At 37.6% G+C, this 278891-nt stretch overlaps 10 protein-coding genes and 1 long non-coding RNA gene across 22 annotated transcripts in view; 6 read left to right on the forward strand and 5 right to left on the reverse strand.

Moving 5' to 3' along the window:
• Window positions 1-890: 890 nt before the first annotated feature.
• stat6 (signal transducer and activator of transcription 6, interleukin-4 induced) lies at window positions 891-45518 on the forward strand. Its single transcript, XM_067446081.1, has 21 exons — window positions 891-1028; window positions 16529-16671; window positions 17319-17463; window positions 17864-17947; window positions 18067-18268; window positions 33179-33270; window positions 33394-33542; window positions 34964-35098; window positions 35251-35427; window positions 36687-36774; window positions 36924-37046; window positions 40237-40329; window positions 40429-40632; window positions 40892-40986; window positions 41096-41229; window positions 41676-41825; window positions 41982-42042; window positions 42351-42437; window positions 42547-42567; window positions 43752-43826; window positions 44017-45518. Exons 2-21 carry the CDS (start codon window positions 16532-16534, stop codon window positions 44081-44083), a joined length of 2322 nt encoding a protein of 773 aa, XP_067302182.1. The 5' UTR covers window positions 891-1028; window positions 16529-16531; the 3' UTR covers window positions 44084-45518.
• Window positions 45519-45869: 351 nt separating this feature from the next.
• mipa (major intrinsic protein of lens fiber a) lies at window positions 45870-49000 on the reverse strand. Its single transcript, XM_067447249.1, has 4 exons — window positions 48546-49000; window positions 48191-48355; window positions 47320-47400; window positions 45870-47233 (listed from the first exon to the last, which is right to left on the reverse strand). The coding sequence occupies exons 1-4, from the start codon at window positions 48903-48905 to the stop codon at window positions 47048-47050; spliced, it is 792 nt and encodes a 263-aa protein (XP_067303350.1). The 5' UTR covers window positions 48906-49000; the 3' UTR covers window positions 45870-47047.
• Window positions 49001-52531: 3531 nt separating this feature from the next.
• On the reverse strand, window positions 52532-59898 carry ptges3a (prostaglandin E synthase 3a (cytosolic)). Its single transcript, XM_067446082.1, has 8 exons — window positions 59698-59898; window positions 56692-56805; window positions 56374-56443; window positions 54261-54359; window positions 54078-54167; window positions 53885-53941; window positions 53703-53730; window positions 52532-53601 (listed from the first exon to the last, which is right to left on the reverse strand). Coding segments are annotated over exons 1-8 (480 nt in total). The 5' UTR covers window positions 59700-59898; the 3' UTR covers window positions 52532-53581.
• A 522-nt stretch (window positions 59899-60420) lies between these two features.
• Window positions 60421-67073, forward strand: dtx3 (deltex E3 ubiquitin ligase 3). 3 transcript variants are annotated; one of them, XM_067446084.1, is made up of 5 exons: window positions 60422-60856; window positions 61076-61123; window positions 62837-63636; window positions 63767-63984; window positions 65113-67073. In XM_067446084.1, exons 2-5 carry the CDS (start codon window positions 61111-61113, stop codon window positions 65186-65188), a joined length of 1107 nt encoding a protein of 368 aa, XP_067302185.1. In that variant the 5' UTR covers window positions 60422-60856; window positions 61076-61110; the 3' UTR covers window positions 65189-67073. The 3 variants fall into 3 exon arrangements, with proteins under 3 accessions (XP_067302184.1, XP_067302185.1, XP_067302186.1); XM_067446085.1 differs by having other exon boundaries at window positions 60812-60899; XM_067446083.1 differs by lacking the exon at window positions 61076-61123 and having other exon boundaries at window positions 60421-60856.
• Window positions 67074-68013: 940 nt separating this feature from the next.
• LOC137078617 (uncharacterized) lies at window positions 68014-120533 on the forward strand. Its single transcript, XR_010905319.1, has 6 exons — window positions 68014-68063; window positions 68378-68449; window positions 72899-72969; window positions 87068-87251; window positions 116786-116822; window positions 120443-120533. It is a non-coding gene; the product is annotated as an uncharacterized lncRNA (long non-coding RNA).
• rnd1b (Rho family GTPase 1b) lies at window positions 89546-100036 on the reverse strand. The gene is made up of 5 exons (XM_067446088.1): window positions 99784-100036; window positions 99381-99468; window positions 93140-93249; window positions 92654-92788; window positions 89546-92106 (listed from the first exon to the last, which is right to left on the reverse strand). The coding sequence occupies exons 1-5, from the start codon at window positions 99901-99903 to the stop codon at window positions 91861-91863; spliced, it is 699 nt and encodes a 232-aa protein (XP_067302189.1). The 5' UTR covers window positions 99904-100036; the 3' UTR covers window positions 89546-91860.
• cacnb3b (calcium channel, voltage-dependent, beta 3b) lies at window positions 106020-129665 on the reverse strand. Its single transcript, XM_067446087.1, has 14 exons — window positions 129337-129665; window positions 124671-124790; window positions 124459-124581; window positions 124256-124377; window positions 121484-121539; window positions 120732-120751; window positions 120436-120516; window positions 116913-116971; window positions 115113-115213; window positions 114815-114966; window positions 112572-112667; window positions 112279-112449; window positions 112154-112201; window positions 106020-110243 (listed from the first exon to the last, which is right to left on the reverse strand). The coding sequence occupies exons 1-13, from the start codon at window positions 129376-129378 to the stop codon at window positions 112172-112174; spliced, it is 1173 nt and encodes a 390-aa protein (XP_067302188.1). The 5' UTR covers window positions 129379-129665; the 3' UTR covers window positions 106020-110243; window positions 112154-112171.
• A 25557-nt stretch (window positions 129666-155222) lies between these two features.
• On the forward strand, window positions 155223-198296 carry adcy6b (adenylate cyclase 6b). 2 transcript variants are annotated; one of them, XM_067446089.1, is made up of 24 exons: window positions 155223-155426; window positions 155491-155656; window positions 157237-157433; window positions 160469-161357; window positions 182166-182315; window positions 182660-182781; window positions 183648-183759; window positions 185254-185381; window positions 185475-185633; window positions 185776-185917; window positions 187251-187379; window positions 189657-189685; window positions 190001-190148; window positions 190259-190356; window positions 191613-191700; window positions 191829-191945; window positions 192578-192733; window positions 192908-193083; window positions 193992-194018; window positions 194719-194851; window positions 194953-195216; window positions 195575-195779; window positions 195909-196033; window positions 196694-198296. In XM_067446089.1, the coding sequence occupies exons 4-24, from the start codon at window positions 160470-160472 to the stop codon at window positions 196820-196822; spliced, it is 3525 nt and encodes a 1174-aa protein (XP_067302190.1). In that variant the 5' UTR covers window positions 155223-155426; window positions 155491-155656; window positions 157237-157433; window position 160469; the 3' UTR covers window positions 196823-198296. The 2 variants fall into 2 exon arrangements, with proteins under 2 accessions (XP_067302190.1, XP_067302191.1); XM_067446090.1 differs by lacking the exon at window positions 155491-155656.
• A 2117-nt stretch (window positions 198297-200413) lies between these two features.
• galnt6 (UDP-N-acetyl-alpha-D-galactosamine:polypeptide N-acetylgalactosaminyltransferase 6 (GalNAc-T6)) lies at window positions 200414-212337 on the forward strand. 3 transcript variants are annotated; one of them, XM_067446091.1, is made up of 12 exons: window positions 200414-200665; window positions 201449-201604; window positions 201807-202308; window positions 202918-203090; window positions 204902-205051; window positions 205508-205742; window positions 207360-207477; window positions 207704-207904; window positions 208018-208149; window positions 208237-208338; window positions 210666-210824; window positions 211578-212337. In XM_067446091.1, the coding sequence occupies exons 3-12, from the start codon at window positions 201833-201835 to the stop codon at window positions 211689-211691; spliced, it is 1860 nt and encodes a 619-aa protein (XP_067302192.1). In that variant the 5' UTR covers window positions 200414-200665; window positions 201449-201604; window positions 201807-201832; the 3' UTR covers window positions 211692-212337. The 3 variants fall into 3 exon arrangements, with proteins under 3 accessions (XP_067302192.1, XP_067302193.1, XP_067302194.1); XM_067446092.1 differs by having other exon boundaries at window positions 201453-201604; XM_067446093.1 differs by lacking the exon at window positions 201449-201604.
• Window positions 212338-217198: 4861 nt separating this feature from the next.
• On the reverse strand, window positions 217199-228773 carry zgc:158263 (ceramide kinase family protein). Its single transcript, XM_067446095.1, has 13 exons — window positions 228374-228773; window positions 226872-226967; window positions 226639-226779; window positions 226410-226538; window positions 225291-225354; window positions 223896-224041; window positions 223670-223744; window positions 223077-223229; window positions 221857-221962; window positions 220137-220240; window positions 219391-219587; window positions 218976-219313; window positions 217199-217910 (listed from the first exon to the last, which is right to left on the reverse strand). The coding sequence occupies exons 1-13, from the start codon at window positions 228498-228500 to the stop codon at window positions 217853-217855; spliced, it is 1734 nt and encodes a 577-aa protein (XP_067302196.1). The 5' UTR covers window positions 228501-228773; the 3' UTR covers window positions 217199-217852.
• Window positions 228774-231592: 2819 nt separating this feature from the next.
• hspg2 (heparan sulfate proteoglycan 2) overlaps window positions 231593-278891 on the forward strand; it is a 145449-nt gene continuing 98150 nt past the window's right edge. For all 7 annotated transcript variants that reach the window (XM_067446098.1, XM_067446100.1, XM_067446099.1 and 4 more), the window contains exon 1: window positions 231593-231996. In XM_067446098.1, coding sequence (XP_067302199.1) covers window positions 231922-231996 — 75 coding nt within the window. In that variant the 5' untranslated portion in view covers window positions 231593-231921. The remainder of the gene's footprint in view (window positions 231997-278891) is intronic.

Here is a 278891-nt window from a genome sequence, read left to right on the forward strand (position 1 = left end):
CATGTTGTCTTAGCACTTTACGGCTGGACCCGAAATCACCCCATAAACCCTCAATCACTCCCTTGTGTTAGTCCATAGGCTACTTAAAGGAGTGAATGAAAACGAGTGAGTGAAGTCAGACAGGCGTTGAGTGTATATTGGCTGTACACGTTATTGCAATGTGTGATTAAACTAGTGCACTTGGTTTCGGACACCACTACAAATGGCTGTCCGCTCAAATAGTGCCAGCTATGTTATAGTGGGGCGTCTCGGATTCAGCATAGATTTGAAGGCACAACCAATAAGAAGCTGAATGTCTGCGCTTGTCAGTGTCCTACTTTGGTTTAACAGTGGTTTTCAGGACACTATAATTTACGTTGCCGTATTCATTAAATATAATAACTTGATTTAATTTCTGGATTGAATTACTTGATACTAAAAAATTGTTTTTTTTATTATTTTTTATTGCATTTGTAGGTTAGTTAGAATTTGTATAGTGTTAATTGTTTCCTCAGTGCTTCCTCGGTTATAGGGCTTCTTATGTGAATAGAATATTTCTTTGGAAAGAAAAGAACATTTATTTTTGTTAACTGCAAAATACAATATTATAGACTAATAAAGATAAAATAAGGTGCCATTAATGTTAATACAATAATCGCAGTAATAAAAATAAAATAACGATAATCTAAATAAAAATAAAATATGAAGATACTGACAAACGAATGAAAGACATTAAAATACTCCCTTGAAGAATGAAGATAAATGTGAACAAGATAGGAACTTTCTGTCACAGACATAAAAACAATAGCTTATATATATCAGAATAGATAATTATTTAACATTTTAGGCAATATCCAGAAGGATAAAGATTCTCATTCACCAGGTAACGTTAGAAGAGCGCTGCGCTGCATCAGGATGGCCAATAGGCAGCAACTTCAGTGTCGTGTAAAGTGAAAGTAGGTGGATAGAAAAGGGGGAAAAAACAACAAACGCACACGGAAGGCGTAGACTTATCTCAAAGTGTGTTAAAGAGCTGGCGTTGAAATCAGGTAAGTTATGTTCTTACAATTGTATATTTTAGCTATATAAACGACGCAGTAATTGTATCGCGACTTGAATTTGTTTATCGCTTCATGTTGTTGAAAGGAGGAAACATGACTTTTGTAATAGCCCACTTTCCTTACTGTAACTGTAAGTTACACGAAAATTCGAGCGAAGCGAGCGACTAGAACAAACAATAACACACAAAAAACCCATCAAAGACTTGTATTATGGTTAAAAATCCCACTTTTTAATAATAATATAATATCAGCACGGTTGTGAAAGTTGGTTTAGCTATGTCATTATAGCCAACACAAACGAGGCCAGAAATTAGGCTACATGTTCACGATTTTGCCTGGATACTTCATAACAAAACACGCGAGGGACTTAAAGAGAATTCACATATTTAACACGTTTTCTGTATTAGACAGGAGCAACTGGAAATAGCAAGGGAGGAAGGCCTACTTAAATGGCTAAAACGTAGTAGACTGTGCTGAAAGTCATATGGCGGTGTAGTTTGTGGAAAACATTTAGTGTAGCACGAGCGCCTACATAAATTCACGCCCTACTTTCTGTTCCCCATATGTATGGCATTGGTGTGTTATGTTCTTTTGTGGGTCTAGAGATTGGTCTGTTCTTTACAAACCTTGTTCAGTTCAGTATTGTTGTAACATTGCATGTGCCAGTTTCAGGCTTAGGGATGTATCACCCCCGTGTTGTTATTTTTCATAAATATTATATGAATACTAATGACTGGCTTGCTGTGGCCTTTTTTACATGCATTAAAAAGGTTGTGATGTGCTTGCTTCTGTGAAAAGTAGATATCTATCTATCTATCTATCTATCTATCTATCTATCTATCTATCTATCTATCTATCTATCTATCTATCTATCTATCTATCTATCTATCTATCTATCTGTCTGTCTGTCTGTCTGTCTGTCTGTCTGTCTGTCTGTAGCCAATAGTTTGCAAAAAAATCACAGTATAAGTGTTTGGATCAGTGTACAAAGCGTTAAAGAATTAGTCCACTTTAAAATTAAAATGACTCCATGATTTACTCACCCCCAAGACATCCTTATAAAGGCTTCCTGAAGCAGATCAAGGTGTTTGTGTAAGAAAAATATTCATATTTAAAACTTTCTAAAGTAAAATATCTAGCTTCCAACAGACCGCCTTCCGTATTCAATTTACGAAGAAAGTGTAACGCCTCTCACAGTTCAAAATGCTTATGTTCAACGTCATGCGTCACGTCAGTTATGCTTTTTTTCGTAAGTTGAATAAGGAAGGCAGTCAGGTGGAAGTTACTTTATAACATGTTGAATGTAGTTTTTTTTTTTTTTTTACACGCATGTATCAATTTGCTTCAGAAGGTTTTTATTAACCCCCAGAGCTGTTTGGGTTATGTTTATGATGGATGGATGCATATTTTTGAGCATCAAACTCATGAGCCTGGTTCACAGAACCAGAAAAAAAGGGAGGAAAAAAGTTTTTATTGTTAATCTTTAAAAGTGCACTATGTCAGGGGTTTTCAAACGTTATGATGCCAAGGACCCCCAAATATGATGAACCTTAATGAGGGGACCCCCTTCTTAAAATCCATTTATTTTTATGTATGAAAAAACATTTAAACGGTTAGATAAATAGTAAGTGTGACATTATAAATATAATATATTGTTTCCTATCTTAAATTGGCTATTAATGTTGGATGTATAAACCTGAAGAAGAACATTTTTAATTAAAATTATTTGTATACAGCGTTCACTATAAATGTATGCAAACAATGTACATACTGTGTTAAGAAAACTGCCTTAGAACCCCAGTGAGAAAGATAAAGGGGACTATAGTGAGAAAAACTCACTAAAGACACAAAGCAAACATTCTAGAATTTATATGGCAAGAAAGGAGAGACACATTTAGAAATGAAACAATTAGAATATTCGGTAGACTCTATCCATTCTTGTCTTTTTATTCTCTGAAATTTTCTGGGGACCCCTTAGAACCTTCTGGAGAACCCCTGGGGTTTGAAACCAGTTTGAAAACCCCTGCACAATGTAGTATTTTTGCAGTAAAATATCCAAAAAACGCTAGGCCGGTGTTATATATTTTGTTCAGTTGAGTACTTACAATATCCCAAATGTTTCCAAATATTTGTAAATTGTGAGAAAATTGCTATTTTAACCAAAGACCCAGGATGTCTGAGCATAGCGTCTGAGGAAGTCGCCTGTCAATTGCGTCATATCTGTGTTATCCTCCGTTTTCGGTTTATTCTTAGCAGTGTGAACAAGTGTCACAACAGCCGCCTAGCGAACGCACAGAGTAATGTCATAACATAATTTTAAACACACTTAAATGTATCTAAATGATAAACAGAGCTGCGTTACTTCCTACTCATGCGTTACTTCCTACCGGAAAAGCAGAAATAGTGCCGGCGCTTAGCGACTGTGTCCTGTCCTGTCCCGTCATAATAAAAGTTCCGTCGCTCGCGAGGCGTGTGTTGTTCATCTCATTAACAATCGCCCAAGCGGCCTTGCTCAGCTCCACAACTTTCGGTCCTGCTCTGCTTCATACTACAGTAACGTTAATAACAGCATTCATGAACATGATTTCTGCTCGAGTCCTATTTTCCACTGGCTGTGAGGTGAAGACCACATGTCCCAAGATGCTGCACTCAAACTTGGCGTCATCAAACCATCCCTGTGTCCCATACTAAATAGTACTCGAAAATATAGTTAGTATGACCCAAATCGTAGTATGCTGAAAAGAGTATTCCAAAGATACCCGGATGGTTTACTATTTCCAGCCCGAATTCGAAGTGGGGATCGATGCGCACTTTAACTGCTGATATTGCCCACAACCCATTGCGAGTTGGACAAGGATTCAATTAGAAATACAAACGTGGATAAAAAGCGTTATAAAATCTACAAACATGACAAATATGCGAGTCCGCCTGTTAAGTAGAGAGGTTTAGATAAAGGGGTTTGAGTGACCAACTATCAGTATTTAACCTGACAAAAATATATTTATTCAGTGTTGTCCACATTATATTTCACCTGCAGTAGCATTGTGAACTTTTGTAATGACACGTTTGGCCATTAACTTTTAAATGCATCATTATATTTAAACTGCAAACACGAGGAGAGTCTCTGCATTAAAGACCCACAACGACAGATCAACGTGCCTACATTTCTCTCCGATATGGTAATGAAACTGAATGTGGAAGATTTGAACTGTGTGATGATTGACAGAGCAGTTTAAACAGTTATGGGATACACGTAACTAAGCGACAGAGTCCATTAAAGATGACAAAGTATTATGTCCCGAAGCTCAAAAGTATGTACTTTTTCTTCACAAAAAGAGTACATACTTTCAGAACGTAGTATAGGCAAATTGGGACGCAGCACATTAGCACATTAGGCGCCCTCTAGCGGACGGAAAAGTTGCATAGTGCACCTTTAAAGGAACACTCCACTTTTCTTTGTAAATAGGTTCATAGGCCCCTAGTTAAACAGTTAAGTTTTACCATTTTCAAAACCATTCAGCCGATCTCCGGATCTGGCAGTAAAACTTTTACCATAGTTTAGAATAGATTATTCAATCTGATTAGACTGTTAGCATCTCTCTCAAAAATGACCAAAATACATTACCCCATTAAAATATTTTTTTTATTTTTATTTTTTATTCATGAAATACATACAGTAATTGTACATAATACATATAGTGGGGGGAAAACAAAACAGACAGGAACAAAAAAACAAAAACAAATAGACAACTGCTGAATAATGGGAAATAAATTAAAAAAAGGAAAGAGGGGAAGGTGAAAAACAAACAAACAAACAAACAAAAAGGTAGTGAAAAGAAACATCTTGTAAATAGAATATGTATTTAGGGAGTATATGACATCATTTTGACGGCTTGGGTTTGAATATCTTAATCACTCCCCTCCAAACGTTAGTCTGCAATGAGCGCTGAGCGCAAGACGGACAGGAGGAGTGCTGAAGTAAAACCCCTCTTATTCCTTTTCACTTGAAAATGCATTACACACAGCACTGAAATAAAATCAGTTGCAACTTCAGGATTACTGAGAGTTAATATAACTCTGATTGTGTTTATCAGAAATTAGAAAATCGTATACACGGCTTGAGGGTGAGTAAATCATGGGTTAATTTGTAAACCAATCCATTGCGATTACTCATCAAATACAGGGTTAAGATCTGAAGTGTAAGAGATAATGTGATAGGGATTACAGAAAGAAAACTACTATGAGTCTGTTTGTTTCTGTTATTTGTCATCATTCAATGAAAAGAGATAATAATGGGTAAAGTGGATGAGTGCTCAATGTGTCAGATGCCAACTGCTGTTTAAGATTCATTGTGAGGCTCGTTTGCTGTGAGAATTTGAGGTTGAGAGATTGCTTTCTATTTTCCATAAGAGTAAATTAACTTTTTATATCTTTTCAATATTAAATGTGTTTATTTTAGTCTAATAAGATTAATAAGATTATTTCCTCAAGATCTTCTTATATTAATTTATTCAAGTCACACTACTTGCTCAACGCTGCATCAATAGGCACTATGTTTTTTACCAGAATAATTTATCCTGCACTAGCCTGACGTGGTCATACTCAATTCTAGTCAGAATATGAGTCTGAAACTGCTCCATTTGGATGTGATTATGAGGCGTGTTTCAACCGAACCAGGAAAGACATCAATTGGACAGACCTACAACCAATCAGTGCAACGAAGCGACGCATTGTCAAATGTCAACAGAGTTCAACTGCACTGTGTTGCAAAGTCCTTCTCCGCGGGTTGTTTTCTATGTCCACGGGTTGAAGCGACTATTATGTGAGACCCATGAGTGCGAATTTTATCAGGCAACCTTGCCAAAATAAAACATATTTTACCCCCCAAACGCCATTTTTTCCCCGGAGAACCCGCCGAGAAGCTATTGTTTAGGGCTAGTAGGCGGGTTTTGTTGTAAAAACTTGGCAACCCTGTCTGCACGTGCACTGGAATCAGGCTGGAATACACAATCTTTGACAGTGTTGTAAAAATATTAAATTATTTAATGATACACAGAGTACTTACCCAACATGATCATCATTTCTGAGAGAAATTGTGAAGGTGAATGGATATACAAACAAGCTCTCCGTTTAGGATTCGATCAAATATAATTCAAGCTCCTTTGATGACCTGCATGATTACGTTACTGTTGATCATCTGTCCGTCATCGTCTAAAGCCCGCCCTGATGATTTCATTGGTCCGAACAGTTTCTGTTCCGGGATAATTACTCCTCTATGGAGCGAGGCCAGCCCGGACTGTCCGACCTAAAAAAATTGTGGGCGGGGCTGTGTTCTGTATTCAAATCTAACACCTCATCAACACAGTGGTCATGATCGGTTGTCACGTATCTGATACATGTCATGCATGTATACATTAAAGGATTTATACAGAATGTATACACCTGTTTGCTCTATATCCCATCATATCATGACATAATTCCCTTGAATGGTTTATCTTCAGATGTTATGTCTGCACATAGGTGTGGTCTTTTTTCACCTACTCCTACGCTGTACCAATCCCTTTGTCAAACATTAGTCCAAGAAGCCTACCTTTATCTGGAAGCATGGAGCAATTTAGCTGCAAAAGAGATTTTAATTGAAAGAGGGATTTCCTAATAAAGTATGAGTCATAAACTTTAATGTCTTAATGACTTTAAATGTGCAGCTTGTGATTCATCCACAACTCTCAAAAGATCAAGTCTTTAACCTGGTATTAAAGGTCCCACTCTTCGCGATTCCATCTTTCAAACTTTAGTTAGTGTGTAATGTTGCTGTTAGAGCATAAATAATACCTGTAAAATTATAAAGCTCAAAGTTCAATGCCAAGCGAGATATTTTATTATTAACAGAAGTTCCCTTTCAAAGCCTACAGCGAACGGCCGGTTTGGACTACAGCAGGAAGTGCAGGGATGTAATGACGTCACTAGAACCGTTTGTTGACTAACCCTCCGCCCACAAGAACACGCAAAAAAGGGGTCGTGGTCTTGTTGCTCTCCCACGTGGAGAAGAGCGTGCATTCAGCGCTTGCATCTCCCCGTTATGGTAAGAGGCGGGACCTTTCCGGGCAAAGTGCGCTAAGCTGCTGTCCAATCACAACACGGGAAGCGCTGGCCCAATCAGAACTCGTTACGTGTTTCTGAAGGAGGGACTTCCTAGAACAAGAAAATCATCAGGCGGTTTTTAGGACAGAAGAAACAGCGCTGTACAGATAATTAAATTGAAATAGTAAAATCAAAGTAATGACTTTATCCGCCAAGTTATTGTCTTCCGTGTAGATCTCTTACGTGAACTCACCTGGAACTCACGCCATAGCGACACCCCTCCTCTTCTGGGTCATGTATTCGCTATGATTCAAATGGCAGAGCTGCGTCATATTCTCGCGCATGCGACGAGTTCACGTCAATAATTTGGTGGATTAAGTCGTTATTTAGATTTTTGTACGCTCAATAACTATTTTCGTCGCATTGTAAAATTATTGTACAGCCACTGTAGTGAGATGGACTTTGTAATGACGTCTTTAGTGCCCTTTATGGGCCTTGTGAGTGGGTCAGTGGAAATGTACTAAATGCCAATGGAGGCCTCTCTGAAGCCTTTCTCAGCCATCAGCTTTCAACAAAAATATCTTCATTTGTGTTCCGAAGATGAACAAACAGGTGTTCAACGACATGAGGGTGGGTAATTAATGAAATAATTTTAATTTTTGGGTGAACTAACCCTTTAATGCAATTAACATAAAACTGGTTTGTTGTATCAATATTTGATTAGAAAAACTTTAACAAAGTAAAAAATCGTAAAATATCATAAAATTGATTGGTTGGTTAAATCGAATAGTCAATGAAATCGATATTTAAATAGAAAAAAAACTTTAACAAAGTAAAAAAATAGCTTTTTACACTCACCTAAAAGATTATTATATCTAATCTATTATATAGATTATATGGGCGGCAGTGGCTCAGTGGTTCATGTAGGTTGTCTACAAACCAGAAGGTTGGTGGTTCAATCCAGCAGGTTCCACCTGACCAAGTGTCGAAGTGTCCATGAGCAAGACACCTAACCCCAGCTGCTCCCGACGAGCTAGATGGCGCCTTACATGGCTGACATCGCCGTCGGTGTATGAATGGGTGAATGTGAGGCAAAAATGTAAAGCGCTTTGGATAAAAGCGCTATATAAATGCAGTCCAGTCCATGCAGTCCATTATTAGGAACACCATACTAACTGTGTTTGACCCCCTTTCGCCTTCAGAACTGCCTTAATTCTATGTGGCATTGATTCAACAAGGTGCTGAAAGCATTTTTTAGAAATGTTGGCCCATATTGATAGGATAGCATCTTGCAGTTGACGGAGATTTGTGGGATGCACATCCAGGGCACGAAGCTCCCGTTCCACCGCATCTCAAAGATGCTCTATTGGGTTGAGATCTGGTGACTGTGGGGGCCAATTTAGCACAGCAAACTCATTGTCATGTTCAAGAAACCAATTTAACATTATTCGATCTTTGTGACATGGTGCATTATCCTGCTGGAAGTAGCCATCAGAGGATGGGTACATGGTGGTCATAAAGGGATGGACATGGTCAAAAACAATGCTCAGGTAGGCTGTGGCAGTTAAATGATGCCCAATTGGCACTAAGGGGCCTAAAGTAGGCTGTGGCAGTTAAATAATGCCCAATTGGCACTAAGGGGCCTAAAGTGTGCCAAGAAAACATCCCCCACACCATTACACAAAAGAGTTGCAATAGACCACCACCAGCCTACACAGTGGTAACAAGGCATGATGGATCCATGTTCTCATTCGGTTTATGGCAAATTCTGACTCTATTATCTGAATGTCTCGACAGATATCGAGACTCATCAGACCAGGCAACATTTTTCCAGTCTTCAACTGTCCAATTTTGGTGAGCTTGTGCAAATTGTAGCCTCTTTTTCCTATTTGTAGTGGAGATGAGTGGTACCTGGTGGGGTCTTCTGCTGTTGTAGCCCATCCGCCTCAAGGTTGTGTGTGTTATGACTTCACAAATGCTTTGCTGCTTTGCTGAGTGGTTATTTCAGTCAAAGTTGCTCTTCTATCAGCTTGGATCAGTCGGCCCATTCTCCTCTGACCTCTAGCATCAACAAGGCATTTTCACCCATGTGAATGGGTGATTTTAGATAATTGCAATATTGAGAAATTGAACAGGTGTTCCTAATAATCCTTTAGGTGAGTGCATATAGACAATAGGTGCGTTTACATGGAGCACTGTAATCGGCTTAAACGTCAAATCCGAATGAAAATGCTCCATATAAACACCTCAATCAGAATAAAAATGCTCAAACCAAATGAAATTGTAATCGGTTTGAGAGAGGTGGGATAAACCTTTTCATGAACCGATCAATTGAAAAAATTCACCATGTAAACAACCTGACCCGATTACTTTTGAGTGTGCGTCCTTATATGACGTGATACAAAGCACGCGCCTCCACCACTGAAGAGCTCATACACACAGACTATAATGCTGACAAGAGAGGAAAGATAATTTTTCTGAGGGGTAACGTTAAACTTTTTATTATGTTATATATAAGTTATGAAGATAATGTTGGCATAATGACACAGACAGCTTGGCTACACCCTCATATTGACAGCATTTGTCCCAGGCACTTTTTACTTTAACTGCGCCTGACAGAATAATTTATTTTTCTGAGATGATTATTACACTTTACAACAAATGCTTTTATAAAACCGCATAAGTCCTGGTGGTCGTTGAGAGTTGCTATTGCATCCGTAAACGCATTCCAGCTGCAGGAGAGGAAAGCGTCGACATTTCTGATGGAAGCAGGTCGCACACTGGACTGAAGCTCAGCGTCGCGTCTCAGGATCTCATGCCGGACGCGCACATTTATATACACGCAAGCTCAATTCTGAATGACTTCTGACAGAAGAGCTGCCTGCACAGTGGGTGTATCTTGTAGCACAGGGTCAAATCAGTATATTGATCAGATTTGAGGGAAATAGAATAGAAATTTAATATAAAATCTTGAAATGGTGCTTGTGGTGCGGCAGGATTTTGAACAACTTCCTGAGTCGCCGCGAACAGGCACTGAATGCCGCCGCTGGTGTGCTTACACTCCTTGAAAACAATATGTTTGAATTTTAGAGACGTGGCGCGCGCTGCGCTTCGCTTCGCATCCGGTGTGCGACCCCCTTGATGCGGCAGACAAACTGCATGTCACAAAATGATTGCGATTGAAAGTCAGCACATGTAAACACCAGATCGGTTTAGATAACGTCTCATGTAAACAGTCCACTAAATCTTTCAATCCGAATGATTTTAATCGGAATGAAAAAAAAGTGTGCATGTAAACGTGGCTAATCACGTGCTGATTTATATTTTTGTATAATTGTCATAAAACTGGTTGGTTAAGAGTACAAAATGATAGACATATTTTGATACACATGATACACAACTGATCTAATCTCATATAGTTTAAAGGGATAGTCCACAAAAGAACATATTTTGTACATACAATAAAAGTCAATTAATTCCCAAGTTTTTTGGACACTAGTTTTCATGTTTTGTGTGAACTTACCCTTCAAGTTTTAAAGGGCTTCCAGTTAAAATATTTTAAGGTAAAAACAAACAGTTATTTTAAAATAAATTCTACTAAGTCGTGCAGTTTTATGACATTTCTATTTACATCATTCATACACAAAGCTTAAGCCTAGTCCTAGTAAAAAAAGAAAGACAAGTTTTTAGTGTGCAAAAAATTCTGAGAGTGTGAAAATGTTCAAGCAGACTTCAAGTGAGAAGTGACAGTATTTATAGACATGATCCAGCATGCTTACATGCCTTTAGTTTGGTTTCAATGCTTGAATCTAACACACCACATGTACTTGTAGGCTTATAGAGCAAGAAACCATCAATGTGTCCTGTCAATATGATATCATGTGTTCATTGGAACTGATATGGAAAAGATACACATTTTTTTACGGACACTGAAATATAAAGCATCAACATACTGATTTAAAAATATATATTTTTTTAATGTCCACAGAATATTAAATTCATAATTTATGATTTGTTTTATTGTATATGTAATATATTAGATCAAATATGTTCGATGTCTTCACATTTATTTATTACAGTAATTTACCTCATGCCTGGTTTGTGGGGGAGGGGGGTAGTTTGTTGTTGTTACAACTGTGCTAATTTTGTTTATATATTAATTTTTAATATTTTGATCTTGCCATGAAAATAGCCGCAAATGCTGATATGACAATACAAACAAACTAACTAACTGAGTTTGTGTTTCTCAGTGGAAGGGTTTCCACTTTTAGATCCTGCCCATTTGCATTTCATCTTTCACTGTCTATCCAAAGTAATGTAGAAAAAGTGAGGAAAAAAAGAAAATGATTGAGGTCAGAAGGATTATCTTATTCAATTTGGTGTGTACATACTCCACAATAAAATATGTTCTTACCTTTCTACAAAGCAGCATAGCTAATTTATGTGCTAAACTGACTATCTTTGTAAGCAAACTTACTATATTATTGATGGTTGCGTTGTCGGCTGTTGTTTTGTCGAGTGTGTTGTGGTATACACTGTCTTCTGTCCCCTTATGTTGGGGAGAGATAAGGCAGACATACTGTCTTTTCTCCTTTGCCCAAACAAGTCAAATGGCGCAGTAACAAACTCTGCTCTTTCCCCAACGCATCTGTCTGCTCTTTACTCTTTATCCAATGGATAGCCTGAAATACAGCTTGCTATAAATGTTGAGCTTTATCCTGCCATCAGATGCTGTATACGAATGAGATTCTAAAAATGACATTTGCTTTGCATAGAAGAATTCAGAGTTTCAATTCATTTTGTTCAATCCATCCCAATAGGGAACTTGCTATAAACACAATGTTTATTTGTCTTTAATATAAAGATGATAGTTTTACATTCTGTATGATATGTAAACCTAGCAAATATCAACATCTCTTTTTCAAAGCACTGAACCACAGTTGAATCATTACAGTCTTCTGTGTCATAACATAATTATTTACTTTTAACTCTGTCCCTCTTTCTTTTGGAATTAAACGGAAAGTTCACCCCAAATTCTGTAATTATTTCCTTTTTTAATGCACTGACAGTCTACAGGGAGTGCAGAATTATTAGGCAAATGAGTATTTTGACCACATCATCCTCGTTATGCATGTTGTCTTACTCCAAGCTGTATAGGCTGGAAAGCCTACTACCAATTAAGCATATTAGGTGATGTGCATCTCTGTAATGAGAAGGGGTGTGGTCTAATGACATCAACACCCTATATCAGGTGTGCATAATTATTAGGCAACTTCCTTTCCTTTGGCAAAATGGGTCAAAAGAAGGACTTGACAGGCTCAGAAAAGTCAAAAATAGTGAGATATATTGCAGAGGGATGCAGCAGTCTTAAAATAGCCAAGCTTCTGAAGCGTGATCATCGAACAATCAAGCGTTTCATTCAAAATAGTCAACAGGGTCGCAAGAAGCGTGTGGAAAAACCAAGGCGCAAAAGAACTGCCCATGAACTGAGAAAAGTCAAGCGTGCAGCTCCCAAGATGCCACTTGCCACCAGTTTGGCCATATTTCAGAGCTGCAACATCACTGGAGTGCCCAAAAGCACAAGGTGTGCAATACTCAGAGACATGGCCAAGGTAAGAAAGGCAGAAAGTCGACCACCACTGAACAAGACACACAAGCTGAAACGTCAAGACTGGGCCAAGAAATATCTCAAGACTGATTTTTCTAAGGTTTTATGGACTGATGAAATGAGAGTGAGTCTTGATGGGCCAGATGGATGGGCCCGTGGCTGGATTGGTAAAGGGCAGAGAGCTCCATTCCGACTCAGACGCCAGCAAGGTGGAGGTGGAGTACTGGTTTGGGCTGGTATCATCAAAGATGAGCTTGTGGGGCCTTTTCGGGTTGAGGATGGAGTCAAGCTCAACTCCCAGTCCTACTGCCAGTTTCTGGAAGACACCTTCTTCAAGCAGTGGTACAGGAAGAAGTCTGCATCCTTCAAGAAAAACATGATTTTCATGAAGGACAATGCTCCATCACACGCGTCCAAGTACTCCACAGCGTGGCTGGCAAGAAAGGGTATAAAAGAAGAAAATCTAATGATATGGCCTCCTTGTTCACCTGATCTGAACCCCATTGAGAACCTGTGGTCCATCATCAAATGTGCGATTTACAAGGAGGGAAAACAGTACACCTCTCTGAACAGTGTCTGGGAGGCTGTGGTTGCTGCTGCACGCAATGTTGATGGTGAACAGATCAAAACACTGACAGAATCCATGGATGGCAGGCTTTTGAGTGTCCTTGCAAAGAAAGGTGGCTATATTGGTCACTGATTTGTTTTTGTTTGGTTTTTGAATGTCAGAAATGTATATTTGTGGATGTTGAGATGTTCTATTGGTTTCACTGGTAAAAATAAATAATTGAAATGGGTATAAATTTGTTTTTTGTTAAGTTGCCTAATAATTATGCACAGTAATAGTCACCTGCACACACAGATATTCCCCTAAAATAGCTAAATATAAAAACTAAAACTTCCAAAAATATTCAGCTTTGATATTAATGAGTTTTTTGTGTTCATTGAGAACATGGTTGTTGTTCAATAATAAAATTAATCCTCAAAAATACAACTTGCCTAATAATTCTGCCCTCCCTGTATAGAGGCCACATCTGTCAAGATCAAAAAAGGACCTTATTCTCTAAAGAGGACCTTATAATTGTCCTTATTATTTGTAATTGTATTCCAAGCATTCAGAAGCCTCACAAGTAAAACTGTTTGTTCACAAATGAAACTGAACCAATTCAGTGATCAGATGACTTTAGAAAACTTGGGATATAAAGGTGCTTTTTAGTATCCTTTTGCCTTTTTGGATATTGACTGATATATGGTCATATGAACATCACGGTTACGTCTGTAACCTTAGTTCCTTGAATAGGGAACGAGACGCTGCATCACTGCTCTGGGAACACCTCTGCGTGATTGCGTCGTGAAGCACGAATGTAATCAGTCCAAAAGAGAGACGAAACATCATAGCCGGCCTGAAGCACAATAGGTCTCATAGGGTTAGAGGGAACCTTAGGAATGCCTTAGCCATTGGGAGCAAATTCCAAGCACAAGGGTGCCACAGAGAGGGCTTGCAGATCTCCTATTCTCTACAAGGAGGAAATAGCCAGTAGAAAAATGGTTTTGAGAGTAAGAAACCTCTCAGAAACAGTCTCCAGAGGCTCAAAGGGAGCCCCCGAAAGGCCTTGCAGGACAACAGCCAAGTCCCAGGCCAGCACCCTGGTGCATACTGCAGGTCTTAACCTCAACATGCCACGAAGGAAACGGGTCCAGAGCTGCTTCCACATTCAGGCGCCCCGGGATGTAAACTGCCCTCAATGAACACAGTTTCCCCTGGGCCCACAGGAGGATCTGACGGGCCAGTTTGTATAACATACAAGACCTCAGACCCCCCTGATGGTTGATGTAGGTGACCACCGATGTGCTGTCTGTGCGGCCCAGCACATGGCGGCCCCTAGACATAGCAGGAAGTGTTTCAGGGCCTGAAACAGCCAACATTTCTAGACAATTTATATGCCATAAACGCTGGCCCTCCTGTCACAGGCCCTGGGCCAAGCAACCACTCATGGTCGCCCCCCAGCCCATCAAGGAGGCATCTGTGGTCAGAGATGCAAGCTGACACGGTGCCCCCAGGGAAGGACCTTGGGCCAGAAACCAAGGGTCATTCCACATAACCAAGGCGTGGAGACACCAGTGCGTGATTACCCTGGGGTCCTGAGTCACCACTGTAATGGTCTCATGTGCAACAGGCCACAAGGAATCACGCTGGCTGCTGCTGCCATCAGACCTTTGATCAGTCTTTGAAACTGTTTTACAGTTAGTGACTGGTCTAGCTTCACCCCTTTGACTGATGAGAGAATCGACCCTATGCAAGGCTCTGATAGATGGTCCCAAATAGAGACCGAATCCCAAATCACCCCCAAATACGTGATCCTCTGGACTGGCGAAAGCCCGCTCTTCTTGGAGTTGAGCCTCAGCCCCAACCTCCTCATGTGAGCGAAAACATCATCTCGATGCTGAGCCGCCACACAAGCTGAATGAGCGAGAATCCACCAGTCGTCGATGTAATTGAGGATCCGAATCCCCTGCATATGCAAAGGGACTAAAACCGCGTCCACACACTTCGTAAACATATGGGGTGAAAGAGCTAGACCCGAAGGGAAGTGTCCGATATTGGTATGCTTCTCCTCCGAAAGCGAACCTCAGGTACTTCCTGTGCTGCGGAAGGATGGAGACATGGAAATATGCATCTTTTAGATCTATGGTCAAAAACCAGTCTTCGGACCTGATCTGCGTCACAATCTGTTTGAGTGTGAGCATCCTGAACTTGAGCTTTGCCACTGAGCGGTTCAGGACGCGAATATCTAAAATAGGGTGCAGCCTCCATCCTTCTTTGGCACGATTAAGTACCGGATGTAAAACCCTGACTCTCTGTCCGGCAGAGGAAGCCTCTATAGCCTCTTTCCATAGGAGAGTCTATACTTTGTGAGTCATTACCAGAGCCTCCTCGGGGCCCACCACCGTGGGCAAAACCCCGTTGAAATGAGGTAGACGACATCTGAACTGTATGGCATACCTCTTTTTTATAAAATGCAGGACCCATCGAGAAATATTTGGCAGATTCTCCCACTCTGCCACAAAATCTTCTAAGGGTACCAGCCTCTTGAGGCTGGCCTCTGATGTATTCTGCACCGCAAGTGCAGCGCCCTAAAACAGCGAACCGGGAGGGAACGACGACGAACAATGGCTGCCAGCAATCAGCAACAGTCCCAATTGTAGCTCTGACTGTTAGACTAGTCACAAACATAATAAAATAAAATCTAAATCTAATAGTACAGTAACATGATTTGTAGGTGGAGAAGCGGCGAACAGACAACGACAGCGTCCTCTCCCCCACGTTGCCTTTTTGATTATCTCAAATTATCTAATTTGATAATCTCTGTCAGTATGCAGTCAGCAGAGAAAATAACAATGTCTGAACTCAGACACAACACAAAAACAGTTTTGGACAATGAAACATAGAGCGCTTGTTGAAGCGAACAGAAGCTGGGGGTGTGTGTTTGCTGGCAGGCTTTATAGTTTCCGGGTCTATGACATCACCCGCCTATGACGTTCCGTCTCTCTATTGGAATGATTACATACATGCTTCACGACGCAATCACGCAGAGGCGTTCCCAGAGCAGTGACGCAGCTCGAGTTCCCATGAACAGGAACTGATATTGTTGTATTGAAAAAGCTAAAGAACATCATGAGAATGAGTAATCTTCATCAATTTTATTTTTAGTGAAGGATTTCATTTTCCTCTCCAAGGAATTAAATATGTACTTTTTCCAGTGTGGTGGTACTGATGATTTGTTTTTTACTGTTGCAGTGCATGCACACTATGGCGCTGTGGGCGCAAATGACCCCGCAGTTACAGTTCCTGCCAACTCAGATGCTGACTGAACTCTACCCAGACACATTCCCACTGGATGTCAGACATTATCTGGCCAGCTGGATAGAGGAACAGCAATGGTATGACATCACTGTCACAAATTAGCATGCTTTTTATTTTTATGTTGTATTAAGTTTGACGCAGTATTTTTTTCATTAATGTTGTGTATAACTGACACTAGTAGCGTGAAATCAACATCACAGAAGCTGTTACTGTAAAAACGTGATTCCATGATTCAGCCATGATTCATTTATTTCAGAAAGAAAGCATTTGATAATAAGAGAAGTGAGTAGTATTTGACTGGTCATGTGATGTAACATGGTAGCCTCTATGTTACATAAAAAGCTGAAGTTATATCTGAGTGTACATATTTACATGTGTACATTTAAACACATTTATTTTGGGATAAAGCTTTTTTATGAAGTTCAAATGCACCTTTCAAATGTAATGGTGACTAAGTCAAATAAATGAAATTGAAACCGTATGAGTGACTATAGTGCTTTTACAAACGGATGCATACAATTTATTGTAGTGTAACTTTCCATGTGAAATTCCATGTAAAAGGGTCTAAGGCTGAATTATGTTCTGTCATAGTGACTCAAAAATGGAATGACAGTTGGTGAACAGCACAGGACAAGCTTGACTGGAAAGGCATTACTCCTTGTCAGTTGGTGACAGTAAACAAAAATGAAATAAAAATGTCTTGTCTGTGTAATGTTTGATTTAGGGAGAACTTTGACGTTGAGAACATGGAGCAGGAGCCTCAGGCCCGAATGCTGTTGGATCAGATGGTTCTTTTGTTGCAGGATGTGGCCCAAAAAAACCCTAATGTGGTGGAGAGGGTCAAACTACAACATATCAGCAAGAACTTGGTGCGCACAAAAAATATTCCTAACACTCATAATTTTTGGTTGCTTGAAGCTGCTGCGTCATTTTTCAAACTGGTGTCCATGGAATGTGGAAGAGAAAAAAAAGATTTTACAGAACAGCTCTGGAACAATATTTCTTGTGTCATTTTAAATTAAATTGAAAATGTTTCTCTTCATGGTTGTTACATTTAACATTTCTAACATTAATAATGAGTAGGAAAAAATACAATACACACAAAGTCAATATTTTGTATATTTAATTATTTGACATTGTGAACATTTATGGATAACAACACAGAAAAATTACTTATAATTGGCAGCCTGTCATTTTGACTTGTGACAGAGCACACACTGCTTGTATTTATGACTCTTTGCAATAATAACGTCATGAATTTCTTTTCAGACCGTGTTCCAGCCACAACCCATGCTACTTGTGAGGACAGTTCGAGATATTCTAAGGAAAGAAAGGCGCTTGTTATCACAGACAGTAAGCACAAAACCCCTTTTTTTCTGCAGTTTCAGAATATATGTTTAAATATAAATGTCATGGTATAATATAAATGTCCAGTATGTCATTGCTCTTGGTGTCTGTGTGTTTATCTATAGGGTGTAAGCTTCTCACCCTTCCAGCCCATGCCTATGGCTCCGCAAGCTGCCAATGGCACCCCGCAGCCTGTAAGGGAGGATAGTAAGTGTGATGTGGACAATCTGGTGCTCAAAGTTTTGGAAATTCAGAACTGCCGCCAAACACTTCATCAGCTACAAGAGGATTTAAACTGGGAAAAACAGGAAACGGAGCCCATGCAAGGTAGAAGATCCAAATCTGTTTCAAAAAATGTCTAATATGATGGCTTTAGGTTTTAAAGTATCAGGTTATAATGAAAGTTAGGATACCTAAGGAGCCCCGCACATGACATGGAAGAAAAAAAAGGTAAATGTGCGCACAATTTACTATTTCGTTTCCTCAGTTTATAAATTGTGCGCACGTTTTACTAATTCGTTCCCTCGATTTATAAATCGTAAAAATCGAGGGAACGAATTAATAAAACTCGCGCACTATTTATAAATCGAGGGAACAAAATAGTAAAACGAGCACACGATTTATAAATCGAGTGAACGAAATGGTAAATCGTGCGCACGATATTGCCTACTAGTTTTTTTTACTGCATTTCATGTGCGGGGCTCCGTAGATACCTGTGTTTTTGAAGATTTTTTTTTTTTCATATCAGTCAACTAGTGTTTCATATTTCCCATATGGACATACCATGGTCTTTCTGAATACTTGATTCTGATTGGTTGAAAGGTGTGCAATAAAACCGTTTACTGCACAGACCAGTTGAATCACTGTTCTATGTTAATGCACTGTTTTGATTGAAGTTTTGATTCATCTCTTGCACATAGAGCTACATTACACTGATCAGGCATGACATTATGACCACTGACAGGTGACTTAAATAACACTGATTATCTCTTCATCACGGCACCTGTTAGTGGGTGGGATGTATTAGGCAGCAACTGAACGTTTTGTCCTCAAAGTTGATCAAAGCTGTTCAAAGCAGGAAAAAATGGGCAAGCATAAGGATTTGAGCGAGTTTGACAAGGGCCAAATTATGATGGCTAGACAACTGGGTCAGAGCCATCTCCAAAACTGCAGCTCTTGTGGGGTGTTCCCGATCTGCAGTCACCATGTATCTATCAAAAGTGGTCAAAGAAAGGAACAGTGGTGACTCTGTGACAGGGTCATTGATGCAAGTGGGGACCGAAGGGCTGACCTGTGTTGGTCCGATCAAACAGACAAACTACTGTCGCTCAAATTGCTGAAAAAGTTAATGCTAGTTCTGATAGAAAGGTATCAGAATACACAGTGGATCACAGTTTGTTGCGTATGGGGCTGCATTGCCACAGACCAGTCATGGTGCCCATCCTGACCCCTGTCCACCATCAAAAGCGCCAACAGTGAGCATGTGAGCATCAGAACTGGTCCAATAAGCAATCAAAGAAGGTGACCTGGTCTGATAAATCATGTTTTTCTTTTACATCACATAAAGAAAAGGAAAGGAACCCCTCTCTCTCTCTCTCTCTCTCTCTCTCTCTCTCTCTCTCTCTCTCTCTCTCTCTCTCTCTCTCTCTCTCTCTCTCTCTCTCTCTCTCTCTCTCTCTCTCTTAATAATTAATTCAAATAAAATGTAATCTTAAGCACTACTTTATCTCTGTATGCTAGATCTAAATGCATGGCCAAAGTAGTTCCAGGCAGTTCTTGGACGCATTAGAGTTCTATATCCCTTTGTAAATGATTTCAGTTATTTCAAATGTCCTTACAGCCTACAAAAACAAAAAACACAATGACTGACCAAGCAAATAAATATAGTAAACAATATGTTTTTTTCATCACAATGTTTTATTATGTATCTAAAGCACATAATCTCTTTCTCCCACTCTTTCTTCCACTCAAACACACACACACATACAGTACGGACACAAACTCGGACAGAAACATGTTGTCAGCGCTGCACTGACAATTTTATCAGTAAAATAGCTTAGCAACTTAAAAGCTACATGACATTTCTCACTAGTGAGGCGCTATTCTTAAAGCAGATAATCGTACAGTTTAACAAGTAAAGATGCACAGACACTATATATATATATATATATATATATATATATATATATATATATATATATATCGCTTTAATAATAACTGCATATGTCTGCTATCAATGGCTCGAGCCTCTAAAATCTCTAAAATTATGTTTTGGAATCAGTAACAAATACGCTTTGCGACGGGGCCACATTACCACCTTGCCTGTGCATTCTTTTCTAATAATTTCCATCTTAAATTATTCCTTACTGATTATGAAGATAAAAGTAGTCCAAAACATTGGAAAATAATCAGTCCATTTGGAGATCTACAAGGTCAAGTTCGCTTTGTTCAAAGCACTCATGTCAAAGGTATTTTCAAACCAACACAGTTAGTTAAGCTTTTGTTTAAAGGTCCCATTATTTGCGTGTTTTCGAAGCTTTGATTATGTTTACAGTGAACAATATTACATTCATGTTCATGTTCATGTTGAGTTCATGTGAGTTCATGTTGAGTTGAGTTCATGTTTCGCGTGTAAAAAAACACAGTAATTTTCACACAATTGACTTATCTGTATACCGCTGTTTCCTCTGTCCTAAAAACGGCCTGATGATTTCCTTGTTCTATGAAGTTCCTCCTTCAGAAATACGTAACGAGTTCTGATTAGGCCAGCGCTTCCTGCGCTGTGATTGGACAGCAGCTTAGCGCACTTTGCCCGGAAAGGTCCCTCCTCTTATCATAACGGGGATATACACACGCTCAATGTTATTGCAAAAATGTCTATATTGCCTTATCAATTTGAGCTAGAATCAGACCTGGAGAATATCAAAGAGGATCGATTACAACCTGCTCAGGAAAGACTTTTGCTGGATGTTTCAGAATGGTAAGCTGTCTAGTCAGTAGTTTAAACTAATCATTACAAACACCAACAATCGATGGTATCTGAATGAATTACTACACTTTTATATGCTAAATTTTTCGGATTAGTTTCAATTACCATCTAACGTAAGTTAACAAAGCTAAACAGCGTTGCACTTTGTGTAATGAGTTACAAAAACTGTTAAACGTACCAACTTAAATAATAAAATACACTTACCGGTTGTGGTAACGTTACATAAACAACGCCTTCGCCAGACAAAGAGGGAACTGTGTCATCTTTTATGAATAATCTTACTTCGAATCCGGCCTTAAACTGATTTAGATTGAGGAAGCAGTCCTCAGCAAAATGTGCTGCACATAGTTTTAAATTGTGATTATAATTTTCCGGAACCGAGTTAACCATAAACTGTAGCCATTGATCTCTACGTACATCGTCCGTGGGAAGGCCAAACAAAGGTGATTTACCCTGGGGTCAACAAACACACTCTACAAAAACAACGCTTTCTATTCTCGACCTGCGAGAGCAAAATGACAACGCCCCCGAATTTGCGTGTTCTTGTGGGCGGAGGGTTCGTCAACAGACGGTTTTAGTTGCGTCATTAAAGCAGGAAGTGCAGGGGTGTAGTCCAAACAGGCCGTTCGCTGTAGGCTTTGAAAGGGAACTTCTGTTAAATAAAATATCTCGCTTGGCATTGAACTTTGAGCTTTATAATTTTACAGGTATTATTTATGCTCTAACAGCAACATTACACACTAACTAAAGTTTGAAAGATGGAATCGCAAAGAATGGGACCTTTAAAGCAGAGGAAGTGCTGCACATATAATTTTATAATTAGTGATAGTCATTAAAGGTAGGGTAGGTAAGAATTGGTTAAAAAACATCCCCGGTTACGACTGTAACCTTAGTTCCCTGAGAACAGGGAACGAGACGCTGCGTCAGCTGACGCTATGGGGGGAACGCCTCCAGCGTGACTGGTGTCTGAAACGCTATCCAATCACATCAGTCCTACTGACCGGCGACAGCCTCTGACGTCATCGACGTGCGAACCATAAAAGGGCGCCTTGCAAACACAACCGCATTCAATTCGTCTGAAGGGACTGTTCGCAGGCAGGCCCCGAGGCATGGCAAAAGTGACGCAGCGTCTCGTTCCCTGTTCTCAGGGAACTAAGGTTACAGTCGTAACCGGGGACGTTCCCTTTCGAAAGGGAACTCGGGCTGCGTCAGCTGACACTATGGGGAACGATATACCCACGCCGCCATGCCGAGGGGAGTGCATGCCTACTGGCAGTGACAACTGTCAGGACAAGCAAATTCAACTGAAATGTCTGAACCACTCCCCCTCTGGTCACATTAGGCTGTCAGTGACAGCATTCCCTACGGTCATAGCCCGAGCCATGGCCTTGGGGCACCCTCATGTACCCTACCCCGGCCGCTCAAAGGCCTGGAACCAACCTGTTCGACAGAAGGGGTTCTTTTAAGGGAATGTGGCTAGGGGACCCGAGGGCGCCCCAGCCAGTCACTATTCGGGAAGAACTTCACCGAATACCACCAGGGAGGCTTGACCTGGCGTCACTATGCGGGACGCTTCCGTCTGCCAGCCCAGTCTGTTAACAACAGAGCCTCTGGAAACTCGCCTCTGGAGAGGCATCCAGCTGAGGCACTGCAAACTGGCAGTGTCCGCCTCAGGCCGGAACTCAGAGACGGGCTATCCTGGAGAACAGCGCTCAGCGTAGTGCTTTCCGACCCTTGCTAGCGAGGGGAGTCAGCTGCTCGATCCTAGGATCTACCGAGCACATACATTACAGGGGTGCTCAGGAGGCCTGAGAAGACCTACGGGCTGATCTCACAGGGAGGCTCCCAGAGGGGCCTACGACCAACTGACCAGACCCAGGCGGCCGTAAACTCCCAGACAACCCTCATAAGAGGGGAGCTCTTAAGCCTGCCTGGTAGGTACCATGCTGTAGGCAACCTATGCAGGTCCCTGTCCTGTAGGGACCGCATAGCAGCAGTGTAAACTCGTGCTAGAGTGTGCGACCGCCATCAGGGGCCGCCGGCTAAGAGCGGAGCCTGATAGCAGGAACTACTAGCTGTCAGCCTAAGCTGTTACATGTCTCCGTCCAAGGAACTCGATCCCCCTCAGGGAGGCCCCGCGAGGCCTACTGCCTGCCGGGCTACTCGTGACCAACACTGGGACCGGGGAACGACTTCAGGGAGGCTTGGTGAAGCCCACTCCCTGCTAGCAGACCATGCTAGCCCCCCTGGCTAGCAACCATGTTTAATGTCATAGCAGCTGGGGACCTGACTCTGCCTGTCATCCAGCGCTGACTCCCAGGAGTACCCCCTCAGGGGAAGCCAGATGAGGCCTGCTACATCCCAGCAGGCCCTCAGGGAGGCCCCGCGAGGCTTACTACCTGTCATCCAGTGACTGAAGCTCAGGAACAACCCCTCGGGGGAAGCCAGACGAGGCCTACTGCTACCACAGCAGGCCCTCATGGAGGCCTAGTGAGGCCTACTACCTGCCGTCTAACACCTGAAGCACGGAATACCCCCTCAAGGGAAGCCTGGCAAGGCCTGCTGCACCCCAGCAGGCCCTCAGGGAGGCCTAGGGAGGCCTACTAACTGGGCTTGTAGCCATGCCAGCGACAAATGCTCGCTGACAGGTTGGATGAATGCTGGCCGCTCCATGTCGGGCTGACAGTGGCTGTCTGCTTGGCTGACGAAGAACTAGCCGTCCAGTTACCACCTGGGGACTCATCCCCTGGGAGGCCCTACGGGGCCTACCTGTTGACGAGGTACTGCTGATTGTGACAACAAAAAAGGGAAGATACCTCCCAGGCACACATGGGCCCTGATGTCGCCACTCCAACCAGAAGGCCTGTTGAGGCCTCTTGTTCAGAGTCTGCTGCCTGGACTGTCCGGGCTGGCTGCTCACAGCTCACAGCTGGCTTCATTCGGAGGCTCAGGGGGTCCTCCCTGCGAAGCCCAGTCTCCTCCGGCAGAACCTACAACACAGATCTAATCGCATCGCCAAACCGGTGTACTCAGCACAAAAAATGCTCCTCCAACCCTCTAAGTGAGGAGAGTCCAACTTACAACACCAGCCCCGGGGCGACCGCTCCTCTTATTTCCAGCGGCCTGCCGTTTACTCCAAGGCGTCAGCCATGGCGGTGCTTGGGTTCCCAGGGGAGCATCCGACGCTGGACCCTCACGAGGCACGCAGGTTGTGCGTGGATCTCACCCCGAGCCCTAAAAAAGGTGGAGTAAAAACACAGGGCAAAATTATTGCAAATATGCGAATAATGATTACCACGGTCCCACATCTCTTGGATGGGATTAATAGTTCTGGCCCAGGTGGCCCACAAACCTTACTTACCGCCTTACAGGCTAAGTTTCAAAATCTATAATGCTCTCACCTTTTCCCATCTGCATTACCAAAACCCAGAACGCAGGAACGGGGGCGGGCCCTGGCCAGGCGACTCTAACATGAGAGGAGGCTGAATAGGGGTTACACACCACCACCTGTAAAACACAGCCTAGGCTAACCGTTTTTTTTTTTTTTTGGTAGCCTAAGGGCATGCCTGTATACCAGTATCTGCTAAGGCTGGGAGCACCCACCATAGCAACTTAATTCCCCACGCCCGCGGGTGCCAGGCACACATCTGCTTTGTGCGCGTGTTAGCCTAACTCACCCTTACGCTTGCTTACGTCCGCAGGGGGTAACGCTAAAACACTTGCCCTCCGGTGGCCCGGAGCTTTAAGCCGAGCCGCTAGGGACACCCACACTCGCTTAGTTTGTAAAACATATTTCCGCGAGAATGAGCGGTAGCCCACTCTCAACGTACTGAGAGAACACACCACAGTAACATATTTACTTTGCTGGCATAACGTGACGGCTACTCTCCACTAGCGAGGCTAGCTCTAACCAGCCGCATCACGGCTTCTATCAACAGATCGTTCTGGCCACCAAACAGGGAACTAGCGGCCCTTACAACACACCCTCGGCGGGGAGCACACAGCATTTAAGACAAATAAAACGTGCCTCATACTGAGGACTTACCCGCTCCCACCGGCGCGTGATGACATCCGTGCACAGGCATATACTCACAGCATCCAGCGTGCGGGCACACCGCCCGAGGGTTGTTTTCCGACGAAGCGTCCAACGACGAATCTCCCTTTAAGACCCCTCATGCCCACTCAGGGAAGCGGTCGAGTTTACTCAGACAACTCCTTTCCCACAAGGAAAAACGGCACTTTTCCGCTTCTAGTGCTTCATGATAACTTCTCGATAAGCCCATAACAAAAAGCACCCCAAACCTGAAGGCGGCGCCTGCTCACCAGACCAGACGGGCCGTCAGAGTCTCACGTCCGCTCATCATTGGCCCCGCCCGGCCTGATGTCAAGTGCCAAGGGAAAAGGTGGAAGGAAGGGCTCGGTTTCACCCCGCCTTCGCTGGTTCCGGTCTTCGGCACCGGCACCTTTCCTCCGGTTCCGGGTGTCCCGCCTCTTTTGCGCCCTACTCCGCCACGGAGGGGGCGCCCGAGAGGCCACGCTCACTCGCTGGTCTTCGGTCCTCGGACCGTGACGTACCAGGGACACCCACCTGCCTGGGCGCGGCCCCGGACCTCAGCGGGATGCAGGTCTTAAATGCCACTGAGCGCACCTTCGCCTCTCTAAACCTTCCCACCACCGCCTCGACGGAGGTGCCGAAGAGCTCAGAGGGCGAAACCGGGGCATCGAGGAGAAAGGCCCTCTCTTTCCCCCCGAAGTCCGCAAGGTTCAGCCACAGATGTCTCTCCGTGGCCACCATAGCCGCCATCGAACATGGTGACCGCTGTTTGTTTGGTGGCCCGGAGAGCTAGATCTGTGGTTCGGCGGAGCTCAGCCATCGCATCAGGTGGTAGGCCACCCTGGCATTCCTCCTGATCGAGGTCCTTCAGCAGGTCGGCTTGATAAGCCTGCAGCACCGCCATGGTGTGCAGCGTCACCGCCGGCTGACCGGCTGACGTGTACGCCCTGCCGTTCAAACGTGAGGTCGTTCTCAACGGTTTGGACGGCAGGGTGGGAGTTCTCAATGTCGATGCCCGGCCAGACGCGAGATAGTGCGTGAACGTCTCATCAACTGGCGGCATCGACACGTACCCCGCCTCGGCCACTCCCTCCACATCAGCGAAATTAGCCCGCTGATGGCGGAATAAGCGAGCCGAGAACGGGGTCCTCCATGCCCCCGCGATCTGCTCGTGGAGATCGGGGAAGAATGGAAGGCTCCCAAGAGCTGGGGGGTTATAGCCGGAGAGAAACCGATCATCCAGGCGATTTGGACGAGCGGTTTCTCCCCTAACGCGCCGCCACGGCACCTGTAGCCGATCGGCGGCCCGTTCCATCACCTCCAACAGCTCCCTGTACACGGGGCAGGATGGCTGGGAGGGTTCGGCCTCGGCCGCTTCACCACCGTCCACTTCCATCCCTTGCTGAAGTGGGAGCTCCTCGGCCGACGATGAGGAGGAGTTATAACCCAACTCCTCCTCCGGCGGCCTGGCCCATCGCGAGCACAACCTCCGTCTCTAGACGGCGGGCCAGATCCAGCTGGGAGCCCCAAGACATAAGTCGCCGCTCAGCCTCTGCAGAAGCGGGACCACTCCCAGCCGCTGGACCCTCTTCCCTCGAGAAGAGGGCCAGACGAGGTCGGAGCGTCTTTAGAGACAGACGCTCACAGTTCGCACAGGAGGCTCTTTCTTCAAGAACCTCCCGTGCGTGCTCCTCACCCAGGCAGAACACGCAGAGTGTATGTGTGTCCTCAGGTGTGATGAACCTGGGACACGGGTCTGCACACTTTCTGAAGCCGTGCTTCCTCTTGTGCACACACTTAGACATGATGTTTCTTTTGAATCAGACAAGACAGTCGCTGAAGACGAATTGGATGCGGTTGTGTTTGCAAGGCGCCCTTTTATACTTCCTGGTCGCACGACGATGACGTCAGAGGCTGTCGCCGGTCAGTAGGACTGATGTGATTGGATAGCGTTTCAGACACCGGTCACGCTGGAGGCGTTCCCCCCATAGCGTCAGCTGACGCAGCTCGAGTTCCCTTTCGAAAGGGAACTTTTTTCTAAATTTGTTTAAACTTTCTTTATATATCAATACATAATTAAAATGTAAGTACTCTGAAAAAGAAAGTATACAAATTTAACAAAAGTGTGTGGTGAGGACCATCCTGCCGCAACGCAAATGTCATCCAAGAGAGGAGAGTGCCTAAGAAGAGGCCACACCTCTAGAAGAGTGAGGTGAAGGAGGTGAAGGAACTCCACGCACCTCATAAACTAGAGAGATAGCCTTTGTCACCAATGTGAAATGCTCTGCTTCGACGCGGCAAGCCCACGGCAGCCAGCTCCGAAACACACCAGCAACTGGTTAGACTTCCTCCAACCACCCGAACGATCAACATACAGCTTCAATTCCCTAACTGGGCAAAGTAAATGTAACCTCTCGTCCTCCGAGGACGCAAAAGGTGGAGGGTGGAAAGAATGGAGGATGGTGACCTGCGAGCAGAAGGATGTGGACAAAATCTTAACCTTGGGCACATAACCCAGCCTGGGTCTCAGAGAAACCTAACTAGGCCGGGAGCAAAACCCAAGCAAGCCAAGCTAACAGAGAGGGCTTGCAAATCCCCCACTCGCTTAAAGAAGTTAGAGCCAATAAAAGAGCAACTTTAAAGAGTCACAACCCGCTCCGGAGCTGACTCCGATGGCTCAAAGGGAGCACTCGTAAAACCCTCCAGGACAAAAGATAAGTCCCAAGAGGGTACACCAGGGGAGCAAACTGGCCTCAGGCGCTTAACCTGAGGCCACACTCTTAACGGTGATGGTAAGAACACACTCGTAACGGTGTTCACAGCCAGGCATGTCCTAATACTGGAAATCTGGGCAGGAGCCAGACGGGCCTGCATTGACACGGAATCCAGACAGACCCCTAAAAAGGTGGTCTGTCGGGATGGTAAGGACACACTCTTAACAGTGTTTACTCTTAGGCCAAGGTAACGGACATGACGAAGCACAGAGTCTCTATAATAATTCACCATCTCTCTGGACTGAGCCAATAAGAGCCATTTGTCCAGGTAGTTGAGTATGCGGATGCCCTGGAGCCACAGTGGGGCCAGAGCAGCATCTACAGACTTAGTGAATGTCCTTGGTGCCAGAGCAAACCGAAAGGAAGCACCCTGTATTGAAAAGCCTTCCCTCCTATTCGCGCGGTGTGCTTTGTAGCCCGTAAGTCCAAAATCCTTGGCTATGCGGAGCTCTTAACAGCTGAAGATGAGAGGCCAGTGTGACTTAGATCGCCAGAATGGTGGATTAACTGCACTCCACAAAACCAACGAGCATGGGGAAGTGAGCGGCTACCGGATTAGAAGGCGGGCGGAAAACGGCTGCTTTCAGAATCTGGAGACCTAGTTGTGCAGATCGCTGAAAAACGACAGTTTCCTTATCAACGTGCGATACGCACTAGCACACTTAGAAATCTCTCATCGGGCTTAGAAGATTGCGATTCGTGGGAACATAAGGCCAATCAATTGCAAGCTTCTCAGTCGCACGAAGCGCGTCGACGAGCTCATAGTAGGCGAAAGAAACGGTCTACGTGCTTCCGGGCTGGGGATCAATAGTTTCGTGCGTGCATACAAGCGTAAAAACTTCGCTAAGCGTGCGCGCGCTCGGGAGAGGGAGTGAGAGAAGGGAAATAGCCAGCTCACACTCAATGTCCTAGAGCTAAACATCCGAACCCCAGGCCGCGGTCGAGGGAGGCCTAGCCGCCTCGGGCGCGAGGCGGGGAAATCAAACGGTATTAAAATACCTCTTCAAGAGAGAGTACATAGCGATATTCGCATTTCGAAGTGCCCTGAGCCGCATCACGGGCGTGGGCAGGCCCATATAGATAAATATAAAAAATTATATATAATGTATCACTTACCATGCAGGTCATCGCTCGAGTAGAGCGAGTGCACGGCGGGGCAACAACGAAACTCCATCATATACTTCACCAGTTAGGAGAACAAAGTTCCGCTATCCGTGGTTGCTGAAGTAGTAAAGGAGAAAGATGCTTAAATCCAGTTTTTAAGGGTCAGATAAATCGCACGAAGGGAGTGATGCTACCACCTCGTGAAGGCAGAGAAATCTGGGGAGAAGATGGCGCGAAGGTGATGCGCTAGAGGGACGGCGCTGCGCCATCAGCCAATGAATTGGCGTGATTCTATAAGGGTTTCAGATAATCCGCAGGCCCATGGGCGTACCCCATATGCATCATTTCGCAGCGTCCATTGAACCTATGAAAGAGAACACTATTCCTGGCTGCATGTCATTATCCATGGATCACTGAAGTTGTAAGGACCACTATATTGAGCACAACCTTTAGTTTAAACTGATAATCATTTGCTCAACTCGCGTTTTCCTCTAGTAACTCCAGTCACGCAGCAGCTCTTCTGCCATTGGCTGAGGGGGCGTATTCCGGGCCAGCGGGAAAGTGACGTTGATGCATTCCCTCTATACGTAGCAACAGAGCCTCTAGTGCTGGGAGAAATGTAAAACATGGAGTGGACCACAGTGTGCTGTGGAGCTTACAGAGACTTTCATCATCAGCTCTTTTTTTTCTTTTCAAAAAACCTTTTAACTGTTATGTGTTGGATGATTGTTTGTATTATCCTATATTTTTACTTATTAATCTTTTTTATTTTATTTTTTTTGTGTGTTTTTTTCCCCCTTTTCCATTGTTGCACTTTGAGACTCTTTGGAATGAAAAGTGGGTTATAAATAAAATCTATTATTATTATTATAACTGAATGCATTAATCAATTGTAAGAATTTAACATGAAAGTTGATGCATACATTTAATACGATAAAAAGGCCTTTATAAAATTAAATAATAAATATGCAGATTTAAGTAGGTCTATGTAAAAGCTGATAGAACACTGATGAGAATATTGCTTCAGAATCAATATATTTATACAAACCAAAAATCCCCCCATAGCTACATTGTACAGTAAATACAATTTACTATGTACTCGGCCTGATAGGCCTGAAGGTAATCAATATCAAATCAAATTGTGAAATTTGTGACAATGCCCAGTGCTATAGTGTAAATTAATATTTTTTACTTGAAGCAAATGTTACCTCTTAGGCCTACCTTTATTTTTTTCTCAGAGTGCACCAAAATGCTTTGTTTATGTTAAAAACACAAAAAATTTGTACTGGGAGGCAATGCCCCCAGATTCCGCTTAAAGTATTTAATTCAGAAACGTCATCTTTTTCACCACTTGTCATGGATGACAGTGCGGACTCTGGGGGAGAATGTAAACTATGTGCAAAGTTTCCAACTAAGGGATGGTTTACTGTGAATCTTGTTGAGCATGTTTTCTCTGACACTTTAAGGCAATCAGCAATTACAAAGGCCTAAACTCCCTTATATAGGAACAGCTAAAAGGTCTTGACAGGGGGTTGGGTGGGTGTAATAAACCATTAAGGTTTATATATATATATATATATATATATATATATATATATATATATATATATATATATATATATATATATATATATATATATATATATATATATATATATATATATATATATATATATTAGGGATGTCACAATACTCAATATAATATTGAACCGTTCGGTACGGCACTCACGGTTCAATACGAGCTGGTGAATTGCGTTTTTTCCGGTTTTGCATTTAAAGCTACGCCGCGTTTTAAAGCTACACTGTGTAACTTTTTTAGTTTATTCTTAGCTAAAAACACTTAGTTTTTTCAAAAATATATGTGCTCATTAATGTATATTTACTTCTTTCAAGTAATTAAGTATTTTCGTAAGTTTATAATATATATATGAAAATACATACGGGTGAGGGGTCGAATGCTGGTCGCCACATTAGCCAAAGAGGGACATACCCATAAATTCAAGCTTTTCGCATTTTAACACTCGATGGCAGTCATGGACGAGGTCGAACTGGAAGCCATGTTAATCTTGGACTAAATCGGCCAGTGTAGGAGTTAAAACATAATCGGAATAGAGAGGAACAGAAACTAATATTCACTGGATTGTCATATACCTTTACACCGCTAGATGGGGGAAAATATCACACAGTGTAGCTTTAAAGCCTTGCCGGTTAAACATTTCATTCGCATGCATGCACGCAAATTAAATGTTTAAACGGCAAGGCATGGACTGTCCAATGCATGCATCATGCACTGTTTTGCATTGAGCGCACACTCTAAACGTCTGTCAAACACACGTGATAACTGGACAGTCTCACTGCATTAAAAGGCTTACTGTCAAATACACACAAGGTTAACATATTTAAACACAGTCGGTTAACTTAGGTCTAAAGTGAAAGTAAAATCGTGTGCGTCTATATATGAGATGTAAGCAGGTCTTAAATTGACAGCAGCAGCCTACTGAACGCGTGTCCTTAAAGGGACAGTTCACCTCTAAAATTATGTTAATTTAAAAAAAAGAACTTTAATGCATAGCTTTTAATAAATGTTGTATATGGAAGACTATGTAGTTTAAGCCTACATTTATTCATTCAATTTCATACTTAAATGCTGCTGTTCATCTCTGCCACTGTAAATCTTTCTATACATTTATTTTATATTATACAATACACTGGGAAAGTCTTTTAAGTAAAATAAAGAAAGAGTATTGCAATAAAAACATTTTCTCCTTAACCTTTTTCTGTTCCTTTCACCTAAGAATAGAATAGCAAAAAAAAAAAAAAAAACAACGAACCGAACCGAACCGAAAAACCGTGGTTATATATATTTAATAATATATATATATATATATATATATATATATATATATATATATATATATATATATATATATATATATATATATATATATATATATATATATATATATATATATATATATATATATATATATATATATATTGCAGGCCAAGCAAAAGGCCCTGTGCAGTTGTACACTTAGTTGGAACAGTCCATGTGACGGTTTTGTCTACTTGGTTTGTTTTGAAATGGTTAATAGAAAGTTATGCAGGAGAAATGCAATAAGATAGAGCAGAAGATGTGTAAATAGTCATTTCCGTCAAGATGGCTCCAACAAGTCTCACCATGATGAGCAGTGTGGGTGACTATTCGATGACCTAGTACAGCAATGCAAAATATGTTATGAAGCATAGGCTCAAAAGTTCATTATGAGAGGTCAGTTTCATTTTCTGTCTTTATGCAGTAGCTTTTGTATAGAATTCATTGAAGATTAAATGTGGATATCTGTGAAAAGTCCAAAACTCTTAACTTATAAACATCATGATTTGCTTCTCTAAAAGACTTTATTAGATTAACCTGAATCATTGATTAATTATCTTGCAATTGAATTTAATAATGATCCAGTGTTTGTGATATCGAAGATTGTGATATGCCAAAACTTCCTCATTATGAACATATAGGTAACAAAAACATAACATTCATCATTAACTACTAGTTGAACAGGAATAGAATAATGCTCAGCTTCAGTCAGAGGTTGTTTATATTAGCATGTGGATGATGGATGAGGAAATGGAGTTTGCTATACTTACAACATGTTAGTACTCCAGATTTTGTCTGCAATAACTTGAGATGTCATTTGTGGGTTTTTTTTTTTGCTTGCTTGTAATTTGTTTGTAACATGAGTTGTAACATGTTGTGTTAATATTTATTGTTGATATCTGCTAATATTCATTTTAATGTTTATGTATGCGCTGTGATGCAGTGGGGATAACTGAGTACTTGATTATTGATTTCTTTTAAATTCTGTTTATTAATTTTAAAACGTGTACTTACTTGCCTGTTATTAATGTTGTGCTGAGTAATAAAACCTTGCATGTCTAATTCGGTGGCTCTGATGAAGCCCTACAACTTGTTAATATATCTTAAACTACCTCCAAATCCGAATCACCCTTCCTTTAACATGCACCTTTATTAGCTCTTTTTCATACCTTTTGAGAGAGAAGCTTGTTGAAATTTTATGACATAGTAGGCAAACACCACTTGTTTTAAGCTGTACTCCGCATTCGGTGATAACCAGAGATTACTTATTTACATAAATTTGTGAACATAAAATAAACATCATGAAGAACCGCAACACAAGTGAACTGTTCATAAACCCTGGACTGGGTAATCATATAATCAGGGCTTAAGCTGATAGCAAAAACATGCACACAAGCAAACATGCGTCTGTCTAATGACATTTTTTCATGTCTCCCTACAGTTCCAAATGACTTGGATCAACAGCATTCGGATCAAAAGACTAGACAGAATCGCATAAAGCAGCTTGAGTACAACTATTCAGTTTGTGCAAAGGTAACCGCTCAAACGCGTGCTTGAACACCATAATAAGATCATCGCATGACAGAGAAGGGTAAAGATAAAAGCAGTTGTAATGGAACTATTTTTCACAGTGTGTATATCTGTGCGAATTTACAGAAGCGTGTGCAGCTCCTTCACGAGGCTGTGTGCGCTCTGGAGCAGTGCCAGTCCTGTCTTATTCTCAGAATTAAGTCCTGGAGGTGGGAACAGCACCGAGCAACCATTGGCTTGCGCTTCGATGACAACCTTGGCCCTCTTCAGACATGGTGAGGACCACTGGACATTTTTGTTGCAGTAGTATTACTTTATGAATGTTATCAGCTAAATTTTTAGGCGTAAGTGGTTTGTCATTTCGCCACCAAACTGGTTTTCTTTTCAGTTGTTTTACTTTTGCCTCTTTTGCAATCAGTGGGCTTTATGCCACGCAAAATTCCTTGAAGGTCACAGTATTTCTATCACTTTTTCTCGATGTCTTTTCTTGAACTTTATCTTCCAACTGAACCACTTTTCATTATTTTATCTATTATGTATTACAGGTTTTTGAATAATTTAATCATGTTTTTTTAAATTGTGGAGCATGAAGAGAATAGTTTTCTTATGTAATTAGTTTTGCTTCAGGATTAAGATTGGATGCCAAGTGGTATCCAACACAGTACCAAAACTGTTTCACGTCAAACTTTTAAGTTAAAGGAAGTGTATGTAACTTGTGGCCAAAATTGGTACTACAATCACTTTCAAATGACTGTAGAGCGGTGTATCCCACTCCCCCTCCCCCTTGACTCGAGGTTGCCAGATAGGCTGCAGGATCCAGCAGGAACGTTTGTATCTGCAGCTGTGGTAACTAGAGCAGATCTGGCAACCCGGATGCAGAAACACTACTGACATTGTGATTGGTCGATAGGTGGAGGGTGGAGCTTTAGGCCAAAAACAAACATGTCAACATTAACATCAGTTAAGGGCTGCAACAACAACTTTTAAATGACAATATCCTTGCCGGACTACTGTTGTCAGTGATATAAGTATTTGAAATGAAGATGATTTCTTAATGTCTAGTGACATATAAGGGCCATTTTATGATTCATTTAAATATATTTCTTACATACAGTTCCTTTAACTTTAAAAACTAAAGTTATGTGTGAATTTAAATGTGAATGTGAAAAATGTGAATTTAAAAGAGTTAACTTTTAAATTCACATTTATTAAAAGTAAACAGAAATGTCCTTACATCCCAATGATTAACTAAAAATAAATGTATGAATGATCTACATAGGCTCTCAACAACATTATGCAAAGTTTTAATATTACCAACTGATTAGGAAAATATTGTAAATGCATTAACAGCAACAGACGTGTAATGTGTGTGTCTGTGTATATATTTTATTTATTTATTTAATTATCTTGTGATTTAGATCCTTTTGCTGTCTTTTGAAAACCTCAACAGGTTTGTCTTTATGGTTTGAGTGTCTCTTGTGCCTCTTGAAATTCAACGGTTCACGTCAATACTTCCCCACACAAAACACATTGTTTACATTGCTGCACTAACTATTTTTATCCTTGCAGCAAGTGCGTCCAAACGCAATGTTATCTGGATCATATTTTGTTTCACTTCGCCTTGTTTTATTATGTCATGCATGCCATGCAACTGGCTATGTCTTCCACAGTCTCTTTCTTACCTTTCATGTTGCAGGTGTGAGCAGTTGCTAGGGGTGAACGGTAATCTGAGGCAGGAGCTCATGTTGGTGAAGAGGGACCATGGAGGGGCTGAACAGTTTCACAAGTTACAGGAAAGCCTGGAAGGCCTGGTCCAGACTCTTATACAGAAGTATGCAGGCCTCTTTCAGTTCTTAGAAAGATGACATTGCAGTGTAGTTATTCATGCAATTACAAGACATGATTGATAATGCAATCATTGTAAAAATGTCAGTGCCTTTTCTTCTAGCCTTTGATATTGTATTTTTTGTCTTGGCAACTCAGTTCATTGGTTGTAGATAAGCAACCTCCCCAGGTCATCAAAACCCAATCCAAGTTCTCCACCACTGTACGCTGTCTGCTGGGAGAAAAGATGGCCCCTGGAAAGCCCGTCCTATTGAAAGCACAGATTATTACTGAGGCGCAAGCAAGAAACCTGGGTCAACAAGGTATCGTACCCAAGTAAGTATGCTGTCTTATTTAAGTACACACACAACACAAGTATCTATTGTGAATAACGATTACAGACTTTTTTTTTAATTTACGTTTTAAGTATAGAAATAAAGTTATTTAGTTTTATTACTGTATTTTTATTGCATGTTTTAAATAATTGTACTTAATTAAATTGATAGCAATAATTATATAATTGATAACACTTTACAGTATGGTTCAATAAGGTAACAAAAATGTATTTCACAGAATTTATTAACATAAATAAATGTATTATATAATATATAATTTATTAATATATGTACATTTTTACATGCACTACCGTATTAAGACATTTGTAATGTTACAAAAGATTTATATTTCAAATAAATGCTATTTTTATTTTCCCGTTCATAAAAGAATCCTGGGGAAAAAAATTAGCATTTTCCACAAAAATGTCAAGCAGCACAGCTGTTTTCAATATTTATCATAATAAATGTTCCTTGAGCAGCAAATCAGCATACCGGTAGTAGTATGATTCCTGAAGGATCTTTGTAATGGCATCAAGTAGTCTAATGGCCTTAAAAAATGTTTTTCATTTTAATAATATTTAACAATATTGATGTTTTCACTGTATTTTTGATCATGGTAAGCATAAAATAATTATTTCAAAAATATTTTAAAAAATCGTATAGACCCAAGACTGTTGAACAGTAGTGTATACTTATACATTTACATTTCAAGATTAATAAATGAATGCATTCAATTATGAATGAACATGAATAACAATGTACAATAGTGTATTTTTATTCTTATTATTATACTCACAGATACTAAACTAAGATTGCACAGTATTTTTCACCTATTTTGCATTTTTAAAACTCATGCAAAACTGAATGTATTATCTTGTAACTTGACTTCTTGGAATAACATTTCATGTAATGAAACCAAACTAAATAGAAAGCATGAATTAACATGAAGCATGTTGCATCGCAGTATCATTTTGATCTACAACTTAAGTGTCATTGTGTCGTAATGTCATTTTTGCGCCTTTGCCATATGTTGAAATCTGCCTGTACAAGCTGTCATACATGTCATACATTTGACAGCCTTTGTTGCTGTTCTTAGACAAAAAGAGGAAGTGGAGGCACAACAAGATAAGCAAACAGATTCTGGGTTTCAGTTGAGCTGTTAACCATACAGAGGCGATACAACATTTTAGAGGTCTAACATACACTTATACATTTTGCAAATGTTTTATAATCATTTTCTGTCTGTTTTTCTCCACCTAGTGAAAATGTTGGAGAACTTCTCAACAGCACAGCCATCTTAGAACACAACACCGCCAGCAAGAGCACATGTGCTACCTTTAGAAACATGGTGGGTAATTGTGCAAAAAAATATGAATTTACCCTGCTCTGTCACAAACAGCTCATTTACTGTCACAAACAGCTCAGAGTGTTGTTTTTATTGTCATGGTTAATAGTAGAACAATATCACTCTAATAAGACATGTTTTCTCCTCTTCAGTCCATACGGAAGATCAAACGAGCTGACAGGAAAGGCTCTGAGTCAGTGACGGAGGAAAAGTTTGCTTTGTTGTTCACCACAGAAATAACCATCACAGGCTGTGAGACCCCTTTTGGCATTCAGGTGGTTGCCCCTCTTCTTCTACTGATTTAGATTAATGCAGTGGATTGTGTCATTTAGAGCAGTGGTTCTCAAACCTGTCCTGGGGACCTCTCACCACGACACATTTTGCAACACAATTATGTGAGGGATTCAACTTATCAGCTCATTATTAGAGTCTGCAAGCAGAGAAGCAGACTTATTATAGGGAGATGAGAGGGTCTGTATCTTTCACCTTTGAAGAAAGCGTAACAACTAAAGCTTGTAACATACTCTGCAAGAACAAAGAAATGTGTTTGTTTTCTCAAGGTGGCAAGAACAAAAACAAAGTTTGTTTTGGCCAGTACATTCCATACTTGACGAGAAAAGCAGCTGCCGATCATCTGCGTTTCTCCGCATTACTCCACACCACGCCCACTTTAAATGTCTGACCAATCACACAATAGTTCTTGGACACCCGCATTAAATTTTTTTTTGCTCAGGCGATGTGTCGAGAACAAACTGCGTGAACTCCCAAACCAGGGCAGCGAGAACAAAATTACGTCATTTTTGTTCTTGCAGCCCTGGGAACGAGAACTTTTTTCTCTGTTCTTGTGGAGTATTTTGAAGCTTTAAATTGGATCACATAAGGCAGTAACATCAGTGCCCGCCATTCAAAGTTTTATGAAAATCAGTTACAGTTTACATTACACAGAGTTTCTTGTGGATTATTAGCAGTTTTGTCTAGTAAATAAATGTTTTATATTTGGTGTTCTATCGCTAGTAAAGGTACAGTAGGACTGCATTGCTTGTGGAATGTGCTTTACTGAGGAGAGGGGAAAAAAAAGAGTATGAAAATCTCTATTATCTGCAAAGTACTAGTCATTGCAGGGCGGTTAAAACTACATTTAAAGAGAACACTAAAAACATAATTGTAATTTAATACATATTTAATATTTAATTATATCTTCACCATTAAGCACACAGCAGTCATAACTTATTACAATACAACAGAACACATCATTTTTTATTTTCATTAAACAACATACAATATAATAACATTTTTATAATTATTTATTTTCTCTTTATTAATTTAAATGAATAATATCAGCATCATGTGCATACATGCTTTGATAATAGTCATTACCATTCAAGTCTTATTATAACTGGTAAAACCTGAAAGTCAAAGAATACAGAATATTAGACAATATACAATGTCACTTATTATTACTATTAAATACTATGGTAGTGCTGTAAATGAGTCCTACCTGTCACGACATTCCCTTCTCTGTTTTTTCTTATATCTTTTATAAAATAACCTTTTTATCATAGTTAAATCTACATATCATTCCCAACAAAAGTATTGTTTAGCGTGAAACATGTTGAAGATTAGTGGAAAGGCAGTCAATTCATTAAATGAAAAGCTAGTTCCTCACACAAGTCCTTTTCACTTTGCTGCAAGACTTGAATTGGTTGTGTCGGATGAGGGAGACATACAAAAGGTACAAATGTGGGCGGTCCCCAGGACAGGGTTGAGAGCTACTGATTTAGTGCACTGAAATCTAATGTATTTATAACATCATTTACTGAACTTTTCTCCTCAGACTCTGTGGTGATATTTGCACAATGTTTTGCAGTTTAAACTCACCAATAATTATGATGTACTTAGTAGACTGTAATTAGTGTTAGTGACAGTTATTTTTATTCATTTTTATTTCAGTTTTAGTTTTATATATTTTTAGCACACCGAGTTAAACATCTCAGGTTATACGTGAGAAGGGCAACGAGATGCCGCATCTTGGTGTTGACACTATGAGAAACTATGAGGAACCTCACACCAATATTAATTGGCAGATGACACTCCATGACGTCACAAGAAAAGAGCCTGTGAGTATAAAGGGTGCCTATATTACATGTCATCAACTCTTTTGTCTGAAGGAGTGTGCAGGCAAGCCTGAGGCATGGATTCTTAGGAAACCGGGTTGCATGTGTAACCTGAGACATTTCCTTTTAAAGTGAAACTTCAATGCTGTGTCTTGGTGTTGATGCTATGTGGAACTAATATCCACTACACCATGCTGAATTGGTGCCTGTCTCACTAAGTTGTGAGTATGCCCAAACCTATGGCTGAGGCCTATAGTGCAAAGGAGGAAGAAAGGTGCACTAAATGACTACTGAGCTCAGCCGCACTCAAAAGTGCGTCAACCTCAGAGCACATACCATGTGACCTGCAAAGTAGCACTACTCCCAAGCCCAAATTTTCAGGCGTTAGTGCAAAAAACCCAAGCTTCTATGCTCTAAAGTAAAGAAAGTGCACCTTTCTTCCTCCTTTGCACTATAGGCCTCAGCCAGAAGACCAGGTCAGTCTGATAAGCCTGCAACACAACCATTTTGTAAAGAGCACCACCAGCCTGACCCATTGCCGCATATGTCTTGCCAATCAACTACAAAGTGGTCACTTTCTCCTGTTTCTCACAAAACAAACTAAGCTTCTACCTGGTCGTAGCACGGGCCATTAAATGCAGCAATTTCCTGTATGCGTGGCTGAGAGGACTCAAAAACTTAACTCTCTTTGACTTCTCCAATTACATCCATCTACTCAGAGTTAGAAGGTGCCAGCAACATGCTCTCTTCTAGATACCATAGTATGGGCTTCCTGATCCAGCAGATTACTCAAGCTGGCAAACGAGGATTGAGAAAGTGAAATCCCTTTCTCAAATTCTTCAGCCAGCATGAATTAAGTCTCTACTGGGCTTCAGAAACATCAGGACCTGAACCTCCGAATGCAGAAGCTTGTCCCTCATCTCTCACCTCAAAAAGAGGGCAAGGCGTAGACGTGCTTTTTCAATGTGACCTTGTCACAGCAATAAACACAAAGACCACGGGTATTTGCAGGTGTCATAAAATGTAGACACAAAGGCCTTGGTCTATCCATTAGTTGTCTTTGATTATCACATGCTACAAACAAAATGGCTACTGAAGACAAAAAAGCTGATGACATAATAGAGGCACACTTTTATACTCTTGGGCACTCCGCTTGTGAAGTCCCAAGAATATTGCCGTGATGTTACTTGTCCCTCAGACAACAGTCACACTTCAGTTAACTATAATAACCCAATAATTGGCAGCGTTTGCTTTATTTGCATGAAATTATGTGATGACAAAATCCTGGATGGACTGATGCATATAAAATGCGTGGTAACTACAGTAACTGATTGTTTTATTTTTCTCCCAGACAATCACTCTTCCTGTGGTTGTAATAGTACACGGCAGTCAGGAAATCAATGCTATAGCGACCGTCATATGGGACTGCGCCTTCTCTGAGCCTGTGAGTAACAGAATAGCCACGCAACAGCTCTTCTCCCTGTTGTCGACCCTGTTTTCTGAACAAATAGGTAACATGTGCCCTGTGTTGTGCTGATTTCAGAATAGGATACCGTTCGTCGTTCCGGAGCGTGTACCATGGAAGCAGATGTGTGAAGCTCTTAGCAGTAAGTTCATGTCTGAGGTGCAAACACCGCGGGGCTTGGACAGATACCACCTTCACTTTCTCGCACAGAAGATCTTTGACCAGCCAGACATTTCTGAAGATCTTAGCAATATGCCGGTGTCCTGGGCTCAATTCAACAAGGTGCCACTAACATTAACAGCTAACTAGTTGATTAGTTTTATTTTTTCTTATTTATGCTTTAATTAGCACACTGACAGCATTTACATTGTGAAATAATTTTGGATAAGTTGTCTTTTACATTTATATTATTTTTTTCCATGCTGTCTTGAGAACCTAGCACCTAATTTAAAAAAAAAAAGTGTTATTGTAGATAACATTCACAGAATGTTTGATTGTCGAATTGGTGTGAATTATTATTTTTGTGACTGTTTAAACACAGGAAGTTCTGCCTGGTCGAAACTTCACCTTCTGGCAATGGTTTGAAGGGGTGATGGATCTTACGAAGAAATGCCTGAGAGACTATTGGAGTGAAGGGTACAGTTACACTTCCTCAGTTTGTTTGACACTTTAAAGAGAACTAGACTAAATACCTAAAGAGATGACGAAAACTACTGTAAATATCTACCTCTCATTGGCCCTACAGATTGATCTTTGGCTTCATTGGAAAACAGCATCTCCATGTAATCCTCCAAAACAAGCCCAACGGCACGTTTCTCCTGCGCTTTAGTGACTCAGAAATTGGTGGCATCACCATCGCCTATGTGGGTCCCACTGATAGTAAGTCTAAAATATTTATACTATACAATACACTACTGTTCAAAAGAAGTCTCTCATGCTCTCAACGGTTTAATTTATTTGATCAAAAATAAGTTAAAAACATCATTACAATTGAAGAAATTTGGCAATAAAATAAAAATTCACCCTTTTTTTTAATGCATGTTATAAAGCCTTCATCTTTCTCTGGCAATTCTTTATATCTTTACTGAAAAACATAAATCTACACCTAATTTCCAGCATTCAGTATCCTAATGCAGTCCCATGCAAAGCATTCTGGAAACTACAGATCTACTGCTCAGTTAGTTAACTCAACAAAAGTAATTCCCAGCAAGAAATGATTACATTAGTAAACATTTTACAAATGTAAGTGGATTAAAGAGTTCTGACAAAATGTTCAAGAACTGTGTCATTTAAAAGTAATTTAATCAACTTTTGTTTCTGCTCAGATGGAGGCAGGAAAATACAGAATATCCAACCTTTCACCAAGAAGGATCTGGACTCGGCTGGCCTTGGCGACCGCATACGGGATATTAACTGCATCTCTTATGTGTATCCAGACTTAGTAAAGAATGATGTCTTTAAGAAATTCTTTACAGGCAAGTAAAAGTCTAAATGTTAAGGTTTCACTAATAAGAGAAAATGCACAATATGTATCTGTATATTTGAGTATTTCTTAAAAAAAAAAGAAAACCCTGATGCATAACAGAAACAGTCCAAGAACTATGCATCTATTTTCTTGTGTCCTGAAACAGTGCCTTCCCCTCCTAATCCCGATGGATACCTGCCATTCAAACTAACAACAGTAGTCAACCCGTAAGTATGATTTTTGTTGTAAATGTAAATCACATTTCAAAGATTTTATAAAGTGAAGCATCATTTAATGATAACAAAGTTGTTGTTGTTATAGTATATGTTAATTTTTTATTTAATTTTTGTATATGTAGATTCTTCGGAATGAAAAGTGCATTATAAATAAAATCTATTATTATTATTATTATTATGTATATAGAGAGAACTGCTTCTATTTTAAGTATGACAGGAAAATTGATTGATTACAAAATACTCAAGACATTGACAAAGTCCATCATATAATTATATGTATTTATTTATTTCATGATAAGAGGAGACAGTTCATCCATACCACCTCAGAATGAACTTGCCCCGGATTTCTATGACCAATCTATTGCCAATGTCTATGGCCCAAACATGTGCGTATTGCGTCTTTTTACAGCCACAGATGTACACATTGTTAAAGTATAGTTATTTTTAAAAGTCTTTATTGTGTGGTGTGTAAAATACCTATTTTTTCCCCCGCAGGAATCCAAATCAGTTCTCACCGTAAGTATAATTATACTTTGGCTTTGGAGGTTCATTCACACCTGTCTGTTCATGGACCATGTAGGACTGGAAATGCAGATCATATTTTTGGACCAGAAGGCTTTGTTGTAAACTTAGACATAAGTGTCAAGCTTTTGAGGCATCCTGTTAACACTGTTAATAGGCATCATATGCACACAATCTTCTACAACTAGAGTACAAAATAATCTAAGCACAACATATATATGTGACCCTGGACCACAAAACCAGTCAGTTAGTTGTACAGGTATATCTGTGTTAATAGCCCTTTTTTTTTTTACTTACACAAACGCATCGCTTTGCTTCAGAAGAAGGCCTTTATTAACCCGCTGGAGCTGTGTGGAGCACTTTTATGATGGACAGATGCACTTTTATGGACTTCAAAACTGAAATATCCATTCACTGCCATTAAAAAGCCAAGACATTTTTTATATATATAATTGATTGTATTTGTCTGACAGAAGAAAGTCATATACACCTAGAATGACTTATATTTGGTTGATGTAAATCATGGGTAAATCTTCATTTTTGGGTGAACTATTCCTTAATGTAACTCCTATTGTATTTGTCTGAAAGAAGAATGTTATATACTCCTGGGAAGAGTGTGTTAATTATGTGATCGTTTTTTGGGTGTACTATCACTTAAGGACTTAATTTGTCAACTTAAAGTCAATTTTTCAATATATACTATCAAATCATACATCAGTGGAAAGCTTATTCGTCAGCTAAGCTGCTGATGCATCACTCTCAATTAAAGGTCCAGGGTCACATATACATTTTTGAGTTTTCATTACTAGATAAAATGCTCTACTCTTTGAAGTTTTGGGGGCAGCAATATTTTGTTTTTGAAAGAAGTCTCTTATCCTCACCATGGCTGGATTTAAAATGTTTACCTTTCCAATATATTGTAAAATGTAATTTATTCCTTTGGCGCAAAGTTGAATTCTGTCTTCAGTGTTGCATAATCCTTCAGAAATCATTCAAATATGCTGATTTTGAAACTTTTTTAAGACTCTTTGATAAATAGAACCTTTCTATTTGTAAAAAGAAACCTTTTGAAAGTCACTTTTGATCAAGCTAATGTCTTTGCTAAATTAAAGTATATATTTCTTTAAAAATAATGACAACAACACTGTTGACTGTTGTTATTCTGTTGCCCTTTCCAGGCATCCTAGTAATTCTACACCTACATATATGTCAGACCCCATGTCTGTTCAGGGACCAATCTACCCATCATCCATGTAAGTCACAGTCACATTAATCTTTTATGCAAATCCCTAGTATTTAAGAAATGTATGAAATACATACAGCTTTGGAATGACATGAGTAAATGATGACAATCTTTTTAGGTTAACTATAGCTTTAATGTCTTGGCATTGGTCACACAGCTATTCTTTATGAACATTCTAATTTTACTTTATTCTATAACAGGCAATCAGCTCCCTCAGATGAACCCATAGACATGGATGCGCTGGAGGGAATTTTGTCATCATTTTGAGGCCCATCATTAGAGGTACAGCCCCTCTGTTATGTTAGAGAAGAGCTATCAAGGTGGCTTGGTGCTTCAAGGACGTCCAGCGCAATGTCCTAAAAGGACACATTACCCATTTGCTCCAAAAACAAATGTATCACATGGATTTTATAACAACTCTGCATCACACTCGCTTCCTCCTGCAAAAAAACAAAAACACACTAAACATGCAGTTTAAAGGACCAGTGTGTTTAACTTGATAATCATGAGGAATGTTTAATAGCAACTTGTAAAATTTCTATGAGAAGCAAAAAAAAAAAAAAAAAAGCTTTGCCAAAAAGAGCTTGTGGTACCTAAACTGCTACGTCATTCCCTGTTTTGGTCTTGTGACTACTCTTGAAAGCAGCGTTGTAACTGACAAGTGAAACAGGAAATTGTTTGCCATCAAGTGGCTGTATTTTCCATTGTATCAAGACAAACCCAAATAGATTTAACTTACATATTTTGTATACCAGAATTTCTTTTTATGCAAAAAAAACATATTTAACATATTTCAGATTGTTCAGAGCACAGACACAGATTTGTTAAGGTAAGCTGAAACTAATGGCATCATAGTGCTCTTTTAGGCATAAGTATAGGTTTATAACTATATGCAATTATTCGTTTTGTGCCATTTTCCATATAAACAGTTTTTCATTTGACTGTTTTATTTGCATGAGATGTTTGTGATCGCATATTCAATATTCAGTATTCATGATTCTACAGTCAGGTTTGGCCAGTAAAACTAAAATCACAGTTTTATTAACTGCACGGTCTGTCATGTATTATTTGTTCTTTTAGTCACACAATATGTGACTGAATCATGTAAAATACATCTTGTGTCGACAAAATAATAGTACGTTTTCACATCAGGTGTAGACATAATGCTGTCTTGCGTACTCTACAGTGTTCTGTGTGCACCTCTTCTGTATTTAGTCTTAAGTGCTATAAGTCATCAACTTTCTAAAATTTTAAATGTAATATACAATTTCATTTCCATAAACTGTGATTTTTATCTTTCAACAATACTGTTCTATATTGTTTAAAATACAAATCTTTCATCTTAAGTTCTTTGAATAGCAAAATATCAAATGGGATGTTTTTCAAAGGTGCCATCAGTAACTGTCTGGATGTATTTAGTCCTTTCGGAGAATATCACACAATTCGATTTCTGTTGTCTACTCAGATGTTCTTTCTGTAGCTCTAACGGATGAATGTGCTAGATATACACCTGCCTGATCATTGATCCTGAAGCTCTTGTCATATTCCTGTTTCTGGCCAAAGAAAAGCATAAAGCACTTAATGCATTTGACATCAAAATTTAAAGTTGTAATTGTTGTGACCAAAATGTTTTTTAAATAAATATAATAATGTCCATGTTTTAAATCTGATTAATAAAGTCAAAATGTCATTTGCGACAGATTCTATTGTCTGAGAATTCAATAAACAATTGTCTCATGTTTCATAACATCAATGGAAATAAGTGTTAATTTAGAGATGGTAAAAAATACTCCTAAATTATCAAAGAAGAGACAATTACTTTCTTGAAATGATTATTTATACTCAGCTAGCTTTAACAGTCAAAAAAGGTACATTTTACACAAGATGACAAAATATCTGATTTTCATGTAAACATTGACGTCTGTATGAAGAATCTCCATTTGATTAAATGTCTTCAAAAAGAGCATGCTTAAAGATCCCTATGGTGAGGTTTAAGGATATTTTAGCCGACTCTGGTCTCCCTTCAGTCAGATCTTGGATAAGAATAAACTAGTGGAAGAGTGGAAAGAGTGCAGAAAGGCAAAGAGTGACAGGTGGAGTAATCAGATCCAAATGCTACAAAGATGTGCATTTAAATCCAGACATCTCGGTCTCTCAGCAGTCCTCTAATCGCAGACCAATGAGAAAGAGGCGATCGCATTACCTTAACAAATCTCCAAATAAAAATCACTTAATGTCACTATTCATATCTGCTCACATTAGTGAAGTTAAAAATAAATTTGACAATGAAGAACTCTTGTCCGAGGCAAAATATCATTGTTTTTGCTTAACTTTAGCTGTGTACACTCAAAATAATGCCAAACCCACTAATCTAAATAGAAAGTCTATGCATGCCGAATTATGGCAGAAAAACGTTCAATGAAATTCCTGAAACAGTAGTTTTGAAAACGGGTGGGGGGTTATAACAATAGATTAGTTGTGTTTTCTTTGAATGATGGTGTGACTGTGCTTCTTTTAAAAAAAAAAATGCATACTGGGCCATTATGCCACAGTTAAACAATACAACAGTTTGAAACGGACTCAAAGAGGGATCCAAATTCCCAAAGGATTTATAAAGCTTTTAGTCGTAAATGAACATCTACCTAACCCAAGGTTTAAAGGAATGCTTCCTTCATTTTGGGAGATAGAAAAAAGAACATTGCATTGATACAAACACATGGCGAATGGTGGAAATAGAAGAACCAAACTGGAAAACACACACACACACACACCAAGCACAACTGAATATAATATCGACTGTAAGTAGAATGTAAAGAAATCTGTTGCAAAATACTAATAATATTGTACACCTGTCACATCTCTGAAAAATCAAAGAAAAAATAAACTGAAATGAAATGCCTGCGTGAGATTTAAACCCTGTGAAACTGGAAAGCATGCAGAAGTCCACTTCTAGCGTAGTTCACTCTTAGTAGACTAGAAATGACAGAGGTGCCCCTGAGCGGCGTTAGCCACCTGATCGCGGTACAGAGCGCAGTCCTCAGCAGGAAGGCCTCTTCTTACCCTCATTCTTAGTCCTTGGGAAGGGGTTATAGTGTCTTGATTGCCTTTGGAAGTGTGTGTGATTCTCCCTACGCCAAACTTTGTTGGTATGTTGGAGGTGTGTGAAGATGAAGTGTGTGAAATGATCGTACGTAGGTGTTGCTTCAGGGATCCAAAGTTTCCTGGCAGTGTTTATAAGGCTTGTGTTTTGAGCTCAATCGGTTCCCCTCGGGTCTCCTGCTGGGCTTCGGCCTCGGTAGGCCGGATACCCTTGAGTACGGCCAGTCGCTCAGACAGACCGCGCATGCGTGGAAAGAGCATGAAGTCGTACACCAGGGCACCCATAGCACCGCCGATCATAGGGCCCACCCAGTAGACCTACAAGAACAGACAGAAAAATGGAACGTTTATGATTCACTAAGCAAAATATTCCTTCATCTGGATATGATGGAAACTTGTCTTACCCAATGGTTAATAAAGTTCCTAAAAAGCACAGCAGGGGCAAAAGACCTGGCAGGGTTCATTCCAGCTCCAGTGTAATACATCTGCAATGAGATTCATGTCAAGTCAAGTCAAATTTATTTATATAGCAGCTTTACAGAAAATGATGATGGTAATGTTTATAAAATCTTAATGTCTTCATGCCTTATAGGTGCAATTTGCACATTACAGCTGGGTATTTTCTGACAATACTAGCATATCAAGTTAGATATGCTATGTAAAACAGATGACAAGAATAAAATACTATGCAAATATAAAGTGCTGTGCAATAATATAGTTACATTGTGAAACTGAATACAAATGTTTTTTTTAATAAACCAAGTGTTTCACATAACCGAGTGCCAGTGGTCTTCAACTGGTGGGTCTTGAACCAAAACCAAAATAAAAAGTGTAGTTATGGCAAAAAAATAAAATTAAAATTAAAATACGAGGGAGAAATTCATGATCAGAGATTCAAGATTGAAGGGATAGTTGACCCACAACTGAACATTCTGTCATTATTTATTTACTGTTGTGTTGTTCCAAACCTGATTGACATTCTTTCTTCTGTGGAACACAAAAGGAGATATTTTGAGGAATGTTTGATACATTTTTTGTTCATACAATAAAAGTAATAAAACAACACTGAACCTTGTATTTTATTGTATGATTAAAAACCCTGAGATGTATTATCTTTTAAAGATCTTTTTTGTTTTTCACTGAAGAAAGAAACTCATGCAGGTTTCGAACAATATTATGTAAGTAAATTATGACAGAATTGTAATTTTTAGGTGAACGATCCCATCTGATTACTAAATTACTAGTGTTTGTTCCTATGATTTAGGGACGTCTTACCCCCAGCAGGTGACCCACAAGCACTGAGAACCCAATGGACAGGGCAGCAGACCCCAGTCGTCCATTTCGCCTCTCATCCGTCACAGCGAAGACACAGACCACTAGTTGCAGAGTCAGGAATATCTCTATGGTGGTGGCCATTCCCAGACTGACGCCTGGCTGAAGCTGAAAGCATACATACACATATGCTTTATGAAAAACGATCAACACTGCCAAAAAATTATCCAAAATATTAATGATCTAGAATACTTAAAAAGAGCTTAACAGGTGCCAAACTGGTGCCCAGTTTGTTTCACTCGTAAAGAAGCTATTATTTCAACTAAATGAACTGACTTATTCAAATACACCCTCTTACCGTGTTCAGAGCCAGATTGCCTCTCATATTGCTTGGCGTAACCCCATACAGCACAGCAGCTCCAGCTAGTGCACCCAAGCACTGAGCACAGATGTAGAAGAAAGCACGAAACAGGGACATCTGGGAACCAATCAGGTAGGCGAATGTGACAGCTGGATTGATGTGGCCGCCGCTGATGTGGCCGATGGACTGGATGAGTGTTGCAGCTGCCAGGCCGAAGCAGAAGGCAACCTGGAGCACGTTGTGTGCCCCGGTGGTCCAACGCAGAGCTGCTCCAAGCCCGAAGAACACAAAGAACATGGTGCCGTAAAACTCGGCAAACACAGCCCGCCAAAAAGTCATGGACCGGAACTCCCACATGGCTGCAATAACTCAAGAGGCGATGCCAAAAATATGGAGGGATGTGAGCGTGAGAAGGAGAAGAACCTCCAAGAGCTTCCTCTCAAATCTGGATGTGTTCCCTTTGATATTTTTTTTGTGGATGGACACACACAAAAAAAACAAAACAAAGGCTTTTAAGCTATGGAAAACCGAGCATAAATGCCTCTATAACCTACAAAGACGTTTGCGTGAAAAGCAGCCCTGCTTCACAAGACTGAAATCATTTGTTCCCTTAGTTTCTAACTTGTGGTTTTTTGTCATAAAACCTTAAGTGTGGAACTTGTAGGTGATCTCTGCATCTACGTGAGAGTTCGAGACGATTTTTAATAAAAAAACACGGATAGACAAATGATGAGCATGTCCTGCAGACATTCAACCTCTCTGATGGGGAAGTGAGATGCCACAGGGGTATTTATAACGAGCGTGACCCTCAGTGACACTATAATCCTTTGGCTGAATTGTGGGAGGGGGCTGCAGACAATACAACAAATCAAATCAAAAAATTCTTAACCCTTTTCTGTCCTGCACTTCCTTTAAGCTCATGATCATCACTGTAAAGCTTATAATATTGTTTGCAATCGAGTAAATGTGGAACTTTAAAAGTATCTTGATTGGTAATGTCCCTTTAAACTCTTTAACTAAAAATAAACCCTTCTCAAACTGGAGGAGAAAGGTTATAAAACTCATTAAATGTTCAGAACTAGAAACATTTTAACAGCAGGCAAAAGGCAAAAATTGTATATTCATTAGTTGTGGGAACATGATGACATTTAAAAGAGGAGCCCCTGAGGATAACTGTCCCATCCCAGCCCACGACAGACAACAGTGTTTAGGAACTGCCTCTTCTCTGGCCCCAGCTGTAACACTAGGGCCCCTAAAAGGGTCTAGAGCCCTTCACAGTGTGGATTAAGTGCTGACACAAAGAAACAATCCCTCTCATACAACAGAAGGAAGCCTCACACGGATGTAACCTATAATAACTTATAATAACACTCCACATGCACAGGACAGAAAAGTCAAGGGATTTTTAGTAACAACATCAAAATAAAATAACTATTAAATATCACATATGAGGCTGTATACGCACAATGCATGATAAATATAATACAATATTTATATATTATAATACAATTATATAACCATATAATATTTGGCAGATGCAATAACTGCTTTGGATAGAAACATCTGACAAATGCATAAATGTATCTATAATTGTTTATATATGGAAAATATGACGGGGTGTGTTAGGTAAGGTTACATTGTTTAGTAGTTACACATTGCGCAGCTGTATCTTTTCAATCACTTTGCTTGGTATTTTATTTGTCATGATCAACACATCTAGCATACCACAAATCACATGCCTCTGAAACTATTTTTACTGTAACTGTGTGAAAGAGCGACTTTTCCACAGCATACAATAAGGGTTTTGCCGTAGCACCTCCACTCCCTAGTCAGGGCAGAGCCAGTTGGTTCTGTGCAGAACTGATTAGGCAGAGTTTTGCATTGTGTGTGCTGGCAGGGCTGCTGGCCTGAGGCCCAAATAAAGCTCTGGAAAAGCCATGTTTGGTGACAGGAGGTGTTCTCTGAGCAATCACGGTAAGCTAAAGTCTAGTGAAAGGATACTGCTTCGCTTGTGCTTTTGCTCTTTCATTTAGGATGAACCAAAATGCTGGCCGCAACAGTTTCTGTTGCCTTCTTTGATTTGATTGGGGGTTTTTTTTGGTGCCGGCAGTTGTCTCAAACTATAGGTGCTTTATTTGCAAATGGTACTAGAGCAAAGTGTGATAACTGGTCTACTAACTGCAGGCATAAACATTTCCGTAAACATTATCAAATTGCAAGCCTTTTAGTTAAAATCTTCAATCATATTGTAGGCAACACAATGAGGTCATTCAAGTGGAAGCACCTCCTTAACTACAGATGGTTTATTAACTAAGCAATCAATGTATCATATATCTATATCCAATTTCATGTTTGTCAAGATAACCGACCAGACCAGTTGCATTTGCTGTGAAAGCAGGTGATTCCGGTTGGGTTGCAAGTTGCAGTAGCTCTGCAAGGCCGGCTCAGAGTAACCGATTTTGTGTACATCTATTGTGGACAGGATTACGCACGCCAATACCTACTCATGTGTCCGTAAGCCGCCTTTTGTCGCACAGGAGAGACAGCTTAAAACCGCTTGCGTGAGGACTTTTCTATTACCTCTGGTGCAGACTGCTGACACCGACACAACCCTCCACGACCCCCATACCACCACTGTCTTAAACAAAAAGCCAGCTCAGGGAACTCACCCGCCTATATTCCGGGCCTTACCGGTCAACTGTTGAAAAAGTCCCTTCAGATAGCTATAATTCATCCATAATTACGTCTCCCTGGTGTATTACGTTATTTAGGGCAGTTATCACCTGGTTTCATTTTTAATTCCTCTTTGTTTAATTTCCGGAATGCGCAATAAACATCTCTGACTATCTTAAACAGCATCTGCTCAATAGGCTACACTACAAAAAAGTTTTGTTTTTTTTTGTAAACGATTTTTTTTGTCTTGTTTTACTGTCCAAACATTCTTAAATCAAGAATGTTTAAATAAATCTGAGCTAAGAACAAGAATCTTGTTTTCCCTTTTAATTAACAATTTTATATAATTTTAAATGTCCTAAGTAATTTCGCTTCTCAGGTAAATGTATCTTGATTTAAAACACCCTTTTGCTAGCTGTTGAAGAAGTCATGTTTTGTAATTCCCCAGATACTCTGGAAAACGTCTAAGCATATATTTGAAAAGGGTGTAAGAAGCTTATTTGGGAACCCCTTTATCGAAGCCAGTCCTCATGGATCCCTAACATTTTTACATTAATGTTCCAAATAGAACCCAGACTTGAAATCATTAGTACAAGCAGGAAATCGCTGCCTAGAATGGATTCTTCACATCTAATGTGGTAGAACAAGAATTTGGGGAAATGGATAAAATAACTGATATTATGTCAAACACAATGAGTGTCGATAAAACAAAACTGGGTGTGTTGTGTAATTATATGTAATTAACACACCAAGTTGTTTTCACGACTTTTTTGACACAGATAAGCAGATTAAACCTAAAATGTCGTCGTTCCAATAGCAGTTAGGTGATCTTCACAATGCTTCAGTCTGCATAGCCTACAATATATGCGCTAAGGTGGGTCTCTTTCCAAAGGGGTATTTATCTGCCTTTTAGCTTTAAAAACAGATGCTGTGCCGTCGAATGTAGCATCACTTTTCAAAAAAGCAAAGTACAAATTCATTCGTGCGCGCCTGTTTAGCAGAAATAGAACTATAGCGTCATCTTGTGGCAGCAATACTGTTGCTCTTTCCATAAGCAAGGACAAATTGTTGCGGAACTTCTGTCAGCGACGCACCCACAAATGTTGTCCTTTCATCGATTTTATAAATCCATATGACATTAATTTTAAGAGTGTTTACGTGATATTTAGAATTGACGCTTAATTGCAAATGTGACATCTGCTGCCAAAACTAGACAACATTGGCTGCTATTATAATGTTAACACAAAATTTGGCTGATATATCTCACTACTGCAAATTATCCCAATTATGTACAAACATAGGACAAATAGTGTTGTTTAGAGACAGTTTATTAGAAATATGTAGACAAAAACCTTACTGCGTTTAACAAACTGAAATTTATAAACCTGAAATGACAGGTCACAACATTTTTTTCATCTTTTAGTCACGCCTGCATTGATATTATGAGTGCAAACACAAATTGGTCATCTATTGAATTTTTTTAATCTGTTGATAAGTTACCCCTTTGTTCTGTACAGTGCTGAGTATATGCTTTTTTTAATCACTTCTCTTTACATATATGGAAGAAACCAGTGTACGATTGCCTGCTACACGTCTATGTGTGATACAAAACAACAAACACTAACTGCCAACCTGAAATAATTTTGTAAAGCAGCGTGTACAGACATGACTATGCACTTTGAACATGTTGGATTGACACATTAACCTATCTGAGGGTCAAAACTGCAGCTAAAACACATAAAATGGGGGTTTGCCAATAAATCAGTGCAAGGGTTTTGAATATGCCACTCTGATTTCAAATACAGCACTAGTGAAAACCAAATGCCTTGCCTGGAATTTGCAATAAAGAAGCATATCCCTTTAGACAATGCTTCCTTCTCTCACACACACAAAGAAATCAGAGCCTCAACACAAAGAACAAAACATTAATTAAATAAAATGTACATTTTGAATGAGAGGGAGAAGGCAGAATATTTTGGAAAAAGTAATTCAAGTCCTTTTTCCTTTACCACAAATTACAATGTATACATTACATGATGCAATAACCCCACTGACATTGAGGAAGAAGCCCAAGACTGTTAAAGCCATTGAGTAAACTGACCATAACTGGCATCCACAATACATCATTGAGAGCTCGTAATTGTCCATGCAGAACAGAAAAGTAAAGTGTGTATGTATTGTCGAGGGGCTGACGTTGCCATCAACACAACAGTAAAAATTCATCCCTTGTGACTTTCTGCAGAAAGTTTTGAAAACGATGCAGTTTTTAAATGGCTACCAACTCAAACTTAAGTCTCTCTCTTCATTTAAGTATTAAGTGACAATTCTTGCTTTCTTCTGCATGACGGTTTCCTGTTCTTTCACTCAAGGTCAGGCATTTCTGAAAAAGAAATAAATTGTAATAAAATGTAATAGCTAACATCTAAGTTGCTAATGTGCATTGATTTTCAAATATCACAGTTTTTAATCACAAAAACTTACTTTCGTCATCACTATCCACAGACTCTTCCTGGAATTTGAGATAAAATCAGGTCAAACACAGATAAATTAGAAAATTAAAGTTTTGCAATTCTAAAAACTTTTTTATTATAAGGTTATTACTAACTAACTATTAATAAACCAAATAACTAACTAATAAATAATTTAAGAATGAATTCTCTCACATCATCTGCACCATCTACATCTGGTAGGTCATCTTCCCCTCCCATGTTGTTCATCATCTTTAAAATAAAACAAACAAACAAACAAAATAACAAACAAACAAAAAAAATGAGTGACTTATTTCCCCATTATACAATTCAAATATATTATTAATAGCAGTATATATATAAAATATAAATATATATAGACACGGACCTCTGAAAAGCGGTCAAAACTGGACAGTTCTTCATCAGAGTCATCCTCCCAGTCTTTCCAGTTATTGAAGTCAACACTGAGCCAATTAAGCTGCACAAAGAACAAAGAAAAACATAAATTAACACAAGTGATCTCATTACTAAATAGTTACATTTTAATAGTTTAAATGGACCCAAAACTGACCTTTGTTTTCTCTTTTGTTAACCTTGGCCAAGACTTGCCAGATTCAGCTTTTTTTAGACAGCAAAACACAGACCTGTCTGTGCGTTTGTGTTTAGACTCCTGCAAAAGAATAATAGAGTTGTATGTACCTCTTAAACCTGTAAGAGTTATGAGCCATGAGCCATGCAGACTGAACTCTTATAACCTGAATTAGACCAGAAACCATCAGGTGGAGTAGGGTTGTCTTGTCAAATGTACCGGTACTACCAGTACCAGTCAACACAATCAAAACAAATTGATGGTACCTGCATTTCTGAAGTACTGACAGTACTGAGTACCAGATATATTCACTACCCGCTGATAGACACACTGCTTTCAAACACTGTTGTTTGTGTTTGTTTGAATGCTCTTTCAGCGTCAAGGTTTCTAGTCAGTATTCATTTTAACACAGAGTGTTTAAACATGATGTAAATAAGAAATTCATAGAACAATTAAGAACTTAACTTTTTTTTCATACAATTTTTTGCAAGTTTGCAGAATTCAGTGAGCTTGCACTTTAGAGATTGACAGTCTTAGATCAGACAAAATGTGTGGGGTTTTTTTGTAGTGAGAGGTGCCTAGAATTTTTTACGTTTCTGCTAATATGACAGTTTTCTTAACAGCAAACCAAATATTCTAGAATGGTTGGACTATAATGCTCAATTAGACTAACATGCTGCTAAGTACAGTCCACCAAAGTTTCTGGATTGACAACTGTATTTAAATGCTGAATTTAATCTGAAACTGTGATTACTGACTAGTGTTGCACGATATACCTGCGCTAGAAAAGTATTGCGATACCTTGCTATTACAAACGGTACGATATGGACTTTTATTAGTACCGGTACTTTAAGGGGGACAGCGCCTATGAGCTGCATTTCTTAATGTGCGTGGATGTGTGACAGCAGGTGTCAGGAGTGGACGTGTGTGCAGAGCACTGCTTCCACTGTTCACTAAACACTGGAAGTAGTAGAAGCGTTAAATATATACGCGCGGCGCATGACAGAGAAAGCAACAGAAATATGCGCGCATGACAAGAAAAAGCACGGTGCGGGACGTGCTCGAGCCGGACTCTGACCTGAAGTGCGCGCACACGCCTTTCAGACAACAAACATGCGATCGCCATTCAGTTCTTTCACAGATTATTATTTGGGTTTGAAAGGTCAAACGTATGTAAAAATGCGCGGTCAGGCGAGTATTCAGGTAAACACAGTCCGATATGTCTTTAGTGAACGTATAGAGCTGAGGTAATTAGATCAGTGCAGGTCTAAAGCCAGACCTAATATTCTGTGATTAATGTTAATCAAACAACAAATAAAAATAGAATACCACCACATGCTTGGCTAAATAACTAAAATATATTTATTAAGAATCAGTGTATAGTTAAATTATAGAGTGAAGACTAAGTAAGCAGTTTTATATTTGATTATTTAATTTCTTTCTTGACATACTACTGTTAAATAGACCTAATGAAGCTGAAAAATAAAGCATTGTTTTTGTCATATTGTTTGTAATTTGCATTGTTTGCTTATTTTTAAAAACAGATACAATTAAAAATCTATATTATAATTATAAGATTACATTTAAAAAATATTAAATTACTCGTATCATAAAATAAGATTTTGGTCATCCCAACCTGTTGAGAAGTGAAAGGTTAGTGAATGATAAGATGATTGATAATGATAATCTCTGTAAAGATCTTCACACTGGCATGCAGTTATTATAGCAATAAGAGGAGGGAATGGTCCAACCTCTTCGGCGGGAACATGCTGGCCAAGTGAATTTTTAGAAAAAAAATAAAACAATGAATAATAAGTTCTGTTGTCATATTATTCATATTGCCCTGTTTTTGTTTGTTTTTACCGTGGTATCGGTTTAGTATCAGTATTGAGGTATTTTAGTCTGGTATCGTATCGAAGTCAAAAATTTGGTATCGTGACAACACTATTACTGACAGTGATAACCAATGGAACAACACATTTTTAAAGTACTTAATTCAACAGTTTTTGCTCTGGTACAAAAAAACCCCAATTTCACTGATATTGGAACTACTGAAATATTGGAACCATGACATCCCCTAAGGTGGAGTACTTACATTTGGGTCAATGGACTCATATAGTTCTACTTCATTATGGTGTTTCATGTTATCCGTTCCTCCAACACAACTACAACAACAACAAAAAAATATATATAGCATATTATAATTTAGAATGAACTACTATAGCACTACATTGCACTTTAAAACACTAAAGAGACAAGCATTCAAATTTGCAATGCAGATACCAAAATATTTTGGCTGAATATCATTATATTGCATCAATTATTGCAATTAAAAAAACATTAGATCAAGACCGTAATAACTGATTAATTATATTTTGTAATAGCAACTGGCAATGTAAAAAAATTAATGTACCTGAAATCAAGCTTTGTTTTGTCAAATTTAATTTGGACATCTTTGCTGTCTTCTATACAGAATTCAATGAAGACCGCCTCTCGTCTGTCATACCACTTGGCAGATGCTGGCTGCCTGTAAAACAAATGGAATTAAAACCAATATATTTGAAAAAGGCATACAGAATGTAAGGTCATTCTACATTTCATATTCTAATAGGGTACATGTTCAACTAAGGAACCGGCTAAGTGCACTTTTTAAAAGGCAAACTCCAGAGCTCTAAATTAAGATGTGTGAGCAGGAGGCCTTGGCGGGCGTGGAGCAACAATTAAGTTACTGTGGCGACCAGTTTGTATAGATTGGCAGATTCATGCATGGCCTCTTAATCTACCTTGGGCTTCACCAATATAATAAGCACAATGAATGAACCAAGTCTGTTCAATAATGATTGTGTATTACATCTTGTACTGTATTTTAAATTCATGGACTCTAGCTAAAAATTGTATGGATAGCCTAACAATAGCCATAAGCTAAAACATCCTTGACTATTAATACTTGTTCCCTGTGATCATATAGACAACACCTAGGACATACACTACTGTTCAAATGTTTGCTTTTCATTTTAATATGCTGATTTAGTGCATTCCTTTTCATTATTAATGTTCAAAACAGTTGTGCTACTTAATAAACTATATTCTTTCTATATATATATTCTTTCTATATTTATATACTTTCTATAAACTATAATACTGATCTGCCAACATTGTCGCTATATGATAAATTAAAATAAGCTGATAACATCACTGTTTTCTCCAGTACGGCTGTACAGCCAAATCTAATTTTGTCGCAATATTATCCTGTTTGACACTGTGAAGCTGCTTTGACACAATCGTGATTGTAAAAGCGCTATATAAATAAAGTTGATTGATTGATTGATTGATTAATATTTTTGTGGAAACCATGATACAATTCAAAACAACAGAATTTATAGAAATCTTTTGTGACAATGCAAAACTCTTCAGTCACTTTTTAATGTATCCTTACTGGATTGATTAAAAAAAAAAACTGAACATTTTGAACAGTGATTCATGCAAATAAAATTAATTTGACATATTGACTGTTAAAGCCAAAATATGTTTTTTTAACCTTTTTTTCTTTTATGTAGCTTTTATTATGCCGCAGACCAATGTTTCCACTTTTCCCAGTCGTGTATTTGGGGTTACGCACTAATGTGTTATCATATTAGATACATTATTTAAGTGTGTTGATAGTTATGTTTTAAAGCTATACTGTGTGTTCACTCAGCGTCCTACTATGAGACACTTGTTGCACACTGCAGTAAGCTAGATCGATATTAGGCATGGTAAAACAAGAAAACAAGATTTAAACAGTATCCCAAATATTTCCAAGAGCTATAAAATAATGATTAGTTTTCTGTAGATGAATATATCCAAACAGTTGCTCACCTGTCTAATAAAACATAAAATATATTAAAGGGTTTTTGGTGTTTCCTTGGTTTTTTTTTTTTAAATCGAGGGAAACGCGGGTATGATGTCATTGATATGCAGTAGCGTATCATGGGGATTCAGTCAGGACCTTCAGTCAGGACTGCACATTTTGTATGCCTCCCTAATCAGACACACCCACTTCAGATCTTGTCATCTCTACTAATGAGCTGATGAGTTGGATCAGGTGTGTCTGATGAGGGAAACATGCAAAATGTGCAGTGCTGGGGGTCCTCCAGGACAGGTTTGGGAACCACTGTCATATAGAACGCTCACAATCCGTGAAAAGTTCAAACGGCTGATGACATCAGCGGCGGGTAGCGCGCCGACACATTGCTGGGCCTCTGGGCCGTTCTATCACTACACATCAAAATTTGATTGGCTGATGACCCATGTCAGTCAAAGCTATGGTTCAATGGAAAATAGCAGCTTCAATGGAAGGCAAGCTATTCTTCTAGTGCTGGTCCTCGGAGCTGTGATGCGTTTAGATGATGACATATGGAAAAAACAGCTCAGCCTCACAAAAAATAAATACATTCTTTCTGGAAATATAATTGTAACATATACACACACACACACACACACACACACACACACATATATATATGATTTTGACAGGGCCAGCAGAGAAGGCCCTGATAGCCCACCACTGTTGATATGTCATGCACGGTCCTGGTTAAAATTGCTTAGTTCTCGGGATTTAAACATTCTTGGAAATATTTGGGATAATTTAGGTGCACACAAATACATATATATTGTGCCTTAAATAGTTATGGTGGTTAATTTAATCAGATCAATTAATATGTCAGGATGTTGCAATAGAGCTGTGTTGAAAATTAAGATTGTTGCCTTCTGCAAACTTTATCCAACCTAAATTGGGTGGTCTTGCATGGTTTAAGGTGGTTTCTGTGCCTTGTCAAACTGGTGCTCAGATGGCTGGGTTTAAGGCTGGCTTATCACGCACGTGAACTGATCGCACGTGATCCAAAGCCTTTTAAAACCATACAACAAACCAGCCTGGTAAGACCTTTCAGCTCAGTACCAGCTTGGAAGACTAGCTCAGTAGGGCTTTAAAGCCAGCTAAGACCAGCAAAGCAACTAGACTGGTTTAAGCATTTTTTTTAGCACGCTGCACACCTTCATCTGCGTATCGTTTAGTCTAGGGCATGGACATTTTACAGTAATACAAATAAATTATTAAATGAAGAATCAAGCAACAGCAGCAGCTTTTATGTTATAGCTGTGCAATTACTCCAGGCCCTGACAATCTAGCAGCTAACCCGCTAAGCTCTTCTGTGGGAACAATGTGTGCGCTATTTCCACCACCGATTACGACTAACGTTAGAGGTATTTATATGCTATTGTAAACGTCTTCCCGAGAATGACTAGTATTATTTTAAATGCCCATATCTGAAAACTGCCGCATATGAGAAAATCTTATGTTTCCCTGATAGAGGTTATGAACACATTTGCTAACTAGCTAATAAGTTAATGCATCCTTATTACTGCCGGTCAAACTCACATTTCGATATCTTCTTTCAGTTTTCACAAAATCTGCGTTTCCACTTGCGTCCTCTCGCCCGCGGTAGTGTTTTGTATTTATGTCAGTTCAAACCGAATGCATAAAGACAGAAGCTAGCTGTTTATGCGCCGCTCTGTCAACCTGCACAAGAATCGCGCGTGTCTACTCACTGGCGCGCCGCGCAGTGACGCATCATCTCAACGTTTCTAGCGACTTCTGCTGCGCGCTCCGCGCCATGCGCGCACCCTGAGCAAATGCGTCTCCATAGTAACGCAGACTTCTTTCTTTCTTGCTAAATATTTTTATTGTATTCTTATTTCTTGCAAAATATGTTTCTTTTACTTTATTTTTATTTATCTAGAGTAAGAAGTCGACTTTATAATATTAAAAATATCTATCTGTTTGTTTGTTATTTGACTGTTTAGTGTTTATTATACTGTTTGAATATTGTTTAAAATAATTGTATTATTATTATTATTATTATTATTATCATCATCATCGTCATCATCATCAAATACTTTACTGGCATGATGTTTTGCGCATACACAAAATTTAATAAATAAATAAATAAATAAATAAGAATGACAGTGATGTTAATAACGCAATAATTGCAAATTATTCATAATTTAAAATATCTACAGAAGGGGTTCATCAGAAAAAGGTCAAACAATAAATTAATAACAAGACGATTGATGATGTGGATGTGGTCTTGAAAGAGCGCCACACAGTGGTCACGTCATGCAATCACTAATCCGGCTCAACCAACAGACTACTAGAATGACGAACTTCCTGCCTATATTATCGTGTATTATTCAGGGGATTTTCGCTGTAATTACTGAAAGGGAACTGTGTGATAACGAAATATGACATAGAAACGCCGAATTAGAGTCGTGAAGGAGCTAAAGGCAAAACATTTTCGTCGTGACAGTCAACGATGTTCTTTGTATGCATGTTGTCTTCCTTTGGCCAAGGACGGGGAATTGCAAAACCACAAAGAGACTGAGCTGGTATGTTGATCAAGCGAAGTGTCATATGAACTTGAATAGGATATCCCAAGCATAAATTCGCAAGAATTGCAATAGTTTTTTTACGGCACGTTCAATGCAGCGGTCGTCTGTTGACTTCTTCATCGAGTGGAAGCAGGCATTCTCCAGTTGCGGTAGGTTCCCTTTACATCTCTTCCGGCAAAGCCACTACAGAAGGTGAATTCATTTATCACATGAGCACAATAGGCTTTATCACTTCGCATTTTTTCATTGTTGTTTTAAATGTAGCACATGCTTAGGTTAAGGCAACTGCCAGTGTGTCAGGCTGCTGGACAATCCTCTAAATAAACAATGTCTTGATCTAACTTGTATATTTATTTTCTCTAAAACAGGGAAATAGGCCTGTTACTGCAAGTAACGAGAATTTATGGGATCACAAGGTAATTTAGTTTCAATAATGTAATCACTGCAAGCATCAAGTGACATGAGTAGGAGCAGGTAGTGCAACACAGAATGATCCTTTGTTTATACAGTGAACACATTTCAGAGCAGCTGATGTGATTCTTCACAGCTGCCTGTTGGTGTTGATAATACTCGGCACAGCCTATTCATGCAAGAAACTTCATTGTCTAGAATATTCCACCCTTCTGCTGCACAGCCACAAATCAATTAGACTGTAAAAGGTTGTAAAGATTGCAATTGGTATTATAATGATTAAACCTTAATATAATCCTTTTATAAGAGATTAAGCACAGGGAGCTTGTAATATCTGACTGAGAACATCTGCATGCCAGCCTGCAGCTCTTGTCAGGTGTGAAGTATTGTGAATTTATGCAAGGTTGACTCATTACGCGTCTATTATTCATCATATGTTTCTCCTGACAAGGAAAGGGCGAACCGGTAACACGTACTTGCACAAGCTTATGTTTGACTTCAAGAATTGTAAAAAGGGTGAAAGGTTGAACATTACTGTAGTAAACATTACATTTAGTTAGTAAAGGCATAGTTCACCCAAAAATGTAAATTCTTTCACCATTTACTGGCCCCCCACTTGTTCCAAACCTCTATGAATTTCTTTGTTCCATTGAGCACAAAAGAAAATATTTTGAAGAATGTTGGTAATGAAAACTTTGAATTCCATAGTAGGGAAAAAAATACCATGGAACTCAGTGGCTACCGTTAACTGTTTGGTTACCAACATTCTTCAAAATATCTTCTTTTGTGCTCAACGGAAGAAGGAAACTCATACAGGTTTGGAACAAGTGGGGGGTGATGATGTCAAAATTTTCATTTTTTTGGGTGAACTATCCCCTTAACATGACATCAATCAGTTACAGCAGTGTACTATGCTGGATTTAATCTAAAGCTGGCATTTTTGTACAGTTATTATGCCATTCTTAAGACCTCATATTAACATGTAAAAAAGGGGAAAATGTCTGTGTATAATATTTGTTTATTCAATTTTAAAAATGTATAAATATTTTTTTTCTTAACTGTGTGTGTGTGTGTGTGTGTGTGCGTGTGTGCGCGCGCCCTTGTTTATATTACATTTATATAAGGATAGTAAAACCTGAGATCACCTACATTGTGGGAACCAGCCAGCGGTCCCCACTTTTCAAAAGGCTTATCAATCATACAGGATAAGTTTTTTGAGAAAGTAAAAATGCAGAATGTTTCTTGTGATGGGTTTAGGGGCAGGGGTAGTGTAGGGGGATAGAAAATACGGTTTATACGGTATAAAAACCATTACGCTAATGGAGAGTCCCCGCAAAGACATTGAAGTGTGTGTGTGTGTGTGTGTGTGTGTGTGTGTGTGTGTGTGTGTGTGTGTGTGTGTGTGTGTGTGTGTGTGTGTGTGTGTGTGTGTGTGTGTGTGTGTGTGTGTGTGTGTGTGTGTGTGTGTGTGTGTGTGTGTGTGTGTGTGTGTGTGTGTGTGTGTGTGTGTGTGTGTGAACAAAAATACATAAAAAGTACCCACATTTATTTTTTACAAAATAATATTTATAGTTAGTATATGTGAAGTACCCAAAAAAGATAAGTATAGAATAGTGTAAATCTAACACAAGAAAGTGCTAAATAACGAAATAATGGAAAAATGTGTTACTATTGGCCATTTTGAACTACTCTTGCAAACTGATCTCTTTTCCTCCCAGTTTCATCTGATGAGATGAGCGTGCGAGCGGGGCAGGGCAGTGACGAGGTGCTGGTGTCGCAGGCGGTGTGGGATTACCTTGCAGCCGCTGGACGGCCCTGGTTGGTCGACTTTGAGGACAAGCAGGGACTAAGCGCAGACATCATCCGACGTGGGGAGCGTGGTGGCTGCTGTGCCGTGCGGCTCTCCCCAGTGGAGGGCAGCAGGGTCAGAAATGGGATGATGGAGGGGCCGGTTTCTCCTGTTACACGGAAAGCTTTCATTGACTTATGCCGCTGTGCCCGGAAGGAGATGACCAAACAGGAGGCAGCTCCTAAGAGAAAACGCTCTCTGTTACCCTGCGTGACGGCAGTGGAGCCCGACGGGGAGGGGAGCTTGTTGCCTCCGCCTCCCCCTCAACCACGCCGCTCGCAAAGGCAACAGCAGAAATACAGGAAAAATGCAGACATGGAGACCTGTGTGGTTTTACCCATGCATCATGAGGCCGCGGCAAGGACCGGGGCCGAATTAGCCGTCGGTCATGAAGAAGAGAGCACCGTTTGCTCTATCTGCATGGGCGAAATTGTGGAAAAGACAACTCTGGACAAGTGCGGCCACGCGTTCTGTCGGTCCTGCTTAGAACAGGCGTTTCAAGTAAAGAAGGCATGTCCCGTGTGCAGGCTGGTGTATGGTCAACTTATTGGTAACCAACCGGCCAATGGGAGCATGATGGTTGAAAGAGACCCAGACCTGGAGTTGCCTGGCCATGAAGGTTACGGCTGCATATGCATTATTTACAGTTTCCCTCCCGGTTTACAAGCGGTAAGTACAGCTTACAGGTGGATTACAACAGCAGCGTGTTTTGCATTTCGATAACCGCATATTTCATATAGCACATAAAAATTCCACACAAAAAGTGTAATCACACTATTATGTTTCAAAATTCTTTCAGCAAGAGCACCCAAACCCTGGGGTGAGGTACCCAGGCACAGACCGAGTGGCATACCTGCCAGACAACCCTGAGGGAAACCGTGTCCTCTGCATGCTGCGGCGGGCATTTGAGCAGCGCCTGATCTTTACCATAGGCACCTCCATGACCACTGGCATGCATAATGTTATTACCTGGAATGATATCCACCACAAGACCTCCATATGGGGTGGACCACGATGGTATGCAATTTAATAGTTGCTTGCTAAATTTTATCTTGGAAATCAGCTTTACTACAGGCATCTCTTCACAGGAATTGCTTTTTGACTTGAAAATCTAAATTTTAAATTTAAAGCTTGAATTGGTTTGGGTAAAAGCCAATCCAAACAATATATTAGAATAATACATTTTCCAAATTATAAATTATGCAGTAAAATGTTTTATGATTTAGTAGATTTATGAGGTGCTAGTCAATCAGATGTACTGAGCCTTGATGATCACAGCGAAATGTCTGAACCTTTAATAGAAAAAAAATGGAGGAAATGTTTTTGTTCCACGTTTCATGTTGCCATATGCTTATGTGATTAATTTTGCATATCAGCCAAACAAAGACTTGAGGAGATGCCAGCTACATTTTCCATCCTATATCACCTTTATATCATGATAGTTCTAATATAAAATGCTTTTTTTCTGACCAAGGACAGATATGGACCCCCTGTTACATATTGTATACATAAATGCAACATTTTGCAATGCGTTTCATCTTAAACCTGGCATGTAATGACATGCATATAATACTACATTTATTTAACAATTTACGTACATGATTTATAAAGCCATTAAAATAATCAGTAATGATGTGCCGAGACACACTACTGTTCAAAAATGTTGTTTTAAATACATTTTAGGTTTTTTTTTAAGTTTTTTACTATTTTTTTGGAAAGAATTATCTTATTCTCACCCAGGCTACATTTATTTATTTTTAATCAAAAATACAGTAAAAACAGTAATATTATTACCATGTCATATAACACAGATGTTTTGTATTTAAATGTTTTAAAATGTAATTTAAAAAAAAAACATTTTCAGCAGTCAGTATCAGTCGTCAGTATCACATGATTAAAATTAACATTTGTTTGCTATATAAATATTTAGTAACATTATATATGTCTTTACAGTAACTTTTGATCAATTGAATATATATTCCTGCTGAATAAAAGTATTAAATACTGACCAACATTTTGAACAGTAGTGTGAACTTGCATTGCATTATAAATTAATTTAATACCTTTTAATATGGAAGGGAGAGAGACATTTAGCTTTCTAACTTCAGCTTTAATATAATTTAACTTAATATTGCTTTTTTTCAGCTTTGGTTATCCAGATCCTACATACCTTGTGCGGGTGACAGAGGAACTACGAGAAAAAGGGATAACGGCTGATTGATTTGTTTCTAGCACTTGAGAAGGTTCAAACGAATGGCAAACTTGTGTGCTTGACCACAGTCTTTTCACAAAACCCACTGTGTCAAAACAAGCCACAGTCATCTGCTGCAGGACACTGTTTCACAATGTTTCATTTCAGTATTTATGTTTAGCATTGTTCTTTAGTTTACCTGAGAGAAGGCAGTGTGTTTCACATACAGTATTTCTTTGGTACAAACCTGGGGTGCACTTTACTGAGACAGATTGTTAAATAGACTCAGCTGAGTTTGAGATACCCACTAGACTGCTTAAGTGTGAATGTCATGAAGGTGTACATGTTTCATCTGCAGTACAACCTTCCTCTTCACTTTTTTCAGGTTAGAATAACTAGGCCGTTGGCCTCTCTCTCTTTTAACTCTGTTTCTTCCTTCCAAACTATGCTTAATATCCTTTTTAGTTAATGGTAACATCTGGATGGAGACAAATGGCATAGCACAGTTAAATGGGTACAGCTGGGACAATCCCATACAACTTGTTTTTTTTCTCTAGTAATCAGCACTAAGAGGCACTTTGCAATGGAAGTAATCTTTTTATTACGAGAATTTAAAGTGGATTCTGCCTGATCTTCCAGAGTGCAGGATGTAGAGAGGTTATTTGTGGGCCTTTCTAATAATAAGGTCATAGTAAAAGAGATGCAAGTCGATTTCAGTTCATCCTAGCTATCGTCCTTTATAACGTCGATTTTTGTCTTTCTTTTCAATATGTGCATAAAAAGTTATATTTTTGCTGTATGGTAGTTGGGTTCCGTTTTCCCTAGTTTGTATTATTCTGCTGTTTACAAATTTTTGAGTTCATCTATTTTGGATGTTAAAACTTTCACATATATAAAATGATGTCAAAACGAAAGGGCGTGCGAACCACTGAAACCAAACTAAAAGCATAATAGCTCAAAACTTTGCTGTAACCATTGTGTTTATGCCTCAGATTTGGAGAAAAGCCTAGCACTGAGTTTATTTTGAAGAATCAGCCGAATTGTCCATACAAAGATTGCTGAAGTAGAATAAAATTCAATAACACAACAAATGACTCTCACAAAAAATACGCAGGTCATATTTAACCCTAAAATCAAAAGAAACAAATTAGATATTTATATATTGCATTTAGCTTATTTTATCGCCATTACGTTTTTGTTGTTGTTATTTTTTTCATCACCAATTAAACACTACTTTTAAGGAATTAAAATTCAGTTTAAATCTGAATTAATTACATTTGTTGCTAAAAAAAGAAAAAGAAATTGTTGTTTATAATAACTAACACAATGCAAAACACACACAAATGGTTTTATTTTCTTTGCAAATACCAAAAGTATTGATTTTGTTGTGAGATATGACCCGGATTTGTGAGATTCACCCAAATATCTGAAATCTGCTAGGCTGCTGTCATTCATGAAGCGGATTTATCATATTTGTTTTGCATTTCTCTCATTGAACTGTTATTGTGCCTTCTGCTAAAGGTCACAGCCTGTTATTACTAACAGTATACCATTACTCAATAGTATTGGTTAAACTGTGTTCTGATCAATAAGAAGCATTAACTTTATAGCAGTCTTTCAGCTTTAAGCAAAATGCATCACACTTTAGAAACCCAAGTCTCGGATAGTTTTGCGCAAACCAAAACATTCAATTTGTTTTTGTGTTGTTGGAAGTGGATTACATTTCACAGTAGGCTATCTTTAAACAGAAAACCGTATCAGACTTGAGTTTTTCTTTAAATACCATATTCTTGTACTCTCACCTTTATGTCACGAAGGACCAATTCAATCAGGATTAGTAGGACTTAAATGTTACTGTCATGCAAAATTCTATGCACTTCAAAATCAGATTTATAAAGTAGACCTCTTCAGATGACAAATTAAATAATTTGCCTTTATAGTTGTGTTGATTTGTATGCTACAAATAAAATGTGCTTTACATTTTCATACTTGAATAAAGGGATTCTGTTCTGTTACAGGGTTGTTGTTTTGTTGTTGTTGTGTTGAATGTCAGATTTACCTTTTCAAGGTTGCCTCTTGCCAGTTTATCTCTGTAATGGCGATATGAGAGTGCTCCACTGTTTTGTAAATATGACCTGCTCAGGATAACCTGCCATGAATTTAAGCTGTCATGAATAATGAATTAATTTTTTTCTACTTAAAAGACCCTTAACATTACCTTTATCATGATAGCACATCTTGTGTTGTGCTACATCTAATAATTATAACATTAAAGCTTTAGTATATTAAAGGTATGTTAAAAAATACATTGATATTAGTAATAATTGCTTATAAGTAAAAGGATGGTAAATTCAGGTTGATTGGGACACTTTTTGCCATTGAGATGACTGGGGAAATGTGACAATCCAACTGAATTTATTTGTTGTGACTGCATGGCTGAAAAAGTCATAATAAGAATAATTAGTTAAATTACACAATACTTAAAGCCATAAAAACAGTTTTCTATTGTGACAACATGTCCTGCTATTTTTGTTGTTCTGTATCACAAAACAATGAACTGTAGCTTTTTTTTTTCTAGGCAATAATGATGGAATAGTTCTATTTTTTGTAGCCTAGACTTTGTTTTTAAACCCACCCTGAGAAAAACTGGATATAGTTCATGACTACTTGTCCAAGTCCCCCCTATATTACTTGTAGACCTAGCAAGTTAAATTAGCAAAGAAATATACCTGGGGGAAAAATGGCCTTGACATCAGCGATGCCGTAAATGCAACTCAAATGGCGTTGCACCTCAAATGCAGTGATCTGAGATGCTCAGCAGAGGGCGCCGCTTCCCTAAACTCGCAAAGCAATGTTTTGACCCTGGTTTTGACTTGAACAACTGCAGCGTACACGCGGTTCTGAGGTAGTGTTTTTGTTGTAGTTATTATCGTGTTATCATTCTTAAAATTAACATCTTAACTTCATTATGGTAACATAAGTACCTCAACCATGGCAAATGTATTACATTTTTCGCCTTCCAGAAAGTGTATCAAACAAAGGCCTATTTCCGTCGTAGTGAGCCAGGTCTGCTTAACACACAGAACAGGACACCGTATTAAACCATACCAATAACTAATACTCCCTGCAGTCAATAATTTGCTGCTCAAAACACGTGGATAGACAAACCTTTTAAGAACATGTCTGGTTCATATTATCATTAATTTTGTGTGATTTCAGAGGATAGTGGGATTGCATCCTCCTGTCAACGTTGGCTAATTTGTCTACCAAAAGACAACAATAAAAGTTAAGGTAACATTTTTTTTATTCCATAATAATTTTAATTATCATATCATGCCTTAAGTTAAGACTTAAACATTTCGTTATCTTGCACGCAATATTTTTAAATCTCGAGGTTTTTTTGGCAAAAATGCAGCCAGTGATGGGTGGTGCAATAAACACTGCTCTTGGAAAACCCATGTTGAAGTGAAATGTGACTCAGGGCATTTCCTCAGATTATGCCAGCAGGCCTTTGAGCAATGCACTGAATTCCCATCTGCTTTAAGGTCTACAATAGTACAATGGTGCCCTGACCCACTCTCTGGAATGGACACTTGGGTCCTGACCAGGTTAACCAAGCACAAAGGCTGCGAAGGGAGGTCATTTCCTATTTATTCATTTATTTAAGATAAATTGTTAGCAGGACTGTAGCTAGGAAATTCTGGGCCCCCTGAAAAAACTGCCCTGTACTCATATACAGGTCCTTCTAAAAAAATAGCATATTGTGATAAAGTTCATTATTTTCCATGTAATGATAAAATCAGGTCTTTTATTGTTTTAATACTGATGATTTTGTCATACAGCTCATGAAAACCCAGAATTCTCAAAATTAGCATATTTCATCCGACCAATAAAAGAAAAGTGTTTTTAATACAAAAAAAAGTCAACCTTCACTTGGTCGGGAATCCTTTTGCAGAAATGACTGCTTCAATGTGGCGTGGCATGGAGGCGATCAGCCTGTGGCACTGCTGAGGTGTTATGGAGGCCCAGGATGCTTCGATAGCGGCCTTAAGCTCATCCAGAGTGTTGGGTCTTGCGTCTCTCAACTTTCTCTTCACAATATCCTACAGATTCTCTATGGGGTTCAGGTCAGGAGAGTTGGCAGGCCAATTGAGCGCAGTAATACCATGGTCAGTAAACCATTTACCAGTGGTTTTGGCACTGTGAGCAGGTGCCAGGTCGTGCTGAAAAACGAAATCTTCATCTCCATAAAGCTTTTCAGCAGATGGAAGCATGAAGTGCTCCAAAATCTCCTGATAGCTAGATGCATTGACCCTTCCCTTGATAAAACACAGTGGACCAACACCAGCAGCTGACATGGCACCCCAGACCATCACTGACTGTGGGTACTTGACACTGGACTTCAGGGATTTTGGCATTTCCTTCTCTCCAGTCTTCCTCCAGACTCTGACACCTTGATTTCCGAATGGCATGCAACATTTGCTTTCATCCGAAAGAAGTACTTTGGACCACTGAGCAACAGTCCAGTGCTGCCCAAAAGTGGCTTGACCTGGGGAATGCGGCACCTGTAGTCCATTTCCTGCACACGCCTGTGCACGGTGGCTCTGGATGTTTCTACTCCAGACTCAGTGCACTGCTTCCGCAGGTCCCCCAAGGTCTGGAATCGGTCTTTCTCCACAATCTTCCTCAGGGTCCGGTCACCTCTTCTCTGCGTTTTTTTTTGCCACACTTTTTCCTTCCCACAGACTTCCCACTGAGGTGCCTTGATACAGCACTCTGGGAACAGCCTATTCGTTCAGAAATTTCTTTCTGTGTCTTACCCTCCCTTGAGGTTGTCAATGATGGCCTTCTGGACAGGGTCGGGTCGGCAGTCTTACCCATGATTGCGGTTTTGAGTAATGAACCAGGCTGGGAGTTTTTAAAAGCCTCAGGAATCTTTTGCAGGTGTTTAGAGTTAATTTGTTGATTCAGATGATTAGGTAAATAGCTCGTTTAGAGAACCTTTTCATGATATGCTAATTTTTTGAGATTGAAGAATTTTGGGTTTTCATGAGCTGTAAAAATCATCAGTATTAAAACAATAAAAGACCTGAAATATTTCAGTCGGAGTGCAATGAATCTAAAATATATGAAAGTTTAATTTTTATCATTACATTATGGAAAATAATTAACTTTATCACAATATGCAAATGTTTTGAGAAGGACCTGTATAGTATGGACATGGAGGCCCACATCTGATGCCTTTGAGATTTCTTAGAAAATATCTCAACATTTAAATAAATAAATTAAATATTGCTTAGCTTATTCAAGTGACACCTTGGTTTTGAATAAGCGACCTCTAGGGGCGAAAAATTATGTATTGTGGCTACAATATTAGTTTACTATATTATTTAACATGAACTAAAAAAAAAAATTCTAACGCATGTATTAATTTTATTTCATTTCAACATTTACTGATACATTATTGAAATCAAAAGTCAAAAAAGATAAAATAAGTTCTATCATTTTATGGACCTGAGCTAACAGTGAACAGTTGTATTTTTTTAACACTGTAATGCAAAAATTTGGATGCTTGTTGTTCCATGAGTCCAACACAAGAACTTTTTCTCTGTTTTCTTTTTTCTCTCCCAGAAGTGACACATGGATGGCTATTTTCCATCATTTGGATCTATAGAATTATTCCTTAGTGTTACAAGCCCCTCTTATTTTTATGTCAGTAACAGGAAGGGCTTTAAAATAAATTGTCTGGACCTTATTTTATAAGCTATAACAGTAATACTTAAAACAAAAATAGCTTTTCATTTCCATTTATGCCATTAGTCCTCAGTGAGAGCTGAAGGGCTGGAGTGGCTCAGGTGTGTGATGCCCATGTGCAGGCTGGACCATGAGGCTCTGCAGTGGCGTGAGTGCCATGCTGAAGCTTTGTTGGACATCTGCTGCTCTTCCATCTCACGGCCCGGCCCATCTGGCCGAGCCAGGCTTTCCTCTTGACAAAAATTGTTGCTCCTCATGCCAGAAGAGCTCTTTGTCTTTGCCTGTAGAATCTCCTTCTATTCCCATCTTTGCGAAGATGTTCCTTTTGGGTTAGTTGATATTCTGAGATTGATACAGTAGCATTGCATGAGTTGTTTTCCAAAACAAAGATCATAAAAAATATTAATGAATACATATTTATAAAAATATATAATATAAATATATTTGCTTATTAATGTCTGTAATCCTTGCCTCTAAATAATGAAAAAATAAAATTAGACCAGTTAGGTTTATTCTCGTAATTTTGAAATGGTGTGAAATGGTGCATATAACATTTGAAGCAGAATTATGTTCTGTGATTTGGTCTGTCATGTCTATTTCCCTGGGCAATTTCACTCATGTCATTATCCATCTGCCTGCATGAGAAGGGTGGGGGTTGTGATGGGCAGGAAAACATTGCAATAAACCCAGAATGCATTTAAGGTGATAAAATGCAAACACGTGCATCTCTACTGTTTTTTGGAAAGGAATTTTTTCCAGAAATGTAATCAATGTAAATCAATCAACAGTGTGTTTCAAACTTTCTTACCTTTCTTATTGAGTCTTACCTGGAAGATCAGTGCTTTTACAAGATTCTGGCATTGGCATTTGTGCACATTTTGCTCTTGTCCTCTCCACAGAGCTCCATGTGCCCCCCTCCCCTCTCACGGTGCTCTTTAATTATAAGATCTGCACTCAGACATACTTGCTGTTTCTCTCTCTTCGACTGTCTCTTTCTTTGTCTTTTAATCTATTGTTCTTCTTCTTTTCATCCCACCACACCTTTGCAGGCATTAACATGATGCACTATCTTTATCTAACAGTGGGCCTAGGAACCAAAAAATAGTTTCAGATCCAGTCTCATACATTGACTTAAAAAATAGTGAATGAGACTCGGGTCGACACTCACTACATTCGGTACTCGCTACATTCACTAGTCACGTGCATTTGGTAATACAGATAGAACAACATACTAAAACACTCCAACAGTGTTTATGCTTCTTGAACGGCAGCTGCAACACTACAGGGCCATACCTGCAAGTTTTACTAATGATTGTCCAACCAAACGAATGACTCTCACGAAACAATTCTTTGAGTGAAGCTGAAACATACTGCTTAAAGGGATAGTTCACTCAAAAAGGACATTTTTTTCATCATTTACTTACCCTCATGTTGTTCCAAACCTGTATGAGTTTCTTTGTTCTGATGAACGCAATGAGATGTCCCCAATATAGCATGGTTACTGGTCACAGATTTCCAGCACCTTCAACTGATATTAAGTTTAATGTAAACTGTAAACTGATATATTTATCCTGATATTTTCTTGTTCTCTTGAAAATTCTCTTGATATATATGAATTTGAAACATTAGATAATGTTAGCTATGCATCCAAAATAAGCGAGAACATTTCTAAATTAGTGTATTGTATTTTTACACATCATTAGATCAAGACAGTGACTAAAAAGTCAAGTACACATTGGTCCTCTTAGCAGCAATATTTTTTTAAAATTATTATTCAAATAAAATTAAAATAATTACTGAATGGTCCTCTTAGCAGCAATATTTGTTTTTTAATTATTATTCAAATAAAATAATCACTGAAGCTGTCCAGACACTTTCTTTGTGTTCTAAAAACTTTTAACTAATTTCTAATCGGTTAAAGTGTGGTCACATTGGTGAAATGTTCCTGTTTGCCTGTGTTCTCATTCATTGTTGTCTTATTTACAGCATGGATATGTGTAGCCGCCAAGCTGAACTACTGTGTCATCTTCTGAGGCAGTGGCAGAACCATAGGGCTGGTATGAGACGCTATATTGTCATTTTCTGCTTGTCCAGCACTTTGCAACATCACAACATTGTTTCTGCAGCAACTTTCAGCATGTTTCTTATTTTTGCGTTTTCCATAATCATTAACCATACGAAATACGATCAGAGTGATCAGATTTCCAGAAAGGTGATTTGAATAGGATTTTAAACAACTTATGAATGTAGCTCAAGATTATTGTTGTTCACACTTTCTAAATCTGGTCTGATCGGATTGGAAATGCACAAAAATCTGATTTGGACTGACAGTCTGAACGTAGCCTGTTCCTTCTGTTCATGTTTAGGCCTCATTTATGTTTGATGTGGTTGTTTGGTGATTATTATTGCTGTGGTATCTTGCATGCTCAGTTGTTTTCCTTCATTGTGCTTCTACTGGAGCCATGTGTGACAATTGTCAATAGAGTAGCAATGTATAAAGCTGCCTGTCTCTTCAACAGCCCTTACAAAAAAATATGTTTTCAAGTGTACTATTAGTATACTTCTTTTAAACTAAACAATCTTTCATTCTACTTTTTATGTTCTTCTCAGTAATTTACTTAAAATTGCACAGTATACTTGACTTAAACTGACTGATAGGTTTAAGTATATTTGGACTATACATGTACTCAATCGTTTGATTAAGTTATATTTAAAAAAATAATTAAAGGAACTGTATATAAGAAATGTATTTCAATTAATCATAAAATGGCCCTGATAATGTCACTAGACATTAAAGGGTTACTTCAGCGATTAGCATATGGCTTTGTATCAGTAGAAACCCTGGAGTATATTCAAATGATTGTGCTTTCCCCCCTCATATCCCCCTGAGACAAGAGATTTATGCATTTTATTTCTGGAAAAATTCCTCCTAGGAAGAATGTTTGGCCAAAGGCTAAAGACTACAGACAGTAGTAGGAGCCTTTTCCGCCAGTTTTGAACTCGCGCATGGGGGATGGGAGATCACACTCAGAGCTCAGCTGGCAGCTACAGGCACTTATTTAAACTGAACTATGATGAGCAATGTAAGTCTTTTAACTTCTCAAATTAATTTCTATGAAAGTTAAGCTTGCAAACGCATGAACTGAAACGCGCCAGACTGAACTCGCATTGTGAATGTATGCCGCGAGTGTAGTCGCGATTACCTCAGCGCTCATCACAAGAGCTCATCAGCTCATTTATCGCTGAAGCTCCACCCTCTACCAATCACAAAGTCAGTAGTGTTTCGGCATCTGGGTCTGCTCTAGTTTCCACAGCTGCAGCTACAAACGTTCCTGCTGGGTCCTGCTGGATCCAGCCTATCTGGCAACCTCAAATTAGGGGGAGGGGAGAGGGGAAAGTGATTGCAGTACCAGATTTGGCCATACACTTACATACACTTCCTTTAAAGGGTTAGTTCACCCAAAAATGAAAATTATTTCATTAATTACTCACCCTCATGTCGTTGGACACCCGTAACACCTTCGTTCATCTTCGGAACACAAATGAAGATATTTCTGTTGAAAGCTGATGGCTGAGAAAGGCTTCAGAGAGGCCTCCATTGGCATTTAGTACATTTCCACTGACCCACTCACAAGACCCCTAAAAGGCACTAAAGACGTCGCTACAAAGTCCATCTCACTACAGTGGCTGTACAATAATTGTTTTTTAATTATTATTTTTTTTTAATTATTATTAATTTTCATATAGTTTTACATATAGTCTTATTAACAGATATGTCTGAATTTTTGTGTAGGCCAAATTCAAATCTACTTTACTCTTATCCTGCCACTGACTGAATTTCCTGGCTTCCCATGCTTTCACTGTTACTGTATTTACAGAATACAGAATTTCCAGATCAAAACACAAGTGAAGAATTAGCTGAAACAATTGACAAAATAAAACAATGTGACTATCAATCATTAAACTGCATATAAATCCACTGCCTAATGTTACCAAATGAAATATCAACCGGGGTGGGCTATAGGACTTTGAAGTTTTGGGGGAATTGATAGACTTGACCTACTCCCTCTATGTATGATCATCATTCTGAATCTGATCTGTTTTTTTTTTTTTTTTTTAAATGGAAAGAGTTCCTATCATTGTGATGCAGAATTCGCCAAGCGTTGGATTGTTCACCAACTAAGGAACATGAGCTGGGTTTACCATTATTGGTATATTTCAAGTATAAAAAAAGAATAGGCCTACCTAAATGTGTGATGCTATGTACACTTAAAAAAAAACAGTATAAAACTAAACTAGTAGTTTACTGAGAGTACAGTTCAAAGTGTACTTTTATATTTAAAAAAAAAATACTACAAGTATTAAAATAGTAAACTACTTTATAAGTTATCTTTTAGTACAGATGCAGTACAAATGAGAAAGGTAGTTGTGCTCTTAAAGTTTACTACTGTTACACTTATAGTTTACTTAAACGTATACTTTATATACTAAAAAGTGGGCCAATTTAGTCCCAAGGCAAGCAGTATTGAAATAGTCTACTTACAAGATTACCAGTACATTGATATTAGTATACTCACTACATAAAGTATACTTAAAATATACTTGAAAATGTATTACTGAACTTGACTTAATGAACTTGCAGTATACTTCTTTCTCAGAAGGGAGGTCAAATACGCACGACCAACTGAATCCATTGCGAAATTTGGAAATTCCAATCACACAGATTTCCATTAAAATGGTGGATTTCTCCTATGGAAATTTCTTGAACAGTGGTAATTGTGAAAGCACCTACTCTGCACAAACTCTTTTACATTTTTCTTATTATATATGTTGAGAGCACTGCAAAAACATGATGTGAATTGAACCGTCTGATGTAACTGTAGACTTCTACATCTAAATAGAATGCTGCATGACTCTTTTCATTATTAGTAATCGTGATTATTTTTTAGAATCATTGAGATTAATTGAGATTATCAAAACAAGTTAAAAAAAAAAGTCTTCTCATTTCAATGATAGTAACAGGATGAATGTCTTTTTGTGGCCTGGGTTTGGTATTGGTTAATATGGCTTCTTTCATCAGCTGCAGGCATTCCTTTTTTGGTTGTCTGGTGATACATGTCTGGATTGGGCTGCCTTATTTATGACTCCAATTACATGGCCACCATTAGCAAGGCCTTTAGCCTAATGAGTCGTGCAGAGGATGGGAGAGATGGCCTGTGGAGCTGTATCGATGGAACTGTAAACAAGTCCGCTATATCTGTGGAACTGTTGGTTTTAGGCAACACCAGTCACCTGAAAAGTCTCATTATCTCACATTTGTTCCATCAAATTCGCTCCATACACTTTGCTTTGCATGTGTGTGTGTGTGTGTTTTCTGTCTGTTGTGTCTATGTCAGTGTGTGTCAGACTTGGCTTAAACAGAAATAGGTCAGGCTGAAAGACTTACACTTAAATGCCATGACCTGTGTAGCCTGGACATATAAATGTCATCTAGCCCTGTTTAGATAAACTAGAGTTTCTGAGTTGAACCTATATTGTTTGACCGCATGATCAGAATACCGTGTGTTTATAATGAATACAATGGAATGAGCAATGCCAGCAGGTGGCATTTCACATCAGATTTTTTGTCTGCTCTCTCTATGTGATTGTTAGGCAATTCATAGTATGAAAAATTTATGAGGAGCTCTTCACATCAGTGTTAATATTCACACCATGCATGGATGAGTGACTCTATATCTTGTTGGATAAAGACATTGGAACAAGGAGGAAACATTCTCCTGTGTACGTCTTCATGTTCCCATGACAACAGGCTTACTGCTGTGAAAATGCATGAAGACAAGGATATCTGATATATTATATCTGTTCATAAGGAATAACAAATCTACAGAGAGGGACAACTCATGGTTATTTGGTCTGTATCAACATTCTGTTGAGAAAGATTGAGTGTTCATAAGAATATAGAGGTTGTTCACACAAACAGACCTTGTTGCAGGTTGAGATGATGAATATTTTATGTACGTACATGGAAACCATCCTTTCTGTGGTTATACAGTGGAATCTACAAGTGAAAAATATTTTTTTATGCCAACATTTTAATTTGAGTGAAAATTTCAAAAAAAATATTTCTAAAAAATAACATGAATTTAATATAAAATAATACATATCATATAAACATGAATGTATTTTTTCATTAGTCACCTAAAAATAATGCAGAATTAAAACATAGTTTAGTTGTGATAATGTAATAGTATTGTTAATGATAATTTGTAACAATAATGTTTGTTTTGGTTAGTTTTATTAATCAACATGAACTAACAATGAACAATATTTCTACATCATTTATTAATCTTAGTCAATGGTCATTTCAACATTTACTAATCATTTTAAAGTCCAAAGTTATATTTATTAATATTTGTTAATGTACGGTGAACTAATAGGAACAAACAATGGATAAACAATTCGATTTTTACTAACTAATGTTAACAAAGATCAATAAATGGTTTAAAATGATATTGCTCATTGTAAGTTGATGTTAGCTAATGCATTAACTTAATTTTACATTATGGTTCTTTGTTTTATATTTTCAAATCACTTTTATTAAATTCCATATTTATCATCAATATACTATTTACCATAGTTTAAAAATATAATTAATTGTTAAAAACACATGGTACTTTTTGCAAAATCTGCTGACCAAAAGTTTGGTATGTTTACTTGACTAAATCAAAAAGAACAACTGTGGAGTGAGAAACAGCAGTGAAGCGTCACAAACTCCCAAAAACCAAGAACATGAGCTGTTTTGGATCCCGCCAACAGCACAGAACATAAAGTCGCTGTGTGTTTCTTACATAACTTCCTTCAAGCTCACTTTGTGCTTCACTTCCCATATAGTCCTTGTGAGTACATGAAGAAACATCCTCCAAGTGCTTGTTCAGTGAGTGTGATTCCTAATCGCAGACCTGTCATTAGGTTTTAACATCACTTCTCACTCAGTCCAATTTTTCAGTCCTCAGCCCTTCCATAAGAGCTGTGCCCTTGAGATCCGACCTCAGTCCAACAATACCAGCAGCTATTTTTGTGCTTTGAACTGGATGGGTCAGGGAACCTGCTGACAAGGTTGAAGTAAAGGTCTGACACAACATAATACTTTCCCACAGTGTATTTCTCTGGTAGTTGGACTAATTTTTACTTAATGGCATACAGGTACTTTAGGGACCTAAAGAGGAAAAAATGTCATAATTGTTCACACCAAACATCCTGTTATGAGCTGTAGCCACTTAGGGTGAAAAAGAAGCACATGGGGATTTAGAACCATTATTACGCGTTAATAATTCTCTCTGGATTACACGATTCTGTCTAGTCAATCGCACCATTCAGTGGTCAGTTATTAGCTAATTGTTATTGTTGTCCATGGAAACACGCTTATATGAACCCACTCATCTGGAAACTAGAAATTGAGCTACTTTCATGTTGCTCACATCACATCGTGGGACTCCCTCTCTGTCATTTTACAGATTCAAACGAACAAATAATCAGATAGAATAAAATGTGTGCGTATTTCATGCGTGGTACTGTGATAGGTTGCCACCTGTGCAATAAGTCCATTTATGAAATTTCCACACTACTAAATGTTCTATGGCCAACTGTTAGTAGTATTATAACAAATTGGAAGCAATTGAAACCGTGAAAAACAGAAACCATGTAAAATCAGAGAGCGGGGTCAGCGCATGCTGAATGCACACAGTGCGCAGAAGTCACCAAAGTGTTAGATGCCAGTGTTTCCCACAGACTAGAAACCAATTTGTGGTGGTAGGCGGGCAGGCAGGCGGCTAGGGTTGGGGTGTTGGTGATTAACACAAATATTGATTTCAATCTTGATTCAGTATCAGTTCATATGTATATAGCCTACTGTACATATAAGGTCAAATAAGTTTGCCTTTTTAGCCCTATTTTAAAGGTGTCATGAACTGGCTTTAAAAAAAAGTTTATACTGTTGTCTGAGGTCAACTAATGTTTGTGTGGTTTTTACATTCAAAAACATCATAACTAATATGTAATAGGCTATTTTCTACACTGGTTTTGAGACTCTTCAAAACGCTGGGTTTTGATGGGCGTGCCGCACTAGAGACTTGGAAGTAAACGCCCACAGCTAGGATTGGAGAAGATTTGCATATTTAATGTGCTTAAGCTCCCCTGTCAGTTCAGTTCACATGAGAGAGGAGCAATTGAGGAAGAAGCGGCGACCGGAATGATTTTCTCGATCACAGGGCTCATAAACGTCTTTATCAAACAAACACAATAATTAATTTATTTTTCATCCACCCGCGATTGATTGGACTATTATTTTTGTATTACACATAGCCCGCAAGATCGGACGATATAAGCGCGAACCCCACACACACACATACACATTCGCTGCACATGCCGCCCTTCAGATGTCAACTTGAGAGAGAGAATAGCAGAACAAGAACGGAATGAGAATCATCTGCCTGCCGGGCTTTGCGAGCCCTGACCCATACGTGTCTGAGTCCAATGTGCTAAAGGTATGTTTCTGTTAGACACGTACACATAAGCAAAACGATCTATAACAATGCAATACTATCACATATAAAAACACGTTTTACTCACATCGGTGTGTTGCACCATTCCTGTTGGATCCAAATGCAGCATCGACCGGAGATTTGTTTACAAACGATTCCGCAGTGAACTGAAGTGAACACGCGTACATGTCTTCCCCGTGTGAGCTGGAACTTCATTAAAAATAAAGTTCAACCACTCATTCCTAATATTAGGATCCAAAGGAAGCTTATGTAACAACTGTGTTCTTCCACAACCAGGAATAGTGCAATATCTTAATCTTGTTTATTGTTGTTGACCAGCTAGCACGAGCCCTCCATGAGTCGGCGGGCAAGGCTACTAGATTAGACGCGCTGTAGATTCTGTAGAGGCGGTTTTTCGTAGCGCAATAACGTAAGTATGAAGCACAGGACAGTTTGATGAGCCTGGTGTCTATAAAAGCTTTTCTTTGACTAACAAGGATTAACGTTTAAAAATGTCACATTGAAATGAACTGTATGTAAGAAATATATTTCAATTCATCATAAAATGGCCCTGATATGTCACTAGACATTAAAAAATCATGTTAATTCCAAATACTTATATCACTGATAATAGTGGTCCGGCCAGGATATTGTCATTTAAAAGTTGTTGTTGCAGCCCTCAACTGATGTTAATGTTGACATGTTGTGTTTTGGCCTGAAGCTCCACCCTCCACCTATTGACCAATCACAAAGTCAGTAGTGTTTCGGGGCATCCAGGTTGCCAGATCTGCTCTAGTTACCACAGCTGCAGCTACAAACGTTCCTGCTGGATCCTGCAGCCTATCTGGCAATCTCGAGTCATGGGGGAGGCAAAGAGGGGATACACTGCAGTACCAGTTTTGGCCACAAGTTACATACACTTCCTTTAAGAAATCTAGTGTTTGATCATGTCTAAATATATATTCAATTGCAAAACCTAAAAATAACGAAAAATAACAAGAAACGCAATATGTGGTGGTCTGTGTTGATTCTGTGGAGCATTGCCACAAATTAGTCTATGTATGGGAAACACTGCTAAGTACGCCACCACTGGACGCTAGAGCAGTGGAGACATGTTCTCTGGAGTGCCGAATCACACTTCTCTGTCTGGCAGTCCGATCGATGAGTCTGGGGTTGGCGGTTGCCAAGAGAGCTGCACTTGCCTGATTGTATTGTGCAAAGTTTGGTGGAGGGTTGTTTTTCAGGGGTTGGGCTTGGCCCCTTAGTTCCAGTGAAAGGAAATCTTTGGAAATTTTGGACAATTTAATGCTCCTAACTTTGTGGGAACAGTTTGGGGATGGCCCCTTCCTGTTCCACCATTACTCCGCACATGCACAAAGGTCTATAAAGACATGGATGTACGAGTTTGGGTTTGGAGGAACTTGACTGGTCTGAACAGAGTCCTGACCTCAACCTGATAGAACACCTTTGGGATGAATTAGAGCAGAGACTGCCAGTCCTTCTCATCCAACATCAGTGCCTGACAAATAAAGAGAATGGTCAAAAATTTCCATAAACACACTCCTAAACCTTGTGGAAAGGCGTTCCAGAAGAGTTGAAGCTGTTATAGCTGTAAAGGGTGGGCCAACTTCATAATAAACCCTACGGATTAAGAATGGGATGTCATTAAAGTTCATGTACATGTAAAAGCAGGCATCTCAACTTTTGGCAGCATATTGTATATAGGCATCATCTCATACTGTGTTCCTCCCGGACTTTGTTTATAAAACATAATTCCATTCAAACACAATTTGTTGAACTTGCTTGTCAACAACTGAGACACAAAGGTGTGGTTTATGGACCTTGTAGAACACTGCGTCATGTGCTGGATGCTGCAAAATAAGCAAAACATTAGTGTAACCTTTACAGTTGTCTAAAGTCTAGTAAAAGAATGGATAAGCATCACGGATGAATGCAAAAACACATTTGAATGTACCCCGAGCAGTGCAAGTTTTTTTTTTTTTTAACACTGCATAATATTACTGTAAAATTGTTGCTGTTTTGCAAGACCAATTGTTTTGTACATTGTAAGGAGCCATTTACACAAGAAGCAGTTTTTCAGTTTGAAAACAGGGTAGAGGGAGCCTTTAAAAAAAACACAAAGATATTTGATTTATTTGAACAACTGTTATGCACAACTGCAAAAACTTTTTTTTGTGAACAACCTCTAATGCAGGATAACGTAGTCAGCCGGACATTGTTGCAAAATAAACCCAGACAAGGTGACCCCATCGCAGAGCATACATTGCTTACATTTAATCCCATCGTGGCACTTGAACTAAAAAAGTGTATTGTGCATTCGGGTGAGTTGTATGGGTTTGACAGGGATGAATCATCATGGCCGTGTTCAGTACACAACGGTTTACCCCCCTCCTTGTTGTTTGCCAGATTTACTTGCAGAACGCGGTTGGTCATCGCTTGAGCGCTTGCCTATATTTCGTTCTTTTTCTTTCACTCTGAGGTAATGAGAACAAGGACCGTTAACCTGACTTGTGTCTTTGCTCCGGCTGCCCCACTCAATGCATTCAACAGTCACATTCTGCACATCAGACCGCACTGCCTTTGTGTGCACTGTTGCCTAGTGATGGCACAAGGAAAAGCACAATGTAAGTGTGTGTATATCGTTGCATGTTTGTGTGTCTTTTCTTTGGGTCGTTCAATATCCTGTTTCAGTTTATGCAGCGCAAGCATGCAGATATTGTTATAATCTGAACCAATATTTAATTAGACGATTAAGCGAGAAGCAGTATGAATCATCCAAATAAATACACACAGATGAAAAGAATAATAGCTAAATTTGCAATTACTCATCCAGGCAAGAAACACTTGACTTGCTTGACTGGATGGTGGACAGGACATACCGTTTAGTGTTTGGATGTGTCCTAGAAACACAAGGAAGATTTTGCTGCTTCTATTACAAAACAACGGAAGAGAGTGAGCCTGGCAGAGCTTCAGGAATGCTGAACAATTGATCATGTGTGCATTTGCCCTATAGAGAGCAAGTGGGTGGACACTAGGGTGCTCATGGGAGACCACGGGATCAGACACTGTCAGCTGCTTGCAGGATGATTAAAGGAGCACAAACATAGAAGAGACATTTTGCTTGGGTAAACAAAATTGTTTATAATGTTTATTAACATTCCATGAATAAAATCGAGCCATTGCGTGTGATTTATGGTAATTATGAAAATAGTATTTGGATAGAAAAAGGAACAAAAAGAACATCATAACCTACATTATGTAACACTAATTAAAATAAGATTCTAATATCAAGCCTTGTAGTTGGTTAGTGGTCAAAAATGTATTTTAAACCTGGAGACCTTATGATATTCTGCACTATTTATACCACTAAGCAACTTTTTTTCCAATTAAACTTTAAATTGCTATGCTGACATAACATTCATTTGTAAAGAAAAATGTTGCATTAAAGGAACACGCCACCGTTTTTAGAAATAGGGCTTATTCAACTTCTTTCCTACATTTATATATGTGGGCAAATGCATTTTGCATGCATTTTTTTTAGTTTGGCAGGGTCGCCGCTAGCTTAGTTTAGCATAATAAATGGAATCATATGTTGCCAGCTAGCATGTCCCGGGTAAAAGTGATCCAAAAAAACAAAAACACCCACCTAATTACTTGTGGCCTGCGTATTCACAACGAGTACAAATAGTGATGCAGATTAAGACTAGGGGATTTCCTAGGCAGATATTGGTTTGGGACTATATTATGGGGAAGCACAGGCGAAGCACTGCGCAGTGATATCTGATACGCAGTTTATCGTGATACGCAGTGAGAGCTTTGATATCTCTGCGCCTAAAGTATCAGTGCTTCGCCTGTGCTTCCCCATAATATAGTCCCAAGTCAATATCTGCCTCAAGAAGTAATTAGGTGGATGTTTTGTTTTTTTGGATCACTTTTACTCTGGACATGCTTTCCGTTCATTATGCTGAGCTAAGCTAGCGGTGACCCTGCCAAACTAAAACAATGCATGCACTGAGACAAAAATGCATTTGCCCACATATCTAAATGTACGAAAGAAGTTGAATAAGCCCTATTTCTAAAAACGGTGGAGTGTTCCTTTAAATTAGAAAAATGCACATAAAAATATTAATATTCTGTATAATCACTGTGCTTCCTGGTGGACAGTGATCCTGCTTTATAGACTGTAAAAATAAATTATTTTACATATAGTAACTAGTTCAGCTTAAAAACGTTCCTTATATTTTTTAAGTATAATCAAATTAGCTGTACAAGCCATTTCACCTTATATGATATTAACCTGACTTAAAGGTGGGGTAAGTGTTATTTCAAAACCGTTTTAGAAAAAGGACTCGGGCAGAGTGGAAAAACAATCTTGTAGCCAATCAGCAGGTAATTGTAGCCAATCAGCAGCCAAAACACACACATCACACAGGACGGACATTAGCCAAGAAAGAACTAATATATGCGGGCTTTTGTTGAATATGCTCGTGTGTCATGTTCGCTTGTTTGTCCATTTTTGGTCGCTCACTTCAGCGATGATAAAGACCCGTTCATTTCCACACCGTATGGAGCATCTAAAATCCCTCAGTGTTTCAAGGTTTCAGCGTCAGCTCACAAAATGTGTCCGACAAGTAAGATACTTTACTCCTAATATGTTTGTTTCCTCTTTTCATCTATATAACCCATCCAGTCATAATTGTAATACATCGTTATGTGGACTATCGAGCTTGTATACTAACGTTATCGAGTTGTTCATGAGAACTGTTTTTGTTTTTTGATCACTATAACTCTAACCTTGTCATAATTGTAATATTTTCGTTAGTTGGACTGTCGTGTTCGTGTACTATCGAGTTGTTCATGAGAACGGTGATATAGAAGGGATTACTTTTTCATTGAATATTCAACCTGGATTTGTAACACACAGATTCTGCCATAGTCGTTGCCTGGGTTACGTATGTGTGGAGCGGAGCTATCAAAATAGGGCCGAGACCCTTTTGGGGGTAGGGGCGTGTTTGTTTTGGTGATTTTGAAATATCAACAACGGTTACCAGAAAGCACTTATCCAAAAAGTCAAGTTGAATCTTTGAAAGTCGAAATTGCTTAAAAATATTAGTTGTATAATTTGTTACATTGTAGTTGTTCTTGGCTATTTTGTTGCCTCGTACAGGGTGCATTTTACTGTTGCATTTACTCTTCTTCTTTTTCATAGTATTTTTGACATAATTTGAACTGATATTCAATTCCGTGTACTAAAAACAAATTTTAATGAATTAATTAAAATGACTAAAACTCCTGTTACTGCATGATTTCCCCCATTACATACATTTAAAAAAAAATGTTTTGAACCAATTTTACAGCAATTTTACTCAATTAATTGTGATGAAATTTATTTTATGTATGGGAAATATAATTTAGTCACTAACATATAATTTTATTAATAATTATAGTAATAGTGCTTTATCAGAATAGTACTAATAGTTGCTCTGTGGGGTTTTGAATAATTTTTGGTACTAGGGCATGTTATCCTTGCAGCTCTGTCTGCTTCATTAGTCTGCCCTGAGCGCACAGACGCTTATGGACCATCACAAATGAAATGCCATATCAAATATGTCACATTATTATTGCACAAAAAAAAAAAAAAGGATATTTACATACACTGCTGCCCACTATCAAAACATCAATCACACTCAACACTGAGAGGGCACAAAAGAGTGTTTGACTGACCCTGTCTCATTTTAGTAAGACCGAGGCACTGGTGTTGATGAGCTGGCTGGGCCCTGCACTGCGGCAGAGACTGTGAGACAGAGAGAGGGGGAACGGGGAAGTGTCTGTGGGTCTGCTGCAGAGGCAGACAGCTCATCAGTAATCAGAGAGCGATGCTCGCTTTCTCTCCTCAGGAGGCGCGTGTTCACACACAGAAAAGAACCCAAACAGTGATGTGGTTATTAGGATTGCAATGCACTGTTCTTTTAGATACACTTTGAAATAAACATGCAAATACCAAATTATTTTGTGCACAGAAAAAGGACACTTGAATAGAGTACATTGTACTGTTCCATTACTTTTACTTTTTTAATGTCAGCATTGAAAATATAGTTCTACCTCAGAGAGCTAGATCTTATTTACTGTACCCATCAATTAAAATAATACAAAATGTCATATTTTTTATATAATCTGTGTAATGGATATTCAGTGTATTTAAAAAATATTATTAATTTTAATGACCAAAAACATCATGGTGCCACATCATTTTCTAATTGTACAGGCTACGTTATATTGTCTTTCTTAGTCATAGAAACTGCATTTTTTTTTTTACAAAATACTATTTGTTTTACGACTACTTGAGTGTCCAGCTTTTAAAATCATACAAAAACTATTAAAGACCAAATTTACCCAATATAATGTGATTAAACAAATATTTTAATTTAATAACATTTTTATTTTTAATAATAAATAATTAAATCAATTTAAATAATTAAGTTAATTTTAATAATTGTATTGTTAGAAAATATTCTGTTTATTTAACGTGACTTTTGACAGAAATATTATCTCTTAGTAAGCATCTTAGTGATTCGCTCATCTTCTAGTCTGCATACTAATTATGGATGACTACATAACCATAAATGTAGTTTATAAGTGCAATGTCAATGAAACAAGCAAACAATGAAAAACGTTAAGCTACTTTAAAATGAAAACAAATCAATTTCCTACCCTGGAATTTTCTCTGGTTCTGTGCCTTGGTGCCTGTGGCCTTGAACCATATCTGTTCATAGCTGAGTGAGCAATTTCTTTCCCTGTGCCTGTCCAGATGTTGGCCTAATTTACTATGACTACCAACGTATGCATTCTTACAACTCCCTCTCCGTGCATATGAGTAAGTATGGCCTTGTTTATTTCTGGGGAAAGCACATTTTGTGTTAGCAGACACTAGAGCTGGCTGAGGTGAGACTGGACCCTCGGGTCCTTGTACTTTCACTGCATGTGGCTACTGCATGGCATTTAACATTAACCTAGATCATTCTAGCATGCTTTCATAAGCGCTGTTGAGTGGGTCAAAAGCACCGCAGGTGTTCAAGAGGTCAGTGACCCTGTAAGGTCGTTGACTCGAAGGATGGACAGACAGACAGAAATAGATATTTCTGACAGAAAACATACAGACAGGTCAACAAACAGACAGATACCGGTAGAAAGTTTTACAAAAAAATTAAAAATACTATTTCTGTTGTTCAACTTCAAACTTTCAAAATGTTGTTTGTTTGTAATTATTTTTTGAATTACAAAGGAATTATTATTTGTTTACTAGCCTTTTCTGAGTGAATTTCAATTGTTTTTTCAGCATACTTTGTCACGCTAGTCCTCACTTTGGATTAAATCATTGCAATGCACAAAAAGTAATTTCACAGATGGTCAAGGGGCTTAATGTCTGCAAATAACTCCGCTATAAACAAATATCACACGCCCCTACAAGCACTTCTTTAATCTAATGTTCTACTTTGTTGGATAAGCCTTAAGAGACATTGCTTAGCATGTTTCATAATGATAACCTCATTTTACAGGCGCCAAATGAGCAACTTGATTACGGTTGTCTTTGTAGAGCTGTTTCTCGCTGAGATTTGAAGCTGGGGTTGGCTGCTGAGTCGGGGTCTCCACCTCTACCTCATGTCCCCCTGGCAGTGTTCCTCTTCTGGACACTGGCAGCAGCTTGTGCCCCACGCCCCCACCCAGATGTTGTGTCTTGAGACAGATGTGCACCCCAGCTCAGTATCCAAGGAATCAAGGTAAATATGTGGTTAAGCGGGAGATGTCATGCACTGGCTGATGAAAGGGAGGAACGTGCCAACGCAATAGGCCACCTGGCATTCAAACAGACCATAAAAGAAGGAGAGCTAGTATTTTATGGATGGAATTATGTAGACTATAGAAATGCCACACTATTTGCTAAATGTAAACTAAGAAGTAATTTCATTTCTAAAAGAGCAAAATAAGCTGCTAATATGCTTTTATTCAGCAAGGATGCATTAAATTGATCTGAAGTGACACTAAAGTGATTTATAATGTTACAAAATTTTGAATGATCCAAATTTGAATGATTTCTGAATTAAACTGAAGGAAACTGAAGACTAGAGTTTAATTTGTAATAATATTACTGTTTTAACTATATTTTTGATTGGTGAGCACAAGAACATTTTTGAACAGGAGTGGATAGATGCTTTCAGCATATTCTTGGATCTTTGTTGATCCTGGAACAACATTCTAATCAACCAATCAGATATGAGGGACAAGTTTAGGGTTATAACCACGGTTAGGTACTACAACACCAGTCTTATTCACCTATATAATTTCCTTCTGATGTTAGGGATGTTGGACAGGAATGTTGTCCACAAAAAATTTGATCCAGGAGCATGTCTTTAATCACACCATGCTGTAATTACGAAATTCCAACTTGATTTCAATTATGATTTCAACTCGGAACTCTACGTTGTCATCTTGTAATTACGGTAATTGACATAGCATGAATGTGGCGTATAATACAGAAATTTAAGCATGCATTTCTTAGTCAAATAAACACCATTTTCATAAATCCATGAGGTGCATTTTAACATGTGCAACCAAACTCAGTCACTAGGGTGTTTGTGTGTGCATAAATATATATATAAAATATGGGTTTATACTAGGGATGGGACGAAATATCGTTTGACAAAATATCGCGATACAAAACGTGACGAAACGCATCGAGGTCGAAAAAAATGTATCGCGAAATAAAGATAGATGGCACTGCTGCATGATTTGCGTAGAATGAGGGTGGGGTGCAGCAGCAAACATTAATAGGGAAAGAAAAGGGTTGACATTAGCATTAATATTCTAAACCAAAAATGCAGTTATTGCCTACATAAACTACCATATTTTCTGTTTAACTTTTATTAGACTCCAGAAAGAAAAGGGCGTTTTCACTGAGCACATTCTCTGCAGTCTGAGCGCGATGCACTGCAGCTCACTCTCGCTCATGTCTGAGGTAAATCATTAACACCATCACCCCGCTTACAGTACACGTGTTTTATTGAACTAAATACATTACAATCGGCAAAAACGAATGCACAGGTTACTTTCCTCAACAAGCGCGCTCCCGAGTCCGTGTTCTTCACACTGTCCACGTGAATCGCGGCCCAGTTCGGCGCGCACACGCAAAATACCGGCAGTTCAACAGGAAATGCGGATCTCTTAAAGGGGCCACACTATATTCCTACTCGTGTAATATGGACCTCCTCCAGGTATGGTGTGGTTCTGGTTCGCTCACTGGTGCACATTAACAATTTTTCATACGAACTTTGCCCTTCTCTGAATTAAACTGCCAGTGTAAAAATTCCCTTTATATTCTTAAAATGAGAGAAATCACTAACAGTTACTTACTCATTATTTTTAAGTTTAGGCTTAAGAGACATGAACAATTTCTTAGATAAACATATCTATGACCTTTGATATGTCTAGTCTTCATGCTGTATTGATTATTATTGAATAAGTATGGTTTCACTAATAATAAATGTACATTTGCATAAAGCATGCATATTTGCCCATACCTATGTTGATTAGAGTATTAAAAACGTAATTTAAACTTAATTTAAGATACATTTACAATTGCTAAAAAGGTGCGATTTAAAATCGAGTTAACTCATGACAATCATGCAGTTAATTGTGATTCAATATTTTAATCGATTGACAGCCCTACAGTGCCCTCCACAATTATTGGCACCCCTGTTTAAGATGTGGTCGCGGACTTCTAAAAATTCTTCTTTTTTTTAAAACAACATAGAACCAAAATGCAAAAAAAGAGAAAAATCCTACCTTTTGTTTTAGTACATTACTTTGGTGGTAAAAAAAAATCACAGATTTGAAAAAAATAAAAATAAAATTTGATATCGTATCGTGACGTATCGTATCGTAACCCTGGCATATCGAGGTGCATCGTATCGTGAGTTTAAGTGTATCGTCCCATCCCTAGTTTATACATTCATATTTTTTTATGAATTTCCTTAGTTTGCAGTTTAGAGACCAAAAAAAACTGAATACTCAATACTCAAGGTCATATGAGCCACACAAAGGCAAGCTTTATTACCGGACAGACAAAGGGAGAAGACACTTCAAAAATAACATTCTGAAATAAAACGGTGTGTAGAACACAGAACAAAATAGTTGCCTGCCTCAAATAATGAATCCAAATAAATAGGACTAAGCAGTTTAACATCAAGCACATCTTTGTCAATCCACAACATGAACAAATATTTAATCTCGTGACATTCTTTTAGATGTCTTACAAAGATTACAAAACAGGATATGTACAACCGAAGAACTAGAGGACATGCTTGTAGTGTATTCGTACCAAACAGTGTGCAATGGCAGCATAATGACTGAAAGTCCACCTTCATCTGGGATGCTCATGACCCAGAACTTCACAAACAAATTATTCGGCAGCTACAATGTCTGACCAGCCACGTGACATTTTTACACGCGGTTCATACTCCCTAGCACCCAAAATTCATTTTTATTTTATTTACAGTCACTAGACAATGCAAAAAGGAATTTGGTGTGCGATCACAGTGGCGGAGCTTGTAAACAGCATCTTCTCTTCCGCCACTGATGATTGAAAAAAAGAGAAAAATACTGATTTCAAGTGTAAAGAAATAAAGCAAAAACAACTATTTGAACAATAGTTAAAAATGGAAAAATATCTTTCATTAAACAGGACCAGCCTGTTCAGTTTTATTCCAAAAGTCCGTTTCCATTTCCAGTTTGGCCTTGCAGATTCACAAACATCAAAGCCCTTATCAGGTCAGCTGATCCATATATTAAAATGTCCAGTCTGAATCTCCTTCCAGTCCATCTGCTCCCCATGCATTAACCTCTCTTATGCTCATGAACAGAACATTAATATTCCTATTTGGTTGAAAAGGAAAAAAAAAACGTTGCACTCCAATTGTCATATTTTCACCTAATTACTTTAACAGGGTTGCGATATATATTGTCTTGTTTTTACAGCAGCACTGATATATATCCACATGAATATATGCATGTCCACAAAGCAGTAGCATGAATTTATAATAGCTTTTTTGTTGTAGTTATTGCCACTGTACACACTTTGAATTATAAGCACTTGAACCATAATTATTGCTTTGTGGTGGAAAGCTGACTTTAGCACTTGCACAAGAAAACACTTATTTTTCCCCCATTGATAATCAAGTTTAGAAACACGTTGGACGATTTTATCCACAAATATTTCTGCTGCTAGTGCTGCAAATGAGCATGGAGGCAATGAAATGGGAGATTGCTACATAAGATGCATGATAAACTAAACCCAAGCTGGTCTGACCTTAATGATCTCAAACCAGGCCATTTACAACCTTCTTGCATACATTTAGAATCTGTTGGTTTCTAAAAACATCAACATAGTGCTACGACATCTCTCTTGATGTCATTTCAAGAACGAAAATGATTAATCGTGCCAAATTCGATCGAGTCCTCACAGAACTAGCACAGGGATCGCTTCACAAATTCATGGTTGCCTACACTAGAGCAGTAGGAGATGTTAAGATACAGATAATCACTGTATATTCCCCCGTCACACCCATCCCATCTCTCAGATAGCTATTGCCTCAAAAAACAGAAGCGTGTATATATCAGTCAGTGTTCTAATAGAGGAAATAAGGGAAAATTGACTTTGGTAGCATCATAAATAGTCTTTTTGCAAATATTTTTGGCCCTAGTTTCCCTCTATTCCTCTATTTATCTTAATGTTCAGATATGGGCGGTTCCCCTTTAAAAATCAATTTTTTGCTTCTTGCACTGCAGCCAATTCGAGCAGCGTAACTGCCAAACGGACCTCCTTTTCCTCTACATGACCCAGGCACGTGCACAGCTCCACAACAGCCCCAGCTTCACAATTCCCTTGGATCGGTTCCTTCAGATTTAGTCATTAGTGCATATTGTAGGCATGTATTTTGAATCGTACACTAGAGATCTCGTATTTATACATCAAATAGCTTACATTGGAACCTCTTTTAAAACATCTGTTTCCTATTTACGAAGTTGAATCATTCCAAGCTTCAACTGGCACAACAACAGCAAATCTCTCAATAACAAGGAGTGAATAGATGACGGCTGATGATCGAATCTCATTTGAAAAAGCAAGATACAGTACTGAAAATACATATGCACTGTTGAAGAGCTCAGGACAAGGAGGACAGCGAGGTGTCCACTTGTTCTGAAATGTTTCTTTTGGGGGGTGAGGAAGGATTCCACACGTCAGTGATGTGGCAAATCGGAACCCACCCCCCTTCCCCAGACCAAAGCGCAGGGAATGGTGTAGCTTTTGTTATGGGGGGTGAAGTTCTTCACTCACATGACTGAGCAACTCTTGGCCTTCTCCTTCTTGAAGGTGGAGGATAGGAGCTCAGACTTGCTGGGCAGGTGCAGCAGGCGTTTGGATAGCCGGCGGGTCGGGCTGGGTTTGGCCAGTGGCTGCAGCTTATTGATACAAGCCAGCGCAGCTGTGCGGAACACGCTGTGGATGCTTTTCTCAGAGGTGAAGGCTGAACACTCCAGATAAGCCTCGGCACCCAACTGTTTGGCCATGGCAGAGCCCTGTGATTGGAGGATATTCACAAAAAGAATGCTCAGAACGCTATGGGCTCTTAATAGAAGCCAAGGATATAGGTTATGGATTCCAAAGATTTGAGAGTTGTCTCTATATATGCAGTTTCCTTTTAAAACAGTGTCCCAAGTAAAATAAGTGTCTGATTTAAAGATTTAAAACAGTGATTAATGACAATCCCCTTCCTAAATTATACAGGGCAGCTATGTTTTCATGTACCCATTTATATTAAGATAAACATTGTATTAACATACATAAATATTAAACACGATATTGTAAAGTAAACGTTATTTCTGAAATGGCATGGTGAACTGTCACTGCACTAACTCCAAAGCAAATTATTAAATATTACCTAGAAAATATTTACCAAGCTGATGGTGTATTTTTAAATGATAATAAGAATACTTTTTACGGTATAGACATACACAATACGGTTCAAAAGTGTGGAGTCAATTTAATGTTCAAACATACAGAAAAACTAATATTGTGAAATATTTATTCAGTGCAACAGTGGAAAGAAAAAATGTGTGGTTGTACCTGCTCATGAGTGATGGGTGTTTGTTTCTGATTGGACAGTTCCATCAGCGTGCAGACATCCGTCCGAAGGTCTGTCTTGCAACCAACAAGGAGAATACGAGTACTGGGGCAGAAGTCGAGGATCTCAGCCCTCCACTGCAAAGAGACAGAAATATATAAATTAATTGTTTTGTAAGAACCGATTCATCTTACAGAGCAAACACATTGTTATGTATAACTAAGGTTGCATAATGACAGTTATAATCTTGATTCCTAAGTGCCAAGCACTTCTGGCAAGTATAGCGTGCTAAATATTGCAGCCCAAAAATGCTGTAGTACAGTAAAAAAGCAAAAACAAATGACTCATTCATAAAGAACTTTAAATTAAACTGACTGACTTTAAAGATGCTTCCAGTTACCTGACAAAATGTTTTACAGGGAAGAAAGCTCAATTTCTTGATCATTATGCTCAGTGGTGTTTGAATATTATTAGAAACATCTACTTACCTTCTTAAGTCCACTGTCAAAGATATCTGGGCGACTGATGTCAAAACAGAGAAGCACGGCATCGGAGTCACTGTAGCAGAGGGGTCTCACATTATCGTAATATGGAGATCCTGAAACAAGATTGAGAAATTACTAAAGAGACAGCTAAAATCTTCATTCAATACATGCAACTATTACAATTATTTTTAACAAAATGTTCTTTCTGTTGGCCTTGACAATTTGTTGTAATAAAGCCCAAGATAGATGAAAGAACATTAATGTGCTTTCACAACACAACTTTTGTAATTCGATGTAATTCTGAGTAAAGCAGATGATTGGGTGTTTTTTTTTCAGTGTGTGTGGCCTTGGTAAAGTCAGCATATTCTAAATATTTTCCACCAGTACATACATGGCTGATTGTCTGTGAATGTGCTGTTTATATCTGCAGACAGAAGCAGACAAAAGCCTGAGGCAGAGCTCCCCTGGTCATCACTTCATTTCCAGTCGGCTCAGCATACATCCTATTAAAGCCCTCTCCCTTTTACTGCTTGCCATATTGGCATTTTAAAGGAGACGAAAATGACAATTGAGCTCTAAATCCTCATTGATCTATGAGTCTCACTCTCTCCCTCAATTTCTTTTTTCCAGTAGATTATGCAACTGGAGCGATGGGGCTGGGGTAGGCACTTCCTCCCGCTCTTGCTCAGAATTCTTAAGTAAGCCACCCACCCCCTGTGCCTCCCCCCCCAATACCTCCAGACTAGTCCCCCTGTTTCCACAGCAACAGCCTTGGAGTCAACCATCTGCAGAGCGTCGTCTTCCTAAAGGCATCCCTTAACTGCCTATCAATCATTTGATACAGAGCAGTGCCCACCCACTTGGTACGGAGAAGCTGCTGGGGTGGTGTAAACAGTCTTTTATACACCTCACTAATGCAGAATCTCCTTTTCTGGATGAATTTTGCATCCATCTCCTTCTGAACCTCACATTTGATCATTGTAACGCAGTCTTTGACAAAAATGGCCGTTTCTCAGCTTTTTGTTTAAAATGTTGCTTTTTTTAATTGAAACTTACCCAGATTCAAGTGTTGATGGAAAAAAATATGTACGCATACAATGGAAACTAAATCTGATATAAAAATAATGCCTAAATGGGAACATTGTAGTATACTTAATTTAAAAATAATATAAATAGTAAACTGTAAAACTGTATACTTGCTGTATAAAACTACTAAACTAGTAGTCTAAAAAGTGCACTTCAGAGTGTACTTTCATAAACAAAACAAAAAAGTACTACAAGTATTAAAACAGTAAACTACTAGTATACTTATAAGTACAGATGCAGTACAAATGAGAAACATTGTTAACTAGTTTACCGTTACACTTATAATTTACTTAAACAAATGTTTTTATACTAAACATTGGGCCAATTTAGTCCTAAGCAGTTTTGAAATGGAACACAAGTTTACCAGTACATTGATATAAGTATACTTACTACATACTTAAATATATTTAAACTTTAAGTATATTTCATAAAATGAATTTTAAGTATAGCCACTTGTTTTTTTGCAAGAGAAAGCAGGAATGCATTTGCTGCAGACATATCTTCACTCTGAAGCACAGATCACAGCCTCTTTTCTCTCTTACCGGGATGTCACGGTCACACAAACCCGGGCGTGCGGCTGCATTCAATTGCTACTGATCTTAATGCAGCGATCGATGGAGATGTACACCATGGGACCAGAAGCAATTTCAATTAAACTTGACAAAATGGCACATCCCAGCAGTCAGAGACAAAGACCTCCACATGGCGAGTTTACCAAAACTCACTCAAATCATTGTTTGAAATCTGAAAAGCACATTGTGATGCTTATACTGTTGGCAGGAGAACTTCTGAACATGAATCCAGTACCACCTGCAGTCTTGGATCACAGAACTGCACCGTGTGTGCAAGGATGCTCAATGGTAAACACCGTTTCTCCTCTCTTTCAACCATGGGCCACATGTTCCCTGGCTAAACAAGTTGAGGATTTTATTCTGCCTGTGTATTACCAGACGGAGGGTTGGTGAAGCATACAACAAGAAAGAAAAAAAAAAGAGCAGAGTTGCTACAATCACACTAAATGTTTGCTTTTTGTTGTGATGCCATGCCTAGAGCAAACTAGCTTAGATGAAAAGTGGGCCAACGTGTGCATGTGTTTGATATGAGATGGCCTTTTCCTTAGGCGCAAGAAGAGTCTTGTGAAGAGAACAGATGGAGGTGGAGTGGGCTGCTTTTGTGTGCTGCACAGACGAGAGCCGCAGTGCATTCCATCTGCTGATCCCTTTCACTCTTTGAAAAACTATTATAGCAGTATTTCAGCAATGACTCTGAACTATGAATGTAACTGTCAAGTTGCATCAAACGTTCTGAAACAATGAAAAAAAGGAAGGTTTTGGTGCGCGCCCGAGTGTGCTTGACGTCACAGTTTGGATTGTAAAAATGTCACTTGAAAATATGATCTTGGGTATGATTCACTCATTAAAGGAGTCATGTTTAGGAGCAGACATTTCTCATCCCTCATGACTAAGCATTCTCTGACAATCTCAATGAGATTGTGATAACAGATACTGTCAATTATTATTGCTTAATGCCATTTACTATGGAAAGATGATATCCTTCCAGTGTAAAAAAAGATCATGTAATGAAAAGAAAATGCCTTTGTTTCCTTCTTCTATACCCTGAATCTACAGCAAAATATATCATTTGACATAAGTGAATGAGATTGCTGTCTGTATTGAATGATAAGAAGGACTGGCTGCAAAAATAATGCGAAACAATACATAATGTGTCTAATTCAAGAACAAATTATGAAATTTTTTAAAAAGACTCAGTCAGATGAATAAGTCTGAATTTGAACTTAATAAACTGAATCTGACTGGTTACTGATCTGCAAATCATTATTATCTGATGTGTAGTTGCAACAGTATTATAACAGAATCAAAAAGCTGACTAAGAATAAAGTTCAATGTAGTGGAATATGTGAGAATTAATCAGCACTCTGCGACTCGTGTAGATGCGAGCAGGGGGCTGAGAGAGGTCAACGTTCACAAAAGAGCTAGAAGCATGTGAAAGCCCCTGTCCGTCTTCCCACTAGAGATGAGAACAAAACCTAGAGCGTTCTCCATATCCCCAACCCCCGGTTTCCTTAAGATCCCAGAGATTCCATCACAGAACATGATGAAAGCTCAACAAAGAACCCCCCCTCTCACTCATTTCGAGGCTGGCCATGACCCCTCAGGGAATAACATCTCCGAGCTCTGGTGGGGTTTCCTCATTGGTGCCTGTCATCAACTGCCAATGGCTACTGGAGAGCACATTAATCTACTGGCTGTTTTAATGTGCTAATGGAGCACTATTTTTACACACCCGGTCTTGTGTAGTCATCCCATACTGAAGCAGCAGAATTTATATTCACAGAAATGTACATCCATCAGCGTAACAGCAAATGCCACCTAATCCATTGCTAATACCCCAATGCAAATTAAATATAGCCTCCATATTAGAAACACAGACGGCCATCTTCTAAGAGCCTGCTGTAGGTCCAATTGGCTGTCGTGATTAAGTGAGAGGATTGATTTTCACCTGTAAATCCTTTCTGGGCCTCAAAGAAAGCAGTTCGAAACCCAATGATGAGGTCAGTGCGATCAATGAGGAAAAGACTAATAAGAAGCCTCATTCACATTGAGCAGATATAAATAGCACACAGGATATAACCATAAACGACACTCAAATCAAAACCGACACTGTAAAACGTTCATCATTATGTCATTAAATTCAAAGTGATCTGAAAAATGGCAATGAACTAATTACTGTAGGTTACGACTTTGGCACCAGTTTGGTACATACAAAACTACATCAGAAATGAAACCTTTTTTAATGTGCACTAAAGGTAATGGGACATAATTTAGCTAGCAGTATGAATATGTATGAATAAACACATATTACCATTAAAAAGTTTGGGGTTGGTAAGTAAATGTTGTTCTTTTCAACTTCATAATCAATCAAAGAATCCTGAAAAGATTCACATTATCTACAAAAATGTTAAGCACAATGTTTACAACATTGATAATACTCAGAAATGTTTCTTGAACACTAAATCGGCATATAAAATGATTTCTAATTATCATGGTGACACTGAAAATTCAGCTTTACCATCACAGGAATAAAATACATTTTAAAAAATATTAACAGAAAATGTTATTCTGTTTTTACTGTATTTTTTGAACAAATATATGCAGCCTTGTTGAGCATAAGGAACTTCTTTCAAAAACATTAAACAATCTTACGGAATCCAAACTTTTGAACCGCAATGTATACACAACATACTTCTATAAAATTATGCATTGTTTTTTAATCAGAAATGCAGTATAGAAATCATGTTCCCCTGATGCTACAGTATATTTTGCCTTATTGGTGTGAGAATATCAGTGCAGTATTGTGGGAGACTTCCAAAATTACAGTCAAATTATTAATTTATTTTTCTTTTTTTGTTGTTGCTGAACTTATTGATGCAACCAATTCAGTTTTATATCTGAGTGTGGAATGACTTGACTGGGAATATCAATTTAACTTTATGGAATTCTACAACACCAGCCACGATTAACAGCTAAAAACTGGATAAAACTCTGGTTTGCCCTCTCATCCTCATTCAAACCCAGACTCATCCCCTTTAAACAGTACTCTGTCTCAGCTGGCTTGTCTCCAAGCAGACTAAATCAGATCAAAAAGCATGAGCAAAAGGCTGGGGCATGTTATCAGCACATATTTCATTCAGCAATCTGTACATAAAACCTCAATCCTTGCTTTCCCTCTCCCTCACTCACCGTCTGTCAATCTCCAACACAACTACAAACACATGATAGAAACCTAGTCCTATCAGCCACACTTGACAGTCAGCGGACAGCCAGACGTTACTGGGTGCTAATTATGCTTCTGTTGGCGTATGTTTAGCACACATCCAATAAAACATGAGATCATCATGTCTGTCATTTACTAGGGATTCAGAAATGAGCAGTGAGTAGTAGACATACACGGGACACTGTAATCAGGTCAATAGACTACAATGGGAAGCCGTAGGTAGATGTGAGCTGCTTTAATGACCATGTACTCCCTCGTTAGACTACTGATTATGAACGGAAGCTTATAAAAAGACAGACAAGTAGTCTGTCTCATGTGTGATGCATATTGGATAAAAAAAAGTGCTTTCTCGATTTGGCAAACTCTAATCTGATAGGCTGACTTCACGCAACTTCCGGAATTAAGGGCACACAGGGGTTTATCAACAGTCAGTTTGGAAACAAAATCACATTAACATGGTACTTTTGAGGATGAAATAATCACTGGATTTTCAAATTCAAATATCAAATCCCTGAATGATATTTAATATCCACAAGCAGAATAGTCTGTAATTACTACTTTTGGAAAAGACAGAAGTTCTGATCACAGCGTCTGTGCTCATTTTTCACACCACGTTAAAACAATGGTGTCCCACTGGACACTCTTTTAATTTCACATAATTATGCTTTGTAGAAAATTGTTTCTATATGGGGTTCTATTGCAAACTGAGCATCTGTTACAATTATTCTACATTTTCCTGCTTCAGCATTAGCATACATTTCATATTCAAATCAGGTCTAGTTTAGTAATCAGCATGACTGAATTGGCCCAACACAGATTAAAACAAGCCAGACAGTTTCCTTGAGCAGAATATAAAACAGCTACAATTTGTTATAACTAAGGAATGTAGCAGTTCTGTGACTACAGACTATCAATATATTGTCAAACAATGCTGAGAACACTAAAGCAAAAATGCAGCAAATATCTGATGCAGCTTTTTATTAACTAGATGCAACATTATTATGATATTAAAAACAATGTCTCAATTATTTTTAGCCTAATTTACTATAAAAAGTGGGCAAAATTACACTTCCAATTTTGACATCACGTTAGCGCATATATATATATATATATATATATATATATATATATATATATATATATATATATATATATATATATATATATCTAGAATCCCACTAATGTATTTTGATTTAATTACCAGAACAAATACTGTTATTTCCCCCATAACACGTGACATTTCATATTATGTCGAGACTCAGCTACATTATGATGTCGTCCAAGTTACATAACATGCCCAAAAGAAAATGTCAAATTATATCCGTTTTAATATTTAGTCACGGAATCATCCGTTTAATCTTACCAGACGTGTCCCATAAACTCAATTCAACACGTTGGTCATCAAGCTCCAGACAGGCTGTGTAGTTCTCAAATACTGTTGGCACATACGTCTGAGGAAGAGATGCAACATATTAAAACTGATGAACATGCATGTGGTGCTGCATGCAAGTTATGCTTAAAAAGAAACCAGGGTACATCTTTACATATTGTTCCTTGCCTCTACGTAAAACGATTTCATGTTTGCATTATTTTGTTATGCCAGTAAAATCCTATGGACTTGGTAACTAAAGCACAATGAAACTATTTTTAACATGCATGAGAGAAAATAAAAACAGTTATTCTAGACATGACAAAACCATTAATAATACGATTACAGAATTATTACAACGAATTGGCTTCTTTCAAAAATGCTGTGGGCTACTGACCTCCGGATAACAATCCTTCGCCAAAACCTGTAACATCGCAGTTTTCCCGCATTGAACATCCCCCACCAACACGAGTTTACATCTGACAACCAGTGGCTGTGCGTTTCTTCTCTCTTTCATGGTTTTACTATATTTTCAACCGAATAAAATAAACAAAAACGCCTAAAACAGACCGACACGAGGATGCGCGAGTCCACAACGGTTTCTGTAACGATTAAACACAACACTGTGAATTGCCTGCAGCCGAAAGTGATTGAACTGTAGACTGTGGGCTTATATGTGCCGCGCAACAGCCAATCACCTTACACGATGCTCATGACGTCTCACATTCTTTCCTCCGTCTGGAAACGTAACGTGTACAGAAACGTAACGTAACACACAGTAGTTTGAATCATGACGGGCGTGAGGCCAAAAGTTTATTGGCCTGATGGGGCAGTTCCAAATTTCAGCCCTCTGGGAGTCTCAGAAGGTTAAAGTGGTCTGATAGACACCAAGCACAGGGGCTCTGACACTTTTAAGGTTATATTTGTATGTTAAACACCTCTGAGACAGCAGACTGAGGGGAATAGACCTTAAGCAAACACTTATCTCCCATCCCCTACTTGCAAATTCAATTATTCTTCAAACTGGCATTAGATGGTCTATATTTCACACCATTGAATGGTTTCAGAGCAGTATTGCCAGTATTTTCAGAGCACATGCCTGCATCTGCAGTAAGATTTATCATTGTCTCTGTTTTTGTCCTTACAGTCATACCAACTACAAACAACTTTCAGGATAAAAATTTGAGATGGAATTATATTTTGTTTTAATTTTGACAGGAAGCCATTGTACCTTTATTATAATGCCATTCAATACTGAACCATTTAGAGATATCATGGATGAGGCTTGTAGTATCTGCAGCAGGGGTGGAGACCACATGAAGTATGTATGAGAGAAGAATTCCCCTGCTGTAACAGCAGGGCACAAAGCGCAGGAAAGCAGGTGGAGCTGAATAATCAACAGCCCAGTGTGTCACAACACAATCTGCTGTAGGAGATAGAGTAAGGAGGTGTCAGAAGGTTGCAGTTGGGTTCCTACCTCTATTTAACCTCGGAGGTTCACGGTCACATGGCATCTATTGAACATAATAATGTAAGACAAAATATTGTGTGAGTGTGTATGTTTTCCTATCCTGGTGGGGCCTTCATCCTGAATACACACTGACTCATGGGGACTCTTATTTGAGGTCCAAATGAGGAAACAAGACTAAAAATCATACAGAATTATAATTTTTTTGAAAATGGAAAAATGCAGAAAGTTTTGTGTGATTGTTTAGGGGTAAGGTTAGTGTAAGGGGATAGATGATATAGTATAAAAACAGTATGTGTATGGAGAATCCCCACATAAATACATTAAATATATTTAGATATTTAACATATGCAACATAACTACATATATATGTTAAGATTTTAACATGTACTGTCATCTATGATATCCACTTGGTCCAGAAACAGTACACCAACTGTATATTATTTTGTAAACTTTTATCTCATCTTACTTAAACTAATGAAAGATATGAAGAGCCTTTAGTGGGTTGAATAAATTACACATAGGATTAAATCAGATGTTTTATATAATTGATATAAATTCATGGAACATAAAAATGTGCTTACCAGGTCAGAATAGTTTGTGCTTATATGCTTGGGGTCCCCATACTTCTTATTTATATAGTCTGTGTTTTTAGACATGCAAAGTATATTAGGCCCGTTCCCAGTTTTACCAGATTCCCTGCATATTCTGACTATTTCTTTGTGTCTAAATGAATTAATTAAATTGTTTTCATTCAGCATCAATAGCCACGTACATGAGGACAATGACTGTTCACACATTCTCTTCCTTCCTCCTCTCTAACCTTTATGATCTGTGAATCCTCTAATTTCCTTCTGAGATGAAACAGAAACATATTTCCAACAGCCCACTCTTTTGGGAAACTTATCTCGTCTTGAAAGGAAAGATGTGTTATGAAAAGTTTTTAGACCGATTGACAAAACTCCACAGATTTAACAATTCATTTGTTATATTTATACATTTCTTTTTTTATTTACTTATTTACTTCCAGGGAAAATATGTATTTCATGCACTCTAACTAAGACATTCTTTCAGCGGTGCCATGACAATAAGGCCGGGAGGTATACATCTGATGTTTAGATGTAACGGTTTTTGTGTCGTTTTATGCATGTAACTTGATGGACATTTGTTGACAGCGCCAGAGATAAAGATAAACCCTCATGTGTGACAGATGGCTGTGTCATTTGCAGATAAAAAGAAAGCATTTTCAGTGTCAGCCTCTCAGGAGGGAAATGGAGCATACAGAAATGAAGCATGTAGCATATGGAAATGGCAAAGCCCATTTGTGGGGCATGCGTGGATCTGAATACTGCGATGAGGTCAAGAGGATAAGTGAAATTGTTCTCTGTCGAACTTTACGTGCCGGTCAGACGATCCGGACCACCTCAAACCTCCATCGGCTTTTCTCCAGCTCTCTCATTAGCCAAATCTTTCTTGGAGCTGTTATGCTCTGATGACAGGGAACGTGATACTGAGAGCATATCAAGCCACAGCTGTAATCAGCTCTTCTTGCTACTAGAACACCAACTGAGAGAGAAAGAGAAAGAGACTCTAACAGCACCCCCTGACCCACAACCGCCCACTTGCAGCAGACAGAGGCCCAGCAGGCAGCTAATTAGCATGTGTTAATGAGTTCCTGTGCCAGGGTGACCCACTCAGTAGTGCAGGAAAATGTGGAGGTATGGTGTGTCTGCTTCACGGTGCCTGTAAACACAATTACAAACAAGCCTGACATACTTTGAACTGTAAATCTAGCTCATTCATAGAGTAGGCTGTACAGAAGTCTCGAAATGCAATTTGCTGCAGTAACAAGCATCTATACCGTAAATACTCTACATAAGATATTAAAGGCACAATATGTATTTGTTTTTGCCGCCCTAGGACGCTTATTTTAAAAAAGGTGTAACTTGATGACTCCTGATTTTGCAGAGCTTTTATTATTTCACAGACGACCATTTTATAGCATTATAACATAACTTTATAATATAACATAAGTTATGTTATAACGCTGATCTGTGCTTTCGCTCTGCAGCTACTTTGAGACACTTGTTGCACGCTGCAGTAAGCTAGGTCAATATTAGGCATGGTAAAACATGGTACTCGCAGTAAATCAAGAAAACAAGATTTAAACAATCAGAATCAAACAATCAAAAAAAATCAGAACCCAATTGACAATTTTCTAGTGACTGATCACATCTAAATTTTTATTTGGCCAAATTTAATTTCTGTGAATTAAATTGCGTCCTGGTTAAAATAGATTTTTAATAATAAAAAAAAAAATGCTTTTTGTAGTTGTCTCTCGTGTCGTTCGACACCCGTAAGACCTCCGTTCATCTTCAGGACACAAATGAAGATATTTTTGTTGAAAATGATCCGATGACTCAGAAAGGCCTTCATTGACACCATGTAATTTCCTCTCTCAAGACCCATAAAAGACACTAAAGACGTCGTTAAAAACTCCATTTCATTCCAGCTGCTCTACAATCATTTTATGAAGCTTCCTGAAGCCTCAAAGCATTATGAATCAGTGTATTGATTCATGTTTCGGATCCCTTATCAAACTGCTGAAATCATGTGACTTTAGCGATCCGAATCATGAATTGATACACTGATTCATAATGCTTTGAGGCTTCAGGAAACTGTATTTTAAAATCAGCCCATCACAAATTGTTATTTAGTTGTCTTTATTGTCTTTATGTGTCTTGAGAGAAGAAATTACATTGGTGTCAATAGAGGCGTTTCTGAGGCGTTCATCAGATTTAATATCTTAATTTGTGTTCTGAAGATGAACTCTTCATCTGTCTTATGGGTGTCGAACGACATGAGGGTGAGTAATTCATGACAGAATTTAAATTTTTGGGTGAACTAATCTTTTAAACATTCTTGGAAACATTTGGGATAATGTAAGACAAGTACACAAATCAAGAAAATATATAACATTGTTCTAGTTGTTTTAATCCAAAAATCTTACCTATTGTGACTTTAAACATAAATGTAGTTTTTAAATCTAGTTTTTACATATTTAGAATGAATAGAATGGCTAAAATAAGCTTACACATAAACATAAATAATTTTTAAGGCTCAGTTCAATAAACAGAATTTTGTTTTGAGACAATCAGTTACATCAACACTTTAAAATTAAGAAATGAAAAGTTAAAGTAAAAAGAACTGGCAAATGTTTATTTTGTTTATTTTAATTGTTCGTCACTTGAAATTTTTAATTAAGCGAAGTCCTACATTTAATTTAAAATGTTAATGTAGGCTATAATAACTTATATATATATTTAGTAGTGGACACTTGACTAAATATAACTAGCTAATTCAATAAACTTGGATAGCATCAGCATACCATAGCAATTGCTTAATGTGTTTGGCAATATAGAACATTTAACATATATCTGTTCTCAAACCAAGCTGATGCTCCACTCGTCACCATGATGGTTTATCCCCCCCCACACACACACACCCCACCAACCCCCCCACCCCTACAAAAAAAAGGGGGGGACCCCTACAAAAAACAAAAAAAAACAACAAAAAAAACAACAGAAACTTTTATAATTTTAGCATTTAAGCTACTCTTCCTTTTGAGTGTCAAAGCATGCTGGAAAGAAATTCCAGCCCAGTGTTAGTTAAATATAATTTTGTCTAAATTATAAGAAACACATTCATAAAACAATGAAAGAATTCAAATTACTTAATATGTGTCAGTTTTGTGAACTCAAAAGAAAAAGAAAGTTCTATACACTTAAAAAAGTTAAGTTGATTGATGTTTACCCTATAACCAATTCATTATTATGAGCATAAGGGTTTACAGTGAAATATTAGAAAAATTTTAGAATATAGTAGAAATAACTGAAAGACAGTTTTATAGCATTTACACAGATCAGCAATGTTTGAATAGTTTTTCCTTTTTATTATTTTTTTATTGAACAACGTAATGTACAAACTACGATAAACATTACAATACAGTATCAGGTGCAAAAAATGCATTATAGAAAAGGACAGAAGAAGATAGGGTTTACTTTTCAAGTCATATTCTTCTTCTATTCTATTATTGCAATTTTACTTTCTATGCTTTTTCGGGCATTTGTGTAGGGAAAAACTCATTGTAAAATGCACAAAACTTAGGTTTCACTTTCAGATATTTAGTTTTGTATATAACATTTCTCCAGAATAAGGATGTTATTAACCGTTATTAAAGTCTCTGTTGCTGTTCATAACAGGTCCATATATAATGTCATTGTGAGAGAAGATTCCAAGAAGTGGAGCCTTTGGGTAAAGCCGCTTGTGAATATCAAGCCATAAAGCATCTACACACATACAATGGAAAAATAGATGATCAGTATAAATGCAGTCCAAATGCAGTCCAGTAGAAGTGTAATCACAAAATACGCAATTACAAATTTCAGTTTCAAATCTATGTTGTACAAAGTCACTGGATGAATAGACCATTTAAAATTGTAACATGGATTTGCTTAGCTCTGGGAGTCACAATTGCTCCTGCACTGACCTCTAGAGGAAATTTGGAATTAATATTTGTGACTCCTTAACCATTTTGCAGGTGGTAGTTGATATAAAATACTTTTAGAATGTTGACATGCCTGGCAAGACACTATATATATATATATATATATATATATATATATATATATATATATATATATATATATATATATATATATATATATATATATATATATATATAATCTAAAACTATTATGAACAGCATCTGGCTAATTCTTTTATAAATTATAATTTTTCATGCAGCTTTTAACCACATTAACTGACATACTTTAGTGTGTCTAAAGATATTAATACTGCATTCTTATGCTAAAATAATTATTTTTTAAGACATGTGTATCAATAATACATGCACAAGTGACAGAAACCAGAGACCATTATTGTTCTTTTCTTTTTATTTTTTTTCTTCTTCCCCAGAGCACACAATTCTTTTGCTTAGCGTTTTTCTACATTTTTCCTCTTTCTTTTTCTCCCAGAACTTAGTGCTGGGTCAGTGTTGTCACATTAGTACAATATGATAAAGTTACTACTGGAAGAAGGTTTACACATACATAGTGCTTTTATTGCATTTAAACCAAAAGAAAACCTCAAACACAAAAACAAAATAGTGCAATCATATTGATTTCCCTTTATTCTGTGATAAACCCTTTAGTACAAGCCAGGTTTTCACCTTTCTTCCAGAGTTGCATACAGTACAGTAAATTGTGATAAAGAACAACATAAATATCTAATAAAATAAACAATTAGCCTTGAAAATATACTTTGGAGACCCAAAGACATAGTTTTTGACTATGTACAAAAATCACCTGGAAGGACATCAAGCACATTTTCAATTGGGAAGAGCTCATTGTGCTTGTCTCTCTTTCGTGTTGCTTTATATGCAGTGATTCACAAATTGACAGATTTAACATGGTCCCAAATAACTTTTTTTCTTTCAATATATGCAAATAATATTCTACATGTACACCTTAAACTAATATAGTCATTTGTTTGTGCATTTATATATAGATGAGGTCAATGAATTTGAATGTGCAATCTGTATATACTCAAGCAGATGGTTTGTGATGCTTTATATAATTCTATGCCCATTACATCTCCTTATTCAGTTTACAGTACAGTGTATTCCTACAAATGTCTGATCGTTTGTCATGCATAGTCATGATTAGGTGCTTCGTTGTACAATGGGATTGCATATGCATGTATGTGAAGAGTAAAACGAGTGAACATTTAGTTGAGATTGTCTTGCAAATTAAGACATGTCATTCTGTTTTGTCTGATATAATTTGTAAATGTCTTTGTTATTGCATGGAATAACAGCAGCAAGCAAAACTCAACAATTACAGAAGCAGATATGTCAGCAAGATCATCATGCATATTAGTGTTGATGGTAAAACAAAACAAAAATAGGACTTATCATCAGCATTTTGAGATTCTCAAAATACAGAAAAATAAGGATATTATTAAAACGTGTTCTGAAGCAATACGTACCCATATTACACTGAACACTTAGGTTATGTACAGTGATACTTGTGTGACTAAAAACACAAAAGTTTGCAAGGGTCTTACTTTTACAACCACATAACCACTAGATGTCACTGCAATTTAAACAATTAGTATAGGGCAGTGGTTCTCAACTGGTTTTACTTCAGCTGACCCAACACAGCACCAAGATATTTTATTGCAAAAAAGAATGTCCTTAAAATCAAACCTTAAAATGTAATGATAATAAAACATTACATTAATCAAATATAATTATAAGTAATGAATATATTTATTTTTTATTTATTAATTACAAATATATTTTTAATTAATAATAATTAAATGATTAGTTCACCCAAAAATGTATATGCATATCTGACTTTCTTCTTTCAGACGAACACGGTCAGTTATATTTAAAAATGCTGGCTAATCTAAGCATTATAATGGCAGTGAAGTCCATAAATGTGCATCTGTCTTAATAAAACTTTTCCACCGGGCTCCAGGGGGTTAATAGAGGCCTTCTGAAGCGAAGTGATGCGTTTATGTAAGAAAAATATAGATATTTAAAACTTTATAAATTAAAGGATTTAGATTCCGAGGAATCTCCTTCCGTATTCAACTAATGGGAAAAGCGCAGCTCCCGCGCCTTTCGCAGTTTAAAATGCTAACGTCTGACGACGATGCGTTCTGGAGCCGCGTGGAACAGTTTTATTAGGGACAGATGCACTTTTATGGGCTTCAAAAATGACCCAACAGTCACTGCCATTGTAATGCTTAGATTAGCCAGCATGTTTTAATATAACTCTGTCTCTGACTGTGTTCGTCTGAAAGAAGAATGTCATATAGGCTACAGGATGGCTTGAGGGTGAGTAAATCATGGGCTATTGTTTATTTTGGGTGATCTAACCCTTTAAATCACTAAAATTAGGGCAATAATTCACAAAAACGCATTGCGGCATAAACCATGTTTCATTACCAATACAGTTGTTACAAATAAATGTAGTTTGAGAGAGATTTTCTTCTAAAGAGGCTTATTTTGTTAATTGTTTCAATGATGAGAGCATGTCAGCCAGCATATCCAGGTTGGTAAAAACTACATTTACTTTGTACCAAAATGACATTTGATGTTTAATGTTCTCCTTTTATAAGTTAATAAGCCTTTTTATTCTGTCATCCTCCTAACTATTCATAATTATATGGTTAGTTGCAATGTTACTGAGCCCCTCACATGACAGGGAGGAAATACAATATTTATAGGCCTATATCATGGCCACGATTTAACAATTCATTCTTAAACTTACGAATATGTCAACACACTTTACTAATAAATTTAAGTAATTTACTTATTTATTTTTTACAATCACTTAGACACATTTCTCAAAGGTCAGTTTTTAAAAACAATTATAATTGCTTTGCATATGAATAAAATGCATTCAGTGACTACATTTTTCAAATTACATCACTCTAGCAAAATTAAGATAAAGGGGAAATTTGCACGTTTACATTTGCCTATTCTTTTCAAAACTGTTAAATTTAAGATGTAGCTAAACACCAACACAAGTGTTAGTCTTTGAATTTCATTATCATCTACACATGTAAACATGGACTATATTAACATACATCATATACATAATTTACCGTACCAGATTTTTCATATTAATAGAAAGATATGGACATTATTCAGATGAAATTTGAAGTAAATTGGGTCAAAATAATATGGTGATTCAAAGCATTTTTGAAAGTGCTGAAAACCGTTCTTTTTGCCGTTCTTGTTGGTGGCGGCTAACCTGGCTTCTCTTGAGACTCCCATGCTTCGCAAAAGTTTCTGTGATTGATTCAAAGGTAGTTTGAAACCACGTTTTTGAGACATTGATACTGCAGCTTAAAGAGAATATACTCAGAATTTGCATGAATGAATTTGCTCATGGTTTGTCTTAAAACAACAGACATATAAACAACATAACATTTTTACCACAGGGGCATAAGTGACAAATTGTGCTTGGTGCTTTGAATTAGAGTTGATTTGAGACATGTATGAAGTGTTTTGGTAGTTTTAGTCCATTTTTGGATGTGAAAATATCTTGTGTTCAAAGCATAAAATGGTTAGGATTACGAGAGAGCCTGTGTGAAGAGTTTGAAATAAATTACCCAAGTACTGAGAAATGTGTCCTAGACCTAGAGAATGCAAGGAAATAGTGTGCAAGATAAAATAATTTGTTCCCTTGAACAAATTAGTTCAACCACAATTTACTAAAACTAGGGAATTAATTACATTGAAATAAGTGATGGGAAAATAATTGCTTAATTTGGCCACAGTCTGCTAAAACATATGAACAAATTACTAATTCATGGCCAGTATGTATTTTCCCCCTGCATGTCATGTGCTGGGCTCCGTCCTATTTGTATTATTTAGCATTGTTTTTATCACCTGCTGTCCCGTCAGAACAGACCTGCGACCCACCAGCTGAGAGCCACAAACTAAATAATACTGTATTAGCATGTGCAATACTGAGATCTAGGCAAAAGATGTACAAACATTCATATGGTCTGCTTTTCATTGATCTGAAAGGGTTATATTTGTGCAGTGTGGTTGGAAATACGGATGAGTTGACATAAACCTAAAGATTCCATGCAGTGGATACAGTAAAAGGACAGAAGAAAACAAAAACAGGACGTAAAGGAAAATAAAAACATTTTAAGTAAAAAATTGTCCCAACTATAATTTGAGCGTTGTGCTACATAAAGCTTATTGGGTTATTAATTATGAGCAAATTATCTTTGACTATTCATCAAAATAAACTGAATTGTGCAAAAGCTACGTTCTGATAAACCTTGAAAACCAACCGAAAGCAATGCAGGAGGTGGAAACTGAGTGAGCTGACTGGTAGTTGTGGCATGCGGTGGTATGAGTGCTCTGATGCCAGTGCCAGCCTCACCCCAGAGATAAGAGGCAGGCTGGCAGAACCTGGCTGACAGACGGCACCCACCAAGGAGGTTGGGGAAATCCCTGTTAATCTCAGCATGGGTCTCGGCAGGGACATTCAGACCAGTGGAATGTGTGTATACTAGAATGCGTGTGTGTGTATGTTGGCTGAAGGCCTGCAGCAAAGCGCTCCTGAGATGTAAAGGGCGACACGTGTGTTAGTGCACGGAAGGGTGTATGTTGTCACTGTCAGTGAGGCTGGGTTTGGTCCACTTCTCCTCTGGCCCTCATCTCATTCTCCATCCCTCCGCTCCTCCTCTTTCTCTTCAGGTGGGCAGCTGCTCTGAGCCCCATCTCATTCTGGGGCAGTGAGTGGCTGGCCTTTAAGGAATATTCTGGGGGTCTTTCTGGAATGTTCTGTGTCACTCTATGGCAATCAGAGAGCAGTGGAGAAAGTAATCCTTAGGATTATGTGCTCCCTGATAAAAAGCTTACTGTCACTTGTTATTTAAAGCTGCAGTTCATAACTTTTTTGTGTTTACGTTAGTGTTGTAGTAAAAGTAAAACAAAACTATTAAAACTTTTTTTTTTTAGGTCAAATAACATTATAAACAAACTTAAAATAACACGACAATTAGAACTGTTCCTTGGCAGCTAATAGAAATAAAATAAGTACTAAAAACATACTGTTATATAAAGCTGCAGTCCTTAACTTTTTTGGGTTCAAAAGTATCCAGAATACATTTTTGAATTAGTACATAAGCCAGTGAACAAAAATATCTTAACCTTAGCCCCATTCACAACGGTAAGATTATAATAATGTTATAATTTGAGTAGTACTGGTAGCTTTCCATGGGAAATTTGAGCATGGCGCAGTTCGTCTTTTTTATCATTACGTCACTTCTGTGTACAGAAAGGAGGAGTCCGGGCTAGTAGGCTATCATATATAAGGATGCTGCAGGTTGCGGATCATTTATCATTTATCCTTTTCTCACAGATAATTAAATGTATCATTTTGAAAGTGGATTGTAATCCACAAAGGTTGAAACGTCAATCGTCAATAACAACTGGAGATTCACCCATAGTCAAAAGCTACGGAAAATGAAATCTACACACTAAATGTACTGTATGTAGTCAAGCAGTGCTGATGTTGTTAACATTAACAATTTAAGAACAAACTATAACAATAATAATAATTTGCACGGTGATCTAAGTGATCATTAGATTCAAAGTACCATTGGTAGCACAGTATATTGTAATTTTTTCCTTAGTTGGTCACTCAGAACTAAAGTGGTAGAAGTAACTTACTTATTTAGATGGCATTTTCAGGTAAAAAAACGTATTTTAGTAATTTGTCCAAGACGTACAATCTGTGACTCCAAAGTATAGTATCCACACCGGTGTGGTGAATGAACGGCAGACAAATATACTCCTCAAAACATTACATTTATCCGCGCTGAGGAGCCAATGCGCGATGCACATAAAAATGATAATTCCGCAAATAACTGCAATTGCAGTTTTCAAACGGAGATGTCGACAAAGAGGCAAAACTCATATACTGCAGCTTCAAAAGTGCACTAAATGTTTTGATTGTTTTGCGATACGACCGCTGTTATACTGACATCTAGTGGTGTGGAGGCAGCATCACACCAAATAAGTGTTTCTGTTAGTGTTGACATTAAGTAAAATAAACTATTAAAAATATATTTTTTATGGTAAAATTACATTATAAACAAACTTTAAATACCATGACAATTTGAAATGTTGCCTTGGCAGCTAACTGAAATTAAATAAGTATAAAAATATAAATTATATAAAAATATTTATAAAAAGCTAATAAAAATGTCAAAAGCACAAATTTACTAACTATAAAATTAAAATACAACCTGAAAATATACAAATAAAAGCTAATAAAACTTGTTACAAATGCTATTGTAGAAATGTCAATTAAAATTAAATTAAATTACATGGATTCATTGAATCTATTCTGAAAGTATCCAAAAATAGGATATGTTACCGAGATAAAGTGAAGCAAGGATTAAAAAACAATAAAAAGGGAAAAACAGATATAAAATGAAACTTTTATTTGTCTAAGACATTACTTTAAAAAAGAAAAATATCAAAAGTACATTTCTTTATGTGTAAAACCATTTTTAAGTAAGTAAAATGAGCATGTGTACCTATAAGATTTTTGTTGTTATTATTATTATTACTAATATTTAACAATAAAAAAAAATAATGTTTGCAAAATAAACCCTGACAGGGAAACACACATTGACAGTAATGCTCTTTAAAGGGCTCATGATCTTAACTGATAGAAATCATTCCAACACTCACCCTTATTTGTGGTATTACTCATTCAATTAGCTCCTGTGTCTCTGAGAACTAGGGGTAGAAATGGAGAGGGCATTTAAGATCAATTAAGAAAGTGAAATCCATGCATTTAACATTTAAACACTCACCTGTTGGCTAGAGTTAGCTGAGGGTGGTGTAACTACATTTTGCTCCACTAGAGGGTTCAGAGGGGTGGAGCCTGGCAGGTGAGTGGCACGCCAGTATATATCTAAATATTCGGCCAGGTGTTCGCAGGCATCCTCCAACTGATTCTCATCCAGTATAACATCAAACATTTCCTAATGCAAGAGCAAAGCAGTAAGGATAAGCAGTAATAATGCAGGATATTGCATCTGTTCATTTGTTGCCTCGATTTAATGTCCGTTAAGGAGCTGAATGTATGTGCAGTATTGGGACTTACTGGTGGGCACTGTGCTAGTTTATCTCCAGCCATCATTTGCACGTTGAGATGTTTGCTTTGAGATTTCCCTCTGGACTTAACGAGTCTTTGAAGGACCTGATGTAGAATTAATGACAGAGAAAATAAGGGACAAAAATAGGAATAATGCATCATGGAATTCTGAAAGCATATATTACTTTAATGAGCTGTATGTAAGAAATCTATTTCAATTAATCATAAAATGGGCCTGATATGTCACTAGACATTAAGAATTCATGTTAATTTCATGTTAATTATCACTGACAGTAGTCCGGCCAGGATATTGTAATTTAAAAGTTTCAAAACTGATGTTAATGTTGTCATGTTGTGTTTTGGCCTGAAGCTCCACCCTCCACCTATCTACCAATCACGAAGTCAGTAGTGTTTCGGCATCTTGGTTGCCAGATCTGCTCTAGTAACCACAGCTGCAGATACAAACGTTCCTGCTGGATCCTGCAGCCTATCTGGCAACCTCGAGTCATGGGGGAGGGGGAGAGGGGATACACCGCTCTACAGTCATTTGAAAGTAATTGCAGTACCAGTTTTGGCCACAAGCTTACATACACTTCCTTTAATAATATAATAATTAAAATAACACTCTTTTTTGAACTTTTAAACCTTGTGGAAAATGTGTCTATTATCAATGTTCAACAGTATATAGATTTAACAGATTTCTTTATGGTTTTTATGAACCAAGGCCATTTTAATCAAAACTCAAATTATGTATTTTGTTTGATAACTTTGTGTGATTTACCACACTCATTGGTCTTGCTAAAACAAAAATAATATTTAAATAGCACAGGGCTCGACATTAACGCTTGTCCGGGACAAGTCGATTTTTTGAAGGGACAAGTGAAAGAGAATTTTACTTGCCCGACGGACAAGAGCCTGATTAAAACAAAAAATAACTAGCGAATCACCTGATTCACATCAGAATGATTGTGCATTAATTTAGTGTAAGTGCCGATCGATAGTGGATAATAATATATAATGAAATAACGATAAGTTTGCGCTGTTGACGCTCGTGCAGCCTCTCGAAGAGAAATTACAAGATAAGCTTTGAAGCTGTTTCCTGAATACAATCACGACTGAAAGTGACACTGATTTCATATGACAGTTACATAAACAAATAATTAATATTCACTTACATTAACATTCACTTAAAGTCACTTACATTTTAGATGCAATATTGAGTGTGTGTTCTATTTCAGCAGCGAAAATCGTTCACAGCAGAACCTTAACTTTTCCTCACAGCAACAAGTGTGTTACTGAACGATTCAGCGTTTGAATGAATCGTTTGAATGAACGACTCGAATGACCCACTCATTAAGACGGTCACCTGCTGCCACCCACTGGAGGTTTAGTTTCATGTTTAAACATACTTTCCAACATGTTATTTGTCTATTCAAAACTACAAATCTCAAAACATTATTTAATGCAGTTGTAATTTTTCAGTGTAAATTATTTAATTTGATTGGTAACAGCCCTTATAGTGTCTTATTTTAATGTAATGTATTGAATCAATCAAATTTAATAATATAAAATGAAACCTGATGCAAAGCCTTTATTTAATAAGATTAGGGGGGAAATATCCTTTATAAAATGTAAAAATATCATAAGTTTCAAATGATTCAATATATATATATATATATTTTAAATATGCACAAATATGCAGATTTAAGTATGTCAAAGCTGATTGAACACTGGTGAGAATATTGCTTCAGAATAATTTTTTTTTTTTATTCTGAAATAAAAAAAACTTTTTTCCGGACAAGCTAATTTTTTATTCGGACAAGTGAATGAGCGTTTTACTTGTCCGAAGGACAAGCACATAAACATGCTTAATATCAAGCCCTGTAACATATGTCCAAGGGGCAAAATAGCTGGTTGTGGTGGAAATGGTAAGTCTAAAATTATATAAATAATTTATAGTTTTCAAATAATAAATCTTGTTTATTTTTACTATTGATCATAGTTTTATGATAGTATGATAAACTATTAAATGTAATTATTTTTTATTATGGATTTGTTTTGGATTCATTTTATAATGAAGAGTCTCAGTCTGGGACAGAAAAGCACATTAAAAAAACACAAGAAATTTTCCAAGGCCATTTTACAGTTATGTGACCTTTATACAACAACACAAAAGTTGAGTTAGTTTTAATATAAATCTCTTTTTTAAGAGTCAACCATTTGTAGCTTTTTAAAAATAAATGGTATTGCACCTTTGGAGAGGACACTTTCACATAGACAATGATGGGAGCGAGGGAGGTCTTGAGAAGCTGTGCGGGATGGTTGATAGTGTCTGCATCCAAGACCACCAACTGCAGACTTTTAGCCAACTCAAATATTCTTTCAATCTCACTCTGCACCTCCGCTGAGAGAGAGAAAGAGAGAGAGTCATGAGAACTGCGTTAATAATGAAACGGCAGATGCCACATGAGATCATTCTTACTCAAAATTCTTTATCACTCTTTATATTAATGTACTATTTAGGTTTACCCCTGTATGTTTGTCACTCACCCAGACTGGAGCGAGTGTTCGACCTCTCCATGATAGCTTTCTTATTCAGAACAGACCTTTTGGCCAGAGACAGATCTGCAGTCACCCGTGTGATAGAAATCCTGGAATGAAAAAATATTCAGAAGACTTGTAATATAGCACAAAAGTATGGACCACTTTTATGATAGTTTATGATGCTTTTTTGATATTTTGAAGCTTGACAGCCACATTACCCATTCACTTTCATTATACGTGTATTTAAAAGTACTCTATGGATCTTATTCAATACATCGTCAATCCCGCTTCCACAATGTGGGTTTTGTCTTAGCCTGATTCACTGTGGTAAGCCTGTTATAAGGGCTTATATATTAGACCTAGCAGGATTGTTTTTCATGGGAAATTGTGTACATAAACTATATTGCCAAAAGTTTTAGGAATGCCTGCCTTTACATGCACATGAACTTTAATGACATCCCATCCTATAATCCATAGGGTTTAATATGGAGTTGGCCCACCCTTTGCAGCGATAATAGCTTCAACTCTTCTGGGAAGGCTTTCCACAAGGTTTAGGAGTGTGTTCATGAGAATTTTTGACCATTCTTCTAGAAGTGCACTGATGTTGGATAAGAAGGCCTGGCTCACAGTTTCCGCTCTAATTCATCCTAAAGGTGTTCTGTGAGGTTATGGTCAGGACTCCACACCAAACTGACTCATTCATGTCTTTATGGACCTTGCTTTTTGCACTGGTGCGCAGTCATGTTGGAACAGAAAAGGGCCATCCCCTAACTGTTCCCAAAAAGTTGAGAGCATGAAATTGTCTAAAATGTCTTGGTATGCTGAAGCATTAAGAGTTCAGTTCACTGGAACTAAGGGGCCAAGCCCAACCCCTGAAAAATAACCCCACTGCATAATCCCCTCTCCACCAAACTTAAAACTTGGCACAATGCAGTCTGGAAAGTACCATTCCCGTCTATCAGATTGCCAGACAGAGAAGCATGGTTCACTCCAGAGTGACCCATTCTTTCACAAATAATTTTAGAAGCAGTCTGCATGTCTAGGTGCTTGATTTTATTAATACAAATAATTTGTTACATTTATATAGAGCTTTTCTAGGCACTCAAGCGCTTTACATGGAAGGGGAAATCTCCTCAACCACCACCAATGTGCAGCATCCACCTGGATGATGCGACGGCAGCCATATTGAACCAGAACGTGCACCACACAGCAGCTTATGTTCAATGATTTAGAGGGGTGTCGCAATACTTTTGGCAATAGTGTACGTCACTCACCCATGCGTTTCATCCTGTCCATGAATATAGAAAAGTTTGTTCCACCTATACATTGGCTTGGCTTTTCGGAAATAGGGAGAACTAGGGGATTTGAACAGTAGTAAAGGCAGCATATAGATGGCGTATTTATATCTCAACAGGTAAGCAAGTTAAGGTATTTTATTAAAAAGAGAAATGGGCAATTATAGCTCTGTAACAGAGATCATTGTCTTATTGTAACGGATTATTTTATTAGGGTTGTTGTAGTGCTGTGCTAGAATTTATTTTCGAGGAATTACTGTCTATTACAGGGTATAGATAGAGTAACGTCTTTTGCTAGTCATCTTGAGATCCTTTCCAAAATTTACATAGTGTACCTTTAAATTTTCCACAATATTTTTCAAAAATCTATTTTTTCTTCTACAGAAGTCAGTCAGCCATATGGGTTTGAAACGACATGAGGGTGAGTAAGTGATTTATTACCATTTTTTTCCAAATTCACATTTTGGGTGAACTGTTCCTTTAAGCGTAGCTCACTCACTCACTCACTCACCTCCCATCAAACCTGTGTTTCAGGAAGTCAAACAAGGCTTTCTGCATCATGTCAGTCACCTGTATCAGAGAAGATCATGAGAAAACATACACACCCCAGAAACGTTTCAACGTAGTTTAGATCTTGAGCTATTAATAGTGTTAACAAATAACCAGTGATTTTGTTGTCTAAGGAATCTACAGGGAAAACAAGGGGAACAACTAAACAGGGGATTGGGAAGAAGACTCATGTAAAAGGCTAATATAGTTTGGATGAGGTGGTTTTATTTAGACACGGTGAAAAATGAATGACTGCAGAAATAGAGTAGGGAGTCAGCAGGAGAAGCAGGTCCCTGGTGCCTCTGTTAAAGAGCTGACTGACAAATGTGTCCAGAGCACTGTGCCACAGCTGGACTTAAATATTTCACATTCGTGAATCCACATACCCATTCACATACCCACAGAAAGTTGTTCGTGACAAGTCAAACTGGCATATCAAATTCAATCTCTGCATGAACTTGTGACTTTTTTCCAGCATTGTTAACTAAATTTAAATCTATTAAAATAAATTTCTGTAATTGAAATGAAATTAAAACAAAAATAAAAAGCTACTTCAAAATATTAATAAATACTATCATTTAAATGTTTGTTCTTTATATTGTAATTTTGATGACTTAATACAGTGTATAATGTTGTCATAAGTGAGGTACAAATTAAAAGACAGTCAAATGAGTGTTGATTTCTTAGTAATGGTTTACATGTCTTTTATTCGATTTGTTCGAGTGACATACTATTATTCTTACATTGCCAGCGTGTCACGTTTGGTTTTGGGGTTGTCTCATGTTCATGTTTCATGTCTTTTATTTAACATAAACATGAACAAAATAAACAAGGCTTGACTTGATGACTTGACATAAAGGGTTAGTTCACCCAAAAATGATCATTACTATCATTACTCAGCCTCATGTCATTCCAAACCTGTAAGACCTTCTTTTATCTTTAGAACACAAATTAAGATATTTTGGATGAAATACAAGAGGTTTCTGAACCACACATAGCAGCGTTATAACCACTTTCAAGGCCCATAAAGATAGTGAAGAATTTTTAAAATAGTCAATGTGACTCAAGTGATTTAACCTTGATGTTAAGAAGCGACGTGAATACTTTTTGTGCGCAATAAAAACTAAAATAACGACTATATTTAACAAAATCTTGTCTTCTGTATCAGTCTCTTGATGATGTTCATGTTGTAAACACAGTGCAGCGCTTCCATGTTCTATGTTAGAACGCCGGCTCACTATTGGCCAACTCCTGAGTCAGAGATTATGTAAACAGTGTCAGAAATTGACACGGAAGAAAATAAATTGTTGAATAAATATATATATTTTTGTGTGAAAAAAAAAAAAAAAAAAAAAAAAAAAAAAAAATTCATAACATTAAGGTTGAACCACTGGAGTCACATTAACTATTTTAAAAAACTATTTTCTTTCTGGGCCTTGAAAGTGGTGAAGAAATCTCTCGGATTTCATAAAAAAAAAATCTACATAAATAAAATCTTATTTTGTGTTCCGAAGATCGACGAAGGTCTTATGGGTTTGAAACTACATGGGGGTGAGTGATTAAAGGTGCACTATGGAACTTTCCATCCACTGGAGGGCACCTATTCAAAACAAATGCGTAGTTTAATGACGCAAAGTGTGAGCGCAGCATCTTGGGAGATGTGGTCTTCTCATCACAGCCGGTGGAAAATAGGACTCGGGCAGAAATCACGTTCATGCATGCGGTTATTAACGTTACTGTAGTCTAAAGCAGAGCAGGACCGAGTGTTATGGACCTGAGCACAGCTGCTGGAGCAATTGTTAAACAAATACCCACCGTTGTGGGTATTTGTATACCCACAAATACCCACAACAAATAACAAACGCGAATACCGGGACTTTTATTATGACGGGACGGGACACAGTCGCCGGGCGCCTGCACAGATCCGCTCTTCCGGTTATGATTTTGAGGTAATGCTGCTCTGTTTATCATATTAGATACATTTAAGTGTGTTTAAAACGATGTTATGACGTTACTCCGTGCATTCACACTGCTAAGAGTAAAGCGCTCCTGCCAAATAAAAGCCGAAACCCAGGGTAGCGCAGATATGACGCAATTGACAGGCGGCTCCCTCAAATGCAATGCTGAAACGTCCCTGTCCTTAGTTAAAATAGCATTTTTTCTCACAATTTACAAATAGTTGGAAACATCTGGGATATTGTAGGTACTCAACTGAACAAAATATATAACACTGGCCTAGAGGTTTTTGGATATTTTACTGCAAAAATACTACATAGTGCACCTTTAATGAAATAATTAAATTTTTAGGTGAATAGGGCCAGATTTACTAACAGCTAGTGTCAGCGGAAACCCTCTTTTGGCATTAAAAAAAACTACTGCCAGGATTTACTAAAGATGCGCAGTGAACAAATTAGAGCTGAAAAGGCGTGGACAGTTATTTTTCTGGCTGACCATATTGCATATGTATTTGTATGAGTTTAACTTCCAGCCACAAAATTTATGGGAGGAGAATATTAAAATGAATCACGCAAGGTGATTAACAAAGGTTTGCGCTCATAAATCATTGCCACTTTTATGGAATTGCGCTTTCACACTAATTTGCCCTGTTTAGTAAATTTGGCCTTTAAACATGAAGTAGATTTGAACATGAACAAAGAACTCACCAACAGAGGTTACAGAGACAAAGCTAGACCAGGAAGAATGGTAACATGAGGGCTATTTATACACAAAGAGTAATGAGCAATAAGAAACACCTGTGAACAATCAAGTCAGTAAACCAATCACAAAACAGAACAGAGAACACATGACCTGAACAACCAATTAGAACATTACACATGAGGCCAGGGAAGCACAGGACAAAACCAGTCCCAATTTGCATACTATCTGTCCTGTGTTCAAAAATAGAATTAGTACATCGAAAAGATTGTGTACTATTTCTGGTGAGAATCTGAAGTGTAGATCGATACACATTCTTGCGGCTAATGTTGCCCACATTACGTTTGAATCAGTTTTGACCGCGACTCTGGAAGACTTGGAGTTAAGCTATTCTCTGAGAAAAGAACAAAGAGCGGCACTGAAGTCATCCTTAAGAAGGGAAGATGTGTTCTGAGTTTTGCCGACCGGATACAGCGAAAGTTTAATCTATCAACGAGCTCAGGTTCACCTTCGTTGCTCTGGTTGGTTGTAGCGCTATCCAATTGCGTGCACGCCGTGCAGAGGGAGTTTGAAAGACAACCGTTTATCCCACCCATCGGATTGAGCCCTGTCAATGGTGAGTTTCCAGACCAAACATCTTGATGTGGGTCTGGCTTGTCAGGCTACATGACTATGACTAAACTTTAAAATAAAAGACATGAAACATGAAACAAAACCCCAAAACCAAATGTGACAGTAACTGTATTAGGAACTGACACATAACATTTACTCATCAAACTCTACTTTTACTTGATTGGTGGTTGTTAATTCTAGACCCTTTTCGAATTTACCTCATAGCCTTTCAGTGAGGGGCCGACCAGAACAACAGGCCTCATGGATGGAACTACATCATAGGGTGGAACGTGCTCTGTCTGTAACACACACACACACACACACACAATCTGAATCTTAACTAACATTTCTCATCTAATGAGTAGCCTCAAGGATGCAGTTTCCATAACACAGCATTAACATATCTTGCAGTAAATCGTCTGAGAGGCCAGACACTAACTGAATATGTAATACTACTTTTTGAGGGACTGTGTTCTGGCATTATGGAATCAAGAAAGCAACTTTAACCACCTACCTGCTTCTGCTTCTGTTTGGCTTGTTGAAAACAAGAGAAAGGTATTTAAGAAAATCTGAAATATGCTGTTTGTGTGCAATTGAATTTAACAAAACAATTAAAGGGGTGGTTGCATGCGATTTTTATTTTATAACTTTAGTTAGTGTGTGTGTAATGTTGCTGCTTGAGCATAAACTGTATCTACAAAGTTGCTGCGCTAAAAAAGTTCAATACAAACGGAGAAATTGTCTTTTAAAGTTATGGCAGTTTATTGGCTACAAAAACGGCCGGTTTGGACTACAACAAGCTTCTTCCCGGGTTGGTGACATCATAAACACTTGCTAGTCACCGCAGATGGGACTTCTGCCCGTAATGGTAAGGGGTGTGGCGTTTCAAGACAACCTGTGCTGAGCACTTAAGCCAATAAAAATACATGAAACTACATTTGGCCATCTAACCAATCTAAGACCATTGTGTTTTTCGGAGGGATGGGCTTCATAGAAGGAGGAAGCAAACGAACCGGAGACAGCGGTGTGGAATAAAGGTAAAATATACGAAAAATATGGCGTTTAAAAAAAAGAAGTATTATGACATGTTATACTGCGCCCCATAAACACAACCAAGCCTAGAAAAAAAACACGGAACCACCCCTTTAATTAAATGACAGATAAAAGCAGGATATGCCCTGAGTGGAAATGAGAGCTAGCAGTGGCTCAATAGTACTGGCGTTACAGTAAGACAGTGATGTGTGAGAGTATTTAAATACCTCTCACCTGCAGAAGGAGGAGTAGACCTCCAGCCCCCAGATGACGCATTCCCTCCAACTTTCCTGTTAACAACATGAACACTTTAGAAAATATAGGATGAGACATGCAGACAGCTTAATGTATGTTATCAATGCTTTGAACTCAGAATCCCACTCGGCACTTTTCTTATTAATATCAAGCGCAATTGCACCTGATTTCAGCTTTTGATTTCAGAAATCACAGCATTTGAAGGTAGAAGCGTTTATCTCTCACCTATGGTATAGTTCACCAAAAATGAACCAGTATACTAATAATAATAACTGCTGCATGTTGAGACATGGGTTAATTCTTCGCTTTAAACAATCCTTTGTACAAAAGAAACTGCTGTTATTGTTTCTAAAATATACAATATTCACTATTAACTTTTAGTTTATTTAGTTTATTTATTTTGTCATGCCAGCATCTTTAGCTATTTTAATGGAAAACATCATGCTTAAGGTATTACAATTATAAGTGGATAAGTAAGATATTTAAAGGGGCGATGAATTGAGAAATCAACTTTCCCTTGAGCCCTTTCCCTTTCAGAGCTGAAAACTTCCTTTTTAGTCAAAGAAAAGCTTTTACCCTCTGTAAAAAAAATACTGGGTTAAAAACAACCCAAGTTGGGTTGGAAATGGACAAACTCAGAACTTGGGTTTGTTTTAACCCAGCATTTTTTAGAGTATACACCAGGCCCAGAAAACGATCGTGAGCTTCATCCTTACGTCATCGCATGACGAAACACACCACAGCATGTGTAATTCAGTAACCCTGCCCACCGACTCATGGAGCTGATATAATAAACATGTGGAAGAAGATAGCAACAAACTTATGTGAGTAAAATGTCTTCTTTATATGTAATAGTACTTGTCCCGGGGCTGTACCAGACGAAAACGTACGCCCGTCGGCAGAAATTCTTTCTTGATCTGGGCACACGTGTGTGTGTTGCCGTGGTTCATGCTTCGTTCATATTGACTGATTTTGCGGGTGCGGGCCATGTAATACAATCGTGGGTGGATGAGAAATAAATCATTTTGTTTGTTTGATAAAGGCAAGTTGCAGTTGGTGCTTTTAAAATAATCTCTCTCTCATGTGAACTGAACTGACAGGGGTATAGATATGACAGCAGAGCTGAAGCTCATTAAATATGCAAATCTTATCCAATTCTAAGCCGTGGGCGTTTACTTTTTAAGTCTCCATTGCGTCACATCCATCAAAACCCAGCGTTCAGAACAGAGCCTCAAAACCAGTGTAGAAAATCGCCTATTACTTATTAGTTATGATGTTTTTGAATGTAAAAACCATAGCGGCATCTAGTAGTGAGGTTGCGAATTGCAACTGCTTACTCTTCCCTTTCGAAGCACCGAGAAGCTACGGTGGTCGACAGGGATGGAAATTAGCACCTGCCACCAGCCAAATGCGGGTGATTTTGAGCTGTGGCGGGTAAACTCGCTTCACCTACCGGCCACCGTGGCGGGTAAATAAAAATAGCATGTTTCCCCTCATTGTAAACTTTGTTCAATGCATGCAAGTACGGACGTATTTCTGAATATGACCAGTCATTTTCGCCGTCATTACCCGGATGTAGTGCCAGAAGACACGAATAAGAACTCTCGCGCGCTGAGAGAAGATCTGTCACTGTGATTCATCCGAAAGCGCGCGCACGTCTCACAGCGCGCAAATATTGAGTTCTCTTTCAAGTCTTGCGCTTAAACGGACAAACTCACACAAAAAGTATGTAAACATGTCCATCTTGATGAGTATTCAAGCAGACATAGTCTGAATATGCCTTAAGTGAACTTTATACAGTTGAGAAAGACGAGCATATTCTTCTATTAGGTCTTAAAGGGGCAGTAGCCTTCACTGCTCTGTTTAATGTCAAACAAAAGGACATCACTCACTGGTCTTGATTGAATAGCTTTTGTAAGTTTAATAAGGATTAATCTTTAATTTAAACAGTTAATTATGGAGTTATTTTACATTTGATTACTTTATTCAATTTCTGTACCTTTCTGCAGGCCAGTAGGTCTGTACATTATTATTTAATGAACACATGATGAGTGAGGTCAAGTTAAACATTTTAGTTTGAATTTTATTTTATACTGTGGGTTGTTGCAATGTGCTAATTAAATATTTGCATAATTTGTAATTGATTTATTATTTGAAACTTTAATATAATTAATGTTGTTGCAATGTGCTAAATAAATGTTTGCATAATATGTAATTGATTTACCATTTGAAACTTTAATATTAATTAATGCAATTGCAATGCCTTGATTTTTAGTAAAGTTACACAGTCATAGCATTAGCCATAAATGCAATGGATAATTGGCCTAATTTCTTTTAGTGTTTGGGTTTCAGCCAATAATTTTTATTTTGGTGCATCCCTACCGACAATGTTCTGCTTGGTATGTCATCAACACGCTTCAGAAGATGCCAAAACTAGTAGTTTCATTGTTGGTACTATAAACCTAAAACTGGAAGCCATAAAAGACCACGAATCATCCAAATGCCACATCCAGATAAAAAAAAAAAGAGTGCACAGATCCCTAGATTTTGAAATCTACCAGCCACAGTGGCCGGTGGACAAAAAAGTTAATTTCCATCCCTTGTGGCCGACAGGACAAAGATGTCGTCGTCTTAGACAGCAGAGAAGAGAAGGTTGAGCTCTGAAGAGCAGTTTGTCCATTTAGGACAAACAAGCCTCTATACAGTTTTCAATGATGACTAGATATGATGAGATGCAATGGTAGTTCAGACCTCTGAGCTGCTTTCTGTTCCTGCTTGATCCGCATGGCCTCCAGTTTAACAGGGCTGGGGATGAAGGCAATATCTGCCCCCTCCTTCACCAGCCTCCCGATCCACCAGTCATTATTATACTTCTGTAGATGAGAGACAATGTGCTCAATTAAACACTGAAACATTAGCTTACTGTTAACTTTAGTTCATTAATCGCTTCCTACCTCTTTTATATGTAGAAAATCTTTGGTTTCAAAGTTGATGGCAGCACCCTGAACCGGACAGTCTTCATCAAGAGCCCCACAGTAGCTGACATTGGTTCTCACTGCAAATGCCACAGGTTTGGTCTACAAAAAACAAAAGAAAGAAAACATTAGAAAAGTTAATGTTATTTAAAGATATGTAATTGATAGTGTAAATGTGTGAGAAGATGAACCTTGGCTCTCTCGAGCTGGAGGTGGGCTTGGCGCTCGGCCTCACGCCGAGACGCCTCCTTGTCCTCCTCCAGGGACAGGTCGGAATCCGATGGTCTACTAGTGTAGGAATCAGCTGAACTCTGCAAAAAGTACCAGTCCAATGTGAAAAAATGCTCTTATATATTTTATTATAATAAATACTTTTGTTTACTTTTGTTTTGCTCTATTTTCAGTTTTATAATGACAAGTCGTGGAAGATTTTTAACATAATGGATATGACAATGTCAATGTATTGTCTTGGTGGAACAGATCTGCTATACCGCTGCTGATATGATTTGTAGATTATTGCTGCTGCTGCAGAGCAAGAACAGGGCCTTGCTACTCCCAATACAAACACTGATACACTGCTGTGGCCTGTGAGACATACTGCTGCTGCACAAATATCATATATAAAATGATCCTTTGCATATGGGTGGAGCTGGAGAAGGTGGACGGTTCCAGAATACTATGAAAATGCACTGCAAACTGATATAGTAAACACTCACGAGCCATTTAAATGTTGAGATGCGACAGGTACATCAGCCTGTGCCATGTAGTAAATGATGTAAATGTCATCAGGTTGTATTAAGGATTCATCAGTCTATGCCATCTAGAGTTTAATGACAGAATTTGGTATTTTTATCTGACACACAGCAATTGCTGCAAATGCTCTTCAGCTGTCATGTTATTTGTCATGCAAATAAAGCCCCTTAAATTGAAAAGAAAATATTTATAAAAGCAATATTTATAACTTAAATGCATCTGACATGTTGAAATTTATGTCAAATACCTGCATTTAACCAATCACTTCGATCAATAAGAATAATTTTTATCAACAAACAAAAGCCATCTTTACATTTTCGACAACGGTGTATGCGAAGACATGGTGTTGTTTAATGCAGCTCAAAGTTGACATGTATTTATATGACAATTGCATATTGTAATAAATAGCCACCAAAAAGTATATAAACTCAATTACAATGTAGGGCTGTAATATTATGAAAAATCAGTATGGATGAATATTGCTCTTGATATGGTAATAATTATTATGTTGACTAATAGAAAAAATGCATTCACAAGCTCAACAGAAACGGGTGTGATTGGTTATGATGCTCAATGCTGCAAAAAAAGAAAAAAAAGAAATCTGATGCAACATGAGCAGATCTAAATGTAATGCCGCAATTAACACTTTTTTTTATTCTTTTACGTATTTCACTTTAATCACGACAGCCATATTTTTGCCTAATTTTTGCCTCAAGCCCCCATTAATTTCCGACCCTACAAATGCACCGAAAGCAAAACACTCACTGACCCTAAACAAGTATTGCAATCTTCCATTCCTCTGATCTCCCCTCCAGACCAGCCTTTTTCTCTCGCTCTCTTTCCCTCCAAAATCCAGAACACAGTGAGGATATGATTTAAATATCAAAGGCAGCCGCAGGGCGCAGGTGTCTGCGACACCTACCGTTGAAAGAGATAAAGCATAATTAAGCAGACACCGGCTAAGATAAGATTCTTATGTGCGATTAAAATATACCTCCCGTCTAAATGAACATGTTAATTAAAAGGCAGCCCTGCTATGGGAGGCATCTCTATCACAGAGCTATCCTGAACCAGCTCTTGGATCATCTACACCATGTTCATCTCTTTCATGTGTTCAGTTTAGAAATAAATGAAAAGAAAGATAGATAGAAGAGGGCTTTGAAGCACAACAACACACAATATCAAACACATTTTTCTTTATTTTGGTCCACTTTTATCAACAGGAGGTGACAGCGATGTAGGGGTCATCCGCATTAGCGTCGGAGTACTTGCACTACCAACAAAGATGTGACACATTTTGTGTTCCATGCACAGCGTACATTAACTCTGAGTCGTTTTCAGATGACCCAACAGACGCTCAGTACCTGGATCGATAATGTAATCCTTTAAAAGACACAATGCATAGCAACCTCACCCGCTAAGAGTATTTCCACAACACCTCATCCACTTATAACACATTCTATCCATTAGACATTTCCAGAAAAGGCTGCACACAATACAGTATATCGCTTAAATAAAACTATTAATATTAAAAATGTTGTGTGTCATCAGTTACAAAGCATAACTAATTAGCATGTTTAACAGACAGTGGAGAGCACGTGAAAATTCATATATTTTTAGTTTTTTTGATAATTTTTTTTAGTTGCAAATAAAAGTGAAAGGTTAGGTTACACTTTCTTTGAAGGGGTACTTCCACGCTTTTTCATATTAAACTATGTTATTCCCTTAACTAAAACGAGTTGATAAATACCTCTCTCGTCTGAGTGCGTGACGATCTGATAGCATATGGCTTATCCCACTAAGCCCAGTTCATTCACTATGGTACCAAACGTTTTCCCTATTTAAATACAGTTACACGAATAGTTGAACAGCCTGGTGACATAAAATAACTATAAGATAACTAAGAGAACTATAATGTATGGCGGAGTAGCACTTCTGAGAGTACTTCGACTCGGCGCAGTAAAAAGTCCCAGATGAAAAATCCTCCCTCACATCTCCCGCTCCCTCTCTTAGTTCTGTCACTTCTGTTTGTACAAAGGCTTTCACAAGATCAAAGGTATAGTTCACCCAAAAATGAAAATTAGCCCATGATTTACTCACCCTCAAGTCGTCTTAGATGTATATGACGTTCTTCTTTCAGACAAATAAAATCAGAGTTATATTAAAAAAGTCCTGGTTAATCCAAGCTTTATAATGGCAGTGAATTGTTACCTCATTTATCAAGTCCATAAAAATGAATCTATCTATCATATGACTGCTCCTCACGGCTCCAGGGAGTTAAATAAAGGCCTTCTGGAGTAAAGTGGTGTATTTGTGTAAAAAAAAAAAAAAAAATCTAAAACTTTATAAACTAAAATAACTACCTTCCGGCGGATATCCGTACGCATCAACCCTTGAACCCTTGACGCATGCATATTGATGAATGCAGAAGCGCAGAGGATGGATCAAAACAAAACTGGTCATGAATTAGAGTCTAAAATGAGAATTTTAAAAGAGAAATGGTAGAGGATTTCGATATAAAATAAAGGCTTGAGTTTGTTGCCCAGCACTATCCGCGAGAGGCATCAAAGCTTGCGATGCTCCATCGCGTCAAGGGTTACTTTTCAGCTGAAAGTCGAATTGTGTACAGCTTTCCGGCGGAAGTTAGTTATTTTAATCTATAGCGTTTTAAATATGGGTATTTTTATTACACAAATGTGCCACTTTGCTTTAGAAGGCCTTTATTAACCCACCGGAGCCATGAGGGGCAGTTATATGATGGATAGATGTACTTTTATAGACTTCAAAATCAAGGCAACAATTCACTGCTATTATAAAGCTCGGAAGAGCCAGGACTTTTTTAATATAATTCCGATTTTATTCATCTGAAAGAATAATGTCATATACAACTAGGATGACTTGAGGGTGAGTAAATCATGGGCTAATTTTAATTTTTGGGTAACTAACTCTTTAATATAATAACTTGACATACTTGACATCAGTTTATTTCCAGGTTTAAAGTAAATTTTCATTCCCAGATTTTAAACGGCATTGTATTTTGCATTTCCTTTGAACTCCGCAGCAGATATTGATGGAGATACATGTGAATGTAAATGTTGGCGGCTTTGCATTTAACACAACTTGTTGTGCAAGTTGTGCATTAGCAGCACACAGTCAACAGGGGGCGAAAAATCAATGAACCTCCCCTTGTCTACAAGGCTTGTTAGATAACAGTCATTCATTCTCCTATACTTCAAACGGTTTCATGCCCTATTTTCATTCATATTGTCAGAATCTGAATCCCAGTTTCCTGTATGCCTGCTGCAATGTGTTTGAACATGCAAGGATGTTAGCGGAGATTTGGATGTGGACAGGGATCACAGAAATCCATAAGAATCAATGCAACACACAGAAAGCATAGTAAATAAACGCACACAACAGTGAATTGTTGCATTCTATATTAGTCTGTATAAGCACTATCGGATTGTTGAACTACAGAGACTGCAATTCAGTAATTTTTTTGGCCCCCTTGAGTTTATTTTAAGGGATTTTAGGTGATTTTAATAGTTATATTTTTTTTACTTTTGTAATACAAAACATAGAGCATGCCATGTATTTATATCAAGTGAATACACTGACCAAAAATAGAATACAATTATGAATGTTTTGCTTAAAATGGGATTAAAAATTATATATATCAAGTCAGCTACTTGCAATACAATTTAAAAGCACACCAACAGAAAGATATGAGAGAGCTAGAGATAATACATGTTCTCAATTGAACAATCGATGCAGCTGAATGCATTGAAAGAGTCTGTATGGTGGTCGAAAAGCCACGACATAGTCTACATCTCGACTGAGAATAATTTATTCAGAAAAAAGGCTTACATGAGGATATTAATAGACTATGACCCAAGCAGAATGCATGCAAAATTCATTCACTTCACCAAAGCAGCACTGATTGATTACAGAATCACATGGAGTGAAAATGTAATAGAGAGGGAGCGCGCAAGGGAAAATCAGTGAGTGAGCAAGAAAGAGAGAGAGAGAGAGAGAGAAAGAGAGAGAGAGAGAGTGACAGAGATAAAGTGCAAGAGAGTGAGAGAGAAAGCAAACTATCCCTACCTTGCAGCTGAGCAGTGCTGCGCTAGAATCGGACGCGGACATGCCTATAGAGACAGCTCGTATCGCCCTCCATCACTCTGGCCGAGCGAGATGCGAGCTGCTCTTCATGGTCAGCGGTTAACAGGCTGGCAGAGAGAGGGGAAGCCTCAGCTCTGATTCTAGAGAACGCACTGGCACTGCACTCAACGCCTATACAAAATTGATGCCCTGACTGCAGCAGCTGAGTTGTGCAGCTCACTGAGAGCAAACGCCCTCCCTCTGCCGCTGCTGCCTTTCTTCCGCCTGCTCTCACATTCAATCAGGCTCCATTTTCTCCCGCTCCACACACTGGAGATACTGTTCTGCAGCCAATGTTGCGGGGGAGGAGATGTTTACCTCTCACACAAGACACTGAGATCTCATTCTCTTGCAACAGGAAATACAGACGTGCTTTAGGAAGTGGGATGCATGAAGTAAAACCCGTCACACTATGATGCCCAAATATCTTGTCATTATGAAAAGCAAGTCTGAATAGGTAAAAAGAAATACACTTAATTACATTGAGCTTTTACACACATGCTCCGACATTACATACATCGATCAGGCATAACATTAAGACCACCTTCCTAATTTTGTGTATGTCCCCCTTTTGCTGCCAAAAAAACCCCCTGACCTGTCGAGGCATGGACTCCACTAGACCTCTGAAGGTGTGCTGTGGTATCTGGCAACAAGATATTAGCAGCAGATCTTTAAGTCCTGTAAGTTGAGAGGAGGGGCCTCCATGGATCGGACTTGTTTGTTCAGCACATCCAACATATGCTTGATTGGATTGAGAACTGGGGATTTTGGAGGTCAAATCAACACCTCAAACTCATTGTTGTGCTCCTCAAACTATTCCTGAACCATTTTTGCCTTGTGGCAGGGCGCATTATCCTGCTGAAAGAGGCCATGGCCAACAGGGAACTCGCTCAAATCCTTACGTTTACCCATTTTTCTGCTTCTAACACATCAACTTTGACCAAGTGTTCAACTAATATAGCCACCCACCAACAGGTTCAGTGATGAAGAGATAATCAATGTTATTCACTTCACCATAATCCTGTGCCTGATTGGTGTATATTCTGATAATTTTCGGTACATAAAATCCAAAATAATTTTCATTATGTACAAGCATTTAAGCTTCTGGCAAAATATTTGGTAAGCTAAAGGTAACGTGTAGTTTTTGTGGTATTGTTGGCTCTTTATATGATAAAATACATGTGATGTTCTTATTTGTAATTTGCTTTGGATAAAAGCATCTGCAAATGACTAAATCTTAATGGGAAATATTAGTTCTGTCAATTTACTATTGAACACATATATTTGGTATCCAAAATAACAATAATTAAGAAGATAATAATATTTAAACATTCAATCAGGGATTTGTAATACTAATAATTGGTGTTGGTTTATATTTGCTTTTAAAATATGCAGTAACCACACTGTAAAAAAAAAAAAAAATGTTGGTTTTTGTTGCTTTAACTTAAAAAAGTAAGTAACCTGGTAGCCTTAATTTTGAGTTGATTGAAATTTAAAATTTGAGTTGATACAATGAAGGAAATTTGTTTAATAAATAGAAACTCAAAATATTATTGTATCTGAACCACATAAAAATTTTGATAAGTCATGAAAATAGCACTATTTGGCATGTTTCACTGCATCATCACAAATAAAACACACATAATTACCCAATATGCTTACAAAATCTTTTATTAATATTTTAATAAAGGTTGTCGATTCTCAAAAAATTCATTCATTCATTCATTGAATTAACTCATTTTTCTCATTGTTCATTTTTATTTCAATGAACTCATAATTTTAAGGCAACCAGGTAAATTTTTAACCAGTGCAAATATTTTAGCTTGGATCAAATCCTCATTTATATTATTTATATTGCTTTACATTAAGTAACTTTCAGTACATTAAAAAAACACTATCATTAATCTGTAAAAACAAAATCTGTCCGTCATACTCTGCATGCTGTATATTAATATATTTTTGGTTAAATTGTCTGATATGTTGTTTGAGGGCTGTAATTATGAATGATTTCATGCTAAATTGACATTTGAATATGCCAAACAGATATTTGAATATGCCAAATAGCCTCTCACTCCCCAATCAGTGATCGTTGTTTTTTGAATACACTGACACTTTGCTTCACAGTTGTTAAAAGATTTAATAAATTGCAAAACCTTTTGTGAATTAATCCGATTACTGCACTAATGTACCATATGGTAGTATCTCTCTGGTTTCTATAATTATTTAATTTCCTGCTTGTTCCATTGAGCAGAAGACTCCAACACCAGCAGAAGCTAATGCAAAAGTTAAATCAGGAACAGACTGAAAGCTCACTTGTGCATGAATTAACAATGTAAACAAACACATCTGCCTGATGAGAAACAGCTGGGAAACCAATTGCACTAATGCATTTGGTGCCCTATAATGGGGAACAGTGAATATTAAAAGTGAATTAAGTGTTTTCTAAATCCTATGTAAATTAATGATAATAGACAACAACAACAAAAATAGTGTTTTGACCCCAATGTCATTGAATTATCAATAAATATTATCAATAAAGAACAGGGAGTTCTTGCCCAGAACAGAACCATACCGCCAATCCAAACTGTATGCTAATAGTCAGTCATTATCTAATTTGACCATATCGGTCCTGACAGAATACTGAATTCATTCCTGTGAATCTCATCCTGAGATTTGCAACAGGCAATTCTGCTTTGTGTATTTTAGCTCTGCCAACTAAAATAGTACCAAACAAAGTCAAAATAAACAATATTGCTGTAAAACGGACATTTATCAATATTTACTTCTTTATTGAACTGTTGTATAAAAGTAATATCAAATCCGCTCATGTCTCATAGCATCATAACACTGGTTCAGTCTGTTCTATTGGTTACTGCATTCATGCAGTGATGCTTTTGTTATAGCACTAAGAGGATTTACCAGTCCGTTGCGATTACATTGTTTTGTATCTTTCACTGCACTGGAACATTTTCACACAAACTCCCTAGGAGTCTTGATCTAGATAACCTCTCTCTGTCCGCTTATCTCCCCAGGCCTCATCCCACTGAGAGTAAATCTGTTCCACCCAATGAGGTCGGGGATGGATGCCTTCACAGCAGCATTACTGTCCTGACAATAGCATGATCCAGAACATTCCGCGAACATGAGGTGAGTCAAGGTGAGTCAGCTTACATGCAGTCATTATGGGACGGTATCGAAACTGAATCAGTGGCGCATGAATTGGGAATATTTCCCTCTTCATGTTGTATTAAATCAGCATGCTAACACAGGCCCAAGGCTGCACCAGGTTGTTTGGCCCATCTCTGGACTCCATTATATTGGTAGCATTTGCTCTCTCTTCATTCAACTTTGTCCGCTGTGGCTTTTAGCGCTGCATATCTTGAGGCCATGTTACTGCTGTGCTTTCTTTCATACACTTAATACACATGCTTGCAAATGGGCGAGCTTGAAAACAAACAATGCCACATTCCCTCACATACCTCAGCTGTAGCAGGAACTATACTAGTTGGAATTATTTATTAGCTGTGTTGGGGTAACGCATTATAAGTAACTAAGTTATTTAATCAGATTATTTTTAAAGTAACATTTTACCTTTAAATTTACATGTATTCCTCAAAATAAATAAAGTCGAGTGTAGATGAACCCAAGTGCAGTTTTATTGCAAGTGAGCAAACAGAGGACCCGGACCCGGACCCGGACCCGGACCCGGACCCGGACCCGGACCCGGACCCGGACCCGGACCCGGACCCGGACCCGGACCCGGACCCGGACCCGGACCTCACTCACAGTGGTTTAAGCAATACTGAACACACTGACAAGGCAAATATGAGGACTATATATATAGAGACTAGGGGAACACATGACTATGAGAACCAATGAACAACCAAAACTCAACCACATGACAAGACAATGAACCAATGAGAACTATGAACACATGACTAGACCAACCAATGAGAACTTGACACATAGACAAGGGAATCAATCAGAAGAAGACACATGAAACTACATGACATAATCACACAAGGGAAAGGACATGACAAAAAACAGGAAATGTGACTGAGGCAAAATTACAAAATAAAAGACGATAATATAAATGAAATTATATACAGAAATACAAAATAAAATGAAAACATAAATGTGAACCAAATCCTAAAACCAAACGTGACACCAGGTAAGAAAAAGCAACTTTTTAAGGGAGTAATGCAATAATGTAGTGCATTACTTTTTGAAGTAACTTTCCCCAACACTGTAAAATAGTAGTTCATTGAAAAAAATCTAAGATTTTTAAAATCGGAAAACAATATCCTTTATATATATATATAATAGAAATAATTAAGATAATTGGAATTAGGAAGTTTAAAAAGAAACATGATGTAAAATAAATAATTATTGTGTCTATTGAAATGCACAGGATTCCCTGGATGTAGTAGGAAATAAATAACTTCATTAAAAAATTTATAAGAGAGCCATTTTCACTGGTGGTCTCAGACTAGGAATGCATCAGTTTTGTTATGTTCGCATGATTATGTTCATGTAATGGTCAATAAAACGTAATCCAATATGGCATTCCTAATCCCATTTCTAAACAGCTGAAAACAGAGTATAGATATCAACATTAAATCAGGTATATGATGATGAACGAGAACAGCTTGGAGGGAGAAAAAAGTGAGAGGAAAAAGCGATAGAGCTTGAGGTGAAGAAAATCATGAGGGTGAGTGGAGGGACAGAAAGTGAGGATGTCACTCCATTTCAGCCTAAGCAATAGAGAAAGACTGTATATGTTTTTTTTGTGCTGTTGATCTAAATATAGTTTTTCTTCCACTCTACTTGCTTTTCTCCTGCTGGGTGCATACAGGCTGCCTGGGAGTAGACTGATGGCCAACAGATAGGTGGGCTGGGTAAGGTAGAAGCATTCACAGGGCCTATATGCTACTGTATGCATAGTTCTACACTGATCATGATCAGGCATGAGGTGAATAACACTGATTATCTCTTCATCATGGCACCTTTTAGTGGTGGTGGTGGTGTGTGTGTGTGTGTGTGTGTGTGTGTGTGTGGGGGGGGGGGGGGGGGGGGTTGGGTATTAGGCAGCAAATGAAAATTTAGTCCTCAAAGTTGATGTGTTAGAAGCAGCAAAAATGTCCAAGAGTAACGATTTGAGCGAGTTTGACTTGGGAAAAATTGTGACGGCTAGACGACTGGGTCAGAGCTTCTCCAAAACTTCAGCTCTTATGGGGTGTTTCCAGTCTGCAGTGGTCCGTATCCATCAAAAGTGCTCCATGGAAGGAACAGTAGTGAACCGGTGACAGGGTCATAGACGGCCAAGGCTCACTGATGCACGTGAAGGCTCTGTAGCTCAAACTGTTCAAGAGGTTCCACAGATCTCAATCCAATCGAGCATATGTGGGATGTGCTGAACAAACAAGTCCAATTCATTGAGGCCACAACTCGCAAATTACAGGACTTAAAGATCTGCTGCTAACATCTTGGTGCCAGATACCACAGCACACCTTCAGGGGTCTATTGAAGTCCATGCCTCGACAGGTCAGGGCTGTTTTGGCAGCAAAAGGGGGAGAATATCATAATTTTATTCCTGATCGGTATATATAGACACTTTGATTTGGTTGCTTTTATTTTTGGTTATTGAGCTCACTGATGCTGACATGATGTCAGTTACATTTCACGTGTGGCTGATCGTCCTAGATGTTTTGGTGCGGTACGGAAATCCAATCCCAAGTAAGAACTTGATTTTGGTAACTTCTCGTTTCCATTCCAGATAAGAACAGGGCTGGATACATCGATACCAGCAGACTGATACCTCATCCTGGTGAGAACTTCCTGTCCTTGTGTTATCTTTCGAAGTTTCATCTTTCTTTCTCCTTTTTTAAATAACAGCTCAATGTTTATCTATTGCAGTCCGTCTTAATTAAACACTATATCCTATATCATTCTGGTTACTCTACCAAGGACACAATTCCTATCAAAGATGAGTTCCTATATGATCAATGCGATAAAAATAGAAACGGCATCTTGTATTTCATCCACAAGCAGCAAAAGTGGAATATGAACACTAGAATGACGCAAGTCACCCAAATGAGATGACAGCAACATATGAGAGTTATAGATGCATTTTGGCCACACAACACCCAGTATAGCAGCACTATATGGCATTGACCTCTACTGATCAAGTGGGTTGACTGAGCAACTATATATCAAGACAGCAAGAAAGGTTATAAAATGCAACCTGATCTAGCCATACTTTATTTAACAATTATTCATTTAGCAGATGCTTTAGTCCATATAGTGCAACCTTTCAATTGAGTACTAGAATAACACAACACTACAGCATAAGAGTAAGTGCCGACAAGTGCAGAAAGTTTTGGTATTAAATGCAATTAAATTAGACTAGGAGTTCATTTAGAAGTGTTAAAACGTGAAGAAAGGTGCTAACAAGGCCAAGGGTTCATTTCTTAGGGAAAACATGAAATTATAAAATGTACCATGAATGTAAAATAAATTGCGTTACATAAAAGCATCTTCCAAATCCATACATTTAAATGTGAGTAGTTTATCTTCAGCGTTTTTTGAAGATTGTGATTAGACCTTGTGAGAGATGGTTCATTCAGATTTATATTTATGTTTGAACATAAACATAGAATTTTATAAAATGTCTAATCTGCATACGTCATGTATGCTATTTGATACAAAACCAAATGATTTAAAGTGACAAATTAACAATGATTAAGCCATAGGTTAAAAATAAAACAGAGATGTGCTCACATTTAACCTTTTACCATGTTGTTGTCGTCATTCATTTATTACTGGTTAAAAAATGTATATGTTTAGCAAAATAATGCTTTTAAATTGATGTTTGAAAGCCTTTCTAAGGGACATTTCTTGTGCCATAATTTTTGCCACCTTTTTAGACTTTAAGGTAAGATTATGTTTTTATGCTCACAATAAAAACAGAAATATAGTACATTTTATTTGTCTGATTTTTAAAAATTTCATAAACTTTAATGTACAGTACTAAACACTTTAACATGCTGGGTTATTCAATGTCATAAAGCACTTCATTCCAACTTTTATTCCAGCTTCCTGTTAAATAATAGAAAACAAGAATCACTTTCCATAAAACTGTCTTCCAAAAATCATGTCTTCATGTCCTCTAAAAACTTTGCTGGTTTATCAAATTTAATCAAGGCTTTGAGCATTGATGCTCCATTGCGCACACACACACACACACACACACACACACACACACACAAAGCACTCCTCTCCTCACGGGACAGGCTTTTAGTGCTCTAGTCTCATGCAGTATTTAATTGACCCCACACAGGAAGCCCAGCGGTTCCAAATGCACTCCTTCCCCCAACACAAAGGAAACACCATGAGCGCCTGCAAGTATGCTAACAACTCCACTATGATAAAAAACTCAAATCTATACATATTCCAAAAATCTCCATGATAATGAACATATTTTCTTTGGATTGAAATGAGGTCCATTTCAAATGAAACCGAAAAAAAGTGTTATAACCTCAGCATTGTCAAAATGACATTCTGACCTCAATAAGTGACAAAAAAGCATTTACACTTTAGTGTTGAATATGTCAAAAGCTTTTTAGGACCACACTGCTAAACTGCACAAAATATTCATACCTCTGTAGAGCAAGCTAAACACACAAAAGCATTTTTCTTGTGCTAAAGGTTAGAGAAGTGCCTGTACTCACTCAGTTGGAGGTGTGGAGAGAGTGCACCCTCTCACAGCTAGCTGGTCATGGTGCGCTCCCTCTCCAGGGCAGAAGTGAAGTGTACTGTAGCATCAAACTCCAGTTCCCTCTTATTCCCCCCTCCCCCTGCACATTAGGCTGTATCTATCTCATATTCTCTCTGTCTTATTCCTTTCTCAGCTCCCTCCCCTTCTCTCTCTCTCTTTTCACCCCACTTAGTCATTTATGCCTTTGCGTTCTCTCATTTTTCTCGCTTCACATTGGCTCAATTTAAAGACTCATGGCATGAGTCAATTCGTATTATAAAGTTTAAATATCAAAAAAGATCCATCTTTGTTTTGTTTTTTTACATTCATCAAAAAGCTTATAATTAAAAGTCAGATATGAACCAATCAAATACGTTCAAACCACATTCATTTTGTAGCACTAATAGCAGGTGTCTTCAACCTTTTTACAGCCAAAGATCTATAAAAAAAACTATAACATTTGTGTTATATTTTTATTTCTCCCCCTAGTTAACTTTCTTATTTAAGACTCCATTATGTATCTTAATTAAGGTTTAGTTTACCCAAAAATCTAAATTCTGTTCCTCATGTCTTTCCAAACCTCTAAGACCTTCATTCATCTTCGGAACACATGAAATCTGAGAGCTTTCTGACCCCATAAAGACAGCAACACAACTACCACTTTCAAGGACCAATTCATAATGATTCAACCATAATGTAAATGTAATGAGGCGATGAGAAAACTGTGTTAAAAAACAAACAAAACTATTCAATAATCTCTTCTCCTCCATGACACTCTTTGACAGAGTTCGGATTTCATCAAAAAATGTTCCGCAAAAAATTTCACAAAAAATTTCACAAAAATGTGTATTCCGAAAACGAACGTAGGGTTTGAAACGAAATGAGGGTAAGTAATTAATGACAGCATTTTAATTTGGGGGTGAATTAACACCTTAAAATATGAAAGAGCAATATTTAGGCTATACACTGCAAAAACAGATTTTCTTAATAGTATTTTTACCATCGGTTTACTTTAGAAATACAAACCCAATTCCAAAAAAGTTGTGAGACTACAAATTGTGAATAAAAAAGGAATGCAATAATTTACAAATTTCATAAACTTATATTTTATTCACAATAGAATATAGATATTGGCTCATTTTGGATTTTATGAGAGCTACACATTCCAAAAAAGTTAGGACATGTAGCAGTAAAGGCCGGAAAAAGCATATGGGTACTGAAATGGCCTGCCTGCAGTCCAGATCTTTCACCCAGAGAAAACATTTGGCACATCATAAAGAGGAAGATGCAACAAAGAAGATCTAAGACAGTTGACCAGTTGAACTAGAAGCCTGTATTAGACAAGAATGGGACAACATTCCTATTCCTAAACTTGACTTTTTGTTGTGTTGATGCCAATGAAATTTTAAATCAATTTATTTTCCCCTTAAAATGATACATTTTCTCAGTTTATTGATATGTCATCTATGTTGTATTATGAATAAAATATTGAAATATGAAACTTCCACATCATTGCAATCTGTTTTTATTCACAATTTATTTTATTTATTTACACATAAAACAGGAAAAACAATGAATTGGGTAAGAAAAACATTTTCCTGAAAACATATCTGAAAGTATTATTATAGCAAACGATTCTTATAGCAATTTATCTACAGTGGATATTAACCAATTCAACTCAGCGCCCCACCCGTGGTACCAATCATAATCATTCAAAATATGTTGCAGAGGTGAAATGGTTAAAATGAATACACCCGTTAAATCAGATGGTTTCTGTGATGTACAAAAATGAAAGAACTCACGGATCAGAACTTTTACACCTTTTAATGTAAAAATAAAACCCAATGCAATACCACTGAAAACTAAGGTGACAATTTTAAGAGAAAAACTGATAAAAATGAAAAATAAAATAATCAGATTGCAAGTGTGCACACCCTTGAACTAATACATAGTTGAAGCATCCTTTGATTTTATTAGTTTCAGAACTGTCGAGTTTACTGGAAAACAGGTCTGATCCAATGACAGTTCTGTGGTTTGGGAAAGAATGTAAGGCTGCCAGGTGTCTCTTTTTTTTCTGTGTTTATGTCAAATATATGAACACTTCCCATGCATATTTAGCCTATTGTACTGAGATGGGGCTGTCTCAAATGTTTTCTGTGCTGCTGAGCCTAGAAATTCATGGCAGAACATTCTTGATCAGACAGTGACAGTACAAAGCATTTTAACCTTACAGCTGCAAAATACTCAGAAAGCAGAGAAATCACAAATACACTGTAACACACACATACATAGACATGATAAGCTAACACAGCGCTGTGCTGCATAAAGAATTAATGCAAAAAGAGAAATTTTGTGCAGTAAACATTTTTGGAAAAGAGTTAGGCAAGCACTGCATATTCTTTTCCTTTTAAACATGGTTCCACAAAGTCACAATGTTATATATTAAATACAAAAAAGAACAGACAACTTTTTGAATAATAAAAAAGCAATGTAATAATATAAAATTAAAGTTATGACATAAAATTCCCCACTATTCCTTAGTTAAAGTGGCTTGATGGTCATGTGGAAGTGTCGCCAACTTTCTGCAGAATCAATAGCTTAAGACCTCCATACTTCATGGCCTTCAGATTAGCTCAAGAACAGTGCATAGAGAGCTTCATGAAATGGGTTTCATGGCCGAGCAGCTGCATCTAAACCTTACATCACCAAAGCGTTAGATGCAGTGGTGTAAAGCAGGGGTTTTCAAACTGGGGTCCCAGGGGTCCTCCGGAAGGTTCTAAGGGGTCCCCAGAAAATTTCAGGGAATAAAAAGACTAAGCAAAAATGGATAAACTGTTTCATTTTCTAAATGTTTCTCTCCTTTCTTGCCATATATATACTTTCCAGAATTGTATATATTTGTATTGTACCTTTTACTGTATAGTGAGTTTATCTCACTAACTGGGGCTGTAAGGCAGAATTCCTAACGCTGTATGAAAACTTGTTTACATGCATTTATTGTGAAAGATTGATACAAATAATTTTTAATTGAAAATGTTCTTCAGGTTTTTACATCCAACATTAAATATAGCCAGTTTAAAGGTCCCGTTCTTTGCATGTTTTCGAAGCTTTGATTATGTTTACAGTGTGCAATATAACATGAGTTCATGTTTCGCGTGTAAAAAAACATTATTTTTCACACAATTGACTTATCTGTACAGCGCTGTTTCCTCTGTCCTAAAAACCGCCTGATGATTTCCTCTATGAAGTCCCTCCTTCAGAAATACGTAACGAGTTCTGATTGGGCCAGCTCTTCCTGTGTTGTGATTGGACAGCAGCTTAGCGCACTTTGCCTGGAAAGGTCCCGCCTCTTACCATAACGGGGAGATGCAAGGGCTGAATGCGCGCTCTTCTCCATGTGGGAGAGCAACAAGACCACGCCCCCTTTTTTGCATGTTCTTGTGGGCGGAGGGTTAGTCAACAAACGGTTCTAGTGACGTCATTACATCCCTGCACTTCCTGCTGTAGTCCAAACCGGCCGTTCGCTGTAGGCTTTGAAAGGGAACTTCTGTTAAATAAAATATCACGCTTGGCATTAAACTTTGAGCTTTATAATTTTACAGGTATTATTTATGCTCTAACAGCAACATTACACACTAACTAAAGTTTGAAAGATGGAATCGCGAAGAACAGGACCTTTAAGTTTGGAAACAATATGTTGTATCTATAATGTCATACTTACTATGACTTACTGTTTTGTTTTGTTTTCATAAAGAAAAATATAGAGATAGATTTTAAGAAGGGGGTCCCTCATAAAGGTTCATCATAATTGTGGGTCCTTGGCATCATAAAGTTTACCCCTGGTGTAAAGTATGCCACCACTGTAGGAGATGTATTCTTGGGAGTGACAAATTATGCTTCTTTGTCTGGAAATCTGATGGATGAGTCTGGGTTTGGTGGTTGCTTGGAGAACGGTTCTTGTCCGACTGCATTGTGCCAAGTGTAAAGTTTGGTGGAGAGGGATTGTGGTATGGGGTTACTTTTCAGGGGTTGGGCTTGGCCCCTTAGTTCCAGTGAAAGGAACTCTTAATGTTTCAGCATACCAAGACATTTTGGACAAATTTATATTCCCAACTTTGTGGGAAAAAAACTTTGTTTAGGCATGGCACCTTCCTGTTCCACAATGACTGTGCACAAAGCAAGGTCCATAAAGACATGGATGAGTGAGTTTAGTGTGAAGGAACTTTAATGGCCTGCACAGAGTCTTGACCTCAACCCAATAAAACACATTTGGGATGAATTAGAGTGAAGACACGAGCCAGGCCTTCTCATCTAACATTAGTGCCTGACCTCACAAATGCGCTTCTAGAAGAATGGTTGAAGATTTCCATAAACACACTCTAAACCTTGTGGAAACCCCAAAGGGTGGGCCAATTCCATATGAAACCCTACGGATTAAGAATGGGATGTCATTAAAATGCATGTGCAAAGCAGGCGTCCCAAAACATTTGCCAATATTTAGTTTATGTTTGTCATATAATGTTCAGGTGTGTTTCAATTGTACATTCCTCTTTAATATTTAAATTTTAATATTTAAAATAATTTTAAACAAATCTTTTTATCCAAAGACAATAGATTAGGAGAACGATCAAATGTATAATAGAAGCAGCCGATAACAGATGGTGGTTCTCATATAACTTTTAATTTCCACTGTCCCGTATATCTAAGATCCATAATAGATGAGGACATGTTGCTCTGAACAGTCAGCCATGGAGAGTAAAGGAGGGGGCCCATCAATTTGAGTTCCATATGAGTGGTGTATGTGAATAAAACATGAATAGAGGCTTGAAATCCACAATGTTATCAGAGCAGAGAGAGAGAGAGAGAGAGAGAGAGAGAGAGAGAGAGAGAGAGAGAGAGAGAGAGCTACATTTCTGGCAGGATGTTGGCAGCACTATGAGCTCATTCAGTCCTTGAGTCTGTCAGTCTGTCCCTTAGACTTGCTCACTGGGTTGAACCCTCTGGCATGCATTATGTATGAAACCTCTTAGGGGCTTAAGTTTGGAGTTTAAAACTTTTTTTTAAACTGACATCTGTGACAACAGTTTTCTTTTAGTCATTGCAAAAGCAATAAGACCAAGAAGATCTCCAGTATAGTAGATATAATCCATTTAAAAGGATGAAAATTAATTTAATAAATGTGTGTGTGTTGGGGGGGGGGGCATGTTTTTGTAACATATGAGGACACAAATGTGTATAATGACATGGGTATGACATAGGTATTACAAGGAGAGGGTGAAATATGAGGACATTGGCCATGTCGCCACTTTACAAAATGCTTATAAATAATACAGGATGAGGGTTTTTTATAAAGTAAAAATGCAGAATGTTTCCTGTGATGGGTAGGTTTATGTGCAGGGGCAGTGTAAGGGGATAGATAATACGATTTGTACAGTATAAAAACCATTACGCCTATGGAATGTCCACATATGTCACAAAAACAAACGTGTGTGTGTGTGTGCATATCTATCGCAGGAGGGACTTCAATCTGAATGCATATAGACTCATTGGGACTCGTGTCACTGTGTGGACCCATAAATTGAGGTCCCCAAGAGGGAACAAGCTTATAAAACATACAGAATTAATTTTTTGAAAATGTAAAAATGCTGAAAGTTTTTTGTGATGGGTAGGTTTAGGGCTTAGTGTAAGGTCAAGAGAAACAACTGTTCATGCCGCTGTCTAAAATAAACTCTACAAAGAAGCAGAAGACATAATGTGGACTGAGTCAGGTGTTGCATAACGTGTTTGTGTTGTTCTACTGTCTCTCAAGGGAGCAAACACATGGTAAACAGTGGGTAATTAAGCCAACAACACTAGACAACAAGAAATGAATGGACTGTTTAGTGAAAGGGAGAATGATCTTAATTGCGACACCAAAAACAGAAAGCCGTTAAGACAGTTCTAAACACTACTGGATATGGTTATATGGTTCAGGCACCGCCATAATAACTCTGAGGTGGTCATGGTTGATTCAGTTTCACAGATTCAGGTCAGCTATAGTGCAATCTTTGTGGTACAGACTGATGCTTGACAAAACTACTGTACAAGTGTGTGTGTGTGTGTGTGTGTGTGTGGGGGGGGGGGGTTGCATGCATAATAAAAAATGGATAGACCGATAGATAGCCAGATCATACTGTAGCAAAATAATTGTAAATCAAAATTATCTTAAAAAAAATATTCTACTAAAAAGTTGCGATATGGTAGACTGTACAAAATAATCAAAATTATGATGGAAAATAGTACATTTTTTTACAGTATTTTCTTGTCATTTTGAATTACATTTAAAACAATGTAAAATTAATGAAAGAATAAAGAGCGGGACATGCATGTGTTAAAATAAGCCGTCGCTCTCAGACAGCATGCGATCCCAAAATCAATTACCCTTCAGTAAAATGCACACAAAATCATCTCAAAATCATGTGAGGTATTCACTTGTTTTAAAGGTGCCCTAGAATGATTTGAAACTATGTTAAATTGTTCTCTGATATCTAAATAGAGGTTATGTGGCTTATTTAAGGGCAAAAATTGTCCAGATACAGTTTTACATGTCCATTTACAACCCTAGAAATTGTCCGTAGGATGTAATGCTCTGTTTTTGCCTTATTTGGAAGGGTCATGAATGTTGAGCTCTGCTCTGATTGGCTTATTTCAACGGCTCACAGCAGTTCAGTGAAGCGGCTCGTGAGTTCTGACCGTCCTGACAGAACACAGACCAACTGAATGACACTTTAAGCAAAAACATCTCAAATGGAGATTGATAAAATACAGCTTACTTGTTTGTTGGTGTTTTCAGATCATCTGCGCAAGAGAAAGAGCTCACGTTGGTGCGGTTGCCAGATTTCAGTAATTAAATCCACCAAACAGAGCTTTTCTGTGAAAAAAACCCGTATGCTATCCAGTGTTTCACCCAAACATGTCCAATCTGGCAACCACATTCACGCAAGCTCTCTCTCACGCGCTGGTGAACTGAAAACCTAGCCTGGATGCCAGCCGAACTTAGCCCCGCCCACAATTTTTAGGTCTGGCAGTTCGGTCTGGCATCGCCCCATAGAGGAGTAATTATCTCCGAACAGAAACTGTTCGGACTAGTTAAATCATGAGGGCGGGCTTTAGACGATGACGGACAGATGATAAACAGTAACGTAATCATGCACGTCATCAAAGGGGCTCGGATTATATTTACTCGAATCCTAAACGGAGAGCTTGTTTGTATATGCATTCACCTTCCTAATTTCTCTCAAAGATGATGATCATGTTGGGTAAGTACTCTGTGTATCAATAAATTCTTTTATTTTTTTACAACACCGGCTGATCGTTTATTCCAGCGTGTGTTGCAGACAGGGTTGAATTATCTGTCCATGATCAACTGTTTTCTATTCGCCAAGGCAAACGAGAGAAAACGAGTTCCTATGCACTGCGTTTCCGCATGCTGGCCTATATGAGCGGATGGAATGAATCAGCCCTCGTCCCCGCCTTCCGCCACGGCCTCCTTGCTGAAATCAAGCAACTCATTGTGGTCTACGAGGACGCCATGGGCTTGGAAGCCCTCCTGCAAGAAAACCATCCGTGTGTCTCAACGGTTATCTGCCTGTGGCAATGCAGATCGACTCATACCATCTAACCACCACCGAACGCCAACGCAGGATCTCACTACATCTGTTCCTGTATTGTGGGGGAGATGGACATGGCATGACGACCTGCCCCATGCGACCAACTCGGCCAGCGGTGAGTACCATCCAGCTACCTCCTTTAACGGCAAACCTTACCAAGACACCAGTATTCGTTTGTAATTCCCACTCATCTGTTGCAACACAAGCCCTCATCGACTCCGGGTCGGCGGGAAACTTCATCAGTCAGCAAACCCTCGAAAAGCTAACCACCCAACGTCAACGTTGTCCCGTCGACCTAAGAATCACCACCATTCAGGGAAAACCGCTGGGCCGAGGTCATGTTCGCCATTTCTCCCCCACACTTACGTTGATCATCTGCATGAGGAAACCATCACGTTTATGGTGCTGGAGGAGTCAACCGCGGACATCATCCTGGGACGCCCCTGGCTCATCTTGCACCAGCCGCATATCCACTGGTCCACCGGAAAGATCCTGCAATGGGGTGTGAATTGCTTTGATCATTGTATTCATCGTCCTCGCCGAAAAGGTCCATCATCTTCAGTTCCTTAATCACTACCTGTCCAGTCCACCTCAGTAGAGAGTCACAAAACTCAAGTCAACGTGGCCATTCCCCCAGCTTACCGGGCGTTCCAGGATGTCTTCAGTAAGCGGTTGGCTACCAAACTACCACCCCATCGGCCATGGGACTGCGCCATTGACCTCCTGCCTGGGGCTACTCTACCCAAGGGCCGCGTCTATCCTCTGTCCATCCCAGAACAGAAGGCCATGGAGGAGTACCTGCACGAAGCGCTACAACAAGGGTTCATCCGTCCATCAACCTCCCCTGCCACTTCCAGCTTTTTTTTCGTGGCCAAGAAGAACGGAAGCTTGCGGCCGTGTAACGACTACTGTCACCTTAATTCTCAGACTGTCAAGTTCAGTTATCCTCTTCCTCTGGTCCCATCCACGCTGGAACATCTCCGTGGGGCCACCATCTTCTCCAAGCTCGATCTCAGAAGTGCCTACAACCTTATTCGCATTCGCAAGGGAGACGAGTGAAAGACAGCCTTCATCATTCCCTCAGGTCACTATGAATATCGGGTGATGCCGTATGGGCTCACCCTCCGTCTTCCAAAATTACATGAATGAGGTATTTCGTGAATTCTTAAACAATTTTGTCATCGTCTATATCGCAATATCCTCATCTACTCTAGTGACCTGAGGGAGCATGAAGAGCATGTCCGTCAAGTTCTGCAAAAGCTCAGAGACCATCACCTTTATCTCAAGCTCGAGAAGTGCGAGTTCCACGTCTCCACTGTCCAGTTTCTTGGGTACATCAAAGACAACCACGGAGTCAAGATGGACCAGAGGAAGGTGAACACCATCATCCATTGGCCACAGCCCAACACCATCAAAGAGCTGCAGCGCTTCCTGGGATTCGCCAACTTCTACCGCCGCTTCATTAAGAATTACAGCCTGCTTAATGCCTCATTCACCTCACTCTGCTCCAGAAGCGGCCCAAGTCTCTCTCCTGGACTCCATCGGCCACGGAGGCCTTCCACCAGCTGAATAACGCCTTCCAGTCCGCTCCGATTCTGGTTCACCCCAATCCTCATCTTCCGTTTATCATCATTGTGCTTTGATATAATTCTGCAACTGTCAGGTGTTGTTATTTGACAAAAGTTTGTGTCTTGTACATGTAAACATAATAATTATTAATAAACTGTGGCACGATGTAAAGGGGAAGGAGAATTAATGCTTGCGTGACGTTTAGTTGATAAAACACTTCAGCTAAAGGATACACCTGTGTATCCTTGCTCACGACTCCTCAGGAAGCCTTCTCACTTCTCACTCCTCACTCCTCACTCCTCCGTCCTCGCCTCCTCGCGGTGTAATTAGAGAATTGAGACCTCCTACAAGATGGCTGAGCTCCATCAGTTTCTGGGTCATAGGATGGAGGAGCGAGGAAACGAGGAGGGATATTGAGAAGCACCCATGGTATACATAGGCAGAGGTAATAAGGTGATGAGATACAGGTGTAAACAGTGAGTGCTAATGAGTCCAGGCAAAGGATTATGGGTAATGTAGTCTATGATAGGATGACAGCCCGGGTTGGAGTGCCCTCTGGTGGTGATCAAGGGCACTCACACTGGTGAATTGTGACAATAATAAAAGTTTTAGAACCAATAGTGAAACAGTGACAATCTTGTAGATGTATCAGTTTTGTATTTTTTCAGTTTGAAACTGAGAATATTTTATTCACCTTTTAAAATTTGATGAAACTGTTCAGCTGTTATTTGTATTTTAAATATTAAATGTATTATGTATTGTATTGTTGTAAAGACTGTATTTGTCTTCCAAAATAAAATTGTAAATGTACAATCTTGAGCATGCTTTAACACTTTATTGAATGTTTTTTATTGTAATCTGTAAAATAACAGTGTAGAATTTTTAGTACTGTTACTTTATTGTAGGTGTCTGATCATTATAATCCAGGAAAAATCTCTTTAAAAAAATCATAAAAACTGGTCAAATGACTGGCAGCTATGGCTGCCAAACAAAAACTATAAAATTAAAGAAAACATCTTAATTTAAACAAAGAAAATCTGTAAAATAACAATTTAACACTGTGTTAAAAACAATTTTTTTGTTTGGCAGCCGTACTGCCAGTCATTTAGCCTTTTTTATGAATTTATTTTACATTGTATATAAATATATATCTTATGCTTGCATTTCTTTTTCAAATGTCTCTTGCTTTTAAAACATGCATTGTTAGCATGAAAAAGCATGCATAGACGCACATTCGTTCTTTCCGTCCATAGGTAACATTCATTATTAATGCTGAATCAGACTTGTGTAAATTCATCATTGGCAGCATTCACGATGCACTGGTGAAAGGAAGGATTAGATTACCCTATTCCTCATAAATAATGAAGCGGCACTTTTCACATTGTCCTTTAAGAAGCATAGAGATAAAACTAATATAAGCGGATCCAGTTCTGCTTACAGACACGCACTTTTCCAAACGTCAACATTTAAATGTATGTATCATTTTAAGTGTATTTTTTGTTCACCATTTCTATACATATTGGTCACCAATTATGTTATGCTTATGTAAAGACCTGTTTTCAAATGCATTTTTCATAAATGAATAATTATACAAGAATTAAAATGTTAGATGGAGTATATGTCACACTGAAGTTTTCTGCTTTCATCTCGGCATGTTATGTTAGATCTTAGAGCAAAAATGTTCCAGTGTGCTTCTCATGATGCTTTAGTGACAAAGAGAGTCAATATCTTTGGTTGTACGTGCACAAGGATACTGTAGCTCTTCTCGTTTTTCACTGATCTGGCACTTTGGATGGGAACAAGACTTGCAGTGCTCTCTATTTTAGATTGAACTATTGACTTTTGAAGCAGGTTGTATCAATGTCAAGAAGACCAAAGACTTCTGTACGCTGTCTCTCTCACACACATACTGACTCATTTTTCCTCTTACAATACCAACTTAGATGTACACGACTACACCAGACCAGAGAAACCTGCAGCAGGGCTAAAAGAAAATGTGAAGTAGGCTTTTTTTTTTTGCTTGAAAAGCTACGGGAAGCAATTATCACTAAGAAACTGAATCTCTAATCTCATTTGCAAATACGAATCTCAGTTAAATTCTTTTTAAAGTAATGTTTACATTAAAGGGATAGTTTACCAAAAACAATAATAATGTTTCTAATAAAAATATCTGAACATTAGACAATACCGTTGACAGACGACATTTTACATAAAAATAATTTTATTCAATATCTGAATTGTAAATGTATTAATATTTTAATAAAATTATACAACAATAGTAAGGATAAAATAAAACAAATAAAATCTTTCAATCCTCTGCCATGCACATTATTATTATTACCTTAAAATCCATGTGCCCTCCTAAGCTTGAATCAAAATAGCTTCCCTCTCCATCTTGGAGAATCATGGGCAGGACAACCTGTCCATCACATGAGATCACAACAATAGCAAACGGCAATGATCCAATCAATTCCTGATTGACAAACTCAAGTCCCGCCCTACATTTATTATTGTTCGATAAGAACATTCACTTTGATATGTCTCCATAAAGACTCAGTTATAGCACTCATATTTAGATTGAATGTTTGCCTACCCCCTTTGATGCCAGGCCTATCTACATATATTAAGTTAATAAACAAAATACATTTCTAATGTTTTCAATATGGATGTACTTCATTCACAACTGGGATTTCGGATAACTGCGTAAGCTAAGCTAGGTGTTTTCAAAGCTTTGTGAAGCTCCAAAACCTCTGTGAATTATTGTTTTGAACCAGTGATTCAGAGAATGCATCAAACTAGTGACGTGATTTCAGTAAACGGACAATTATCTCTTTGAACCCATGAACCAGTGTCTATCCGTGCATGACCTTACTTTGCGACTGTTAATACTGTATATGCGTTTTATATATTAATATGGGTAGTATGAATGAAATTCAGACATACTACATCCACCATTGTTACTGTCTCTACCAGCATCACTTCATTGCCATTCACAAATCCTTTCCTGTGGCTTAATAGCATAAGTAAAGTGTCCATCAAATGCACTTTATAATTCATTTTTTTTAACATTTATATAGTGCTTTTCAAGCCACTCAAAGTGCTTTACATGGAGGGGGAGGGGGGGAATCTCCTCAACTACCAATGTGCAGCATCCACCTGGATGATGTGACGCCAGCCATAATGCACCAGAAAATCCACAACACACCATCTTAATGGGTGGGAGGAGACAGAGTGATGAAGCCAATCAGGAGAGGCGGATTATTAGGAGGCCATGATGGACAGGGGCCAATAGGCAAATTTGGCCAGGAGTCCGGTGTTACACCCTGTACTCTTTTACACCCTGTACCAAACATATTCCCTCATATTACCCCCTCCCTCTCTCATTTCTGTCAATACGGGGGAGGGGGAGATGTGAGGGAGGATTTTTCAGCCGGGACTTTTTACTGCGCCGAGTCGAAGTACTCTCAGAAGTGCTATTCCGCCATTCATTATAGTTCTCCTTTTTAATCCGCTTAGAAATGCGTCACGGTTTATTTTATGTCATCATACTAGGTCATTTAACTATTTGTGTAACTGTAAAGAAAATGTGTAAGGAAAATGTGAAGGTGTTTGGTCGCTTCTAACTTGATCTCTGTTTGGTACCATAGTGAATGAACTGGGCTTAGTGGGCTAAGCTAAATGCTATCAGATCCTCACTGCCCGTCAGAGAGATTAAGTGCACGCACTCAGACGAGAAAGGTATGTATCAACTCATTTTAGTAAAGGGAATAACATAGTTTAATATGAAAAGGCGTGGAAGTATCCCTTTAAAATGTAAATAATAAGCAGCTTGTAAATAAATTCTGTACAAATGTTAGTGCATATATATAGAAAACTGACTTCTAAAGGAACCCTGAATCCTGTTCCTCAGGATTTGGTGACATTTCAATCGTAAAGGTAATGATATAATTTCAACCTGGTTACACTTTACAACAGTTCAAATCCCTCAGATAATCTCTCAGATCATGCCATCTCCAAGCACGTGTTGATTCTTGTTTTATTACGAACTGTCACATTCTACTTTTGACAGCAGACTCTCGTTTGTTCAACATTTTTTAAACTGGTCAAGATTTAGTGTGCTCCATTTCAAACTTTTTCGCTGATAATCAACCAATGCTTGCTACACACCCACACCACATCAATGTAACCGAAGAAACTTTACTCAATTTATGGATTTGACAGAGTCACGAGACATGCTCGGGCAAGTGACTTATGTATGCAATTTTCCATGAAACCACCCCAAAAGGTCTAAAATATAAACACATAATAGGCTTAGCATAGAGAATCAGTGTAGGACAAAAGCACGTTTTGGATATGTTAGAAATATAGTTTAATCTCCTTTCAATTCAATTTCCTAATGCTTAAAAACTTATTGACAAACCTGTCAGAAGAGTGCATGCACAGCTATTCCTAGGCTGTGTAGTGTATATTTTGCATGTTTTATTTTATTTTTTATTTTTTTGAACTGTTGATTAAATGACAACAAACAAAGTAAATATTACTTTGGAATTTCAATACAAATTTGGTTATCACTAATACAATATTTTAATTGTAAGCAGGTTGTATTATGCATGAAATACATAATCATTTATGAGCACAGGGTACGAATGGATTTTTCATGACACCATGAGGCAACATTTTGTGAGATGCTGCCCTCTGCTGAACACTGTGAAACAGTACAAACTCAACATTATTATTATTTGCTTGTATTTGCTAAAGACAGGCTTCATGAACCTTTATATCTGGATCTTGGAATAGCCAACAATCCATGACCAGAAGATATAAGACATCTGTTTCATAAAGTCTTAAAAGATCTGCTAAATACTTTGGCACCATGCTTTATATGTCAAAAATAATATCTAAAAAAACAACCCTAAAATTAATGTGTAATCAATTTAATGAAGCTAAAACTGGTGTGGCTAATATAATTAAAAGGTCAATAATCTAGCAGCAGCATTTTGTACTAATTAAAGATGAAGTGATAAAGTGTGTTGGTTTAAAGTAGAAAACAAGGCAAATTGCAATAATTAAATGCAACCCTGGACCACAAAATCTGTAAGTTACATGGAAAAATTTGTTTCAATAGCCAACAATACATTGTATGGGTCAAAATTATATATTTTTATGCCATAAGATATTGAGTAAAGATTATGTTCCATAAAGATATTTTGTAAAAATGATCTACCATAATATATAATTTTTTTAATTAGATATGCATTACTAAGGACTTCATTTGAACAACTTTAAAGGTGATTTTCTCAATATTTAGATCTTTTTGCATCCTCAGATTCCAGATTTTTATATAGTATATCTGCAAAATATTGTCCTAACAAACCATACATCAATGGAAAGCTTATTTACTGAGTTTACATTATGGTGTACTAATCTCAATTTAAAAAAAATGACCCTTATGACTAATTTTGTGGTCCAGGTCACAAATATAAATAGACAAGTGTCATGGTTTTCATATTTACTAAATCTGAACAAGGAGGAAGTTAGACCCTAGATGGCAGTAGTAGGCAAAACTAAATATTTTTTCTGTTGTAATAAATAAAGTCTGTAAAATTAAAAATAGTATGTTCCAATATTATTATTAAACAAGTTTTCCTTTTGGTAAATGTAATAAGCGTGTCATCTGAGTTTTGTCATGGAAAACTTTGGAACATCTTTTTTCCCTTTTTTTTAAGATTTTTTCAATCCCTCAAAAATACCCATATACTGTGTGTCATCTTACATATTAAATGGACTGCATTTATATAGCGCTTTTATCCAAAGCGCTTTACATTATATTAAATATTGTTCAATGAGCATAGTAAAGTATGCCATCACAGTGTGGCATTAATTATTGGAAAAATGGAATCGGCAGTAAAAGACAAACATTGACTATTTAATAGCGACATAAATGGGTGAGAGGAGGCATGAGATAGGATGTGTGGTTACTGTAGGACAAATCCATTAAATGTCAACTTGACTATATTGATGTGACCGAGATAAAACACAACACACAAATAACATTTCAATAAGACTTCTGTTTTTAAGCTGATGAGGACAGTGTTGTCATGTATGGAACCTGAAGGAAGACAATAGTTTTTCCTCTGACCTCCAATTTCATGCTTTGCTTGGGGCTGCTGAAGATTTAAGACAGGAAATTAAAGCTTCAGACAGAACCAAGTCAGAACAGAAGGTTACAGAAGGTAAATGTAATAGAAGGATGAGTCAGGGTAACAGAAAGATAAAGCACAGTAAAGGGCTGTACTGAGAGTATGGACTATGGATGCACGCGCGAAGGGAAACGGTATGGAAGGCCACAGCCCAACTCCTATAACTCAAAGTTCATCTCCTTAAATATTTTATTCTTGTCGTAAAAGTGGGATACAGGTTTATTTGAAAGTTAAAGTGTGTGTTTGTGTGGGCTGATATGGGTGGTAGGCACTTTCGTGTTATGAGAGAAGGTGTTTATTTTAAAGTGACATTATGTTTAGAGTGTTTGCGCATTCTAACATGCAGAGGTGAATGCTTTGTGGATATTTTTTGTCATGTTTGCTTATACTGAAGTATTAAAAAAAAATCAGTTAAGTATCGAATTTGACATATTTTTGACTAATTATAAATGTAATAAATCATTTTTTTTTTGCTTTTTCATACATTGAAAAAATTGGTATTTCAAGGTTTCCTCATCTATTATATTATATTATATTATATTATATTATATTATATTATATTATATTATATTATATTATATTATATTATATTGTTATTTAATATTAATTTATGTATAAAGACACACACATGCATATGGCTTTTTAAGATTTTAATGATTGGACTTTTACAGGCCTGCTGATATCATATATTTCTATTTTTCCATGACTGTGGGAACTGTGGTATTTTGCTCATTGTGTTTATGTGATTGTGGGATGTTCAGACCCTCCACAAAAGGTGGTGGCTGCATGCTTTAAATAACGGACACCAGTATTGCGATATAGTACTAGTAAATATGCTTTTCAACAGCTCTGAAATGTTATGGTTGGTCTCAATTTGCACTAAAACACCAAGGTCATGCAATCACTGCACTTTTCTGTCCAACCGTTTAGATTGGCCTTGTCTGTTTGTGAGCCGGATTTAAATAAATCAGTTTATGATGATAAACTGAACTATGTTAACAATGAAAAATGGGACTTGCTGTGGGAAATCTAGAACAGATCTAAACTAAAACACAATATAAAATAAAAACAGAGAGAAACCCTAAAGCATGACCACAGAGAACACTAGTCACAGATCCAACAAGGAGACCAAACTGCACTCAAAGGTTATGTGTTCTGTAAGCAGAACAAATAAAGCTTTATTTGCATAGTGGGGCCACTGTCCAGACACACACACACACGCAAACACATTCTTGAATAAGTGGTTTACAGGGACTCTCCATAGGCGTAATGTTTTTTATACTGTACAAACTGTATATTCTATTCCCCTACACTAACCCTACCCCTAAATCTAAAGTTTTGCCATTTTTTGAATTTCCAAATAAACAAAACACAGTTTAGTATGTTTTTAAGCCATTTGGTTTACGAGGGCACAAGACCTCTACTCATAAACCATGTTTAAGTTGTAATACCCATGCCATTATAAACATTTGTGTCCTCATAAACCACATATACCTGTACACACACACACACGCACACACACACACACACACACACACACACACACAGGAGCACATATTGTTTTTATCAGTAGAATCCTCAGGCAAGCCTCACAATGGAACTCCAATAAGCAAAACAGAAAGAAAACATTGTCCAGAACAACCACTTTAAAAGGTAGTGGAGCCAGAAGCCTGTTTGTAATGTGCTGTCATGTAATTATTCTGATGAAAAACATACACTACCGGTCAACAGATAGGACTGATTATCACTATTTTCCACATTTTAAAACAATACCAGAAAAGCAACGGAAAATTATAGCGTATGGAAATTATGTGTGCAGACAAATTAATACGTTTTCATGCTGAACATTTGTTGTTGTATTTTTTTGTAATAAATACATTATTTATTCCTTTTTTCTTGTTTGTTTGAGCCATAAAGTCAGTCAAGCGTGTCCAAACCTATGGCTGGTAGTGTGTGTTTACACAACATTGAACAATTAAAGACCTTTAGTGTCAGCAGGGTGAATGTGTGAAACATTTTCATGTTCCTGTTCATGCTGCATGATGTTCTTTCACCTGCTGATGTTCTTTTCACTGGCCCTGCCTCTAAACCCTAACCTAAATCAGAAACCTGTTGACATATTAGATTTAAACCAAAACATGGGGAAATAAATATAATGAATATAGGCTACACACACGCGCGCGCACGCACAGATATAACGTATGGGCTATTTTCTTTGAATTTCAGTTCATTTGAATTGTAATGTCTATGTTTTACATCCAGATTGTACGGCTGCACTACTGGGCCACCGTATTGCTACCTCAATTCAGGAATTGTAGCCTATTTAAATTTAAAAGCCAGTCTCCCGAGTATTTTTCATAGCTGGGGACTCTGCAATAACGTGTATTATCTTAAAGGCTTCTGGGCTAATATCTTGTATCTAACAATATTGCTACTCCAAGTCGATTTCGAGATTTGTGCATTTTATTAAGTGTGTCATCTTGTTATTTGGCTGGTCACCACAATGTCAGAAATGTCTGGTGGGTTTTTACTATCTATGAGTGGACATTTGCTCCACGCAATGTAGGAAAAACCAAACCCACCCCCCAACTCTCCAACCCTCCACCCCTACACACACACACACACACACACACACACACACTGAGAGAGGCTGCACCTCTAGGGGGACTCCTGACTTCAGCGGATAGTAGGAGCGCGTGAAGAAGCATGAAGTCGAACGTGACTGTATCAGAAGCGTGCGTGAGAATGTAACCATCGCCTAGTCACTCCCCGTACACACACGCTGTCGGACAAGCGACAGTTCCACTCCGTGATTTCGCTATTGAAGCACACTGCTCTGCTGATTAATGGGGGCTTTCGGTGAGTGATGCTTGCCCTACGGACGTTCTTTCGCTTACTCTTGAAATGCGTGCTTGTTTTGCAGTGTGTTTGTAAAAGGCTTGTTAGCAGCAGCAGCAGCGTCGTAAGGACCTCAGGCAACATGTTACAGTTGCAGTAGTCGTTGATGAAAGCGAATGAACAGTATAAGTGCAGAAATGCAGGATATGTAAGCTGCGTTTGTCTCCCAAGATCAAGCTCTTCACGATCAGGTATGTTGAGTTCGCATTGAGAAGCAGTTACCCTACTGCAAAGGGGCTCTGTGATTGAATAATGCACTAGAAACCACACAACCACTTTTGCTTATGGTGATTACTTGTTTAACAACTGTGGCAACATTATGGTGTGACTAAATGATGACATTGCATATTAAATAAGTCATAATATCGTATAGTCTTTTGAGTGCCTGTAGACTCTCATGGTCTTGCTTTTGAGCAAAGTATAGGCTCTGGCAAAGTTAATATGAACTAACTTACCGGTATATGGTTTTCTCTAAGCATTGTGTGTATAGAGTTTGAGTTGTTAAAGTAACTGTATGTATAATTGTTTACAGCTTTACTGCAGCAAAGTTAAAGGTTTGACGTTTTTGTCATCCCTTACATTTTTTTTCTCTTGTCAGTACTGAGTGAATGGTTGAATATTCTTGCCAAGTTAAATTAGTGCTTGCAGTAGAATGTGAACCACAATGTCTCTGGAGTGGGATCCATGAAGGAAAAACCAGCCCAAGTTTCCCACAGACCACCGTAATTTTATTTAGATAGCTGTGTTTGGTTTTTGATCAATAATACACATTTGGCCTTTCAAGCTCACGCATTAAAGGGGAGATGAACAGTAACTTAAAAAAAAAAATTTCATGTAGAATGAACATTCTCTCCCCCCCCTAACCAGATTGTAGGGTTACAATTTACACAAACAAGAAAGTGTTTATTTTGGAAATGGTCACCATTTCTTTGAAGTTTTTAACAATTCTTTATCACATTTTTACACTAGGTATTTTTAAATAATCCTGCAGTGATACAAAAAATGCAGTATTATTATTATTATTTTTTGGATAATGCTAAAACTTGATGTCATTGTGGTTATAATCTGTATTTCAAAGCTGAATTGTAGTTGGTTAAGTCTTATTTCATTTCCAGACGGTTGTTAAAAAAAATCGTTTGAAGTCACTAATGCCCCTGACATGAGGTAAAGTGGTGACTCATCTGAGCAAATTTGGGGAAGCACGGACAATTTCATCTGAATTACAGAGCTTTGACTTATGATGGCACATGAGCAGTACGTCCTTTGTTTTCTGAGACAGCTAGCTAGAAACCGGCGGCCTGTGTGTGTATATTTAGGGAAAATCTCCCTGTTTTACAGCACACTCTTTTTGTGGTTAGCTTTAAAAGTCTCTGAAATTGGACAGTCGGATTAACCCAAGTCTTCTCAAGCGTTTGTATTTGTGATGTTCTTTTTTCCTTATGCACTCTAGATTCACTGTGTGATTGATTGAACACTTTTTAAGCATCTAACAATAGAGTATTTATTCTTATTTTCAGCTCTTTTTATTTGCTTTCACTTGAATGAACATTTCTGAGAAATAGCTGGTTTATTACAGCTTGAAATCAATACTCTTTACTAACCTATTGAGGCATAAACATGAATAAACACACATTAATGTCAACAACAAATTCAGCAACAGCTATTAACGAAACTTATTAGGGGTAATCAGACACTGATAATCAAATTTTTTTTCTTTTCATTTTCATCCTCCGCTCATGCTGCATCTGCTCTATTTGTGTTAAATCAACAGACTCGGGTGGCAGAGAGATGCAGAGGTCTTGGCGCTATACAAGGATTTTCTGTTGACCCTGTGCTTAAGTGGGTGTCCCGGAACTTGACAAACCCTGTGCTCAGAAAAATGCTGGTAATATTATCTCTCTACACTAGAGTAAATGCAGTGCCTTGCTAAAGGGAGCAGTGCCGCCACACAAAGGGGACGCCACACAGGTAAGTCGACCTTGCTAAACTACTTGGCAATGTTCACTGTGTAAATAAGCTTCCAGTTAAAAGTTTATACACAGTTGACTGAATGTGCTTCTCATGACTCTGAAAACCTTTCCAATTAAAGGCTTATGCTTAAATGCTTGGAATACATTTTGTAGACAAATATAAATTGTGGTTATGTTGGAATTTAGTAGGAAAAGCATGGAAATTCCTTTGCGTTGTTAAAAATTTATCCAACGTGGAATTATCCAACAATTATAGGACTACTTTATTTAGACTTTATTAAAGGGGACATACTAATTATGTTAACTAAGTTAATTATGAAAACTTTAATTATGAAAAATTATGAAATTATGCATAGTTCATATTGTGGTTTTATATTACGTTTTATAGAGGGTATGCAATTATGTCACTTTCCCGCTAGAACACTTCCCCTCAGAGTTTGAGAAGAGCTGCTACATGACTGGATTTAATAGGGGAAAACACAAGTAAAACCAACGCTTATCAGTTTACTAATGCTGGGCAATGGATTAATCACAATCCCATCTAAAATAAAAGTGTGTGTTTACAAAACATATGTGTGTGTACTGTGTGTAAATCCTGCAACCTTTTTTGCATTTTCATTAATAAAAGAAAAGAAATGTATGTACATTTATAACACTAATAGTTTGTATTATATTACTTTTGCATCAAATTACAAAAAACAACTTACCGCTGCTCTGAGGGTGTTTCCAATATGGGAGTGATGGTAAAAATTAACATCTTTCTCTCTTTTCACTGCCGTTATCAATCTCACTCGTTTTCAACCCTCTTTTGAAAATTGTGAAATTACTATTGTTGAGTTTTTCTCTTGCTATTTGAGCAAATGGGGACAAAATATATTTAATGTATGTACCCATTCACTGCTATAAAATTTTACGCTTTCGCTTCTAAGAAACCCGGAAATGTGAGAAGGGTCTATTATGTAGTATATCTAAATACACACTCCTACATGTATATATTTAAGAAATATTTGCATGTATATGCTGTATAAATATTTATATAATTTATCTCGTATATAAATTATGAAGAAAAAAAGATTTCTTAAATGTAAACATGGGTGTGTGTATTTATATATACATAATAATTATACACAGTACACACATATATTATGTAAACACAAACTTTTTTTTTGTATAGGATTAATTGTGATTATTCCATTGCCCAGCATTAGTTTAAACTAAAGGTTTGACTCAATATAGTGTTCCTTCCAACTTACCAAAGATCCAGTGATCCATAGATTTTGACATCAGCCAGGAATTGTGTTTTCCTGACATTTATATAAGCCTGATTTAGATACATTCATGAATATTTATCACTGTCAGTCATCACAATTTTGAAAGTAAATCCCGCATGTATATGTGGATGGGCCTATAACTGAAGCATGTATGTGGCCACTTGTCAAGAATGGAAAACAAAAGTTTTATCCAAATTCTGAATATATTGTTGTAGGCCCATTCATTTTTTTTTACCGCCTAGACACTGCCAAAGAGCGATCCCTTTATAATCACTAAAAGCTGTTCAATCAATGAACACGATTTCAGAAAGTTCATTTATATTAATCAGTGAAGCTGACTATACAATGGGTGCTTCTCAATATCCCTCCTCGTTTCCTCGCTCCTCCATCCTATGACCCGGAAACGGATGGAGCTCCGCCATCTTGTAGGAGATCTCAATTCTCTAATTGCACGGCGAGGAGGCGAGGACGGAGGAGTCAGAAGTGAGGAGGCTTCCTGAGGAGTCGTGAGCAAGGATACACAGGTGTATCCTTTAGCTGAAGTGTTTTATCGACTAAACGTCACGCAAGCATTAATTCTCCTCCCCCCTTCACATCGTGCCTCAGTTTATTCATAATTATTATTATGATACATGTACAAGACACAAATGTTTGTCAAATAACAACACCTGACAGTTGCAGAATTATATCACAGCACAAGAAAATGAAAGAAACAAATACTATACAACGAATAAAAAGCAGTTAATAACTGGAATCCGTTGTTAATAATAACTGGTAATATTCATTAAAATATGGACAAATATGGTATTTTGTGGAGGTTGAAGCTTAGGCTACAATATAAATAGTTATTTCTAATGTTCAAGAATCCCGACTAAATCCAGCGGTGTCATCATTAATTGAGGCCACTTTGAAGTGACGTTAAAGGGAGCGAGGATATATCAATTCACTTGATTCAATTCCTCCGTCCTCTCGTCTTTTCTTCGTGTCCGTCCCTCACATCCTGAAGAGGTAGAGCTAAGGCGCAAGGAAAGGACGCTAGGAAAGGAAACGAGGATGCACAAAAAATAATTGGGAAGCACCCAATGAATCTCTTCTACACTTTGTTAGAGAGGATTTGCACTCGTGCCGAACTCGACACTAAACAAAAACTTGAGTGGATTCTAACTTCAACACCAGTGATTGGCCATTGCGTTCAAGAAATCAACAAACATGTCTGTGATTGGCTACATTACTCACTGAAGCGAAAACACGATAGAAATTGAATGTGTGTAAATACAGATACGCACTGTCTGGATCTTTAGCCAACTCTTTTTCACTAATAATATGCTATTATTACAGGGGGGAAAAAACAGATCTTAGACCAGCAGTTATAGGCAGCTTTTCCCTTTAAAAGCAATCAGAAGCAAAAGTAGCAGTGGTTTGTGTGAGAAAATGGCACGCTATTATCAAGTCTGTCTTCCTATGTATGGAGGGGGAGCACAGGGATGTCCGAGGGGTCCATACACATTTCTGGGTTTCTGATTTTTGCATCTTTCCCGCTAAAAACCAATGCTTCCTCTAGTCTTTTTGCCACACAGTGGGCATAACCACAGTCACTCTGGCCGATGGGGATGTCACGTGCATACCCTCTATTGTATACTGTACTGTACTTTTTTTTTTACATGCATATAGCCTTTGATGCTGATATGATCAATAAATAAATAATTCAAATAAAAAATATTTATTTATTAAAGCAAATATTCTGCTTTTTTTATGTTTTCAGAATGTCTTGGGTCAATGGCTTTAAAGCTGCAAGAGTGGACAACCATAAGACGGCATGGGGTGAGCGCAATGGCAGAAAATCGAGGCGTAAAAGGGGCTCATCATTGTGTAACCCACGCTACATGAGCTGCCTGCGGGACTCCGAGTCCATAGAGCCACCGTCACAACACTACTCCCGTGCAGCAGGAGGTGCCACCAGCAGCAACTTCAGCACACGCTGCGTTTGGCAGGAAGACCATTATGGCAGGAAGGGAGATGTTGGTCTTAGAGCCGTGGACCTGGCGTTCGAAGATGCTGAGAAGAGGCAGAAAAAAGATAGCGAGGACCCAGACGATGACGGGGAGGGGAGAAAGGGTCCCGACAGGTGTTTATTAACTTGCTTTTTGCGCCTGACTGACGTTTTTCAGTCCAAGAAGTTCAAGTCAGCCAAGCTTGAGCGACTGTATCAACGGTACTTCTTCAGGCTCAACCAGAGCTCTCTTACCATGCTGATGGGGGTCCTGGTTGTGGTGTGCGGGGTTATGCTGGTGTTCCACTGCGTCCAAGGTCCACCAGATGTGGCGTTTGCCTCGGTGCTCTCTGTAGCCATGGGCCTTTTCTTAGCCTTGATGGTGGTGTGCAACAGAAACGGCTTCCATCAGGACTACATGTGGATCGTGAGCTACTTGGTCATGGGGGTGTTAGTGGTGGTGCAGGTGTTTGGTTTGTTGATGGTGGATCCACCCAGTGTGTCTGAAGGGATATGGTGGACAGTGTTCTTCATCTACATCATCTACACGCTGCTGCCGGTGCGAATGAGGGCGGCTGTGATCACTGGAGCTCTGCTTTCCACCATTCATCTTATTATGGCATGGAGACTCAACCTTAAGAATGACTTCCTTTCAAAACAGGTATTAGTCCACTTCTCAAACATTTCAAATTGATTTAAAGGAATATTTCACACAAATATTACAATTATTATTATTTACTCATCCCTTATGTTGTTCCCAACCTGTATGCTGTTATTGTCTTCTGTAGAACACAAAAGTAGCCTTCTTTGAAAAACTGTTACCCAACTTTTATCATACAAAAGTTCATATTCACCATGTCTGTAAAAAATTTATAAATGCATGATAAAAGTCTTCTGAAGCTAACCAATAACAACTAATTGAATAACAGAAAATATTATTTATTTGATTATCATTAATTTATTTTAATTTATTTAAAATTATTCTTTAATCCCTGATAACCTTACCCTTCCTGTTGAGTATGCCAAAGAAAATAAAAATAATAAGTTGTGACATGGGTCCGCAAAGCCAAACATTGATTTAATTTGTTTATTCATATATATATATTCATATATTCATTTTTTTACAATGTGAAGGATTTAACATATCTGGCATAGACAATTTGTTTGTAAACAACACAAATGCCTGCTTCTTTTCTTAGTTACTGCTAAAAAAAAATCTTATTTTGTATGCAAATGGGTGATGGTGAGAATTTTATTATCATTTAGTTACGGTTTTTTAATGTTTTTTGTTGTTGTTGTCCTTTTTGAGCTTGACAGCTATGGTCACTGTGAACTGTTGAAAAGCGCAGCATAAAAAATCATCAAAACATTTTCAGAAATGTTCCACATAAAACAATTACAGTTTGAAGTGTCTTGAGGGTTAGTTAATAATGACAGAATATTCATTTTGGGTGAATTATTCCTTTTACACATGCAGGAAAAATCCCGTCATAAGAGATGAATTAGCACCATAACTTTTTAAAGAAAACAAAGTCACATTATTTACACCACATGTTGCAACTGGAGTAATGCCAGTGACTGATCAATTGAAAGCACAATTTTTCACATCTTTAAGGAGTCACAGAGCTCAGTGGATAATTGCTTATTGTTTGAAAGCTGTGATTGTTTCAGTACTTTTAAAGGAATGCCTGGCACGACAGTTTTAGTCTGCAGTGTAGATGGCTCGTTAGAAATTCTCTTCCCTTTTCAAACTTTTCTTTGTCCTTAACTGCTCTTAATATGATGCATTTAACATGCAAGCTTTCTATGCTGTGGCTAAAATGCGATATGTTCGATGTAATCTAGTGCTGACTCTTTTAATGCTGGTTCAGTGAGCTTGGGCTTTTGTGTGTTTGCTCCTTATACCGCTGGGCTGTGGGCTCTCCACTTGGCACTCAGCATGATAGAAATGGATCGGGATAATGGCTGCTGATTGACTCAGGCTGTGCCCCAGAGCATGTACTTGTAGATTCTCGTCATAGACATTTGGGATAGGTTCCAGCCCTGTGGGCAATCAATGCAGGACAAAAGTCCACTGGTTGTGTGGCTGCTTAGTGCCTTATATAAATGCTCTCTTACAGGGAGCAAGCAAGGTATGCCCTCCATGTTTGCTCCGTGATCTTTTGTCTTAAAGTGCATTGGTGAGAAAAGTCTTGTGTTGAGGATGGAAGGAGTTCTGTGTTCCCATACACTACCGTTCAAAAGTTTGGGTTCAGTAAGAATTTTTTTTAATACTTCTATTCAGCAAGGATGCATTAAATTGATCAAAATTGATAGAAATCTATAATCACTGAAGACATTTATAAAGTTACGAAAGATTTCTATTTCAGATAAATGCTGCTCTTTTTTTGAAAAACAGAATTGAGAAAAGCCCTCTCTGAGAAGTTATGTCTCTAATTTCATTCTTTTTAAAGGACTAGCTCTAAAATACAATCTAAACAATTTGATCTAAATGTTCAACTAGTTAGTTCCTGGATGAATAGTATGGAAAGGGGACAGGCTTTTCTTTATCCTGTGGCCAAATGGGCTAATCTGAGAAATGCAGCTATACCTCAGAAAGCTCTTCTGTTCATCCCCTTTATCTTTCCCCCTTCTTACTGATCCCACCATCCCACTCACACCCCTGCACTCCTTCTCGCTGTGCTGTTTGCATTTCCCTCCGAGATGACCAGCGGTGCAGCGCAGATAGAGCAGGTCAGTGGGCGATCACCAGCGGGACAATAGCTGTCTTTGTGAAGATACACACTGATGGGGTGGTGTGGGGCGGAATGTGGTGACAGGAATGGCTGGCGATCGACAGTATGAAATAGCGCCGGACTGACGTGCATGGCTGAAAAAGGACAGTCACTCCAGGCCTTTATTTCGCTTGCGCTCTCTCTCTCTCTCTCTCTCTCTCTCTCTCTCTCTCTCTCTCTCTCTCTCTCTCTCTCTCTCTCTCTCTCTCTCTCTCTCTCTCTCTCTCTCTCTCTCTCTCTCTCTCTCTCTCTCTCTCTCTCTCTCTCTCTCTCTCTCTCTCTCTCTCTCTCTCTCTCTCTCACTCTCTCTCTCTCTCACTCTCTCTCTCACTTACTTGTAGTCACAAATTCCCTTTTTTACAACAGCGCTCATGAGATGGCCCTCAGTTGTGGAAGCCGCAGAGGCTTTATGTGCATGGCACGCCGCTGTGTGGGTAAAACGCTCCACAATGCTGCTCTCTTAAAGTTCTGGACTCGTAGCAGGGAGGGAATGTATTCATACAGAGTCATTTTGGTGCGATCGGTGTAATTGACGTGGAATACTTTTGGAAAGTAGCCGTGTCCTGCGGTGTGATGTTCTGTGATGTTCCATCCAAAACTATTTAAAATGGTTATATTAGATTTAATATGGTTATATCTTATATTAAATGTTTTATAATTATTAATTTTAATTGTTTTATTTAATTACGTTATGACCACACATTAAATGAGAGATTAAACATGTTGTACTTTAAAAACATTTAATTTAGTAATGGACGTTTGTTATATTTTGTGTTATTTAGTTCATGTTTTATGGCATTGTGTGTATGACCCTGCTGTACACTGTGTATGTATACGAGTACTGAACAGGCCTACTCTTTCTCTCTAGCAACTGTTTTTTTGTGATCATCACTGTTCTTTTGTGATCATCACTGTTCTTTTGTGATCATCACTGTTCTTTTGTGACATCACATAGTCCACAGAAGCTATTGGCTTATGTTAATCATTAGCTAAATAGCTATTGTTTTAGCAAGCTCGCATTCAGTTTTGTCTCTGGTATATAATGTCCATTTTTCACAATCCAATCAATTTCCAATAGATAAAAATACATGTAAACGTAACTATATCAATAACTATAGTAGCGTCCAAACCTGCAGACGATAATGTTCTGTGTTTCATAGGCACACTGCGGTTTTGTCATCTGGCCCTTTAAATGCTTGAGCTCTTTGAAGCAGGATGGATTCTGATTAGCTGTTAATGTTTTTGTGTTTATCAGCTGGAAAATATTTTGATAGTGATTCCAACTACATCATTTATTGACAACTGGCCACTTGCAGCTGTTTATGGATAATGTGAGGCAAAGCCTGTTGTTCAAATGGGGAAAAAATGCATGGTCACCTGACTGCTTATTGACAATGTTGTTTTTGTCTGTCATATGGAGAGGCTGCAGACTCACTGGCACTATTAGAGTCCAGACTATAAGAGCACCTGTTCTGTAGTTTTTGTTCCAGCATTGTCCCGTGGGGTTAAACTAGGCTTCATGAAGAGACCAGCAAATTAAAGACATAAATGTAACACCTTTTTCAGAGACGCCAAACTGAACATGTTATTTTTAGCCTGAGACCTGGTTACACATTTGTGTATAGTAGCTAAATGAACTGGTGCATAGCCGAACACACTGTATATATAGACTTTAGGAAAGACTTCATAGTGATGAAAATAAACACTGGAATTGTTCTGAAAGTTTCATGGAAGCAGAAATAAACTTAACTCAGCGTATCTGTTATAATGTGAACAGCAAAGAGTGACATTTTAGCCAGATGCCTGTAGAATGTACGTTTGCTAGCTCAGGGAGAAAAACCTGTTTTTACAATACGATAAGTTGTTTTGAGATGCTTTAGAGATGCGCTGATGTTTAATCCACTGCAGCCGAGAAACAGATAACTCTTGAGTACATGAATGCAATGCATTTGAACTATTCTTCAAAGTCTTATGAACAATGCATTTGTTTATATGAAGAATGCAGGCATGTAGATATTCTCATGAGCTCAGTGGTGATGTCATGTTATAGGCATGTAGTTTCAGAACAGTGAAAAAATGAGCCACCAATCAGATGACAGTATTTGAGGAGGAGACTTTGATGATTTTAGTTGTTTGTACTTTGTTTAATATAATAATTGTTTATTCTTCAGTGTTTGTTCATAACCTGCAAAAAATGCTTTTGAATTATTTTTGAAAGTATTTTCAAATGAAGCTTTATTATAAGCTCGTCAAACCTTTTTTTTTTCTTTGCCACATCGGCCTATAAATTAATAAACATTACTGGCCTTTACACTTTGCATCATTTTTATCAGAAATGTATTTTTGCCTCAATGACGATATAATTATTCTGCTGTATTTCATAATTTTTAGCAGCAAATAATAGTCACTTGCAGCAAAAAAAATCTGTCATTTACCCTAATGTCATTCCAAACCCGTATAACTTTCTTTCTGCTGTGAAACACAAAAGAAGATATTTTGATGTCTCAGGTTTTTTTTTCTTCTATCCACTGAAAGTCAATGAGGTCCAGTGTTATTTGAAACCCATTGACTTTCATTGAATGGACGGTTCAGAATATCTTCCCCAGAAGAAAGCAAGTCTTACAGGTTTAGAAATAATGATAGAACTTAAATTTTTTGGGGGGGTGAACTATCACTTTAATAAAAAAAGTAGGATCTGAATCTGTACCAAGATCATTCAATTCTATATTGAATTGCAGTTCTCATCTCCAATATTTTCAAGTAAAACTTCATTTTAGAAATGGCAAACAACATTGCTATAAAGTGTGACGTTAACGAACACATGTCTCAATTGTAGTGCCAACAGCTGTTCTGCCTGCTGAGCAATCAATCAAAACTTCTGGCTGACCCCGTGTCAACCTCAGGATTAGCGCTTGTTCTGCCCTGAGCGGTGGACCACTACCTGACTAATCAGCACAGGAGGAGTCATAAATTCAGATTTAATTAGAAGTACAATGCTGTACTTGATATCAGTGTTGTGGTAATAATAGCATGTCTAATAATAACATTTCAAACAAATCACACCAAGGCCTGTAATAGCAGACTCTTTATGGCTTCCTGATGACCGGGACTTTCTCACTCAATGCAAATACTGGGTTTTAGCACTGTGACTGCTAAATGTCATGTATTAGGATACCAATAATGGTGATAAACATTAATTCCCCCCGAACCCCCCCCAACCACCCACCCAAGAGGATTAACAAAAAAACTAGGCAGAGAATAATATGGTCATTCATAACATTTCACCAAAGTTTTCCCACAAAAACATTTAAAAACTGTTATGCTCTACAGAAATGGTCGTTAAGTTTTCTGCTCACTTTAAAGGGTTAGTTCACACAAAAAATACATTTATGTAATTAATGACTCACCCTAATGTCGTTCCACACCAGTAAGACCTCCGTTCATCTCTAGAACACAGCTTAAGATATTTTATATTTAGTCCGAGAGCGTATCCAAGTGTATGCACACTATACTGTCCATGTCCAGAAAGGGAATAAAAACATCATCAAAGTAGTCCATATGTGACATCAGTTGGTTAATTAGAATCTCTTGGAGCATCGAAAATACATTTTGGTCCAAAAATAACAAAAACGACAACTTTCTTCAGCATTGTCTTCTCTTCCCCGTTTGTGTTCAATCAATCTTCAAGAAATCTTCAAGAGATTCTAACTAACCAACTGATGTCTCATATGGACTACTTTGATGATGTTTTTATTCCCTTTCTGGACATGGACAGTAAAGTGTGCATTCACTTGGATATGCTCTCAGACTAAATATGAAATATCTAAACTGTGTTCCGAAGATGAACGGAGGTCTTACGGGTGTGGAACAACATTAGTGTGAGTCATTAATGACATCAATTTCATTTTTAGGTGAACTTTAAGTCAACGTCAACAAAGTCATTGTTTTAATGGACATTTCTTGTAAAAGAGCAGCCGAGTTGTCAGAATCTTTTTTGTGTTCCACAAAAGAAAGTAAATCATACAGGCTTCTAACGACATGAGTAAATTCTTTTTAGTAATGGAGGTTATTTTATAATGGAGATATTTTATCCCCTCCCAAAAAACAAGAAAACAAGTAGACTCCTTTGACATATCTAAATCTAATCATCAGATTATTCAGGTATTGATGTTCTTTTAAAGCAGTGTCTTATTCTTGTCTTTTATTCTGAGAAGGAGACTATTGATTTCCACTGTTCTCTGTCTCTAACACCTTTGTACCTATGGGTCTCTCTCTTTCAGTGTGTTTCATTGCACGGACCAATAGATGTTTTGTGGGATTTCAGGCCATCTTTTTTTGGATTCAGGCCATTGCGGCGACCTATGTGCTTTTGCTGTGCATAGGAGAATTGAGGACTCTGAAAGGTTTAAGTAGATTTCAGAGCAGTATGGCATTTCATTTGGCTCATTTGCTTGTAGAAAATTGCTTGATTTGCCTCAGCATTTGCCTTCAATTCTGTGACTTGGACTGCTGAGAGCTCAGTGTCTGCTGTATAATCCTTAGATTAAAACGCCTTCATTTTCATGCCATTTTTATTTTGAATTACTTGTGTGTTTGTGTGAAGGAACGCTGTGTTTGCTGTTCAGCACAAATTTGTCAAGCACTACCCATTGCCATTTTGCCCTTTCCAAGTTCATCATAATGATAAAAAATTCCTGACATGGTTCTTTGAAGTCTTTCAAGAGCATAGCGGTTCACTGTGAGAACTTTCTCTTAAACCAGTTTCTCTTTGTATTTATGTAAACAATACATAATGTCCATGCCAGGCAGGAGGAGGAGGTGTTTGTCACGTGCCTGTCACGTGTGTCACTGTGCTTGTCTGACCTTGTGTGCTTGTGACAGACAGGCTCTGTATAGTGCTGGAGCACATTAGTACAGGGCTCAGAATAGAAATGAGGAACACATTTATTTTATAGACTTCAGTAACATTGGAGTAACATTGATGGGCCGCTTTTATCTCTTATCTCTATTTATGTTTTTGTCATGAACTAAGGAAATCTGTTAAACCAAAATGAAATAAATTAATTCAAAGGATTTACTTATTCTTATGTCCTTACAAACTCATGCTCTTATTTTTTTCTGTGAGAGAAAAGTAGATTTAAAGGAGTCAAACTGCATTGTTTTGTTTTCTGGGGTGTGCATTTGTTAGTGCACTGTTAGTTTCAATTTTCCATAACAAATGCTCATAATTTAGAAATAAGTCATTTTCCTACGCTGATTTTAGCCTTGTGATTTGAGCGCTCTGTTTTAAGGTCTGCTAGGAGACTTCAGTGTAAACGCCCACTGCTGTGATTGACTAGCATCTTTGTAAATGGCTATAAGAATTACATGTTTAACTCTCTCAAACTTTTAGCCCCTTTTTTTCTATTACAGCTCTCAAGGTTAACTAATCATGAAGTGTGTTGATTATAGCATTATATTCAGATATATGGCATTGTATTTAGATTGTGGCATTAAAGGTTGCAGAGAATTGTAGCCGATCACAGGAATCTTGAGAGCATGAATGCAGTGATCTTGTCATTGCAACTCAGATTTCTGCAAACTAAACTAATGCTTTCATCATAGCTAACAGTGCAAACACAATGTAAAAAGGAGAATCATTGATTATTGGAGTTTTGGTGTGAGTCCAGAACTTAGTCACTGATAAAAGCAGAACTGAAAACTTTCTAGCTATCTATATAAAACATTTTTATTCATTATTCTCTTCCCCCCCAGCACTTTGAGATTCTTCGGAATGAAAAGTCAGTTATAAATAAAATCTAATCTGAGAGAGAGATTGCAACTAATTTACCAAAGAATCCACAGTGAAATCTACCGAATACAAATACTCCCATTGTTGAGAAAAAAACCTTAGTTTGGAAGGTAATGTTTTTTGTATTCTAGCCTGTATTATGCTTCTCTCCTCGTCATCTCACTAACACACCAGTGGGCGGGGCCAAAGTTGAGAGGCCGTCTTTCACCCATCTATTATAGATGATAGGCACATTCCACAACGTTTCGTTCTCTGGGCTTTTTTGACTAACAATTAAGGTTTCAGTTCTGTTTCACACCGCAAGCATGATCTTTGTAACTTCATGGTAGTTACGCTGCTTACACAGCCGCAGCACCAAAGCTATATACGTGCTGGTCATATAATTAGAATATCATCATTTATTGATTTATTTTACTAATTCCATTCAAAAAGTGAAACTTATATTATATATTATATGTATTCATTACACACATACTGATATATTTCACATTTTTATTTATTTTAATTTTGATGATTATAACTGACAACTAAGGAAAATCCCAAATGAATATAATATAAAAGTTTCACTTTTTGAATGGAGTTAGTGAAATAAATCAACTTTTTGATGATATACTAATTATATGACCTGCACATGTATAAGTGAGCATTTCTTTTAAAAGACAACTATATTTGTTTTTAGAAGTTGGTAATTTCTGAGCTTCATAGTCTTGAAAGTTTGTTAACGTGGGGTGTGTACAATATTCACATGTAAATGGTAAACAACAAACAAGAAAATGGATCTGATCATGATGTTTCAGTCCTACTTCGATATGTTTACAAGACAGCAAACTGACAAGATGGCAAAATGCAGATAAAAACACGCAATCCCTGTTTTGATTTGGGTAGTGCTAGAACATATCTATCTATCTGTGTAAGGTTATTACATAATATATCTTTAGTTTGTATTTATTTTTATATGGTTTTTATTTTTTAAATATATTTTTAGTTTTTTATAATACACCATACTTTCACCCAAATTAATTAATTAAAAACTTTAAGTGGATAAATCTTCTATAAATATTTGTATTCTGTATTTTCTTTTCCGACATAGTTATTGTTAAAAAAATAACACTAGCTTATTCTGCGCATTTTTAGCACTTTTTGTGTGAAATCACATTTATTTTGTCCATTAAAATTGTGCTTTCTCTTTGATTAAGCGTCAGCAGCGCAGCGAAAATAGACTTGCCGCCGAAACCCCTGCTTCACTGCTGTGTACGTTGGCATAAGTGAACATTACGCCCGTTTTACACATACACACACATCTGCAGTGCGTGTTGTGTGTGCGTTACAGGATCCGCACGCCCTGTTGTGCTTTCACATATGCTGCGTTTGCAGTCCGCAACTGATCCGCTGTTGCATACCACAAACAGTATTTATTAATTATTTTTTATTTAAAATCTAAAAGTTGTTACTGAACATGGCTCATCAGAAATGCAATTCTCTTTGTTTACTCTTTTGATAGAAATCAGGTTAACGAAGGCTACTAACCTACATTTAAACAACATTTTTTCATATTTATATACTTTAGATTTAGCTCACACAAGAGGCAAAACATTTAAACATAGGTTATAGCCTAAAATCATAAACATTTTAAATTAGAAACTTACAATAGGCTATTCAAAAACAGCCGACTCTCGTCTTTTCTTTCCTTTTTAAGCCCTTTTAAAGAAATCCTGCAGGTCAAAAAAACCTTTGCTTTTCACCTCTAAGAAAGTACGAGTGCTATCCATTATGGCACTTTTTATTTTAACCTAAATGCTAGGTAATGTGTCATTTTGTTGCTTTAATTGAGAAAAGAAGCCATGTGTTGACTTTGAAACAAGAGTATATTTTAAATTATATGCATCTGTGGTGAAATTACTAGATTTTCGAGTTGAATGTATATTTTAATGCGAACAACCCCCCCGTTAACATGGGTACTGAAAAAAACGCACCGCACACGCACTGCAGACGGAGTATGTGTGAAATGGGCGTCACTTCATATGCAATGCGGAAAAAAAATATGCGCCGCTCACGCTTGTGGTGTAAAATGACCGTTGTAGTAATGATGTCAAAAACTCAAGGAAAATTTGATTTCTCAGTTCATGACCTCTTGAAAAAAACATTATGATTCATATAATCCTATAACTGAATTTGGGATTAAAGGGTTAGTTCACCCAAAAATGAAATTGATGTCATTAATGACTCACCCTAATGTCGTTCCACACCCGTTAGACCTTCGTTAATCATCGGAACACAGTTTAAGATATTTTATATTTTAGTCCCAGAGCATATGCAGTCTATGCACACTTTACTGTCCATGTCCAGAAAGGGAATAAAAACATCATCAAAGTAGTCCATATGAGACATCAGTTGGTTAGTTAGAATCTCTTGAAGCATTGAAAATACATTTTGGTCCAAAAATAAAAAAAAAACTACAATTTTATTCAGCATTGTCTTCTCTTCCGCGTTTGTATTTGGATCGCCAATGTCACGTGATCTCAGCATGACGTGTTTGGATCACGTGTCAAACTGCTGAAATCACGTGACATTGGCGATCCGAATCATTGATCGATTCACTGATTCATGGCCGTTTGAATCTTTATTTGAGGTTTGAAAACAAACGCGGAAGAGAAGACAATGATCCTCAACATCAATTTCATTTTTGGGTGAACTAACCCTTTAACTGATCTTTTATTAATTCTGGCTGATATACACTACTATTCAATTAAAATGTGATGTATTTCTGTGATGGCAAAGCTGAATTTTCAGCAGAAAAAAATTATTAAAAAATAAAAAAATAATTTCTTATCAGAACAGCTTACTATTTTTGTGGAAACTGATACATTATTTTTTAAATAATAAGTACAAAGTTCAAAAGAACAACATTTTTTGTAACATTATAAATTCCTTTACTATCACTTTTGATAAATGTAATGCATACTTGCTAAATAAAAGTATTAATTTCTTTCAGATTTGTTTAACATGTATAACTGACCACAAACGTTGGGACAATAGTGTAAATCAATAATGACCAATTTGTAATGACCAATATTAAACTTTCATATAGGACTATTTTATCTAAAATAAAACACAAAAAATATTTTGTTTGCTACAAATACGTTTAGGTGTCACATAATTACATTTTATAAGATGCACTGATAATATTCCGTTGCTTTTTGTGCTGTTTGACAGTCCCAGGTCACTATGAGCTGTTGTTATATTGCACAAGCTAATAAAACATTGACAGAAATGTCTTCTTTGTGTTCCACTGAGCAAATTAACATGAAGGCGAGTAAAAAAATTATCTCATTAAACATTAGAACAAATGGGTAAAAACTCCAGATTTCAGTCTGATGCTCTGAAGCTTTTTAGGTCAGTGCTAATATGTTGGTTTGTTTGGATCCTCAATTTGTTTCCCCATGGCTTTCTGTTTTTGATCATTTGTATACAGCTGTCATATGTCCTGAGCCCAAAGGCATCAAGTCCATTGTACTATTGCTGAATTTGTCTAATTCGCAGCTGTTTGTTTTGATGAGATAATTATTGCGCTATAAAAGGCGAATACTTCTTTTGCAATGCTGAGGGCTTTTTTCATAGTCTGGAATCAGATGACTGACTCTGTGGCCTGTTTGTAAATTTGCTTCTTTCTTCAAACTGACATGGCCATTTATCAGGGGCCCGGGGCCTCAAACTGTTATGAATGATAAAGAAATAAACCATCCCATAGTAGAACATGGAGGAAATGACTTTGATTCTACATGACCCGCATAGTGGGTTTCATATTCCTGACTACATTTGTTTTAAATAGGGAAAAACTTGACCTTAACCTCATTTCGCTTGCACATCAAATGCTTTTTTCCCTCATATTTATGAGTGGACTTTAAATCCTCATAAACTACGATTTATTTGTCATAAGTCGTAGCTTAAAATGCTCAGTGGTAAAGTTGCGTTTCATATGCTTGCTTTTGAATGGAGTAAGTGATGTAGGGATGAGACCTCAGTAGTTATGACAAGTTTATTTGAGGTCAAAGATGTTTTTCATGAGTTTGTCCTTCCAAGAATTTTCTTGGTAAGGCAGTTCACAGACCACCCTTAAAACTTAAAAGGTTTTTCATTCATGCTGCAAACACTTCAGCTTAAGCCGACATTCCCTTTTAATAAACATCATGATGAAATTGTCGATATAGTCCTCCATGGGCCTTTAACTAAAACCTAGGATAAGGTCCTGCGTGTATACGTGCATATATAATGTTACGTTTCTGGGCCAAGTTCCAGTGCAAGTAGGGCTTCGGCTTTCTTATGTAACAGCCCAGTGAAACCAGAGCTTTCGCTCAACAGCGACTTCCCAGAAACTGACTGTTTTGCCTACTTATCTATTCATTTAGATGTTCTGCCTCTCTTTTTTCATCCTCACTCGTTCTCCACAAACTCCTCCTGCTCTAATTCCTCTAATTCTTTGTTGCTTTGTGCTATGGCTCCTGAGATCAGGATTGACAGATAAAGAGTTAATCCTTATGGTATAGCAGCTGTGTCCAAGCAGCTCTTTTTCCATACAATGAAAGTCAATGGTGATCAAAGCAGTCAGACAATAATTTCAATGAATAATGGCTTACATTTTAATCTGGTATTCACGTAATTTAATAACACTGTTAAATGTATCTTTAGCAAATCTCATAATGAATATCACATTTTCATGCTGTTATAATGTTGTTATGCCTGAATTCTCTTGTAGCATTTAAAATGTGTTTTCGCTAAAAAACAGGCTGTTTTTTTTTTTGGAGTCAGAGTACCGTCGTCACACTGTATTTCTTGTGCCATAGAGTCAGTATCAGACTGTATCGGAATAAAGCATATGGAGAGGAAGATGATATACATAAACCTAAAGCAGGCCCGTTTTATGCAACCACTATGAAACTTCTATTAAATATTTTAGTGTTACACCTATTTCACATTGGACATGTAAGCAAAGTGGAAGTGAGGCATTTCAAGTGCTGACATGGCCAAGTAGCAGGTCAAATGCTGGCAATCAGTGTTTCTATCTCTGAGAGAGCTAGGGGCTGTTATTGTGTTGAATGGTCCTTGTAGCTTTAGGGGTTTCAGGACGCTGTAGCTCACAGCAACAAACATTGTTCTTCCCTGAGGATGGTTTGTGGTATTGTGCCAGGACTGAGAGGCTGTGGGTGGGGTTCCTGGAAAAAATAAGTCAGGAAAACATTGAAATCTCCCAATGATTGTTTTCCAAATTATCCTAATAAGGAAGATGGCTGATGAAGAGGGCCATTGGCGTCAAGCTGTTTTGTCTCCCTTTGTCTCTGGGAGATATGCCACATGATTTTAAAACATAAATACAAGTATGCTTTCTTTATCTATTGCATGGCCTTGATCCAGATCTACTGGCCCATTGTCTTTGGTGCCATTTTTCTCAAAGTTCACTGAATGGCTTCACTGCTCAGCTGAAACCAATTTTTGTTTGGCCCAAACCATGACTTAGTTCAGTGCCAAAAGGGCCCAAGTTCCTTTCCTTTCCTTTCCTTTCCTTTCCTTTCCTTTCCTTTCCTTTCCTTTCCTTTCCTTTCCTTTCCTTTCCTTTCCTTTCCTTTCCTTTCCTTTCCTTTCCGTCCCTTTCCTTTCCTTTCCTTTCCGTCCCTTTCCGTCCCTTTCCGTCCCTTTCCGTCCCTTTCCGTCCCTTTCCTTTCCGTCCCTTTCCTTTCCGTCCCTTTCCTTTCCGTCCCTTTCCGTCCCTTTCCTTTCAGTCCCTTTCCTTTCCTTCCCTTTCCGTCCCTTTCCGTCCCTTTCCTTTCCGTCCCTTTCCTTTCCTTCCCTTTCCTTTCCTTTCCTTTCCGTCCCTTTCCTTTCCTTTCCTTTCCGTCCCGTCCCGTCCCGTCCCTTTCCTTTCCTTTCCTTTCCTTTCCGTCCCGTCCCTTTTTTATTTGTGCCCATCTTCCTTCTTACCTTCAAACGCAAATGTTCAGTTATTGAAAACAAGCAAAAAGCATTTTTTCCTCAGTCTTTCTTCATTACTTTGTTCCAAGAAAGTGACAAAGTGAACAGAGAGTAAATCCACCCTAACATGTTTGACGAAGTTAATCGTCTGGAAGTGACACCACTCCCTATATAACTTGATGTTTTCAACTCATGGTTGCCAAGACAGCAACAACATCTGGATGGGTTTCTGCTCTAGTCTTGAGTCATGTGACCCCCACAGCACATTTAAATCTTAAACACCATCAACACCACATTCATATTCATGAAACATGTAATGACTTCAAAGTCTGTGATGTATTTCTGCATCTTTCCGAGGAGATGGCGAAAGCTTTTCTTGTTTTTCTTTTTGTTTCTCAGTCTTTTCTGTATCTCCTTCATGTTAGCTGCCTTTTTGGTACTGCTATATTCTATTACAAGCAGAAGAAGCTTCAGTGTACCACCTTATAAGCCAATGTTTAGACTCTTTGGAAGGAAGAGTCCTTGTTAAAGAGGAAGGCACTAAGTATTTCTCTGCATAAAATCCCTTACTTTTCCCACACCAGTCTTGCTCCATAAAATGTGTGTCTGAAACATTATGTTTTGAATGCAGAAATTGTGTGTACTGTAAACAAATTATTACTCCCAAGCAGAAAAGTCCTCACATGAGAGTAAGAAATGGTTTTACGTGTTCATACAATGGATACAAAAGATTAAGACAGGCATAGTCTGTTTTGGCTCGATGTCCCTACTTTCTAGTTTTCCACTAAAGGTTCAGTCTGTGTCAGTTCAGGTCAGCTTTAATATGGCGATTAAATAAACCAGCAGTGTCTTTATTCTCTGACATTTCTAAACACATCTCCCTTAACACTGAGAGGATGACTGCTCGCTGTGTGACTCATTGTCTTACACACACACATACACACTCAGTGAGTGATCTGACAGTTTCATTTAATCAGTTTTGCTGTGAGGTAAAGGCATGTGACATTTCTTCTGTCAGATCTGTCAGCTCAAATGTCAACCGCTTTTTTAAATTTCATTGATATGATCTACTCCCAGTCAATGTGATATAGATGAAATAATACAGATGAACTGGGGAGGGCTGCTGTATATTGGAGATCACAGGAATAAAGCAGGTGGGCTTTGTTGTCATGTATCAGTGCAAAAACATTAACAGACTAATGCTAACTTCTGATAGTGCTTCTGATCAAATGGAACCATGACATTCATGGTCACCTGGCACATTTTATGGCTTGGCATTTTGTGTTTTTTTTTTATTAGAGCACTATAATATAACACATCAAAAACGAGTAACTGATAACCCAACTATTTAAAATTACTTATGAGCATGAAACATATGCTTATACATATAAATATACTTATTTTTTTATCCAGCAAGAATTTATAAAATTGGTCATAAGTGACAGTAAAGACATTGAACTTTCTGGGGGGTGAAATGCTGTTTTATGCATACTGAGCTTTTTACACTGTTAAAGACTTGGATTCCCATCCTAAACATAGACAAAGTTTCAAAAACTAATGTTGGACGTTTGATGGAATATTTCTGTGTTAAAAATACTCCTTCCGGTTTCTCACAAGTTTCGGCGAGTTTTTTTCGAGTATGGGTCTACTTGACGTTAAATAGATCGGAAGGTCCTTGTATGGGCTGTACGGGCTCTTCTCCCGGAAGGGTGCGCGTGCGCGTAACTAGAGGGAGAGAGAGGAAATGCACGCCGTAAACAGTCTCTCAGGTGCAGATCCAGTCGTCCGTGAACACTTATGACGCGCCGCGCTCCACTTTATTCCTATGGGTGACGTCGACCGACTTCAACGCTTCAGCAGAGCATTCCGGGAAGGCAGCGCTGCATTTGAACCGATTTGAACGCAGAAATGACAGGAAGCTTCAAGGCATCGCTTCAGTCGCGTCGCAAAGTGGATTTCCACGGTCACTGCTGTCACAGGACTTCACCAAATCATACCAAAGAAGTGTGTTTTTGACAGAGCGGTCCCAGCGGTAAAGGTTCGGTCCTGCTTTGGAAGCAGCCGGTGAGTAAATCAACTTCAAATGTCTCTGCTATTGGCAACCGTCGCATGAGTAAACATCAGTAAACGACACGATCGTGTGCTTCGTCATTCAAATGCGCTAACGGTTACTCCATTGTTGTTCTCTGTATAACACTAGTCTGACTCTGACGTGCAAAACCGTTTTGCTTGCTACCTCTAAGGTCTAGTCACATACAATAGTCCATAAACAGAATAATGTCCTCAAAAACTGCGCGTAAAGACACACAAAGGCCACTAAATACAGTACATACCACAGAGACGGACGTCCTGATGTTGCCGTTTTTCCTGTTCAATTTATTTCAGCCTCAGATTTGATTCTGGATCATTATCTGTATTAGCTGAGATAGATGGGTTTCTCCACGCTTGAGGACGTCACCGCTTTGTGCACATTCGTCATTCCTTAGCTCCGCCCACACGATACGCCTCCAAGCGCTCGGTTTTTTCCGGAAAGACTCGGTACAGCCCATATTTCTTTTATAAATATGATAAAACTAAAGACTTTTCGGAGATATGAAGGATGCAATACTACTCTATAGGTACTCAAGATTGACATGAGATTGACTGAAACTGAGTGTTTCACCCCCCCTTTAATCAAAGAATTCCGGAAAAAAATATCACTGTTTTCACAAAAACAACGTTGATAATAAGAAATGTTTTTTTAACACTAAATCAGCATATTATAATGATTTCTGAAAGATCATGTGATACTGGTACTGGAGTAATGATGCTGAAAATACAGCTTCGTCATCAGAAATAAATAACTGTTTTTACTGTATTTTTATCAAATGAAGCATTGTTGAGCATAATAGACTTCTTTCAAAAACAATCAAAAAGCGTATACCTATCTCAAACCTTTGAACAGTCGTGCACATGACATGTATATTTGTCTTTTATTTGCAAATGCTACATCACTGACAGCATTTTAGAAATAATTTTAGCCTATGCTTTTCTATTTTTAATCTTTTTCTTTTAAATTAATGAACAGTATGCATTTAATAATAATAAAAAAACATGATTAAATAATAATTACTCACTGAGAGCTTACACAGAATCTCATTTGAAAATTAAACTCCTACCGTTAGGGTAATGTGCACATACTTTACAACCTTTGTTTAAAAAAAAATCTAATTTTTATAATTTCGCTTTAAACAAAATGAAACAGTGGCATTGTTGTCCTGTTATAAAAAAGCCCTTCTATGGTAAAATGCAGTCTGCCAGCACACTGAAACCCAAGCCCAAGTTTCTTGTAGCATTTAACATGGATCCACATCAAGTGAGATAAGAATCAAAGGAATAGTTCACCCAAAAAATGAAAATTACCCCATGATTTAATGACCCCATGACTTGCCATCAAGCCATCCAAGGTCTTCTGAAGTGAAGCGATGGGTTTGTGTAAGGAAAATATCCATATTTAACACATTATAAAGTAAAATATCTAGCTTCCGCAAGACTGCCTTCCTCATTCAACTTCCAAAAAAAGCGTAACTGGCACAGTTTATGATGCCGGATATATCTTAAGCGTTTTGAACTGCGAGAGGCATTACACTTTTCTCCATAAGTTGAATATCACTCCAGAAGGCCTTTATTAACCTCCTGGAGCCATATATGGATTACTTTAATAATGGATGGATGCACTATTTTTGGATTCCATTCACTGCTATTATAATGCTTGGAATAGCCAGGATATTTTTTATATATAACTCTGATTGTATTTGTTTGAAAGAAGAATGTCATATGCCTAGTATAGCTTGCCTAGTAATGCCTAGGATAGCTTGAGGGTGAGTAAATCACAGGGAATTTTCATTTTTGGGTGAACTATCCCTTTAAATATGCTGTTTGAATCAAACTATTTTGAAATATAACTTGGAAGCTTAAAGTACACGACATCACATCCATAGCAGCACCCCATTGTATTCAGTTATAACAGTGCAATTTAGGTGAGGGATTCAGTGGCAGGTGAAAGCACAATAATAAATCAGATTTTAATATTCAAGTAGTATTTTTTGCGAGTCAATCAGTTGGAGAAGGATTACTTGCCTAGTTGATTATTTTCTGCATATCTTGTTGCATGCTTTTCCTGGCCACAGATGGAGGCCACGTCCTCATATTTTCCGTGTCTAATCAGCTTGGTGGCTTGGACCATTAGCATAAGTAAGGGTCTCTTGAATAGAACAGCCTTTTTTAGTTTTGGAAAACTTGTGCAGATGGACCACACAACCCACCTTATATCTAAAATTACGCAAACCGATAACGTCATCTGTGCATATGGATGCCTGATGGGTCTGGCTTTTTTTCCTGAACTCTACAATCTGAAGATGTTTGTACATTCACTCTAGGGGCACTTGAAAGAGGGAGTGGAGCTATTTTTCTGAAGCTCTGCTGTGCCATTTCTTGTCAAGTGGATAAATAAAGACCGTTCCTCCTCGGCAGAGAAGAAAATGCTTGTTGCAGAGAAATAGGCCTTAACAAATTCTCTCAGGCAAACTGTTTCTGACTGATGGAAAATTGACGATGTGTTTGCATGGGATGTCGATAGTAGAACTGTACTCTCACGCGTGAAAATCACTTGTGTTCAGTCATATTCAATATTTTAACTTATGTTATGACCATGTAAACCTGATAACACATGCATGCAAGGAGACTAGGAAGAGGCAGAACATAACTATCTGTGGAGCATTGTCTACATGGAGATTTCAATATCACAATATCACTTTCAACAGATGTTAATGGTCAAGCTCAAGAAGGGTGTAGTGGACCTAGAAAATGAATTCCACATCATCAGGATGATTTCAGGAAATTTACAGTTGAAATAAATTACTTATTTCTTTTAAAAAATATGGCGAATCTCACAAATTTAACTAGATTGTATGCCGGTAAAAAAAAAAAATTCACACCCCAATATTATATTATAATATATATATATATACATATATATATATATATATATATATATATATATATATATATATATAAAATAGGCTTCTTTTTTCTTTTTTTTGTGTGCAAAATATAGTTTCTTTTGATTTGTGGTCACATGTAACCTGGATATGTTTTTGTGAGATTAACTGATTAAAATGTTATCCATATAACTGTTACACAATTCTCTGAAACCATTTGCAGACCACAAAACAACTTAAGTTCTCTTAAACGCACAGGTTTGGCCGCATACCATCTAAACTCAAGATACTTGTACTGATGTAGAGATAAAAAACCTGAAACACAAAGCTGATTGCTGGATGCTTTTCATATTACTGCAGAAAGTAGGCTTAACTCCTTACACGATTACGTTCAATTGGCGTTCATCTGTTCTTGGACATGATGACCGCATTTATGTGTGCTCTGTAACAGTGTTGTCTTGTTTGTTTAAATTGATTGTAAAATATATATGAACGGCTAATGATACTGATATGTTGAATAATAATTACAAACTAATTAGCAGCTTCAGTAAAGCCTGTGATTGGCTCATGATAATTCTCCCCCCACCCTGATAAACAGACACACAGGGAAATGATTGCAGTCAAAAGACAAGGGATGAAATGTTTGAATGTTTTAATTTCTGGATAAAAATTGTTAACTATTAATCACATCTTAAGAGAGATGGATATCCAAGCATTTATTTTCAGTGTTGGGAAGCAACTTGATTCACAGTTTCCACACTCCATTGGAATTCCCATTTCCTCACTCTAAAATCCTTGAAATCAGCATGAATGATGTAGTACAGGTAGTAAGACCCTCAGAGATACCCTACCTCACCTCTGCGGAGCTCATGGCTGGTACATCGTGGTCTATGTTCTGTGTTCTTACTAAATTTTAGCTAGATCCACAGAGGTCATGAGTTTCACAGGTGGGATGGATGGATAGAAGAATGAGTAAGAACTTTTAGGACAGTACATGACATGAGTCAGTTTTTTGCCATTCAATAAGCCAAAAATTATCATATGTAGTCAGACATGGTTGAATTGGAAAGTAATCAATCCTTATTAGTTTCCCTTCCAGACTGGAAAAGATTCATAATCACTATTGTCTATTGGCTGATTGAGTGTCTATGTTCTGTTTTTTCCCCCAATCAGTTGTGTGAGGCGTAGACACTATTATCTGTATATGCGTTATTATTGTATTTATATTAGGCAATGGGTATTTAGTAAAAAAAAAAAAAAAAAAAATATATATATATATATATATATATATATATATATATTATATATATATATATATATATATATATATATATATATATGTATATGTATATATATGTGTATGTGTATATATATATATATATATATATATATATATATATATATATATATATATATATATATGTGTATATGTATATATATATATATGTATATGTATATATATATATATATATATATATATATATATATATATATATATATATATATATATATATATATATATATATATATATATATATATATATATATATATATATATATATATGTAATTTTTATTTTAGACTTTTTTTATTATTGTATAAAGCTTATGCATTACAGTACTGGGAATTTGGAAGATAAATCTGATTAATCTTAAGGATTAGTGTAGGCTTGTTTTTTTTTATTTTTTATGCAACTGTATGTTGCTGCATTTAACAATGTTTATTTTAACCAAGCTGTCTAATAGCTGAATGATCTGGTTAATATTAATGAGCTAAGTCTTTACTATTTTGTGACATCAAAATCATGTCTGTACCCTCCTTTAAACAAACTTAGACCCATGTTTAAAGGGGTGGTCTGTTAATCTCTCAGTGATCGCAAACAGGAACAGTCTAATATTTTCCACATCCCTCTTTGTCCAAAATTCATTGTTTCATTACTCTTATTTTTCTTTCTCTGTGCAGTTATATGCCAATGCAGTGATTTTCCTGTGCACAAACATCATTGGCATCTGCACTCACTACCCAGCTGAGGTTTCTCAGAGACAGGCCTTCAAGGAGACCAGAGGGTATATCCAAGCCAGAATACACCTTCAGAGAGAGAACCAGCAGCAGGTTGGCAAGCACTCGAGTACACAAACACCTACCCGGCCAAACATATTTACCTCATGGATGTTCATGAAGCATGGTGATGCATGCTTTGCTTTAGGTCTTAGCACAGTAAGTCCTTGTAGGAAAAGTTGCGTCCCCTTTAAAGCGCTGCAGCTTCAGCCATACACATATAGACAGACGTCTTGATATTTAATATTTTAATTGTAAAATCAGTTTTTTGTGTGTATTTTAGTGTATTTTTTTCCCCCCTAAAATCTGTTCCTCAGAAAAAAAAGTTGTCAAATACTGATATATGTATATGCGTACTTATACACATGTTCACTGGTGTCATCTCAAACCTGATCCAGGAGCGCCTGCTGCTCTCTGTGTTGCCAAGGCACGTTGCCATGGAGATGAAGGCAGACATCAACGCCAAGAAAGAGGATATGATGTTCCACAAGATCTACATCCAGAAACACGACAACGTCAGGTACACAAATGCCAAGAGCAGCACATGGTACTGATGCCAATGTTGTCCTCACACCTCCCGAATGAGAACCGACACTGTTATAACACTCAACACCCACGTGATTAAAGCAGGCGACAAGTCTGGATAAAACACAGACACATTAGACACTGATACTGCTTAAGGTTATCTTTCCCAAGGCTGAAACTATGTTGAATGCTTAAACGCAGATTAGCGTGCTCACAGTCCTTGAGACGTGACTTTCCTTTATTTCCCTCCCCCTTTTTTCTCTGAGGGTCAAGTTTGGATTCAGCAACTTATGATATACCAGAAGTTACACGATCAATTAACAGAAAGCTACATGAAATGACAGCAAGCCACTTTAGCAATGCAGTAACATATCTGGAGCGTGTGGAATTCAGTGCTTAATGAACATGCTGTCCCGCATTCTCCAAGCCAGCTCGAAACATCTGTGTTAGGAAAACTCAGATGTGTGAAAATGGTAAATGTCACGGACCATGTTGGAATCCTGCTTGCCCAATGTTGTGAATTTTATCAGCCATTTATGAAGACAACAGTGCCCTCTATTGTCGCACAATAACGGTGTCCATACAGTGTGTCCATTCTGTCATGTCTTAAATAGTTGTTGATGACCGTCTATCCTCCTCATGGCTATGAGGGCTTTAAGGACACCAACCGAGTCCTGCTTTTCTAATTGAAGGATAGACTGAAGTATTGAGAGTGGCCACCGTCCATTCAGAAAGTGAACTGAATCGATGTTTTTCTCGCTTAGCCCATCAAACCAACTTCAGTGACCCAGACAAGGTGCTCTGTGATTATTGATCTCATTTTCTCTGTCTGTCTTTGTCTTCTGTCTGTCCTCTCAACAGTATACTGTTTGCGGACATTGAGGGCTTCACCAGTTTGGCGTCTCAGTGCACGGCCCAGGAGCTGGTGATGACCCTTAATGAGCTTTTTGCTCGCTTTGATAAATTGGCTTGGGTAAGTGGATAAAACGAATTCATTTTTAGTGTTACTATTTTTTTGTAAGTAACTTACTTTTTTTTTTTTTTTACCTGGTGCATAATAAAACTCCCCAGACATTTTTTGGTCTAATGTTCCAATTTAAAGATGTAAAAATATTTAAAATAAATAATACTTTTCAGAGAATGTATCTTTAATAGGGGTGGTAACACTGTAGAATTATGGTCATTAGTTAACATTTTAATATTAACTAATAATGAACTGCACTTATAAAGCATTCAGTTATCTTTGTTAATCTTAATTTCAACATTTACTAATGCATTATTAAAATCTTGTTAACATTAGTAAATGCACAGTCAACTAACATGAACAAACCATGAACAGCTGTATTTTAACTAATATTAACAAAGATGAACAAATACAGTAACAAATGTACTGCTTATGGTTAGTTCATGTTAGTCAATACATTAACTAAGGTTAACTAATGACCATTATTCTAAAGTGTTACCATAGGGGTTTATTTAGTTTTTCTGCTCTGGCAGAATTTCTTTAGATTTTAAACACAGTATATTAAGCCAAAAGTTTAAAAACCATGGATGTGCCAATTTCAAATTTCTGGCCAGTGGTTGGTTTTATTGGTTGAAAACCAATTAAATTGCCCATATTAAAATCTATACTATGTGAAATATACTATTTATACTATTTTTTTCTCAATAAATTAAAAATAATTTATTTTTTGTTTAAATTTTTTTAAATCAATTGTTTTCAATGCTAGTAGTGAATTTAGGCATTACAACATTTACTATACAGTATGAAATGGATTTGCTATTACATTTTTTAATTTTAATTACATTTTTAATATTCTATTTTTAAAGAATACTTTGCTGTAATGTGAGCACTCCCTTCAAGTTAATCTAAATATAAAAATAGAGGAAATTAACATTTAGCACAATTAAATATGTAACATATATATATATATATATATATATATATATATATATATATATATATATATATATATATATATATATAAACCCTGCTGATAAGCTACTAAGAGTGTACTCACACTAGGCGCTCTGAACTGTGCCCAAATGCGTTTGACTCCCAAAGCCTGATTAATTTGACAAGTGTGAGGGCTCCGTTCCGTGCCCTGGTGCAGTTCGTTTGGCCGACCCTGTCCCGCTTGGAAGAGGTGGGCCAAAGCGTGGTTCGGTTGGGCTCGAGTGCAGCTCGCATGCAGTGTGAGCACTAACCGCGCCCGAGCACGGAATAGCTGTGCACAACTGTCATCGTTACGACAGGAAACACCAAATTATTACTACTTGGATACACTTTTAATGGGGGGGTGAGGGGTGGGTGGGGTGGGGGGGTGGGTAAGAGTTGTAACCTCTTACAACTGTATATCTAACTCTCGCAGCCACCCACAATAATGCTAACCTCATAACATCTTATTAGTGAGGATTTCCTCAATATTAACTTCATAAATGTGCTGTGTTATGTCTGAATTCTTAGGAAAACCACTGTCTGCGGATCAAAATCCTGGGAGATTGTTATTACTGTGTGTCTGGGCTTCCGGAGCCGAGGGCAGATCATGCGCACTGCTGTGTGGAGATGGGAGTGGACATGATTGAGGCCATATCGTAAGTTCGTCTTCACATCATTTTCTATATCGATCTCTTTGCCTCTTAAACACATTTTTCAATTAACGCACATGTATGCTGCTACGTTTGCAGATTGGTGCGAGAGGTCACAGGAGTGAACGTGAACATGCGTGTGGGCATACATAGCGGGCGCGTGCACTGTGGGGTGCTCGGTCTGCGCAAATGGCAGTTTGATGTCTGGTCCAATGATGTCACGCTGGCCAACCAGATGGAGGCGGGAGGCCAAGCAGGGTAAAAGTCAACTCCACCTATCAAAAATGTGATCATGCGATCAGTATTAATTCGTTTCATTTTTAAAGTTGGCTGCAAAGGATGTTGAGATTTGTCTTGAGCAGTGACTGTACTAAAATTCTTACGTTGTGAATGTTTGCAGTCGGATCCACATCACCAAAGCCACACTGCAGTATTTAAATGGGGACTATGAAGTGGAACCAGGTTATGGAGGGGAGAGAAACGCATACTTGAATAACAACAACATTGAGACCTTTTTTGTGTTGGGCTGCAGTCAGAAACGGGTCAGTAACATGATGCAGGCATATGGGCGCTTTTTTCTAGGAATGTGACACTGGCAGTTTTTTTCCCTGTGTGTGTGTGTATGTATGTATATGTATGTATGGTATGTATGGTATGTATGTATGTATGTATGTATGTATATATATATATATATATATATATATATATATATATATATATATATATATATATATATATATATATATATATATATATATATATATATATATATATATATATATATATATTTAAATTACATATATCTGCCAGTGAAACAACAGAAATTATTCGTAAATTAATTATATAATTAATAATAATTAGTAAATTATTAATTATCAGTAAATAATGGTAACTAAAATAATATATTAAAAGTTACATAATAAATGAAAAAAAACATACATTTTATTTTTCTCTTTATTTCATGATAAATGTGTGGTCATGTATACCACTCTGCGCTTGGAGAGATACAGCTGTATTGTGTTCTCGATGTTCCAAAGCAAATGACACTTGTTGTAAAAGGTCTGAAGTGCAAATTTTATCTTCTGCAGGTACAAGAAGGGTATATTTGACGTTGCTCTGCCAGAGAAAGCATAACAAAATTCCTGTCGTGTGTGAAATCCAAGTCTACTCTAAAAATACTAAAGTCTAAGCATGCACAAGAATTTGACATGCTAGGTATTTGTCCTTCTGCATTTTACTTTACCACATTAAAGGATGCGGATATGTGAACGAACGAAAGGAGGAAATCTTCACAATCGTCTGCAGAATGGTTGATATGATAGTGAAGATTTGGGAAAAGGAATATCCAGTGGAATAACTTGTGTAATATTGTTAAATTAGTGGAAACAAATTAGTGAACAAAGATCGCAAAGCCGACCAATGGCTTAAATTTATGGGCTTATGTAACTTTCTCGTTCAGCACATTTCCATGGTTGCAATGTCATATTTAATTGCTAACCTATTATTTATTTATTACTTTTTGCTTCACTCGTGTCGTAATCTTCACATAAAAACAGCATTTTTTACATACAAAAAACATACAAAAAAAGGGTTTTGACGTACAACCGTTGGGGCGGTTGTCAAGTTGACCGGCACAGCCCTATTGTTTACACACAAACTCATTCCAAAAGTCATTGCTAACCCCTGGTTCCTGCAAATTATTGAACAGGGAATCTCGATTGCATCATATTTGGTGAAGGCGGTGTTTTTTTATGCTCTGATACAAATGACAGAATTTTCCTTTAGGGATCAAGAATGTTTCTATTTATCTGAGTTTGCTGGAGTATGGTTTAATTTTCTGTGTATGTGCGCCTTTATGCCAAATTTCTCTTGCAGAAAGAGGAAAAAGCCATGATGGCCAAGATGCAGCGCGCTAGAGCCAACTCTTCAGAGGGTCTGATGCCGCGGTGGGTTCCTGACAGATCTTTCTCCAGGACTAAAGATTCCAAAGTTTTCAGACAGATGGTGAGCTCTGCTCTATCCTCTCTCACGCCGCCTCTGACGGCTCACACCGACTGATCTCCCCTGTACTTTTTTTATGAGTGTAGCAACAAGTCATAATTGAAGCAATTTTCTCCGGAGCTTGGCACTGCCAATGTGCGAATTGATTTTTCCCCTTTTCCAGGCGATGACCGTTCTGATTTCCACTAGTGTCACAAAGGAAAAAAGCAGGGACAGTAATACAAATAAATATTGTGTCAGACCTTATTAATTAGTGAGGGAAAAATTAAAAACTAATGCACAGTTTTTTCCAAATAAACATTTTAAAATTACATGTAAACAATTAATTGGTTTTCCAATAATTTCATATGTTAGAAATAAGAATTTTTTGAAAGATATAAAGATTATTTTTAATCAGTATTTCATATAAAAAAATAAAAAAAATAAAAACATATTTAAGCATTCTTAAAATAACGTTACTTGAAGCAAAATATTATCTTGAATTAGTGACATTTTTCCACTATTATTTAAAATAATGCTTTATTGGTGGCTAATGATTGTTTATATATAATATATTAAAATATATTTTAAATATCTTAGTTTTGCTTCTCAAGTAAGCGTTCAAAATTCAAAATTCAAATCTGTATTTTTAAAAATAAAGCCATGTACTTGTATATAATGTAGAATAATGTTCAAAATAAAATATGCTATAAACGAAAATAGGATTTATTATATTAGTTTTGCATAAGTACATTTATTTTAGAATTTTTGTTTAAAAACATACTTAAAGGTGCTTAAGGGTTGGCTTGACAGCTAACGGTCAAACTAGTTATTGTAGTCCAAATTCCAAATACTGGAGATGGTTGTTTCCCACTCCTCCTCTTTAGACTCGATGTTCACGTGGGTTGCCAGCTTAAGGACACATTAGGAGTGACAGCAATTGACAATGAAAGCCACACTGTTAAGTTGATGAGTTGATTTATCCAGGTTTTAATATGCTCTCGTTCATAGAGATTTTTAGATGGATGCAGAAGTTGGGTAGAATCTGCGATCTCTGATCTCTGTTATCCGCCAGCTGGCAACCTGGGGTGTCGAAATACTATTGGGTAAACTGTAGGGGTGGGGAAAAAAATCTATATTCATATTTTCAGAAACTGAATTTCAGCTTGTATTGTGGCAAAATTTCACCTTAAACCCATGACGCGGAAAATAATAATATACTCATTTAAAATATATTTTTTATACTGTAATGTCACAATCAATCAGTTACTCTTGCTCACACACGTGTCCAGTGAGCTGTGTGTGCGACAAAAGCATTCTCACATAGCCTATTTCTGGCCATGGACCGCTCTGTCCATGTTTATATGTTAGTTACGCGTTAGTTAGCACTGCAATGCAACAGAACTTTGCTTGCTTTTGTTTGTTTGTTTGTTTGAATGAATGTTTATCTAAACAATAAAAAGTTGATTACAAAAAAATAGGCTTGCTGTGATATTAACATCACTGGCTGATGCTAACAATCGTAATATCATTGGCCTCCCACATTGCGGCTCCCAAATTTGCTAAAGTGAAAGTAAAATGCGCACAGCCATTCATAAATGCTGTATTAATATTGCTGTACTCAACATAGCATATCTTTAAAAAATCACAATAATATTGTATCGTGGCTTAAGTATCATGATAATAACACAGCATGAGCGATTCCCACACCTAGTAAACTTGACAGCGTGCAGTTTTGCACAGACCAAAACAAAAACAGACATTCTGTCATGGAGCACATATTTCAAAGTTAAATAACTGGCTGTAGCATTGGTTTTCTAAGAAACAAGTTCAGGAATTTTGCATGTATCCTAAATATCTGCAAACATATTATGGTATTTTTTAATCAAATCAAAGTGTTAAACTTGCATACAGCATTTTGCCAATAGAGTAAGTACTTAAATTAAAATAATTTCAACCTATATAACATGTACTATAAATTAAACATACCATGTTTTAATATATTCAGATTATACTATAAACTAAAAAAATACAGTATATTATCTTAGATTTGCTTCTTAAGTAAATTGTTGTCTCATTTAAAGAGTCTACTACTTCTTACTGGAAGACCCATTCCTTGTCTCTGTCAAGCTCTCACTCTCTGGCTCTGAATGTAATTCAAAGTCCCTGAGTGTTAATTAAAGCGGCAGTGGCTCTGTGGGGTTGGCTTCGGAGCTGTCTGAGATGAAACTCACAATGTGTTTTTCTACTTCCAATGTGTTTTTACTGCCCACTGTAACTAATCTACCTGTCTCTTTTCAGGGCATAGATGAAGCCTCCAGCAAAGATAAGTGAGTTCTGGTTTTATTAGGACACAAATCCATTCTCTCTGGCTCTGCGGGGCTTATGGGTTAGATTTCACAGGCTGTTTTCACAATCTGTTAGACGCTCTAGGATAGAGCTAACATAAAATGAATATTTTAGACCAGGTTTCACTTCAGGAAAGCCAATTATAAAACTACTAATACATAATAGATAAAAAATAGCAGTTTGTTGTGAGGATGAACTAAAAGCTTTAATATTAAAATATATATATACAGTGTACAGTATACAGTGATATATACAGTGTCTTTTTTTAAACTGCCATCTGTTTGTTCTTTTCCCAGCCGCTGTGCCCAAGAGGCTTTAAATCCAGAGGATGAGGTCGATGAGTTTTTAGGTCGCGCCATTGATGCTCGCAGCATTGACCAGCTGCGGAAAGACCACGTCAAGAAGTTCCTGCTCACATTCCAAACACCTTTTTTGGAGAAAAAGGTCTGTAGAACATGTATTTAACACTGTCTAGCACTGATACAACAGGTACAACCTCAAAGTACTGAAAAAATGTCTGAACCTCTAACTGTAACATTCTTTTTTGCTTTTAGTATTCAAAAAAGGTGGATGATCGCTTTGGTGGTTATGTGGCCTGTACCCTCCTTGTCTTCTGCTTCATTGTTTCTATACAAATCATCATACTTCCGCAGTGAGTGGTGTTGAAATATTAATATTAATTACACTCACCTAAGGGATTATTAGGAACACCATACTAATACTGTGTTTGACCCCCTTTCGCCTTCAGAACTGCCTTAATTCTATGTGGCATTGATTCAACAAGGTGCTGAAAGCATTCTTTAGAAATGTTGGCCCATATTGATAGCATCTTGCAGTTGATGGAGATTTGTGGGATGCGCATCCAGGGCACGAAGCTCCCGTTCCACCACATCCAAAAAGATGCTCTATTGGGTTGAGATCTGGTGACTGTGGGGGCCATTTTAGTACAGTGAACTCATTGTCATGTTCAAGAAACCAATTTAAAATGTTTCGATTTTTGTGACATGGTGCATTATCCTGCTGGAAGTAGCCATCAGAGGATGGGTACATGGTGGTCATAAAGGGATTGACATGGTCAGAAACAATGCTTAGGTAGGCCGTGACATTTAAACGATGCCCAATTGGCACTAAAGTGTGCCAAGAAAACATCCCCCACACCATTACACCACCACCAGCAGCCTACACAGTGGTAACAAGGCATGATGGATCCATGTTCTCATTCTGTTTACGCCAAATTCTGACTCTACCATCTGAATGTCTCAAAGGAAATCGAGACTCATCAGATCAGGCAACATTTTTCCTGTCTTCAACTGTCCAATTTTGGTGTGCTTGTGCAAATTGTAGCCTCTTTTTCCTATTTGTAGTGGAGACGAGTGGTACCCGGTGGGGTCTTCTGCTGTTGTAGCCCATCCGCCTCAAGGTTTTGCGTGTTGTGGCTTCACAAATGCTTTGCTGCATACCTCGGTTGTAACGAGTGATTATTTCAGTCAAAGTTGCTCTTCTATCAGCTTGAATCAGTCGGCCCATTCTCCTCTGACCTCTAGCATCAACAAGGCATTTTCACCCACAGGACCTCCGCATACTGGATGTCTTTTCCTTTTCACACCATTCTTTGTAAACCCTAGAAATGGTTGTGCGTGAAAATCCCAGTAACAAAGCAGATTGCTTAAATCACCTTTCTTTCCCATTCTGACATTTTGGAGTTCAGGAGATTGTCTTGACCAGGACCACACCCCTAAATGCATTGAAGCAACTGCCCTGTGATTGGTTGATTAGATAATTGCATAAATGAGAAATTGAACTGGTGTTCCTAATAATCCTTTAGGTGAGTGTATAATAAGGATTTTTAATTCATGTTGAGATCTATATTTGCAGTGTCTGAATGATGTTGTGGATTTTGTCTTGCAGTACACCGTTAATGCTGGGAATGTTCATCAGCATCTTTATTATTCTCGTCCATGTCCTCTTTATATGTGCCATTTATTCATGCGCTAAGGTCAGTCACTACCTAATCTCGATCCTTCACATTTGTACAGTACATGTGTAAAGGAAGCTTTATTGGTGCTTTCTGATTTATTCACATATTGTTCCTCTTTGTCTTTCCGGTTACTTTTCTTATTTCAGCCTTTCCCAGTTAGTTTGCAGACAGTGTCAAAGAGGATCGTTCAATCCCGCATCAACAGCACACTCGTTGGAGTCTTTACAATACTGCTTCTCTTCATTTCTGCCTTTGTTAATATGGTACGATTCTCATCAGAGTTAGTTGCTCTCTGAAATTTTGTCATTATAATTCAACACTAATATCAGCACTCATTCAATAATTTTAAACTCTAAAATCAGTTTAATTGAACTTTGATTTGTTTTGAAGTATTTATGTATGCAATGGTTATTAGTAGGAGTAGTAGTAGTAGTAGATGTAGTAGTAGTAGAGGTGGTGGTATTAGAAGTAGTAATAGTGGTGATGGTAGTAGTAGTTATGGTAGAAAAAGTAATAGTAGTAGAAGTAAATGTAGTGGTAAAGGTGGTGGGGGTAGTATTAGTTATCGTAGTAGTAGAAGTGGTAGGTGTGGTAGTAGTAGAAGAAGTAAAAGTAGTGGCATAGTTTGTTGCTCTGGTTGGTTGTAGCGCTGTCCTATTGTGTGTATTTTTGTGTGAACTATCCCTTTAATTATGTATTCAATATTTAGGATTATTAAATATTGAGAAAATGAATTAAATGCTGAATTCACAAATATTAAGAATTAAAAAAAGTGAACAAAATTTTTCAAAATGTTTTTCCTGATTCCTGACCGGAAACACTAAATATGTTTAATGTAAAAAGATAATAATGTTTTGTACTTCAATTTTTTTTTTTAATTTCTCCATCTTTTCAGTTTACCTGTGACCTGCAGGATGTGTCAGAATGCATGGCTGGACAGCTGAACAATTCTGATTCAGTCACGGTGTGTGTGCTGTATAATCTGACTGAACCAGAAGGGGACCACGTCTTCCTGTGTACCGGGAAGCCTTCAGCATGTCCTTCACCTGAGGTCAGTGTGCACATGCATGATATCTCCCTACTGAGGCTCAGTGAGCAGAGAGTATCTGAACAGAGTGAAAAATTGTGTTTGTAGAATTTCTACAATTTTGCCCTTGTTGTCATAGTAAGATTATTATGGTATGTTGTGTGATAGACTTGACTGGTTATGTTCCTGTGTTTCTAGTATTTCACATACAGTGTGCTGCTGACTCTGCTGTGCTGCTCGGTGTACCTGCACATCAGCAGTATAGGCAAGCTGGTCCTCATGCTCTTCATCCAGGTCTGCTTTCTGCTGCTAGTGGAGTGGCCCCTAGTCACTCTGCTAGACAACGCCGACCTAATGGTCACCATCAATGCACTGTGAGTCTTGTTCCCACCACTGATATAGTGCAGATGTGTAAAAAGTCGGCATGTAAGCCAAAAGCACTAAGTTGATGCTAAAATTACAACAAAACGACAAATCTTTCTACAGTATCATCAGTACAAGAAAGTACAGACTCAGTTGGCTATTTACATACAATCTGTGAAATAAAACAATATTGACAAGAACAATATAACTACTCAGGTCTTTTAATTTATTTCTTCATTTTTTTTAACCATTTTTATGGAAAAAACATGAAGCTGTGTCTGATGATTTTTTTTTATTTTATTTAAAAATTAAAAAAGTTTGGGTACATTTTTTGCTCAGTTAAAATGTAACAGTGATTAACAGGAACATGCAAACTGACTGTAATCTCTTATTGAGAAATGTACAGAAATAATTAATTATACAATTTCTTTAAATGACACACTACACAGTCTATTATGTGAAACAGTTATGTGAAATTGTTAGTTCACCCAAAAAATGAAAGTTTTGTGATTTAATTACTCACATTCATTATTCATGTCATTCCAAACCCATCGGTTTATCAAATGAAGATGTTTTTATTAAATCTGTGGGTCTTAAAAAAGTCTTAAAGGGCACTACAAGTCCCTATATAAAAATAAATCAAGATTCATTTTTTTGCCATATCACCCAGCTCTACTTCATTTGATAAACAAAGGTCTTACAGGTTTGGAACGGCATGAGGGTGAGTAATTAATGACAGATTTTTCATTTTTGGGTGAATTATCCCTTTCATTATATATGGGGACAAACGGTACCATTTAATGCAAATGATCCATAAAATAGCATTATTTTTTCAGGGTCTTTATGCTTATTTGTCATTAGTTGGGAATATGTTCAGTGGATCATTTTGGTCACTAATGGGAATGTCTTTTTTACGCAGGTATTCTTTCAACGAAACAAATTATTGGTAAGTTACTGCTATGCTTTATTTTCCATCATTATAAGAGAGATGGTTCAACGACAGAAAGAGCTTTAGAATGAGTAATAGATTCCAGTATTTGCATGTAGTGCGTATTTGTCGGGGGAAAAAATTCAGTATGTTTTGAAAATTATTTATATTGGGCTCTCCTGAGGCCAACATCATGGTTTTGATTCCCAGAGAAAGCAAGAACTGTTAAAATGTTAATGTATACTCTGAATGTAGTGTGAAGTCCAATTCACAATTAGAACAATAACTTTAGATATATAACTATAAAGATAATTATACGATGTCCACATCAGCGGAAGCTATCGTTCTGTTCGTTGTAGGTGCGCTGCAGTTTTGGCATCTGCCACTTTAAATGCTCAAGCTTGTTAAAGTTCTGAAAGTGGTTCCAACGATCTTTTTATATTTAAAACAATATTTATAACTACAACTTTATGGTTATTGTTATAGTTATCATCCTTTGTGTGGGTGGGCCTCAAGCATTAAAGCATCTGCCAAAACCATAATTGTAAAGACTTGAGTATGCAAATATATGACACTTATGAGATACCAGTAGTACAGTATAGATTACTATAGTCTAGTAAATCTGAAATTAGATAAAGATGACCTAATACTCTTGCCATGGTCTTTGCTCAGTCTTTGGCAAACTCTTATCTGTTTATATTGTTCTTTTCCCACATAGCCAGGACACGGTGACTAAAGTGTCTCTGAGGGTGTCGATTCCAGTCATCCTCACTGTGTTTGTGCTGGCTCTCTATCTGCACGCACAGCAGGTCGAGTCCACTGCACGCCTTGATTTCCTGTGGAAGCTACAGGTGTGTGCCTTGTCGTCTTTCTCTAAATTGATCACTTAGTAAAAATAAATTTCCAATAGCTGGATACCAGCATGATCTGATTTGGTGTCATTCTTCATCAGGCCACTGAAGAGAAAGAGGAGATGGAGGAGCTGCAGGCCTACAACCGCCGTCTCCTTCACAACATCCTGCCCAAAGATGTGGCTGCCCACTTCCTTGCCCGAGAACGTCGAAACGATGAGCTTTACTATCAGTCATGTGAATGTGTGGCCGTTATGTTTGCCTCTATCAGCAACTTCTCGGAGTTCTACACTGAACTGGAGGCAAACAATGAGGGTGTGGAATGCCTAAGACTGCTCAATGAGATCATCGCTGACTTTGATGAGGTAAAAAGGTTGTCTCGCTTGCATCTGAAACCGAAGCATCGTTTTATGCTAGAATTCCAGAAAACTGTTATTTTACAGTAATCTTGGACTTATACTGACACCTACTGGTGTGGAGGTAAAGGACACAAAAGTGAATGTTTTCAGTTACCAATAATAACTATTTGTCATGTGTGATTCATTTATTCTATGACTAAATAGAATTATAATAAGGAGGTTACCAAGACAAATTAAATCAAATTTAGCTGGTCATGTGATCTTAACATGGCTGCCCCAGCATTTCTGTGTTGCTACATTTATGTAAAAAAAAAAAAAAAAGCTTTTAGATAAAAGTATTCTGTATGTCCTTTACTGTTTATAGATAATTTCTGAAGAGAAATATAAGCAATTGGAGAAGATCAAAACTATCGGTAGTACGTACATGGCAGCATCTGGATTGAACGACTCAACGTACGACAAAGAGGGCCGCACACACATTCTAGCTCTGGCTGACTATGCCATGAAGCTACGAGAACAGATGAAGTACATCAACGAACACTCATTCAACAACTTTCAGATGAAGATAGGCAAGTCATTTTTAATTGTGGACAGTATTCATGTTCTGAAGACACCATATACAATATTTAGAAAGTGTCTTGCAGGCTCTCAGAGCTAATATGTAAGAGCAAACGATGACAAATGTATTTTGGCCACAGGCTTGAACATTGGGCCAGTGGTTGCTGGTGTGATTGGAGCCAGAAAGCCTCAGTATGACATATGGGGCAACACCGTGAATGTAGCCAGTCGCATGGACAGCACAGGTGTTCCCGACTGTATCCAGGTAACCGCAACATAAACTCTTTGCTTATACAAGACTATTTTTGGCAAAAAACAACCGAAAATCCCCCATTTTTTTAAAGTCCATAATGGATTATCCTGATTATCCTGCCCCCCCCCATTAATTTAAAGTCAGAATGGATTATCCTGTGATCATGGCATTGTTCAAGATTGCATTTATAAAGATGGTGCTGCCCTCTATCATCATGTTACTGCAGTTGCAGTTCAACATTGCAGGACTTTTGTGTGAAAGTTTTTAGCTACTTACTTAGTTACTTATGAGTAATTTATAGTTCAGTTTAAACATGGAAAATGTTCTATCCCAGTTAATTTGTAGAATTAATTAACTATAAATAAGCAAGGATTTGTTGGTTGATTTCCCTGAAAATGGTAAACACTGGCTCTGTGGTGGTTGCAAAACATTGCTGTTTGTTTGGCATCCCAAACAGCCTGGCATAGCAACATTGGTTCAAACAATGGCCTGAGTTTGGGGGCAGGGCTATCTGTTTATCTGACCAATGGCAGACGGTTGTATTGGTTGTTTGAAAACGAGTATTATTTTTTGTAATTCCCTTTGGTGCTGCAGAAATTCACATTTCACCTTTCAATTTTGGCTAATTAGAATTGCACTCGGTGTATAATTAAACATTCTTTATTCCTACAGGTGACCACTGACTTGTACCATGTACTAGACAGTAAGGGCTACCAGCTGGAGTGTCGTGGACTGGTGAAAGTGAAAGGGAAAGGAGATATGACCACTTACTTCCTCAACAGTGGTCCTGTCTGCAGTTAACACTGACCAAATGCCTCTCAATGCACTGAAATGCAGGAAGGACAATAATATGCTCTGAATGGGATTTGAGCAGATCCAAATATAACCACTCATAAGCTCGCGAGCATTAGTGGGCATGTGTGGTATTTATATATGCACCTATTGGGAATAATGAGGTACACTCTACCTGAAAGAGTTAATGAAGAACTATTGCCTTAGATGGAGATGACTTTGAAGAATGCTTGGTTTTCCTTTTTATTTTGTGTGAAAGACTTCTTCCATACCAAAATTTGAATTCTTTATTTATTTTGACAGGTCTTAAAACATGTAAATAAAAAAATATTATATATGCAAGCATCAGGAAGCAAGAAGAAACTGACCAAAGAACAAAGCATTTGATATAGGAACACTACACACTTCTGGTAAACTGTTTGAAATGTCCGAACAAGTGTTATTCAGTTGTCTGGGTTTCCTTTTTCTGGCCTCTTGTCACTACCATAACGGCCATACTCTATTATAAACACTAAAGCAAAAAATGTCTGTCTTCTTTGAAGGGCCTTAGGAACAGGAATCCTAATCACAGTGACTTGTATTTCTAGTTCGTATGATTTATGAGTTATCAACATGTTTTTCCCTTTTAGTATTTGTGTACAAATGAGGTAACTTAAATGAAGGACAAGAATGGTGTTGGACAAATTTGCTTGGTCACATGCATTTACTTAATTGTGTGTGTGTGTGCGTGCGTGTGTGTGTGATCTTTAAAGGGCATAATAGCTCACTGTGAGGTTTATAAAGTGAATTTAAAATAGATTTTTGCCAAATTAAGTGTTAATCATATATTTTTCACATTTCTGTGTTAATTTCCCTCTAATTGACGTTTATAAATGCGTTACACAAATTTCATCCCGTAATTAATTAATGTAAAAAGTAAATGAAAAATAAACCCAAATATGACCAAGACCTCATATAATTCCAGCACAGGATGGTCAGCAAAAATACATTCTTCTTAAGAACATTGTAAATATGTGTAAATGTGCTGACAGGGGCCCGTTGGGTTTAGTGGTTGCTGATAAAAGTGTCTGGGCTGCAAAGTTGTGAGTTTGAGTGTTCAGCATACATCCATTTCAGCATTTCTTCATGAGCGCTCTTAGTCATGCTTGCACATTTGTCAACATTTTTTAAAATTATGCAATTACTGGTCAAATGCATAGTTAGCACTGCTACAGAGTATTTTTGTACCATTCCCACTGTATAGATGCATCTTTGACCTTTATAATTGTATTGCAAAAATCATCTTTCCCCCCCATCCTTAACATGCATTTCCAATATGAATGTACATGTATGTTTAACATTCTCTCCTTGTCATAGACATAAAAGCACATGTTTTTTAAGTTAAAATATGTTTGTGGTACTTTGAGGGCCGTTTTCATTGAAAAGGTGGAAAATCTATAAATTGGGTGTTTTATTAAAGAATAGTGTCTCAGTACTGTATCCACCCAACACTAGTTTGTGCAATTATTACTTCTCTTCTTTATTTAAATGAAGTGCAACAGAGGCAGAGTTGGCACACAGGCCACAGGCGTGAACTAGACCAACAAGGTGACAAATAAGATACTTTCCCCAAATATGGTGTAAAATAGAAACTGAAATATTTAATTTAACACGTGGTATGTGATTGCTTAACATTAAAAAGTAAAAGTGACTGTCAACCAGCAGTCTGATCTACATTTTATCATAAAATCTTGATTTTGCAGTGTTACATGCAAAAGTTTAGTAATTTACAACAATAAATTCACCAGCTTTTCAAACGTTTAAATGTTTTTAACAATGTGAATTTTATGTTCGATGAATAAATATAGACCTATAATAGTATTGGCTGCTGCCACTTGTTAACTCCCTAAAGAGGTTTCCTTCTCTTTTCAAACTTTATACTGTACATGAAGTGAATTTAATACCTCAAAACGAAGCTTACAGACAGGCAGGCCATTGTTGGGTGTGAGTGTCTCTAGTGATTGTTGTGTTAATGGACTCTTCTCTTTGTTCGTGCTCAGCTTGGTGTCTTCTCTTCAAGTTGCAGTGGCAGTCTCATGTCAGTCGATAGTTTGTAATCACGATTCTCTCCTACAGAAGTACCGACCCCATTTCCTCTTGTCATGTGCCTTTCTCAAATGTCTGAATAAATCTGTAGCTATTCGGTTACAAGAGGCATTGAATTTAATTGCATCTCAGTTAATAATTTATATACGTTGAGGTATAGCTTGTTAACTTACCACGTCCTTTCCTGAGCCTTAATTAAGTAATTCGACGTCATATAATTTTAGACATATAAAAGAGCAAAGCAAAACTGAGCTATCTACAAGTTTAACAAAAAACAACAACATTTAAATTAGCATAGATTATCTAGGGTTCCACACCACAGTCAAAAATGATGGGGTGAACCAAACGCTGTTTTTGAATGAATGTTTTAAGTGAATCATTCTCGTTCACGGACTCATTTTGGTTCACTGATGATTGTCCACACTAAAAATATTGTTTTTACGGTCTATGGTTTAACTTGGAGAAAAAAAACTTGGTTGCCCTCATTTAAATTTAGGCCTAATATTTTATTTTCATATGTAGGACATTTGGGTTTAATCAACAGAATATCGTTATTAATTATTAATTAATTAGCTTAAGTATTTGACAAAAGAAAAATAGTGAAAGCCTAAGTCATTATATATAGGCTCTATGTATAAAGTGTGTGTGTGTGTGTGTGTGTGTGTGAGAGAGAGAGAGAGAGAGAGAGAGAGAGAGAGAGAGAGAGAGAGAGAGAGAGAGAGAGATTTGTTAGGCTATCACCATTTTTAAGGCTGCCCCGTAAAAATAAAGAAAAAAATAATAATTCTGAATTCGTAAAATTGACTGTCACACAATTTAGTTATATATATATATATATATGTATATATATATATATATATATATATATATATATATATATATATATATATATATATATATATATATATATATATGTATGTATATATATATATATATATATATATATATATATATATATATATATATATATATATACATGCAATTAGAGGAAAGAAAAATTGGACAAGGAACCCCCTGCAAACATGCCTATTTGGGGAAAAAAAGAAAAAAATAATAATTCTGAATTCGTAAAATTGACTGTCACACAATTTAGTTATATATATATATATATATATATATATATATATATATATATATATATATATATATATATATATATATACGCCTCCATTTCCTCTCACCTAACACGCCTACATGCAATTAGAGGAAAGAAAAATTGGACAAGGAACCCCCTGCAAACATGCCTATTTGGGGGCCTCGTGGGATCACTGCAGTCAACAACAAAAAATTGCAGGGAGAAAATTCTCACGTTCTAGACGCCTATTTTTTAAGTCATTAAAAAAACGACTGTCTTTTTAACAAATCATTTGAATGTAAACCGCAGAAAGTGTCAATAAAAGTTCATCTTTTTGGTGAACATGAACACAATCAAAAGATCCGAGTCACTGAGATGAATCAAACCCACACCACCGACAGAAGGGAAGCTCCGGCTTTAGGACCCAGATGACTCTCAATCATTTGAACGAATGGCACCTGTTGCGTTCAAAGGGAAGCCGGGAGGCCAATGCTGCTGGTCGCGTGAAATCCTCGCTCTCTTAGATAAACCAATACCTCTAAAACTTGAAATTAAAGAGTAATAACATCCGTATCGACTCACATAGCTGAAACAAACAGCGGAACAGTAGACGAGGAAACGAGCATCTATCTATCTAACTAAGTAAATGATCTTCCTCTGGAGAAGCACATGAATGACTGATTTTATTACAGGTAAACTTTGGAGCTTTAAGTAAATGAGTGCTTTATTTGTTTCGATGTGTTTCGAATGTCTGTTGTCAATGAGATCTAACTTCGGCTTATCTTCCTCTCCTTGACTGAGCGAGTTTCGTCTTCATCTATTTTTAATAGTAGCCTATGCTTTTTTTCTAACACACAAAGACGTTTTTTGTTTAGTCTTTTTATTAAGCTATCGTCATTTTCTTTTAAACAAGGCTCAAAGTATGTTGTGGCTGATTTATTGCAACCATTAACCATTATCTATGCTTGACTCACTTCCTTGTATCTATTCAGATACGTTTCGTTTAGTTGTCATGTTGCGTGGCTTTATTTCTTAAACTTTAAGGAAGTGCTTGGGGTTTTACGAAATAGTCAAACTACTCGCTAAGGAAGAATGCTGTTTGTTATCTCAACGTGTGGTTGTAACAATAATGCACTGTTACGCCTTTTTGATTCAGCTCAGTCAGTATAATGCAGGAGAACCAGTTTGAGTGATTAGGAAAGTCTGAAAACCTAGAAGAATAGCAGAAGTTGGTCTCTGTTGGCCATTGCCTGTTTTGGGATTTGTGATGTAGATGTCTTTAAATAGACCGAGTTTACTGATTCATTTAACACCATACGTTTCATTGTCATTGCATTTCTTGCTTTAAATGTAATTACTTGAGGTTAAAATTTAAAGAACAATAGTGCTTTAAATGTGCCAGTCCTCAAGATGACCCTTAAACACTTTTCCAAGTAGTATGTGAGATCCAGACCTTTTTTTTTTATCATGTTCAGTTAGATGGGCGACGTGTCACCGTTGTGAAGTGTATTTATGCAAACCTTCCAACGCCACCCATTAAGCGTAGTGGGAGTGTGCAGTGAGCCACCTGCTGCCACGTGGATCCAGCAGGGCGAAGGAAGGATCAGGTGCAGAAAGGTGTTTGTTGTCAGGTGAGGTTTGTTTGCTCTGTTGCTGTGCTCCATGTGAGAGTCTGTGGTGCAGGCTTTCTTTGCTAATTAAAAGTGGGCCTTTGTTGTGGAGCTGACGTAAATAAACAAAGTTGACATTTATGGGCCTTTTTGTTTTTACAGTTAAGTGGTGATTGCTTTTCGCTAAGTGTTTTTTTTTTTTTTGGTCTTTTTTTCCGCACAGGTGAGTGACTGAAATCAACCAACATAATGCGTATGAGACGTCGTTTCTCCCCCCTAAAGCTTGCCATTCTGGGCGGCACGCTTTTCATGGTAATTCTTGTGGTGATCCAGAGGGATGTTGGCAGCGGTTCACTTCAGGACCCCTGGTTGCAAGATCTCTCCAGCAAAAAGGAGAAGGTCTTCGAAATGGTCCGCGGAGCAGTCAATAATTTCGCCTTCCAAATTGGAGCCCCCCAGCCCCCGTCATTGGTAATACAGAACACCCCAGACCGAAATTGCCCCCCAGGCTTCTACACTCAGGCGGAACTCAAACCCTGGATTGAGAGACCTCCGCTGGACCCTCAGGCCCCGGGAGCCAATGGCGAAGCCTTCCAGCAAGCCAGTATGTCTACAGAAGAGGAGAAGGAAAAGCAGGAGGGCATGACCAGGCACTGCTTTAACCAGTTTGCCAGTGACCGAATCTCCTTGCACCGCAGTCTTGGAGAAGACACCCGTCCACCCGAGTAAGAATGGACACATTGTTTGGCACCATGAGAAAATGTAGAATACAAACAATTCATTCAATTCACCATCCAATCCAACATCATAATGATTCCCTTCATAGATTAAAGTTAGGCAGCACCCGTGACGTGCATTAGGTTTGCTGGCGTTGTATGTGCCTTTTAATTAACGTTGACTCATTTGATCTATTTACACAGGAACTTGAAGGTGCAGTCTCCTGTTGATTTAAGGGCTGGGGCTTGAGCAGTATAAATGCTGCTCAAACACTCATTGTCGATTAGAGTCTTTACTATTCTGCTGCTTATGCAGTTTTCTAATCACACCTTCACCTGCTGCATTACTCTTAAAAATAGGTTGACTGTTATTAGGTCATGTTTCCTCTTAAATCTTATCATATTTAAACACTATGTGGAGTAACGGCCCATAAACAATTTGAAATTAAAAAAATTATAATTAACTATATATATATATCATTTACATATTTATAATCTAAATATAAATGTAATGTGTGTGTGACTAATATAAATATACAGTGTAAATAAAAAATACTTACACTTGTATTTTAAGGATTATACATAAATGCATTTTCTTTTTTCATGTGTCGCTTAAAGGTGTGTCGAGCGAAAGTTTCGCCATTGTCCTCCTCTTCCAACCACAAGTGTGATCATTGTGTTTCACAACGAGGCTTGGTCGACACTTCTGCGCACTGTGTACAGCGTGCTGCACACCTCCCCGGCGATCTTCCTCAAAGAAATCATAATGGTGGATGACGCCAGTACAGCAGGTTGGCCCAGGTTTATCAGCTCCTGCTGTAAAAATGAACCACTCCTTGAAGTAGTGTTAATCTATGCCCTTGTGCCAATGGCAAACATGTTTATCTAGTGAAATATTATGGAATGTCACTTTTAAAAGTGCTTTAGCAGGTGGATAAAAAATGTCACCAATTAGAGAAAAAGAAACCAGTTAGAGATGCTAAAAAACTGTAGGAGAATCTCTAAAGAATATTTATTTATATGGTAAGAAGTAGCAGTGGAATGTGCAGTCCACGGTCACATTAGTTTAATTTTCTGTTATGACTTGCTGTACATTATCTGTTACTTATTTTAATGTTTTGTTTTAATGTACCATGATGAGCTTAATGTCCTTACATTGTAAGTATAAGAGATAAGATGAAGGAAGTGTGTTAGTTTGCTTGAAGTCTCACCACAGGAAATAATTGTTTCACTGGTGCAGAAAGCTTTTTCATGCCTATTTTTAAACCTAGATAAATGTCACGTTGTACAGTTGACAATTAAAGTTACAGTTGACTTGTGAATTTAACAATCAATATATAACCTTTTTTTAAATTTCGGGTTGGTAAGATTTAAGTGTTTTAAAAAAAAGTCTCTTACACTTACCAACAATGCATTTATTCAATTAAAATAGAGGAAACCGTAATATAAGTGTTACTATGATTTCTGTTGGCAAAGCTGAATTTTCAACATTACTCCAGTCTGCACTGTCATTATCCTTCAGAAATCATTCTAATGTGCTGATTTGCTGCTCAAGAAACGTGTATTGTCAATGTTAAAAACAATTGTTGCTTAATATTTAGGTGAAACCTGTGATGATCAGTTTAAATTTGTTATCGTTCTTTGATTCTTTTGTAACAAATGATTTTACAGACACTTGATCAACTTAACTTTAGTTACTTCAGCGATTTAGCAGGCTTTCTATCAGTAGAAACCCAGGAGTACGGTATATTCGAATGACCATGCCCCCTCCCCCATCCATCATATCTGCTTGAGACGAGAGATTTATGCATTTTATTTCTGGAAAAAATCCTCCGATGACGCAAAATGACAATTTTTGCGTCATCTGAGGATTTTTTTGGCCAGATGCTAAAGACTACAGCCAGTAGAAGGCGCTATTTCAACATGTTTTCAACCCATCCATGGGGAGTGGGATCACACTCAGATCGGGCAGCTGTGGAGCAAAATGAGTGTTTCAACTTTTCAAATTAATTCCTATGAAAGTTAAATTAAGCTTCCAAAGGCACGAACTGAAAATGCGCTAGACTGAACATGCGCTGTGAATGTATGCTGCGGTCGCGATTACCTCAGCTCTAGTGATGAATGTAATCTGACTGCTGCTGCGTTTGTGACGGATATGTTCAGTTTTTAATGGTGGTCTGTTCTCTAACTGAACTGATTTTATGAAAATGAACGTGGTGGGGAAGGGATCCAGTAATCCAGTAGGGGTGACTTTGGGAGTGGCCTCATAGGGCAGCTAAGCAAGTGCATTCTGGGAGTTGTTGTCTTTCATCCCCATGAGACAAATATATTTTCTGTCTTTTCTCAGTCTAGAAGGCACCAAATTCAAAAAATAATTTTCTACTACATTAATGACCCAGTTTAAATACAAAGCTTAATGCTAAATCACTGAAGTAACCCTTTAATGCATCCATCCTTTCTTAAAATCATATCGACCTCAAACTTTGGAACGGTTGTGTGTTCAAATAACTATTATAGTAGTTTTTGTTCATACCGAAGAAACAAAGAAAACAAGATTACACCAATGTCTTCTTTCTAAATTTGATATCTACTGATCTTGTAGAACATCTCCATGAGAAACTGGACGAGTATGTGAAGTCACTGAAGATCGTGAAGGTTTTGCGCCAGCAGGAGAGAAAGGGCCTGATCACGGCGAGGCTTCTCGGAGCCAGCAAAGCTGAGGGAGAAATCCTCACCTTCCTGGATGCTCACTGTATGTATTTAATCTTGCTTCATAATTTGCCCTGCCCATTTTCATGATCTAACGTGGCTTTGCAGTTTTTGTTCACACGTCATTAACATCCACCAGTCTCATTATTTTTATTTTAGACATGACAATGTAGTCTTTCAGGAACCTGCTTTTCATGAGCTTAAAAGGGTTGCTCCCATGACTCTTCTTGAGCTCATGTCATTTACAAAGTTATATTCTGTGTCAAAGGGCTAGTATGTGATGCTTATCTCATTTTTTTTGAGCCATTGTAGGCCACGTTGGAGCCTAGCAACTCATGTTTTCACCTGAAGCAGAAATTTTTCAAATTCGTACCTTGTATACAATCAGTGAAAGGGTTGAAATATGTGATGTCATCTTACTTGCTTATTTGCTTGTAGCAAATTTACAAAATAATTTAACTAATTTCTCTTTTGCCCTATTTTTTTTTTTTAATTAAAGGTGAATGTTTCCATGGCTGGCTTGAGCCTCTACTTGCCCGCATTGTTGAGGAGCCCACTGCAGTGGTGAGCCCTGAAATCACAACCATTGATCTGAACACCTTCCAGTTCCACAAGCCTGTGGCCTCTGCCCGTGCCCATAACAGAGGCAACTTTGACTGGAGTCTCACATTTGGCTGGGAGGCCATTCCGGATTACGAGAACGCTAAACGCAAGGATGAAACCTACCCAGTAAAGTGAGTCATGCACGTTTTTTTTAACCTTGCTCAGATTGTGCAATTTGCAGCCATTCTTGGAAACGCTGACTTTTTTTTTTTTTTTTTGTGATTGACGTATCAGTATTAACCTTTCCCAAGAAAGTTGTTTGCGGTTTCCTTTTATTCATCTCGTCATAATGACCTTTAGTCCAGATCATGTTCTTCCGGTCTATCTGATTTTTTTATGAATGAGATTACTTGGCTGGTTGTATCAAGTTTCATTTGAGAGTATCAAATGAACCACTTTCATTCAGTTTGGACACATTATGGACATATTTAAGGATGACAATGTCAAGATTCATCTGGCTCAAACTGTGAAAGAATAATTGGGAGGGAAGATGAGCCCAGACCATAAATTCAGTGAAAGTCTTTGAGATGTGCTGCATGTTCTTGTGTTCCCTGAAGAGGGCTGATGCATTGATACTCAAGACCATGATCAGCAATGATTGGCTGGCGGCAACACGGCAAAGAAGTTAATGTAATTTCGCCAAATAACAAAAAAAATTAAGCAACCTACTTCAGTGTAGCTAATATGTGACGATAACATCGTGCTTAACAAGGAGGATTTGAAGTTGTGCCTATCAGCTGCAGGTGGATGGTTTGTTTTTAACAGCTGATTCGGTGACGTTAGAGCCGATCCGCGCATCTCTAGTGCCAATATTTTTTGCTTCAGTAAAGGAGTAAATAAGACAGCAAGGGCTTATGTCATGTCTGAGCTGAAGCTGAAACATGAAAGTTGCACAACATAAATACAATGTTTAGGCATTATTGTTATTTATATTCCTACTATGTGTTACTATTTATTACTATTTATTATTACTATTTATATTACCAATAAACTAAAATGTATATGTTGGCTTATTGGTTGTAGGTTTAGTTTTAGATTGAACTATGTTTACCTTTTTAAAGTAATTTAAAATAGATTATTATATAATATGGCAATTGTATGCATTAAAATTGTTTAGTTTCACAGTTATTAATGTATGCAATTTCAGCAATATAACTAAATGTTTCTAAAAAGAAAACAAATTAGATGTTCATTTTAAGATACCCATGTTATTGTCTCTTATCTCTTTAGTATTGCTCTTTAATAAAGAAAAAAGTAATTATCTGATTAATCGATTGATTAAGTGCTAGATTAATCGATTACAAAAAGAATTGATAGCTGCAGCCCTAGTTATAATGTTATATATTTATATATTATACCTCAGTAAGTTATGTTAGAATGTATTATAAGTCTATCTTGATCCGCACAGTTGCTATGATCTTGATCTTGCTACATCTTGCTACATCATACATATTTATGCAATTTCCACAAAAAATTGCCAGATCATAAATGATTCTTCTTCAAAGTTGCAACTTTCAGCTCAAATATTACAGTGATGGATAACGGCAAATAACTTTACATTTTCTAAAAGGAACAACTGAATACTGTAAAACAAATGTGTTTAATGCATTATGCATTTAACAAATACATTATTTCTTTTTTTTAAACCAGTGTTTTTTCCGATCTGAGTTTAAAAGCAATAGGAGGGGACCCGGCATCGTCTCTCTGGCTCCACATTCTACTCATTGTATTTGTCCTGTTCCTTTCAGAACGCCAACATTTGCTGGTGGTTTGTTCTCTATATCTAAGGCCTACTTTGAGAAAATTGGGACCTATGATGACAAAATGGAGATATGGGGTGGTGAAAATGTCGAGATGTCCTTCAGGGTGAGTTCCAGCTCTTCAAAATTCACCTGCAGCCATATTAATGACAACTATAATGTTAAAACAATGTCAATTCACCTTTATTTATATAGTGCTTTGTACAATGCATAATTTTCCTACTGAAAAGCTGCTTTGAAACTATTTGTAAAGTCTAAAAAGACAGTGTCATTTATTCAGCTAAAGTTAGTTCCGTGTTGAACAGCAGTGTGTATGTGTTCTGTGCTGTCAGGTGTGGCAGTGTGGCGGACAGTTAGAGATAATCCCCTGCTCTGTTGTGGGTCATGTGTTCCGCACCAAGAGTCCTCACACCTTCCCCAAAGGTACAGAGGTCATTACACGTAATCAGGTGCGCTTGGCTGAGGTGTGGATGGACGATTACAAGCTGATTTACTATCGCCGCAGCCAAAATGCAGCTAAAATGGCCCAAGATGTAAGAACTACTTTCGCTTTCATAGGATTCAAATATTAGCCTTGTGTTTGTGGTTATCACTGTAGCTGTGTGCCAGAGCATGTGACCAACTCGTTTCCTGTATGATTGTGTAGAAAAATTATGGTGATATATCTGACCGTCTGAAACTCAGAGAAAGCTTACAATGCAAGAACTTTTCTTGGTATCTTACCAATGTCTACCCAGAAGCCTTTGTCCCAGATCTTACCCCCATCAAGTTTGGAGCGGTAAGTCGTTTTTCAGAGCACAATGATTAGCCAGTCTGGGGCCAAACATTTATTTTAATTTGTTTGTTTCTTTGTGTGTCTGTGTAGCTCAAGAATATAGGATCACAGCATTGTCTGGATGTTGGCGAAAGTAACAATGGGGGAAAGCCTGTGATTATGTATATATGCCACAACATGGGTGGAAATCAGGTATAGTACAATTCCTGTGCCATTCACATTGATATTATAAGTAGAATAGAGCTGTGTGATTTAATTGTTAAAAGATTACAATCCTAATTCATTATTAAAGTTTATTAAACTTTTGAATAATTGCACTGGAAACCGCTTTACAAACAGTCTTTTCAACCATACAGCATAGGCGGAGCATGTGTAAGGCTTAATCTTCCCCTGGCCATGGACTTGAGACAAGTGTGGCATTTTTCTCACTTAAACCACTGCCTGTTGTTATTTCTGATTAACCTGGACACATAACTGCTGTTCTAGGATCTGTTTTCTCTAAGCATACTTGCAAAACAGGTTTGTCAAATGACGCAGCTCGTTTTTTTACACTCTGTAAAACTTCAAAGGTTTCTTTTTAAAATATGTTTGTGTAGCATTGAACAATGTTGGCAGTCATAAACATATCAGCTGATTTCTTGTACGCAGTGGCCAATCAAGGGTGTTCAAGTTATCACTGAACAAAATGTGAATCCTGAGTTATGCACGCATAGAAACAAGAAACAAACAAGCTGTAGATAATATGTAAATAAAACATTCACTGGTAGTGAGCTTCATATAATATGCCAAATCCAGTATGCCTGCTTTTCTGTTAAAATTAACAATAGTGTAGTGTGTGCAGTAACCTTTCTATGGAAATCTATTTAAATGCATGAAGCACATCTACCTAGCCTTACCCTAGAGTTCCTTCACCCTCCGCCTATGCCAAACATTATTATTATTATTTATGCATTACAAATATTCATAGTCACAGATAGATATAAACTGATGTCTACGGAAGTGATCAAGCGAAGAGGGAATCATCTTTGGAAAGTAACTTAGCTCTTCAAATAACGATTGTATTGATTACATTATGCCACTAGGTGGTGAAAAGTGACTGTTAAATGTCACTGAATCATTCATTCAAGAGATTGTTAAAAATCACTGATTCATCAAGTAATGAAACAAACATAGTATTTGAGCAAGTCATTGAATCGTTAATTTCAACCATTTAAAAAAAAATCATTCCGATTAATTAAAGGGGTCATTAACTGCATTGTTTTGTAATGTTTCCTGTAGTGCGCTTATGATTTTTATTTTTTTAAAACCTGATTTTAGCCCTGTGATTTGAACACTTTGTTTTAAGGGGTGTCTGTTGTGAGAGTTCAGTGTAAATGCCCACTGCTGACATATAAAGATATATAATGGCTATGTTTAACTTTCTCAAACTTTTAGCAAGTTTTTACTATTACAGCTCTCCAGGTTAACTAATCGTGAAAAATGTTAATTGTAGCATTGTAATGGGATTGTGGCTTGAAAGGTTGCATTGATGAGAATTGTAGCCGATCAAGGCATGTTGAGAGCATGAATGCAGTGATCTATAGCCTGACAAGCCAGACCCACATCAAGATGTTTGGTCTGGAAACTCACCATAGACAGGGCTCAGTCTGAGGGGCGGGATAAACGGTTGTCTTTCAAACTCCCTCTGCACGTGATAGGATAATGCTACAACCAATCAGAGCACAGAGGGGAAACAGAGCATGTTGATAGATTAAACATTCGCCGTATCCGGTCGGCAAAACTCCGAACACATCTTCCCTTTTTAAGAATGACTTCAGTGCTGCTCTTTTCTAAGAGAAAAGCTTAACTCCAAGTCTTAGAGTCGCGGTCAAAGCTGATTCGAAAGACCGCCGCCAGTTTCTGTGTTTACTAGAAGCACACAAACGCAACTCGGCTGTTCGTCATTATGGCCCCGCCCACCGACTCTATACACAATGTGATTGGCCCGGCAAGTGTTAGGGGATTACAACTCAGAAGCATATTGAGAGTTGCTAGACGTCACTCGCGGGCAGATTAGATTTGCTGCCGCTAGGGTGCGTCTAGATTTCTAGGCTAAGTAATCTCGTCATTGCAACTGGATTTCTGCACACTAATGAAATACTTATATCATGACTAACTGTGCAAACGCAATGTAAATAAGATTTGTTCATTATTATAGGAGTTTTGGTGAAAGTCCCTGATAAATGTGTGGTGTTTAATTGATAGCTCCAGCGATTGTAAAAGGAGCATTCTTTAATCTCTTCCTGTCTCTTCAAAAAACTCTAGTAAACATACATTTTTTTGTTTAGTTGTCCGTTCAGAATCGTGATCGGTTTAAAAAAACAATTGCGTTCTCAATTCATCCAGATTTGTGCAGCTGTTGAGTAAGAGGTGCTTTTATAACAAAAGTTAAACATAATAATTGAAAAAAATCATTTTGATCTTTGGTTTCTTCTTGATCTGAACAGAACAGATGTTCATCATGATGTGTTTGTTTTCAGTACTTTGAATATACATCACATAATGAGCTGAGACATAACATAGGAAAGCAGCTCTGTCTACAAGCGTCTCCTTACCCAGAGCCAGTGAAGATCGAGCTCTGTACACTGAAGGGCAAAGGCAGTAGTTTGGCTCCTGAACAAGAGTGGGTGTTCACAGAAGTAAGTGTCCTCTCAGAACAGAAATAAATTACTTGGTTTGGTATTATTGTCTTGGTTTGCAGGATGTCCAATGCAGTTTTTCTAGTTGATGTCTACGCTTGATTAAGCACTGTCATGAAAATATAATTTATTATTGAATTGTTATTTAAAAACGTTTTGTGACGTTTTTTAAATGAATAATAATGCAAACCAATGTATGTGATCTTCTCATTGGTTGGTCAGGTGTATATATCAGCTAGTTAGGATGCAAACTGATAAATGAGCTTGGTAAAACTTTACAATAAGGTCTCATTTGTTAACATTAATGTACTAACTAACTTGAACTAATAAGCAATGCATTTTAACTGTTGATTAATCTTTGTTAATGCTAGTAATAAAAAACTTGCTCATTGTTTGTCCATGTTAGTTGACAGTGCATCAATAGGAACAGGTGTTACTTTTCATTTGAATAATGTATTAGTAAATGTTGAAAATAAATTAACATTTAGAATTAATAAAATGTAAAACTATTGGTTATTCTTAGTATGTGTTAACTTAAGTAGTTACCTAATGAGACCTTTGTTACCAAGAGCTCTATACTTTCCTCTCCCATTACTACTAGCAATTCGTTCTTTCTCAATGTTAATTCACACCGTTTTGAGAGAGGACTTTGCCACAAAACAATTGCATTGATGGTTTACTTTACATTTATGGTCTGCTCATTCACCCAAGAAACTTGTTTTACATTTCTTCTTCCTCTTATACTTATTTTAGGAGCAACTGCTGAAGAACCCACCCTCTGGAAAGTGCCTCCATAAGAAGGGAGACAAGATATTAATGAGCCCCTGCAATCCGACAGACCATCACCAGCACTGGGCTTTCAGTTGACCTCACACTCCAAAAGAGGAGCAAGGACGTTCACTCCTATAAGACCCAAGAGGGAGGGCCAGCAGCCACAGCTCATGCTGGCAAGCTCACTGTAGGCCTGAGCAGATGCACTGGGAGTGTACTGGATAGTTAATTTCCATAAGCTCCTAAAGACATTGTGATCAGACTGCGGTCAGGATGCTCGGGGAAGACAGAGTGGAGGTCGTGGAGCATTGGAGAGTTAACAATCCAGCAGCAACATTGTTTACTTGATGCATTTTATTTCCTTATTGATGTCGTCTGCTGCTGCTTTTAAATGGTGTAGGTTTTTATTTATTTTTTAAAGAAATGGAAAAGAAATATTTTTGGAACATTTGTTAGTGTTAAGGCCAATGAATGGCCGGCCTTGCCAATGATACATGTGATGCTTGTGTGATCCAAATCATTTGCATATGCTGCAGGGGATGTGGGTTTTGTTCAGCTGTACTAAATTGTCACAAGGCAGCATTCGTTTCAAGTCCTTCTGTTGTGTCTATGAACTTAAAGCCATCAGTATGTGAAGAGGCATCATGTGACTTGCCTTCCTTGGTTGCCGAGGTCTTTTGGGGGAAATCATGCTCTAAAAATTATTACAGCTAACTGTTGCATCGTCTACACCTTTGCACTGTTATTCTGTCACAGATCTATTCTTTGAATCTGTATTAAATCTTTCAAACATTTGAATATTTGATTCGAAAAAGATACACACTCCCTGATCACTTTTTGATGTTTTTTACACATAGCCTACACACCATTAAACACAGACAGACAGTGGTCGCCTAGTATTTCACCGAAATAACATGATTAAGGTTTCTTCGGTTTAAGTCCAACTCTGATCAAACGCACTTGTACTTTTCAGGTAGGTTAATCCTGAAGACCAGATTTGTTCATGTTCGCTTTATTAAGGTTGTTGTTAATCTCAAGCAAGACCATGGCGTAACTGAACTGTAAATTACTGCAGCTATGACAAAATAGTGATGGGCTACATTGACCACCATTCTCATTCTGCTTACTCAGCAAAAATGTAAAATAAAATAAAGCAACATAACAAAGCGTCTGGAAGACTCTTTATTTAAAGTCATAGTTTTACAAAGGTAATCCAGGGTATTCTTATTGTAAGGGTATGGGTTTGTTCATTTCGATGGCATGCTTTGATTGAGTATTTCTCAACTTCAATAGGTGGCAGGTGACTGTTTAACACCGTGTCCTAACCTTAACCATAGCCCTAACTCTACTCGATAAAGTATCTTTTTCATGCTAATTAGAGTTTTTGTCCTAACCAGCTACGACGGCGAAACGGGATGATAATTTCTGCGACGTCGCGGCTGGAATGACAACACAAAACATGGCAATGATAATCTCAGGTATATTGTTTATGTGCTTTATTTAATGTTTATCACAAACGTGTAATGTGAGTTTGAATATCATTTAGTGCTCCCAGCAATTTAAAAGCAACAATAATTCACGTGAATAAAACAAATGGAAACAAGAACGTTAAAACTGAATATTCTATGAAAACGATTGTATTAGTAACATGTATTTTCGTCATAGTTATGTTTAAATTGTGTAATATTTGAGAATTTATGTAGTCTATTGCTGTGCACTTGCCTCGAGAGGCCACCCACACGGCCACACGCTATCTGATTGGCTGTTTTTGATTGTTTTGTCGCATCTCGTAGTCGCGTCTGGTGGGGAGTCGGACCGGCGTGGACCACTGGTATTTACATTTATATAGATATTTATATAGTTCAGTTGTGTAGCCAACTGAAGGAGTTGCGTTTTTTTTTACGGTCTATGGTGTGGACAGACAAGTTGCTTGTTCCTGGGATCGTACCGGGTCGCGTGTTAGTTGTGAGCTGTAAAAATTACTGTGAAAATGAAGTCGTGGAAAAATACAAAACATGCTTTCACTGATAGTGTAGCTACTTCTATAACGCGTGAGAGTTGGTGCTATTTACCCAGCAGGTTTAATCCGAGATCGCATTACATTTCAACTGCAGTGTTGTGCTTGTATTGGCTATATTAAGGCTGCCTGACAACCTTTATCTCCTTTTAATGTTTACCAATGTTTCCGCCAAAACACCAACTGAAATTCCCAAATTAATATTATGCTACACTGTCAGAATAAAAGGTAGGCTACAGTGATGTCACTGGGGCGGTACCCTGGTACAAAAGTGAAAAAAATCCAGTAATAACCACCTCTAAATTTTTACATATTAAAAGATATATATTTTAAGAGTGCGCCCCAGTGACAGCAATAGCTTACCTCTTTTTCTGACAGTGCACTTCAAACAGTACTATCTTTGTATAATTCTCTTTATTTTTGTCTTTTTTTATTATGTCTGGTGGCTAATGCAAGGTCATGTTTTTTATTTTTTTATTTTTACATAAAATAAATCTGTATTAGTAATATTTCTGCAGAAATATAGTCTAGCCTACTATTAAAAAAATAGTAAACATTGCTTGAGAATTCTTTCTCAACATTACTGCCTACTGCACAGTCCATTTTGAACCTTTCAGTCTTTCACCCTGTTATAAACTCAAATCTAAAACAGCACAATATTAAGCAATACGATTTTTACACAAATACATGTAGTTTTTCATTTCAAAGTATTTTCCACACAGATGTATAATTACAAAAGTTTATGCATACTTCAAGAGGAAGTGCTTTGGTCTGTCTGACTGTAAATGTACAACTTCAACTTCCTCTTTTTGGATCAGTATGAGATAATCTGGTTGCTGGTTCATAATGCATGCAAGAATTGGCATTGCATGTGTGATTCTTTTATCTGTATTAGTAATACATTCATTTTGTCATGAACTTTGGTCATGCATCAGTTGAACTATTATTGGAGTTACTTATTTTAAGTCTCTGAAATGGCACTTTGGTTTTTTAGTGCATTGCATATTTTGCAGTTTTTACATTAAAGGTGCAAACCTTTGTTTAATTTTTTTTTTTACATTATAAAAACCCACAGTTTTAACAGGGGTGTGTGCACTTTTTGTATCCACTGTACAATTGTAATAAAACTAAATGTAAATAAATACATATTCTATATAAAAAATCTAATCTAAATATAAAAATATTATGTGTTTTAGTTCATAAAAATATTTTATAACATTTTACATTATGTCTGAGTGACGTCATGATAATACTTGTTTATCACCGATCAGACATAAATTTATGACTAATTAGTGTTGGTCCCCCTTTTGCTGCCAAAATAGCCCTGACCTGTCGAGACATTGACTCCATTAGACCCCTGAAGGTGTGCTGTGGTATCTGGCACCAAGATGTTAGCAGCAGATCTTCTAAGTCCTGTAAGTTGCAAGATGGGGCCTCCATGGATCGGACTTGTTTGTTTTGCATATCCCACAGATGTTCGATTGGATTGAGATCTGGGGAATTTGGAGGTCAAATCAACACTTCAAACTCATTGTGCTCCCATTCCTGAACTATTTTTGCTTTGTGGCAGGGTGCATTATTCTGCGGAAAGAGTCAAAGTAACATCCACATGGATTCTTCAGGTCACCTTCATTGCTCCATGGTCCAGCTCTGGTGCTCAGGGGTGAACAGGGGTCAGCATGGACACCCTGACTGGTCTATGCTGCCTCATACGCAACGAACTGCAATGTGTATTCTGATACCTTTCTATCAGAACCAGCATTAACTTACTAAGCAATTTGAGCTATAGTAGCTTGTCTGTTTAATCGGACAACACAGACCAGCCTTCACTCCGCACGTTCATCAATGAGCCTTGGCTGCCCATTACCCCGTCGCCGTTTCACCACTGTTCCTGACCACTTTTGATAGAGACTGACCACTGCAGACCAGGAACACCCCAGAAGAGCTGCAGTTTTGGAGATGCTCTGACCCAGTCATCTAGCCATCACAATTTTCCATCTCAAATCCTTCCTTACGCTTGCTCTCCTGCTGATAACACATCAATTTTGAGGACAAAATATTCACTTCCTGCCTAATACCCAGTAACAGGTGCCGTGATGAAGAGATAATCAGTGTTATTCTTCACCTGTCATTGGTCATAATGTTACGCCTTATTGGAATGTGTGTATCTAGGTGAAAGATGAACATTTTCAGTGTCCTTCTGCAGAGACTCCTACATAAACAGGGAGGTTGGGTGTAGGCTTTGTGCTCACCTGGAATTCCTTCTTAAGGCAAAAAGGCAATATATGAGAAATACAAAGCTATAGGACAGCTGCAATGCTTATTTGTAAAAAATAAATAAAAGAATGGGTCAAATCTCCCATAAACTGCTCCCACACGACAACAGAGCAATGTGACCAAACCATCTGCACGTAATGAACATGTGCAGATGTTTTGATCACATATTGCTCTTTTGTCGTGTGGGAGCAGTTTATGGGAGATTTGAAAGAAGATGGTTATGCTTTTCTGCTTTTTGGATGTCTTTTCACAGAAATGATTAATTTCAGTTTGAATTTTAACCATTGTATTCATCTTGATGTTTCTGGGTATTTAACTCCTAGATCTGGCTTTACTGGTGCAACCAGAAAAGGCCCTGATGCTGAAAAGATGACCAAGAGGAGTGGAATGTCCTTCAGACCTGATTATTTACTGCTTAAGGTAAAACTAACATTGCAGCACAGATACAATCTCAACAAAGACCATATAGTGCTAACAGAAGTTTGGTTGATTCTCAATCTCCTTCTCCACCAGGCAGATCCCTTACACTTAAGATGGGTCATTATTAAGTAACCAGGTTTACTGGGTTTAAATCTCATCTCAAGGTTATTGTGAATAACCTGTAGGTGATCAATGTTTAATCAGCTGTAAACAGTAGATCTTTTCTCCCCGTCAACCTCTCCTTTATCGGTCGATAGAAGCAGATATTTGATGAGTGTTTTGGTATTCTGAACTCACTAGTTAACTCATTGCAGTTCATTTCTAGTTAAGTTATTGCTAATAGATTGATAAAATATAACCGTTGATAAAATTAAATTCCAAGATCTTAAATGCCATTTTTTGTCTTAAACGTGAAGGCATTTGAATTCAAAATATGCACTACTGTCTGCATCAGTATGACTTTTTAAAATAAAAAAATTAATATTTATATTTACCAAGGATGTTTTCAAAAATGACATTATTATTTTTTATTTCAAATAAATGCTGTTCTTTTGGGGTTTATTTATAACATTATTCATTTTGATACAAATCACAAAGGGATAAATAATTTACCCTTTTCCAAGAGAATACCTGATGTATTTTAATTTCTTGAACACTTAAAAAACTAATATAACAGTGTAGGCATGTTAAAGTGCATTGTAATGCATTCATGTGGTCTAGCTATTTATAAATACATTTAATTTGACTACATTATCTTAGTATAGTTACAACTTAAGTCAGTATTTGTTATCCCACCTTTTATGCAAGCAAGCATTATTATATTGTAACCACATATCTTATGATAATAAAATGAAGTTTTGAAAGAGATCTCTAAGAACATTACAGACGATTGTTTTGTATAAATTCATGACATTTTATTAAGACAAACATAAACTAGTGATTTTGAACGTTAAACCCATCGACCTCCTGTACATTCACATTCCAGTCGAGATGTGAGAATGCTGTCTGGAATGGGTCCACTCCCTTAAAACGTGTCAATCCCTCACGGTGACTGTCACTCCCATGTAGAAGCCAAAAATGTAGTGCCTTCTCTGAAAGGACAAACCTATTGTCTCACACATGGTGCTGGAGTTACAAAAGGGCAAATTCTCTATTAAATAATCCTGACACAAAATGTAATGTTGTTAATGTGGGTTTGCACTAAATTATTGCATAAATACTTTTTTTGCTCTGCAAAAAAACAAACTATAAAATCAGTGAAATGAACAATATTATGACAGATCTGAAACTGATCCATCACCTACACGTGAATCATTATTCTTGAGATTTCCAGGAACATCTGAAATATCTCGCTAACAAATGAGAAATGAGTCTGAATGACATCACTGCTCCGCTGTACGTCTAATACATTCACATTTTAAGACTCAGTACATCCTCTCACCTATCATACATATTTACATTTTATCTCCTCTACATAAAAGTCCTCAGAAAGAGTGTATGCGTTATGTTGACCACATCTCTCTCTTAGCTCTTACAGGTTTCATTAAATAGCTGAATCCTCGATTCCCCTGGCAAAGAGACGCACCAGCTGGCCATGAACTCTGTGGAAAGAGAGTCATATTGGGAATCATTCAAATGAGAAGATGCAAGGTTTTTGGTTTGAAACTCCTAATCTTTCACTTGACATCATTAACTGTTATTTGCTTTCATCATTGGAGACATTGCACACACTGCTCTGATCAAAATTTTGGGGTAAGTAATATGTTTCGTTGGTTTTGAAAGAAGTCTCTTTTGATCAAAAATACAGTAAAAACTTGTCTGGCTATCACCAGACCAAGCTCAATTTAAGATTGAACACTGGTCTAGGGAGTCTGCTCTGTATTTTCTACAGCACAAGAGGTGTGATGAACTGGCATTATTCAAATAACTCTGTACGCAATTGGATAGTCCTTCAACCAATCAGACCACAAGAGGCGTGATCAACGGGCAACAACCCATCCTTTCTTTATCTGTCATCGTGTTAAACCTGCCAATAGCGCGCCAGATGGATAAGCCAGTCTGTGATTGGTTCCCGCAAAAGTGTAACAGATGCAGTAGACATGAAGGCACAGGTTTCCAGACTGAGTTGCCGGGAGAAATCAAATCGCCGGCAGAACAGGCTGGGTTTACCCAGTCTAAGTAAAAACATTTATGTTATAAAATAAAATTCTTACAATACATTTCTATTTTAATATATTTATTGCTGTGATGGCAAAGCTGAATTTTCAGCATCATTGCTCCTGTCTTCAGCGTCACAAGATCCTTCTGAAATCAGTCTAATATGATGATTTGCTGCTCAAGAAATATTTCTTATTTTTATCAATGTTGAAAAAGGTTGTGCTGCTACATATTTTTGTGCATACCGTGATTCACTATTTTCAGGATTCTTTAAAGCATTTATTTGGAATGGATTTTTTTGGTAACAATATAAATGTCTTTAATATCACTTGATATCAATATAATAATATGAATTGAATGCATCTTTGCTGAATAATAGTATTAATTTCTTTTTTTTAAAAAAATCCAAAAGACCCACACTTTTAAAAAGGTTAATGTATGGGATTAAGTTTTGAAATTCCTTTGAGTAACTGGATTCAAATGCCTTGCGTATTCACACAAAAGCGTACCTGCATGAGATCTTGGTGTGAGGTAGAATTTCTCCATCACAGTTCCACACTGATACCGAGCGAGGTTTAGTACAGCAAGGCCCACATACAAAGCCTTGTCTCTTTAATCTACTTGTCTCACTTCCTCTCTCCTTCCACGCTGCCAGATGCTGCTGTGAGTGACCAGCGATGTTAGCGCTGCACAGTTTCTCAGGATCCTCCAGTACTTTCTCAGCAGAGGTCTGAATTTCTCCTTCATCCACTTCTTCATACACTTCCTCCTCTTCTTCTTCTTCTCCAGGGGGTAGAGAAAACCGAACAGCCTTGACACGATGAACTTCAACGAAGGGCAGGTCAAACTGAAATGATAGTTACTTCAAAGATGGATTCAGCATTTAGCTTAGAGTGTATTTACTTGAACGTCAGTTGGTTTTACCTGATCCTGCTTGTTTGTGTGCCTGTGAAGGTATGTGAGAAAGCCAACAGGGTTTGTTTCTCGGACCATGATGAGGTCTGCCGTCCCATCGGCCAGGTGAGCAGACGGCGAAAGACCCTTTGGGCTCCGTGGACATGAGCTTGACATACAGGTGAGAGAGATGCACTTAAACCTGCCTTCAATAGTCACCCATTCACCTGAGATACAAACAGTGATAAAAGATTAAAGATCAGACCTCAACATCATTTAATCATCTAGATCACAAGTGCATGTGTCTCTGTTTTTGTGTATGTGTATATGTATGTATGTATGTATGTGTATGTATGAATGTATATGTGTGTGTGGGTGTGTGTGTGTATGTATATATGTGTGTGTATATACATATATATATACATATGTATATGTATGTATATACATATGTGTGTGTGTGTGTGTGTGTGTGTGTGTATTTATTACATGCATATTTCATTTTATCTAAACTGTTTTTTGCACTTCTGGTTGGATGCTAACTACATTTCATTGGCTCTGTACTTGTACTCTGCTCAATGACAATAAAGTTGAATCTGAATCTGATAATGGATGGTAGGTCTACCAATGCACACTTTGGTACTAACATGACAACGGTTAAATAGAGACGTACTACATATGAACCCCGTAGAGACACACAGCATAGTGTGATCCCAGTAATAAGGTCTCTAATGAGATGACAGACAATCATTTTACAAACAGGCTGCAGATGGTCTTACCCTCTAACTCACTGCTGTGCTGGCTCACATTAGTGCTATAGAGGGAACTGGAGCTGTCAAAGTGGGGGAACAGCCTCTCTTTGCTCTCTGAACACACACGGCACCTGCACATACACACAAACATGCTTTTAAAACATTTCTGGGATCCAAAGCTGCCTCCAAAGTTAGCAAAAAAAGCGTAATGCTACAGTACGCAGGGAAGGAGACCAGAAGCTATTTATTAAATGTACATCAATGGAGGAGAGGCTTCACATTGCCCAATGATTTTGTGGGAGGACGGCCGATCATGTAATGACAGCCTAATCTTTAACATATTTACTATTAAATATTTGTTTTGGATTGATTCATAATCAGTTTACAGTACTTCTCATTCATTTCTATGGTATCCTCAAATGGTGATTGACTGTTGCACAACTCTGACAGATGTTAAAATGATGTCAAGGCTGTAATGTGATTGGTTATCAAGGCACATGTTATCCAAGTTGGCTATTATGCTTTCTACAATGGTAGAGCTACGAACCAAGATGGTGTATAATATCTAGTAAAATGTATCCTCGAGCACTGCTGTTCTCAATGGGAGTTTAATTTAGTACTTACTTAAATGATCTAAGGATTTTGCTTTAAGAAAGCAACCATACATTGGTTTTATTTTCTTAAAATAATTTATTATTTATTAGTTTTATTATTTTAAAGATTACTGTCCTTGTTTTATACATAACTCCATAATCATTTATAATCATTAGTCATTTATATAGTTGATTTATTATAATTTGTTCATTTTATAATTATTATTAATTTATGTCATTTTATGCTTTTATATTTTATTTTATATTACTATTTCCTTGCTCTTGCAATGCTTGCTATTGTTTTTTAAATCTTACGATTGTGTGTTTTTAAGGGATGTTTGTCTTTACGGGTGGTGAGATAAGAGAATGTCTCCATTTCAAGGTTTTTATAAGGTCACAGGATAAGGTTGTGAAGCAGTAATTTTCCATAGTTTTTCCATAGTAGTTGGTATAATAACACTTGCTGGAATTATACTGGTCAGACAAAGTGTAACATCCAGACAAGTCTGAGCATTGAAACATAACATACACAATAAGACTTTTCAATAATCGCTGCTCTTTTTATTATCATCACTTCGTCTCCTGCTTCTACTCTTCTTTGGCTTTCTCAGTCACACTCTCAGGCTGATAGAAAGCTTAATTTGAGCTTAGTGTCTATGGCATAACACATATGTGGTACTTTTAAATTTGGTTTGAAATAACCCTGAATATTCTTTTAATTTATCACTCTGTTTTTCCTTTGAGACTAACTTACTAGCAATTCACCAGCTACTCTTCCTCCATTAGAGATCCTACTGCTTGTGCGGTCATGGTAACAGCCCTAAGGAAGGACCTCGAATTCAGAAAAAACATTCAAGCTAATTGTGTTATTTTAATGATGTAACTGCTAATAAGACTTTATTCCTGAAAGATGAGGCTACACTAATCAGAACACTAAGGACCCAACCGAATCTACGCTTGGATCCACACAACACATCCACACATACAAACTCTACCAAGTAGTGTAGCTATATGAGTCATGTGGGATTTCTTTCTGTACCTGCAGAGATTTTGTTATTCACCCTGCTGCTAAAAATGTTCCTTAAGTCAATATTGTCAAATTAAATCCTTCTAATGTGTCATCTTCAGGTAAAACAGCGAAGACAAATATTTACCCATAGAGGCAGCGAGTTTTGTCCCGTGGGCTGGAGATATGGGCATCAGCAGGGAGATACTGCACTAGTCCCGGATAGCTCCTGTTACACAGGTACACCATACAACCTTCAAGAAGAACAGACATGAAAATATGAGCAGGGATGGGATCCATCTGTTTCTCCTCTCACATTCCTGATTATTATTGACAGTATAACATTTAGAGAAGCATCTGGCATATCATACCCTAGAGATTTTACAAAACAATGTAACTTAAAAAAGGAATGTTATATCATTATAATAAGTTTTAAAAGAATATTTCACCCCAAAATACTCACACTCAGGCCATCATATGTCTCTATATGGCTTTCTTCTTTCAGCCGAACACAATCAGAGTCATATTAAATAATATCCTGGCTCTTCTCAGCTTTGTAATGGTGCTGAATAGTGTCAGAGTTTTTGAAGCTCCAAAAAGTGCATCCATCCATCCATCCATCCTAAAAGTAATCCATACGACTCCAGTGGATGCCTTCGACATATGATGTAGGCATAGCGTAACCTTATGTGTGAATTCACACTTCTCGGGAAAACCACGTAACTCGTTCATTAACGTGCATAAAATATGGTTATTTTTTTCTCACAAAAACCCATCGCTTTGCTTCACAAGGCATTTATTAATACACTGGAGTCTGTATGGATTACTTTTATGATGGATGGATGGATGGATGGATGCCCTTTTTGGAGCTTCAAAAACATTATTCAATTGCATAACAAAGCTGAGAAGAGCCAGGATATTATTTAAAGCTGCTGTCTGTAAAAAATTTTTTTATTATTATTATAGATTTATAAAAAATTATGTAATGAGAATGTGCAACATGAATCCATTATCCAAACCGAATTTGTGTCTTACCCTGAATTATTATGGTACGCTTATAATAAGTGTTTATATTGGTACTATTTCCTCCGGCTGCAATGTTTCTACGCAAGACACATGCAGTTAACGCAGACGCATTTACCGCTAGTAAGTTATGGACCGCAGCTTTAATATAACTCCGACTGTGTTCGGCTGAAAGAAAAAAGTCATATACATCTAAGATGACTTGAGGGTGAGTAAATTATAGGATAACTATTTCTTTAAGGCAAAAAAACAAAAAAACAACAACTAGAGAATGCGCAGTGTTGACCTATTAGTATTCTGTCTAAACTATATTTTTAAAGACACCCATACTCTTGGCACCCATACCTGAATAATCATATCTTAGAGGACCCATCCAGCGGTGTCTCTCGCTCTCTGCCAAAACATCGCCATAGAAACCATAGCCAACCATAGAGACAGAATAACGCACCAGTGTGTTTTGATAATGGACAGAACACACATCCAGAGGCTGAGAGTCTCCTAGTGATCGAAAAAAGGACAAATGTCCAGTTACGGCATTCATCATCATTCATATTTTATATTATTTATATTCTATTTATAATGTCTTACACAGGGGAAAATCTTTTTTTAGGATTAAAAAAAAGATCAAGAAATTAACAAAAATAAATGTATGAAAACTTAAATATGTTTAGACCTAATAATTCAAGGGTTGTCAACCTTCAGGCAGGTATGTATAGGCAACATTACCACCCGAGTGGCAAGACAAAGAGAAATATTGTTTTTATTTTCTTCCTCTATTAATATATTATACAATTTGCATATGTTTTTTAGGGTTGCTATCCCGTGGGTCTTTTCAATTGGGTCACACAGTGCCACCAGCAATCATGACAGCATTGCAGTGGTTTTACATTTTGGATGACTTTTGTTAAGGTTTATTGCTCTTAAAAAAGTCATATTACCAATGATGATGTGCAGTGCTGATGTCACAGGGTCATTTATGCCCACGGTAGCGAAACACACGCAATCTGTAGAGCCTGTGGAGAAGAGTATACACAGGGAAGTAAATTAACACTCCTCTCACTATCTTGAACATGCATCTGAATGACACATTAGGGCTATAAACAGATCACAATCGACGCCCTTTTCCACACACGTCAGTCATGGCACCAAGCAAACATCATTCACCTGCTGGAATTATGCCAATGTGGAGGTCACATGGCTGCAGCATTACAGTTGGGTCATGTTCTGAAACTCCCGCCTCCTGCTGGGTCCGTCCAATCACACCATGCAGCAGCTCGCTGAACATTCCGTCTCCACCCACACATATCACTCTGAACAGGGAAATCTTTATGACTGGAAATACGCAAGAACTTTTGATACATTTCCTAACACCTAAATTTAGAGTATTATGAACGGGCTTGGAATAGTGACACATATTTATAATAAAGGTTACAGATTCTGATATCCACTGCCGATATATATACACAAATACTAATTAAATTTGTAATTAATAATTATTCCCCTATAATATTATAATGATTTTTTCCAGTTATGATATGATTTAATCAAGAGAACCACTGATTGCTTTGTTTCTTCATAGATTTTTTCTAAAGTGTGTGTTTGGTCTCTGGCCTAGGGATGTGTGATGTGTCGCTAAACACTTGATAATTGTCGCGTGTGTGGATTTTGGAGGTATCACATCCTTAACATGCCAAAAGAGTGCAGTAACAGTGCTTACTCACTTAGCCCCGGCTTTCAGAGATGAAATATGGATTGGTCTTTCATTTTATGTTATATTTTATTCTTTTTATATTTACTTTTACTGAAACACTAAACAAATTATGGGGAATACTGTTTGTACCTTTCACTGAGAGAAAGCACATGTTATCAGTATGTTTTGGGAAACTTTCTGGTCAGAACTGGAGCTCAATTAACTTTAACCTTCGAGATACTGTATATCTGTGTATGTGCGCAGTATTCTGTATAACAGATCAGTGTTGAAGGTGCACAACGGGACAAGCTGGCACCTGCTCCAAGAAGGTCACTACGTGCCTAATTCCGGGGTGAAAGTGTCAACAAGTGATCTATGGACACGTCCATCTGATTAACTGACAATGTGTGAAATTTACTATGACTACCTATTTTCTCTTAGCCAATCAGAATCATTCAACCTGCAGCAATGACGTGGCTTGACCTTTAAAGGAGTATAACTGTTGAGAAATTGTATGTACGATTCTGGTAGAGAGGGAGCGCGGCTTACGAACACATTATGAGACTTGAAGATGGCTTCTGCTGATGAAACTGCAAACTAATCTTCAGTCATTTTTCTTTAATTAATTGCACTCCTGACTCTTGGTCTTGATTTTTCACAACTGGTCTTGGGTCATAAACTGTTGTCCCCTAATTATAAGATGACTTATTTAGGCAACACCTCTGCTTAAACAACAAAATACAGAGTAAAGGGCTCATGTGACATGAATTATTACAATGACACCATTGTTAGCAAACACTCTTGAATCTTTCATTTATTTTATTATTTATTATTATTTTAAAGGAAATGACCATTGAAGGATTACTTACCCATCAAACCCTGTTAAGTCTTTCTTCAGGATGTAGTCTCTGGCCTGATTTGCTCGTTCAGTCACTAAAAACAAGGAACCTTTTAATGTGAAACCTTAATTTTTTATGAAGTTTTCAGTACATAAACCAATTTTATTAGACAATTCATTAATAAACACTGCAACAACAACTTGTTTCTGACATTTTGTTTGCAACATTTCAGTATATCAGATGGATGAAATATATCACATGATACTTTAGAAATCACTCTAATATGCTGATTTGGTGCTCAAGAAACGTTTCTTATTATTATATCAGTGTTGAAAATAGTTGCTTAATATTTTTGTGGAAACTGACACATTTTTCATAATTCTTTGATAAATAGAAAACAGCAGCATTCATAATACCTGTCAAAAGTTTGTGAATGTTAAATTATTTTATGTTTTTGAAAGTCTTGCTCACCAAGGCTGCATTTATGTAATCAAAAATACTGTAAAAACACCAATATTGTGAAATATTACTACAACTTAAAATAATTGTTTTCTATTTTTGTCATTTAAATGTAATTTATTCCTATGATGACAGAGACAACTGGAGTAATGATGATTCAGCTTTGCCTTCACAAGAATAAATTACAATTTAAAATATATTCAAATAGAAAAGAGTTTCTCATTTAAAATAATATTTCACAATATTACTGTTTCGATTAAATAAACACAGCCATGGTGAGCATAAGACACTTCTTTCAAAAATGTTTAATATTGCCAGACTTTTGATAGGTACTATATATATGAAATAGTTTGTAACATTATAAATGTCTTTATGGTCACTTTTAATTAATTTTAATTAATTTGTCTCCTTGCTGAATAAAAGAATGAATTATTACTGACCCCAAAGTTTTGAACAGTAGTTTGAGTGTGTGTGTGTAGTAGGATATGCTATTTTGTCACACAATTCAATTTATCTGATTATTTAACTTTGCTACTTAATTCAGCCCTCTTCCCAAGTCTCGATAAAGATCTGCTGATGTCACTTGAGAACTGCACTACCTGACGTGCAGGCCGTATCAGAGACCAAATGGGGGGACACTTGATAACTGTTCAGTTATTGAACGGCACAGATAAAGTCTCAGTATCTCACCCACAACATGAGAGCTGATGCCAGCCAGCTCAAACAGAGGGGCCACTAGAGAGTGAAAGATCTGTTTCCCCCTCTTCTTTCCTCCAAAAGGATTAATGAAAACCAACAACCTGTGAGGACGCGAAGGGCCTGATAAAGGAGAGGTAGATTAAGGGAGAAATGTTAATGAGTCATTAGAGAATGATGAGTCTGAGTGAATGGTTAGGGTATTATTTTCAGCTGTACATACTGTGGGTTTTGAGTGTGATTCGGAGTTGAGTGATCCATTGATCCCGGACACCCCGGCTAGGACAGCAGAACTGGGTCCTGCCCAGACTCCATGACAGTCCATTTTGTCTGTTACCTCTGCTGTTGCGCTTCACATAGAATACTTATGTGATTATAAAAGGACAAAAACAAAGTTTAGTCTAACTTTGTTGTATTTGATCCATGTGCAAAAAAAAGTCACTTTCGGACACTTACATGTAAAATCAAGGTCAGTGTCTTCTACTTTTTTCTGGGTTTGGATCTCAACTCGACCCTCCTTCACCCCAATCACCTCTGACACTGGCACTGAAACTAAGGACGATAGAACGGTGCTCTTGCATAAGTGATGTACATGTGTCCGATGTGTCTCGTATTATCAAGAAAGATTTCACCATTCCTACATTCATGTTTGTTGTCAAGCTTGGGTGGTGCGGTTCAACTTGTTTTGCGGTCATCAGAACGCAGAAAAATTGCCAGTAAGAGGGACTTTTAAACAATATTTTAGCAATAGACGGATTATTTCATTTAATCCAATCCAACGAAATTATGTTAAACCAGCATCTATATTGTCATGCAAATAAATTTGCTCAAAGAGGACCATGGATATAAACTGGATAGAGCAAAGAGCATAAAGTCTATCTCTTGACAATAATTAATAGTAAAGTTACACCAGGCACCAAATCATTATATGGTGGTTAATTATCTACAAATAAGATTGACTTTAGCTCACTGATGTTTCAGGTGCACCAAGTATGTTTTTATTTACATTTCTTTAACTATTTAATAATAGCAAATTATTGTAATATTATTTTTTTGTTACTTATTAACAGTGTTGGGTAAGTTTCTCTAAACATTTTTACTTTAAATTTGTACTTAGGTTACAGTACAAATTACTCTCCAAAAAGTATTTAATTACTTATTACTTTCTAAATCATATAAACTTATCAAGAATAGATATGAAACAGCTCTCTTAATTCATTCAAATACATAAAAACTACATTAATTATTTCTAATGACTAACCAAAGTATTACAAATGTAGGAAGAATACCTAAAAACATACATTTCAAAGTTAGAGTTTACATTTTGTATTATATAACTGTTCTACACTATACACAGTATTTAGTTCAGTTACATGTGGGTAAAGGGAAAAGTAATTAAATTGCAGTAAATTGTTACACCGAACAATGCTTATTAAATACTGTTAACTAGGGCTCATATAGCCCATTTTATTCCCATTAACATCAGTCCATTACGTGCACAGCTTGTCATGTGATGTAAACATGGCTGCGCCCATGAGGGGGCGACCTTCTCCTTGTAGAATTTTTCAACATAATTATGACATTTCTCAAGTGGAATTTCTTTGCGTAAAAAATGTAGCCTATATTTTTAAGAAAAAAAGTCTGTTAATCGAATAACATTGACAATATGCATATTATGCGGTTACTTATAGGCTACAAATGACTTCAAGCTCCCTTATGTCATGTAATATCGTCATACTCCCTAAGAACACCCATAACGTGACACTGAGTAGGCTAGCCTACACATATGGCAATTAAAACATTGTTTAAAATATATAAATAGCCTATGTTTAAATGTGTTAATATATATTTTCAAAAAATAAAATAAAAATATTTCAATACTTTAAGCTATCTGCCTAAATTGCTTATATTGGGACTCAGCGCATTTAAAACGATAACAGCTAAATGTCGTAGCCTACTTTTTTTCTTCTCCCGGTTCCTCTTGTCGATCTCAGTCCAGCTGAAGTACCATCCGCTCAGGACAGCTCTGTACCGCTTATTACCGATCCACAGACTCGACTCCACTCTAACCGAATCTGTCTCCATCGCCTCTTTCGTAGTTTCATTTAGGCCTATCTATAAAACGTCATGCTCCCACAAGCAGTAGCATATTCAGCGGTATTTTTTATCCATGCAAGAATTTAGAAGTTGGTCCAAGATCCTAACATCTGAAGCGAGCAAATATAAGCATTATGCTTGGAAGCGGATGTATCCACGTGTAATTCACAAGTTTACGTAAGAACGGTAATATCCGATAAATGAAGCCGGCTTAGTTTTCGCTATCCCGTGCTTACCTTTTTGACTGTTCCTTACCTAGGTTTCGTATGAAACAACTTCACTTCCCTTTGAGTTCGCGCACCTGTAGGCTACTGGAAAAATTTGCATACACAGGTCTCATTGGACAATATGATTATGCAGAAGGTAACCGTAAAAGGTTGCCCGTTCAAACGTTTTCTTTTATGATTCATTTAAACTTTATAAATTAAAACATTTGATTAATTTCCTCTTGGGCTATTAATTATTTAGATTGCATGAACTGTAACATTGTTTAATGTAGGAAAAAAAACACTCTCCGTTCAGTGGTGGGCGGGGCTAGGGAAATTGTGTTGTAAAATAGGCCTACTCATTGTAAAATAGACATGTTATACAACATCCGTAGATAGATTATCAAAACACTGTGCAGTCTGCTGGAAAATTCAAAGATATATTCATGTAAGTTTGTCCTTTTTTCCTGCAGCCTTTTGTTTTTACTGTCAACATGCAGTTGGTTTGACTGGTATGACTAGATGACACGACACTTACTTCAACCGTCATGTTTTGTTTTTCTTGGTGCATGATGATCATGCAATAACTAAGTCTGAACACATGCAATATTGTCATCAAATGTCAAAAACACAGGTGTCAGTGTTGTTTGACTGCATTCAGCATACTTTTCATCTTTGGTCTCTTTGTCTTTCTGTCAGTGTGTTTCTTTATTTCCTAGAAAGTTGATTTTCCTGAAAATCTGCCTAACCCGACTGACAGCAAAACTAAGTGGTTCCCTAAACATCTCCAAAGAGTAGTATTTTCTTTAATTGTCTATAGCTACACATAATCGAATAACATAAACATGCATAGTCTGTCGCTAATTATTCTTAATTTTGCATGTTGGCCTAATATTTTGTAGATAAAATGTATATGGGAAAGAATAGTCTGTTCTGTAATAATATTCTGATTAGCTTTTGAATAGTTCCTTGTACCCTCCAGCAGGTGGAGACAATGGTTTAGACTAGAGTAGACAAACATGCACCGTTTGTAAATATAAAAACGCCTAATACTGTTTTTGCTATACAGCGAACAATATAATTGGCACAACAACTAAGATTATTCAAGATTTTTATTCACGTTTTTACCAGTTTTCAAGAGTATTATTCAATATAGTTAAGACATAATTTTCCCTTTCAAGTTGTAATTTGTGCAACTTTTCTGTGAGTGTTTCAACGTTAATCAAAAGGAACGCATTAATTATTTGCTAACAATCAGCTACATTGTCAAATGTGACAATGTGGCATCATCCATTTTGAGTTAAAAGAAACATTTATCTGCATTAAGAAAATTTCTCCAGATACAGTAATGCATATTGGCAGCTTTCTCTGCAGTGTTGTTTTGGAGTTGCTAGAGGGCAGCTGGGCAGATGAAGACTAAATTGAAAGCAGCTGCTTTGCTTTGTCCCAGTTATGGATGTGACTAGGCATGTAAACAGATCCTGTGCAGATGTCCTTGTGATATTGGATGTAGAAAATTCTGAATGGAACAGAATGAGATGACAGAAGTGATCAGTCTTTTTTTCTAAGGGAAACTTCTTTTAATTATAGATTACTGGACTTAATCTATTCCAAAACCACATTTTTACACACGATGTCTAAATGCTTTTTGATGCACTTGTTTGAGCCAGTTATATCTAAAGATATAATCTAACTCTAAGCAGTGTTAGACCATCACTGATGGATTTACAGTTTTGTATATGTATAATTTCTTTCAGGGTTCAAAGACCGATATTATTTGATATTACTGTTTTGGGATGATTTAGATCTTGAAAGCTGGGCTGAAGAGTCTATTGCCAAGGGAAATGTGAAAAATATCTGAACTAGTCAAATATGATGTAATTGCAAGTTCACGTTTATTGTGGGCCAATTTCAAACCATAAAAATAACCAGCTGTAATAAACATGGCCATCTTTCAGCAGAGTTTTCAGAGCCTCGTAAGTTTTGCGTCATTAGGTGGTGCTACTGCCACAAAGTGATCTAAACCAGAGGATATTTAGTTAGAAGCTGTCAGAGATACCGGGCGACATCTTACTTTCATAAAATGAACAATAAACAATTAATAACATTGACGTTTTGTATCAACTTCCATATCTTTCAAAATTCAGCTGCAGTGATATTATGATCACATTGCAAATATCTCATAATTCATGTAGGCCTATAAACTGTAAATTCAAGGTTTACTTATAAATAATATTGAAGAGCGAATAAAAGGGACACTTTCTGATTGTTTGCCATTTGTTTTGTTTTAATATGATCCTAAATGACCAAGCCCTTTACAATAGCCATTGTAGGCCTAGCTAAAAATTTAAAATAAATAAATAAATAAATAACAATACACAGGATACAAACATATCCCCCTTTACCCGTTGGTGTCACAAGCAAACAGAAATAAGCATGCGATAGAGTGTTTTATTAAATAGCCAACTTTGGCTATTTAATAAATTTGTCCAACTATTTTATACAACAGGCCTTGCAGACTAAAATGAGCTTATGTGCATTAAAAAAAAACTGGTAATGCCACACTATTTTTTTTTTGTTTTTGTTTTTGTTTTTGTGGAGCCTATTTTAATTTGATTAAAATAAGAATACAAATTTAGTTTGTAGGCCTATATCACATGTAATGTTTCCTCTTAGTTAGAGACGTAAGAGACGTACTGTAAGATCCCGCTCCCGGAATTCCATTTCTCCTTTTATGCCAGGCGCTGATCGGCTTTGTCTCAAAAATCCTAGTGAGCTGCCTCCCTAGACAGCATATTTGGGCGTCATCTGCGTTCACTGTGCTGTCTAGGTATGCAGCTCACTAGGATTTGAGACAAAGCCATCGCCAGCAGTTCAACATCATCGCGCTGAAGTGATCCGCTAGGCAGTGCATGCTGAACTTTCTGCTTGCCTATCGGAAAGTGGACTAAGAGAACAAAACGGATATTCACAAGTCAACCATCAGTTTCTCTTGGTTGTACCTCACAAGGACTCAAAAGCAAACGGATTTTCTTTTTCTTTTTTGGCAAATGAAGTCCCACCAAGCGTGGGACGGAGAAGCGACGACGGCCTTGCTGTAAAAGAAACGCTTCAAAGTTTTGCGAAGACATTTCCCAGTGGCTTCAAGTGACGGACTTTGGTTTTCCCAGCGGCGTGTTTGGAGTCGTGCTGGGCTGGCAGAAATGGGGACGCGGATACGTGCCCATAAACTCACCCTTTTTATTATCCCTTTGATATTTACGTCGCATCTGTTTAATGTAAGTGATTAATCTGCATTTTTACACACTTATCATATCACTCTGTTTTTGTGTAACAGGCAACCGTATCAATGAAAATGCACGCAAAAAGTTACTTGAGCAAAACTTTGCGTCTTAATGTAGCCTAATCCATTCATTTGAACTCCCTTCTTTTTGCAGCCTTAAGTAAGTCGCGAATTAACGTTATATCATGTGAACGTTATGTTGAGTTGCATTGATATACGGATATCGACTCAAGTGTTGCATGTGTGTTCTAGTCCTGGTCTAATTTTATCCATAGAAACGCGCTATTCATAGTTGGTCTCACTGGCGTCTTGCATGTCTGTACACTTGATCAACTTGATTTATTCTTTGACACTCATTGATTTAAAGCACATTCACTGCACACAAACTTAAAAAGCTAATTAATATACTAATTATGTAATAGTTGCAACCATGATAAACAATAAAAGACTATCAAGTGAAAAGGAAGTAGTTTATCTTGATTATGGGTGGGATGATCTTACCCTGTTTTGTGATTGCTTCCTTTCTCATGTTGTCATGATTAAAGCAATGCATATAGACTGCATTTATTTGATCACATATGCTCTTCATACATCACATAATAGCACAACTTCTCCATAGACTTGCTTATTGAGTCTCAATGTTTGTGCTAGGCATTTACAAAGAAATTGACACCTTTGTGAAAACTGCCTTTGAATTTGTGCTTTTATTCGGACTGTGCAGTAAATTTGGTTGTTATACAGGAAAAGTTTCATAACATATTTTAAAATTAAGTGGCTGAATGAGGCAAAGTAGCTGATCAAATGATTTGGTATGAGTTGATAAGTAAATGTGGAAAAAAGAATATCCTCATCTTTCTTGCTACTTGTTATACTTCCAGCCTGATGGTAGATTCATTTGGACTTTTTTACTTATGTAGGTGGAGAGTTACTTAGCTACTGACTGAATTGATCTGTTGGAAATGGAATAGCATGTGAAATTACCTTAACACCACAAAATCGAAAGAAAATACATTTTTAGGGTATGCTGTTCTATTTAGCATGAAGTTGAGTTAGTTCACCAAAAAAATAAAAACTTTCATCTTTTACTCACCCTCAATTTGTACCTTTATGGATTTCTGTCTTCTGTTGATACAAAAGATGATATTTTAAAGAATATGGTTAACCAAACAGTTGACTTCCATAGTAGGAAAAAAAATACTATGGAAGTCAATGGGGTCCGTTTATTTCTTTGGTTACTGCCTTTCTTCAAAATATCATCTTTTGTGTTTAGCAGAAGATAGAAATTCATACAGTTTTGGAACAACTTGAGGGTTGAGTAAATTACAGAATTCTCATTTTTGGGTGAACTATCCCTTCAAAGTAACTATTGTAAGATGTGTACATTTTTTCTTGAGGAACTTCTTAGCAGGCTTTACAGTTGTTACCCCCTCCTGTACGTTTTGGGGTTAGTTTAACTAGTCATCTGAAATTAGCGATGTCTTGGAACGCCTTTGATGTTGAATCCAAAAATCCTCTGATCACATGCTAACGGAAAGTCTTGTCATGTATAACTTCAGATTCTTTAAATCGGCTTGCGTTCATCCTGCATACCATGTATAATCCCTCTCTTATCATTCAGACACTAGTGAACATGAGCTTCTCTCCGTTTACTGATGTGTAGCAGAGGTCCATCGCTTTTGGTAATTTGAGATCTCGGTGCTTTGTTTTAGGGACCACTGTGTCAGTTGCAGTATAATTGAATTAAATGGACTCAACGCCATGTGTTTTTTCCATTACAAGCTTGCCTAAGATTTGACAAAGAGTTCAGTTGAACACTTAGGGCTTCAGTTGCCAACGGCATCCCTGGTGTCCTACTGGAATTTCAGGGTCATAAGTATCAATCAGCACTGACAAAACCCCAATAAAAGCACTTTATTACCTTTTAGTTTACTGACACAATCAAGTGCTCCCTCCCTGCTGTTAACTATCAATGGCCTGGTAATTGAGAGATGATCCTTTGCTATTTATTGACGCATGTCATTTTTGGGTTAAACTGGCTACTTGTGAGGTCGTTGGAAGTTTTGTGCGACGATAAAGAGTTGAAAGTGGGTTCACGCTCGGTGTCACTCCATCTGCTTTTAGTTTGACCTTTATCTGAGATGGGAAAAAAAAAGTAAGAAACTCTTTTAAGATGTAGACATGCAGTTATCTATTAACAAAGTTTCGGTTCACTTAAGCAATCAAGTTTTTGTTCCCGAAACTGTGTTTAGTTCTACTTAATATCAAACCCTTGATTTAAAGAGATTTCCATCCAAAATGTGCAACTCATGTCGTTCCAAAGATGAATGGCTTTTTTTATTCTGTGGAATACAAAAACAAGATGTTTAGAAGAAATATTTCAGTGTTTTTTGAAACTCAACAGTGTGTTGCGTTGGACACCATTGCTTTTAATCATATAAACAAAAAAAGTTCACACATTCTTCAAAGTATCTTTTTGTTTTGAAAACTTCATGAGGGTGAGTAAATGATTTTTGTGCTAACTATCCCTTTAAAGGCAGATGGTTATTAATAGTTCTGTTTTGGACTCTACAAAGCCTTTTAAGTGTTTTGTCCCATGATATCCAGCGTTACAATGTGCTGTTTTATTCTGAGATGATTCTCTGATTAGAGCATCACAAATATACCCTGACTTCATCTAGGTTGGATTCTAAGGATGGTCTGGATTCCTGTGGATATTTTAAGTTTACTGCTCCAGACTGTAGTTACATGCTCATTTCTGTTGTGTCTTTAACCGTCTTGGCCTCCCTAGTATGCCCACATTTACTGTATCTTATGTAATATCTAGATATAGTCCAGCCATCCTAGTCAATTTAACACCCATGTGGTCTTCCAAGTAAGCACAGAGGAATCTGGTGCACAGTGCTGGGATAACTGGGCCCGTGTTCAATGAGATTTTGAGGACAGGAGATTATTAATGGTCTCAGTGTGTGCTTTTATATATCTTGTTTGTGAGCTGCTTGTCAACCTAATATGGTCTGTTACATTCAGCAAATGTTAGGTACTTAAATTATTTGCAGTAAAATCACACACTTTGAAATGGGATTTACGGCAAAAATGTATGCTAGTATAATCTGAGGTCTCTAAAGTTGTTCACACGTGGCAGGTTTGATTAGATTAATACAAACTCTGGTGCGATTTGCTCTGTTAATGCGGTTCATTTGATTCAAGTGTGAACGCTGCCATTCGAACCCTGGCGTGCACCGAACAAGCGGAGCGAGACCCCCTAAAATGTAGGTCTCTGTCAGCTTTCAAACAACACCATTGTTCGACTGAAATATGAGTGCAACACGAACCAAAGACGTCTAAACAAACCCAAAACGGGACGTGATGTCACAAGATGTTACACAAAAAAAGGTAGAATCCTGAAGCATACCTGTTTTTTTTTTTTTTTTGTCGTATGAGCTGTATTGCCCATCACAGTTCGGATGGCATCAGAAATACTGTGTCCTTGCGGCAGATCTTCGTTTGAGCGCAACATCTGTATTATAATCTCTTCAAGAGTTCTCAACTGGAGCACAGCATTGTTTTGGATGCGTGTTCTGTTTTTTTTATATTTAAATTGAATCGGGAATTTTGGCCTGCACCAAGAGAACCAACACTTAGATTTACTTTTTGTGCATTTGGCAGAAGCTTTAATCCAAAGTGATTTGTGTTGCTTGTTTATTAGTGCATTTCTTGTGACTCAAACCCATAACCATTTGGTTGCTAGTTCCATTGCTTTACTTTAATAGTTTAAAGTTGACATCGAAGGAAAATTTATTCAATCATGCATTTTGTAAATGAATGTTATTCCAATTATTATTGTGAATTATTCATTCATGCATATGTCTAATTTAGTGTCTCCCAATCTTTTTTTTGCCATGGATACAATTTGCACAAACATGTATTGCTTCAAATGGTATATTAAAACTAGATATTATTAAAAGTAATACTTACATTTAATGTGAAACTTGAGCTTAAGTCAGGAAGGAACACAATAAGGTCATATATGTAGTTATATGATGTTGTTGGTGATGGTAAAACAACACATTTACATATCGCACCTGTCATATTTTCTTCATATTTTACTTCATCTTCGAAGTTGGTTTTGTGTGACTCTAGCTATGGTCAGACACTTGCATGTCATCATAATATTAACATTATTAAAATCAAGCTCAAATGGAGTTACGAGGATTTTGACTAGCGAATGACAGATATATGTTGTCTGCCTCAAGGATCTGAGGCAGTAAGTGCATCGCATGACGTATTCTTCAACTTACATGATATAAAGTTTATTGTAGCAATATATGTGCTCTGTTTTATTGTTTTTGAAATTTAATGATCAAAATCTCATGATACAAAATATGAAGCTTTATGCTCATGATAATTGAAACAGGATATTTGCTTCAACTACACGCCAGAGACTAAGACAATTCTCCGCTCTTCAAATACGAAAAACGCTAGCCTTTATGGACATTTTTTGAGTAAAGTAAATGCTGTACTTAAACATAAGTTCTTTTTTACCCTTGCATTGCAAACAAGCAGAGATCTTCGAACTGTGTGCGGCACATTGTAAATGGAGGCAGGGTCGGTTTATGAGGTTTGACTGACAGTTTGAGGAGCCAATGGAGGTACGAGGTTTAGTCACAGCCTCTTTTAAATTATTTTTATTGGTTTAATATTTTTAAAGCCCACATTCAGTTGTAAAGGGTGACCAATAGCATTCAATTTATAAAACAAAAACGACGAAATATAGAGATATGATGCTCTTTTATACCGTCTGTCACTACCTTTTCATCACAAGTTCATTTTCAGTCCCTTAGTTTTGGTTTATGCCTTGTTGCTAATGGTGTGTCTATAATTTATAAAAGTGGCTGAATGCAAACTTACCAGCACATATGGAGAACAGCCTGTGCTGCTTTTTATTTGTTCTGTTGTGAAGTGACTTCGGTTTGGATTGGGGTTAAAGTGGTTAGAACAGCATTTTTATGTGCAGATTTATTGACTCGACATTTCGAAATCCCTCTTTTTTTTATTGTTTTGTAGTAGAAATAAATGTTTCATTTTAAAAGAGTACAATCAAAATTTAATTAGCCAAGGATTGTTCCCAACAATCTGTGATCTACTTGCACATAAATTTGTCTGCAGGTAACCTGTGGTACATCACTGTGGGAATCTTCATCTTTCATTTCCCAGCTGTCTGTGGTAGAGCGGGATGCAGACTCCAAACACAGCTGCAGTTCAGCTGGTATTGTAACCCCTGCAAGTGCAGACATGAGTGCTCATTGTGCGGCTTGATGCTTCATAAGAAGCGCCCTTATTCTGACCACCCATACTCATAAATACAAAGTTCTTTTCTTGGTCCATTTATGTCCCACTTTCCCATGATTTCTTAAAACACTCCAAAGGGTTGCTTCACCAAGAGGGTCACAAGAAGTGCTTAATATGTTGCTGCCATTTCTGACTTGGTTGTCGGAAAATGGTCACTTTCAGAAATGTACATGTGCAATAGCAACACCAAGATCACAGGTTCAGTTTCCACCGAACATGCAATAACACTTTAGCATGGGTAACACATATTCACTATTAACTATGATTTTGCTGAAATAAACTCATAATTGACGGCTTATTAACAGTTAGGAAGGTAGTTTTTGTTGTGTTTAATTATTTGGTACAATTAATGGATGTCTAATAAAGTGATGTAGAATAAAGCTTTACTATGTGCTTATAAGTACTAATAAATAGCCAATAATGCATGCTAATAGGCAACTAGTTAGAATTAAAGTGTTACCAAATATTCATACTTGTATGCATAGCTTTGTTTCTATGATGAAGTGCTAAATGGTGTTTTAAAACCCTGAAAGGCTTTATATTTGTCTGTCTCTCTGCACATATTTTTGCCTTTTTTTAGACTTGTATGTGAACAACCTGAATGTCTCTCTTTATTGCCCAGAGCATGACTCATGTATTGTTATGCATAATTTGCTGTACTAAATTTATCAGTTTGTATTTACAAAACTAGAGAAAGATTGTGCAGGATAACTATTTATGGAGTTTTGTCTCTAAGGCTGCATATTGGTGGCAAATTGTTTATCAGGTGATATTAGAGATTTAAAAAAAAATGTAATTATTGTTTTTTTTATTCATATTATTTAATTATTCACATTTACCCCATTTTTTATATTTAGATTACCTTTGCTATCATCTAACACTGAAAGTAAGTAATTTATTAAATCATTTTGTAATCTTTAACAGATCTCAAAATGAATATCAATTTTGATTATGGATCGAAATTCATTTGTTGCATTTAAAACAAATAATTTTTGTCATTGTTTTTTTCAAAGTAGTTAAAGTGCTTAAAGTACTTGAATTTTACTTTTTAAAATGCAAGTCTTCGAAAAAAATTAAACTCAAAAAATCAGTTTAAATAAAGCGATATCTTTGTCATAGTATCCTTTGAATGGTTAAAGTTACCACAGTCATTGCATGTGCTACACTTATTTGTACCATTTAGTTTTATTCGTTTTTTAAATTATATTTATCTTTTTTAGAATTTGAAAGATAATAAAAAATATTGTTTGTGAGATCTCTGATTGTAGTCCTTGAAAAGTATTGCTTGGTAGTCTTAGAAATTATTTTTTACAGTATCTGTACAAACCCTGTTATTTAGACAAAATAGTATATCATTTTAATATCAGCTGTTTATGGCTATCATCAATAACATAAAAAATATACATTTACTGCATCCAGAAATATAATATTTATCTGTCCCTGGTCTTTTTTCATGAGTTATATTGTTTAACGAGTGTGCTTACATTCTACTAATAAGTACTATATAGTACACAGTAAGTACACTGGTCTTCTGTATCATCAGTATAGCATCCCAATGCATGACATCAATATTTCCATACCACTCAATACATCATAGAAGGCTTTTGTCAGCGCTTGCTGGATATTTATGGTGAGAATTTGTAAAGGCTAGTGTCTTGTGAAAACAGCATGTGAAGGAAGTTCCCAGCAGAGACATCTTCTTCCATTAATCTACAACAAGCCTCGGCCTGCCCTAGAAAGAGGTGCTACTTTTTCCGAGCCTCCTGCAACCCCCATAGGTTTTGAGTTCTCCCAGGCTGTTATTACACCACTGAGATCATGTCGAGAAAAAAAAAGTATTTCAGTGCCCTCAGGCCACAGCGAAAGGAAAATAAAAATGAGAAGACAGACGATGGAGCACTTGATTTTGTAAACGTTCCTTTTATCAATTTACAAGAAAAGAGCCAAAAAGATAAATCCCATCTTTGTGGTCTTTTGTGTTCACCAAAAACCAGACATAACAAAGACTTTCTTTGCAGAGTTTAACCAAAACAAAAGTGTAAAGGTGTGTCTAAGTGACATTTTAACAAGAGCCATTAACCTAGTGTACTCTGGATACTGTGTTTGAGTGTGCTGTTGTGGATATGCTCTCTTCTGAAGTGGCTGCCAGGGTCTATCATGGTTTGCCGTGCTGCTATTGGCCCCTTTGAGCGTTTGTGCCTCTATTCAGTATATCTGCCACCTTCTCTACACCACTCTGCTTGCTGGGTTCAACCGGAGAGGCTGCTGATAAAACTAGTTGAGCCACCCAGGAGGCTGATGTACATTAGCATGTCAACAGCTCCTCTACAGGAGCCGGGCACTTCTGGCTCTTGTCCGTTGGCAAGCAACTTCTCTTTGTCATTCAGATGAGCTAGTCGAGTTGTGAGTTCATTCTTGTGTTGCCTTATGGGTGAGGGTGTGGCTATAGAAAGATTAAATCTCACCTGACCAAATACTTGCCAATAATGTTTCATTGTGTTTCTTTTGGCAGATTGGCAATTGACATTTGACTCAAATCCTCTGTGAAGGACTTTACAGTCACTGGTTCCCTTCAATGTGTGCTGTTTGATAAGAGAGGAAATCTGCACTCTTCCAGTAGAGGATATCTGCACGGCCAAAAGTGGCAGCAACAATGATTTTAGTGAATCTCTGTTGCAAAGTTGCTGATTCATCATCCTGCCTGGGAAATTAAATTCAAATGTATCTATGAGAGGCAAAAGCCCCTGCCCAGTAGCAGTTTACTCAGGCTTTCCTGAGTCTTTCCTGTACTTGGGACACTGAAGCAATCTAAGACCAAAATGTATTTAGTTGCCTAGTTATTCCCCTTCAAAGTTCTGCTTAAATTCTCTACTGCTTTTATAAACAGGGTTCCAATGTTAAAGAAGATAAATTAAGACGTATCCATATAATGTCAGGTGAAAATACGAGTGCGAAGTTGAAGCGATCCCTGCATTTGCTGCCACAAGCTTAGATCAGTATCAAACATACCTGGTACCCATCTATAAGAGCAAACATGTTTAAACTGGAAATAATGAAATTACTTGGGAGCCACCTGCTCTTGATGGTTCCAAAACCACATCCCACACTGCAAACTTCTCATAACCTTAAGATCTCACTTTTATATTTCCATGACCAGAAGTTTCAGTGCTTTTCTGCAATGTTTTCCGTAGGAACTTTGCTTCTAATGGTTCCAGGCCATATATTTCATGCCAAAGTTCTCTAATGGAAAAAGTGCAATCCCACTCTGAAACCTGTTATTTTAGACCACTGTGTTTACGTAAGGCACATTGTGATTGGTGCAGATACCACAGGCCTTCAGCCATGTGCTCTTATCCAAAGGCAAGGGAGTAGCTGACAGTTTGCTTTCGCTCAATTTTTTTGAACTGCAAAAGTGTTCATATTTATCTATCCCTTCCTATATCCATTACAACCACTTTGAGGTCCTGAATGGTTATGGTTTACAGTGTTTTTGACCTACTCACATGCGTGATTAATGCTGGCATGAACAGTGGGAAAGAAACCTGAGCTATTGTCTGATAAAGGAGGAATGTTAAATCTGACAAAGCACTTAACCACACAGGATTCAGTGACCACAGCGCATCAGTTTGGCCTCTGACGTGCCCAGAGGTCGAATTGTAAAATTGTTTTCACAGGGAATGGTGGGAGGAATCAACTCACTTGAGCTATGTTTGCTATTCTTTCTAATATGTTGGGGGAATGTGAATCATATCGGTAACATTTTACAATAAGGTTTCATTTGTTAACATGAGTTAATGTATTACCTAACCAAATACGTGTTACCGTCTTTGTTACAGTTACAGTATTTGTTGCAGTTTTTGTTAAAATAATAAACCTTATTGTAAAGTGTTACCAAAATATCATATACCTTCTGTTCTCTTCTTTTTCAAAAGATGAGCTTGAACCGGTCTCCTGGCCATTTTGAACGTGTGAAAATGGCGGAAGTTTATTTGACTCTGCGCACAGCATTCTGATTGGTCAATTGCTGTTATTTATAGATTGTTAACTATCATTTGGAGAATTTGATCATTGTGTATTATAAGGATCGTGTTAGGACCCAGACAAAAATAGAGAAAAAATGACTCATGTGACATTTGACTCATCATTAATTATGAATGACTGAGGAGCCATGTCTCATGGGCATGGTCGTCTTTAATAACAGTACCCGTATTATGCTTGCTTTTAGCTGTTTTTGGTTTGAAATTGAACTTTTGTGGTTTTCAGACTAAACTGGCCTTGTGAAGTTTAATTTGGCCTCCACCCACACATCATGATCTAAACTGCAGTTTCACCCTACCCGTGACTGTCTTTGGAATCATCTCTTTACCATAAAGGCTGAGAATGTTTCAAAAAGAAGAGTTTTAGTGTAAAAGAGATTATCTTTTTGTTACAATTACTTCTACTTCGCCCCCTCACTCGCCCCCTCACCCGGATCCTGCCCTTCAGTCAAGATTAATGTGAAAAAGGATTTTAATTATAAAATAGACTATTTCAAAAATAAACAAATTTGCCAAGTGCATAGCTTCTACCGTTCATTATTAGGATATTATACATTTTAGTTAAGGACAGTCTGTTTCGCAGTCACATTTTGACACATTTCCCAATAAAATTCCCATGCCATAAAGAATGCAGCTCTATACTGAGTAGGTTAAAGATATGATTTTTGTTCCATGTTTAGGGGGCTAGATAGTTGGTCATAGTTAGTTGATGATTTCACTGTATTGCTATGTTCATCATTGGATGTAGTTCAGGCTGTTCTAACTCACCAATAAATCTGTTAAGTGGGAAGCAATGAGTGTGTTTTATAGTAAAGCAAACACAATTTATTACTTTTGGTGGTAACCTGTCTGTATTCATGGTAAAACCCACTGAAACTCTGTATCTAAAATGTTTTTATATCTGGTTGTCTAAAATATGTTCATGGATAATAAGTTAATAAGAATTTTTGAATGTGTTGGCCTAGGCAATTTTCCTTTTTGTGTTCATCTGTGTTCTCCTCTTTGCATATGTCTTCATTGTATTCTGTCTCTGGCCTGTGTTGACATCCTGTTTACGGACGTTGTAATATTTCCACACAAATTACATTTTGGAAAATGATTGCAATGCAGTTTGCAGATCGGCAAAAATAAAACTCTAAAAGCCGTCCAATTGGCTTGTTTCCGATTCATGGCCGTTCAATCGGTGCATCTCTACTTTCAAACCAATAAGCTTTCTGTTGGTTAATGTAAAGTCCTATTGAAATAAAAGGAGTTTATTACAGAAAATCCATCGAACAATGTTACATGTGACCTTTTCTGCAGTTCTCTTTACAGCAAGCTTACTTTTATTACCTATGTGTCATTGCTTCAATTTTTATCTTTATTATTTGTTTTACTATAGTCTTATAAAATAAGAGCATTCCACTGAATCCACTCTTAACAGTTACTAACTTTAATTTTTCAAAGTTTCCAAAGGAGAAAAAGAAAAATGTGGAACACAGAAATATAATGTTGGTGTCCAAACAATAAACATTGCGTTTCCATGCCTGCAGTTGGCGAGCGGTGACACGGAATGACATTTCAAGAGGTTTTTAATTACCCTGGACTTTATAACTACCTATGACTTAGAGCCAGCTAAAGCAATATCCTTTAAACCAGATAATTAAACAGCCCTTCCAGTGTTGATTGATGAGTAACTAGAAGTCCTGCTGCTGTAGAGCAGATATTTTAGCCGCTGGAAACTCAAGGCCTTGCTGTTACCTCTATAGCCTCAATTGTGGTCTTGACATGGGCACAAAGTGTAGTGAAAGAAGCACACTACTATTGAGATCTGGCACAGAGGAGAGAATGGCTGAGTCAAATTCTTTGGCACAGGTTCAAGACCTGCCTGCAGGCACAAGTTTAATGCATTTTGTTCTTTTGTGGGGAAAACCTGCAGTGTGGTGACTAGGAACGGGTTCACTCTTAACCTGTAGTGTAAGCCTTGGAAAATAACTCAATGCGCTACTCGCCGGGCTCAGACCTGAAGCGCACGCATAGAATGCCACCTTTCAGAGAGCATGCAATCGCAAATACAGTCCTTACTTGTGGATTATTGTGCTTGAATCATCAAAAATGTCATTCTTATTCTGGGGAGTCAAACATATTTTGGTATATGTTAAGTGAATGTAAACCATTCTTAAAGCCTAATAAACCTATTTCTGTCTGTCATTAATTTTAATCTTTATTATATATTAAGAATCAGTGTATAATTAATTTATAGAGCGAAGCAGTGTATTTTCCTACTTGATTTAATTTCTTAAATTCATTAAATTACAAAAACTGTCATTTTAGTTTTTTGTCATATCAATTCAGTATTGTATCAAGATATTGTTGTCAGTTTGAAGTCATACTTTTGGTATCGTGATTCGTGACAACGCATTACTAGCCTTTTATTTTTTTTGACATAAGACAAGACGGAGTGAGAGCTATCATAATTACTCATTTTTTTTTTTTTGGCAAAAGGTAAAGTACAGAAAATGCACAGAGGGCTGACTTTAAGTCAACATGAAGTCAAAATCGACTGATTGACTTTTTTTAATGCACATTCCAGGTCTTACTGTGCATGATTCATAAGTGCACAGCTGGGCATTAAAAAAGAAAAAGAGATGGTCTTCATCCTTTTTTTTTTTTTTTAAATCTAAATGAAACACTGTATTATGTGAATTTTTATTTTTAAATTCATTGAAGTTGTGGCTGGAAAACATGTCTTTGCCTTTGGAATCATTATAGATTTGTAGAGTTTGGTGGGGAAATGATTGATTTTCATGTTATTGATTTATCATGCCACTATGAACTGTTCAGTGGCATTTTATGTCGCTCAATCAATCCCTCTTAATGTAAAAACTCTGTGGGACTTCACTTAGTACTACTTTATTTGTAACCGGTCCACTATGAGAGTTCCCGCGCAATCTGTTGGGAGCTTTTTCTCATGGACATCTTGATTTTTGTGTGCCTGTAATTAGCCGGAAGGAAATTCAATGCTTCACATCTGTTTCCAATAAATGGGCAGGTAAGGCCCCTCACTTTCCTTAATGTGAGATGACTTCCCTGGCATACAGATGCTGAGCTGGAGGTATGGCTGTTACTGTGAGAAGTTAAAAAGGCTGGCGTATTCCTTAACTGGGAGGTCAGAGGTCTTTCGGTAGCTTCTGGTTTGTATGCTCAGCTTTTTTCCCTGTTACCTAGAGATTCCTGAGGCCTAGTTGGCTCAGCGTACAATAAATACATTGCTAATAACCTTGTAAGCCTCCGTCTGTTTATTTAACAGAAGCGACTGGTTTTGTGCTTTTGTTATTATTTCAAGCTTCATTATTAAGCTATTTGTTTATTTTAGACGATTTAGGAAGGAAGGCTGAAGAAGTTATGTTTAATTTTAGTCTGGAAGTTTTATCAGGCTTTTCACTGCACAAGATCAAACAGGCGTGGTGCAGTCTGGGGAATTCCTTCCTTAAGCATGGACAATAGAGTTGTTATCCAGAGGATGCACTGCGGTGTCAGTACATCTCCCAACTTAATATCATTGTTAGCGATTTCAGATTCTGATATTGTTTGTTAAACGTTTCAGTTCCTAAAGGCATTTAATGTAACGTAATATGGGGAATAATAAAAACACTATTCATTAAGTCTCAGTGAACATATCTGTTCTCCAATGCCTCTTTGAAAGCTCCCAATGAGCCATTAAGCAGATGCCATAAACCAAACAAACATCCAGTCATCCATTACTGCCAATTTTTCTTTTTCTTTCATGTTTAGAGGAATGGAACAGACCATGAAGATACTTTCATTAGCCAATGTCTTTAAATATAATTTAGTTTAATGAGCTCATATGTATCCCTTGTTCTGCCCAACTCCAAAAATTCCACTTATTACACTTTACCCCTTGATAAATGTGCTCTTTTGAGAGTTTACGCAGCATTAGTAACCTACAGTAGGTGTTAGTCCATGTCAGGAAATAATTGAATGATACTGTAAAAACAAAAACAAAAGTCACACACTGAAATTTTTAAGTACAATTGACTTAGATGTTTTTGTTATTTCTACTTGGAAATGAGTTCCATCTTGTATAACTTATAAAAAAGTTTACCATTTCGGTAGCACTTTTTTTAAGGTTCAGTTTTTAAATATTAACTAGTTGCTTATTAGCCTGCATATTACTAGGATATTGGCTGTTTATTAGTACTTATAAAGCACATATTAATGCCTTATTCTGCATGACTTTATTCTACAACCCTTAATCCTACCTAAATGCTACAAAAGCTACCTTACTAACTATTATTTAGCAGTAAATTAGGAGTTTATTTAGGCAAAAGTCATAGTTAATAGTGAATGTTCCACATACTAAAGTATTACCAACATTTCTTAACTTGTTTTGATGTAAAAACACATTGTCATAACTTATTGAACATATCATTTTTACAGTGGGTTAGCTAACATATTCTGTAGAGGCTAGTGAGTTTTCAGAAATACAGGATATATTGGATGGATGATGTGATTCTTATGTCAGAAATGTTTTTCATAATCACTCAATGCCAGCATAAGCTTCAGATGTAGTTTAAAGGGATAGTTTACCCAAAAAGGAACATTTTGTCATCATTTACTCATCCTCAAGTTGTTCCAAACCTGTATGTGTTTTTTTTCTTCTGCTGAACACAAAATATGTTTTGAAGAATGTTTGTAACCAAGCAGATAGAGCAACCATTCACTACCATAGTATTTTTTCCCCTACTATGGTAGTCAATGGTTGCTCTATCTGCTTGGTTACATTCTTCAAAATATCTTCTTTTGTGTTCAGCAGAAAAAAGAAACGCATACATGTTTGGAACTTGAGGGTGAGTAAATGATGACAGAATTTTCATTTGTTGGTGAACTATCCCTTTAAGTTGATTTAAGAGTGAGTTTAGCAAGACAAACAGATTTACTTTCTGCAGGCTATGTATTTTAATGTATCACACTGAGTCGTATGAGTGTTAAGAACAGACGGTTGCATTACACAGTATTTTGAGACTAGCTAATATTGGCACACTTCATGCATGATACTTTTAAACGGCTTTGTATCCTCTGGGAAAACATTGGATATGCTGTACTAAATTTGCCCATGTAAAATCAAAACTGATGCATGTCTTTTTAAGGTAGCTGAAGTAGTATAATGAATTTAGACATATACTTTGAAACTGTCATTACTTGATTGTTTCAAGCCATTACTGATTTTTGGAAGCATTGGCCACCATTGGATAAAGTTCAACAAACACTTTATATCAGGCTCTGGCCATTCAAATCATTGTAAAAACATTTCAAACCTCAGTTTAATTTGGACAAGTATTGTGCCTGTGGCAGTTTATCTCCAGCCTTACAGCTTTTCCAGCTTTTCATTTATAATCAAAAATCCTTATCCATTGTCTTCACTTTATAGTACTTAGAATCTAGTTGCGGTGTCTAATTCAGAGAATGGATGTATTTGTTGATGTGACATGCTTTTTTTAATATGTTCATACAAGAAGTAAACTGTCTTAAAGTATGTTTATTTTGTCATTCATAATTCTGAAGTGCATGAGTAACACAGCTGTTAGCTGCTGTTGAATGGGTTTTGAAATGGGAAACATATGGTGTGACGCAATCTAGTGGGGTTTAAAAAGACAATTGTTTGGACACCTTTGTGGTAAAGCTGTCTTAACTTAACCAGGAAGAATAAATGACTCACTGAAGGACACAAAAGGTCAAAAGGTGTGTTTTACCTTGTAACTTTTACAAAGCTTTTTCAATGTTTACAGTTTTTTTTTTTTTTTTTATTGGTTGTCAAAGGTTCATCAGAGGCATGGTGGCCATATGTCAACTTAGACAAATATTCTTTAAAGACAAGTAAAACCCGGATCTGTACTTTTGGCCCAAATGAAATCACATCCTTCTCTTATTGTTGTAGTTGATTCTTCTTATGTATAACTTGCATGATTCTGAAATCATAATAGATCATGCAGATTGTATAACCATATATTGGCATTACACAGTCTTTCAGCTTCAAGTTCCATCCTTATTGTAGTCTTGGACCCCTTTGGAATCATAGATTCGGTTTAAGTAAGAAGATACATTAGTTTCTTTTCACATTTGGAGGAACTGTTTCTTGGGCTTCAAGATTCTCCTGAGTTCTGACCTAGCCATAGAGATAATCCTGCAGATTCTGACCGGCCAACTCCTTGATCCTTTGTCAGTGGGTGACAAGGGGAGGCTAAACCCAAGGATTTAAAATGGAGAATGGAGCTAGAATGAGCCAATCAGAGGCCAAGCATTTCAAGCAGACAAAGTGGGCACCTGATCCCCTCTCACATGCAGAAGCAAAATAATTGGCTGCAGGAATGTTCAAATACACTACCCTTCAAAAGTAAGAGCCCCCCCCAATGAAATGAATATCTTTATTCAACAAGAGTGCATTGACTTGATCAAAATTGTCAGTAAAGACTTACATTTTACAAAATACATGTCAATAATACACTATCTGTTCATCAAAGAATCATGATACAGGGTTTCCACAAAACTATCAAGCAGTACAACTTGAAGACTGGAGTAATGATGCTGAAGATTCAGATTGGATATCACACAAATAAATTACATTTAAAAATGTATTAAAAAGGAAAGGGTTTTGTAATTTTTGAAACTCAAAATGAATATTTACTGACAAGACAAATTACGTTGCTAAAAGTTCCAGGTCTTCAGGTCTTGTATTATCATCCTGAAAGGGTTTATTTTGTTATTTTTGTTATGCCGTGTTACTGTACATACAACATTGTTGAGAATATAAGTGACAAATATGGACTTGAAGTTTTATATTTAAAGGGGTCATGAACTGAGAAATCAAAATGTTCTTGACCTTTTGACCTATAAGAGGTCATCATACTATTCTGTAAGTTTTATAACTGAGTCCAAAAACAGCTTTTATTGTAACCAAGACTCGATAACGACTCCTTGTGGAAGGTGCCTATAGGTGAAACGCTACTTCATCATTTCAACTTTGGCCCTGCTCACTGGCGTGTTAGTGAGATGGCGAGGAGAGAAGAGCAATACAGGATTGACTTCAAATAACATTTCTTACCAAAGGATCAAGTGGTTATTTATATTCAACAATGTGAAAGTTTTAGTTGAGCATTATTTATTCGTTACCTTTCACTGTGGGTTCTTTGGTAAATCAGTCTCCATTTTGGCGCAGGCTTTGCTAACACACAGAGTCAGATGTTCTTTTGTCTGTCTACGCATCAGAAAATCAAACCAGTGACTAAACGGTTCCACTTCACTGTTTCTGTTAGTAGGATGAAAAAATCTGTTATTTAAACTGATTTAAATGATATAAGCAATCAAAGAACGCTCCCTTTACAATCACAGGAACTGTCAATCAAACAGATCTAGTTTATCGGTGAATAAATTCTGGACTCTCGCCAAAACTACTGTAATCAACTATTCTCATTAGTTATGATGAAATAATTTGTTAGTGTGCAGAAATTGAGCTGCAATGATGAGATCACTGCATTCATGTGCTCAACAGATTGGCTACAATGCATTTAACTGCAATTAAATATGATCTAAATATTATGCTATAATCACTTTTCACGATTAGTTAACCTGTAATGGTAAAAACATGACCGAGTTCCACATGTAATATTTATTTAATATGCAGATGTCAGCCAATCACAGCAGTGGGCGTTTACACTGAAGTCTCCAGCAGACACGCCCCTTAAAAACAGAGAGTTCAAATCACAGGGCTAAAATCAGGGTAGAAAAATGCATTTTATTACAAAATCATATGTGAAATCATATTAACATTATAAGTGCAACACAGGAAACATTATAATACAATTCAGTCCTTGACCCCTTTTTAAAAGATGCGTCTTCAGCCGTTTCTTGCAATTGGCTAAAGGCTCAAAAGCTCGGGTTGAGGGAGGTCATTCCACCAGCCTGGAAAATTCACAGTAAAAGTCTGTGAAAGTGGCATTATATGACATGTGAGGATGTTCTCCATGTATCTTTTCCATGAAGTTGCTAAAACAGTGACCTGTTTGTAGATCTCTCTCAGAGTTTATGCTGATGCGGTGGTCTGAACTGCTGAGCAATGATGGCTGTTCCCAGAACACCTTGACCACAGAAATGCTAGTAAAGCCGCTTTTTTTCTAACTTGTTTACTGATGTGTGGCCAGAAATAACCCAAACTGCAGTGCAGTTGTGGGTGCTAAATATACAGTATTGAGCAGAGATGTCAGGAACCTTCAATCATGATGCCGAGGCTCTAGGCATGAGGCATAACAAAAGAGGCTTTCAGTACATTTATGTATGAAGTGAAGTCATGGCTTCCACTTGAACCGCAAGCATCCGCTCATAAAAATGTATCCATCGTATAGGGAAGCACAACATATGGTGAGAAATGTTCAGGACTTTGTTGTGTTTAAATTAAAGCATATAGAAATGACCAAATATGCTCCAATACATTTAAATATACAGTTTTGGTCAAAAGTTTGGAGCATTACTTTTTTTAAAGGTGCCCTAGAATGATTTGAAACTATGTTAAATTGTTCTCTGATATCTACATAGAGGTTATGTGGCTTATTTAAGGGCAAAAATTGTCCAGGTACAGTTTTACAGGTCTATTTACAACCCTAGAAATTGTCCCTAGGATGTAAAGCTCTGTTTTTGCCTTATTTGGAAGAGTCATAAATATTAATGTTGAGCTCTGCTCTGATTGGCTTATTTCAGCAGTTCAGCTGTTCAGTTCGTGAGTCCTGATCGTCCTGACAGAGCACAGGCCGACTGAATGACACTCTAAGTAGAACATCTCAAATGGAGATTAATAAAATACAGCCTACTTGTTTATTGGTGTGTTCAGATCATCCGTGCACGCGAGAGAGAGAGAGAGCTTGCGTGCATGTGGTTGTCAGATTGGACATGTTTAGGTAAAACCGGATAGTATACATGTTCTTTGCACAGAAAAGCTCTGTTTGGGGGATTTAAATTACTGACATCTGGCAACCAAACAAACGATCTTCTTTCCCAAATCAAAACTAGTGATGACTCGTCTTTTTTCGTCAACGATATTGGATATTTATATAGTCACAGTGTAGGCTATGCAGAGACTGTAATGTACTCTGAAATACAAGCATGCAAAAACATCATACTTAAGTTCTCAAAAATATAAATATATATACTTTTACAAAATTAATAGCCTTGTCGAGTGACTATCGTTTTAACTTATATGGTGGAAAAGGAGACGTTTGCTAGAAGGATCGAGTGAACGATCTAAGCAAAGTATCTACGGTTGCTACGGTTTGTAATACAAAATAATTAACCTTTGTGATTAGACACACTATTTAGTTTCGTATGGTACTTGGTGTTTCCTGTTGTTACTGTACTAGCATCTTGCGTTATCTAGACAATGCAGTCTCTAAGAAACTTTCAATTTAATCAGAAATTGTTTAAACAGTCAATAAGTGGATAAAATCGCTACTTACTGCTTGCAGGAATACAGTTATAATTGCCACTTTCTTGAGTTTAAGGCGCTGAGCGAAGCTTGCTTGAAATGGGCCGAACAAACGAAGGATCTTGAATTAAATGGTTGTGGTATCGGATTATAAACATCAACCATGACTGTTGACATTTTTTATCTGTGGGAAGGGTAGAAAAGTCCTCACGTCTCCTGCACAGTCTGAAACATGACGTGTCCATGCGAGCAACTTGTTGGCAGTCTCGATGATTCGGCTCCGTCAGTTCCGTGAGAGAGGGTGGGGAGAGCACGATCATTCGAATATACTCCAGGGTCTCTACTATTCGCTGAAGTAGTTTGCATTACTGTTACTGAATCTACTAGGGGTGACCCTGAATAGTCGAAGATTCGATGCATCGATATGCAGAGCCGGATTGACCGCCGATCTCACAGTCGAATATTCGTGGGTGTTACGAAACGAGGATCATACCATTTTAGCAATATGGGGTGATTAATATTAGAGGTGGTGCGGCGCTGCGAGGTGATGAGTGATCGCGTCCGGTGTTCGACCCCTTTAAGGGCGCTGAGCTTCGCACATTATTATAATAATAAATAATTCAAACACATACTAAATAAGAGCCATTGTCTATTCGTCTCACAGTTGGCAGGCAGTTTTGGTCGCTTTATTAAGTTGTTGCTGTGTGCATTGTGTAAAGGAAAATAAAAATAGTGCATTGTGTAAAGGAAAATAAAAATTACCCTCCTGCTGACTAGTGTCGTGCCCCTCCCAACCCATTCACACACACATAGATGATTTGACTATCAGTCAACTATATAAAAGATTAGACAATTCTGACTCAAATGTGTAAATCCTTAGTCGGGCACAACCTTAGAATCTACATTACAAAATGTATAGAGCAATGAGTGTAGTCCAACTCTTGTGAATGAATCTCACTTTATATTAGGTGGCCTTAACTACTACGGACATACATAAAAAAATAAGTATAACGTACTTATTGTGTTCATATTTTTTTGCAAAACACTTTTGCTGATTTTGAGGTAGGATACAGGTTTGTCCAATTCTTTTAAATGAAGCAGAAACATACAGTGGAACCATGTAGTCTGATTCCTGAGCTGATTTCAGTAATTAATGTTAAAATTACATTAATGTAACATTACATGATAATTAAAATGATTAAAACGTAGCCACGTTTTGTTTTACATTGTAGTTTTTATTATGTAGTTAAAGCCAATTATTGCAGTCAAAAATGCTGATCTTTAGACCTTAATGGGGCCTTTGTATGGCCCATTTATTGCACATTAGCGTCCTAGTTGGCTGGTTTTCTGTCCCAGTAGTCCTTCATCCTGCTCACAGCCGTTTTGACAAGGGGCTTGATAGTAGGATGAAATTTCACCTGCAGCTACTTGGCTTGAGTGGTATTTTTACCTCCCAGAGGAATGTCACCTCTGCCTGCCCACACACCTTTCAGTCTGGGTGCGGAAGAGGTCGGGAGATGTGGCATCTTCTGGTCTCTGTGTGTTACCTGCCAGAGGAAATTTCATTAATACTCAATCAAGCTACCTTACTTGGGCTTCATATTCCAAGTGTGGGCCTGCAGCAGTGCTGTGAGATAAGGACCGAGTTAGCTTTGATCTGACAAACTTCCTCTTTGATTCTCCTGAATGTTATTTTTTTAGACATAATGGAAATCACGTGCAAATTGCATTCAGGGAACTTTTGATCAGGCTTGTTGTAATTACAGCTCATTTCTCTATATCTCAGGATCACACATTTCAAAGCACACACCCTCTGATTTTCAAGCGATATTAGTTTGCCACACATTTTTGAAGCAACTGATGTGGGATGACAGTCAGTTCATTAGTTCATGTTATTGAACCCCCCCAAAATAAAATAAAATTAATAAAATAATAATAAAAAAAATAAAAAATGGGGTAGCTTGACACCCTATTGTTGCCTTGAACAATCTATCTTGTATTATAATTCATATGTTTAATATTCTTATATGCTGCCGTTTAAATGTTTTTGATCAGTAAGATTTTTTTTTTTTTAGAAGTAGTCTCTTATGCTCACCAAGGCTGCAATATTACAAACAGTAATATTGTGAAATATTATAAAAATGTAATTTAACTGTTTTCTATTTGATTATTTTATAAAGTAATTTATTCCTGTGATGGTAATGCTGAATTTTCGGTAGTTATTAATCTAGTCTTCAGTTTCACGTGATCCTTTAGAAATCATTCTAAAATGATGATTTGCTGCTCAAGAAACATTTATGATTATTATCAATGTTGCAAACAGTTGTGTGTAAAAAAATTTTTTTTAGGATTCTAAAATATATTATATTAAAATAGAAAAGAGTTATTTTACACTGTAACAATATTTAATAATAATAATAATATATTTAATTTATAACACACTTTTCATTCCGAAGAACATCAAAGTGCAACAATGGAAAAAAAAGGAAAAATAACAAAAAATGAATAAAAAGATCTTTATCTTTAAAAATAAAGAATAATACAAACAATCAACACATAAAAGCCATTCTGAACAGAAAAGTTTTCAGCTCAGTTCAGTTCAGTTTTAAACTGGTCCAGGCTCTGTACTGCTCTCAGCTCACTAGGAAGGTAGTCCCAAAGGCGCGGTGCCGCCGAGCAGAAAGCTCAATTCCCCCATGGTACGAAGCCGCCTGGTGGTGGGAAGTTTTAGAAGCAGGTGGCCGGAAGATCTGAGGGTGCAGGTGGAGGATTTCAAAGTGATGAGTTCCTGTGATATGGAGGTGCATGTCCGGTGATGCGTTTATGTGGGAGCAGGAGGATTTTGTAGTCGATCCAGGACGAAACAGGGAGCCAGTGAGTGTAGAATGGAAGTTATGTGATCATATTTACGGACTCTCATAAGGACTCTAGCAGCGCTGTTCTGGATGTATTGAAGCATCTGGATATTTCTGCCAGAAATCCCACTGAAGAGTCCGTTGCAGTAATCCAGCCTGGTGGAGACAAAGGCATGGACAAGTTTCTCTGCATCTGGAAAGGTTAAAAGGGGACGGAGTTTGGAGATGTTTCGAAGGTGGTGGATGGAAGTTTTACAAATGTGCTTAATGTGGTCATTGAAGGTCAGCTGGGGGTCAAACCGAACCCTTAGGTTTGTGACTGAGGAGGAGAAAGTGATGACCTGGCTGTCAAAGATGAGCTGGGATAAGGGAGAGGAGTGGATCTGATAAGGGGTGCCAACCAGTAGTGCCTCAGTTTTACTGGAATTCAGCTGGAGGAAGTTAGTTCCCATTCTTGCCTTAATCTCCTCAAGACATGTGGTGAGTCGTGACAGCTGTGGAGGGGCCCGGGGCAGTTTTTATATAAAGTTCCGTGTCATCAGCATAACAATGAAAGGATAGTCCAAAGTCCAGGGGAAGCATGTAGAGGATGAATAAGTTTGGGCCGAGAACAGACCCCTGCGGAACACCCCATGTAACAGGGAGGAGCCTGGACATTCTCCCAAAATAACACGCTCAGTCCTGTCAGAAAGGTAGGACTGAAACCACTGCAGTGCTGCTCCAGATAGTCCAACTGTATTGTGGAGACAGTCCAGGAGGATGGTATGGTCCACGGTGTAGAATGCCGCTGATAGGTTGAGGAGAATGAGCAGTGATGGTGATCCTGAATCAGCTGTCATTAGAAGGTCATTGGTCACCCTGAGCAGAGCTGTTTTTAGTGCTGTGGGCCTAAAAGCCTGATTGAAATATCTCAAATAAAATGTTATTTGTTAGATGATTGTGTAGCTGAGAGGTGGCTTCCTTCTCTAGAACCTTTGACAGGAAGGTGAGGTTGGAGATCGGCCTATAATTAGCAAGGACCTCCGGGTCTAGGGTTGCTATCTTAAGTAGTACCAGTTTTGAGAGAGAGATTAACAAGCTGGGTGATGATTGGGCTGACAATGGGAATTAACTTGAGCACAACAGTCGTGATGGGATCTAAGGTACAGATGGACGCCTTCATTTTTTTGATGGTTTCCTCAACGTGACTCTGCTGAACCTCAGTAAAGTGTGGAAGGGATGGCAATCTCCTGGGGGAGTGGTTGGAGGACGGTGGAAACGGGGAGGAAGAGCCAGATATTGAAGAGCGAATGTTATTGACTTTAAATCTAAAAAAGTCAATAAAGCTGTTGCATCGCTCCACTGTGGTTTCAATGGATGAAGATGACTTCGGCATCAGGAGATTTTTTTAAAGTGGAAAAAAGCTGCTTAGAGTTTCTCAATATAACTTTAATAAATAATAATATTTTTCTTATTATAAAATAATTGCAGCCTTGGTGAGCATAAGAGACTTCTTCTAAAAACATAATAAATCATACAGATCAGAAACCGGCAGAGTATATTTAATTTTTATATTTGATATCTTTTTAGATGTTTTTATATTTTATATTTATATTTTAGTTTAGTTTATATTATAGTACTGTAGTATTATTATACATTGTAGTTTGTTTTCATTTATTTACTTTTTTTTCTTCTTTTTTTTGTTTGAAACAAAAGTTTGCTGGTTATGGTCAGCATATGGATTTTTTTAATTATTTTGCGTTGAGTTATTCATATAACAACTGAGAGTCTTGGAGTGTGTTCATTATTTAAGACAGCATCTGTTGTTTGTTTTGAGGAACACCAGATTTCTTCTGCCACTTTATCATGTAATTATCAGTGAAATAAAGCAGCTGGTTCATACTTTTTAGTAGCCAGACTGATTTGGCACAAACGCGTGTTCACTTACCCCAAAATGTGCATTGAGGATCATCATCTAGATTTTGTTAACAAATATCCTTTCAAAACAAAGACAGTGTTAAAGAGTTGGAAACTTTAAGCCAAGTCACTGACCGTTTATTCATTCCCCCCAAAAGGCCCTCTTGTAATAACTAGCTTAAGAACTAAGTCACCATATCAGGTTTCTAAACATTGTCCATAGTCATATGATCATATGCCTGAACTGTTGTCATAGCTCACCATTCCAACTCTCTCACAAAGGTGCGCGGCCAAATCCGAGTTAATTATGACATAGCTGTTTTGAATAGAACCGGGACTATGACCTTGAGAACAGACTGCTAGCGGTTACCCAACTTTAAACCTCTCTTGGCAGACTGGCATGATGTCCTAAGCAATCACAGAAGAATGTTGTTTTGTTTTGGTCAGTCATCTCACATTTTTGATGCAAACATTTCTTTCCCTTATTGTATTCTGATTTTTCATACTAAAATACTGCATCAGAAATGGATATCTAACTAGAAGATATTTTTAAAAAAGTGTCACTCTGGGCCCCATTGACTTTCATTGTTTGGACAAAAACAGCTGAAACATTCTTCAGAATATCTTCTTTTCTGTTCCTCAAAAAAAAGGGTAGCCAAACAGGTTTGGAGCAACATTAAAGTTGAGTTTTTTATTTTGGAGTAAACTATCATTTAAAAACTTTACCAAAAGACTATGTTATACATCTTGTGATGAATGTCAGCGTGCGGCATTTAATAAGGCAGCTCTTATTAAATTGTCTTTGACCTGGTGCACCACAGCACAATGTGGTCTAAAGCCAAGACAACAGGTGGTGCCAGATTAGCGCCAACAGCCGTGAGAATAAGGAACGGAAGTTTGTCACCAATGTTGGCTTTGTGGGAAACCGGAGCTCCATGAGAGTCATCAAAAATCTGCCACAACTTATCGTTTGCCCTACATGCTGTGAGCAAGGCTTGGATGTTTTCATACTCGACATATGAATTCAATTGTTTTGTTGTTTGTTAAACATAATCATATGTTGAGTGCACTCATTTACTGCTTGAACTACCCTATTTGGACAGTGCATCCAAAAGTTGCCATTTACTCATTGTAACGATATTCCAATAACTTATTTCTTCTGCAAAACACAAAATTATTGCAATCGTTGGCTGAACCAGTTGGGGCAAGGCTTTCTGTTTGTCTGACCAATAGCTGACGGGGGATTTTCAGGGAAAGCGGTGTAAACACAATGTAACTTGTCTTGCAAAAATTACACACTGCCCCTTTAATCTTGATTTGTCCAAAGTGCTGTGAAACATTCCCCTGAACTGTCATTGCCTTGCTGTCAGACGCTCATAAACCTTTTGCGCTCTCATCTTGACATATCCTTGACACGTCCACTGCTGCGATAAACATTATTCTGTTTGATTGTCTATCCTCTGTCTCGGTTCTCTGGAGCCTTGTGGCATCATTCTTCAAAGTGCGTTCAGTCGCTACGCCAAGGTTCCTTTGGAAAGAGGACTGTGTCACCAAGACAAGAAAGGAAGTTCTTCTTAAATGACAGCTAGCTGCAGTACAGAGGCCCTTCCTGTTATAAATAAACAGCTTTTCCCCTGTGCGCTGCCACTGGCCTCAGCACCTCCACGCTCAGCTGTCGTCTGGGGGAACTAGAGCTGCTCTCGGTCTCCAAAGTGCAGGTCACCATAAAGCTCTTATTACCGGAAACACTACTGTATTTTTAGACTCTTAAATTGCTCTGCTATGTTTATGTTTATATGTTGTCAACAGAAAAGAGGCCATGAAGATTAAATCCATACTTCAGACGTACTTTGGCCCGTTTTATGGAGGATTATGTTTTACTTTATTCAATTGGTTATCACATGACATATATGGAAGTCTATGGTCTTGAGTACATTTCACATGTGTCTGTCATTTAATTGAAAAAAGTGTGCAAATTTGGAACACAATTTCAATTGCTTGCTGTGGCCCTGTTTAAAACTAATGAAACTAACTTTTGTTGTTCCTACACTATTTTGTACACTATCACTATTCTACACTATCCTACATTATTTTGTTGGCTTAACATAAAAATGTAAGTAACCTGGTTGCCTTAATTTTGAGTTTATTGCAATCAAAAATTTGAGTTTATACAATGAATAAAATTGGTTTAATAAATAGAAACTCAAAAATATTATTGTGTCTGAACCACATAAAAATGTGATATTCAAAGCAGCCCAATTTGGCATGTTTTACTGTCTTCACAAATAAAACACAATTACCCAATATGCTTACAAAATCTTCTAATAATATTTGAGTAAAGGTTGTCGATTCTCAAAAATGTTCCTTATACTAGCTCAATTTTTTTTATTTTAATGAACTCAAAATTTTAAGGCAACCAGGTAACTTAGTTGTTTTTAAATATTTTTTACAGTAATTGCCATTTCTTGGATATGTATTAATGGATGATCTATTAGATAAAGAGCAAAGACTGGCATTCCATCTGAATTACCAGACTTTGATGGTGTTTGCTGAATTAGATTAAATCCTGCACACCTTAAGGCCTGGTTTCACAGACAGGGCTTAGTCTAAGCCAGGATTATAGACTTCAGTTTATTTAGGGCATTTAAGTAGCTTTTTTAAAAATGCGTTAGAGAAACAAAACTTTGCTTTTTGGGAAGTAGTAGGGAAGTATGCATAATTGGACCAGGTGTAATTATTTCTAATTTAAGGACCCCTCCAATGTATTATTTGAATGATTTACAGTACCATTTGTCAAAATTGGTCAGTAAAATATTGATTTGTTTTTGAAAGAAGTCTCGTATGCTTACCTTATGAATACAAAGTTCAAAAGAACAGCATTTATTTGAAATAGAAATCTAATCAATTTAAAAATGTAAATCTTACTGACCCCTATAGGAATCTTATTCTAATCAGCTTCCAGTTAAATGGAGAAAAATATATAATGAAATCTTTTACTGAAACCTTTTAAAACATGAACTGTTTTAAAGCAATCATTGTGTGACCCATGTTTTACAGCCTGTGTGTCATCCGTGGTGAAGGTCCATAAACATGGGGCGCAGTCAGAACTGCATTCCAGGCCAAAACAGTGGAGGGACTTTAGCTTCTCTGGATTGATTTGATAGTGTAAATTGGAGTGTGGTGACAGTGTAGCCTGAGGCAATCTTGCAACCAAGGGGGTTTCGTACATAGGTGGTCTGGAAGTGCAAGAGCTCTGTTGGTTTCCCTGCTGGGGTGATAATTGAGGGGAGAGTTCTCCTTTAGGTGCCATCTGAGCCTCCACCAGTAGTGAAAACTGCTTTAACTGGAATGCGCTCACACATTCAGCCCACCCACATGCATCATTTCGGCTGTTAAGATGGTATCGGTTACCTTGATTAAAACCTTGAGTTAGAAGATGCAATCAGACTGACTTGACATGGTGAGTTCATATTTAACTGACTGCCCACACCTTTGATTTTCGGTCATATGGCGTCATGTTGTCAACAAACTGTCTTAGTCATGCTGTCAAGCATCAGGCACCACGCACCTCCTATGATGTTGCCATTATTAGTGTTGGATATGGCCTTCTGGCTTCAGATCTAGTTTAAAAGAGACTCACAGGTTCTTATTTCACGACTGTCATAGAGCACCTGGCTTAGTCTGACCTGAGTGGCTCTTGTCAGAAATGCACTATATCTGCACTTTAAAGTACGTTAGAGTCAATTTTGTTGAAACAGGCACAATTATACATCAAAAGGAACCCTTGGTCTCTTAGGAATAGGGGTTTTCCCTTTTTTGCATAGAATCATTCTTTCCATAACAGTAAATCAAATGTTGTTTAACTAAACTCATCTTGCATGGCAGTTTCCAGGGAGGTTTCCTTAGGAAATGAGGTACGTACAGCTTGACAACGTGTACACAAACAGTTATGACTTTTCCAAAAGTTAGGTTTTGCCCTTTCAGATTAGTATCACTAACTTGGTGAGTCAGTAACCATTAACAAAATGATGAATAATCCTGACTGTAATCCTTGAACACAAAACCCTGATCCTTCAATCTCGGGATTCCAGCAGTGTGAGTAAGAATTTCAGATGGCTGAAGTTACCTCAAGGTGTACTTTTCAATGCTGCTCTACTTTCCTACTATACACAGTCAGATGAAGCTACCTTAGCAATAGCGTGTTTGTGCCTCAGACAGGGTGGGTGTTACCCATACATAACCACTGGAGCAGTATCAACAGCAGGTATTTCCAACATTCTCTATGAGAATTTCAGGAAAAATTTGGAAATTGCTAAATGCAAATGAGGTTTAAAACACACACACACACACACACACACACACACACACACACATGGCAGCAAAATTGCAGGTGGTGAGGGCAAGTAAATACAGTGAGATCTGTAATAAATACTGATTTTTGCAGGGTGAAAAGTCACTGCGCACACCCAAGCGGCAGATTGCTTGCAGTTTGGACAATATTGAGTGGTTTATTCAGTGTAACTGAATGGTTCAATTAAGGGAACGTGCCTTTTTTTTTGGGACTTCATACTATTTTTATCTCTGTGCGTACCATAACTCTGTCTGATGTACCCAATACTAGCCTAGTTTAGCACAAAGACTGGATGTAAACGGCTCCATCTAGCCTACTGCTAAAATAACACCAACATTTCCCTATTTACATCTTGTGATGTGTATAGTTACATTGTGCACTAAGGCAGAAGGAAAATGAAAAGATGCAATTTGCTATACTAAAATGACAAGGAACTATACTCTCATTCCTGCATAATAATCAAGGAACTTTGATGCCGTACCAGGGGTGCAGCGGCGCAATGATATTACGCTGCGCCAGAACATAGGCTAACTTCTATCAACATGTCCAACTTGACAACCTGCTTACACAGATTACAAGTTGGGGACTATTTTCAGGCACTGCGTAATGCCATTGCGCCGCTGCATCCATGGTACGGCAGCAAAGTTCCTTGATTATTATGCAGGAATGATAGTCCCCAGTCATATCGGTCTAGAAAATTGCAACAAGATGCTAGATGGAGCCGTTTACCTCCAGTCTTTGTGCTAAGCTAGTCTAGCATTGGATGCGTCAGACGGAGTTATGGTACGCACAGAGATAAAAATGGTATGTATGGACTAATCTAACTCTGCAGGATACGGTGAATAAGCTAAAGTCCCAAAAATTCTGTCTTTTGAAGTCACATATCAAGTTATTTTTTAATGAAATCTGAGAGATTTCTGTCCCTCTTTTGAGTCTATGCAACGAAATCACAATCAAATCACTTCCATGCATCATAAAGGTGAAGTAAGCTCAAAAAGTAGCTACGATGTCCTGCTTGAAGCACAGAAATCAATTAAGTTTGTTCTCCCGTGCCATGCCAGCATGTTTAAGCGTCCATATTTACCATATTTGATGTGCTCTATCATGTATGTGTGAAGTGATGAATGTTTGTATAAAAGCCTAAATTAAATCCGTTTGTCATTTTGCATGATTGTGTCTTATGGGTTTGGAATGATATGAGGGTGAGTAATGACAGAATTGTTTTGTTCGTTATTATTTTCAATCCTCTGTGCACCATATGCACAGTTGTGCAACTTCCTTAAATCACAAATGCCAAGACCCTGTTTTACGCCCAATACTAACATCTGTTTCAGTTGATTTGATTACAAGTTGACAGCGCTAAATACAGTTTTTACTGGTGTCTAAAACATATTTTGTGATTTAAATGAATCAAGCCACATTTGATGTTATTTGAAAACCCATGTGTCCACATTGCATTATAGTGTAAGTGTTAATCAGTCCGGATGAATCCCTGGCAGGGCTGGTTGCGCACCTGTGAATTCTCTTGGTAGCTTTACTACCAAATGTTAAAAGCAATGTTGACACATGTGATCATATCACTTGTGACTTTTAAAACTGTGCCTAATTGTGTCTTGGTAGATTTAGCTTCATTAAAAGGGAAATGAGGTGACCATGCAAGCCCACACAGGTCAGCTGCTTAATGCCTGGTACAAAGTAACAATGCCTTCAGTATGAGGAAATCAGTGTGAGCTGAAGGATTGCTCAGACATGCTCATGGGAATGGGGATGGAGCCGAAGTGAAGCAGGAGTCTCACTGGGAAAGCATGTCCAGAGAATGGAAAAAACTAATAGCAGAAACCTGATTGTCTGAACTGTGGCAGACCGAAGCTCACAGCTTCCATTTCAGCATGGGAAACAGCTGCGCTAGGCACATATGCAAGCATGTATGTCAAATCTTGCTCAGTATGCATTGGAATGCCTGTGGGAATCCTCGCTCAATCCCAAATGCTTGCTCTGGCCCTATGTGTGAACGCATGCATGACTCGGGGCAAGAGTTCTAGTTGCCAGAAGTATGCTGTCAACCTTTGTCCATCCTTTTCTTCCCCCAAGCCCATGTTGAAGACCGTAACAACTTGTTTAAGAATGTGCCGCATCCAGTGAGTATGCTATGGTTGAAGTAGATGGGGCATGTTAGTTGAGAGGAGTTGGTGTCCAAAGTGCTTTGTGTAGTTGAAGGGTCTCTCTCATCATGGTCTTTATCCTAAAGGTGCTCAATCTGAGGTTTAGTGTCAAAATTGGCAGCTTGTCATCACCTTGAATCCTCCTTCTCCTAGAGGTTAAACTCACAGGGGAATCTCTGTCTCTACCTGTATGTTTTTTACTATTGTCGTTCACTTGCATTTATCTTTCCTGTAGTCATCTCTTGGCTGTCAGAATGTTTTCTATCGCTGCTGTGTATAATAGGTGTGGAAACTGTATATTTCACTTCAACTCTCTCATCATTAACCCTAGCATTGTTCAACAGTCAAATTAAAGAGTTCTTCTGTTTGGGGTAACCTTTCATAAACAGTTACTGCCATGGAAACTCACAAGTGACTGATTTGGAAGGTTCTACATAGGCAGCAGCTTCACGTGCCACCCATGAACATGTAGAGTTTGATGGTGCTTAGCTTACAACAATTAGGATACTCAAAAAAAAAAAAAAAAAAGATTCACAGCACACTTAAATATTGGAAAAATACTCAATTGTTAATAATGCCGAACACTTTGATGAAATGTAAATTTCGAATTTTCATTTTTTTGTCCACCATTTTGATTTTTTTTTCTTTTTTCAGTGACCACATGCAATGCTACCTTTATAATTTGGCTAAAACAAAGTATCTTAGCTTTTTGAAACTTTTTGAGACTTCAAATCCTTAAACGGGTGGTAACACACGATTTCACTTTTCTAACTTTAGTTAGTGTGTAATGTTGCTGTTTGAGCATAAACAACATCTGTAAATTTATAACGCTCAGTGTAAAGCAAAGGAATATATTTGCTTTTAAAGAAATCCATTTCTAAGGACAACAACAAATCGACTGTTGGAAACTACAGCCTTTTACTCCGGACTAGCCGGATTTACATAAACCCCTCCTCTGAGAATATTAAATAAGGGGGGCGAGGCCATTTTTTATTGCTGTGGAGAAGAGTAGGCTGGAGTGCGCTAGGCGGTTAGTCAATCAGAACACAGCTGGGCCAGCTAACCAGTCTGAGCCCATTGCGTATTTTTGAGGGACCGGCTTCATAGAACCAGGAAACTATCAGACCATTTTTACAAGGAGAGACAGAGGAGTGTAAAATAAAGGTAAAAGGAATAAAAAATAATGCATTTTTTTAAATACGAAGCATGAAAATGTTACAGTACACCCCGCAAACACAATCAGGCCTTCAAAAGAATGTGTTTTACCACCCCTTTAAAATTGGGTTCCTGACTGGGTAGCCTGAACGATCCACTAACACTTTTCTGTTCTTCTTTGACATGGTTAAAAGCAGTACCATATCAAGCGAGGGAGTGCTTTATATGATAGGAGAAATGTAATGGAAGTCTAGTACTTCTGGCCCTATAAAATACAGTAAGTACAGTGAGGTCAGGAGGTTTGCCCTCCGGTCTGCCTGTGTCAAGCTGTGCTGTGGTGTTCTGACTCAGATGAGGGTATAAAGTGCATATCTCAAGCTTTCACCTACTTACCGCTCTACAGTTTACATTCCATTTGTGTGTTTATAAAAACCATCATCCCCTTTACACCCATTAAATGTAATACAGTTTTCTGAGTGTAGGTTTCAAGTACTGGTTTATTGCCATTTCTGAAGCATTTTATTCCAATTTAGTATCATGTATTTGATAGTTTTATAATCATAAAAAATATTCTAAAAGAGGGACGTTGCATATATAGTAATTGTGTCGTTTTAGTAAAGTAATTGTGAAGTTTAGTCATTTTGAGTCATTTGCGGTATATCGTCTGTTCCACAGCTGCACTCCAATGTGAACAAAACCTAAATACTAAATTCCCTTTTCTCACGCTGTGCTCGTAAGGCCTTGAAAATTGGACATGGGTCTGATTGGGGGTTGGAAATGCCAGAGAGGGGTGTGTGTGTGGGAGCGGATAAGCCTCCAGTACACTTAAGCAAGTGCACATCTGTCCTTTCTAGCCATCATTATTACTCTTTGGAGGCTGAGTGTGAGTCACTCAGTCCAAGTAAACTGGCCAAGACCTTCTCATTCCATTTGTATCATCCTGCTCTCTCTGCTTATCAATTATCCATGGGCACAGATATTGCGGTGTCTTGCCTTGTAAACTGCAGCTGGGTAAACCCCAGAGTCATTTTAAGGCTTTCTTCCAGGTTCAAACTTTTCTTGCAAAACTTTGTGATGTGATGTTGCTCTTTGTCTGTTTCTTTACTGTTCCTACAGAACAAACCCTTGGCATTGTGAATGGCATAATTGGAAAGTAAACAGTGAGATTCCTTTGACAGTGGAATGCAGCATGTGTGTTTGCCTATGCTATCATTTCTTTTGAGTAGGTGAACTCAAGCCTTCTAAGGCTGGAGAGTGTCTTGAGACTTTGAGCAGTCTGCTGTCATTTACTCGCCTCCATGTGTATTGAAAGCTGTTTGACGCGCAAGGACATTTCCAAACAATGAGTGAATGGCGACCATGACTGTCAAGCAATATTTTCAATGAATGACCATTTCTGTCTGTTCCTCACACAAAGCTGGCATGTGGTTTCAGACGACTGGAAAACAGTCGTGTGGGCTACTTTTAGCAAGCTTTTATTTTTTTCCTTTTGGAGGTAGACAGCCTATGCTATGGAAACTTAAATTTTCTAGGCAACCTACTCTTTTAACTTTGATACTAGGGCTGGGCGATAAAACGATGATGATAATTATCACGATATAATTTTCCTCGATAAAACGATAACAAAAGTTCGATAAATTCTCGATATAATGCGCATGCGCATTGCAGACCGGGCTTCTGGGTGCTGCACGTGGTGTTGTTTACAGTCACAGTGGCTGACAGGCTTGAGGATCGGAGTGAAGTAGAGCTAGAAAAATGAGAGAGAATGAAGAAAAATCAGCGCTCACGACCAGATCGGAGGACACAGATATCGTTGACAAGTTAGTTCGCTCAACTTCAGTGGTTTGGAGATATTTTGGCGATCCCATCCGACATAAAACAGAGCGACGTAAGTGGGCTGTTTATCATTGGTTCACCACGCGGGATATATTTATGCTTCTAAGTTCTTCCATATAACATTGAGCCCAACACAGTGGTCAATCTACATTAACTACATTAAAGCACAGCAGGCTTATCACCTTGTTATTTGTAGTGGGTGACTGACAGACCGTAAAAAAGCTAACGTTACCAAACTATAATCACTAAAATATCGGACTTGTTGTACATGGCTATCATGTATTAATGACTCAGCATCGCCTGTATCAAAAGAGAAATAATTTTGTTCGATGTTTAAAATGAAAAAAATAGACTAGGCAGCCCTTACTGGAGATCCACAAATACTGAACTTTGCTCTCTTCCTCCCCTCCTCTCCTCTCCCGACCAGCCCAGCACTGTCGGTGAGGTCAGGTGTGTGTGTGTGTGTGTGTGTGTGTGTACTTGTCTACCTATCTAACAGGGGACCTTGGCGTCGTTACACACTCACCAACAGGGGACCTCTGAGCCAAGAGGGGACATTTTTCAAGTCCCCTGTTGGTCATGCATTAAATCATGTGAAAATGAAGTAAAAAACTAAAGAAATGCTCTGGTGATTTTTTAAATGTTTGACCAAGTAAGGACCTACAGGTGTGTGTGTTTAAATCATGTTAAAATCAAGAAACAACACTCTGGTGAATTTTTAAAAATTTTGACCAAGAGGGGACCTAAGAGTGTGTGAGTGTTTAAGGCCATGCTCAGCAGCTCCCCTGTAGGCTGGAGCAGGAACTGTAATAGCCCTTAAACACACGTCGTTCACACACACACACACTCCTCTATTGTTTGAATGGCCTGCTGTCCTCTGACTCTAGAGCTGCTGTTTAACAGGCTGCTTACTAAAGGAACAAACATCATATAGATTATATCTCTTTACTAAATACCCTGACTAGTTTCAAACTTTACATTACTTACTAAAATTAAATACTACAGGATCCAAGAAAAAAGGATTAAAAAATCTAAACAACCAGGATGTAATTAGAAATACATCTGCCATCAAAATGTGTTTGTCTTCAGTTTCTACAAATAAATATTGTAAATACCATCCATCATGACATTTTAATGACAGTGGCCTATATTTACTGAAAAATAATACATTATTTTATTTATCAAAAAAAAAAAAAGGTACGGTAAATCGGAAAAACTTTGCATCTAAAGTTCTTTTAAACAAGTGTTAACATAGACATTATTAAAAAAAATATATATGTTAGCCAAGTATTTGTAAAAATAATGTGTGACTTTTGGCCCATATAAAAGGCCCATCTTACCACCTTATACATTTATGAGTTTTTTAAACTAACCACTTTTGATTTATTTATGATTTACAAAATGATTCAGGGTCCCCTGTTAGATAGTAAATCACGACGCCTGTGTGTTTGCTGTGACATTTCTTATCATCACAAACACACTGCAAAGATTTAGAGTTTTTACAGCAATACCTGAGTTTAAAGGGTTAAATCAAGCAGAAATATCTCGCTAATGTATTAATTGCAGGTCATTATTGAATAGTGATTACGTTACACACACACTGACTCAGGTCCCCTGTTAGATAGTAAATCACGACGCCTGTGTGTTTGCTGTGACATTTCTTATCATCACAAACACACTGCAAAGATTTAGAGTTTTTACAGCAATACCTGAGTTTAAAGGGTTAAATCAAGCAGAAATAGCTCTCTAATGTATTAAATGCAGGTCATTATTGAATAGTGATTACGTTACACACACACTGACTCAGGTCCCCTGTTAGATAGTAAATCACGACGCCTGTGTGTTTGCTGTGACATTTCTTATCATCACAAACACACTGTAAAGATTTAGAGTTTTTACAGCAATACCTGAGTTTAAAGGGTTAAATCAAGCAGAAATAGCCCTCTAATGTATTAAATGCAGGTCATTATTGAATAGTGATTACGTTACACACACACACTGACTCAGGTCCCCTGTTAGATAGTAAATCACGACGCCTGTGTGTTTGCTGTGACATTTCTTATCATCACAAACACACTGCAAAGATTTAGAGTTTTTACAGCAATACCTGAGTTTAAAGGGTTAAATCAAGCAGAAATAGCTCTCTAATGTATTAAATGCAGGTCATTATTGAATAGTGATTACGTTACACACACACTGACTCAGGTCCCCTGTTAGATAGTAAATCACGACGCCTGTGTGTTTGCTGTGACATTTCTTATAATCACAAACACACTGCAAAGATTTAGAGTTTTTACAGCAATACCTGAGTTTAAAGGGTTAAATCAAGCAGAAATAGCTCTCTAATGTATTAAATGCAGGTCATTATTGAATAGTGATTACGTTACACACACACTGACTCAGGTCCCCTGTTAGATAGTAAATCACGACGCCTGTGTGTTTGCTGTGACATTTCTTATCATCATAAACACACTGCAAAGATTTAGAGTTTTTACAGCAATACCTGAGTTTAAAGGGTTAAATCAAGCAGAAATAGCTCTCTAATGTATTAAATGCAGGTCATTATTGAATAGTGATTACGTTACACACACACTGACTCAGGTCCCCTGTTAGATAGTAAATCACGACGCCTGTCTGTTTGCTGTGACATTTCTTATCATCACAAACACACTGCTAAGATTTAGAGTTTTTACAGCAATACCTGAGTTTAAAGGGTAAATCAAGCAGATATAGCTCTCTAATGTATTAAATGCAGGTCATTATTGAATAGTGATTACGTTACACACACACTGACTCAGGTCCCCTGTTAGATAGTAAATCACGACGCCTGTGTGTTTGCTGTGACATTTCTTATCATCACAAACACACTGTAAAGATTTAGAGTTTTTACAGCAATACCTGAGCTTAAAGGGTTAAATCAAGCAGAAATAGCTCTCTAATGTATTAAATGCAGGTCACTATTGTATAGTGAATATGTTACACACACACTCACTCAGGTCCCCTGTTAGATAGTAAATCACGACGCCTGTGTGTTTCTCTCCTCAACCCCCACAACCCCCCACTCACAATTTACATTTCAAAAAGGGAAGACTTGAAAAACCAGTTTGTGAACCACAGGCCAATAGAGCTCAAACTGCCAATGTGGCAGAACCCTTCTCAAATAAACTAGAGAAGATGCTGGGATTTGCCCTGCCAAATTAAACTAAATTACAGTTTTTACAATCGCTAGGCCACATTTCTCAATACTTTGGTCATTTTCAAAACTTGTTCTCCAAACCAACTTTCTGCTTCACAGCAGTTATTTCACATTCAACATCCACAAAAACTAACAAAACACTTCATTCATGTCTCAAATCAAGTGCCAATGATCCACAGTTTAGCTTGCACAGACTGAAGTTGTGATCACTGTGTGAAGAGTTTTGAAAAAGTGACCAACATTTGTTTGACAAATTTGAGAGTGCCAGAGACTTTAAGGGGAATATTCTGAGCACAGTGTGTGATGTTATTGAGATCTCTTATGAAACTTTTTAGAGGTGATAAAAGTGAGAGTTCCAGAGTATCTAGCTGAAGAGAAACGTCTGAGCACAGCGTGCGATACTGTTGAGATCCCTTCTGAACTTTAGAGGAGACACATATGAGCAATCCAGTCTCTCTAGCCAAGGAGACAAATCAGAGCATAGTATGTGATGTTGTTGAGATCTCTTATGAAACTTTAGAGGAGATAAACATGAGAGAATGTCATTTTTTGTCTCAGGATGAGAAGCAGGAGACTTAGCCTTATGTCTCAATTTGATGTTCACTCGATCTCATTTCTGTCTAGGAGAAAGATGTGAGTTGAGAAGGAGATCTCAGGTTTGATTTTCCTTTCCTCTAGGATGGCCTTTGGTTCACAAACTGGGTTTTCAAGTCTTCCCTTATTTATTATTATTAAAATGTAAATTGTAGTTCACCTACAAATGAAAAATAGCCCATGATTTACTCACCCTCAAGTCATCCCAAGTGTATATGACATTCTTTTTTCAAATGAATAAAATCTGAGTTATTTAAATTAATATTTAAAAAGTCCTGGCTCTTCCCAGCTTTATAATGCCAGTGCCTTGTCGGTCCATAAAAGTGCATCTAACCATCATATAACTGATCCACACAGCTCTGGGGGTTAATAAAGGCCTTCTGAAGCGGTGCATTTGTGTAATAAAAATATCCACACTGTAAAATATTATTTCGAAAAAAAGTTACCTGGTTGCCTTAAAAAGTTCATACAATGAACATTTTTTGAGATTTGACAACCTTTATTAAAATATTCTTAAAAGATTTTTAAGCATATTGGGTAATTGTGTGTGATTTATTTCTTATGATGCAGTGAAACATGCCAAATAGTGCTATTTTCATGATTTATCAAATTTGTATGTGGTTCAGATACACTGTAAAACCCAACAAGTTACGGTAACTCAAACCATTTGAGGAAACCGATTGCTTCAAACCAATTAAGTTTTAAAACCATTAAGTATGAGTACTGAAAACTCATATACATTGAGTTAAATTAACTCATATTTTAGTGTTGTTTAAGTGTTAAAACTTATATTTTAGTGTTGTGTTGATCAATTATTAAGAGTAAACTGAACTTAAAGATTTTAAGTTAATTGTATTAATTCAGTTTGAATTCAGGTAACAAATCTAACTAAGTCTTAACAACTACATGGTTACTTAAATGGTTTTAGGAAACAGATTGCGGCAAATGGTTTAAGTTCATCAAACTCAAAGTGATTAAGTTACATAAGACTAAGCACAAGCTAACATTGGTACAAAATGAAGACAGAACAGGAGGGTATTTTTAAGTAATTTATTGAAATATAACATTTACATCATAAATACAGTATGCCATATGTTCACAAATATAACTAGACAAAAAATATTAGACTTTTTCACCAAATAAAACAGCACAAACATGTTTAAAAAAGTCATAACATTTAAATAACCAAACATATAAAATAAACAAAATTATGTAAAAAGGTACGTTTCCTCAAAAAGCAAAAGCACTGTATGATCTTTAATGTACTCTAAGTGTATTGCACTGACCGAAGACTTGGCAGACATCACCACCTCATCTTTAAAGACAATCAAAGCATCCAGTGGGTTTAAAGGTAACGTTCCCTCTTCCTCCTCGACAGTAAGGATGGTGACTGTTGGCTTCTGCACCTGGTCAAGCTCCTTTTTCTATATGCATTGGAAAAAAAGTTTGTATGTCACCACATATAAAAATAACCCTTGTCAGGGCAGACACCATATTTCAATTTTCATAAATAAAAAAAACGTTGTTATAAGGAACGGATTATTGTTGATTTAATTGGGCGTGTGCTTATTTAAAACCCTGTAGTTAAATTTTGTAAAGATGTTAAGTTGTTTGTCAGCAAGGTTTAATTGGGGGAAAAACATTTTCAGGGGTGTATCAGCCGAATGTTCTAGACCTTGAATTGAATGACGAATTGAATTGAATTGAATTCAAGCGATAATGCACACATTGCAAAACATTTGTTTTTCATGTCAGTATGTCATAAATAGAAAGAGGCAACAGTTTACTGTCAAAGATTTGTCGCTCACATCACGCCGCATCCAGTGTAGACAACATAACGGACTATAAGGGGCTCTTTTGTCCTGTCGCGCTGCTCACATCCGGTGTAGACAAAGTGAAACAAGACAGATTTGATTAACAAATTTTAAATGGATAATGGCAAGACATCCTTGGTGTAAATTACGTTCTTCTTTCAGATTAATATAATCAGAGCGGTATTAATGAATGTCCTGGTTAATCCAAGCATTATAATGGCAGTAAATGGCTGTCCAAAATTTGAAGCCAAAAAAGTGCATCTATTCATTATAAAAGTAATCCACATGACTCTGGAGGGTTAATAAAGTACTTCCGAAGTGAATCGATGGGTTTATATAAGAAAAATATCCATATTTAACTCGTTATAAAATAAGAAAATAACTAGTTTCCGGCGCAACGATGACGTCGGATATAGCGTAAAAAAGCATAACAGCCACGGCGTTGACGGCGGACGCAGCGTAAAAAACATAAATGATGTGACGATGATGTCGGGCGTTGCACAAGCGTTTTGAATCACGAGAGGATATTTTTCTTACACAAACCCATCGATTTAATTCAGAAGGCCTTTATTATTCCCCCGGAGCCGTGTGGAGCACTTTTAAAATGGATGGATGCACTTTTTTGGGCTACAAATTTTGGGCTGCCATTCACTGCCATTATAAAGCTTGGACGAGCCAGGACACGTATTAATATAACTCTGATTGTATTCGTCTGAAAGAAGAATGTCATTTACACCAAGGAGGACATGAGGGGGGGGAGTAAATCAGGGTGAACGATTCCTTTAAGCTTGAGCTGAGATTGGTTTATTATGTGTCAAATAAGCTTTTGCTGTGCTCAATGTATATGCTAATGAAAGCCTAAATTAAACGTTTTGAAGACTAGATTTTCAATGGACAGATTAATAAAATTCTTATGTGTTTGGAACAATATGAGGGTTGGTAATTTATGAATCATGACTGAATTTGTATTGGCAAGTGGACTATACATTTAAGACAACTTGAATGATCAACTATCAGTCACTGTAACCACACCATGCATTTATGCTGGTGGCAGCTGAAAGGTTAACATGTTGCTAAATAAATGTAATGTAGTTTTGACATGTGTCCTACCTTGTGTCTTGAAAACATCTCCTGACTCTTCCTTTTAAATAGTAACAGACCTGCCAGGATCGTAGTTTTTTTTTTGATTCATGACAAGACTTCTTTCAACCACTGCAAATCTAGCATTGCCAATTACCTTACACGTTTACAAACCCAAGGCAACTTCAGGATAACTGCCAGTGAAAATATAACACACGAAATGTTTCTGTTTATATTAGGAAAGCCGACTATAACAACAACTTTCAAGACTTGACCAGTATTCTCCTGAAGCAATACAACATGACTTTGAATGATAGACAGACTGGACTTTGGACTTTAAGCCTTTTAAAAAAATCATATTGCTTCAGAAGACTTACAAGTTGTGCTAAAAGACATTTATGGTCATAATTACGTTTGCAAAAATAGCAATTCATTCAAAAATTTAAATTGAAGAACAAACTTATATTTGTATGAACATTATGTAACTGTTCATAACGTTATCATTTGCATTTTGCACAGTAACGTTACAAAATTCCATTGATTTGTTCAATGTTAATTCTAACTTACTTACTCATAGAATTGTAGCCACGTTGCTGCCATTGCACCTTCGTCTTTGCTCTGAAAAGATTTAAAAGCATGGCAACAATGTGTTAGTGTGAGTTTCAAATGAGAAAACGTCATGAGAAACAAATAACAGTTTAAAATTTTATCTAACGTTAGCAAAACAGGATCTAAAATGCTCCTCAAGTCACTTTGTTCACCCCGGAGCTTCAGCTGCTTTAATTAACTAGCATCACATATGATAGAGGAAACTCGAATTCGATTAACAATACATTTAAAACGGTTGTGATATAAGGAATGCGTGAGTTTGCATTAACGTTACCTTTTGCTTTAACATAGTTACCGTCACTGTGGCACGAGACGAGAGACATGGAAAGATGGCCAACTGTCTCAAAAGCCAGCGTTTATCTGTCCGACTGTGAGAAAGCACAAACATATATTTTTTAATTCCCCGCTGACAAACTGCAGTGTAAAACAGCATAATTAACTCCAAACGTGTACATTACCGTTGATAACACTGGTGCAATAGCGCATTTGCTCCTAATGTTAGATTGTTTGCTGGCTAACTTTACACACAACATTACTGAGCTGGTTAATCTTCGGATAAACATAAAAGAGTTACGAAAATAACACTGAAAACGTTCAAACATGAGCGAAATATGAATAAATAAGTTTGAAACGCTTACCTTTTGTTTTTCTTGACTGTAGCGCGAGCCGTCCTGCTGTGACTGGACTGAAGGAGGGAAAATGGTGCGGTTTTTGTTACCTCGGAAACTCACTGGGATGATACTTTGACATGACTAAATGTAATGACTTTAAAAGAGCTTAATGTAAGACTGTAGGCTTAATATGAGGTAGATTAATGTATATACTATTGTTTATTTATTTATTTTATCAGCTTTTAGTCTTTCCTGTAACTCAATGAGTAGAGCATGGCGCTAGCAACGCCAAGGTCATGGGTTCGATTCCCAGGGAAAGCAAGACTTGACAAAAATGTAAAATGTGTACCTTGAATACAATGTAAGTCGCTTTGGATAAAAGCGCCTGCCAAATGCATAAATGTAAAATGTAAATGTAGTTATTTAATTGGCCATAGATGTAAAATACTAGATTAAATAAATATCTGTAACTTAAACCATTAGAGTTAAAAAGTTTTAGTAACTTATTTAGATTGAGGTTTGCTTACAATAATACATTTTTGAGTTAACATCACACATATTTGTTAAGTTGAATTAACTTTTTTGGTAACATTAAGTAAAATGAACTTATTTCATTTAGTGAATTTCACTGTTAGGTTTTACAGTGTACCAAAATAGTTTGAGTTTCTATTTATTAAACAAATTTCCTTCATTGTATCAACTCAAATTTTTAATTTCAATAAACTCAAAATTTTAAGGCAACCAGGTTACTTACTTTTTTAAGTTAAACCAACAAAAAACAACCTTTTTTTTTTACAGTGCATATTTAAATATTTATAGACTAAAATACTAGCTTTCGGTTTTCAGTGCTACACGAATCAACTTGCGCTTAAAGGACAACTCCGGTGAGAAATGACCCTAGGGGTAATTAACAGATGGTTATCGAGTAGATCGTTCTCTGGGATGCGGTTTCATGAAAATCAAATGTAAAGAGTTTAATCTCTAAACACAGATTAGCTTATAATGTGTGTCTATGGGGCATGGAATAAGTGAAATTAAACTGCTAGTTAATACCACTAACAAGGCTCAAAATAGCCTCACACTAACACGGCAGCATGATGAGGGTCCCTACATGCAAACTGAAGCATTGAGAACTTTATAAGAGTATAGACAGTTTAATAAGAAGATACTTTATAAAGACAGTCCATTATGCGTTCACGGACAGCAGCCATCTTGGAAAACAGTCTCGACGACTCGAGCCACGAACGCTGTGCTAAGTGAGCTGGTCGATAGGAATTAAGTTTGTGAAATCTAATTACATGGAGTTTTTTTTTTCTCTCTACTGCGTTCAGTGCTTTCTTCCGGAAACAACGGCCTATATGAGATTCCAAGTCACAGTTCATCACTTAGCATAGCGCTCGTCGCTCAAATCTGTTTTTAAAGATAAAACTCTTTACATTTGATTTTCATGAAAACGCATCCCAGAGAACGATCTACTCGGTAACCATCTGTTAATTACCCCTAGGGTCATTTCTCACCGGAGTTGTCCTTTAAAGAGTAACCCTTCTTCACCCATGAATCCTTGACGTATGTGCACTGACAAACGCAGAATAGAGAAGATAGAGCTAAACAAAACTTAGCGTCAGGGGTTACTCTTTTCATAATAACACTAAAACACAATTTCTTTCAATAAAAATAGTTAGTTTAGTCTATTAAGTTTAAAATATGGACATTGTTCTTACACAAACGTGCCACTTTGCTTCAGAGGGCCTTTTTTTGCTTCAGAAGGCTCTTCATTACTCACGTGCTATGTTCATGAACATCTGAAGCATACGCCCCAAAAGCTGTATCTCTGACAGTGCACGAATGCTAAACTGAGCTCTCTTTCAGGACTTTAGGCTCTTAAGTGGACAAATTAATACAAAATTATTTCAAAAAATAGGAAGTATCCCAGTAAACATAGTTGCTAATGTTAGGTTCAGTTAAGTGAACATACACTTTGAGAAAAAAAAACATTTTTTTTTTAATTTGTTTTACAGTGAGGACAATACAGTGTTATATTACAACTACTGACAGGCCGTCCCGAAAAGCACTGTTTATTTCATGTGGATCATATCTTTTGTATTTATTTGTGCTTTCACTTGTAATGTGTTTGGGCTGGTGGTTTTAGATGTGCTCTTGAAATTGGAATAGAGAATAGTGTGTGTGTTGAGTTTGCTGCTCAACCCCCCACCAGTAATTTACATTTCAATGCATGAAGACTCTCACAGGTGAGACACAGAACCTCACTACTGTTACCTATCTCCTAGACCAAATACACTGCCAAAAATAAATTGAAATTACATGATGAAATGAAATTACAATCGCTAGGACACATTTACCAATATTTAGGAGAACTAATTGAGGAGTTTATAAATTTGCTTACCAACTTTCAGCTTCACAGCAGTTAATTTTACTTTTACAAATCAACTCATTCTTCCAGAGCACTAGCAGCGCAGGTTTACATCAACACTAACATCAGGAACATTATACAATTAAAATGTCTTTACAAAACTAGAATGACACTCTCTGCTGCTTATAATTCACTGCATGCTTACAGTACAGTACAACATTATTCCTAAGTTTCCTCTTTTGAATGGATGGTAATGGCCTAACACTTGTGTTGGTGTTCAGTTTCATCAAAGTTGCTTTGATAGTGTTGGATTTTTTAGCAGGATAAATTGCATTACAGTATTACTGTATACATGCTGTAAATTGCTGTCTCGTTCAGTTTTGTATTATGTTATTGTTTTGTCCATAAGTTAAACACTTTTGAAAACAGCATGTAAGGATGTGCGAATTGGCCTGTGTAGAACAAAGATTTGATTGTGTTTGTGTCAAAGTGAGAAAAGATTTCAGGTAAATTGAAAGATGTTGCCATTGAATGCATTTGTGCTAAAGCAATGTTGATCCACAGTTAAGCTGTGATATAAAATTTTCTTTTATGAAACATTTATCAATAATAAAGTCACTTTTTCAAAACTCTTCACACAGCGATCACAACTTCAGTCTGTGCAAGCTAAACGGTGGATCATTGGCACTTGATTTGAGACATGAATGAAGTGTTTTGTTAGTTTTTGTGGATTTTGAATGTGAAATAACTGCTGTGAAGCAGAAAGTTGGTTTGGAGAACTGTGTGAAGGATTTTGAAAATGACTATTGATTAATGTGTCCTAGCGATTGTAAAAACTGTAATTTAGTTTAATTTGGCAGGGCAAATCCCAGCATCTTCTCTAGTTTATTTGAGAAGGGTTCTGCCACATTGGCAGTTTGAGCTCTATTGGCCTGTGGTTCACAAACTGGTTTTTCAAGTCTTCCCTTTTTGAAATGTAAATTGTGAGTGGGGGGTTGTGGGGGTTGAGGAGAGAAACACACAGACGTCGTGATTTACTATCTAACAGGGGACCTGAGTCAGTGTGTGTGTAACATATTCACTATTCAATAATGACCTGCAATTAATACATTAGAGAGCTATTTCTGCTTGATTTAACCCTTTAAACTCAGGTATTGCTGTAAAAACTCTAAATCTTTACAGTGTGTTTGTGATGATAAGAAATGTCACAGCAAACACACAGGCGTCGTGATTTACTATCTAACAGGGGACCTGAGTCAGTGTGTGTGTAACGTAATCACTATTCAATAATGACCTGCATTTAATACATTAGAGAGCTATTTCTGCTTGATTTAACCCTTTAAACTCAGGTATTGCTGTAAAAACTCTAAATCTTTACAGTGTGTTTGTGATGATAAGAAATGTCACAGCAAACACACAGGCGTCGTGATTTACTATCTAACAGGGGACCTGAGTGAGTGTGTGTGTAACGTAATCACTATTCAATAATGACCTGCATTTAATACATTAGAGAGCTATTTCTGCTTGATTTAACCCTTTAAACTCAGGTATTGCTGTAAAAACTCTAAATCTTTACAGTGTGTTTGTGATGATAAGAAATGTCACAGCAAACACACAGGCGTCGTGATTTACTATCTAACAGGGGACCTGAGTCAGTGTGTGTGTAACGTAATCACTATTCAATAATGACCTGCAATTAATACATTAGAGAGCTATTTCTGCTTGATTTACCCTTTAAACTCAGGTATTGCTGTAAAAACTCTAAATCTTTGCAGTGTGTTTATGATGATAAGAAATGTCACAGCAAACACACAGGCGTCGTGATTTACTATCTAACAGGGGACCTGAGTCAGTGTGTGTGTAACATAATCACTATTCAATAATGACCTGCATTTAATACATTAGAGAGCTATTTCTGCTTGATTTAACCCTTTAAACTCAGGTATTGCTGTAAAAACTCTAAATCTTTACAGTGTGTTTGTGATGATAAGAAATGTCACAGCAAACACACAGGCGTCGTGATTTACTATCTAACAGGGGACTTGAGTCAGTGTGTGTGTGTAACGTAATCACTATTCAATACTGACCTGCATTTAATACATTAGAGGGCTATTTCTGCTTGATTTAACCCTTTAAACTCAGGTATTGCTGTAAAAACTCTAAATCTTTGCAGTGTGTTTATGATGATAAGAAATGTCACAGCAAACACACAGGCGTCGTGATTTACTATCTAACAGGGGACCTGAGTCAGTGTGTGTGTAACATAATCACTATTCAATAATGACCTGCAATTAATACATTAGAGAGATATTTCTGCTTGATTTAACCCTTTAAACTCAGGTATTGCTGTAAAAACTCTAAATCTTTGCAGTGTGTTTATGATGATAAGAAATGTCACAGCAAACACACAGGCGTCGTGATTTACTATCTAACAGGGGACCTGAGTCAGTGTGTGTGTAACGTAATCACTATTCAATAATGACCTGCAATTAATACATTAGAGAGCTATTTCTGCTTGTTTTAACCCTTTAAACTCAGGTATTGCTGTAAAAACTCTAAATCTTTGCAGTGTGTTTGTGATGATAAGAAATGTCACAGCAAACACACAGGCGTCGTGATTTACTATCTAACAGGGGACCTGAGTCAGTGTGTGTGTAACGTAATCACTATTCAATAATGACCTGCAATTAATACATTAGAGAGCTATTTCTGCTTGTTTTAACCCTTTAAACTCAGGTATTGCTGTAAAAACTCTAAATCTTGACAGTGTGTTTGTGATAAGAAATGTCACAGCAAACACACAGGCGTCGTGATTTACTATCTAACAGGGGACCTGAGTCAGTGTGTGTGTAACGTAATCACTATTCAATAATGACCTGCAATTAATACATTAGAGGGCTATTTCTGCTTGATTTAACCCTTTAAACTCAGGTATTGCTGTAAAAACTCTAAATCTTTACAGTGTGTTTGTGATGATAAGAAATGTCACAGCAAACACACAGGCGTCGTGATTTACTATCTAACAGGGGACCTGAGTCAGTGTTACCCCTTTTCCACCAAGGCAGTGCTGGTGCTAGTTCAGAGCCAGAGCCTAGTTTCAAATCGGTTCTTTGTGTTTCCACAGCCAAAGCACCAGCTCCGAGCCAGGAAAAGTGGTTCTTAAGTAACACCAAAACATTGCTGGGCTAGAAGTAAGAACCGCTTGCGTCATCGGCTGGGGGTGGCGTTACCGTGATCAACAAGATGAACACAAACCTGTGACCGCCATTTTTTCAATAGCAGCTAATCAAGCTAACAGCTGCTGGATTGTAATCTCCGTCTATACAAATCATGGAGAGCTGCACAAATGCGTTGGATTTGCGGCGTTTTAATGTTGATGTAGGATCATAAAGCCATGAGCCACTGAGGGAAGGCTAGTTTGAGATGCATCGGCGCGCGCTGTGCAGACTGATTGTGTATGACATCAAAATAGAGCGAGCGCCAACGACCCCTTATGCTTTTG

Source organism: Pseudorasbora parva, chromosome 6 (assembly GCF_024679245.1).
Source record: "Pseudorasbora parva isolate DD20220531a chromosome 6, ASM2467924v1, whole genome shotgun sequence".
NCBI classification, from domain to species: Eukaryota; Metazoa; Chordata; class Actinopteri; order Cypriniformes; family Gobionidae; genus Pseudorasbora; species Pseudorasbora parva.

Excerpts from the sequence above, each read along its gene's own strand:
- galnt6 (XM_067446091.1), top strand. The coding sequence starts at position 201,833 with ATGCGTATGAGACGTCGTTTCTCCCCCCTAAAGCTTGCCATTCTGGGC. Across the intron at positions 202,309-202,917 it reads GAAGACACCCGTCCACCCGA|GTGTGTCGAGCGAAAGTTTC; the intron begins GTAAGAATGGAC and ends TGTCGCTTAAAG. Across the intron at positions 208,150-208,236 it reads CCCCCATCAAGTTTGGAGCG|CTCAAGAATATAGGATCACA; the intron begins GTAAGTCGTTTT and ends GTGTCTGTGTAG.
- cacnb3b (XM_067446087.1), bottom strand. The coding sequence starts at position 129,378 with ATGTCCGCGTCCGATTCTAGCGCAGCACTGCTCAGCTGCAAG. Across the intron at positions 112,450-112,571 it reads AACTAGCACAGTGCCCACCA|GAAATGTTTGATGTTATACT; the intron begins GTAAGTCCCAAT and ends CTCTTGCATTAG. Across the intron at positions 112,202-112,278 it reads CAGCTAACTCTAGCCAACAG|TTCTCAGAGACACAGGAGCT; the intron begins GTGAGTGTTTAA and ends TTCTACCCCTAG.
- stat6 (XM_067446081.1), top strand. The coding sequence starts at position 16,532 with ATGCACACTATGGCGCTGTGGGCGCAAATGACCCCGCAGTTACAGTTC. Across the intron at positions 37,047-40,236 it reads AGACCCCTTTTGGCATTCAG|ACAATCACTCTTCCTGTGGT; the intron begins GTGGTTGCCCCT and ends TTTTTCTCCCAG. Across the intron at positions 42,568-43,751 it reads AATCCAAATCAGTTCTCACC|GCATCCTAGTAATTCTACAC; the intron begins GTAAGTATAATT and ends TGCCCTTTCCAG.
- adcy6b (XM_067446089.1), top strand. The coding sequence starts at position 160,470 with ATGTCTTGGGTCAATGGCTTTAAAGCTGCAAGAGTGGACAACCATAAG. Across the intron at positions 185,918-187,250 it reads TGGGCTGCAGTCAGAAACGG|AAAGAGGAAAAAGCCATGAT; the intron begins GTCAGTAACATG and ends TTTCTCTTGCAG. Across the intron at positions 189,686-190,000 it reads GAAGCCTCCAGCAAAGATAA|CCGCTGTGCCCAAGAGGCTT; the intron begins GTGAGTTCTGGT and ends TTCTTTTCCCAG.
- dtx3 (XM_067446083.1), top strand. The coding sequence starts at position 60,799 with ATGCAGCGGTCGTCTGTTGACTTCTTCATCGAGTGGAAGCAGGCATTC. Across the intron at positions 60,857-62,836 it reads GCAGGCATTCTCCAGTTGCG|TTTCATCTGATGAGATGAGC; the intron begins GTAGGTTCCCTT and ends TTTTCCTCCCAG. Across the intron at positions 63,637-63,766 it reads TCCCTCCCGGTTTACAAGCG|CAAGAGCACCCAAACCCTGG; the intron begins GTAAGTACAGCT and ends AAATTCTTTCAG.
- mipa (XM_067447249.1), bottom strand. The coding sequence starts at position 48,905 with ATGTGGGAGTTCCGGTCCATGACTTTTTGGCGGGCTGTGTTTGCCGAG. Across the intron at positions 47,401-48,190 it reads TTGTGGGTCACCTGCTGGGG|ATGTATTACACTGGAGCTGG; the intron begins GTAAGACGTCCC and ends ATCTCATTGCAG. Across the intron at positions 47,234-47,319 it reads GGAACTTTATTAACCATTGG|GTCTACTGGGTGGGCCCTAT; the intron begins GTAAGACAAGTT and ends CTGTTCTTGTAG.
- rnd1b (XM_067446088.1), bottom strand. The coding sequence starts at position 99,903 with ATGAAAGAGAGAAGAAACGCACAGCCACTGGTTGTCAGATGTAAACTC. Across the intron at positions 93,250-99,380 it reads GAGTTTATGGGACACGTCTG|GATCTCCATATTACGATAAT; the intron begins GTAAGATTAAAC and ends ATCTTGTTTCAG. Across the intron at positions 92,789-93,139 it reads TTGACAGTGGACTTAAGAAG|TGGAGGGCTGAGATCCTCGA; the intron begins GTAAGTAGATGT and ends GTCTCTTTGCAG.
- ptges3a (XM_067446082.1), bottom strand. Across the intron at positions 56,444-56,691 it reads AAAACAAAGCTTGATTTCAG|TTGTGTTGGAGGAACGGATA; the intron begins GTACATTAATTT and ends TTGTTGTTGTAG. Across the intron at positions 54,360-56,373 it reads ATGAGTCCATTGACCCAAAT|GAGTCTAAACACAAACGCAC; the intron begins GTAAGTACTCCA and ends ATTCTTTTGCAG.
- zgc:158263 (XM_067446095.1), bottom strand. The coding sequence starts at position 228,500 with ATGGAGACAGATTCGGTTAGAGTGGAGTCGAGTCTGTGGATCGGTAAT. Across the intron at positions 226,539-226,638 it reads AATCACACTCAAAACCCACA|GCCCTTCGCGTCCTCACAGG; the intron begins GTATGTACAGCT and ends CTCCTTTATCAG. Across the intron at positions 223,745-223,895 it reads CATTGGCATAATTCCAGCAG|GCTCTACAGATTGCGTGTGT; the intron begins GTGAATGATGTT and ends TCTTCTCCACAG.